The sequence below is a fragment of the Eleutherodactylus coqui genome, chromosome 4 (genome assembly GCF_035609145.1).
Source record: "Eleutherodactylus coqui strain aEleCoq1 chromosome 4, aEleCoq1.hap1, whole genome shotgun sequence".
In the NCBI taxonomy this organism is placed as follows: domain Eukaryota; kingdom Metazoa; phylum Chordata; class Amphibia; order Anura; family Eleutherodactylidae; genus Eleutherodactylus; species Eleutherodactylus coqui.
In genome coordinates, this window is record NC_089840.1 from 63,820,041 (window position 1) to 64,047,440 (window position 227,400).

General features: G+C 44.4%; 2 protein-coding genes across 4 annotated transcripts; one reads left to right on the forward strand and one right to left on the reverse strand.

Moving 5' to 3' along the window:
• The first annotated feature begins 7,363 nt into the window (after positions 1–7,363).
• Positions 7,364–173,470, forward strand: SSH2 (slingshot protein phosphatase 2). Of its 3 annotated transcripts, XM_066599593.1 has the most exons (16): positions 7,364–7,600; positions 46,223–46,300; positions 73,027–73,070; positions 139,877–139,980; positions 143,141–143,205; positions 147,703–147,824; positions 152,085–152,153; positions 153,602–153,667; positions 153,776–153,970; positions 154,845–154,938; positions 156,267–156,395; positions 159,697–159,743; positions 161,350–161,496; positions 162,935–163,135; positions 164,512–165,325; positions 165,918–173,470. In XM_066599593.1, exons 1-16 carry the CDS (start codon positions 7,538–7,540, stop codon positions 167,907–167,909), a joined length of 4,230 nt encoding a protein of 1,409 aa, XP_066455690.1. In that variant the 5' UTR covers positions 7,364–7,537; the 3' UTR covers positions 167,910–173,470. The 3 variants fall into 3 exon arrangements, with proteins under 3 accessions (XP_066455690.1, XP_066455693.1, XP_066455691.1); XM_066599596.1 differs by lacking the exon at positions 46,223–46,300; XM_066599594.1 differs by lacking the exons at positions 7,364–7,600; positions 46,223–46,300; positions 73,027–73,070 and adding an exon at positions 121,321–121,685.
• Positions 173,471–183,422: 9,952 nt separating this feature from the next.
• Positions 183,423–203,368, reverse strand: TMIGD1 (transmembrane and immunoglobulin domain containing 1). The gene is made up of 5 exons (XM_066598598.1): positions 203,311–203,368; positions 200,041–200,319; positions 198,498–198,776; positions 189,890–189,996; positions 183,423–183,551 (listed from the first exon to the last, which is right to left on the reverse strand). Exons 1-5 carry the CDS (start codon positions 203,366–203,368, stop codon positions 183,519–183,521), a joined length of 756 nt encoding a protein of 251 aa, XP_066454695.1. The 3' UTR covers positions 183,423–183,518.
• Between the last annotated feature and the right edge of the window lie 24,032 nt (positions 203,369–227,400).

Consider the following 227,400-nt stretch of genomic DNA (forward strand, 5'->3'; position numbering starts at 1 on the left):
GCTCTTCCTACTACCGTGTTTCCCTGAAAATACGACCCTGTCTTATATTAATTGTTGCCCCAAAAGAGGCACTAGGTCTTATTATGGGGGAGGGTCTTATTACACTTGCCTAGCAGGCTCAGTACAGGTCCTTCTTGCTGCTCAGTCCTTGTCCGCTCGTACCAAATCCCTTCCTGGTTATGGAATCCCGCCTCCAGGAAGCGATGGCTGTGATTACTACTTTGACAGCTGCTCAGCCAATTAATGCAGTGCTGGAAGAACCATTACCATGGCTTTATCCAGCACTGCATTGACTGGTTCTACTCAGTCAATCAACAGCCATCATGTTGTAGAGGCAGGGTTTATGAATTGGCTGAGCTGTGGCCAATTACAGCCATTGCATTGGTTAATCCAGCACTGCATTGATTAGTTCTTTGACTACTGCTCAGCCAAACACAGCCATCACTTCCTGGAGGTGGGATTTATGAATCCCGTAACCAGGAAGTAATTATGTATGAGCAGCTGAGAGCTAGAGCTTATATTTCAAGCCTCCCTGAAAATGAAGCTAGGGCTTATTTTTCAGGTAGGTCCTATTTTTGGGGAAACGGGGTAACTAAAATCAGATATCTACCATAGCATCCATGACCTGTCCAAATATCAATTAAGGCTTATTCACGTGAACGTGTATGTTCGTCTGCAAAAGAAAAGTTAGAAAAAAAGGACTGCACAAGGACACCATCCATGGGCTGCATTCGCAAATACGCCCTAGTAAAGGAGCCCTTGGGCTGAAATGGCATGTGGCAGTCACAAAAGTGGATACAAAGGAGAGGAAAAGTGGTTTTTCCTTTTTTTTTTTCTTTTTCGGATGCACTTTTCTGTCTGCCTCCAAAAAAAGACATCAGGAACTGCCATGAAAACTGTAAATGTGATTCCAGCCCCGTTATTCTTTAAATGTGTTAAAGCGTAAGAGTTATTCCAGCTATTTCCTTCAGCATTGACTCATGCTTTGGTTACACTTTAACAAGCGCAGGAATTAATTGCGAGCGCACTGTACATCAGGTGATAATGGAAACTGTGAGCTGCTGCGTGACCTTTCTATAATATAATGCCATAAATATCATTAGACATGATGAGATTACATAAACGATGTAGTGGCTGCATGGTAAATCACCCCATGGATTAGGAACGCCTGTAGGGATCTGTCAGATGTCTCTCTCAGGAAGCTAGACTGGGTTACATGCTGTGCGCCAAATTTATGATGTATTTGAAGTACTTTATTCATCTACCTTGAGTGTTTTTGAAAGCTTTCTCAAAAAGGTGTTTATAAGAGACGTAAATGTGTTTTGTTTGTTTTTTTTTCTCTTTGCGCAGTTTTGAAGAAATGTACCCCAGTCCTAATGTGCCATTTGAAAGCTAATTATGTCTAACAGGCCTTATGACATGTGCTAAATTTATTTTGACACCTACTATTCTGATAACTTTGATGAAATTTCCTCTTTTTTTTTTTTCTTTTTTTCTTTTTTGTTAGCTCATACAAGCTTGCATCTTATTACATGATCTCCTCCAATGTATATTCCAGCGTCTATTTACATAAGGCCATCCGCCATTAATGCTGAGTGTTATTGATTAGGGATTTTGGCAATTGTGAAGGCTTTTCTAATTCTCTTTAGAAAAACGCATACATCTTAACCCTTTGCAATCCAATTTTAGATTCAGGGTTTCCTAGGGGGGCTTTCTCTTTCTGCCCATTATACAATGGTGCCATCTGCTGGCTAGAGCCAGTACTGCAGTATGTGACATGCCAGAGAGGCCCCCAACAACAAAGCGGCTGGCAATATATAGTAAGAATACCCTGCTGGACGTCTTCCGACATCGGAGCTGTATAGGCTTCAATCAGAATGTAGGAAGAAGTCAGACAGTGGATTGGAAAGAGTTAAGCCCCCTTCACAGAAGCGTATGTGTATTTGTGCTCGCCTAAGCGTATTTGCAGAATGAACGATGCTTTTTTTTGCAGGTGCATCTGCATATTTTACTGTACATTTTGCGCTCACAAGGCATGTTCATTTGCACACGTCAAACAAACTCCCCGATTTGAAATGGCTAATTGGTCTGAGTTCCAGATGTTGTTTTTCTGCGCAATTAGTGTTTCATGCACATATTTTACACAGTAATTGACTTCCAAGGGGGATTTGGGTGTGCAAAAAGCATGTGAATGAACTCATTGAAATCAATGGGTTCTATTCTCTATGTATTGTGCATTCTGGCTACCAGTGATGTCATTTTAGACATGTGACTGCAGCAGCTAAGCACAAGCTATAGCGGTCATATGGGTCAGGGCATCATAGCTGGAGGCCAGAATACCAATGGAGGAGCAGACAAGCCTCTTCAGGAGGCTGCGAAGAAGATGCAGAAGGGAAGAGTTATAAGGTTATTGGTAGGGCCTCTGACCACTAGGATCCCTACTGGTCCCATGAAAGGGATTTCTGAAGGACTCTGTATGCGTCACTGCAAGCTCTTGGCAATCTCTGGTGTTCCCATTGAAATGAATGGAGCAGCGGCATGCGTGCAAGCCTTCTACTCCATTTGGGTGGGGACTTTTGGACCCCCATTCTTGGGAATAGTGCAGGTCCCTGTGGAAAGGGGATAACTATAAATTGGCACAACCCCTTTTAATGCTTACCCTTCTCGCTGTGCTTCTATTTTCACATCATAATGCAGCGAGTTATGCGATCTCATTTTAATTCGACATTTTTATTGCTTTTACTCACAGGCAAGACTTGTCTCTGGCTCTGGTAGGTGAATACATTATGGACTGATGGAATAGGCACTTATAGGATGAGCCATAATATGACATGTTTAAACAAAAGAAGTTATTTCATATAGGCAACGTCTACAATTACATTTTTAAATCGAAAAGGCCTCTCCCTGCTCTACTCATTGAAGTGCATCTCAATTTTCCCCCGAATCGCACACCATTGCTGGAAAACTAGAGACACCACAAGAAAGTATAGCAGCATAACCAAAGAACAGCTCTGTGAATAATGTACCAGAACGAGCTCATAACATAAATACAACTCCACAACCAAGCTCAGTATATAAATACAATACCAGAACCAAGCTCATAACATAAATACAGCTCCACAACCAAGCTCAGTATATAAATACAATACCAGAACCAAGTTCATAACATGAATATAGCACAAACAAACTCTGTACAAGCTGTTGACTAACTCTGATCAGGAGAAGCAGAAATGTACAAATTGTAAGTGAGGCTGGCCTCTGAGGACTATAGATATGCACATCAAAAGGAACACTAATGCATAGCCAGCAGGCCTGCTGCTTCAGCGACTAATCGTATTGGGGAGGCTGAACTGTAAAAGACAATTTATGTCACTTGAGCTGATGAGGATTGTGGTGAGAGTGGGAAGCTTGTTTCAGGCCTGAAAGACTTGAGCAGGGAGAAAATCTAAAGGCTCTAGAGGTGTATGAGTCTTGGCCAGAAGAGATGCTGTATTCGATTGGATGGTATTGACAGGATTTACTGCAGACGCCCGTTGTGGATGCCCACCACAGATTCCGCTGAAAAAATCCACCCGTGTGCAGCCTTATGCTGGGTTCACACAGGGCGGACTTGGCGTGGAAATTCCGCGTGGAACTTCGCTGCGGCAAAACCGCCTGTGGCCGCTAATCCTGGGAATTAGCCAGCCATGAGGATAAGATTTGTCAAATCTCATCCACTTCAGACAGCCAATCCGTTGCAGCAAAGCCGGCGCGGATTCCCCAGCTGAAGCATGACTATATATATATATTTTTTTTTATGTTGCGGCCATGCTCCTCTCTATGGAAGCGCCAGCCGCAACGGAAAAGCATGTGGCCAAGCCACGCTAAGTGCCACGGGTTTTGAAGCTGCGCTTTCCCGACAGAAATCTTTTGGTTTTTCGCTGCAGCAAGATTTCCAGTGGGATTCTGCCCTGTGTGAACCCAGCCTTATAGAAACTTATGTAAATTTTTACAAAAGTCCATTCTGCATATGAATTCCAAACCAACAAAGACTACATGCTGGACGTAATACCAAAAACAAATATGCAAATATACTAAAGTGCCAGTGCTCATGCAATAATCGCATCGAATAATAAACACATAAATATCATAAACTGCAAGGCATGTAATATGGAAAGGGGGAGAACCCACCACACCAACGCGTTTCAACTGATCAAAGACTAAGCCTTGGTGAAACGCGTGTGGCATGTGGTAGGTTTCCCTCTTTCCATATTACATGCACTTGATGTGTTTATTGGATTTATGATTGGATGAGATTATGTATATTGCATGAGCACTTTAGTATGTATGATATTAACTTCTATTATAGTTTGATGCTCTTTTGGTGGGGATATTGGTTTGGTATCGGATTGCGTTTCTCTAGGAAATATACATACGAGGGATTACCTGCCTTGGTTTGTTTTTTGGTATGTTTTTTTTGGTTTTATCTTGCTATATTGACTATATTTAATGTATAAAATGTGGCTTTTTGGAAATCTATTGATATTAGTAGCCTATTGATATTGCTCATAAGGTATTACTACACCATAGTTAATTGTATATAGTTTCTAGAAGATGTTTACTTTTCTCTTTTTTTTTTTTTTTGTTTTTTTTTTTTTTTGTTTTCAGTAAACACGTTACACTCCATTTACTCCATCTGCTCCATTGTATCTTGGTACTTGTGCCACCATCCCTCAGTTCATGACACATGCACCTCAAGACACCCTAGTAAATGGAGTGTGCATGCTTGACTCCCTCTATTGACTCAAGTTCGGCACATTTCGATCTCCCTCAGTCTCATAGAAGTGACTGATTGTGGTTACACACGCTCATTGCTGCTACATTTACTGGGGGGGGGGGGGGCTTGTGATGCACTAGTCTAATGATCCCTGGGGGTCCCAGCAGTCAGGCCTCCATCAAACACTTTATTTAACTATGCTGTGGAGAAGTCCCAAAGCCATCAGTTAGTTCCATTGAATGATGCAAGCAGATGTGCTGACCAGTCCAGCTCCGAAATCGGAGCTTCAGCCATGGTTAAACTCCAGACGTCAGACAGTGGATTGGAAAGGGATTTCTGATGAAGACACTATGATTTAAGGCTGTACAGCTCTGGTGTTGGAAGATGTCCGTTGGGGTTCTCTTACTGTATATTGCCAGCCTCTCTTGTCAGAGCCTATCCAACGTGTCACCTCATGCAGTACTGGCTTTAGCCAGCAGATAGCGCCGTTCTATAACGGCTGAAAAGGAGTAAGCCCCCTAGGAAAACCAGGATACAAATTGGATTGGAAAGGGTTAAGAATCGTATGACAAATCTGTCTAGTGTGAACATGGCCTGCAAGGTCACTGCATGTATGTATTCTATCCATCCTGAATTAAAAGAATTGCTAAAAATATCAGCTTCTGATTAATTAAAAAGAGAAGTTGTATGTGTGAACCAACCCATTGCAATCAATGGTTTTTTTTTTAATCTGCATATTGCGTATGCAAACTTTTTGTGCGTGTATTTGCTCGCAAATATGCTTGTGCGAAAATGGCCTTACACTAAGCCAGGTTATTGAATGTGAGTCTAAAACTAAGGGTGGCTTCACATGGGCGCATGAGCAATGCTTTATGCCTCAGCACAACATATTTGCACTATGAACGGGGTTAATTTGCATACATATTGGCCAATTTTAACGTAATGCTTGTCATACAGAGCAGGTTTATTTGTATGCAGCAGACGAACACACCCTGATTTAAATGGCTTAAGCCTAATGATATCCAGATGTGCTATTTTTTTCATGGCATTGGGCATCTCCCATAGACTTCTATGGGGATTCTTGGCGCACAAAAAACTTGGAGAAAATGTCTACGAGCACATTGATATAAATGGGTTCTATTTTCTGCATATTGGGCGCACCAATGCGTGAACCCCCATCATCGCCCTCCCAAAACCACAGAACTATATCACACACTTTGTCACTAATTGCCAGTTTATTTACATGTTACAATTGATGACCTCACAAAAACAAAAATGTTCAAAAACTTCATGAGCCTTCACTGTTATTTACAGCTTGATTGTTCATCCCGTTTATGGTGTTCTATTACCTGACTGTACCAATTCATGCTAAACATAAATGTGCCCTAATTAAAACTAAGGATTATCCAATGGCATCGACTGCACATTCATCATCCACCTTCTCTCCACTGACTGTAGCTTCCAGTTGACTGACTTGTCCCCGTCTCCACCAGTCCCACACTCACTGACATGGACACTTCCACTACCCTGTACACTATATGGCCACCTTACTAGACACCCCCCCCCCCCTCCTCCAGTAGTGTGTTGGACCTTATTTGGTATTTAGAACAGCAGCAATCCTTTGTAACATAACTTTTATTAAGTGTTGAATTTGTTCCACAGGAAAATTGGCCCCTGCGGACAGGAAGCTTCTTGGAGTTGCCACAAATTAGCTGGAGGTGCTGAGATGTTCTGTACAGATGACAGGAAGGGTTCATCGATCCATGCTGCTTTTGCCCAATTCGGACCTCCCATCAGCATTGTGCAACGGTAATCTGGATTCATCTGACCAGGCGATTGTTTTTCCACTGCTCAGTCATCCCATTTTTGTTACTTTGACCACTAGATATATTTCTTTTTTTTTTTTCCAGAGCTATTTTTTAAAAATGCAGCCTGACCAATTTTACTTATTTTTGCCTCTATTGCTATTATATGAATCTATATGTTTGCCCAGTAGAAAAAATAAACTAAAACTGATCAGCAGAAAACTTGTCAGTTGAGTCTGTTGCACTCCGGGGGTCGTGCGCCTAAGGTCCACACAGGGCAGCGCCAATCCTCTAATAAAGCGGCCATTGGGTGTATATATTATATACTATATACTCGTGTATTACTGGGTCTCCGCCATTGACTTGTATTTATATATTTTCGGCAGTGTTTCCCTTCAGTCATAAATCTGCAATCCATAAAACTAATTCCCCCTCCTGTCCTCTCTCCCCGGGGGGCGCTGATGAGATGTGATCTATGCACCCTGTATGATGATGTGACATATTCATCTTGGCAGGACTACAAGCTTGCAGCTCGGATATTTGACTAGCCACGGCAGAGCAAAGGTTAAGCACTCTTTCGTCGCCGGACGTTCAGCAATTGCAGTCACTTTTTGGGGGGGGATACAAAGTCGTATTTGGGAACGACACGGACGCGTGACTCTCAGGACCCACGAGCGGATATACAGCCGCGTCCCCACGATTACGTAAGAGGCAGAGTCGGGGATGCAGCGCCGGAGGGGTTAAACGGGCGTGGCTAAGTGACGGCTGACGGTGTGCGCCTGCGCGCTCGGGACATACACACGGCGCTGCTGCCTCTCCTCTCAGTGTGGGGACGGGCGGCGGGTGTGAGCCGCGGCAGGAGGATATTGGGCGTTGGACGACTCGTTGTCAGCGGGCTCGCCGCCTCCCTGCATTCTTCCATGGGATGATGATGACAGCCCGCTCGCCTCTGCAGTGTCCCTCCACCAGCGACTAGATGGCTCTGGTTACGGTGCAGCGCTCCCCCACCCCCAGCACGACCTCCAGCCCCTGCGTGTCGGTGAGTGACGGGGAGGACGAGGCTCCGGGCTTTTCTCCCATTGTCTGCCGCTGCTCTTCCTGCCTGTAGTGTCCACCGGCGCCGCACTGCGCATGCGCGGGGGCTGCTGCTGCCGCCGCTGTCTCCTCGCCATCCTCTTGCTTCCTTCCTTGCTGTGCCCGGGCCTGCACGGTCCTCCTGCCCCCCGGGGGTCGTTGGCAACACACTGGTATCCCCTGTGGCACTGCCCTCCAGGGGTCACCGCATTGCATTGGGTACAGCGGTGCCCAACAGATGCCAACCTTGTCCCTTGGGGTTGCAATGTCTGTGCCCTAATGCTTAGGTGCTGCAGGTAACGCGACGCTTGCGGCTTCCATCGATGGAACCTTTGCCGTAAGGGATCTAAAGTGCAATAATTTTTATTTTTTTTTTAAATCGCACTATTTTTATTACTTTTCACACTTCGTTGCTGAGGTTTTTTTTTTTTTTTTAAAGGGTACGTTCACACATGGCAGAAATGGCGCAGATTTTCCGCACCAAACTGCCTCAGCAGATTTTCGGTATAATCGCAGTGGAATCCTATGCATGAATTCTGTCTGTTTCCCATGCAGTTTTTGGCGCAAAGCCGCACGCGTAATAGGCTCTGTCAGTGGGCATGATCTACGCGCGAAATTCGATTTCCATGGGGACCAATGTAAATAAAATTGTGGCTCTTCTGATCAGTTTTTACCCCGACAATATCCCATTCAGTGGTAAGGGATCCGTGAAAACCGTACCGCGCGGATGGCGTATGTGTGCTGTCCGTTATTGTGCATCTGGTTGTATGAACAGAATCTAAGCTCATCTATATATAATATCTATATGTGCTTTTGTGGCGGATTTCCTTAGTTGATTGCGTGGAATTACTCTTCTGTTCCGTCCTTGGAGTCACATGAATGCTAATTCTTGTCCGCCGCGCCATTCTGTCCTCCAAGAAAGACCTAAACCAGGTCAACCGGAGATCAAAGTTTGCCCAATTAGAGTCATTGAACATGATTTTCAGCTATTCAAACTGAACTGTGTGTAGATCAAAACATTAACTGAGCCTTCATTGTATGATGCGACTGCTGTATGATTTCAGCTCTGGGGCTTTCTACATTTTTCAACAGTTGTGTGATGGCAGTTGTTGCCTTGGACCTGAAGATAGTTATCAAGTGTCTTAAGATATGTTAACTTAGACGTTGTCCAGTTCTCTCCGCACCCCACTCCACCCTAAAAAAAAAAAAAAAATCCCAAGACCCGGGACGGCTTCCTTCAGATGTCTTATGATCAGTCTCTCTAGTATGGTGCCGTATACGAGGGGCAGCTGATGAGCCTTTGGTTTTACCCAGAAAGAAACGAGATATGAAGATGAAACTATACATTTATTCCACATACTCTCCACTGATCCCAACACACTTCTTACATCGGTATTCCAAGTTCTGTAAGCCTTGCAAAAAGAAGGATTTCGGTTGTGCCTCAAACCAGTCATCTGTAGCAGCCATGGCATCAGAAATGGTGGGAAATTTGGTACCCTTGAGGTGTTTCTTCAGGTTTGGAAACAGATGATAGTCGGAGGGAGCTAGATCTGGTGAATAAGGTGGGTGGTCAACCAGCTGGAAGCTTAGCTCCACCAGTTTTGGCGTGGTCACTTGTGCAGTGTGAGCGGAGGTGTTGTCGTGCAGGAACAAGATTCCTTTGGACAGCTTGCTGCGCCTTTTGGCCTTCAGAGCTGCCTTCAACTGGTCCAAAAGTTCAATGTAATACCTTGCATTGATGGTGGAACCATTTTGAAGGTAGTCCACTAGCAGCACGGCCTCCTTATCCCAGAACACAGACGCCATCACCTTGGTGGCTGAACTTCTTTGGGCGAGGAGAACCACTGTGCCTCCACTCTTTTGACTGCTCCTTGGTTTCAGGGTCATACAAATAAATCCAGGTCTCATCCATAGTGACCAATCGATCCAGGAAGTTCTTATCAGTCCAGAAACGCTGACAAATGGACCGGGAAGTTGTCACTCGATGCTTTTCTGATCTGTTGTCAAACATTTGGGGACCCACTTCTTCGCTTCTTCATGTTCGAATGTTCATGGATAATGACACAAACACGTTCACCAGAAATCCCCATGATGTCTGCTATTCCTTTAGCTGAAATTGGTCGATTCTCCAGTATGAGGTTGTGCACAGCATCAATGATCTCCGGAACAACAACCTGTCTCGGTCGTCCAGGACGTTCCTCCTCATTGGTGCTGAAGTGGCCCGTTTTAAATTTGGCAACCCAGTTCTTAACTGTAGAATATGAAGGGCATTGATCCCCCAATGTCTGCCACATATCACCATAAATATCCTTCACGGACTTTCCTTGCAGAAACAAGAATTTTATCGCTCCTCTGCTCTCATTTGCTGTGAATATCGCCTTAGACTCCGCCATGTTGAAAATTTTGAAAACCTATATAAGACACAAGACTTTCATGTGATGTAACATTCGTTACCATAGAAACAAAAAAAGAACACACAACTAAAGACTTATCAGCAGCCCCTTGTATGAGGTCTTGGGCTGTCCGGATGTTGGAGCGATAATGTCGCACAGTGGGATTTTCATCAGTGTTTTGAAGCTGAAACCAGGAGTGGAACATAAACGGAGAAAGTACGATGGAAAGATTTGCGCAATTTCCATGTTTTGGTCAGTGATACACAAGCATATTCTGGCCAATCCATAACACTGAGTGTCCCGGCCCGACTGCAGTTCTGCTAACCCGAACTTTGAGCGTTGTAGACTCCTCCGATGCCCAGACGTCGGATCGGGAGACCAGCGGTCAGGCCGGGACACTCGTCCGTATGATGGATGCATAAATGTGGCTGCAGTACACTTCAGTGTCACCGGCCTCTGGCTTCTAAAGGCTGATGAAAAATATTGATGTGTGACAGTGGCCCGAGGCCGAGCTCGTTGTACGCGGTGCTGCTGTTGGGAGTCGGCACAGGTCTGCACACGCCGTTTATGCAGTGATTAGTGTTTTATCTAGTTTACTTGTTGGAGAGCAAAGCAAAGCCGCTCTTGGAAATCCGTGCTGCGCAGGTGAATCGCTCTCCTGTTTGTTTTTTTGGAAAAATTCCAAAAATATTTAATTCACATAAATAATCCTGTGATCTCTGCCGAAAGGCGCTGCAGAACTTCCGACAAACCACACTAGTATTTCATGGACTAACCCGAGCTGTGCGGCGTATAGAGGAAGCGATCGTGATCATGTGATCGCTGGGTGCCCACTGGCATGGCAGAGATGCAGGGTCTTGGCATATCCGCCCTATAATCTAAAACGATGCAAGGATTATATATCAAAATTTCCAAAGCAATGTGAACAAATTCCTGTCTGGGTCATTCCAGGACAAATCGCCCCAGGGACCACACCCAACCATCCTCAATTTTTACTAAAATTCGCACATTTGTTCTTAGAATGTATAGAAAAATCGGCATTTTTGAGACCCATAGGGTTAAAAAATACAGGGTCAATTTTATAATTTTTATTTTTTTTTGAAGGTTGAGACCAATCGTTTTTTCTTCACATTTCAGGAACTGTTGGGCGTAGGGAGATGTACAAGGTGTCGTTCTTCATGGAAGCACCAGACAGGCCACATGTACCGCATTGCCGTGTGCACAAGCTCTGCCGGAGCTACGCCGGAGGCTTCCACCTGAGCCTTTAGTGCAGATGTGAATGGGCCTTAAAGGGAATCTGTCACCAAGTAAAACATCATAAAGTTATGGTGCTTATAGCTAGGTGACTGCAAGTTGGGAACTCTCCCCCATCCGCCTTTGGTCCCCCTTCTCTTGTGGCAAACTCGGTGTGCACCAGCAAGCGTGACTCTTTAAAAGGCTGTGCATGCACTCCGAGTTGAATGGTAATGCGTGCACACCCAACTTCCCCAGGGGACGGAGGGGGTTTGAAGAGACGCTCCCCAGGCACTGTCCCCTATACTAGAAGGACGTAACTTTTTGTTTCTGGTGCTTATTGTTGGTGACCGGTTCCCTTTTAATATACAAGTGGCAACTAATTTTACCCAGTTTAGTGGTCACACTTGCATGGCTTTTTATGCCAACGTTGGGACCCGGAAGAGCCCTTGTTATGATAAAAATGCGCTTGGAGCATACGCTGAACATATATCCCTTGTGTATGCCAAGCATTCCAGTTAGGCATACAGAGGTTCTAGTGAGGCGGCGATCAATGGGGGACTTTTCGTATCCTTTCTGCTGAATTGCATCCTTGAAAGTCTCATGCCTGTTGGGGTACGTTCACACATGGCAGAAAATCCGCGTTAAAACCGTGACGCAAAATGCGTCAAAATTCGCTCGTTTGGTGCAGATTTTTACACTGGTTCTGATGCAGTTCCACAGCGGATTCTGAACCCAGGTGCAGTGCCAGGCACAACTGCTATGCAGCGTACGGCGCTGTGCCTGGTATGGAATAAAGTGTTAGCGGTGCTTACCCAAGCAATGCTCTTGATTTGAGTCGGCTCATCAATGGCGATCCTGAGTGGCGGATCATCTATGATGACCAATCCTGAGGGCCGGGCTTCAGTAGTGCAGGAAAGCCCCTTTAAGTGTTCCTCCAGCCCAGTGTGTGGCGGTCTTTGGTAGGTGTAATTTATATCGGACCGTGTTTTGTATTTTTTGTTTTGTTTTTCACTTTTTCAGCTTTTTTTTTCAGTAAAACCTATATATACACCTGACCGCCTTTCTTTGCTTTGCAATGAATGACTTGCCATGTGATTATCCCCCCGGTGGCGCTGCTTTATTCGTCTGTTCATTAGCACCCACACCAACCTAAATTGGCGAACGGCGCCGGGAACACTCATTGAGTTTAGAACATTCATTGAGCTTTAATTTTTCCATCCTTATGTAACCATTTGCGTTCCGACAGCACGAAGTATCGCCTCTTACCTGATCTTATCGCGTTATAGCTTTCGCAGCGCCACGCGGTCTGATATAACCCTGTCCTAGAGTCCAGCGCCACCTTGTGGTTACGTTGGTTGTACTTCATTCACGGTTTGCATCTGGGCGCGCAGCTGCTTGTATAATACCGTACGCTGGCGGCAGCTTCAGTTGTGGAAAAAAACGTGCATTATTTATGAGCAGTTAACGTACTTCTCTCTGCGCTCGTCCTAAAGAAGATGTGAAGACTCTACAGTTCCGGTGCTTTCTAAAAAAAAAAAAAAAAAAAAAGGCTTACTAATCATAATGTATTATGCAGGCAGCTGCTGATTTGGGTGCTTTGTAGAAGATACGGCCATTAGAATAGCGCTTGGGATGTGACTCGGCCCATTACGGCCTTTTGACGTGCTGGTGTTACCATGACAACCAAGTATGTGTAGTAAATTGATTAGTGCCCTTCTAGAATAGACTCCTAGTTATATCCTTGATTTGTCGGATTAATAGGCTTGTGCTGTTTGTGTGCACTAAGCTTTTGTACATGTGCGCCCCCCCCCCCAAAAAAAAAGACATCTGTTTTGCTATAAATTGGGCCAAAATCTTAGAGAAGCGTCTTTTCTGGAGGAAGTTTTTGCTGTTAATGGCCAACAGGTTGGGCGACTAAATGTACAATCAAAATTGTTAACCCTTTCTAATTCAGTGTTTGACATTGAGATTTCCCTACATAGCTTCGATGTTGGGCGAGGGCCGACGTGTTTGTAACACCATGCAGGACAGAGCTCCGATGTCACAGGCTGGTCTATAGAAGTATATTACGCTATGTAGGACAGCCTCCAACATCGGAGAGCTGTCCTGCATAGGGTTAGACACGTGCTTTATACATTTTATGCAGCTATGAGATGCCTCTGTACGGCACTGTATTCCAGAGAAGGAGATCTATCCTTACAGGAATTAGAAATTAATAGTCTTTTTATATTAGTCCTATTTTTACAGGATTATTCCAAATCTTTCCGATGTGAAATGCTCACGTTTATTAATTTTCAAAAAATTGCTGATCGTCATGTTCTTATGTGTTTGTCGAATAATTCTAAGGAATCCATAATCTTCCTTTCTGCCCAAAATCAATGGCTGCGGAGCGTGCGGGTGACAGAACCGGATTGGAAAGGGTTAGGCCCAATGTCCACGGGCGGGTTTGATTTGCGGAATCCGCTCAGGACACCCGCGCGAAAGATCTGCAATTCAAGCCGCCCACAGGGAAGCATGGGCGTCCGCAATGAATTAAAGCACGCAGATTTGGTTTGAAGACCTTTTTGGTGCGGTAAACAAATCGTAGCAAGCTCCATTTTGGCGTGGATTCCGTGCGGACGGCTTCCATTAGAGTCAATGGGAGCCGTCCGATCCGCAGCTCGTCCGCAATTTTGAATAGGAAAAAAATGCGGATGCACACCGGCCGGCTATTCCACACACATCCGCAATAGAGTAAAAAGAAGACTTCGCCCATTGCTTTCAATGGGACAGTATACTTAGAATACCCACCGATTAAGTGATCCCGGGTCATGCTGTCAGTGCCAGGAACAGATGGCACTGTCTATTGCAGCAGCCCAGTTTGGTACTGCAGTCACAGCTCCCATCGAGTTCAATGTAATACCAAGCCAAACTTCGGCAATGTTGGCAGCCCTATATGCTTCCAGTGGAATTGGTGATCAGCTGATCAGTAGGGATCCCGAGGCGCCGACCCCAGTCGATCAACTATTGATGACCTAGGCTGAAGATGGCATACTCCATGGGCAACTTAAATAGGTTCTCTGGGACACTTACTAAACCTTTTGATAACTGTTGGCCGATGGTTATTCCTTCCAAACCCCAAAATGCATATACCGTCACCTTAGCGGAGCATGCATGTGTTCTTAACAGGGAAAGGGGAGTAAACCGCTAACACACCCTCTGGTGGCCGCTTACTGTATTTCCCTTGAAGGGAGCGTTCAAATCCAATGTGCCCGACTCCTCTTTCCGCTGACCTCTGCTGTCGGGAGAGTTGGGACACCATTAGAAGGTTGGCCAGTCCTGCTGAAATTGCCTATCTTTGCAAACGAGTTTTATTTATTAATTACCTCCTATAATCCGCTGCTTAATCAATACCTTTGTGAATTCTATATTGCACTGTATGTAACGTGGGTGGAGATGCTGTTGGCTACAGAAGCTTCTTCCCTCCTACCGGGTACGGGAGGGCTATTGCTGTGAAGCCGTACACTTGATTTGACACTTATTTAATGTACAAAGCCCATTAGTCCTCTGCAGATACAATCTATACAACAGCTTGTTGATTAATTAAATGGAAGACTCTGATAATCTGCTTTTGCCCAAAGTGATTTAAGTAAGTGTACTTTTTAGTAAGAGGAGTTCATCCAATAATTGTTAATGAAGACACTGTACTTGATTCTTACTACTTCTGGCCCAAAGCCATAGTCATTGTATTATTAGTGTGCACTCGGGTAACTTTTTTTTTTAAGTTGCCGGGTGACAACCTTAATGGAAGCCATTATGGTGCCCATAGGACTTGTCACCAGACCGTAAATGGTGTATATAACACTGCACGGTTGTGTATAACCTCTCATAACATTCTGTGTAATTAGGATGCCGGGTAACGACAAATTATAATGGTTGACATGGACTTCAGATAATTGTTGGTGACCTGTTACGCTTGCTCATGTCATACATGAGCAAGCATGACAGCTGCTGAAAGTTGTTTTGTTTTTCTGCATAATGCTTTTCAATAGAAATCCTAAACAAGGTTGTCCGATTCGTCCTTGCCACTATTATGAGTAAGTACCGTCCTGTTTTTACTCTCCACATGGAATCCAGGAGTGTCATGTTTCTCCTTCTTGAGAGCATCGCAAGGGTGTCCTATAATAGCCTATGCAATTCTACCTTTAAAAGCCATGCAAACAAGTGATGGGGTAATCCTTCACAGCCCCGCCTAGTGGAGTGGTAGCTACTGTGAGTCAGTATTTTAACAGGCCTTGCAATATGACTAGGGATGTGAGCCAGACCACATTGACCACGTAGATACCGCTGTTTCAGGGTTCTTGCTTCTCATCTGTGAACCGCAGGATTCTGGCTGTTTGAGTGTGAGCACACAGCGGAATCTGACACTGAAACCATTGCGTGGATCCCGCCTCAAACGGCTGCAAAAAAACGGAATATTCTGTAAAAATTTCAACTTATTTTCACTTGGATTGGGATGGTTATTGTTTCTCCTTAGGGAGAGCAGCTAGAGGGTCTGAAGAGACTTAGAAGGCCATCCATGCTCCTCTGGGAAATATGCAAATGAATATGGAACATTTCCTCTACAGCACCACCTAATGGAAGGTAGAATTCCTGCAAGCCAATGTCAGACTTTTTAACAAGCCTTTTAACAATGACTGGAAATATAAGCCAAAGTCTTCTCCAGAAGGGAAGGATAACCACGTACGGACAGACTGTTTCTGAGTTTCTGCCCCTCGGCAGTGTATGGTAGGTTTTTGGCTAGGCTAGTGAGAGGGAAGGGTAGAGTTTCTCCTTCTAGGGACTCTTAACTAAGGAGAAACAATCTCCTTCTCGACCTACATCTATAGGCCTCTCGCTAGCCAATTTTGGCTGGTAATTCCCAGTTATTATATTGATTTGCAGGGACAGGACGCTCGTGTGGAAGTGGAGTGTTGCGTTTTCCTAAATGGTTACCTATGGCTACTGTCACTATGTGCTGTTTCACACGCAGTGCATGGATCAGATTTTTGTACCCTTTTTGCATTTTTGGGTTGCTGAAAAACACATCCGGCAGGTGTTTCCTGGAGAATATGAAGTCCTCGTCGCGTATCTCGACCCCTCGTCATTTTCCCCAAGTGCAGCATGTTGTAGCTTAGACTTTCTGAGAGTGCCTTCTACCCACAGACCTCAATTTTATCCTTGTGAGCAGTCTCATGTTTTTGAATTAAAAGCCGGCGAACAAAACTTTTGTTTTTTCCCTTTTGCTCTTCTGTTCACATGCTGTTGGGGAGTTATTGACATAAATATATTTACATACTGAACATGCAAACATTTTATGCAAAGTTTCCATTGTTCTCTGTATGCTAGTTTTAAAAAGGTCCCTTAAGGCCCATTAGACACAACGATTATCACTCAAAAGCTGCCTTTTGAGCGATATTGTTGTGTAAACGCATGGCCATTGTGCACTACTTGATCATCGCTCATTTCTAGCAAGCTAGAAATGAGGGATGAGCCTTATCAGCGCCGCACGCTGATATTCTTTCAGCTGGTATCCTGCTGGCAGTTTTCAGTGGGACAGTCTGAAAGCTCTGAGAACAATGCAGCTGTTTGTATATTCAAAGCGGCTGCATTGTTCTTGGAGCTATCACAGGGGTATCCTGCTCTGCCTGCATTAACTCTTTAGTAGCTAATTAGCAATATGCAAAGATGATTGCTCATGACTGTCACTCAAACTGTCATTTGAGGTTTTGTTTTTTTTTGATCCATCGCTCCATGTAAACTGGCCTTTAGACCTAAAGCGCACAAGTCTGGTATGAGGTTACACTGTACCTCTAATGGCCCTTTTACACACAACGATTATCACTTGAAAATTCGCTCAAATGCCATCTTTTGAGCGATAATGGTATGTAAATGTGTGCACTTTGTCCATTGCTGACTTCAGGTCCGCATGAAATCCTCGTCCCTCAGGACGATAAGATAAGACGGACCGCACACGGAGTTCTCAGAGGGCAGCGAGGATAACATTCTTTAACAGCCACTGGAGAACAATAGCGATGTATTAGAGAGCAGACCACCCGCTGTTCTCTAAATACATGCAATGAAGTACTAAAAGGCTGATTTTAGCCCATTAGTACCCATGCAAAATGATTGCTCAAGCTGTCAGTTTCTGATGCATTTTGAGCAATCATCTTTGAGTGTAAATGCAGCTTACGTCCATGATTTTATAATAAGGCACATGGGGGGGGGTTAAAGTTTTTAAAATAAAATAAAAAAAAGTTTCAAACTTTCTTTTTGTGCTTCTCGCCACTTTTGAAACAAGCTATAAAAGTGTATCAGAAACTGGCATAAGCTATAGTGCAAATTTATACCTGCTTGTAGCAAGTGCAGGCATCAATTTTGGCCTCCGGCCCATTTCCGTATCCCCCGTTATAGGCCTATGAGGCTGTGCACAAGGACTCGGGGTCTGCAGGAAAGAACTTGTGGCATGTCCTAATCGTGTCCACTTCACAGGTGAGAGACGGGACACTCCAGTGTGCAGAGTCCCTGTATATCGGGCAGCACACGGTCTCGTGTTTAATGCGAGGCGCGCCTAAGTTTCATGAGCGCAGCTCGCACTTATGGCTAGTGCGTACCTAGCCTTTTGGCGCAAGGACAGGGTGAGACAACGAAGAGTGAGCCTCTTTTAAGGTTCCTATACATGGGACAACTATTGTCTGAATAGTCGCCTGATAGAAGAATGCTGGCTACAGTTCTGTCTGAACACTGCCACCAACTGGGTGACGAGCAAGAAGTTGTTCACTAGTTGCTAGTCTTTGTTTCAGCTCACCTAGAAATAGTCACGGCTCGATTAATTCTCATGTGGTGCAAGCAGGGATGTATTTCAACCACTCGCCAACCGCTTTGCAGGGAGGTGTGCGCTTCAGCGACTGAAAGTGTGCTCTTGCTTAGAGAAATTCTTGTTCAATCCTTCATACTCAACTCATTTTAGTGTGTTTTTTTTTTTTGGGTTCGGAGGAGGGTTGTCCTGTGTAAAGCCACTGAGGAGAGACTGTCGGTCCTGTGTGTTCTGCACGCGATCCCCGTGTTCTTACTGACTGAATAGCCTTCAATTAACATATAATTTGAATCAATTTAGTCGCGTCTGTTCTGCCAAACTGGTTCTCGGGCCGCCTTGCCTGAAGCCTTCTGACTGTCGCTGTTGAGTTATGGCCTGTTTGGACACCTAGAAGCCTCCTCAGATGTAGCGCTGTCACCGATGCACTTATTTCCCAACACTCCCCATTGTATTAGAGCCTCCGCCGCTCGGAGCAGTATGACCCATTGTCACACGTGCCATCTGTCATGGACAATGGTCTGCCTGACGGGGAGAGCTGACAAGACACTGAGTATGACTTGGGGGAAGTCTTGATGAGTTTCTTGTCTGTAATAATAAATGACCTCCCTGCTGATTTTAGAGGTGGGACATGCAGGGGGCTATTAATCGGGTGGCGTTTGGCAGTGCAGATGAAGCGGGCTTTGGTTCCTTAAGACTATTCCAGCAAAATCTACAAGAACATTTTTTTTTTTTTTTTGTTCTTTGCATTTTCTTAAGTTTATTCATCTTGCCATTCAAAGTTCAGGATTAGAAGAATATAGATGACCTCTTGCAGAAACGGTGCCCCACCCTCCTGTCCATGGGTTGTCTGGTATTGCTTGGTTCCATTGAAGAGCATGGGGCTGAACTGCTTTACCACACAAACCTGTGGACAGTGGTGGTGCTGTGTTTGGCAGAAACCAATCAGATTTTTCTAACCCTGTAAACACCCTTTTAGGCCTCATGTCCCCGGGGCGGGTCAGATTCTGCATATACGGAATCCAGCCCATGACCGCAGTGGGAAACCCTGCTTACCTGCGCATGTAGGCAGCGGCTGCGTTGGTCCCTCTTCCAGGTTATCTGTATCCGTTGGACAGGCGTAGTACAGATTTTTATTTATATATACTTTTTTAAAAAAATCTCCTGCTTTTCCCGTGATGTCATTTACGGACAGGCTGCGGGTCTGACTGCTTCCATTGACTTCAATGGAAGCCGTCCATGCGGGAACCGCACTGAAATGGGGCAGCCTGTGATTTTGTTATCTGGACCAAAAGGTCCGCAAATCAAATCTGCATGCTTTAATTCAGTTGTGGACACCCTGGTTTCCCTATGGGTGGCTTGAACTGCAGATCATTCGTGCGGGTACTCCAGGCAGATTCCGCAATTCAAATCTGCCCGAGGACATTGGGCCTTAAGGGAATCGGTCACCACGAAATCTGTTTTAAAGCTGCCGGCACAGTGCAATGTAGCATTACAGAAACATTCCACACACCCCCAATTTTTTTTTTTTTTTAAAGCAAGAACTGAATTTTGTTTGATATTTGTTTGTATGGGATGCATAACTTGCTTGGGATGACCTCCTGTTGAAGGACCTTTTACGTTAGTCATGTGATTAGGAGTGGAGCATGTAAATCACCCCGGATGATCAGGGGCGGCAAAAGAGCGAGCGAGTTACATGCTCCACCCCTGACATGACTGTGACGTCGTCAAAGGTCCTCCATCCCAAGTGATTGAGTTACATGCTCTGCCCCTGATCACATGACGATGACATCACAGGTCCTGTAAGCATACTGCTGCTATCCGGCTAGGTGTTCATTAGTATTCTATAGCAACTGAGGCCGCAGGGGGTTTGTAGGGGATAGAGTACTAACGCACACCTAGAGCAGCCGTGTGCTTAAAGGACCTGGGATGTTATTCATGTCATCAGTCACCTGTGTGGGAGCAGTCTGGGGTCACATGACCAAGGGGTGATCAGTGTGTTCAGGACTCTGTTGTATGAAGAATATATGTAGCAGAGCTGTATGTGACGTGCATGTAGCAGAGCTGTGTGTGTGTGTGACATGCATGTAGCAGAGCTGTGTGGCACCACCAGAAACACTGGCACTATATAATTTCCTAATGGCCAATATCAGAACGGCGAGGTGTCTGCTACCAATGGGTTGTTTTGTCCAAGCCGCTCTATAGCTCCGCCCGTTTTGTAGCGGTCTGGACTAGTACTGCAGGATCAGTCTGTCACTTATATACGGAGTTGTGCCAGTTCTGGCGTGCAGCGACTTAGAAGCGTCTGATCGCTGGTCTGGCTACAAGTTCCCACCGCTATATGTAGGCACACTATTTAAAGAAGCACATTTTCTCGTGGCGTTCTGCGTGATGGGAAATGCTGATTCATTCATTGCATATTTTTATAATCATGTAAAGCTGTCACTATATGTGTTCATTAATTACACGTACTACAGCAGCCAATTCAGTTGCTAAAGATGTAAAATGAATGCTTTTATGACTCATGCCAGCCAGTACTACTCTTGGCGCGTGTCCTGGATTTTCAGCTTTTTTCCCCTTCTGTACACGGAGGAGGAAGACGGCTTCGCCAGAAAATCCCTTGTTTTCTTTCACCTCCAGACGTTCTGCTATCTGCTCTAATATTACAGATGGTGGTTTTGTATCCACCGGCCTCGGCTGCACACGGAGCTTTTGGGACTACAGTTTCGGCTTCTGCACAACTTGTTGATTTGTTTGTGGGGTGAGAAGTGCGAGGAAGTTGGATGTACGAAGACTTGTGCGAGGGGTACACCGATATCTGACGCTGCTTGTGCCAGTCTTTATTAGACACATTCATGGGTGTGTGGCTTTTTTTTATATATACAGTATTTCTAATATTGGACTTTTTTTGGGTGTAGCAGTTATGCAGACCTACGTGTCTCCATGGATACAGACTACAAACATAATTAATACTGATATGGCGTTAGTAAAAAGTTGCTGAGCGTCCCCAGTTCAGACACGCAGCCACTATGTGTAAAGGGTACTACTGTTGGGTGCTTAAAGGGGTTTTGTCATTACAACTAAACCCCGTCCACCTGCTGGGCCCGGCATATTCACCTGTCATGCAGCCCGACGCGACTTCTGGGTAGATGGCCTGGCGCAACTCAGGTGTCAACTGCGGCCAGTTGCTGTAGCATCACCGTAATACTTCAGCCGGACTGTAACTGGAAGTTGAGGCGGATGCCGGCCGGGTCCAGCAGGTGGAGAGTGTTTTGTTGTAATGACAAAACCACTTTGTTAAAGGGGTTGTCAACTGTTCTATTGCTTTTTACAGTTAATATATATTCATACAATTTTCTGACATGCATAAGTTTAAAATTCCGCTCATATCCCTTTGTTATACTAGTACAGTGGCTCCTATCTGCGCAGTACAATGGTATAGTCCATGGACTAGACAGTTCATAGTAATGGCCTTCAGTCATGTGACCCCAGGTATTAAGTTGACACTGATAAAGTATCTAATACGTTAAGAGTAGACTGCAGCCTCGTAATGTCTGTCGGTGGCTGAGAAGCTGCTGTTAGATTTTTCCCCCCCACAATCTCCTGTCATTTTTTTCTTTCTTCCCTCCAGTTGAAGGGACATCTGCAGACAGTTGTTTTTTGTTTTTTTAACGTTATCAGCTGTTATGGAAAATAACATTCTACTGTGTTGAAGGGGTCCATCATACTGCTATTAAACGCCAACACATAGGTATTAGTGTATCTTGACACCACCAGGAAGTCTTGGTGGAGTCAAGATTGACAGGGGGTTGACTCCCCCCTGATGCTGAATGGCTGCGTAGCTGCATGGGCTTCGGGTCCTTTCAGCCCACTAAGCACAGCTGTGGAGGCAGAGAGCTGCATGTCATGATTTTGCAATTGTGTCAGGGAGGGTTAGGGTGAGGGGTCAGGGTGACAATTAGGCTTATATGAAAAGTTAAAGCCTAACTGTTACACTGACCCCCTCAACCTAACCCTCCATCCCTGACATAAATAATAAGAGACAGCACGTTGCTGTTTAGTGGCCCCCCTGCAGCCTCAGCAGCGGGAGCGCATTGAGTGGAGTCCCTGCTGCTGTGTCACTCACCCTCCACCAGCAGTATAGTATTGTGCTGCCGCTCACCCCCCCCCCCCCTCCCCTCTAGCAACTGGTAGCGGTGTCACTGTTGTCGCGGCTGGTGCCCCCGGATCGCACTCCTGCACCCCGCCTAAGTTGGCTCCCCCTTGCATTCCCGCCTTAGGCCTCCTGTCCACGAGCGATATGTCACTGTGTTATCTTCGGCGATAATCTGGCCACGGGTAACTCAGTGCACGCTTCACCTAGACATAACTATGGAAAGCGCAGCCTGACGTCCACGAGCGGAGAATCGTAGTGATTCTCCGCTCGCAGGATTCAAATCGTGGCATGCTGTGATTTGCCGTGGTTCTCCGGTGAGCCTGTCAGTGCTCCCCCGCAGCGGAATACCGCTAGGGATATTCCATCATGGCTGTGGACAGGAAGCCTTATACAGGCTTTAATGATAGGGAATTGAAAATCAAGCCAGAATCCATACAAACTGCTGGATTGGGGCTTCTGCAGGACTGCCCATCTTTCTGTGTGCTCCTCGCCTCAGGACTTCTTGAAAAACCACATCATGCACTGTTATTTTCTTTTCTTCCCCTTTTTTTTTTATTTTTTGGTTTTATTCTGTCTTGTATGTATTTGCATGCTCTTTGCCCTTTCGGTAAATATCTCCTCTTTGTATATATTTCATTTTGTCTAAGCTAACCCTTTTTAGGATAGAACCCTGGTGACTAAAAGTTTTAAAATTCTTTAAGCGATCCATAAGCCGTGTGTCAGCTGGCAGAATCTGAATGGCTGACCTACCTGTCAGAAACTGGACCTCAGCATAGGTCATCAATAGTATTTTCTTGGAAAACCTCTTTAATTTCTTCCTTAATTTCTCATGTTACCTTTAAGTGACTCTGGGTGGGGTGGGGTTCTGCGTTAATCGCAGTGCTCCGCCGCCACTGTTTTCAATGAAACTGCTCACACAGGCGCTGACAGATGCTCGATCGATGCATGTTCCATTTTTGGGCGGTTTCAGTCTTTTTAAACATTGGCTCTGATTGGCTGAGCCAGCACTCTCGAACCAATCAGAGCAATCTCTTGCTGGAGGCGGGGTTTTCAACCCTGTTACCAGCAAGAGATGGTCTGTCGGAGGCTCACAGCTTCACCGAAGCCTGCAGGAAAGTCGGAGAGCAGCGGCAGGGACTCGGACAGTGCCTGCTAGGTGAGTATTCCCGTTTCTTTTCCTCAGCTTCCTTGGCTGCGTTTTCAGCTGTGCTGAAACTGCAGCCAAAACGCTGGGAAACTGTATGCCAGGGCTGCCGAAACCGCAGTGAACGCAGTGTTGAAAAATGCGTTTTTACAAACTCCTTTGTGAGGGAGGTTTAAAAGGAGAAATGGACTCCTCTGCTGGGACGCACACAGAGGACTTGTATTTCTTTCAGCCCTTATTAAATGTGAAGAACTGTTTTGATTTAAGGAAGAGTAGGGGATAAAAAAAATGGGATTGTTGAAAAAAACTTTCCAATTTTTTATTTCACCCTGAAGTTTTCTTGAATTAAGAAATTGCCTCTAAACCTACGTTGCATGATAGAGCTAATTGGTACATGTATATAGTTCAGGTACTGATAACGTCATTACCCGCATTTATTGGGATCGGTAAGATGACAACTGTTAGAATAATGGTACCAATAAAATGACAGAAAAAAACCCGGCGCTGCGCTCTGGGGAGGATCACATATATACAATCCACCATTCAGTACCAGGTTCCCAAGGAATCTACTGGAATTTATTCATTGACCATTATAAAAAGTGAATAATAAAAATATACAACAAGGTTAAAAAGTACAAATGCATGCAACGCGTTTCGGCGGACATAAATAACCACCTTCATCAAGCGATAATAATGGTACCGCCAGCTTCATGAAATTCACGAAGGCAGCTAATAACTTTTTGCCGACTCTGGCAATGGGTCCCTTATTTTCACGGACTGCCCGGAAACTTTTTGGGCGATTGGCAACCCTGATGGCCGGTGATTCCTAAATGAAATGAATTGTTTGTACCCAACATTCACACGGCAGTGGTTTTATATTAGTATTCGGAAGCCAAAACCAAGAGTGGAAAATTAAAGAAAAACTAGAATGGAAAGGTTTGCACATCTTCCGGGTTTTGGACCCACTCCTGGCTTTGGCTTACAAATACTGACATGTGACATCTGTTATAGAAATGGTTCAGGGAGTGATGGATAAACCATGTTTGACTCGTGATTGTTGTGCTCTGGTAAGTGTTCTTGTACAGGAAGGAGATCATATATTGGAATGCTGTTACCAAGAACTAACAAAACAATGAGTCGGAACGGCTATTTATACTGCATGTCAACAAGAAGTAAAAGGTGACGTCTGTTAGCGCAGGTACTTGAACAGATGTAACTCCATCAGACGCTGTATTAGTAGGGAAGAATGGCCTCCTTGGGTGACTTTTCCTCTGTTTGCAGGGAAGCCCTTGGCGCATATGTCAAGAACCGGAACGAAAACAAATGCCTCATACACATTTAATATCTAAGTAAAACTGCTCAACTGTTTTTACTAACCGCATAGAAATGCTGTTTTCTTGATCAAAACATGTGGGCCCATCCGCCATGTTCAGGCAAAACTTACTAGCTTTAAAAGACACCACTATTTGGGCAAAAAGTCTTCAAATGAATGAGAAAGCTGGGTAAGCCATGGCTTACTTGCGTCTTCACATTTAATATGTTGGAAGTGCATTGATGGAGGAGTGACTGCTCTCACTTTTGTTTTTGCTTTGCACTGAAGCCTGCTGCCCCAGGTGGTTTAATGGAAATGTATGTAGTAAGGTATCCAGCTTTCCCAATAATTTGGAGTTTTCTTTTATGTCCAATGAGATGCCTTTTTAGAGCTAGGTACCCATCCAATAAGGTTCACCTGGACATGGTGGATGGGCCCACATGTTTTGATCAAAAGGTACAAAGAGCCTTCATTTTTATGTGGTTAGTATAAACTGTTATACGCATTTAATATGGGAATAAAATTGCCTGAGTGCTGAGGCACGTGTTTGTTACTGTAATGTGCACCGTCATGGCTTGCATGCACCGTCACATTTAACTTTTTGAAAGTGCTGCCTCTTTTTATTTTTTTTTTTATTTTTTTTTTTTATATGCATTGCATGTGTAAAGTGCATCCATGAGGCCCCATCATTCACCTGATGGAGGCCATTTTTTTTTCTATTTGTGTAGTGGCAGCCTACAGATACCACTGACTTCCTGACTTATATGTTCTAGGGACACTGCGAAGCACAATGTGAAAGGCGCCTCATTGTGCTGCACTATTGCTGCATCTTCCGGCCATAAAACCGAGGGCGTTCTGATGCTGACCAGCGTTGCAGTCGGCATAGACTTTGGTTTTATCTTGGCTACTCACTCCTGTCTGTTCTCTTAATAATGATCCTTGTGTGTTTTGTCATGTCGGTGGCATGATTTGTAAAGTAGGTGTGTTTGCACAGGCTTAATCTCTGTCATTAGCCAGGTGGAATACCCTTTTTATTGGCTGTACCTTCCCTCTCCGTGTTGCAATCCACACAAAGGGCGTCTATGGGTTTGCTGCATGAGGTCATGGATTAGAGGCTGGAAGTCACTGACCACTTTGGATGGAGCTATATCAGACCGACCAGCTCCTTGTGGTTGGAGGACTACATTACGCCTATAATGTATCTTCTCCCCTTCTGCATGCTGTGTGGGACAGTTAGAGGAAGACAATGAAATGATTATATTTAGTATTAGGAATTTAATGGGTTTTCCCAGTGTTTTTTTTTTCTCCCTGATAGCAGAAAATCAAGAAAAAGATAAAAACCTATACTCTCCGGCAGATCCCTGCCTCTCCAGCGCTGCATCTCCTATTCTCACCCCCATCCCCATAGGTTCACGATGCCACAACTTAACACACATACTCCTGCACCGCTGTGTGGCCCCCTGTGCCCAGTGTTTAGAGGTTCTTGGCCATAGGCCTTGAGGAACATTTAGGGTTTGCTTAAAAAAATACTTTATACACTTTTTTACAGCTGTTTTGCAGTATTAGAGATGTGGCATACCGGGCCAAGCTGGCTCCAGCTGTGCGCGGCCGCACTGACCTTACTGCAGAGAACTCCACGTTTGCCCCCAGATGGTTTTGCTTCCTTTCAGTAAACTATTTGGGCTATCCATACCTCGGCTGCCCCCCGCCTGTGCATGTGGGTCTTATGATGGAAGCATGTGAGAGCACATGCAGTTAGTCTCATTTATTTTCTTCTTTCCAATTAAACCCCATGAATTCTGGGCATCAGATGAGACGTTCTCTCCAGTAGAAAAACAAAAAGTCCTTTTAATGTAATTCAGATCTGTAATGTTTTGTTCGCTCAGCATCGTTATGTTGTCGCTAATTTTGGAAAACTTGCACATTTTTATTATGTTCAAAGCCCTATTCTATCAGCCGGTTACAAATGTCAATTTCCCCACGTATAAAGTAAGTACCTATAAAAGGTAGCTGGGTGTAATGCGGAATACTGTAGTTGCTGTTTATTAGAAATCTATAAATGCAATAATTTTAGCAATTCCACACACACCTCCCCGAATAAAAGCCCTGGTTGTATCAATCAAAATGAAAGAAGCTGAGCTGCAATACCAGAGGTTCCCATGAACCAAAGGGGCGCTGTAACTAGGAGAGAGCAGGCAGTCCCATTTTGTGTGTGTGTGTCTTTAAGTTAAGAAAAGGGTTATACCACAGTCACATGCTCCATCCATGTCAATAGGGCAAATACCCGAGAGCTTGTCACTTGGCAGTCAGGTTGAAAGTGACTGGAACGGTGGCATGACCATCACCCTAATCAGTTGTCTCCTCATTGCGGGGTTGCAGTAATCCCCCAACGAAGACTGAGGACACCAGAGACTCCAGTTCTTGGGTTTGGAGGGGGTCTCTGCAGTGAAACCCCTATTAATCATAAAGTTATCCTCTGGTTCAGGGATAACTTGTGACCCTGGTACTGCCTTTCCTTGAAAATAAGACCCACCCCTAAAATAAGCCCTAGTTCAATATATTTTTTCAGGGAGGCTTGAAATATAAGCTCTGTCCTGAAAATAAGCCCTAGTTACAGTTCAATAAAGTCAATAGAAATAAATTGCCCAGCGGGCTCTGTCCAGGTCCAAACTACTGCTCTCCAGAGTTCCATTGTGGTTTCCGCAATGCTCTGCCACCCACACAGGATCACTGTGGCTCAGCCTATTCATAAATCCCGCCTCTACAATGCAAAGGCTGTGATTGGTTCATTGAGCACCGCGGCTCGGCTAATCAATGCAGTGCTTGCAGAACCAATCACAGCCATTGCTTCATGAAGGTGGGATTTATAAATTCCCAAAGTGATCCTATGTGGCTGTACAAAGTCTGTGGGAACTGCATTGGGGGCCCTGGAGAGCAACAGGAATGGCCTGGACCAAGCCTACTGGGTAAGTTACATAAGAAATTCCCACAAAATAAGCCCTAACGCCACTTTGGGGGCAAAAATTAATATAAGACGCTGTCTTATTTTTGGGTAAACACTACTAATCTTTTTAATGTTACAAAAGGGGGTGTATCCTACAGAAAACAATCCAGTACCTCTCTGCTCCCATGTACCTGCTGTTTATGCATCTGTTCATTTGGTTTTGTCTTTTATGGGTTTTTACTTGATTAGTTGTTGCTTTAGCATTTTTGTGTTTATTTGATCTTCATTGCTTGCATAAATTCTTTTTCCCATTCAGTCCTCAGTGTGTTTGTATTTGTTTACACAATGCACACATTTTGTTTTTGACCAATGCTATACTCCCAGGATTTGGTTTGATGGATACACAAATAATGGCTGCGTAAAAAAAAAATCCTAGCTAATTGTGGTACCCAGTTGTATAATTTGAAGAAATAACGAGCCATGCACAAAGTTGCAGAGTGGTGGAAAGTGGGTGGGGCTTAATAAATTTACAGAACCCCCTCACCACATAGTTGAACTTGCTTTTAGAATCTTACAATTTTTCCCATTTCCTAAAGATTTTCAGATGTAGCAGAGTTTAACCCGCTAACTTTCTATGCCAATTTGTAGTAGTGGGGGGAGGGGAGGGGGGAATGGGTCTCCATTCCCTGGGTCAGTGGGGGTCCCAGTGGTCAGGCCCACACGATCTATTAGAAACTGAAAAGAACATCACATTTCTGGAATTGCCCCTTTTTAGAATGAGAATAGTTTTTCACTGGCTTGATGACACTTTTACATACGGTGATCATCCTAACGATTATTGCTCCTCTGCTTTCACACAGGATTGGTAATCGCTCGTCGTATGGAGGTGAAGCGCGCTGGAGATATTTCCTGGCCACGAGCAGAGTAGATGGGCAGTCTTCCATAACTGACTGCCTGTTTACACGTCCAACAGTTGCTTGGTCTTTAGGTGAGCTAAAAACCAAGTGACTCTGACAAGCGAGTAATCCTCGCTCACTTGGCTTGTTGGGTCTGGTGTAAACACGAGACCCAACAACTGCCGCCGGTGATCACTCGGAGTACTTTTACACAGACTGACAGTCGCCTAAGGGCTCCTTTACACGCGATGCGAAAGTAACGCATGATTATGAAACCAATGGTTTCATTCTCATTTGCGATGTGTTTACCCCTGTGATGCTGCGTGGAAACAATCGCAGCATCTCTCCCTTTCTTTTTGCGATTATTGCCCATTATTTTCAATTGGGCCGGTGGCAGCAAGGCCAGCCCCATTAAAAAAATGGGAGGAACATGGCAGTCTCCTACCGCGGTGAAGATGAAGGGAACCTAAGTAGGGATGTGAGGCGGTTTCCTTGTGTAAACACATCACATCCAGGGGCTTTCAGGACTCCGAGGGCGATATTGGGTGTGAATCACAGCTCGATATTGTCCCCGCTAGTATGCAGGAGCCCTAAGTTGCATTTTGCAGTGGGTATCAGGGTGACTCTTAATAAAAATGTATGTACCACCATGGCAAACAGCTGATTTTGCCAGGAAATGTTATGTGCAGCAAGACCTGCAGATAAATGGTCATCCATATAATAAATGGATGGTTAGTGTATGCCCACATGGGAGGCAATTGTACAGAGCCACTCATCCCTGATGTCGCTATGGACATTGTTTTATTAGATGACTCCTTTAATATACAGCACCTTGTATAGTAGTAAACCTAATTGGCCACATGTGACTTTTATAGTGCAGGATGTCTGTCCCGTATGAAAGCCCAGGAGTGATGATCCCTGGGACAGCATTTAAAGGGGTGGTCTGGATACTTTTTAAAAGTTAAAGGTCAGGTGCAGATGTGTGAAAATAACCAAGCAGTACTTGCTTGTCCTCTGCTCCGACGATCCGGCAGCCCTGCATTTCACCTGGTCTCTGACAGTGAAAGCCAGGTGACTGCTGCCCGCTAATCAAAGGGCAGTGTCACCACCCATCCTCCTGGCATCAACACTCGCATCCTTGGCACCAAGATTCCAAGAGGTCTGAATGGTGACGCCTCTAATTGGCAGGCAGTGATCACCTGACTTTCACCGTCTACAGCTCAAAAACTATCAGGCCAACCCGTTTAAGCAAGCACCCAACACTCCTCCCATGTAAGTCAACCCTAAGGCCTCCTTCCCACGAACGGATTTCAGCCGCGTAATTCGCGGCGAAAATCCGCTGCGTTGCCCGCAGCTATTAGGTTCTATTGAACCTAATAGCACAATGCTCACGATGCGTAATTCCACCGCGGAATTACGCACCGCGATTTCTCCCGTCCTCACCCGCAGCATGCTCTATTTTCTGCGGGTGAGGACGGGCTGTACGCGCTGACGGCTTCCATTGCAGTCAATGGAAGCCGTCCGTTCACGCTATCTCCCGCTGTAACCAGCGGGAGATAGCGTGAAAAAACGCTTTCCCGCCCACCGCCGCGCGTCATATGACGCCATATGACGCAGCCGGCCGCGTCACGTGACACGGCCGGCCGTGCACGTGACACGGCCGGTGACGGGCGGTGGTGCGGCGGCGGTGGGCGGGGAAGCGATTTCACGCTATCTCCCGCAGGTAAGTATAGGGGCTCTGGGGGGCGCCGTGACGGGCTTCACTGCGTAATATTACGCGGCGGACCCCGTCACGCTCGTGGGAAGGAGGCCTAAAGCATCCAATAAAAGATATCCTAGCCTAAACAGGAGAATCCAGAAGCAAAACCCATCAGAACGGAACCTTCAGATAGGCAAGGGAAAGAGTGTCTACTATGGTGGCTTTCTCCGGGGAAAAAAAGTCCGAGTCAACCTTGAGGCGGCTACTTCAACCACGCAGGGATTGAACTTGCAACCTTCAGGTCGTGAGCGAGAGCTCATGGTTGTATTAATTTTCGGGCATAAAATGATTACTGTTGGATCACATATGCACTAATCGTTTAACTTCTGAATGCAAAATTAATTTCTTGGTGTGCCGGGTTGTATCTTCTACAAAAGTCACGGGACTGGCTTGTGTGAATACACCCTAATATGCAGACAAGGATTAATGGCACTTTACGCTCATGATATTTGATTAGCATACTTAATCACATGGAGAAACTGGCTGAACTGAATTTCAGTCATTCCATAAATGCATAATCGTCCCACAAATGTTGTAATTGAACGCTACCCTCTCATTATGGCTTTTAATTGATTACTGTTGATGGAGCACCTACATCTTGGAGTTATTTACATACTTAGTCACGGTCACAAATGATAATTCACTATGGTAGTGCAGGTTTGTCAAGCGGCTGTAAATTCCTGGACTGGATGTATTTAAAAAAAACTAAATAAAATAATGCGTCTTTATCTTGACTTAAAAAAATAAAAAAATAAAAAATAGTACTTTTAACTACCCTGGTGGAAACAAAGTGTACCCTAGAAAAAGTTGCAGAAAAGTTATGAAACTTGGATCAAAAGCCTTATATATGAAGGGTATGGATTGAATAATGAAAAACTGGATGAAGTACATGTATTAGTATGCAAAATGCTACATTGTTTTAGTTAAGTCGTAAAGTGTGTCATATAAAGTGTGTTTTTTTTGTCCTCAGACTCTCGGGGACTATGTATGCTGAATCATAGCGTTGGAACACCGTAAGGCTGGCTGTCCACAGGCGTAGCGGTTTCCCGCAGTGGACTTCCTAAGTCACCGCGATTTTCCGCAATGAACCTATCAGTAATAGGTTCATCGCGGAAACTCGCGGTGATTTTCCACTTGTGTATATCGGGCTGAGCTTCCCATAGTTATCCTATGGGAAGTGTTTACTGTGTTACCTGCGTGTAAACCGATGACTTGAAGCTGGGTTGCGTTCAGACCCCCATGTGGAGTGTTGGGTTAACCTGATATCACTGCCCGCAATGATTAACCTGGTGTACCGCTGGACACAACTGGACATGTGAATGAAGAGGAGTTGTGTTTAGTGAAGAGACCCAATTCTATATGGGGGAAAAGTGGTGATCGTTGACGTATCAATCGTTGTTTTGGAGAAAGAGCACACCCTCTGATTTCAGATCGCCACACAGGTCCAACCTCTGGAGTCATGGTTGGGGCAGTGGGGGAGAAGGGGCGGCAGTCTGTTATGTCATGATTGAGTTGATGGTGGTTGAAGGCACAATGACCACTTGCCAGTAGGTGGACGGAGTGGTACACCCTGTTGTCATGGCTTCATGACTACCGTCCAAAATGGTATCCTCCAACAAGATAATGCCCATCCACATTCTGCAGCCATCACAAGACACACCTTACAAGGTGTCATGACCTTGGATTGGAACGCACGGTCAACAGATTTCTCCCCAATATAGCATGTCTGGGACGCCATAGATGCATTACATCACATGGCCACCCACCACAAACTGTACAACTGACTATAGAAGTCATGCGGACATGGAGAGACCCCAACAAGATATCCAAACATCTGAACGTTGGATTCAGTGCCTGCAAGGATCCAAGACTGCATAGGAGCTCATGATGGGCACTTCTTACGGTAACCAGTACACAACCGTAATAAACTGATTCACTGTGATTTGTTCTGTGTTTGACTCTGTACATATCTACCGCTTTTCATGTAATACCGCTAACCACTTCTGCTTCTGACACTTTAGATTTCCACCAATGGTTATTAGCATTTTGTAGATAACGGTGAATGCCCCCAATGGGTTCAGATTTGTATTCCAAGCTACAGACAGATATTCAGTTTTTATCATTGGTGGCTTTCCAACAAGTCCATAAACACATCCAGGAAAAGGAAATGATCGGATTGGCAAACTGGCTGTACTATTGAAGGGAAACTGAAAATATAATTACAACAGGAAACTCCAATTTTCTCCACAGACATCCTAAATGATTGATTTGTTTGCTGCGGCCTGAATGTGGCTGTATTGGCAGAGCGACCTATGGCCAATGGGGGATCCTCTTCTGGAGATCATGAAGGGTTTTTACTCAAATTTACTAGGTTCCATTACTTTTTGGTAGAGCGGACAAGATGGATGCTGCTCCTCGGCACTGAATAATGCTTAACGGGGGTCTACCATTATTGCATATCGGTAGGAAGTACTATTCCTTACTAAACCAGGGGACCTGAAAACTAGCGCCCCCTACTAATCTTTAGGACAAAGGGTTTAGAGTGTTAGTAAAGCACAAGGTCTACTTCTGATTTATTTTCCCTTTCGCAGTGGCATGGTGGACCCTCGCCAACACCGTGCAGGCACTACATCTCAACACCATCCACAGTGCCTTGTTGTATATAGTGCAATGCAGAGATAAAGGTGTACGGGCCATGGCCTTTCATTCTAGGAATGGTGAGCAATTGGCCAAATTTTTTTTTTTGTACGTTTTCTATATCCCTGTAGGGGATTTAACCCTTTCCAATCCACTGTCTGACGTCTAAAGCCATTCTGATTGAAGTCTGTACAGCTCCGATGTTGGAAGACGTCCGGCAGGGTATTCTTACTGTAGATTACTGGCCGCTCTGTTGTCGAGGGCCTCTCCAGCATGTCACATACTCCAGTACTGGCTCTAGCCTGCAGATGGCGCCATTGTATATTGGCAGAAAGAGAAAGCCCCCTAGGAAACGCTGAATCCAAAATTGGATTGCAAAGGGTTAAACCATAGCAGCTATTATCGTTCACAATGGCGTTCATAGGCATTGGCAAGCCGGGCCACCAGGATTTGGCATCCTGTTGTCATGGCAACCCATCGGCCCTCCGATTTTACATCGCTGAGGTCCGATCACATCACAGAAGGAGCGTCTGTCAACCCTTTACTTGCCGTGATCTACATGGATCAGGATTGCACAGGCTCAGCTTCTGAACCCGCGCCAGCCACGTGACATAAGTGAGCAGGAAAGCAGAACCCCGAGCGCAGCTGTGTAACTACCTTAAGGAGACCCGCGGTCCGGCTGGGACGCGTGGACATATTAAGAAGGCATAAATGCAGCTTGAACAGGCTGTGGGGTGTTACCAGCCTAATAAACGCATACTTGGCCATGTTTATGGGAAATGGGGAGGAATAACAGTTCTCACTGGAAGAAGTTTCCATGAAGTACTCTGTCAGTACATTTCATTGCGGTGCGGTAAGGAATCCTAAGCGGTCAGCACGACTACAGCCGCGTGCATCTTGATTAAAAATTGCATGTTATCGGCTCGCAGTCTGAGCTTTTAATAACCCGTCTGCTGCTCGCAGAATAAAATGCCCTCATAGGGATGACTTTGAAAGGACTCGACTTGTCTCCTCCTAATCTGATATTACAGACTGTACAAAGCCTTTGAGGTTTCTCCTGCCAGACAAACATAACTGTATCTTTCCGCATAAATATAATTTTACAGAGAAATTAATTGAAATAACCCGACTTCAGTACCAGGGTCCAGCCGTCTACTCCCGATGACATTTCATGAACTGCCTCGCTGGTGTAGCTCTGGTTATACATCATCTTATTATGGCCACGTTCTTCATCCAAATGAAGCTTCTACTAGTAGTAACATCTCCCCAATGGCTTTAGTGTGTGGTAGATATAAATGTCTATAGGCTAGCAGCTAAGGTAGGTAGGTTTAGAAATTTAGGTGGCTTCCATGCTTTCGTAGTAGCAGTAGTTGGCGGTGGTGTCGACGTACAAGGTAGTCCAAAGGTATGGAGACACCTGAGTAAATAGGAAAACAGTGGGAATGCCAAGCTGTGTGTGGCATATTGCTAAGCAGAAGGGGTGCAAATCTGAAAAAGGCGGTGTCCAACATTTAAAAGCCGCCATCTTGGAACCAAGTCGATAATTTTCAAATGGTATGGGGTGCATATGACATAGGTATCTGATAGAGAATCTGATGAGGAGTCCTCTTGTTCTTTATCCAGATTATCTGGAGAGGTGTCTGGGAGGATAAAGCCCGCTGGGATTCAGGGGGCTTTGGATTAACCCCTTGAGTGGAACGCCCGGAAATTTTCCGGGTCGAGCTCCACTGCTCATAGCAACATAGCCCGGAAGATTTCCGGGCTATGTATCACTATGGGAGCTGCAGAGCACAATGCCACAAGCTGTGACAGTGTGCTCTGCCTGCACAGACCCACACAGAGCAGTGCAAGGACTTTGAAAAACAAGCAAAAGATATTGCCGATATGCCGGCAATCTCCTGGTTTGTTTACAGGTTGCCATAGAGACCATCGGCTTGTCAGAAGCAAGCCGATGGTCTCTGTGGCAGGGAGAGCTGGTTGTTAGCTGTCAGAGGACAGCTAGGTACTAGCTCTTACAGCAGAGATCAGAGAAAACCTCTGATCTCTGCTGTTAACCCTTTACATGCTGCAGTCTATGTGACTGCAGCATGTAAAGGGCTGTCACCATCGGACCCCCGGAATGTGATCAGGGGGTCCTGATGGGTCCCTGTGGAAGTCCCCTAAAGGGACAAAAAATTAAAATAAAAAAAACAAAACAAAAAAAAAAAGGTAAAATAATAAAAACACTTGTCTCCCTTTACTTTGTAAAAAAAATCAAAAATACAATCACACATGTGGTATCCGTGTGCGTCGTAATGACCCAGAGAAGGAAGGTAATACATTATTTAACCCCTTAATGACATGGCCTCTTTTTTTCTTTTTTCCCCATTTCTTTTTTTCCTCCCCCGTTTAAAAAAATCACAACTTGTCCGGCAAAAAACAAGCCCTCATATGGCCATGTTAATGGAAAAATGAAAAAGTTATGGCTCTTGAGACGCAACTGCAAAATTAGTTGAAATTCAATGATTAGACCATTTTAAAAAACCTGCCCTGGTGGGCACGACAGGGTGGTAGGAAACCCGCCACTCAAGGGGTTAAAGCCAAATGGGGGAAAAAAGTAAGAAGTGCCACGCTCCTGGACTTGAGAAAGTTAGAGACCCAATGGTCTAATGGTTAAATTTAACCATATTTTTGTAGCTGCATCGTGTGGTCTATTTTTTTTTATTTTTATTTTTTCTGCGCATCGTTTTCGGATGTTTCTTTGTGTAGTATTTTACCCTTTTGTAATGCATAGGGCGATATCCTTGCAATTTAATGTCGAAATGCACATTTTCAATGGGCATTTTGCCTTGGAACGTGCAGTGAAATCTGCATTGTATGTTTTGCGTGATTTCCTTATCCATGTACTGTCAGGGTGCCTATATGTATTAGCTCTAAAGTGGCAAAATCTGCTGATTTTGTTGGAATCAACTAATCGCACCTCCACTTGTATTTCCATTGTTTGGCTCCATCCTTGGAGCCAAACAATGGAAATACAGATGGAGGTGTGAAAGAGAGCAGCTCAGGTGTGAATGACTTCCCTGCTACTCTCTCCCGCAGGTGTGAATGACCCCCTACTCTCTCCCGATGTCATTTCAATCCTCATTTTTCCCTATTTCAACTGCCTGATCCTTTTTGTGTTTTGGACTATAAATTGCACGCTGTAAGAGATGTCAGCAATTCGTCAGACTATCTAATCTGAAGGGACAGCCTTGAAGAACGGATAGCTTTTTGTAAGTCTACCTTGCTAACATTCCCACGCTGCACATACTGATCCCATTTGCTACAGCACAGATGTCGTCAGCCATGTATAGGCCTAGATTTAGCTTCAGAATGTACAGCATGTGTGTCCTCCTTACAGAACGCCTGGGACCTATAAATATTTCCTCTGGCTCTTCTCCTTCCCCAGCATGGCCAGTTGTTAACCTCCGCTGTGTTTCACTCTCTTTAACGGGTTTATAAATGAATCTAAACCACTTGCCAAAATGACTGGAATTTACAACCACAGAAAAAAAAACTTTGGGAGTGTCGGGCTGCTGCGGTCGCCCCATATGTTATACACTTGTATGTAAAGAGCTGCAAGATCAGAAAGCTGGTTTCCATGTGTCAAAACTATTTAAAGGGCTTCTGTCATCTAAGTGCTTGACTTTGTTTTTGTCTTACTGTTTTTTGCACATGTAGGGGAGATTTACTAAGCAAAAGGCATCAATTCTGGCTCGGTTTGTACCAAAAACTGGTATACATGCTTTTGCGCCAAATTTTATTATGGGTTAGACTTGTTTTGTGGCTGCTTAGATCATTTTGAAGTGCCTAGAAAAGAGGGGCTGGCTTAGACCAATATTTGGGGTTAAAAGGTTAAGACTCTAAGGCAAGCCATCCAAGAGGTAACGTTAATGTGGCTATCGCAGTGTGCGCCACTATGAGGAAATTGCCATATTGCCTGCCTGTTCTAGTTTGAAAGGGCCAATATTACATGTTCTAATAACTTTAGGGTTGCATGATCCAAGGATTATTCTGATGTTCTGATTACCAGATTGATTCTGAATAGAGATGAGCGAGTACCTAAATACCTGGGTGCTCATTATTCAAGTCGAGCCTTTCGTAATATTCGAGAGCTCTATTCGAGTAACGAACCCCATTGAAGTCCATGGGAGACCCGAGGTTTTTTGTATTTGACCCGCCGGGTGCCGAGCTTTTTTTTTCTTCTTTCTGTCTGTCTCCCCCCAGTAAGCCACGTACTGCTGTGGACATGAGAACGCTGGCACGTCACAGCAGGAAGTGGTAATGCGGTGAGGGGTCAAAACTGGGAGGGGTTGAACTCGGCGTGGTACTCGCTCGAGTAGAGCACCATTGAGTATGCTAATACTCGAACGAGCATCAAGCTCTAATTCTGAACTAGAGGTGTGTGTGTGTGTGTGTGTGTGTGTGTGAATTTTTTTTTTTTTTTTTCTAGCCTTACGTTTTGTATAATATTACTCTTCTTTTTTTTTCTTTTCTTCTTCCTCTGTCATTATATAACCAGCCCCCCGGTTCATTTTGTCAAAAGAAATCCAGCACCTAGAAGTAGTTGTTTTGCTGCAAAACTCAGCATGCAGTTACATCTCAGGCAGATATACAAATGATTAGCGTTGTGGTGGGATTAGATGAACGGTCTTGTCACCTGAGGCCCTAAAAGTGGTTCCACCCTTGGCCTATATAAAGGCCCTCAGAGGCTCCTTGTGTGCAGTGACTTCCTCTTCCAATTCTGTAGAGCTTTTTGACCACTAGACTCCTTTACGACACCAAAAGATTTTACCCAGTTAACGGAGTTGGAAAAGGGGGGGGGGCATTATTAGAATGTGAAGCTGGATGGTTGCATCGATGAACTGCTGCCACCTGGGTCATCCTGACCAGACGGTTAGGAGGAGGTGTTGGGACCAGTCGATGCATGAGGGCGGGCACACAAGGCCATTGGGTTCAGAAGACCGTCCACAGACCACGATAGAAGAGTCTGATCATCCGACAGTCATGAGCAACTTCAACTGTTTTGTCTGCCATCCAGAGACAGATGGCATCATTGTTATAGGCCCCTGTGTCTGTAGGCATTTAAAATGCCTATACTCTTTTTGTTTTCTTCTATGGGGACAGATAATGTTCTATTTGGGTGGATACAGCTAGTGGTATGGTACGGTGGTTTGATCTAGAACTGTTTAAGTCCACATTTACAAATCCCAGGTGTTCTCTTTTTTTTTTTTTTGCTTTGTTTTCTTAATTTTGAGGACTTGCAAAACAGGGTGCCTTTCTAGGTTTTTGGAGGTAATCCTAGTTAGGGCCCCTTTAAACAGTCTTAAGTGGGGGGGGGGGGGGAAGTATTCTACAGTGGTAAGTTGTCTTCTCTTACCTTAGTGGAATAATTACTGTTTGGTCTGGCAACTTTTGGTTGCCACCCTTTAATTTCACAGCCCATATACAACTTCTTTGATGGGTCTACAAAATGATCAGTCAAGGGCGAAATGAGGACATGTTGAATTTCAACATGCCCAAGCCATTGCTTCTTGGGGAAATCAGCCTCTCCAAGAGGTGTCTGCCAGTGACTCTCCAGCCGAGTACATGTTTATCTGGGCACCGGGAGTGAGACGGCTGAAAAGAAGTGTTTACTGCATGGCAGAAGGGACCGGCTCCAGGATATATATTTACCGGAGATCTTTTTCTTCAGGGATGCGTCGGGTCAAATTGTGTCACAAGCCTGGCATGTCCGCTACAGAGAACTCCTAGGTAGAGACAGAGAAGCTATCATTATAGTTTGGATGCTGCGGTTTGACACCCTGTGATATTCCAACATGGCCTACCGCATATACGATTACACGGGGGTTGTGTTTTGTATTCCGCCTGTGTGATATTTTTGTGGAATTCCACAGAAAACTTGTGCAGGAATCCAGCTGGAAGGAAGTGCGGATTCTCATGTGCACAATTTATGGCTGACTCTAGGTCTGCAGTTGAACTCTTGTTGCTTTTGGATTTCACTGTCTTGGCATCGGTCGGTGAAGTTTCCAAGGATGAAGGGTTACTTAAGGCGACCAGAAATGTTTGCTAGCAGTAGAACCATGGTATTCTGGTGCTTCACTGCGGGGTCTTCACTTCTAGCTACTTTTTTTTTTCTTCTTGAAATGGATCTTTATCTTGAAAAGAAAAAAAAAAAGTTTGTAAAAGAAGATGTAAAGAGGACACCAAATGCTTTATTTATTCTGGAAGTTTTAGTAAACTTTGTAATATTTTTGTAAATTATGCTCGGTCTTCTCTGATATTTCTGCCTCATTCTCGTAATAATTCCATGAGCAACAAACACATTGCAAGAAGAATAGCCTTTACCAACTAGGAAGGAGGCAAGTCAGAAACCTCACTCCTTGCAGAAGGCACTAGAACACCTTGAAAATGATGCAAGAATGCCAATGAAACAAGCAAGGAAAGTGTCTCTGCTGTATAGATACAATTTGGTGTGTAAATACAGAGGCATCCTGCATATTTATGCTCGCCCACTGATGTCAGTGGGCTTTTACGTTGCAATATGCACCAAGATGGGATATGCATATTTAAAAGTTTTTTTTTTTTTTTTTAACGGGTTTTGAAAGTTGGATGAAAAATGCGCAACTGTGAATAAACCCAGCCTCTGTGGGCTCCTTGGAGGGGAAGGGGGGGGGCCTCTGTGGGCTCCTTGAGCCTACAGAACTATTTCTCAATGTTAAATTCCCTTCGAGATAGATAAAAAAAATTTCCCCCCAGTAAGGGTTGTCCAAATGGCTATTCTAGCTTAGCCAAATTCTCAACGGCTGTTGCGATTCCAAGTGCTCGGACAGCTCTGTACTAGAAATCGGAGCTGGGCTCTCCGAATTATGAAATGGTCAGGTGGCCAATTAGAGGAATTCTGCCATTCGTATGGTGTCAATTAGAAATTGCAGGGAAAGCAGTTGGCCCATCTTTATGTTGTCTGACAATGGATTCATTGCGGTTTATTTCTAGTATATGAATAAATAATTGATTTGCATGTCTGTCATGTTGTGGCTCCAGGGTCGTCACCGGGACAATAGTACTTTGCTCCACTGTGCGCCTGTAGAACGGCGTGAAAGATAAGGGAGGGTAGACTAATGCCAAGTAACGGCGAATATATTACATTATTGTGCGGACGCCGCCGGACAATGAAAATGCTTTATTATCTGATTATAATTGCTGTGAATTGGCCATTTATTCTATCAGCTGTGTGCTGGGGGACAGATCTGTGTTGTCTGTAGTGCGAGGTTATTCTTCATCACAAGATATCGGAGATGAACTGCTTTATAAGGAGCTAGATGGCAACAGAATGTGTAAATCTCTATGGAACTGAGACGCTTGTATTTTTTTTCTTGCATTACTGAATTGGGTTACTTTTAGACGAAATGATTAACATTCAAACAAGTGAATGGATAATCGTTCAGCATAAACTGGCGCCACTAACCGAACAGCGGATAGTAGTTTGCCTTTCTTCAGATGAGCTACTTGACGACCATATATTGGCCAGGTTTTCACGCCCAGCTGATATACGGTGTCCCTCTGTGCAGGGGGAAGAGGCTGGAAGAGCCGGGAACAGTGTACTGAGCTCCCGCCCCCTCTCCGCCCCTCAGCACTATTTACAGAGGGAGGGGGTGGAGCTAAGTCACGTGACCTATCTCCGCCCCCTCCCATTGCAAATAGTGGCAGGGGGCAGGAACTCGGTGCACTGCTCCCGTCTCTTCTAGCCTCCTCCCCCTGCATAGAGGGACACCGTATATCGGCTGGGTGTGAAAACCTGGCCAATATACGGTCGTCTGAATAAGCCCTATGGATGAGATTTCTTGAAACTTGTACGCTAATTGTTACATATAAATGTGGGCAGTCACGCAGAATTCACTTTTTCAAAATTAATTCCATTTGAATGGGAACTGTTCAGTGTTTTGAGATCCTTTTAACTTGAGGGGACTAAACAAAGTACTCATTGTGTTTTCCTTGAATACATAAGAAATTGTTTACTCATGCCCGGAGAATATAATGGAGTTCTGCTGGCCAGATAATCCCTCGCATAAACACATCCAGCTCAACAAACTACTGAGTTTACCTTAGCTTAATGAGGGAAGCGAATGATTTCAAGCCATTATCTGTATTGTAATTTTATGCAAAAACAATTGTCAATTCGTTCAGTAATTCGGCTGTTTTTAACAATAATCGTTGCGTGTAAAAGAGCCTTGACTATCAGCCTGTCTAACAGTACCCTAAGATCTAGATTGACCGAACAGAAAAGCTGTTGAACTGACATCTCTGAGCACATGTAGCATGCTGAACTACTGAAGGAGGGGGTTTATGACTTCTCCGTTAACCCCCCCCCCCCCCCCCTTCCTGGATTTCCGTAGGTTGGAAATACTACTTTTAATCTGTTTAACGGCGCCCTCCTTGTGCTTTCATGCTTCGGTAAAGTACAGATGTTTCCTTTACAAGCACACGGGTGTCTTATTGGGAAGGTAAATGATTAATTCAGTAATGTAAGGCGGGATTGTTCGTCGGCAGCGTGCACCTGCGGTGCCGGCTGCTGTATACAGAGCGTTGTGTATACAAGTTTTACCGAATTACTTGCTGAAGTGTGCAAAAGATTAAATTTAGCATTTAACAGCCGGCGGTTTATGAGCCTTTGATGTAGATAATAACCCAGGTGCGCACTTCACTTTTTGGTTTTCTGCAAGTAATGTTTAGATGACAGTGAATGCGGAGTATAGTTAAATCACTTTACAGAGTCGTGTTTTCGGGATTGTTGCCTCTGGTAAATATAGTTATTTGAAGGCGTAATTAGAAATGTTTGTTCAACCAGAAATGGTAATTTTATAGATTCTCATAGAATGTAATGGGACAAGAGCTGCAGATCATCACAAAACAGTCTGTAGTCTGCAGATAGCCAGGAGGACGGATCCTCTAATAACTGGATGGAAAGACATTGGTGTTTTATGCAATTCTGCATTTTTACGTGCAAACCTTACATTGGGGCTATGCATTAAAGCGACCCTCCGATCCTGGACAAACAAAGATGGTTGCACCGCTTCTGATTATGTCAACACTGTATTATTACCATATGTACCAGTAATTGGAGACTCTACATGCTGATCTGACTGGCCAATCATAGCTGCATGGAGAGTCTTAAAAGGAATGATGCGTACTTAACCCTTTGCAATCCAATTTTGGATTCAGGGTTTCCTAGGGGGCTTTCTCTTTCTGCCATTATACAATGGCGCCATCTGCTGGCTAGAGCCAGTACGGCGGTATGGGACATGCTTGAAAGGCCCCCGACAACAGAGCAGCCGATAATATACAGTAAGAATACCCTGCCGGACGTCTTCCGACATCGGAGCTGACAGCTTGCAATCAGAATGTCTGAAGACGTCAGACAGTGGATTGGAAAGGGTTAATGCACAGTGTGCATCAGGTAATCAGAAGGGGTGCGATCCTCTTTCTCCAGCTGGGTTGGTTTAAATATTTCTGCCTAGTGACAAATATGACCAATAAATATATGGATTTTATCGTAAACACAAACTTTTTTGCTTATCAGGGAATTCCGGACGCCAGAGGTGGGATCCCCTTTAAGAAATTGCAATCCACAGCATGCTACGATGCAGCTTTGTTTTCCAGATCTGCTGCATGCAATCAGTACACATTTTTTTTTCTCCAGTGCTTGTGATTTTGATTAACCTTATTCATATGAATTGCATTATATACAGAGTGATTCAAGAAGAACGGAGGGGGTAAAGCTGACTTCTTCCTATAAGAAGTGACATACAACAGCCTGAATAACATGAAAAGATAGCAGAACTCTCCTAGTTTTTATTGCACCTTACAGATGTTTGATGTGGGAGCCATTGGGGACGTGGCAGATGTCAAGTCTGTAGTGCAGTGCTGCCCAGACGCTGCTTGTCATACCTGGTTATAAATTCCACTACAGCGGAGACGTGGTGTTTTAAGTTGTCTAGTGTCACCAATGGCGCCCGCATCGAGCATCTGTAAGGTGCAATAAAAACTAAAGGAGTTCAATCTTCATGTCATTCTGACTGTTGTATGTCCGTTCATGTAGGAAGAAATCGGCTTTACTTTTCATTATTTTTGAATCTCCATGTATTTTAGTTGCATATTCCACACAAATATTGCAATTAACCAACTACTAAAATATTTGTTATGGAGAGGCCCCCCCAGGAGCTAGGACCCAGGTGATCTCTCGGAGGCTCTCACTGTACACACATTGAGAAATGTCTAGTGCCTCTCTCTCCTGTCTACCACCCTGGTTAGGCACACTTTAGCAGCAGCAGCGGTGGTGGTAGTAACACCTCTGCAGCGCCACCTATTAAAAGGTTGAATTCCATCTCCCTTATTTGCATATTACCCAGAGGAGCATGAATGGGCTTTTGAGTCTCCTCACTCACCTTCTAGGTGCTCTCCCTAAGGAGAAAAGATCGCATTCCTGACCAGAGTGACTTATGTGATATGGACCTCGAGTGTAGCCGTGGTCACACAGATGCATCACCGATCCATTCACCAGGGGGGCTTGTGGACCACTGGTCTCTTTATCCCTGGGATCAGACCCCAGTGAACATGCATTCACCACCTATCCTGTGCACAGGTGACTATATGTATGTTTGGTGGATAACCCCTGTAAAAGAAGGGGCGGCGATACCAGACACAACCCATGGACAAGGACAAGAGCGGTCGGTTTCTTGAGAAAAATTAGAGATCACATGACTTTCTACCATAAGATTCTCCCTTCCAGAACATAGTATATAGTCTTGTCACATAGATGCCAAGCCATACACACAATTTCTTTGAACTTAGTTCTTTTCCATAAAAACTTCCTGGCTTCCGTGACTTAATTCTAGAAGGGATTCTCATGCAAGCCGCACAGGACGGCGTATTGTTCATGAGCAGCAATTAATGCAGTCATTTGCTCAGAGCACATAAAGGATATAAAGCATGTTCTAAGCAGATTTGCATCTGTCACGCTGGCTAAACAGCATGCTTGCTCACAAGAGCGCAGAACACGCAGCTTCTTCCTGTGTAACATGAGACTACAGAAGGAGGAAATGCGACTGGAGCTCGGTTCCTGCAGGATGCTGCTCGATGGCAACATTGTATTTCCAAAATCCTCTGGATTGGCCCCAGATTATTATTGGACTATTGGAAATAAAGGGTTGGAAGAAGTTTGTGCCTTTTCTGGTAGCAGATTCTTGATGCATTAAGGTTGCAAGGTGATTGAGGTCCTAGATGGGCCATTTGCATAGGATGGTAGCGCTAGTGAACGCGCTTCTGTCGACGGCTAGCTTCCCATAAACTGAAGTCGTCGGCATGTTGGAATCCAAAATGCTTGTTTGGGATCAGGAGGAATCTTTTCACTTTAGATTGTGGGTGCAAAACTGTGGGCATGTACTATAGTGGCATGGAGGGCAAGGGGAGTTGGGGTTTGTGGTGGTCCTGCATGCGAAGAGGAAAACTAAATGATTAATGGGAAATGGTCATGTAAGCTGTTCTACATAATGTTTGACTCCACGTGTGTTTTTAGCTTTTTTGTTTATACTGAACCGTGTATTCGAGATGTTGTGCCCCAACTTCCCATTATAGTATCTGGGTCCTGCAGAAAGCCACTCCATTAGATTTAGTATGGCAAGAACAGTGATTTATTTATTTTTGGGGGTCAAGGGGTCTTTGGCCACTTAAACATTTTTAAAGAGTGCTGTTGAGATAATAAAAGTAGTAATATTCACTTACTGGTCCACCATTGCTCCTAGTCTTCTAGTACCCACTGGTTTATATACTTTCTGGTCCCTGTTAACATATGTGACCGCTGCAACCATTCGGTGAGTCCATGTCAGCAGGTACCAGGAGGTACTAAAACCAGCAGGGGGCTCTGGGAAGTGTCAGATCGGAAGTGGTGGAGGATAGATAAGGGGAGTATTGCAACTCTTAAAGATAATGTTAAGTAGCTGGTCAGAAGCTATGTAGTGTCTCCTTAAAGGAAGGCACCCAAAAAGTTTGTGGAGACGCTTAGGGGGTGAGTGTGCCAAAGGAGAGCACTCAGAAGGGGTGGGGGAACACCTAAAAGATGAGTAAGGAGACTTAATAAAACAATGCTCCTCTGGGAAATTTATGCAAATAAGAAAGATGGAAAAATACCTCGACGGCGCCATCTATTGGATAGCAGCATTCCTTCTGATCAAAGTCACTTTTTATAAGTCTTATCGATGATTGGGAATAAGAAATCAAGCCAGAAAACCATGCACAGACTGTTTTGGGGTGATTGCCCCTCATTAGTGTGCAGCAGGCTTCTGGCTTAGTCTGTAAGAGGGGTGCCTATGGCGCTGTAGAGGTATTTTTTCATCTTTCTTATTTTTGTTAAATAACTGGATATACCCTTTTTTTTCCACTTTTTTTAAATGATTTATGCCATGTAAAAGATTTGGGACAACTGACATACTTGTTCATTACTTTATATATACTTTTGCTAAAAAGAAGAGTTTGGTACCATGTTGGGTTGTCCAATTTAAATTTATTCTCAATAAGGGTGCCTGCTTTGGGGGTTCCACTCTCCTGCGGCATTCGGGGAGTGGGAAAGGGAATGCACATAGTTTAATGGTTCTGTCTCTGGATGAAAGCGAACCGCATTGGACGGACCCTATTGACTATAATGGGGTCCACACACTTTGCGCCCAGCTGTGCGGCTTTCGAATGGAGGAAAACTCAGCATGCAGCACGTTTTCTTCCGTCATTTTCAGCCGAATCTGTGACCGGAGGTTCTGCCGCAGATGATGTTACATTAAGCTTTCGAAACTACTTGGGTTTCTTCATAAGGCTAAGAATGTTTCATGGTTGCGTTACGTTGCTGGCAGCAGTAGGCACACATCCTTGGCCTCCAAAACCAAATCTAGTACCTGCTTTTTCCCCCCCTCTTTTCTTCTTTCTAACACCAGCAGCATAAGGTGACCAGTAGGTGTAACTCGGCAAGCACATGTAGTGTCTACCACAGAACTTGCCACCCTCCTGCATAAATATAGTACCTGCTTGCCACTCGGGAGGTGAGCACCTCCGTACCTCTTGTATAGGCACAGACCTCTTACTTTGGCCCTGGCTTGCTCCTTGGACTTGCTGCCTTTCTGCTTCTGCTCTCTGCTTTTGAGCCTCCCTTTGGCACTTTCCTGCCTCTTTTTAACCAGCCGCCTGAAAAGTGACATTATTCCATTTACGTTACAGAGTTCACAGTTGGAAGAAAGTGAGACTGAAGTGTTCTGCTGCCAGTGTGAAGATACAGAGCTCATTAATGGTACCAATGTACGTAGGTATACACATTAGCATAGACTTCTCTCTACTTTTGATGCAAGACACCGGCTTGGATTCTTCTTCCTTCCTCTGCGTATGATTTACTGCGTTCTTACAATTTAGTTTCAAAGAGAACAAAAACCTTTTAGTTTGTGCCAGTTGTCTTGCAAAAAAGCGTTTATCGCCCCATTCAGCTTGAGCGCTCGTATTTTATATGGACTCTCTTCTGCGTTAAGAGAGAGTTTACCTATCTCTAAAAGAACAGGGTTTCCTTATCTGAGCACCTTAAAGGGGTTGTCCCGCAAAAGCAAGTGGGGTTATGCACTTCTGTATGGCCATATTAATGCACTTTGTAATATACATCGTGCATTAAATATGAGCCATACAGAAGTTATTCACTTACCTGCTCCGTTGCTGGCGTCCTCATCTCCATGGTGCCGTCTAATTTCAGCGTCTAATCTCCCGATTAGACGCGCTTGCGCAGTCCGGTCTTCTCCCTTCTGAATGGGGCCGCTCGTGCTGAAGAGCTGCTCCTCATAGCTCCGCCCCGTCACGTGTGCCGATTCCAGCCAATCAGGAGGCTGGAATCGGCAATGGAACGCACAGAGCCCACGGTGCACCATGGGAGAAGACCTGCGGTCCACCGTGGGTGAAGATCCCGGCGGCCATCTTAGCAAGGTAAGTAAGAAGTCACCGGAGCGCGGGGATTCGGGTAAGTACTATCCTTTTTTTTTTTTTTTTTTTTTAACCCCTGCATCGGGTTTGTCTCGCGCCGAACGGGGGGCCTATTGAAAAAAAAAACCCGTTTCGGCGCGGGACAACCCCTTTAAGGATTTTCATATATTTGGTGTTTTTAAAAAAAATTTTTTCGTAATTAACTTCCAACATGTTTAACAATGATCAGGATCTACGTGGTCCTCCTTTAGCCCTTTAGTAGAAGGTTGATGATTATTAACCCCTTCCCACTCCAGGACGTACACTTACGTCCTGGAGCGCCGGGGTATGTATGCAGAGAGGTCGCGGGAGACCTCTCTGCATACAGTGTGGGCGTCAGCTGTTCACCTTTAAATGCCGCTGTCAATTATCTCAATATAACGCACAAGAAAAAAATGTTTCCTTTTAATAGACAGTACGCTCCTCTTGTCTATTAGTCATTTTTCAACTTTCAGCTGTCCCGCCATTTACTTATTAGGGAAGTGCATAAACGGGAGTGCAGAGGCAGGAAGACTTACACACTAGATATGGCTCTGCTGAGATCGTTGGGGCCAATTAATCATCTATGTATGGCAGCCTCCCAACTCTAATGATATCAGATATTGGGGAAATAAGGATCAGACCAGTTTCAGTTGCTCGATCCTTTTCTTCTTGTGGGAGAAGTAGTTATCACAGGTGTCTGGCTGTGTCTTACTGTCCTCTCCATGTACAGAACCCAGGCACTCTTGGCTCATTGTGTATGGGAGTTTTGGGTGAGATGTCTACTGGCTGAATTTCCATCGGTCGCATTGAGATGAATGAAGCGGCGGTTGTGCATTCTCGGCCTCCTCTCCATTCAATACCCACCGGGGGTGAGGCTATCTATTTCACAATTGTGGTGAAGCTTGGCAAAATAGCAATGAGACCAGGGGTGATGATGTGGTTTGCCTATCAAGCCATGCCAGTCGTTCCAGTGAAAGGAAGCAGAATAGGCTGGAGATCATTCCCACCTGCCTCATTCATCTATGAACGACTACCAACTTACAATGAATGGAGCCGGGCAGGCTTGCGCCGTCCCTGGCATGCTCCACCTCCATTCACTAGCGATTGTCATTGTGTAAAAGCAGCAGAGCGATTTATCGCTGGGACGATTTGCAGGGCATTGTGCCCGACAGGTCGTACCGTGTAAATGCACCCTGAGGTTGGCAGTGCTGATTAGATTTCGATCAGCTGAACCTTACAGTTCTCTCTTGTGTGCTGTCCATAGAAGTGTGATTTTATCATTACCCTCTTTAGTCTCCACATTTCATCCTCCTTATGGACTTTAGATTATAGAGATCTCCTTCATTATACCTGTTTGCCAAGAACATCCAATCCTTAGCAGTAACTGTTAGGGGTTTCTGTCCCCCCACCCTGTGAAGGGCCTGTGTGGTACAGTCCATGCAGGAAGTTCTGGTGACTGAAGTAGTGACCTCTGGAGAGAACACAAAAGCAGTAATTCTCAAGTGGTCACCATTTCAAATAGAAAAGAATAGTGAAACCAGTGAATACTGGCTGGCTTATATATACTTGGACTAGTTACATCATGAATGAAGAAAAGGCTTCACCAGAGTGGCCCTTTTAACCCTCTCCAATCCATTGTCTGACGTCTTAAGACATTATGATTTAAGGCTGTACAGCTCCGATGTTGGAAGACGTCCGTCGGGGTTCTCTTACTGTATATTACCAGCCTCTTTACTGTAGGAGCCTATCCAATGTGTCACCTCATGCAGTACTGGCTTTAGCCAGCATATAGCGCAGTTGTATAACGGCAGAAAAAGAGTAAGCCCCCTAGGAAAACCAGGATACAAATTGGATTGGAAAGGGTTAAACTTAATGTTTTATGTGGTTTACACCTAAGGTCCGGTTTACATAGTTGAATCGCAGCAGCTTTGACATGGTGCCCACGTATAACCATCCTGTTTATTTGAATGGGGATCTGCTCCATAGTTTTTCTGTGCACTTACTTGAAATCTGCGCTGCAAAAAGGTACATGTCACTTCTTGATGCGCAGTCTGCGTCGGGTGTTTCACTCGGGGATTAACCTCATTGAATGAGACTAATCCACCTGTGGCTCTACAGCCGCTGTAATGCAAATCCGTGCTTAAACAAGTGGATTTCTGCTGTGGTTTTTGATGATTAGGACTGGACATTTACTTGTAATGATCAGGTTCATGTCCATAAAGCTTAAGGGTGCGTTCGGGTTTTGCGGAAATGCAGCAAAACTATAGGTTAGAGTTGGTTCTAGAAGAGAAAATCTGTATTTTTTTTTTCTTCCCCTGTACAAGTGAACAGGATGCGCTTTAATCCCATTCACTTTAATAAACTTTTCCGCAGTTTTTTTCCCGCTTTGTTTCCGCAATGTTGGAACACGCCCTAATGGAGTTTCCCCAACTGAGACTTATGTGGTATATCCACAGAATACGCTGTAAGAGTTTGATAGATGCAGGTCATCTCTCCTGGAACGAGGTCCTATCTAGTGATAACTTATTCTGAGGATAGGTCATCATTGGATTGGTGGAAGTCCACCTCTCTGGATCCCTATGGATCGGCTAATTCCCAGTGCCGCTGTCAATGTGGTCAGTGCTGGACAGTTATCGCTGTCAACTTTGTAGCATCCCGGTTTGGTACTGCAGGCTCAGCTTCCCATTAAAGGGGGTTTCTAGGAAGATCCTATTGATAACTTATCCTCAGGATAACTTATTAATAGTTAATGGGCTGGGGTCCATCGCTCAGGTCCCGAACTAGTCTGGTACCCACGGTCAGCGCTTCAATGCATAGCGGTTGGAGTGGAAGTTGCTGCTCTGACCTGTGTAGTGAGCCCCGCTGGTAATTGCAGACGCCGCTCTAATTAAAAGCAATGGGAGCTGCACCTGCTATTACAGGCCCGGCCACTACACTGGTCGGAGCTGCAGCATTTTACTCCATTTTATTCATTTGACTGGGATTCCAAACGGCGAACTTCACCTGATCCACTTGTATTTTCCTTTAATACCCACCAGGGCTGTTGCACTATGCCCCGTACACTCTGCTTTCTGCGCTGTCTAGTCGATGGAGTAGATGATGTAAACCCCACAGCCCAGGTGGATGGGGTTTATGCTAACTCCAGCCAGAACACACTGGGCCCACTGAGCAGACCATGGATATTTGCATGCGGCTCAGGATATTTAAAAGTAACTTTATGCAGGTATGCCTTACAAAAAGCCCAAAATTGTATGTTTATGGAATTTATGCTAATTAAGTGCTCCACCCCTCTGGTTATTTTAGTAGGGATTGTCCAGGACTTTGGGCCTTTTCTGTTGATGTCCTATTTGCATGATGGGTCATCAATGGACAATTAGTGGAGTTCCATCACTGTGGATCCCTACGATCAGCTGATTCCTGGCAACTCTGAAATCATAGACAGCGCAGTAAGCAGAGTGTACTGTCCATTGTGTAGCAGCCAAGTTCTGCCGCCAACTCAGTTGAAGGCGGTGTGTGGGGGCAGTTGGGAGTTACAGAAATCCCGTGGTTTGGCCGCAGCAAAAACGCGAGATTTCCGCCGGGAGAACCACCGCGGAAAAACCGGCGGCTTTGAAGCGGCCCAACCGCTCGCTTTTCCGCTGCAGCCGGCGCTCCCATAGAGGAGAGCGCAGCCGCAGCGGAAAGAAAAAATAAACAGACATGCTGCATTCGGCAAAGCCGTGGCTGCGGCGACCGCAGCAGCAGTTTCTGCCTGGTTTACAGCAGTGGATTGGCCGTCCCGTGAGGACGAGATTTCTGAGCAATCTCGTCCACATGGCTGGCTAACCCCGAGATTTAGCGGCCGCAGGCGGATTTGCCGCGGCGGAATTTCCGCGGCAAATCCGCCCCGTGTGAACCCGGCCTTAATCTGCCTAAGAACTGCTGTCAACCGAGATGGGAATACACTATAACATCATTTTCTTATTACTAGAAGAATCCAGCAAGTTTCTCACTGTTTTCTGGATTTGTTTGCTGTCAGTGAATGGCTGCATACCTTTTTGAGTTGTATGTATGTATGTAAGGCGTGTACATCAGATTTTCTTGGTACTACTTTTGAATACACACTGCAATGTGAACAGACCAGTTAGTGAAGTTCTCCATTCCCTTTGTCACGGTGTTTGAGCTGGGCATCATGTTGACAGGCCTGTGGAGCAAGGTGACAGTCCGCTCGCAAGGCAATAGTCATGTTTTTTCTAAAAGTACATGTCCGCTGTGTAGGTGTAGAACACTTGGCCGTTGTCCATTAGAAAAATCTATGACAGTGAGGGTGATTAGTGAGTGGAACAGGTTACCACGGGAGGTGGTGAGTTCTCCTTCAATGAAAGTCTTCAAACAAAGGCTGGACAGACACCTGTCTGGGATGATTAGTGATCCTGCACTGAGCAGGGGGTTGGACCCGATGACCCTGGAGGTCCTTCCAACTCTACCATTCTAGGATTCTCTGATGTCAGAAGAAATGCTGAGTGAGTGATAAGAGGATGAGACTGTTGCAGAGAAGCAATCATGGAATAAATAGAGAGGGCAAGACTGAGCATGTGTGACCACCCTGGAATACTTACTGAGGACACAGAATAGAAACAGCAGGTGGCGCTATTCTAACATTAGTCTTGGAATATCTGGGGATAGAAACCTTTTTACTAAATGCAAACACAAAATCTTTGTAACTATGACCTGGATTTAACTAGAAACAGTATATTTTCATAAAAGAATTCCTTTGACTGTTTTGTATCTGCTTTACTGTCTAGTAACATTAGGGTAGACCGGACAGGTGGTTGGGGGGCGTTTAGAGGATGAGAAAGTTTTAACTGGATTATCAGATGTAGAGAAAGGGGAAAGGTTTTAAGGATTAAGTAAGCGAGCGCTGCTGCGCACAGCCACTGATTAAAAATTGTGCGGAAGGAGATGATGGCTGCTGGGTAATCTGGCAATCTTTCCTGTGCTCTCTGGTTTTATTATGCAGCGCTTTATATGCTATTTGATTTGTTTTATATGAAATGTAATATTTCTGCAGCTACAACTGCATTTTTTTATTAAAGCTCACATTCTGATCCGTTGTTGCAGTTATAGCTAGGATTAGATCAGTGAATTTATTTTTCCTCAGTTTTGTATTTTTAGGCATCAGCCCGGGCTCTCACAAGTGTATCTCGCAGGGTTGCAATCCATTTCCGCTCGTGTAGAGGAAATCATGTTTTGCGGTGGGCGGTATTTGCTGCGGAATCCAGAGGCAGATGCCCGCTCCAGATTCCACAATGCAGATACGCCCGTGTGCAGGCTATCATGCTCGCCAGATTCCATTTTCACGGCGATGTGAGGCGTTATGTTAAAAATGCCTTGGATCACTTCCGCCAAGTAGCGACTCTCCTACATGGCTTTCAGCGTGCACATCCCACGCCTTGCAAGGTTTGCCTATCCTGTTAAAAGTAATGGGCGATGCATTTCCACAACGCGAAAAAATGAAGCATACCCTGATTCCCCCCCCCCCCCCCCCCCAGCAATGCAGTGTGGGGAAAATGTCGCTTGTGTATATGACTCCAATCAAACGAATGGTGTTCCAATTAGTGCGCCTCATAATACAAATATTGCACGAGTTTCTCAGCTAATAGCCTAAGGCCGTTACGTGACAACGTTTTTGTCTGTTAGGGCAGGATCACGCGAGCATGCGGTAAAAATCTGCGTATAGAACACCATTTTACCACGGTGTGGACTCTCATATGGCCGCGTATGGCAGCGACTTTTGCCTGCGTACGATGGCGTATCTTGCGCAACCCGTCATGCACTGGCTTCACTTTTTTAAAAAAAATTCAAGCTTTTTCGCTTAGCAATGTTGCGTATAAACGTCGCACATGCGCAATGTAACTGCGTATGTACAGCGTTTTGTACGCACCCGTAAGGTATACGTATACGTGTTTTTGAATAACTCTGTGCATTTTAACGTTAAATCTCTGTGATGAAAACTGCAAAATGCACGTGTTTTTGATAATTATTCACGTTTTTACATTCGTTTTTCAAAGTACGTTTTTGGTGTAACAGTCGCCTTATGAAAAATCCGTTCACAATTACAACTGAGAACATCCAGAGAGAACGTCTTGGAAGAGGTTTGTCTGCGACACTTGTCTTGCACCCCGCCCTGCCGGTAGAGTTCTTGCCGCTGTCGGCCATGCTTGTAGGGGTGATGTGATGCTATGGGCAGGCCTGTCACACCTGTCACTTTGTCGCTGGGTCCTCTGCATACGGCCGGACTAGTCTGGGTGTGGAGGCGGCTGTTTGTTTTGGGTGAGAGGGGTTAAATATATCTGCGCACACCCTCTTGGATAAATAGATCGCTCTCAGAGGTCATTGAGCTGTTTGTACTCGTCCAACATAAACATCTTTACACGTGCGTTTGCGCACAGGGTTGTGTGCGAAGTTTGCTGTTTTTTGCGAGCATGTGTTCTGCGTATTTGCACGCGCAAAAACAAATGTTCCCATTAATTTAAAAGTGGAATTAATTTTAATTGGTTTAATATGCTGCGTTTTTCGTGTGACACAAATGCGCTGGCAAAAAGCGCAAATGTGACCGAACCCATTTAAACTAATGAGTTTCTTTCACTGCATAGTGTTTGCGCAAATTTTGCACGTGTAATACGCAATGCAAGTGCCTTCATATGACTAAGCCCTTATGGTTCACCGGAGGTGGGCTGGGTTCACATGGGGCGCAAATCTCGCGGAATCTCCGCAGTGGGACTGCACAGAAGTTCTGCGAGATTTCTGCAGCTGACGTCCCGAGATGTTTGGCATGGGTTTTGAAAGCGGTTTATTCCGCTGCAGCCATCTACCCCCATAGAAAGAAGAGAGCCCGCACCGGAAACAGCAATACAATTGACATGCCGCGGCTTTGAATTTCGCCCGGCACCTCAGTTTCAGCGCGGCTTGGCTGCAGCGAACTGTCTGCAGTGTGTAGACGAGATTTTTGCACATCTCGTCCATTTTGCTGCTTAGTTTCAGGCTTAATTTAAGATTGCAAGTGGAAGTTCCGTGGGGAAAGTCCGCACGGAAATTCGGCGGCAATTCAGTCCTGTGTGAACCCAGCCTTACTCCGCCATGTTTGGCTTCATTGGCAGCCATTTTGTCCTACATCTCCCTAGCAACGACTACGGCAGAATAAAACCGTAGCCCCCCCCCACCTTTTTTTAAGCAAGACTCTCTACTAGTAAGATTCTTTTGTTGCCATAGCAACCAATCACAGCGTAGCTTTCATTTTACCTCAGCAGTTTGAGAAATGAAAGCTGCGCTGTGATTGGTTGTTATGGGCAACAAGGACATCTTACGGTAGACCGTTTGGCTAAATGACATTTTTTGAGTTTCCACTCTGTAGGAGTGTCATTAAATGTGAGTTATGAGGGTTTCCAGTCAAAGATTTGTAACTTGCTTGTTATCCGTGACTTCGTCCACGAGGAATTTGTATTTTTTTTTCCCTTTTTAATCTAGTCTGTGTTTTGCGGTATGTTGAAACCTAAACTTGCGCGGCATATTACGAAAATGATAGGAAATAAGATTATCAAAAGGAAAACATTTTTTACACAGCTGAGGTAAAATGAAAGCTGCGCTGTGATTGGTTGCTATGGGCAACACGGATTTTCTTCAAAATCTCAATCCATGCTAATGTGTCTTTTGGTTCAAGTTTTAATCCTGGGCAACGCCGGGTATGCCTGCTAGCGTGATAATCGCATACGTGTGACAACGACATTTGCCCTTACCGGTCTGCCCGTTTGTGTAGGCTCAAATTGCGGCACTGCAAAGTGCAGCAATTGAGCGACTGTCTGAGAGGCTCCATTGTTCAACGTTATACGGCGCTATTTTTCAGCGTTTTGGGTATAAAATGCTGTACATACGCAATTCATTGTACGGCGTTTAATATGCCGTGCTACCAAGAAATACAGCGGGGGATTTTAAAGAAGCAAATTGGTCACACTGCGCACGGCAGCGTGCCTAGGATACGCTGCATGAGCAATCGCTGCCCTACGCAGCAATGGGCATAGCGCCGGCTCACACAGTGGTGACTCTGCATAATACACACAGCGGTTTACGCATACGGCCGTGTCAATGAGCCCTAATACAGTATATCTATCTGGACTTCTACAGTTGTCCAGCCGGTGACTGATAGATATTACAGGAGCCAAGGTGACTCTTGATTCTTGCATTTGGCAACCCAAAAAGTTGAGTGTTAGTATGACGTTTCTAGGTTCTTTGCCTACCGGAGTCCTGCAGCTCCTACTTCACTACTCGCTTCACATCTGTTCAAGATTCCATTCTTCTATTCGGTCATCTAGGGAAAGTGAAGCCCTGCGGTCAATGGTTCCATCCTATGGCAGAGACTAACTGTATCTGACAGATCCAGCTTACTATTATGCAGTCCCACATGCTTTCTTATTTTGGCCATGAGTTTTGAACAGATATGTGTGTTAGATGCCCTGAAAGGAGCCTCCGAAGATGTGAAGAGAGCCTAAACAGAATATTCTAGGTTCAGTATTACAGTTTTTTTGGTATAAATGGTGAATTCCTGAACTAGTTCTGTTATGTTTCCACCAAATTGGATGGGATTTGCCAATACATTGTGTATGGGGATAACAAGACTTTCCAAAAGTATCCTATTGGGGCAGCAAGGCTTGAGCAATTATATTGAAACCTGTACTAGCACCTTTGGGATTAACTCTGCACTTTAAAGGGCCACTGCACCCATCTTTTCACCACTCAACTCATCACTTGTCACTCTGGAGTTCTCCTATACAGTGCAGCCTCCTGTCTGATTCCTATCAGACACTATCTTGATGTTGAAATTTTTCCCTGCTTTCTTTCCCTATTGTGCTATCAACCCCATGACGCATCACGTGAGCAGCTAGAGCCAGTACCATCTTTGCCTGCTGGGAGGGCAGTAAGTATAGTCAGGATGACTTGTGATCTCCTTTATTATGTGTATGATCATCAGCTATAACTCTTGATGGGAGCTTCTTTGCTCCCCCCCCCTCCTTAAAGAGCTTGCATGTAGGGTCCATCACACAGAAATTAAAGGGGTTGTCCCATTTCTAGTTGTGTTGCTGCAGGACGCAGACAGCTCCGTACATTGTGCGGTGGCATGAGTTAGTATAGCATGCTGAGTCCTATTAAAGTGAGCAGGACTCTGCTGGCAGTACTATGCCAGACTGCTATGCCATACATACTATGCCATTCCTTCAGTGAAATAGTTTGAAGTGGGACAGCCCTATTAAACTGTCTTACTAATTTGAGAGCACATAAAGCCAAGTTAGTTTCAAGGCTGAGGCAGTACTGACCTTCCTCTACCTTCTCTGAGGACTCCGGTTGTACCTAATAGCCAGCTCTCCTCTTCAGCAGCTGCTGATTATTTGTTCTATACAAATCGGTAGCCTGTGGAAATGACTTCTAGACGGTCCATAAATTCCCCTCTCCTTGTTTGTAGACACTTTCTCTCTCTGTAGTTATGCTCCAGTAATATGGATGAGTGTCCCAGCCCAACCGCAGGTCTTCTGACCTGAATTCTGGACATCATGGATTATAATGCTGAGTTTGGGTCAGCCTGAATACACATCTGTATTGTAGGCATATAATATGCTCATGTGAAAACATTGGCTAAAGCTTTATTTATACTGTACAATTAAAACCAAGGTCTCTGTGGTTGGGGTTTTTACCATGACCGTATAGTTGAAAACCTCAGCAAAAATGCACACACTTTTTTTCCTGGTGCGGTTTCTGTTGCTGTTTTGACCACGCCATGTGACTGCAACCCTTAAAGCGGTTTTCCAGGCAAATACCATTGATGACTTGTCATCAACAGTTGATTTTCTGGCGCTTGTCTGATCTGGCACTTGCTGTCAAAACCAGAACACAGAGTACGAAGCGAGACAGTTAGCGCTGGTCCCTGTGTAGTGGCCAGCACTGGTAATATCAGGTGCAGTTGTCATTGACTTTGTTAATCAGAGCTGTGCCTGCAATTACTAACACGACCATTAAACATAGGTCAGAGCTAACTGCTTACACTCCGTGCGTCTGTGTGACAGCAGGCACCCAATAAGCTGATCGGCTGCGGCCCCGAGTAGTGGATCTCGGCAATCAACTATTGGTGACCTATCCTGAGGACAGATCAATATTTGCCTAGAAAACTCCTTTACTGTCTTAAGGCCCTTTTACATGGGACAGTTGTCCCAGCGATGATCATTCCTGTGCTTTTACGCAAGAGGATCATTGCTCAGTGAATGGAGGCAGAGTGGACCAAAATTTGTTCCAACCTGCCCATCTTCATTCACAGTAAACAGGCAGTCGTACATAGATGAACCACTGCCTTTTTCACAGGGCGATGCAGCTGCAGACCAGTGATCATTTTTAGGTGTGCATGAAAGATCCAGTAGGCGATAAAGCGATCTTTCACTGCATGCATCCTCGATAATCATGCAAACCACTCGCCCTTACGAGCAATTTGCATGATTATAGTCACCTGTAAAAGGGGTTTTGTTAACCCCATCAGTGGCAGGTTTATTATTACCTTGTCATGCCTCACAGGGCAGGATTTTTAAATGAGTCAACAATGCAATTTAATCTCGCGAGTATTTGAAAGTACTGTACGATGACAGTTGGTATCATGGCTGGGAAATATCCAGGGCTTGCTGCGCCGAGTATGCAGATTTCAGATGATGGCTCAGTGCTCTGCACATTTCAGCACTAGCGCTGTCCACAGAAATCTTCCAGGGGTTTAACTAACTGCATGGTCAGTGCATCAAGCCCTAGAGATTTTCCGGGTATGCCACTAAAGTGGTTAAACCTCCTCAATCCCCAGTCTAAATGTAGTAAATGGACATGGAAGGGGGGGGGGGGGGCGGCTTTGGCAGCAGATTCTTTCTGTGTATGTGAAGCTGCATACTAGGAGAATGGAGGAGACATCTGAATAGAGACTATATGCATTTTGAATATTATGCCAAAGTTTTGTAGTAACTTTTTTTTTTGTTGCTTGGATTATAATCATTGGCTGTTGGACTTTCCCCCTAAAATGTTCAAAATGCATTTTGGTGCTCAGACCAGCGCTGCAGGCTCTCTTCTATCGGGTCGTGGCCATCACTACTAACCAAGTTATGTATAGGTATAAAATTAATATTGACTTGCAGCATACACTCGCAGAACACTTTGGCAGGAGGCCCAGTTTATGCTTGAATGCATGCTGGCTATACATGAAGTCTTGTTAGTGGCGTGTCCAGAATAGGCCTGGTATGTGGGCAGATTGCTTATTTTTATCCATGCTAAACAAATGTCCTTGTAGTTTGACGGCAGATATTGTGTATACGTCAAGCTATTTAAAACGTGCAATTGAATAGCACATGGGCAGGTATCCATGTGCCATTTGATGGGAGCTCTGCTCAAATTTCCTGGGAGAAACTTGCTATGAATTCTGCTTTAGGGTTTGTTCAGACTTTGCAGTCAAGTCGTGACTTACCATGTTTGCTAAAACTTAATTTAACTGTGACGGATTAATACATCTAAAACGAGGGAAAACACCGAAATAGAACTTTTACTGTTCATGAAGTTTGCATCTCTAAGGCAACTTATGACACTGGGTAGAAACGAGCTGCGATGTTATGTCCCATACAGTGCACACAGAAAAGAGATCCTGCGCCGTAGCACAAACCAAGAAATAACAGTATTGTGGAGGATGTTGTGCAGCAGTACTGAGCAGTGTAGCTGTGATTTCAGTAAAGACTTAATATTGGCTGTAGTTGCATTTCTGTGAGTACTGTGAGCCCTCGCCCTCCTTTACTTCCTGTTATCAGTCTTATTGTTGCTTGATGTTATCAAGCATGCTTTGGCAGTCAGTGGACAGCAAATTGGAAAGCAGGGAGGCCCCCTAGTGGGCCGCATTTTAGAGGGATTTTTTTAACATAAAAACATAATTTAGGTAAATCAAGTAACTTTGCACTTGTGCTTAAATGATTAGCCAATGTGATAACTAGCAAAAGTCTCAAAGTACAGCGGCCATGTAAATGAGATTGGTGCAACCATACAATGGAACGGTCTGATGTATACTGCCATCACTCCTTCCCCCCCCCCCCCTGTTATTTTCCCTTTTCTTTTGTAAATAGGCCTTAAATCTGACTAGTTTTGCAGTAATGTCTCTGTGAATGCAGGTTGCAATAGCAGCCGGCTTACAGAAATTGCTTCCTTTGTAATAAAGGCAGCAGCTGCTGCCTCTCGGTGAGTTCTTCTCTCGTAGGGTTACGAGGTTCTGGCTTGGGTTTTTGCGTCTGAGGTTGCGGTGTCATGGTTTTTTTCCTCTTTCTTTCCCATGGGACCGAAGTGGAAGTCCCTGCAAATGTTTTCCCCAGACAAAGCCTTCTAATGAATTCTGCACATTCTGGGAATCTAGACCTTTTTGCTATACAGTTATTGCAGGCAGTAGATCTGAGGTTCCTGATGTCTGCAGACGGCATATGTTTATTTATAAGCACTTTGGAGTATGACGATGAGCGTCCCAAGTCTGAAAACTGGAGATTTCATTTGAAGTCTTTTTAGATTTCTGGTTCTTTCCCAGCTGAATAAGTGATAAGGACGGACTGGAACCCAAGACTGCCATAGCGTGAGATACTGGATCCAGCTATATCACTAGGCACATTTAGACTTGTCTTGTCCTCGATCACTTGGGTCTTGTCTTGTCCCGATAGAATGTCCAGACGGCCATTGTTGGACTACCCCAGTATTTCACTGTTGCTAGAACTGTTCTCATGCTGCAGACTGAAAAACTAAAGCCTAACTGAACGGAAGCAAATAAACTTTTGATTTCAATGGGCTTCCAAAAAAAAAAAAATAGAAGAAAAAGGAAATATTTGTTTTAGTTTTTTTTGCTCCAAAAATGGAACAGAGATAGAAATCCCTAGCGGAGGTGTAGCGCGGGTGTAAATGAGCCCTAGGATATTTGTAAACTCTGTTCTCTTGCATTAAAGCCGTTTCATAAAGCATCCAAACCAATAAGAATTCTCCTGAAGGCAGCACTGGTTAATGCAAACTGTGAACTATAGTGCATCTACTTTGAGAGAACTGTTCAAGCGTTTGCAGGATGAATGGAGGGAAATCCAGCTGAAGTGTATCAGACATTAGAAGGTAGGTCGTGGAGAGTATCTGATGCCATTAGGGGCAAAGAAGGCCCCACTAAGTATTAATATATCTAAATAAATGCTACTTCTGATCCTTGCTCACATGTCCATCTACTCTTGGTAGGATAGTATATTCAGCTCTGCAGACAATGTGACCCTTTTTTTGGAGGAAGCAGGTCACACATCAGATTTGGCTCTTATTGTTAAGCTAAAGAGGATGAGAAGTTGCGTTATAAATTACCGTCTAATAATGGATCATGGTTTAGGACTTGATCACGTCTTGATCCCTGAGACACAACGCGGCTGACCTCTTGGGTAAAGCTGTGATCTGCTGGTTAGAACGCTCCGTTGCCCTTTTTAGAATATGATGGAAAGGATTTCCTGTGTCCTTAGAGGAACATCAGATTCAATCACGGCACTGTTTGTTGTGGTTGAGTAGACTTTACTGCCTATAACCCATGGCTGGTCACATCTCTGCGGACATAAAACCTGCCCTTAATGTCCTCCCTTATGTCCTTGTCGTGATGGATTGGAAGAGCAGATGTGGCAGAGTTTTTGTTGCTCGCACCTCCTTGCAGGAGGATACAAGAAGGCCTCAGCACTTGGTGATATCGTCCGGGGTTTGTATCTTGGCCTGTCTTCTGTTTTTTCACACTACGGCAACACAATATTTTAATGAAAAAGGTTGGAGGTGATCTTAAGCCAATATCCTAAACAGGGACAGGACAATGGGGGGGGGTGACGCCACTACAGTTGGGGACAATGCCAATCAGGTGGTGCCAGCCGTGCACTTCTAGTCAGTTTGCAAGGGGCGAGGCAGCAGGGTTCACGCTTGCAAAAGCCACTAAAAGGTGCCTTTTACATGGAGAAACGATCGGTCAGATAGTCGCTTAGAAAAGTCACTGGAGCATATGAACAATTGAGTCATTTGACTTTACACGGGGCAATGATGGCTCATTAGTTTGCGGAGATCGTTCATAGAGGGGATCTCTATGCAAGTTCATTTGAAAGTCCTTCATATTGCGAATAACTGCGACTTCACCCCAAATGACTTTAGATCAACCAGTGCCCTTTTTTTTTTGGAGTTGATTGAAGCAACTTATTGCTTGTCACCCTGTTGGTGTCGGTTTTACCGCTGAATGACTATTGTTTGCATTTGCTCAAGCAATTATTTGGCCCAAGGTCATCCCATGTAAGGGTATCTTAAGGTGGGAGTGGGGTGCCCACTTGAGTCAGAGGTTATCTTTTTAATAAGGATTATCGTAGAAATGTGCCATGACGAAGCAACTGCAAATGGTAATATGGAGCAGCTCCTCTACAGCGCCACCTATTAAAAGGGAGCAAGTTGGTACAAGGCATGTTGAAAGGTCATATACTATGACTGAGAGAATGAGCCAAAACTACAGTCTTCACCTGAAGGAAAAGTTAACCATGTACAGACGGACTGTTTGGGGTTTTTTCACCCTCAACAGTTTACAATAGGCCCATGATGTGGGTCAGAAGGGGTAAAGCCAGGGTTACCAGCTATTGTACACTATAGCCTGGACATCAGTAAAGGTTGGTTCAGAAGGTGTAAAGCTTCTCCTAAGCACCTAGAATGTGTGAGAAGACTTCTCCCATGCAATTGGGAAGCATTGTTCCATCCTCTCATTTGCATACATTTCCCAGAGGGGCCTTAAATGTTCTCACACCCACTTGGTGCTCTCCCTAAGGAGAAAGCTTACCCCTTCTGAACCAAAGTTTACTGATGTCCAAATGGGGAGGATGATAGCGGACAATCACTGGCCACCTTGGGTGTATGTCTGACGAAGGGAGGGCTGTGTCTGTCCGTTGGGGGTATTGTAGCTGGCACAGAAGTCCATTGTATCAGATGTGCTGTAGTTGTCATAGTCAGCGGACAGCAGCAAATGCAACCCATGCCAACTTGCGCTTAATATTGGCTATAGTATCCTTTCAAATGCACATCGCAGCTGTGCAGAATTTTTTTTTCACGTGGCGTGATCTTTATGTAATCATGTGCATTAGGTATATTCTCTGTAGAGTGTATAGCGTGATTTCCCGGTCACATAGCCGGTTTGCATGGCTTACTGGTTTGTGGTAGGAAACAAGTGCTCTGTATGGAAAGCCGCACTCAAGTAGAAGGTGTTATTAGACTTATTAATGTTGGTTGGAATCTGCTCGGAGATAATTAAAACCATACATTTTGGTTTCAGAAAACGGTCACGGACGTTAGAGTTCATCAGTGGGAACTCGGGATCTGAGGCCCCCACCATTCAGTAGAAGCAGCTGCTAAGTTTACTATACCCTGAAGAGCTAAAGATGGGTGAAATGCAAACATGCTGTTCTACACCTCTCCGGTGACGGGCAGAAGCTGCTATATGCTCCTCGAGCAGATCCGTTCTAGGGAATGGTGGGGGGTCTTAAGCCTGAAACCCATAAAAGTTTCTCGTATGTCTCCTATTGGAGTGACAGCAGCCGGCTGAACAAGTGCGTTAGCCAGTTCAGTTATTGCTTCTCCATCATAATAGTTTGAAGTGGAGAAAAATGTTTACGGCTCTTGGTTCTAAATGGGTTGAGTATACAGCGCTTGGTGCTGGACTGTAATCCTGGCCGATAGTAAATATATGGAGAGGGATTAAAGCTCCTGCAATCTAGCAAGAGCAGGTTGGGTCCTCAGCCGTCGGTGACGGCAGAGGACCCAGAGGAGAAGACAGAAGTGGTTTTAAACCACGTCTGTTCTATTTTATTTTATTTTTTTTACAGGCTACATGGTACTCAAGGAGCTCTATGTAGAGAATGCAAGAAGCGGCACTGATGTTTCCCGCACAGGACCTGGCGATTACTGACGACTCACAGCATGTTAGGAGCCCAAGTTATAGCATCCTCTTGTTAATACCCTGCAGCCCTATGAAAAAAACATACCAAAAATTTTGGCAGACCAAGAAAAAAAAAAAAAAAACCTGAAACCACCACATGAGTAAAATTGCTAAACTGTCTGGTCCTTGAGGACTGAAACACTCTGGTTTTTAAGGGGTTAATTTTAGGGCTGATGGATCCACATTCAGCTGCTCTTCACTTGGATCTTTTCTCTGTGATGCCAGGAGTTAAGAACGGTGACACAACAGCACTCGGGTAACGTCTGGTGACATCGTCGTCCATAACAAACCCCAGGATTACGGCAGGCTGCAGCATTAGATCCTCGTGGCATCGGACAGGGCAGTTGGAGCCTGCTATAGGGGCAATGTTATCCGGTTATAGGAAAAACGCTTAAACGAGCGCTGAGACATACTAAATTATTGTTTGGTACAATGTAATGGGTGAAAAATCTGTCCATATAAAGGGTGTTTTATTTTCCTTCTTCCAATTCCTTTGCCTCCTAAGATGTTCTTAGGGGTCCTTTTTTGGATGTAACGACTATCGCTCAAAGCGAACGATAATCATTTGGTCTAATCGCGACCCAGTGACTGATCCCTCTCACTCTCTTATCCTGGGACTTGGATTCATTATGGCTTGTGTAGGTTTCATGGCCATATATTGCATGAAGCTGTTAGACATCCCATAAAGTGATTGTGCTGTTCAATGTGTTCCTGCCCTCTAGTGGTTAACATCGGAATTGGCGTTCACTCTTAGCTGGTATAAAATACACGCAAAACCATGATCTTGCTTTTGGCAGCCTTGTGCTCGGCTTCTGTTTGCCCAGCAGCAGTTAGTCTGTTATTGGCAAACGCCAGTAAAATGCAGATTTCGGAATACCCAACCAAAAATTACCAAATCAAATTTCTATGTACTTTTTTTATTATTTTTTTTTTATTTTTAGGTATAGAACAATTTTTTTTTCTTCTTTGCTTTAGCCACAAGTAAAGATGAGTGGATTATACACCTTAAACAATACGTAACGGATTTTCTCGGGATGAGCGCAGCCTTAATATGCTTAACCAAATATCTCCCTAAACCAGCACCTGCCTAATCCGGGGCGACACTAATCGTTTACTTAATTTATTGCAAGTTGGCTCATAGCTAAATGTAACTTGGCATGTAAAACGGAGTAAACATGGCTAATTGTTACACAGATTACGATGCTTCCTCCAATCCTGTTACAGCGGCTCCTTCCCTATTCTTATCTTCTCTTGCGCAAGGATTGAGGTATAACATGGGCACAAACACTATTCAACATTTTGCAGCTCCGAAAAGAGTAGTTTTATAGAAAGTGGTGCACACATCACTAACGTGTATGTAGACTTTCCTTTTCGCTACATACAAATAGAAAATCAAAAAGCCACGCAACTTTTTTGCTCCCAGAGCCACATTGTCCTATAGGGCCACTCCCAAGGGCCGCTGTACAAATCAAGGTATGTTACTATTGTAGACGTTTTATAGGGCATCAGAATGTCAGATAGGTGTAGTTTCCACTTCCAGGACTCCCACCTATTGCAGAATGGGGGTCCCTTCTCCCTCAATCAGCACTCTGGAGAAGAGGAGACCATACATGCATGTGGGTCTCCATTGTAGATTATGGGTGATGTAACAATCCAGAACCCCATCTCTAGGAGTAGTTACATGGGCCAACTAGTGGCTGGAAGATCGCTCAAACCAGCGATGGTCATCCTGTATAAATTGGGCCGCGATGGTACTGAGCGAGAATTCGCTCAGTAGTCACTAGTCTCTTCGTTTCAGCTCACTCGCCCAGCGTGAACAGGCAGTTGGTAATCTACGAAGGACTGCCTGTTCGCAGTGAATGGAGATGGCTGGAAGAAAATTCTGGTGTGCTCCATTCGCTGAATGACTATTGCGCTTGTGTGAAAGCACCCAGCAATGGTCGTTGGGACGGCTGTTAGGCACTTAAGAGGCTGACAGTTGACCTGTGTAAAAACATCATGTTACTCCTTTCTGGAGTGCCAAATTAGTGTCAAGTGACCCCCGTTCTCTTAGTATTTTGGGGACCCAGAGATGGTTCCACAGTGCAGCAGAGCGGGCCCGTTCATGCGGTACAGTTCTGTCTATAGGTCTGTATTTTTTACAGATGTAATAAGACTTGCATACAACACTGTTGCTTTGCATTGTTTGCAGGTCACGGGTATTTTTTTGCGAATTTCTTTGTTTGAATACACGGCCAAACATAGGAAAAACATGATTTTTTTTTTTCTTTATGCAAACAAAAATCATCCATTTTTATTTTGTATAGCGCCAATTTATACACCATTGCATGCATATTCACTTTGTTTTAATGCATATTTGCCAGGATACAGGGAAAGGTGGACCCAAGAAGGCTCAGTGGTTGCCCTTATTTGTGTGCGTGAAACACGTGTGAATATGGATGCGGCGCGGGCATAAAAGTCACAAGTGCATCAAAAACAACTGTAACATGTAGTGGAAATTGGGCTTTTTTTGTCAGTCTGAAATGGCCCTGATTCGTTTGAATAGTGTATTCACACAGCATTCTAAGGCTCATAGGTGTCAGAATGATAGATACTCCCACAAATGACCCCATTTTAAAAACTACACCCCTTAGGCCTCATGTCCACGGGGAAAATCAGATCCGCTGCAGATTCTCCATGTAGAATCTGCAGCGGGTCCCTCCTGCCCCGCGGACATGAGCGCGAAAATAGCAATTTAAAAGAATTTACCTATCCGGCGCGGGCGACGAAGCTCTGCTCTTCCTCACGGCCGGATCTTCATTTTCGGCTGGCGGATGAATTCCTGACGCCGGCGGCACGTCGCCGGCACGTCGTCGACGTGCCGCGCGCATGCGCCGGGCACATCCGCCGAGCCGAAGCAAGGGAGATGCGGCGGTGAGGAAGAGAAGAGCTTCGCGGTCCGCTGCGGGTGAGTAAATGCTTTAAATTCCTATTTTAGGTCTCCCGCGGATCCGGACGGCTTCCATAGGCTTCAATAGAAGCCCGCGGGAGCCGTCCCCGCGGGAGACCCGCATGAAAATGGAGCATGGTCCAGATTTTTTCATGCTCCATTTTTTTTTAAATCACTTTTATTGACGATCCGCGGGTATTTATGTACCCGCGGGTGGTCAATGCATCCCTATGGGGTGCGGATCCGCGCGCGGGAGATCCGCTGCGGATCCTAAATCCTATTTTCCCCGTGGACATGAGCCCTAAGTGTATTCACTGAGGGGGGTCAGGAGTATTTTGACCCCACAGTTTCTTTCCAGAAGTTAATGCAATTTAAAGGAGAAAAAATAAAATGTCATATTTTTGCAAATATCTCATTTTAAAGACAGGCTTTTTTCTATAGTGCACATGAAAATGAGGATTTAAACCCCAAAATGGATACCCCTGTTTGTCTTGTGTTCAGAAGCATACCCATTGTGGCCCTAATCTTCTGTCTGTATGCACAACGGGGCCCAAACCGAGGGGAGCAGACACAGTGGCTTTCAGAACAGACATTTTGCTTGAAGGTGATTTAGGCCACATAGCACACTTGTAGAACCCTTGAGCGGCCAAAACGCGGAAGACCCCCACAAAGGATCCCATTTTGAAAACTAGACCCATTAAGGAGTTTATCTAGGGGTCTACTGCGTATTCTGACCTCCTCAGCTTTTGAATGAATCCAAAGAAAGCAGAAGGAAAAAATTATTTTATTGACAATTGTGTAATTTTAAAGTTTTGTTTTTGTGCTTTTTTTTTTTTTTGTTTTGTTTTTCACGTATGAAAACTTTTCCCCCCCAAAATGGATCCCCTGTTTGTCCCATCTTCAGAAACATACCCATTGTGGCCCTTATTTTATTTCCATATGCACAACGGGACCCAAACCAAACGGAGCATCAAGCTTCAACTGTCTTAACTTTTATGTGATCGCCATTATAAATTAGACAACCACTTACCGCGGCCCTCGGTCAGTGTTCCAGGCTCTCGGCTACCTTTTAGTAGCCAGGAGCAAGGAGGCTTTACATTTCCCGGGCCCTCCCCAGCTTCCGCACTTGTGTCCGCCATTTTGACAACTGGTTCATGCGCCGAAGCTGGGGAAAGGTCCGTTGTTAAGGATCCCATCGGAACATCGCCGGAGGGCTTGGGTAAGTAATTTCACCTCCCCTCATATATCGGATCCAAGACGGGAAGTGAAGCTAACCTTTTTCTTTTACTTGTACGTGCTCGGCGATCGCGCGACCAGGAACTGCGTACTGCGCCCCCTTCCCTGTGAAATCTCCAGGCTCGCAGCTACGTTTGGTTGCCAGGATCAGGGAGATTCTAAATTACCCGGGCAATCTGCAGCTGTTCCGCATGCGTTCGCAGGGGTCAGGTCTGCAGATATATCTGCGGGGCTTGGGTACTTAATTTCATCTCCCCCTTTTTTCTTTTACGTGATCGCTGTTGGGCTGCCTGTCCACGGGCATTGTGGGATACCGCCGCCCGGGTAGCAGGAGTCCGCAGACAGATCTCCGCTGCCAGCCTATCTGACAGACCAAGCTTTCACTGCGTTCCCCGGATCATCGCCGGGGGGAATGTAATGAATATACGCCAATGGACAGGCAGCCATTGGATAGCTCACTTTGACTCCCGTGTTGGCCTGGATTTAGTTAAACCATACACAATGGAAATTGCATGTACAAATTACAGCTTTTTCCTGGAAAGTGTTAAGGAACAAATCAAGGTTGACCATTCGGTGTCTCAGGCTGCGGCGTTACGACTTTGTGGTGCCAAAAAATCCAATCAAAGTCCAGATTTAAGCTTTTATCTTTTTAGTTCTTTTTTTGCTTCTACGTTTTTTTTGCTGATTTAATGATTTGATTTCCTTGATCGTTTTTAGGCATTAGGGCCTTTATTTTTCTTTTTCCTGCCACGACCTGTCTCCCCTGCCAGAAACTACTGATAAGCAGGAGACACAATTGTATCCGGCGGCACGGCGAATGGAAGTAAGATGGACTATAGGTTTAGTGTCCTTTTGACTTTCATGTATAGATTGGTAGAATGTATGAAATCTCTGCCAGCTTGCATCCATCACCGCACATTCACAGAGCTTCAGAAATAACAGGAAAACCCGTATTGATGCGTCGCTGGGGACTTCCTGCTGCCGGGACAGCTTTATCCCACACTATGTGACCTTTACGTCCTCCATAGGGCAGTGACTAGCGGAGGGACACTAGTTTATATAGGAAGACTCGGCATCCCATCTTCCAGGAGTCTCTCTTCTGTAATTGTGCCGCCACCTCCTGCCGCTTGTCTCTCTTCCTAGATTTCCTGTTTGCGTTAATTGAATATATTTCAGACTGAATTCTTAGAAAACAGCAAGTAAATTAAAAAGCTCATCAACCTAATTATCTTACTTAGATCCAATTACTCTCCTGATATGCTTACACATTTGCATCCTGTAGGAAGGCTACACAGTAGTTGGCTCTTATTTTTTTCCTACAGGTTGGCGCGGGTGTAAAATAGTAAAGCTGCCATACTCCCCTGTTCTGTGTGCCCCCTCCCCCCCCCCCCCCCTCCCTCCCAGCCCTACTTCTGGGCTGGGCAATTCAAATAAAAACTTTTTTTTTTTTCAAACTTTTGTTAGTGTTAGATTTTAATCTCAAGCTAAAAATACCAAGACGGCTTTTTTTTTTTTTTTTGTGCATAAGGGAGTCCTACACACTAGTTCCTTAACATAGACTGATTAGAGTTAAATGACACAATTCTGGTGATCAGTACTTTTCAAGGAACTGCTATGTATGCGATTTACCTTTTATATAAAAGAATGGGGTACAAACATTACGTACATATGAAGGATGGAGGTTCCACACTCCCCAGTAGCCCCCATCTACTATGCACACACCATTAGCTATCACAACCTGTATATACTGCCCCATGGGCACCTATAAGTCATATCCTAACTCTTGGTAGTCAAGTTCCATTTAGAGTAAAGCGGTGCTTATAGGGAGAGAATACCCTGTTTCCCTGAAAATAAGACCTACCTCTAAAATAAGACCTAGCATGATTTTTCTGGCTTTTTGAGGATGCAGAATGTTTTTTAGGATTATTGAGGATGCTTGAAGTATAAGCCCTACTCCAAAATTGAGCTCTAGTTACAGTTTATAAAAACAATATAAATAGTGTCCAGGCAGCAATACATGTAAAGTGAAATCTATTGGAGCAAAAATTAATATAAGACACTGTCTTATTTTTGGGGAAACGGGGTATTTGGTTACTTGGTTTGTCTGGCCTGTGCACAGTTGTCTAGAAAATGTAAGGACCACTTTCAGAGCCAGAAATTGACTTAGTTTGGTGGAAATTGGATTACTCAGCAGGGGGCAGCAGAGAGCTTGAAGGAACAACTCCGAGATAAGCCTGTGATCCTGGGAAGTAAAGCTAATTATTTTCCTTCCAGGTTGTGACTGGATTGGCCAATGACAGAATGGGGCAGACGAGTCGATACCTTCAGATTCTTGCTGGATCGCAGGAATCTGAACGATAATCATTTGGTGTAAATGCATCCCTTGACTGAACAACAAACAATATTTGTCTAATCCTGTCCAATAGTGTACATTTATATACCCGGCAGGTCTAAATGTCTAAATGCCCCCCCCCCCCCCCTTTCCCCTACAGCAGTTCCCAGGTGTTAAAGGGCAACTGAGCTTTCTTTAAAACTTCTGATAGGTCAGTGTCACGCCCTAAGTTTTGATTAATCTTGGCGCAGATACGGAGACCCTCCTATCGCTAAAACAAAGGGGCAGAGGCATTGTGCTTTTTTGGCTTTTTATAGCAGCTTATAGACTCGGTAGAAATTTTTCGTCCATACACCGCTCACTGCCATAAGGGCCACGGCACCCAACTGGGCTCTTGTGTCCTCTCATTTTAGTGACTGGGGTACCAGACGCTCACTGATCAAAAGTGTAATAACCTTTTGCAATGAGTGGTCAGTAGTTCTGGAAGTTTTTGGTTACTCTTTAAGCTGCTGTCGGGTATCTGGTCCCAACATGTTCCCCATTAAAATAACACCTGCCAAGTGGCGCCATGGCCAAACAAGCTCATCTGGCCAGACGCTAACCGTTACCTGCAGGGCCGGCTTAAAGGGGTTGTCCAGAGTTAGAAAAAGCATGGTTGCTTTCTTCCAAACACATAGCCGCTCTGCTCTGTTGAAGTGTATGGGGGCTGAACTGTAATACCAGACACAACCCACGTACAAGGGGGGTGCTGTGTTTGGAAGAAAGCAGCCGTGTTCTATTTTTTTTTTTTTTTAAGTCGACAGTAATTTTAGGAATATGTATTAGTTCCATTGATATCGGTTGGCCCTTATTTGGCAGAGATTGCAGTTTAGATCACCATGAACAGTCCTTGTTTGTTACTATACTTATTCATTGGGAGTAATTTGGATAGGGTTGCCAAATCAGCTGTTCCGATCTGACTGTTTCTGAAGGGCCCTTGTGGCGTGCTGTACAGTATGTATTTGAGTTCTGTAACCTACACCCATTACATGTGAACCGTCCGGAGCAGAGATGCCACATAATTATGTCCTCCGCCGGATCGGTGTGGCTGGTTTGGTAACCTTATTTATAGATCTTTGGAGAACTGGATTTAGCAGTCTGTAATAGATCATCTCGTCGGCGTTGTAGAATGAGACGGTTTTACAATGCAGGTCGTGTGGTGGGATTACTATCCTGTATGTAGAATTACAGGTAAACATGTGGTCCGTTTATGGTGTTTCACATCGGATTGTGATGCTACCAACTCAGTCCCACAATGTAGTCTTGTAATTCTATTAGCATCTTGTAAGACGTCTTCTCCAGCTATAAATGTATGGCCGCCTGCCTTTATCTTACAAGAAGATCCACGGCAGAAAGGAGGCTGACCTTTAGATTTCTACCACAAATGTGGAGTTGATGCATCGCGGAGTATTGGCCCCGTTGTCCTCTTTACCGTGGATGCCCATTATTTCTGTGGTTGATTGTTTCCCCAGCGTGGACAAAAGCTGACCAGGTTTCTTCTGGAGCATTTAATTGGGGCTTACAGATACCTCATTTACATCCATTAGATGCAGAATAATTGACGATTTGGGCAAAAGAGCTTTACTTAAATCCTTATCAAATCAGTGACACACATGAAGTAGCTGTAAGTACAAGAAAAAAGGATTCTTCAGCCATATTGCCACAGAACTTGCTTGCACATGAGTTTTATAACGCCAGGGAGAAGAAAAAGGGGGTCTGGGCAGAGCAGCCCAGAAGGGGAACCCACGGCAGGGGTGGTGGTTAAGGCAGATGTAGAATAGCACTGCGGACTAGTACGCCGGTTGACCAATGGTCAGATTAGCATTACATATCATAGTGAAGTTATATGAAAGCCAGGTCTCCGGCATGACCTGTTGACAAGCGCCAATTCAGAAGATGACCAGAGTCAATGAAGATGATTTAAAAAAAAAAAAATCACTGCAAGAGCCGCAATTGTTCCTTTACTGCCCTTGGGGGCCAAGATCCTACTGCTGACCATGGTCTATATTGTCCCTGTATTTGTGGACCTGGAAGTTTCTAGCATAGATTCATTTCTGATGAACAGTTCTGCATACCTCGAAATGTGTTACCTTTTAAGAGAGTTGAGTGATGATGATGATATGCTCACCAGCTACTATCCAGAGTAACCTCCGTGTGCCGCACGGACAGCAGACGGGCTAGGAGTGACTTAACAGGGTGCTGGTAGGTTGTCTCGGATCTGGAGCCATGTTGACCATGCAGTGCATCCCACAGTTGCTGGAGGGTGCATAGGGAGGACCCATAGAGCGAGCACTATGTTTAATATCGTCTCACAGACGTTCAATCGGGTTCAAGCCTGGGTTAATAAGGGACCAGCGAAGTACTTGGCAGCCTTGGTCGTGCTCTTCCACCCACTGTCGGACATTTCCAGCCATGTGATATGTTCCATAGTCTTCCTTGCCCCAGGGAAGACAAACCGCGTGTATGGGTGTACATGATGTGCAAGGATGGATTCATAACAAAGTTGGTTCAGAATGTCATCCATATGGATGAGCTCCCCAGAGAATGCCACAAAGTAAATCCCCAGACCAGAACACTGCCGCCACCAGCTTGTGTTCTTCCAGCAATGGTTGCAGGGTGTTTGTTCTCTGAGGTTTCTCGTTTGACACTCCGACATCCATCCGTGCGATGAAGCAGAAAACCTGACTCATCGAAGGAGAAAACTCTTTGCCAATCAGCGGTGGTCCAATTCCGATACTGCCGTACAAATAAGCCTTTTCTTCCGTTGCACCTTTGTTAGCATAGGTGTAGTGACCATCCGTCTGCTTCAGAGCCCCATCAGAGTTTGCCGAACTGTTTCAGACACACATGGTCGCCCCTTGGTTCGTTTTCATGGTGAGCTGCTCCATAGCGCATCAGTCAGCGCTTGCATACGTTTTGTAGCCGACATTGACCCCCCCCCCCACATCAGTAACACGTGGTGCTCTGCAGTTTCCACATCTGTTATTCCCAATGGTGCCATTTGTCCACTCGCTATACATTTCCACCACAGCGGCACGCGAACAGTTCACAAACTGTGCTATTTGAGAAATGCTGCCACCCTCGAGCCAAAAGCCAGTAATCATTTCTTTTTGCAGCTCTCCCCTTTTTACCCATAACAAGTGATATGAGTAGACCGCCTATCACACACCTGGTACACCTACCAAGCCAACCACGTCCCTTCCAAGTTGGGACTGCAATCCCTCCAGTCCCTATGGCTATACTAGTACTACACGTAGCGCGAGCAGGCTGCAATGACATGCATGGCGCGCAGAAATCGGTAGATGTAGCCGCGCCATATCCAAGATTGCTGATTTTAATTTAATTTAATATTCCCGTACAGCCGAATCTTTGCAGATTCCATCTAAACGAGCAGCTAACAAACTGCTTTGTGGATGACAGATGTAAGTCCAACATAGAATAATCATGTCTTCTTTCTTCTGCAGGAGGCAGATAGCGGGGAAGAAGAGTGCCGCTCGCAGCCTAGAAGGTAAGCCATCCTACATTATATGTGCAGTGATTCACTAGTTGCTTCAGATGAACAGTCCGGATTATTGCCTCTACCGGACGGCCGTGACGCAGGCGTTACTTGTTGGGCTGTCGGAGATTGGCTCTTAGTGACAGAAACTCTGCTTTTATCTGCTTGTTTCATCAGGTGTGAAATAACAGGAAATTGCCGCACCTATAATTTGTAGGTAATCGTGGGAAACCTCCGTCTGTTCCTGGAAGTGCAATATTAGGCCACTGCGTTCATGACTAATGGGTAGTCTTTAAAGGGATATTCCGGGCACAGACTAATGTGTTAAAATCTAATGTACCTCAATCAGTCATTCTGTAATGGGTTTACTGTGCCAGGTCTAGCTACTTTCTTCATTTTCTATCCGTCATATGACCCTCTACCCAAAAAATATCTCCACTTCCTCTATCTTGTCCCCATTGGCTACTTCCTCCCATGTCCAAAGCGTCCAACTTCCTGTGAGCAGTGCATGATGGGAGGACAGGAGTAGAAGCGCTGTATTGCTCATGTGCAGTTAAGAGTGCCAGAGGGTCCGGTCTGTCTGCTTCAGGCTTTCTCTGGCCCTCTCACTGAGAGGGAGGTTGGTGCTAGTAAGTTGCAGGATCGGTGAGCTGTGGGTGGAGTGCAACGTTGGCCAATAAACAAGTTGTAGGGAACAGTCTGTTGCTGTGTTTATTGCGGAAGTGATGCATGTAAACATGGCGGCAGATATGGATGATGTGTAGCTGTCGGACACTCGAGATCCCTGCCAATCAACTAATTTCCTGAACCACCATCAGTACAGACTGCACAGGAAACAGACCGTCATCTGTATTGAAGCCCAGTTTAGTAGTGCAGGCAAAGTTTCTACTGAATTCAAGAGGAGCTGCGCCTGCACTACCAACCTGGGGCACCGCAGTGCGGATGGCGCAGTCTGCTTCCTGTGCTGTCCATACTAACAGCAGTGCCAAAAGTCTGGTGATTGGCAGGGATCCCGAGTGGTGGCCCTCGCTGATCTATTGATGACCTATCCTATGAATGCATCTTGACTTCTGTATTACAGGATCCATGACTGATCTGTTTCATGTATCTCTGCTCCCCACCACCACCCTTTGACTTATAATGGGTCCATCAAGCTTGGAGTTTTTTGTGCTTTGTTTTTTCTTTCCTGTAGGAAAATGTCTGATTTCCCCCCCCCCCCCCCCCCCCCTACACTAGATAAATGGTACCGTATTCTAACCATCAAAAAGCAAAGCGCCTAAATTATGGAGAACTGAATAGGACAGCGATGTTGGTAGGCTTACAGACCTGAAGAGGAATTGTACTATTGGCTATATTGTCATATGTATCAGGTTCCTAATACAAAGAAGCCTTTTAGCACAAACACTCTAATGAAAGGGTGAATAGTAACACCGATTTTTGTCAGTGCATTAATGTTTCTAGGAGGAATAACAGAGGAACAGAACAGAGTAAGAAAGAGACTACAGCATTCTTGTTACATGGGGAGTAGAAGTACTTAAAGAGTAGCTAAACTTTCAAATGGCTTTTCATGATACAGTTGGGTTCGCAACTGTGTCCCGAATTCTGTTTTCCTGCTGTTACAGAAAAATGGAATGCCAGATCTGTCCAGCCACAGAAGCAGGCAGTGCCAGATGGACCCCAATGACTATTATGGGGTCTGCTTGATTCCTATCCTGTCTATTAACATTTTTCCAGATGAAATAGCGCAACATACTGTGCTTTTTCTTGCTGGATTTCTGTAGTAGATGTGAACAGAGGCCTCTGATGTAGATGTGAACGGAACCTGAGCAGTACGCTGTGTGTGTACATACATGAGTAATGACAGAATCGCTTCACAATATAGAACTTGGAGCCTACAGAATGGGCAACTGCTAAAAAATGTAGGATACATCTGTGCTTCTCAGTTGTGACTGACCAAGTGGGTATAAACTACACACAAAGAATAGGAGATCCTGCTCCACTCTCCCTGTATCATACCCATGGAAGAGGTAGAACATATACAGCAGTACTGAGCAGTGGAACATGTACGGCAGTACGGAGCAGTGGAACAATGTACGGCAGCGCGGAGCAGTGGAACAATGTACGGCAGCGCGGAGCAGTGGAACAATGTATGGCAGCGCGGAGCAGTGGAACAATGTACGGCAGCGCGGAGCAGTGGAACAATGTACGGCAGCGCGGAGCAGTGGAACAATGTACGGCAGCGCGGAGCAGTGGAACAATGTACGGCAGCGCGGAGCAGTGGAACAATGTACGGCAGCGCGGAGCAGTGGAACAATGTACGGCAGCGCGGAGCAGTGGAACAATGTACGGCAGCGCGGAGCAGTGGAACAATGTATGGCAGCGCGGAGCAGTGGAACAATGTACGGCAGCGCGGAGCAGTGGAACAATGTACGGCAGCGCGGAGCAGTGGAACAATGTACGGCAGCGCGGAGCAGTGGAACAATGTACGGCAGCGCGGAGCAGTGGAACAATGTACGGCAGCGCGGAGCAGTGGAACAATGTACGGCAGCGCGGAGCAGTGGAACAATGTACGGCAGCGCGGAGCAGTGGAACAATGTACGGCAGCGCGGAGCAGTGGAACAATGTAGGGCAGCGCGGAGCAGTGGAACAATGTACGGCAGCGCGGAGCAGTGGAACAATGTACGGCAGCGCGGAGCAGTGGAACAATGTACGGCAGCGCGGAGCAGTGGAACAATGTACGGCAGCGCGGAGCAGTGGAACAATGTACGGCAGCGCGGAGCAGTGGAACAATGTACGGCAGCGCGGAGCAGTGGAACAATGTACGGCAGCGCGGAGCAGTGGAACAATGTACGGCAGCGCGGAGCAGTGGAACAATGTACGGCAGCGCGGAGCAGTGGAACAATGTACGGCAGCGCGGAGCAGTGGAACAATGTACGGCAGCGCGGAGCAGTGGAACAATGTACGGCAGCGCGGAGCAGTGGAACAATGTACGGCAGCGCGGAGCAGTGGAACAATGTACGGCAGCGCGGAGCAGTGGAACAATGTACGGCAGCGCGGAGCAGTGGAACAATGTACGGCAGCGCGGAGCAGTGGAACAATGTACGGCAGCGCGGAGCAGTGGAACAATGTACGGCAGCGCGGAGCAGTGGAACAATGTACGGCAGCGCGGAGCAGTGGAACAATGTACGGCAGCGCGGAGCAGTGGAACAATGTACGGCAGCGCGGAGCAGTGGAACAATGTACGGCAGCGCGGAGCAGTGGAACAATGTACGGCAGCGCGGAGCAGTGGAACAAGGTACGGCAGCGCGGAGCAGTGGAACAAGGCACGGCAGCGCGGAGCAGTGGAACAAGGTACGGCAGCGCGGAGCAGTGGAACAAGGTACGGCAGCGCGGAGCAGTGGAACAAGGTACGGCAGCGCGGAGCAGTGGAACAAGGTACGGCAGCGCGGAGCAGTGGAACAAGGTACGGCAGCGCGGAGCAGTGGAACAAGGTACGGCAGCGCGGAGCAGTGGAACAAGGTACGGCAGCGCGGAGCAGTGGAACAAGGTACGGCAGCGCGGAGCAGTGGAACAATGTACGGCAGCGCGGAGCAGTGGAACAATGTACGGCAGCGCGGAGCAGTGGAACAATGTACGGCAGCGCGGAGCAGTGGAACAATGTACGGCAGCGCGGAGCAGTGGAACAATGTACGGCAGCGCGGAGCAGTGGAACAATGTACGGCAGCGCGGAGCAGTGGAACAATGTACGGCAGCGCGGAGCAGTGGAACAATGTACGGCAGCGCGGAGCAGTGGAACAATGTACGGCAGCGCGGAGCAGTGGAACAATGTACGGCAGCGCGGAGCAGTGGAGCAATGTACGGCAGCGCGGAGCAGTGGAGCAATGTACGGCAGCGCGGAGCAGTGGAGCAATGTACGGCAGCGCGGAGCAGTGGAGCAATGTACGGCAGCGCGGAGCAGTGGAGCAATGTACGGCAGCGCGGAGCAGTGGAGCAATGTACGGCAGCGCGGAGCAGTGGAACAATGTACGGCAGCGCGGAGCAGTGGAACAATGTACGGCAGCGCGGAGCAGTGGAACAATGTACGGCAGCGCGGAGCAGTGGAACAATGTACGGCAGCGCGGAGCAGTGGAACAATGTACGGCAGCGCGGAGCAGTGGAACAATGTACGGCAGCGCGGAGCAGTGGAACAATGTACGGCAGCGCGGAGCAGTGGAACAATGTACGGCAGCGCGGAGCAGTGGAACATTGTACGGCAGCGCGGAGCAGTGGAACATTGTACGGCAGCGCGGAGCAGTGGAACATTGTACGGCAGCGCGGAGCAGTGGAACATTGTACGGCAGCGCGGAGCAGTGGAACTGTCAATTCAGCACTGGGATAAGGCGGTTAAAGACTTACTAAATTCTGCAGCCATCTTTGTCTCCCTCCAGCAGCTTCTCCCCCTCTCCTCTCTGTAGACTTTTATGTGTATAGACCTTTGTGTATAGATTTTATCATTAAATTCAGAGTGATCAGAGGAAAAAAAGTGACTTGTAAGTGACGAAAGAGGGATTTTTCTGTAATGAGATACACTAAAGGGTTTCACACGGACTGTGATTTATAGAGGAAAAAATTAGGTATAAAGTGACCGCTCGACTTTAAGGTAGAGCAGATAAATTCGCCGTTCGGGCAGATTATAAGCGCACAAACTGATCTCCTTTTAATATAGTTGTTTTTTTTTTTTACTATTTCTTGTGTGATTTGTTTATGGCGTTTCCGTTTTCAGTCTGGGTTATGAGAAGAAGCAGCAACCTTACTGAGGCGTGATTGTGTTTATCAGTACACGCTGTACTCGACCACAAGACATCTTACACAAGAACACGATTTCCGGTAGTGCTACAAGTTCTCACCATGGCTTTATCAGCTTTGTTTAGTTTTTTTTTATTATTATTTTTATCTTGCCAAGTTCTAAAGTGGGATAATTTCACTTTTGTACAGCTAGGGATGATTTTCAGAGAAGGGCTTATATTTAAAACCCTTCCCCAAAAAAACACTGCAGGGTTTGCCGGCAGTGGCGGCCCCATTGAGAGCAAGGCTCTTAACCCAAGTTTTTGATCTTAAATCAGAGCAAAAATTCGGGCGAGAGCCTGCTCTCAAGTCAAAGAGCTTGTAAGCTGAGGCACTCTAACCCAAGGTGGTATCACTGCAGTTTACAATGTAAAGGGATTATGGAAGAAATATACTAAGCTGCACACTTCAATAACTTTGTGAAAAAGTAGGCAACCCCCCAGAGTTTAATAACTTTAGTCAATGTCGTCATCGCTAGGGTGTGCACGACCTTTTTTTTTTTTTGGTGTGTGTTCCAAAGGCCACATTGTCTGAACAACTCCCAAGGGCCGATAGAGACTTAAATGGGGGTATTTGATTATATGGCAATGCAAAAGCATGCCAAAAATAGCTGATAGGTGTTGGTTCCAGTACTCCTAGGTATTGGGAGGATATAGGAACCCTTCTGCTCACATACACGCATGCAGCGCTCTCCATTGTCTTTTAGAGTTACTGAAACCGCACTCCATCATGTGAACTGCAATTCTAAAATCTCCTCCTTATGGCCGCCTGCACACGAGCGGAAATCTCGCCGCGGGATTTCCCGCGGGATTTCCGCCGCTGAAAGTTTGCATAGGAGTGCATTAAAATACGCACTCCTATGCAGACGGCCGCGGTTTGGCCGCACGAGATCTCGCGCGGCAAACAAACCGCGGCATGTCCTAATTTTCTGCGGGGCACGCACTCACCTGGCCGCCGGCTCCGGGCTGCGCGACAGCCGGCACATGAAAGAGCCGGGGCCGCCAGGCGCGGGAGAGTACGCGCTTGTCACTGCAGGCTCTCGGATCGGATCGCGCGGCGAGAATTCTCGCTGCCAGATCCGACCCGCTCGTCTGCAGGCGGCCTATGTCTAATTAGTCGTTGCAGACTGAAAGGAAGTTGGTCAAACTGCAAACTTACAGGCTTTACACTCTTGATAAACACCCTCTATGGATAAAAATGTTTTGCCCACATTGCAATGTGAACCCAACCTGCTGAGAGACCAGATAGACCCCAAATTAAGAACCCGTATAGATACAAAACATTTTGAATTATATTAGATTTATATGGCTGGATCCTCTAGCCATATGGGCAAACGCTTGTTGGAGGCTCACTGTCTGTATTGTACATTCTGTGGAAAATGGCAGATTAAGGTCTGAGCGATCGATCCCGTTGACTTAAATGTGACGGTTTTGTACAGTAAAGCCTTTCGGCAAATTCAGTACTATATCCTTGGCTCTATTGAGAGGCCTCTGAGGGCAATTCATTATTTCTTTTATGCTGACACAAAAATCATTGACTCTCACTAATCAGTCGTTCTCATTCACTTAGACCACAAATGTGAAGGACTGAACAAGCCAACGATGTATCGGGCTGCCCGAGCGAACGCTGACATCGTTGGACCTTTAGATGAAGAGGGCTTGTAAAAAGGAGAAATAAACACTTGTTACTCTCGCAGGGTGTGTTCCAGCTAAAAACTGATCCGTTTTAACCTCCTATATAAGTGTGAACCATAAATTCATAGAATTCAAGTTAATAAACAAAATGCGGTCGCCTCTTGCCTAGTGTCCCCCCCCCCCCCCATCTCCTTCATATCAGAAGCAGGACATCAATATAATAGCCATACACTCTGAGAGGAGGTTTTATTCATTTCTTTTCCCTTATCAAACAGTCACAAACATGTATATCATTCATTTCAATGGGAACTTGCCTTGCAGTGCCATCCCTGGCCACTGCAGTGGGAGCGGAGCTGTCTGCTTCCAGGAGAAATTCAGTACAGGAACTCATGGGACCGGGCAACAGTTGATTGGGAAGGGTCCCAGGTGGCAGACTACTGCTGATGTGCTATTGATGACCTATCCTGCAGATAAGCCATAAGCAATATGTAAGCTTAGTCTAATAATGGATATGGTTGGGTTGGTCGGAGGACTCGCAGCCTTCTGGCCCCTTTACTTTTTGAGCTCAGCAGTAATCTGTTGGATGTATTGAGACTCCTCAGAAAGTGTTTAAGTGCAAAATGTTTTTTTGGTTGTTTCAATGAACTTTGAACATTCACAAAGGTATTACATGGGACAGGAAGTGTGAATATTGTCATTGGGGGAAGTTGTGTTTTTTGTTGTTGTTTTTTTTTTTTTTTTGTGGAGAACTCTCGTTTTTTGTATCTGATTAATAAAAGCCAGTGTTAAGGACTTTTCACACGGTGGGTGACTTACCCCAATCCCAGCAGAATTTGCAGTCACCAAAATCTACTGTTCTCGACTACTCAGTGCACCGACACAGTTGCGCCAGCTAAGAGCTGGCGTAGATTTCTAGTATAATTTATGCCCATTTCTAGTGTAAATGATAAATGTCAGTCTGGGGTGGCCATGCCGCCCCCTTCCAACAAGTCCAGACCGCTTTCTTTCTACAAAAGTGGTGAGGGCAGCATAGCCTAAAAAAAGTTGCACATTTTCTGCACAAGCGGAACTTGCACCAAAATTCAGGACTTTTCTATGCCAGAGTTTCCTTTTGTAAATGTCCCCGTTCCCCTTGTTCTAGCAATAGTTTAAAGGGGGTGACCTCATTTGGGGGCAGTACTATAGTTAAAAATCAGACAACCGCCACATACTCACTAATACATTGTTAAAGAGGGCAGGCAAATAAACCAGATAGCCCTCCAACATAAGGAAGCTATGGTAAGTCTCTAAATTGGCTGCATAAAAAAAGTTTCAGGAAAACTAGATTTGCATTGATTTAGTTAACTCATCATGTTGACCTCAACCTACATGTCAGATAAATTTACAACAATGCCATTTTCTATGTCAGACCCAGACTAATGTGACCCTTATGACTTCTCTGAGGGGGCAAGCAGCTGAGACCCGCACCGCCGTCTGTGGTGAGCGGGTTGCACAATCTCAGACTTCTAATATTTCCTATGACTACTAAGAGGTTGCGGCACACGTGGAAGATGGACAAATTACTGTAAACTACACGACCCAGTTTATTGATTTTTTTTTTTCTGTTTTTATTAAAAATTTTCATAGACTTCCAGTAAAAAAAAAAACAAGGTTTGGCAGCAATATTGAATTTCAGGCGTGTTGTCTACCTGTGTCTCGGGATTTTTTTTCCTTCTCAGCTCAATGATGGCATTGTGTTTCCCGCTGTAGCATGCTGTCGATCATCATAATGGGGGTGGTATGTTGTGACAAGATAGGATTTCTCTCCTCTAATCTCCATTATTTGTATCTAGAAATCCTGGTTATTATCTCCAGGAGGCTATAATTTATAATGAGCTTATATGTTACTTGGACGGGTAAAGAAATGCTAGTTCTACCGGTGGGTCAAAGTGAGCATTCGGCTAAATACCAGTTTGTGAGGTCTGTTCCCTGGTTGTCCCTCCAGGCAGAAACACGTACACTGGAGAAGTCTTCACACCCCTGTTAAAACGCCAGGTTCTTGTCATGTTAAGTCTGATGAAGATTAATCATTCCAGGTTTCTTTCCACCTTCAGTGCGACCCGTTATCTGTACAATTCCATTGAAAGACAAACTGAAACCTTTGAGGGGGACGGGGGGCTGAATAAAAAACTAAAAACTGTGGTTGCATAAATATGTGCACCCTAAAACGAATACTTTGTTGATACGTCCTTTGACTTTCTGAAAGCATTCATTCTTTTTAGGTAGGTGTTTGCCAAGTCACGATGTGCCATGCGGATAATCTGTGCCAACCGTTCCTTGAAAATGCACTCCAAACCGTTCAGATTGCGAGAGCATCTCGTGCATAGCGCCCTCTTCGGGTCAACCCACAGATTTTCAATGAGATTCAGGTCTGGGCTCTGCTGGGCCTTTCCAAAGCTGTGATCATCTTCTGGCACCCAATCGGCCCAACATATCAACTATCGGCCCAGCATGTCCACTATTTAGCCTGAGGATCGGTCATCAATAGTATTTTTCTGGAAAACCCATTTAACCCCTTAAGGACATGGACTATTTTGGTGTTGAGGACCAAGCTATTTTTTTGGTATTTTTTTCATCTCCATTTTTCAACAGCCATAACTTTTTTTTTTATTGTTCTGTCGACGCAGCCATATAAGGGTTTGTTTTTTGCGTGGCGAACTGTAGTTTTTTTTTTTTTGGTACCATTTTTGGTTATATAGACAATATTTTAAACCTTTTACAATTTTTTTTTTTTTTAATGATCATAGGGAGAGAAAACGCATTAATTCTGCCATAGATTTTTTTTTTTTTTTTTTTAAAAGCATTAATTATGCAGCATAAATGATACACTACATTTTGTTCTGCGGGACGGTCCCTCTGAGGGACTTTCACAGCAGAACTGCAGGTCGCTACGATAAGGCACGGCAGGACTTCTCTCCTGCCATGCCTTATCGCTTATTACAGCGATCTTAGGTAATGGCAATACAGGACGCCGGTATCTGGTGTCCTGTTGCCATAGCAACCACACGGGCTCACACGATTATATCGCGAGAGCCGGCTGAAGTCAGAGGTGAGGTAGCGCGGGCATCTCCAATTCCCCCCGCTGTTGCAGCGGGAGGCCGCCTCCCGCTGTGGGATAGCGCGAGATCTGCTATGATCTCGCGCTATCCCTATGACGTAAGGGTACGTCATTTTGCGGTAAGTACCCCGCTCCCATGACGTACCCTTACGTCATGGGGAGGGAAGGGGTTAATATAGATTGCTAACGTTTTTGATTCGGTCAATTCCTTGACCTGAGATTTCTGTCGGACTATGATAAAGCCCCCCCCAATGCCTCCTATTAAAGAAACTACTGTATATGATATGTTTTTTATTCTTTTTTTCCTGCTCCATCCTTTACTCACTGGAGATAAGCGGTGCCTCGGCTCTCGGGTAGCAGCATATCCCCATTAAGATTAGAAAAACCGTTCAACTTCCACCATATTGGAGCAAGTATTCAAGAACATCTGCTTCACCCTACATCCTATTGGAGCCGTCTCATTGACGCCTGTCAGATTTCTATGGCTAGTTGCATGGAAGCTGTGAAATCACAAATGGAGAAAGTTTCTCCCGTCAGTCATCCTTAAGGGTTCATTTACTTTCCAATGCGTTTTCACCATGCCTTTGTGTACTTAGCATGATGATTAGTAATACATGAGAGTATTAGTCATCCTAGGTTTTGTCTCTTATATCCTCATATTTTCGTTGCCAACCATTCTTCCAGACTAGACCCGAGGATGAACCGTATACCTGCTGAGGCCTGACATGTCCTTACCATCTGTTTGTAGTCTGGGTCATGTTATGTAACAGGACAGGTCCCATCATGGGGCCATAAATCAGCAAATAAAGGTCACCAAAAGGCTCAGTTACATGTCAACTCAACTAAGGCCAGTCTCATACGGCCGGATTTGTATTGCGGATTCCGCGATCGGCGAGCCGCGGGAAATATGCAAGGTCACCAGCCTTGGGGTATCTTTACACGGAGCCACTATTGTTCAGATAGTCGCTGAGAAAAGTCGTTGAAGTGTGCGAACAGCCATTGGATTTAGTTTAAACAGCCATGATTGTTCATTAGTTTGCAGAGGTATCGTTCATATACGGGGTCTCAATGGAAATTTGTTTGATAGTTGTTCAAATATGAATGACATTGACGAGCTATTGGTGCCTTTTATCTTATCTGCTCACAAGACTAAGGGCTCCTTGACACTGGTGAGGGCGATAGCGGGCTGTGAATCACGGCCCGACATCGCACTTTCCATCGTCTGAACGCCCCGTGGATGCGAGGCGGTTTCATGGGAAAATAGGCTCACATCACTGCAGGGAATCCCTTCATCCCTGCAGGGTTGAAGGGATTCCCCTGCCACGGCTGTCACGGCTGTGGCAGAGGATCGCGGAGATATCAAATTGCTTTCTATGGGGCCGACGCTGCTGCCGCGGGCTCCATTGAAAGCAATGGGCGATTATTGCAAAAAGATAAAACTTGCTGCGTTTTTTTTTTCCCCCCATAGCGAATAAGAATAAAACCATTGAAAATCATAGGTTTCAGAATTGTACGTTTTCACGCACTCCCACCCCCATGTCGTGTTCCTCACCATGTGAAATACCAAGGCATGTGAGGCGTTTTTATGTCAAAGCAGCCTTGCATCACTGCGGGGATGTAGGCTCAAAACGCTGAAATTCGCTGTATTTTTATCGCCCGTGTCATGCCGGCCTTGGGTCTTAATCTGCGTGCGGATCCGTGGGAGAAGAGCGGCTGATTTCTGCTGTAGTTTTTAGTCCATGCTAATTCCCCAGCTGAATCCGCCATGTGAACCTACCCTAAAGGTTCCAATACGCCTTCAACGACTGTCGGATGAATGGTGGTTCTTCAGACTTCTGCTCCTCCATAGACCCAAATGCCGAGCTCTCCCGAACGTTCCTGTGTTCAGGGAGGTGAGCCGCAACCAAACAGCGAAAAACCTGCAACATTCCTGTCTCATTTGAACATACCCTTCCAATGTAGCTTCCTGCGCCGGTCCCTACAGCCACAGAGATCGATCAGGGTGCTATTTGCATTAAAGTGCAGAACTCCATCATAATCCACTTTGCCTGATCTTATTGCTAAAGCGGTCACACGACCGGATGTGAACTGCAGATTCCGCAATTGGCATCCAAGTGGACGCAGGCATTGAAAGGTATGCATTTTCGACTTTTCTTTCATACTCGCGGATACGAATTGCGGATTCCGCAAGCTGAAGGAAAATCGCAGCATGCTCTATTTTACAGCGGAATCCGTTCGGATCCGTTGTTAATGGAGGAGTCCAACCCGTGTCCAATACACAATTAACAGGCTGCGGCTACCCACATCATCGCTGAGCAAATGCCGACGAGCCTCCAACTTTTCGCAAGTCTTATATGGTGTTTCCTACCTAGTAAGCTTGAAGATTTGAGTGTAAGGAGTAGCATACTTCTGTTGACTTGACGGACTGCTTTGGGGTACCCTGATGAGCGGCACATGGCAGGTTGGCAAGAGCTTGGCACACCTTTAAAGCAGCTGGCAGCCGGCCCAGCCCAGTTCTGCTCCATCTGTTAGACTTGACTCAGCATGCTGGCTTCTCGGAGGAATGTCCCGCGCCCTTCTGACTTGGTGAAGTTAAGGCAGCGGTGACGGATAACCCTTTTATTCCTGGGACGAGGCAATTTTTAGCATAAACTCAACCATCGCTCAGAACCCTCCGCCGTTGGGTAAAACACTTGTGTGTGTTCTCCTGCAACCGGTGACGGGTCCCTTATGTTTTTAAGGGTTTATTTATGCAACCTGTTGCTAGTGGACCGCGGGTGCCAAAATGTGGGCGTTCACGTGGGAGCGCTGAAATGTAATTGAATCAGTCCACTTTAATGCCAGAAACCAGTGCAGCCAATTAGTGTTGCGTCTGAGTCATTGAGTCGTTCAATTAATAATCCAGACGCTCAACAGTTGTTTGGCGTTGTTTGTGAAGTAAGAGTTGTATCCTGGTTGTCACCGGCATGCTAAACGATATGATGTGTATGCGAGGAGAGAATTGGGTGACGGACCGATTTGGCAATTTTGTGTCATTTGAAAACTGGCAATGACTGTAATTTGTAAGGAAATAAGAAATGTCACAATTCAGTTTTGTGGGGGGTTTTTTGTTTTTTTTTCTCTTATGGTGGCTACAAGGTTTGCCGTTCTTTACGGAATGGCTAACGTCTAACTACACCTTTTTTAAATTCTAGTTTTTGAGCTTTTTTTGGCCCACTGGAGTCTTGCTTTTTGGTTTCTCCTAGGCACTTGCATTGGCAATCTGCTGCTGTAGCCCATCCATGGTGAGGAACGACAAATTGTGATTTCGGATACATTAGTTGGAGCACCAGCAGTGTGTTCGGCTTTACTTTGCTTGTCTGTGCACTACCTGTTCGTCAGAAGGATTCTTAACATCCTCCGCTGACCCCTTTCTTTGAGTTGTTTACATCCACAGGACCCCTTTTTACTGGATGTTTCTCCTCGATCACACCATTCTTGGTATACTTAACACACTGTTACATCCTCTACAATTATAATATAGATTTGCTCATTTTAAGGCCGGCTTCATACGCACATGAGCGCCACGTATTTGCGGAATGTACAATGCTTTTTTTGGCGTGCGCAAGGTATGTGCATTTGCTTACATCACAATAAAAGCACTGATGCTCCCAGCCATTGAAAAAAGAGAATTAGTCGGAGTTAAAGATCTGCTCCTTTCCCATTGCAGTTCTGCCGTGTTTCACACATCTCCTAGCAGATTATGTGCACATTTGTTCCTCCTCATTGACTTCTATGAGGACGTTTTGTGCAAGGCAAATAAGCATGCGCCAGAAAAATTATCTCTATGTACTAACTTATCAGTGGGTTCTATTCACTGTGTATTACATGCGCAAATATGCCCGTGGGACGCTGGTCTAATGCTTGAAACTTATAGTAGTGCCCATACAACAGAATAGGCTCCCTTTAAGAGCTCAAAGGGAGGGATTTCACCGTATGTTACGCGGTGAATGAAGTTAATGAAAGTACATTGATTTTCATAGATCCATGGCGGTGAAACACTGCGTGATCCATGCAGCGTTTTACGCATACGACTGGGGGAATGAGCCCTTCGGAGGACACGGCTCGGAACATGTAAACAGATCTGAGTGGCTGTAGTCAGTATTGCGACATTTGATGACGGATCCTTCTCTGTCCCGCTTTTAGGTTACATTAAATAAGTGAATGTGAAATCCATCAAGTAATTCCATTGTTCCAACATTTACTGCTTGTTGTGGCGCTGCCTGTAGCTACAAACACGTGTGTCTGGATACCACTGCCACAATAAGCTGTAAGTGATGTTGGACATGTTAGATGTTAATAGCACAATTGTCTAATATCTTCCTCTTGGCCACCTCTCCTGGCCGCCTCCCAAGAGCTGGGAAGTACCCGGACTGCTAGTTTACTGGTAAAGTGACTACAACAGGATTGCCAACTACGCCCTTTTGTAAACATTAACCAAAAGTTGGCAAACATGCCGGTTATAGAAGCAATAAAGTCTAGAAGTCGGAGTAAACACTAAGTATATTCTATTTACCCAGAATTCTGGACTAATACATAATAAAGGCCGTGCGACAGTTGAGCTGCCAACCATTTATTTCCATCATTATACAAGCACTAGCAGCAGTTGATTGCCGGGCTAAATCTGCAAGTCCCGGTGAAGTAGCAGCCCAGCAATGAACAGGAAAGTGCTTGTGTTGGTGATGGCTTTTTATGCATATACAATAGCACCGATAGATATTTTTTTGCAATCATCACATTGGGACAAGAATAACAAACAGATTTGCGGCATATGTTAGGTTCTACCAATTCCGAACATACATGATGGCCTGTAGAGGGTTGTTCTTCCCAGTTTCTCTTCCAGTTTTAATCTTTTTGGTGGGAAATCTGGAGACGTGCGTTTCACGCACACCCTCAGTAATAGTTGTTTTTTTCTTTTACTTCTGTTGGCAATCATAAAATACTTTTTCAATATATTTTTGTTAGTAGCTTGACTTCATGATGGGCGCTTCGTAGCATCCAAGACTTCCATTGGAGGTATTCTTTGGGAAGATTTTCCAATGTATGCCTTAGGGCGCCTACCCACTTGCGTTGCCGATTTTCGCGTGTGAAAAACGCGGCGTTTTCCGCATGTTTTTCGCGGCGTTTTTTGCAGCCCTCCATTGACAATCATGGGTGCATTAAGAGAAAAATAAGGACACATGCAACTGACAGTTCCTATGTGAAAAAACCCCACGAAACGGAAAAAAAAACCCAGATGGACAAGAACACATTCTATACTAATTGCTCTTGAGAAAAAACGCAAAACATCACAGGAAAAAAAATCGCAAGTGGGTAGGCCCCCTTAGATGGTAGGCTCCTTTTATGTAACACTATATAGCCATAAAATTGCATACATTATCTATTGGCAACATTGTTGCTGTGGACTTCACCATATTCATTGCAGTGGCTGACACCTGCAGTGGAAATGCGCTGTATAAATTGATATGCTGCTGAATTGAAAACCGCCCTGCAGGTCCTTTTATTCTGCATTTGTCATGCAGCTTGCGGATGAGATGTCTTTAATGCAGTTGCTGCCCAGTAACCGGGAAACCAATTTCAAGTAATAAAAGCAGTATTTACCCGCTTTCTGCCGGGAGGACCTAGCGCTGTAGTCCTGCTGTCCTCCCGGTGAGTGTTGTGGAGATGTTATCGCAGGGAGTCCCCCGACTCCTGCAGCGTCACCAGTCGTTCTCCTGGCATCAGCGCTCATATGCTCTGTGCCATGATGCCAGGAGTTCAGAACGGTGACTTTCCAAGCTTCTGATTGGCTGCAGCTGTCAGGTGATTTCCTATGAGCTCTTCCACAACAATCGCTGGCGGTTGGTAGGATTACCGCACCAGAGGACGGGTAGAAACTGCTTTTCTTTTTGTTTGTTTGTTTTAACGCAATTGGAGGAATGTTGTCCGCTGACCGGTAAAAACCCCTATAAACCTCATTCACGGTGTATGAGGTCTGTTTCATGGTTGGGCAGCCTTGACTTACATGAAGGATATGTTCATACAGCAGAATCACGGTGCAATTTTCCACGGCAAATTCCACCGCCACCAAAAAAACACAACTTCAAAATCCACGCAATTCTGTCATGGTTTTTGGCGCAGATTTAGTCAATGGGCAAGATAGGCATGCAGAATTCCGGCACGGAAACCAGCATTTCAACGTCAGTACTTGTGGGAACTCTTATTTTCCACATCTGAACTCTACATGGAGATTTTGCCCACTGACCAAGCTAAATCCACAGCAGAAAGCTGCACATGTGGACGTGGGGTAGAGGCGAAATTCACATGGAAAATTCCACGGTCGATTCCGCCACCTGAACACGCCCTTAAAGGGATCTAGATTTTGTTATTTCCGTAATGTTGTGCCGCTAGATTTCAGGTTTATTGAATGATTTCTGTTGTGAACGGCTCGACTTCTGAGATTTTATGTCCCTTGCATTACACAGAACAAGTCTCATAAATAACTTGAGGTCCTGTTATTACTGAAGAACTACTTGGCTCGTTGTAGATCCTAAAACATTTAATTCATAGCCTTGACGTCTAAAACTTCATGTAAAAGGGAGTTTCTTAACTTCCTGTAGAAAACAGAAGACAATGATGGACTTTTAAAGGATGTCTGCACTCAAATAACTTTGGTGTGGAGTCAAGTAGAAGAATGAAGGTGCTGCACTTTAGGGCATGTTCACAGACAGCGTGCAAGCGGCTCCATCTAAGTCATTTGTAAGATGGTCATTGCTTTCAAAAGAGGCTTTAGGAACGGCAAGACACTTTTTAATCCATAGCGGTCTATTTAATTATTATATTCAATTTATGCAATAAACTCCATCAGAAGCCATAATCTGCATCGTAGACCAGTTCTGGATTAAGGCCTTATTATACGGGTTGAGAAATCGTTCAGCGAGAATCTGAATAATTGGGGTTCAGTCTAAATGTATGCATGACTGTAGAATGAACCATTTCATTTGTCATTCAGTTTCTGCATGCTAAGTAACTGATCTACCATGTAACCAGGCAGTCTATCATCTATACTGGTTTACTATGAAGGGAGTTGGGTGGACTGGGATGATCTCCGGTCCCTACCCCTCCATTCACTAGTTGTCCACAGGTCGAAGCACACTCGGTGACACCTGTCCATCTACAACCACCTTTTAAGGAGAACATTACAAAGTTGTCGGGTAAACTTGTCCGTTTTAGACTTGTTCAGTCCACAGACGTGCAAAACTTTTCAGCCGTTCCCTTGGGTAGAAATGCTCGGCTTGTGACCTCGGAATGACGTGGGGTTTACATCCATTCCCAGGACCCTTTTTGTTTAAATTGTTGGGAAGTTTAAGTCAGCAACAACAAAATCAAACCAACAAGAAGGTTCTAATTATTTCTGGAGTATGTTGCACTTCCTGGCCTTATTTCGCTGTCGCCAGCTGTAATCCTCACTCCTCCTCAAATTCCATCTTGGATCTGAAAGCTTTTGTGACGGACATATTTTATGGATCATAAGTCACTCTGGCTGCACTGTATCGCCTGGCCTTATACCCCCAGCTATTCCCTCAGAGACATTGAAGTAGCATGAATAAGAAGTTGTGTGGGGAAGGGGGTTGAGAGGAAGACATTGCCTTTATCTAAACCTCAGTTGGACTCGGCATTGTATGGTAGAAGAGCAAGTAGCATTCAACATAATCTAGTTTATCAACAAATGTGATTGCATACCTTTTCATTAGTACAAGGCACTGGCAGCCCTCTTACATCAGTGATGCTCTATAGGGGGTGCACAAACTTCACCCTTTACCCAATAAACACGACACATGTTGGCAAAATTTGTCTTCTGCGACACCTTTTTATTTAACTTCGGCACATAAACCGTTCTGGAGGAGCTCGGCCCCAATAGTGACCACCTCGCTTCCACGCTTTGACTCAAATGACTTGTCTTATTCTAATTACTACCAAGTAAAGTGTTCAGATACTTTGTGAAGATTCAGATGACTCAATGCGCTAACTACTGCTTCATATCTGTCTTGAATTCTGACAGTTAGGGCCCACTTATACCTGCGTTTAGCTTTCCTGCACGGTTCGGTCTTTCTCTTGTGTTTTAGGTACAGAAAAAACGAATTTAGGCTGCCTGTCTATGGGTGAGTTGTCATTTGCGAGATCCGTGGTGATAAATCATGCGCAAAGCTCGCATGACACGTTCTCATTAAGGGAACCATGGAAAGCACAGCCCGACATCCACCAGTGGAGAATCACCCCCCCCCCCCCCTCTGAGCGACTATCGCTCAAAATTCGCTCAAATGACAGTTTGAGTGACAGAGCTATGCACAGATGATCGCTCAAAACTAAGTAGCTAATTAGCTACTTAAGCGTTATGCAGGCGGAGCCGAATACTGCCGCGATGGCTCAGAGAACAATGTAGCTGTTTTGTATATGCAAACAGCTGCATTGTTCTCTGAGCTTTCACCTGGTGTCCCGCTGAGAACTGTCAACGGGATACTATCTGAAAGAATGCGCTCAGCACCGTCCGCTGAGATATCAGCATGCGGTGCTGATGAGGCTCGTCACTCATTTCTAGCTTGCTAGAAATGAGCAATGAACGAACAGTGCACTATGGCCGCACATTTAGACGCAATGATTATCGCTCAAAAGATGGTGTTTGAGCTAATTTTGAGTGATAATCGTTGTCTAAATGGACTTGATTGTGCGAGATGTAACAATAATCCTCAGCGTAGACACTGCCAACAACTGAAGGCCAAACAATAATTCGTTCACTTATCATTCATATTAAGCAGGCATAAAAATCAAACAGCGATCAGCCCTTGTAAACAGGCAGTTGGTCGTCTATGAACGACTGCCTGTTCTCTGGTCGCCCGCCTCCATTCTAAGTGGAGATCTCTGGCGTCTCTTCATTCTGTGAGCGACTTATCACTCCTTTTGTGAAAGCGATAATCTTTGGGATGAGCACCGGGCTCTTAAGGGCTTGATAGTCGTGCCCTGTAGAACCACCGTGAACCTGATGTATCTTGGTATAGAATGGTTTTCCTTCAGTTAGGAACTGCAGATCAGACAGAAGAGACGATGACGTTTTGTCATCATAAATGGATGATATGTGATCCTTCACAGGAAGCGAGAGGAACGTGTCCGGGGACCTGCGAGTCACCTGTCTCCAGAGCACCCATTACTGTGTACGGTACTCGTTAATTGCTGTATCAATGTTATTTTTGGATATGTTTAGCTGTCCCGTGTAGCATGTTCTGCACCTCTTTCTGGTTTATGACTCATTGCTCACTGTATACGGCACTTTATATAGCTGTAGATTGAAGTGTGATTACATAATCTACTGTACAGAACACCTTACGGTTACACCTGACTTCTTGGGAGAAACTGCAGAAATGTATCTAGTTAATATCTGTGTTTTATGGTTGCCCCTTGGCTAAGAACCGTGTCATGCTGTTCTGCAGTAGTGTCTTATCTGTAAAAGCATTGCATGACCACACCGCCTTCTTCAATGACGCCACGCAGGCTCCAAGCACGTGGCTTTGTGTATCAGGACTAAAGTTCTACTCACTTTGTAACTGCAGCTTCACATATGAAGGAGACTCTTCAAAATCTGCTTACGATATTGTCCCCAATATATTTTAAGTCCTTTGCACCTTCTCGGTGTTACATTGCATCTATTCCCAATATATCTCCAGCATAGTAATAGCACATGTAAAGCAGACAGACCTTAAATAGATATAGCATTGATATAGATGAGAGGTGCAAATACTAGTAAAGCTCTGTCAGCATATCGGACTTTAATAAACCATATGTAGTGCTGACGTAAAGCTAAATTCGCTCTTCCTAAAGTTCTAAAGAAATGACTGAATTTGCAAATGCTGAAGAATTGACATTAATGTGCGGTATGCATTGGCTGGACTTGAACCACTATAAAAAAAAAAAAAAGGAAAAAAAAAAAGCTTTTTGTACTAACGGGTTTGTTCAGGATTAAAATAAATGACTACTTTCATCTAGAAACAGCTTCACATTTTTGCATAGGTTGTATCTGGTATTACAGCTCAGCTCCATTAAAGGGATATGGTCATCAGGTTCATGCTGCACAAACATAAACCCGAGAGACGGATGACTATGGCCTCCTTGAGTGTTATACCGAAACATTGCAGTGTTTGAGAATTTAATACGCTTTGAATCGAGCTCTGAGTCGTGTTGGTAGGCCATGCCAGCCTCTTCCCACCTGCTGCATGCAGATTGACAGCCCTCTCCCTATACACAAAAGGGCGTGGCCTACCAGCCTCTTCCCACCTGCTGCATGCAGATTGACAACGCTCTTCCTATACACAAAAGGGCGTGGCCTACCAGCCTCTTCCCACCTGCTGCATGCAGATTGACAACGCTCTTCCTATACACAAAAGGACGTGGCCTACCCCCATTTTAGAATAGAAGACCCATGAGGGACAGTAGGCATCCCTATCTTTAAAGAGATGACAGTCAGTCATTTTAAATTGAATACAACATGTCAGACATTTGAGGAAATCAGTTCTGTGCAAGCCGGCAGTAAAAAAATATATGCAGCGTAGACGTAACCTTCAATGAAATGGTGAATCCCGTGAATTGTAACATGTGGAAATTTTGGCATGGATGTGTTGCAGCCTTCACCAGTGAAATCAAGTGCTAGCACTTTGCTTGGTGTAAAGAACAGTCGATCGTATTTCTGAGAGGGCATGGCTTGTGTAAAAGTTTTTGGGGCTTTAAACTCTGTTTAGAAGAGGTAAGTGACCGTGATTACGGTAGTAGACTTTCCTGCTGTCACTGGCAGGGTGGGGGGAGGGGGTGCGACGGCAACAGGCATCCCAATCCGAGGTTCATGCTGCCCGTCTGCCTAATGACAGAATCCCTTTAAATGCAGTAGGTGGAATCGCTGACTATGTACTGACTGATCCCTGTGATTACTATAGGCTCATGATCTCAGGTGTATGGGGTTTCCTGACAGTTACACAATACCAAGTTTGTATTTGATCTCGCTAAGCCCAATCCTTTGTTCTCCAGGTAAATGATCTGCTGCCAGAAGGCTTCTTCCCATTTCTGAGCTGAACATGCATGTTTATAGCGGCGTGTTAGCCTTGGTCTTCCTTTACACAGGATAGCTGTTGTCCTTGGGATTTCACATGGCAGCGATAGTCTTTAAGTGAATGGAGGCAGAGCGCATCGAAGATCACGGTGAACGGGCAGCCATTCCTAGAGGAGTGACTGATTACACAGAGTGAGAAGTCGCTTGTTTCGTTTTGCCAGTCGCTGAAACAAAGTGGCGATTTCTTGTTCACTACCCTGTTGAGTCCCGTGTTTACATGGGACAACCATCGCTGAAAACTGCTCATTTGAGCAACTTCTTGGGCTAATAGTTAGCCCGTGTAAAAGTAAATGTGGCGCCCCATTGTGTGGCCACTGCGGGTATGTGAAATTCGAAGGATTGTTTCATATAAGGCACATTGCATATCTTCTATCACTTGCGCCACCACCTATGTTGTCTATGTAATCGCTTGTTTATTATGTAACTTACAATATACAGGTTCAACTATTCGTCTTTTACACAATTTCTACACTTAACACATACAGGACTCGAGTTCGCACGGGTAATCGAAAAATATCACTGGTTTCCCCCTTCATTTCAAGTAGAGGGATTGGAGCGTCAATAGACCTTGTAAGGGTGGAGATTGGGAGAGTAAATTTAAGGAATATTACGAGAGTAGATTAAGGAGTAGCGGAGCCTTTTGGATTGTGTACTTTGATCGCCTATATACTAAAGGTTTAAAACCCAAGAACGGTCCATGTTTATTGATTCCTTATGTGGGCAGTCTGTATGTACCTTGACCGTTCAAATGTAAATGCAACCAGTTAGAAATGTCTTCCTCTGGATCAACATTGAGGGGGTAATGGGCTGAACTGGATGAACATGTCGTTTTTTTCGACCTTACATACTATGTTACTGTGTCATGTACGTGCGTGTGTGTAGGGCTGGTTTAAATATGTAAGCGGCAACCTTGGAAACAGCATTATGAGTGAGGGCAACTAGAGATGAGCGAGTATACTCGCTAAGGACAATTACTCGAGCGAGCATTGTCCTTAGCGAGTACCTGCCCGCTCGGAAGAAAAGATTCGGGTGCCGGCGCGGGTGAGCGGTGAGTTGCGGGAGTGAGCAGGAGGTAGCTTAGATACAATCATTGTAACCAGTTTTTAATTCTAATACATTTATCAGTAGTTAGTAGCTTTGCCCGCTCATGGATTTCTCGTAGTCTAGAGTTTTTGCCTGTCTCCGGGGTTAACACTTGACCCAGAGGACAGGAAGATGTGAGGCGTACATCCTTGCCGTTCTATACGGTTCTTCTGGAAGTGGTTAAGCACAATGTATATTTCCTGTTTTTACACACAGCGCAGACGACGTCATGCCGGGTGTATTTTGAATCAGAAAGGAGGTTGTGGTGGAGGTGAAACAGGAAGAAAAGTCTGATATCTCCATCCATCACTGAACAAACATTTTGAATATGCAAAGAGGGCAAATTGTGCAAAGAAAACCCACCGCAGCCCTATTTATATGCAGTCTTCCTGCTTTATCTGCTGATATAGGATCTGCTGCCCTCTGGAGAGTTTATCATGTTCTAAAACCGGTGTGAAGAATAGAAAAGATTGCAGTTGGAGTTTTGTTGATCCACTAGCATAGTTCCCCAGATACATTGTATGTATAAATAGGGCTCACTGCCACCGAGCCCTGCGGGAAATTCCTGGCGTATACATTAAACGTATCTGTTCAGGAGCCCAAGAGTATCCGTTTGGCCTCCTTTGGGGTGGTATGTGGTGACCTACAGTTTTTCAGTTGTATGAAGTATAGCAGACTGCTGCCCTATGCAGGAGGTTACAGCAAAAAAGCATATGATATATAATGTACATTTTTACAACGGCAGTCAATGGGTGATCTGTGCCACTTTATTGCTGAACAGTGACATGTCGGAGGTATAGGGTTGAGAGGCCGCTGTATACATTAGATGACTGGCCAGTCCTGCCAAAATCAGCAGGTTCAGCTGATCTACATCTAACCAAACCAGAATCCCACTGTACACTGAGGGGCAAATTTCCTGAAACGGTGAGATGTATGTGGAGATTTGCTCATATCCCTAGTTGTATAGCAAGGTCTGTTTAAAAAAAAAAAAAAAAAAATTCATATTGACTCATAGGGTTACTACCATTCCAATAGGTGGCGCTGTGGAGGATCACTTATTTACATAGATTTTTCCCAAAAAGCAATGCCTGGTCTATATAAGACACTATCTCCTTATGGAGAGAACCACAAGAGTTTACAAACGCCAATCTCAGTAGTTAAAAGGCTTGTACAGAATAAGGGCTTATTCAGACGGGCGGAGATCGATTGGGTTTTCATGCCTGGCCAATCTACGCTGCCCCTCTGCAAGGGGAGGGGGTGGGAAGGGAGCTAGTGCACTGAGCTCCCGCCTCCACACCACTGTTTTGCAATGGGTAGGACGGGGCGCAGCTAAGTTCCGCCCCTCCCATTGCAAATAGTGGCAAGGGGTGGAGAGTGTTGAACCCTTTCCAATCCAATTTGTATCCTGGTTCTCCTAGGGGGCTTACTCTTTTTCTGCTCTTATACAACAGCGCTATATGCTGGCTAAAGCCAGTACTGCATGAGGTGACACGTTGGATAGGCTCCGACAGCAGAGAGGCTGGCAATATACAGTAAGAGAACCCCAACGGACGTCTTCCAACATCGGAGCTGTACAGCCTTGAATCATAATGTCTTCAGAGGTCAGACAATGGATTGGAAGGAGTTAAGCGTTTGTATGTTCTCCGTTTCTGCAGGTTTTCTCCTTCCAGAAAATATCAGTGATGTAAAGTGCTGTGTAACATGTACGTGTTTTTTTTTTAATGTTTTTGGAACATTTAAAAATGTTTATCAGATTTGAACCTAGGACCCCAACGCTGCAAGGCAACAGTGCTAACCGCTGAGCCACAGTCTGTCTTCGATCATTATTTTAGGGATATCGGTGAAGGTTCGGTTTCAACTCATTTGGACCCAACCAGAATTTTTTTTTTCCTGAGATTTGACAAAGCTGCTGAACCAAACTTTTCAAAAGTTCACTCATTTCTAGTTAGGGGGGAGTGAGAATAGAGATTTGTATCCGGCCAGCATTAGTCTATGAATTATACCACTTTCTATTTCCCTGAATACTACAAAATTGTGATTAATTGAGCATTTTCATATGAGTTATTGGTTAATAAATTAGTAAGTAAAGATTTGTGACACCGATTTTATTATCTGCAGGAAGAGAGCTATACAGATGCAACTTTGTGCATTCAGCACATTTTATATGAAATGTTCTGTACAAGATTGATGTACAATACTGCAGCCTGATGAAGACGCCTAGTAACCTCAAAAGCTGATATTTATCATCTTTCTGCTTGGCCAATAAATTGCTCACCTCTTATTTAACGCTGTGGTTATTCAGTGGGAGGGAAGGTCTGCGGCTAATGAGTGGTGTGTGAAAGTTACACAAGTGTTGGAGAGTCGCGCAGCGTAGCCGGGGAGCCGTGCAGCGTGCGCAGCGTAGCCGGGGAGCCGTGCAGCGTGCGCAGCGTAGCCGGGGAGCCGTGCAGCGTAGCCGGGGAGCCACGCAGTGTGCGGAGCGTAGCCGGGGAGCCGTGCTCTTACTTTCTTGATGTTGTGTTTTTTACTCCATGCACTTCACAAAATCCATTTCTCATAGTTTATCTTATCGTGGCTTCACACATGGCGGCCACAAACCCTGCCCTGCTGAAGTCTGGAAGTATACACCCATGTTGAGAAGTGAAGTCAGACCGCAGGGTCTACAACCACAGAGCACTTTTATCTTCCCAAGTGTGTATGATTGTGTTTTTGCATAGTACTACATAAATGTCAAGAGCCTCGTGTGGTGCAGAACGTAAAGGCAGCAGAAATGCAGTCCTTCTGAGTTCTCACTCACAACCTGAAGGTTGCACTAGGCTTAAGGTTGACTCGGCCTTCCATCCTTCCAAGGTCGATAAAATGTGTACCTAGCTTGCTGGGGGGGAGTGAAAGATGACTGTTTTTGCAGGGTGGTTTGCCATTGCCTTCCCCAGTCTACCAAGAAAATGCCACGCTGTGATGTCACCCTAGGAGTCAGTCATGACTCGCTGCACCAGGGGACTTTTGCCCTTTTTCTACATAAATGTTGGTGCTTCTAGGTTTTGATCTAGCTTTGGTTTATCTTTGAAGGCCTCTATGGACAATTTGGACACAAGGCGCTACTTTTCATCCTTGCATGTCGTTGTAATGTCTTAAATTCTCTTGTGTCAAGTTGCAGATTGGAATTTTACATGAAATATGCCCCATTAACTCATTCTTTCCTATAAATGAAGGGGGGAAACGGTCGCTACAGCTTCAAAAGGACAGATGTTTCCAATGTCGGCAGCTAAAGGTCCTCTTTTAGACTGGCCGAATTCTCAGTCCGATCTAACAAGCACTGATCAACACGCATGTCGATCAACAATTAGATTAATTTACTTTTGCACCGACTAAAAATTGGCTTGTGGGGATGAACGGTAACTAGTACGATCACTTGTCCCCGTAGGCCAGCTCTACATCTCCTTCCTAACACATGTACTGCCAGTTTAGTAAGCATTTATGTGCTTGCCGAAACTCAACGATCAATGAATGAGCGATGTCACTTGTTTGGGTGATTATTGGTCCTCTTACACGGCCTGGTTTGTGAGGCGAACGAGCGTTTGGGAGACTATTTGGTCCCAATAATTAGCCCATGTAAAAGGACCTAAAGGCCTTTTTTCAAACCTCCACTAAATATTTCCATTGTTTGGCTCACTCATCGGAGCCGGACAACCAAAATGTAGTGTCAGTTTCAGCACACGATTGGCTGGACCCCAGTGACTATCTGTCAGGCTTCCATCTTTCTTCCTGCCGTTTTCCCAGACAGAATGTAGCACGGCATTCGCTGTGGTTTTGCTGACGATTTTGTGCTGGATCACAGCTTTGATAATTATCGAAACAATCAGCTTTTTCCATAACTTGGGGAGCTGCACCACAAATACTAGTGATGGGTCCCACTGCGGCATTGACAAATTGCCAACAAAAAAGGAAAATCTTGTACTTTCCAACTTGCACTTCATCATTAAGGATTTGTAGAACAGCAATGACTTGTTTGCAGTCTTTCCGGAGTCGTTTCTGTAAATGAAAGGGGGGGGGGGGGGGATTCTGAATACGGGCATTTGAGAGCGGCCATGTTTCACCGTCCCGATGCTTAGTCATGTACTGTCCAAACCCTTTGTGTTCTTATTATAGCACGTGGAAACCATGGAGCCGCCAATATTCTTAGTCTCCTGGTGGCCATAAATAAGACTTCATTTCCTCTCCATTATTTTGAACAATTCCTTTTTTTGTTTGTTCTGACCTAAAAGCCCCCATTTTTAGAAGGATGTGCAGAGAGGTTATGCCTTGCACACTTTGTCCCGCGTGATGATGATGCGTGTTTGTTAACCTCTCCATTCGTCTCGTTTCCTCTGGAATCAATTTCTTTCCTACAAGTCACACTGGTTTCATAGTTTTTATGGGAGTGACTAACCGGACGGGATGTGAGCAGATAACGCGGGGTCAGAGGACTGCTTACACAGAAGAAATATCCCTCTTTGTAATATTAATGCCTTGTCTGCCACGCCGTCCTCACCGGAAAGACTCAGCAGACAACGAAATGGAAGTATGGAAGACTTATCATTTTTAATTCAGTTTGGTTAATATTGCTAATGTAATTAATCTGAGCATGATCCGTGCAAACCAACTTCTCGAATAGCAATGCCGGAAACTGTCACTTCAGAAGAAATTGCACGGGAAGGACAAGGTTCATTGTGAAGGATAATTGGAATTTAAGAACTTCTTCTAGTTATCAGTACAGCAATATCTTATCTTAGAAAGCTATAAAGGAGGACTGCAAAAATATTCAGAGGAGAGGAAAAAAAGCCGGATCAGTAACGTATGGCACACGGCCCATAAGCCTACTCATGCTAACTTGGTGGTCTTCGCAAGAGGAAACAGTACCCCTTCTGCCCTATATGCGATTTCATGACACTGTTAGATTTACTTTTAATCACTTTTTTGCACAAGTTAGTCTTGTAAAGGCCAATTTAGACACGATTATCGCTCAAAAGTCGCTCAAAAGCTGTCTTTTGAGCGATAATCGTTGTGTGTAACTGCACTGACATCGTGCAGTTTTCGTTATCCCGTTGCTCATCGTTGTCTTTCAGCATGCTGAAAGACAACGATGAGCCTTATTAGGGATTCACAGCGGGATACAGCTGATACTATTGTTTCAGCTGTATCCCGCTCCCTGATCACAGGCTGCGTATGAAGAATCAAGCTGTCCTGCTCTGTTCTCCATACCTGGTATGGAGCGCTCAGCTGTATAACAGCCGGGCGCTCAGTGCAGAAAACAGCTGGATGCATCAGACAAGCGGGGACACCCCACTTGTCTTCTGCATTCTCTGCTCCGAGCGCTCGGCTGTGTAACAGTCTATACATTTACATTGTGTGTACTTTGTTGCTGATTTTGTGGTACGGACTGTTCAACAAATCCACCATGTGTGAATTATGGACTGTTTCTCAAGACCTTGCCTTAGACTGTAGAACATGACTTGCCGGGACCACTGTTGGTCTCGGTTGTGGGTATTTCAGAGTGCGGTTATGAAAGATACAACAGGACATCCATTCCCTACGCAAAGAACACTAGTTTGTCATTACTGAACAGAAATGTTAAGGGCGTATTTACATGAAACTTTATGCTTTTACGCTCTTTTCTACACAGATATTAAGTTGATTGCGATTAAAAAATCTCATGTAAAATACTCCCTCTTTAATCTTCTTAACATTCGGCCAACATTTACATTTTATATAGGTATAAAAATCTGAGAATTCCCTTTAAACTGGTATTCCGATTGAAGGAATTTAATCACACGTACTATGTCTCTACCTCATAAAGCTAGAAGTAGTATGTTAAACTGAAAATCTAAAAAAACTATTTGGAGGATTCATCAATTGAAAGTTGCCAATTTTGGCACAAGGCAATTTGTGAATTTAAAGTTAATGCTGCCTACGCATGTATGTGTAAATTGCGCTATGAGCTGCCGTAAATGGTGCCAGAGCTGTGCCCAGCTGATGTACTTTTTTTTTCTTTAGGGTGCTTTTAGACGGAATGATTATCACTCAAAAAATCGTTTAAATGAGAGAAAGTGAAGATAATCGTTCAGTCTAAACGTAAGCCAACGACCAATAAGAATCCTTCGGTTTTCACTCGCCCATTTCATGTGGGCATAAAAACCATCGCTGGCCCGTTCACGCATCGTTCAGTTTAAACCGCTCATTAAGTGAACGTGAAAGACTGAACGATGCTCCTTTGAATGAGCCAACGATGTATTTGCCTGTCTAAACAGACTGCTCGAGAGTGAACGATCTAGCTGTGACGTCAATCGCCCGTTCAAAGGAGAATTGGCTTGTCTAAAAAAAAAAAAAACCCTTAAAGGGGTTGTCCTGCGCCGAAACGGGTTTGTTTTTTTTTCCAACCCCCCCCCCCGTTCGCCGCGAGACAACCCCGATGCAGGGGTTAAAAAAGAACACCGGAGAGCGCTTACCTGAATCCCCGCGCTCCGGTGACTTCTTACTTACCTGATGAAGATGGCCGCGGGGATCTTCTCACTCGGTGGACCGCAGGGCTTCTGTGCGGTCCATTGCCGATTCCAGCCTCCTGATTGGCTGGAATCGGCACGTGACGGGGCGGAGCTACACGGAGCCGGCATCCAGCACGAGCAGCCCCATTGAAAAAAGAAGTCCGGGACTGCGCAAGCGCGGCTAATTTGGCCATTAGACGGCGAAAATTAGTCGGCTCCATGGGAACGAGGACGCTAGCAACGGAGCAGGTAAGTGAAAAACTTCTTATGACTTCTGTATGGCTCATAATTAATGCACGATGTATATTACAAAGTGCATTAATATGGCCATACAGAAGTGTATAGACCCACTTGCTGCCGCGGGACAACCCCTTTAATCACATTGACAGCCCAGCATATACCTAATATATGAAGAAGCGTATGCCTGTTCATATATTAGGCACATCTTGTACCTGCCGGAAGTGTATTAAGACTGGTGTTTGTAACGCTGGTCTTAATAAATTTACCCTCTGTATTTGGCCTTTGTCCTGAAGGCTCTTTAGCCTTTTAACATATTTTATATCCAATATATATTCTAGAATTGTAAGATAGAGAATTTTTTATTTTTTTTTTTATAATGAAGCATCCAGCAAATCATTAATTCCAGGTTAGTAATAGAGAAATAAACTTTTTTTTTAACTTTTTTTTTTTTAATGGTGCCTTGCTTCCTGTATTATTCACTATTTTGTTTCAAATAGCCCCCACAGTACCATTACAATGGGGACCCTTGACTCTACAATCACTGACCTAATGTGGGCTGTGACTTTGTATTTTAATTCAACTAGACCTTGTTTGTGGTTCTTCAGTATGTACATTGTAGACCGTTATCTTGGATAAAGACTTGGTAATTTAGGTGTGGGGGGGGGGGGGGGGGGGCATGTTTATCCTGCCCCCAGTAAGAATTAGGCTGCAGGGGGCATTAGCATTCAAAATGTATGCACCATGTGTAAATGGGGAAAACTAATAATCCATCCTGACCTGAGTCTGTTATCCATATGGATGAGATGTGTGTAAATACTCCATATCTTCCACACCCCTGTACTCATGCTCTCCTCAGGTTTGCTTTACATTTGCGGTTTCCCTGCTCTGTAATGGGATTAGGAAAGTGCCTAATCCCATTACCGGGCACGGAAACTCCAAGTATCTGTCCTGCCCGAAAGGATCCGTCCTATGACTAACGGACCACATTAACTATAATGGGATCTGTCCAGCCTCCTTCCATGCTTCACGATTTTTATCCTTGACCTTCTGCCGGATCCAGCGAGGATATGAACATGGCCTCTGAAGTGTAGAATGGGTGATCTCCACCGCTACAATATAATATACTATTAGTCTTATTAGGGCTTTTCTCTTATTTCTGTAATAGATGGGTGACACAGTTGCCGTTTTAGTGCAAATATGGGTTCCCAGTAGAGATTAGCGAACCTACTTGGCCACGCCCCTTTTTCACCCGAGCGCCGCGATTTTCGAGTACTTCCGTACTCGGGCAAAAAGATTCGGGGGGCGCCGTGGGTGAGTGGGGGGTTGCAGCGGGGAGAGAGAGGGCTCCCCCCTGTTCCCCGCTGCTACCCCCGCTCCACCACGCCTCCCCCCGGCGCCCCCCGAGTCTTTTCACCCGAGTACGGAAGTACTCGAAAATCGCGGTGCTCGATCGAGTAATTACTCGAAACGAGTAGGTTCGCTCATCTCTAGTTCCCAGTAAGACGTTTCAGCCACAGAACAGCTTTCATTCATCTACGTGGGGTTATTTTGGCGAATACTTAGGGGTGCCTGCAGGTCCCATTCTGATGAATTGTACAATTACAGAACCTTCTGCAGCAGATCTGTCATAGCTTATTTCCATGTTATTTTATGCACAATTTTTGTTGCTTTTTAGTCCCAGTTTAGTCATTCCAACAAAACTGCAACATCTTTGTACAAAATGCATTTTGTTGCGATTTGAGAAAATTGGAGCTGAATACTGGAAAGTTGTGACTTTTGTAAATACAGTATTTAGGGCTCGGTGCAGCCACCATATCCTGCCATACATATGTACAAAGATATTCTGCTCTGAAGATGCTTCCAGGGAAGAATACGTTTTTTTTACGGTCAATGGAGAATATATGCGAATGAAAGCCTTCCAATTGTACACATGATTTAGTTCCATTTAACGGATCCATTTTTCCTCTACGAGTGTTCAGAGAAAACGAGAAAGTTTCTTGTTCTTTTTCAGTGTAACTTAGAAAGGAGACCAAACAGATAGAAACGGAGACTTCTGCTTTTTTTTTTTTTTTTTGATTGATTCATCTGACATTTATTTACAGTTTTTGTTTCAGGTTGGCGTCCATCTTTTAATCTGTTTTATAGGATTGTAGATTGATCCATTAAAAACTGAAACTTGACCACCAAAGTCAGCAGAGCCTGACCGGCATAGTAATATGGTCTCATTCACTTCTGCGTTAGGGATTTAGATTTTGATTGGTCTATTCCATTTCTAGAGCAGAAAATGGAATTCAAACACAATGAAGTTTCCCTCCCACCCCCACCCCCTCTATTGATTGCAGTGGGTTTTTTTTTAAATAGAATGCTTTGATACCTTCCAGTGTTTTTTTTTTTTTTTGTTAGTTTTTTTTAAACAAAACAAATGGCGCCATCTGCATCACTATTCCATTAAACAGAACCAATAACTGAACTGAAGAAGATTTAGAAGTAAATCAATGGCGAGTTGGGTGGACTTTTAATAGGACAGATGGAATTCAAACGACAATCCCTAACACAGATGATGAGTCCTATGAATTTAATGTTACAGAAAGCGCTACATTCCTAATGTTGTTTCTGCCTTTTTTATGGTTATCACATCCTTGACTATCTTTATACCGCCCTCCCATCTAGATACAGTATATTGACCCTTGGGCATGGCTGGAAATTGTCTGTCTCCAGCTATAATAGTCACTGACTGTTGAGTACTTTACATTATTTGAAGGGGGTGATAAGTGTGGTCTGCTGATGTCTCTCACCACACATATCTACATAGAAGACAATATAACCGTTATCAGATGGCTGTGGAGTAGATCATGGACTCTGTAATGTGGACTTTATCTCTCTTGGTTGTACAGACAGTTCAGTGTTTTCCTTCTAGATAGGGCGGCATTGTCTTGTGGTATTTTACCTCCCATCTGGAGCCACAATAGTTTCTCTTAAAGCGACCCTCCAGTTTTGGGACAAAGTTCTATCCTGGGGTAGGGGGTATATTACCTGCTTTTGTTCTCTGGTGCCCCTCCAATCTGGGGTTTTAGGCCCTGCTTAAGTCTATCAAGGATGGCTGAAGCAATTTTTTGACTAGCTTAATGCACACTGTGCACTGCTCTCTGATTGGCCAGTGCTGATCACATGAGCAGCTCTAGCCAATCAGAGAGCAATTATAGTGCATTTGCTGCCCTAACACAATTAATGCTTGGGGATTAGGTAGTCTGAAGATTGCGTCGGCCATCTTGGATGAATGAAAAGAGGACCTGAAATTGGCAGATTGGAGGGCCAGTATAGAAGAACTACAGTAAACAGGCAGTCGTTAAGAGATTAAGCAACTCCTGTTAACTTCTCGCTCAGTAGTAATTTCTTTTCAGCTCCGCGAAATGACGCGGCTAGCGACTACTGAGCAACTTCTTGTTCAGTGCCTTGTTAGGAGCCGTGTGTACACGGGCCGACAGTCACTTGTAATCTCTTGTTTGTTTGAGCGATTATTCGGCCAACTATTGGCACAAGTTATTAAAACGTTTTGACATATCAGAATTACGTGTCACAAAGTTTTGATCAGTTGAGGGTCCACTGATTGCTAGAAGTAAAGGGCTGAAGAGCTAATTTTGCTGCATGTAGTCTCTCCATAGCTGAAGATGGAAATGTAGATGTCTAGAAAAAAATGTCTATAGACCCCTGAGTCCATCTTCTGCTGTTGAGTTGCCAGGAAGCAATAGACACCTGAAGAGGCATAACTTGGATCAGCGCTGCAGCCCCCTTGTTCTGGTGATCAGCAGGACTCTTCCCCCCCCCCCCCCCCCCCGCCTCCCCCCACTGATCATTTCAAAATGTGTAAAAAGTGATCCTTATTCCAAAAGGATCCATGCACGTTAGACTTCAGTCATCCAAACCCTCCAATAACGGCAGGTTCAGACGACTCTTGTGTGTATGGGGTGGTTTAATGTCCCCCGACAGATAATGTCAAGGAAAAAAAGGATCAGACAGATTTGAAGTTCAGCGCCTGATCCTTTTGTTTCGTAAGAGATAAGCCGCCGCCAGAGCTTTTTGGCTGAGGCTTAACTTCCTAAACACATGAACCTTTGGCACAAGCCCATGCGAGCCAGTTGAAGCAACTATCAGATGAACAATCATTGGTCGTACATCTATTAAAGGTGTAAGGGCTGCTTAAGATTGGACCATACGCAAGCTTAGTTTCCACTAATATCAGGGTCTTCATTTTCAGATTGCTAACCATCTCTGTAGAGCGCTACGGAATAGATCTATTACTCCAGTGCAATATTTATTCTGCTCTTTGAAGTTTGACTCTTATGATGGGCAACACTGATACTTTATCTATGGGGCCTATAATGTGGCCTTGGCATCCTTGTGGGAACCAAGTTACTATACTGGCAAATTTCAAACTGCATTAATGGAACTGAAAGGGGCCCTGTGTGTATACCCAAAGGACCAACCCTTTAATTTTTGCATATTTTATCATAGCCGTTGCCTTGTTGTGTGTCATGACAAAAGATGACTAATGGCTCATATCCAAAACTCCTTCTGCAATCATGTTTCCAGCTAATGAAAACATGCCTGTCAGTGAAACCGCACTGAAATTAATAGTGGGTGCATGTAACCTTTTGTGTGATGGATACACGTGCCTATCTCTTGTTTGGATCTTTGCCTCCACAAAGGCTATCTGTATCAGTGCTCTGTTCTCATATTATGCGTATACAGACCGCATATTATGTGTATACAGACCGATTCCACACACAAATGGGATTATTAAGGGCCCTTTTACACAGGGTGACCTGTCGGGTGTAGATGCCGACAGGTCGTCCCAGCTTTGCTAATCAATGGAGGCGGAGTGGGCTGGAGATCGCTCCAACCTTCCCACCTGCGTTCACAGTAAGCGGGTGGCACCTAGAAAATGTAATTCAATTCCGACAACTTTTATGTGTAATTGTAACGTTGATATAGGTAAGGGATTGCAATATCAGAGCAAAAAGATCATTTATTGCAGACAACTAATCCCTCGAAGGGAGGCTCTAGTACCGTGTTGTACCGCCTCTAGCTTGTCTCTAAGATGTGGTATGGGTGGGCTCTAGTACCCTGTTGGGCCGCCTATGGCTTGGATACAAGATGTGATACTAGGGGCATAGACCCACTAGTACCTTGTTGTACCGCCTCTCTAGCTTGTCTCTAAGATGTGGTACCGGTGGGCATGGAGGCTCTACTAATCTGTTGTACCACCTCTAGCTTGTCTCTAAGATGTGGTATGCGTGGGCTCTAGTACCCTGTTGGACCGCCTATGGCTTGGATACAAGATGTGATACTAGGGGCATAGACCCACTAGTACCCTGTTGTACCGCCTCTAGCTTGGATGCAAGATGTGATACGGGTCAGTATGGAGGCATACAGGTTCCGTATGGTATCCTGCAGCATATCGCTCCACATCTAGGTTGTTGAAGTTGACAGCGGAGGTCAGGTGACTGCTGCCTGCCATTCAGAGTCTGCAACGTCTTCACTTGTTCTCCTGGCAGCAGCATTCACATCCTGGGCACCATGATGCCAGGAGTTTGGAACGGTGATTCTGCCACCTCTGATTTCTAAGTGGCTGTCAACAGAGACCAGGGGAATCGTGAGGCTGCAGTGCTGGACCAGGATGATATGGCCGGCTGGACACGACCGGGTCAGATTCCGCATGCGAGAGCCCGCAGCGAAATCTGACCCTGTGCCCGGCCAGCAGCCGTGCGTCCCTGTCATTCCGCTGCATCTTCTGTACTGCGGCTCACGATTGGACATCCGTAGTACAGATTATTTTTTTTTTTTTGGAACCCCTGTTTTTCCCACATCAGTTAGCAATGACACGGAATCCGCAACCTTTCCGCAATGTCAGTTGCAGAAGGACCGTGGGTCGGACAGCTTCCATTGACTTTAATGGAACCGTCCACGTGGAAACCACTCAAAAATTGAGCATGCTGCGATTCCCCCCACCCCCCCCCACCCCCACCCCCCTCCGCAAGAGCTATTGATTTTCGCTCATGTGCAGCATAAAGCACTTTTCCATAGCTCGCTGGAGAGATTTGTTACGGACGCCCTCTCCGGATTCCGCAATTCAAATACGGGCGGTTGTCTGCAGCCGGTCCAAGTACTAGCTTATTTTATTAATTTTTTTTAAAGTGATTTGGCTTAAAGTTAAGTGAATTTTGTAACCGGATAACCCCTTCAACTTCTATATGCATTATCCATACATTAACTAGAATGGGCCCACATATTCCGCAGCTCTGTAAAGAAAATGCACAGACTCCTTGTCCGAGACAGATTTATTAAGACAGATGTTTCCTGTGCCTGTCCCATTACCATGCACACTGCAGTATTCGGGTACTGCAGCCATTGTGTACCAGCATGTTGGAGTGACTGCCCCCTATGACGCATCTCTCCAGTTTGTTTCTAGGGTTCCTCTGATTGCATTCTGCCGAGCAGACATTCTCCATGCAGCATTCTTCTCTCCGGTCCTGCAGGAATAGCATGGCTGTCTTACATCCCAGATGGAGCCGATGTTAATTTGATTATCACAAGGAGGTGGATTGCGGAGTTGACTGTAAACAGAGTTTTCTTTTCAGGCCAATTGTAGTTATATCAGTTTACATGACACAGATTAATAGGATTTTGGCCTTGTGATGTTTTGATTGCTGTGTGACGTCTATCTGCCCGGGCGCACAGATTACCGAGGATTTGGATTGAGATGGCAGCAGTTTCATGTATTGCAAAAGCTTGCATTCCCCACTGATCCTGTGCAGACGGGCATTGGCCAGAGATCTTCAAAGTGTGACAGCTTACCGGGATCTGCATGTACAGAACACGCGGGCACCACGCACCGTGCTAAATGGCTTTGTCAACTGCATTGTATCTGCAGTATGCTGTATTTCATTGTACCATAATTAAAATGGCTAAATATCACATGTTGGCCACCTTTTTAAGGCATGGGCTACGAGGCCACTTCAGACCAGCAATGACATGTGCCATCAAGTTCTACCCATAAAGAATGCATGAAGAACATAAAACTGGTGGACATTGATCCAAATTTTGCAAATTTTCTGCAACTGTAAGTTTCAAAGTCTCCCCATATGAAGGGTACTGAATAATTAAAAATTGGATGAAATATGTATTAGTATGCAAATTATGGGGCCCGTGCTACTTTATGATTTATAAACAGTGCAGCATAACGTGAGGTCCTGTTTTTGTCCAGGTTGTCGGTGACCATGTAAGCCAAATAGTAGAGTTGGAACTCCATACACCCAGAATGTCTGACTCTGTGAATATCCCAATTATCCGACCAATTTCAATGGTGGCATCATATCGTGGAATCTCTTGAAGGACTGGCCGTAGTGCAATATCAGTACAGAGAGTAGTTACTCTGTGGCACAGGAAGGCTCCAGTACTCTCAGACCTGGCGCAGGTCAGCAGTACGACACGTGAAGCGATTGGGGCGACAATCGACGCCGTGTAAAGGTACCTTATGACTCTAAACACAAGACTTTGTGCTTTCTTTCTCATGTCATTCCTTTCTTTCCTGTGGAGAAAGTGGCACCACAGGGGTCTGACAGCTGATTATCTCTCCTCCAGTGATATAACCTGTAGACTTGGCCGAGTTGAACCAGGAATTTAATAAGAGTTGGGAAACATGGCTGTTGGCTATACGATTGTTTGGCCAACAGCAAAATATATCATGCAGGGCCAGTTTACCTTGAAGCCTTGTCTGATGACTACCTCTGTCCATGTACCCCTTTTAAAGCATTTGGGTGTCATAGAGTTGCCTCATGCTTGGGACACCATCATTTATGGTCCACTCTAATGGACCCAGCCTGTCCATGCATTACATGGCTACAGGATGTGGTTGTTCTCAGCAAGGGAAACCAAGTAATCTTGCAGATATGACACCTTTTAATGGCTAGCAAGTACATGGTGATATTGCCAGCTTTAGAACCTCTCGGGTCTGAAGACTCATCTGATGCCATACTTTATGGCTACAGGAAGAACGGGTGGCGTGGTAGGGCTCTGGTGATAACAGCAGATGGCCGGAGGTTGAGAAGCCTACTTCTATGTGAAAAGGGATGTATTCAGGAGACAAACCTGTTTAATGATTTTACGCCAGGTCAGTAGATTATGCAATATGTCGTCAAGCCCTTATTTGCAAGTAGATTTCCTTAGCTATTAGGTCATCTGAAACCGATGACTCAGGCGTCCATTAGATTACGCGGAACTGCCTTGCTCTGTTTTTTTTAGAGGAAGAATTGCTAAACGGTTCCCAGAAGAAACCGACGTCCTTATGTTACAGGATGGTAGACTACTGAGCAGGCTAAACGTCCACAGTGATTTATGTTTGCCCATTGTCTGCGCTTCACATGTTCTCCCACCTGATGGTATTTAGGCTGCAGCCAGAGATTACGGACCGATAGACCCATGTTAATTGGTCCAAAAAAAAACATGTTGTCGAAAGTAAAACAAAGTCAGCAAACTAAAACTTAGCCGATCTTTTGAAGTTTTGTTCTTGCAGACAACATTCAGCTCAGTGTTCTGTCTGACTAGTCGGATTTTATAGCTATGCATTGATGGACCTAAATGCAAACATCCATGGTAAAATACCCAAACACCTTCCCCATACCCATGTAACTCCTCTTGATGAATGGTATGGAATCCGACCATACCATCAGGTATTTTTCACAGATCCTGTTTAAATTGTTGGCAATTAAAGGCTTATTTAGACCCAACAATTCTCCCAAAAATCACTCAGTCGTCTTTTGAGCGAGAATCGTCGGGTTTAACTGCACAGACATCATGCGTTTTTCGTTAACGAGTTCATCGTTGTTTTCAGCAGGATACCTCTGATACTATTCTTTCAGCTGGTATCCCGCGCAGAGAACACAGCAGGAGTATGAAGAAGACAAGCGGTCAGCTGTGTTCTGCATACCCTGCTCGGAGCACACAGCTATATAACAGCCGGGCACTCCGAGATGACGACAGCTGTATGCAGAAGACAAGCGGAACTTTTGAGCGATAATCTTTGTCTAAATGGGCCTTATTTTGTGTATTTTTGACAGCCTGATTGCTCCTCTACATCAGCCATTGAGGTAATTAGAGTCTGACAACTCACCTGCTCCTATTCTTTGCTTCCACCGCAGACAAGTTGTATTTGTATAGCAGCAGCTTATCCCCCTTAATGAAATAAGGCGCCCACTCAGCAGAACTTGCATGTCTTCAGACCAGCCAAAAGGTTTCCCACCTGTAACCTTTATTAGTCTGTTTTCCTGATCAGTGGGGGTCCGAGTGTTGGGTAACACTTATCCTCTATCCTATTAATGGTTGATGCAAACTACTTAACCCCTTAAGGACACTGCCTATTTTCATCTTCACTTTTCAAAAGCTATAACTTTTTTTTTATTTTTCCACTGTGAAAGAGAAAGAAAAAAAAAAGCACAAATGGCAGTGTTAATCATACAGCATAAGGCTGAATTCACACGGGCATATATCGGCTCGGTTTTCACGCCCAGCCAATATACATCGTCTCTCTCTCCGGGGGGGGGGGGGGCCTGGAAGAGCCAGGAGCAGGAACTGAGCTCCCGCCCCCTCTCTGCCTCCTCTCCGCCCCTCTGCATGATTTGCAATGGGTAGAGGGGGGTGGGGCAAATTCTCGGCACTTAGCCCTGCCCCCATCCCGCCTCCTTTCATTGCAAATAGTGCAGAGGGGTAGAGAGGGGGCGGGAACTTAGTTCCTGCTCCTGGCTCTTCCATCCTCCCACCCCCTTCCCCTGCAGATGAGGACACCATATATTGGCTCGGTGTGAAAACCGAGCCGATATACGGTCGTCTGAATCCACCCTAAGGCTGAATTCACACGGGCGTATATGGGCCGGGTTTTCACACCCGCCTGCTATACGTGGCCCCTCTGATGCATTGGTTTACAATGCATCATTGCATGAGGGTGTATTTCCGCGGTGTAAAAGCACCCAGCCGACCGAGAGAGTTCCTTTTCTGCCGCGCACTTTTATGCTGGTGGTTGCATAGACTCCTATGGGAGCCTACGACAGCTACCGGAGAAGGCAGGTAGTTTAGCAGCGTGACTAATAAAATCCTACCCCCTTCTTTGCTCCGCCTTAGCTCCGCACCCATCCTGCCACCCCCCCCCCCCCTTCATTGTTGGCTGCGTCGAGGGGCGGGAGCTTAGCAGACTAGCTCCTGCCCCGTCTCCTTCCCTTGCCAAGAGACTGGGAGGGAAGGGGGAGACAACTTAGCAGAGCTACGATTTTTAGCAGAGCTAAACTGTTGTCCCGCCCAACGGCATTGCGGCCTTGGCAGTATATGCATTGGGCCACGGCTCTCTGAACGGGCGCACAAGCGTGCGAGTCTAGCTTAAATGACATGATACATTTTTATTCTGCAGGTTGGTATGGTAACTACTATAACAAAACTTTTTTTTTTTTCTTGCACAATAAAAACCCTTGTTTTGGAAATTATTTTTTCTACACATTGCATTCAAAGTCCCAGAACTTTATTTTCCCATGGACGGAGCTCCATAGACAAGATTGTTTTGCGTGATGAGCTGTAGTTTTGATTGGTACCATTGTGGGGTACGTATGGCTTTTCTGATCACTTTTTTGTTTTGTTGTTTTGGTGGGGGGAACCAAAACAAAATAAGCAATTTGCCTCTGTTTTTTAGTGTTTTTGGTTTTTTGTTTTTTTTTTTACAATTTTCTATGTCCCTGTAGGGGACTTGAACCATAACAGCTATGCTTGCCATGATGCATTGCAGGACTTCTGTACCCCTTGTAACACATGAAGCAGTTGGTGAATGCTTCCAACATGGTCTCTCTCTATGCAACTAAAGTGCCAGCCTCGTCCAAGACCATAAAAAAGATACGGGGTGTAGAGGACAAATTCACACTAGTGTGCAAAACGCCATATAAGCCGACACATTTAACAGATCTTCATAAAAACTCCATTAAAAAATGTGTTTCTGGGCCATAACCCCGTTTTTCAAGTCACTCAATGTAAATCTATCGATTCTTGCTGCTTGCGCCAAACTCTGACCCTCCCATCAACATGGGGCAGCAGAAATCTGCCTTCATCTGCCCAGGTGATGTTTTCCCGCTGCTCAGTGAACCAATGTTTGCGCTGTTTTGCCGATGGGAGTCTCTCCTTTTCAGTTTCTCTAGACCGCAGCGGCGCTGGAACTGGTCGTCTGCTGTTATATCGCAGCTGTAGCTGCACTTTACATGGCTATGACCTGGCTACTGTTTTGCACCTTCATCGAAGCGGCACCATCTGTGTAAAAACGATGAAATATGTAAATATTGTAGAAATATATGGAAAACGTATAAAATGTTCAGACTGTGTTTGTGTATGACCCTGTGGTCTATTCTAGATGTCTCGGATACAGCATCTCCAGGGTTATGGCCAATCATAAAGCCGCTCTCTAGACAACTTTTACATATCATCACCCTCTGAAGTCTTCAGAGTGATATCTGACATATTACATGTTTTCAGAGCACATTGCATTCTCTATACACTATGGCCCTGTAAGTGAGCCATTGTCCAGCCTGGTTACAATGCAGGTTGATGGGGTTTCTCAATATTTTTTTTTTCTTCGCTCCTTCCAAGAGCCATAACTCTTCAATGTTGCCATTGACATAGCCATATGAGGGCTTGTGTTTTGTGGGACGAGTTGTATTTTTTAGGCTGGGTTCACACAGGGCGGATTTGCCGTTGCATATCCGCACTGCGTCAAAACCGCTGCGTTTGCAGTGCAATGCAGCACAGATTTGCCAAAAAGCTGTTCTCACGGTGCGGAAATGCAACTGCGGCGCAGTTTTCAAAGATGCAACATGTTCATTCTTTGGGCTTTTCCGCGGTGCTTTTTTGTCCATAGACCTCTATGGACGCAGCCAAATCCGCACCAAATACGTGGACGAAAAGTAAAGCGCTGCGGAAAAAACGCGGATTTTTCCGCACGAAAATCCGCAGAAAAATCCGCAAGCCCAAATTAACCTTTGAAGCTGTTTTGCAGCAGAAGCGGTTCTTCTGCGGCAAAACCGCCCTGTGTGAACCTAGCCTTGTTGTACTGTATAATGTGTGGAAAAACTTGTGGGGAGAAATTAAGAAATTGCCCCATTTTTAGTGTTTTGGTTTTCAGAGTTCACAGTATAGTAAAAATGACATATGAACTTTGTCCATGAGTCAGTACTAGAGATGAGCGAACGTACTCGTTTCGAGTAATTACTCGATCGAGCACCACGATTTTCGAGTACTTCCATACTCGGGTGAAAAGATTCGGGGGTGGGGGGGAGGGGGGGAGGTGTGGCGGAGTCGGGGGGGGGGGGGTAGCAGCGGCGAACAGGGTGGAGCCCTCTCGCTCTCTCTCCCCCCCACCCCCCACTCACCCACGGCGCCCCCCGAATCTTTTCACCCGAAAATCACGGCGCTCGAGCGAAAAAGGGGCGTGGCCGAGTAGGTTCGCTCATCTCTAGTCAGTACGATTACGGTGATACTAAATTTTATATAGCATTTTTAAGGTCTTTTCAATTTCTTTTATTTATTTATTTATTTATTTTCTGACATTGCTCTGGGTCGCCGTATTCTAAGACTCCTAACTCTTCTCCAGACGCTCCACCTCCATTCTGGAAGCACTCTAAACAATGCCAGCGATACTCGATCTTGTGTAACAGCCCAGGAGCGAGCAACTCTGGGCCGAGTGTCTGACAGCTCGTCCCGTGTAAAAAGACTCTTCCATGCGGTGGCATAGTCAGGATAGGATGCACATTACTCCACCAGTCCCACTGGAGTCTGCAAGTATGGCCGACTTCTTAATGTGCCAGGAGCCTCTTGAGAAATGGCTAACTAAATGTAACTTTTAACTGCCTCACAGATTATAACTCGATGAGCTGTTTCCTGGCGTGTTGTGTGTTTTAAGAACAATATGTGCAATTAGAAAAAAAATGAGCGTTAAGACCCTCAAAAACAATAGACAAAACTTCTCCAAACTCCCTTATTCCGGCAGGACGTCTGACTTTTCCCAAACCGATTACATTGGAGGTAAGAAGGGATTGGGCATGTTCAACAACCGATCCTTTTGTGTTTGGCCAAGCAGACGGCTCTGGCAGGGGCTTATCGCCAGCAGAGTGGTCATGTATCTAGGTGTCGGCTACTGAAGGTATATAGGCACTTGTACACAGGCTTACTATGTGGTGTTGGGTTTGCTATTGCTATGTTTGTACACCCGTGTGCTTCACAGCATATGATCTGTCATGTGTCACTCATCATGTGTACCAGACTTGAGTAATTGCTATGCCTGTTGTTGGCCAGCCCGGTGGTGCTGTCCATGACAGGTGTGTTTCTCCAGTCGTCTTCTCCTTGGTGGGACAGTCTTGATGCTCCATCGGGGCTATCTTTAGTATCATGCTCTTTTCACTAGGTGTAGCTACAAAGATGATGAACCTACCATTGTCACAGCAAAGTACTGAAGGTATAAGGTCACCCAGCGCCTGAGGTCAGGGATGGAAACTTCCACTGATCTGGAATGAGTATGTAAATGACAATGTACTGTGCTCTCAGGGTATAATATGGAGGATTTGCAGCTGTCGCTCAGACTTTGCACCTGCATGAAACTTGGCAAGAGACTTTTTTCACATGTGGAGCTTAAATTGTGAGGCTTTGCTGTATACTTATACACCCATAGAAGGATTACATATATGACAACAGTAGGGACTCACAGTTTTATACTTTGTCTAGAAAAAGTTATAATTTTCTGGATAAAATGTTACTTTTTTGTGGAGGGGAACAGGAGCGGTGGCAGCAAAAGAGATGGGATTAAAAGGTACCAACAAGATTAGACACACATGAAACCATCTATATAGTCATGTGGTATTGATACAAAGCTCTACCAATTGAGGGCTATGCAACCGCCTACTGCCGTCCTAATTAAAAACCATAATATATTGCACTTTTTGTACAAGTCTTCTGCTTGTACAAAAAAACTGCAAGGTAGCAGCATACCCACACCAGAACAGCTCAGTGAATAAATACGGTACCAGAGCCAACGTCGGTACATAAATGTAACACCAGAATCAAGCTCAGAACATCAATACAACCCCGTAACCAAGCTCAGTACATAAATACAGCACCAGAACCAAGCTCTTAAATACAGTAGCAGAAAAAAAGATCTCCTTGCTTTGGACATATTAAAATTTCTCTTTCCTATGAGAAATGTAAGTTTGATGTTCAGTGCTTTCATTCTGCCTATGGCCACCATTGCTTAGTATAATGGATGCGAAGGGTATTTTTCACGTGGAAGGCTACAGCTGTGCAAATGAACGGATGTTGACTTTTTACATGTCCTACATGGGATTTCTTGGGGGGGGGGGGGGGGTTGTACGTATGTGAAGAAGAAAAATGCAAATGCGCAGGGAATTGTCGTGTTTCGGTCCGTGAACATGCTGCGGATTCATGGAGTGAAATCTGTTCCTGTGGGTGAGCCCGTAAAGCAGTCAGATTGTCAGATGTAAGGGAGGTGGAACCAGTGGTTTATGTACAGCGTAAATGTCACACTTACACATGGGTGTCAAAAGTTCACTTGGTTGATAGTTCTGCCTGTCCTGGCGAGTTTTTCTTGTGTGCTACCAGTAGGTGAACATCAGATACATGCAGATGTATAGGTTTGGTATGTCCATCACCAGTTGCCTGTCTTATGTCAGCTGTGTACATTGTATTTAAGGAATACTTTCTCAACAACGACCTGCTGTACAACAAGAGCTAGCACTCTGCTACAAAGCAACAAGGTCCGCCTTTCCAGCCCACTGTGACGTGGAAGATGTATTTGGCGTCCTCCATGCACGGCCCTGAGGCCGGCTCCTGCTGCATGCGCAGATGAGCCATCACATATAGCAGATTTTGGTGCAGATCTCACCACTTCCATTTGCAAGCGTGAAATCTGCTGCACATCCACTTGCAGAGGCCGTCCATAACCCTGCATACGGCAATGTATGGCGGCAAAATTGTACTACGCATGATTGCCTACTCACGCAGGCGGTTATACGCAGTACACCTTTTTTTTAAGATTTACCACGCTTAGCATGGACACTGTAACCCACAGCCCATACACTATGTAATTGCATTTGGGGGTTGTTTCTCGCACAACGTCATATTTTTATTTATTTTTGGATGGGGAAATAAAATTGTGTTTTTCTGAGCCAGAGTCCAAAGTAGAATAATATGTTGCCCTTTCAGTCTATTATTAAACATATTACACATTGTAGTCAATAAACTCTGGTAGTTACATAACTTACAGTAAGCACTGCTTTCCAACAAGGCTTCCACAGAACTGATTATGGTTTCCTCAAGCTTTTACAGCCGAAACAACCAGCTGATCTCTATCTGCTGTAAACCATTTGGCACGGGCACATCACAGGCAGAACCTGGTGTGAGAATGCCCTGCTGCACCTATATTGATGTCTCACATTAGGCGCTGGGCTGTGCAGTGAGTAACCAAACTTCAAGACTATTTTTCAACTCCCTCATAAATTGCTAAGGTATAAAGTCGTAATAAATTGACTTAGAAAAATATCATCTGGAGTAATATCCCATACAATACCAGGTTCCCTGAGAAGAAGACCCTGTCTTATGTTTATATTTGCCCCAAAAGAGGTGCAAGGTCTTATTTTCAGGGTGTGCCTCCAGCCGCTCTCCGCTTCTTGCAGTCCTTGGCCGCCTCCAGTTCCAACCTCCAGGAAGTGATGGCTCTGAATGGCTGAGCAGCGCTCTATGAACCAATGAATGCAGCACTCTATGAACCAATGCGATTGCTGTGATTGGTTCATTGTGCGTTGAATTGATTGGCGGAGCAGTGGTCGAAGAATAAATAAGTCATCGCGTTGTGGAGGCGGGATTTATGAATTGGCTGACCCGCGGCGTTGTTTGGCCATTTAATAAATCTTGCCTTCACAAAGCTGGGGCTTATTTTCGGGGTAGGGCTTAGATTTCAAGCTTCCCCAAAAAATCATGCTAGGGTTTATTTTCATGCTGGGGCTTATTTTTGGGGAAAAGAGGGTATATAATTGTATTTTGAAATCTGAGTTGATACATTTTTTACCCACCCCACTCAATGATTGATTGACTCTGACGCCAGAGCCCTGATTAGGGTAAGGGGTTCGTAAAACAAGCTGGGGAGCAACCGATGCTTTGTGGATTAACCATTCTTTAAAGAGTCAGCTCTTTGCTGCACACCTAAGCACACAGAAGCCCTGCAGAAATGTCGCATTAGGTGCCAATCACTGGCATGCATGTAATGGGTGGCCGTGCAGTGGCCACCATATGGCTCATTGCACATAAAGCGTGGGACCAGTCTGTGCTGGTCATGTACCATAGTGTAGCATAGGGACAAGTGTGTTGGTCATGAGACAACCCTTTAAAGGTGTATTGTCGTAAATGTCTGATGGAAATTCCCAGAAATCTTTGTAGTTTCTCATGATCCTAGAAATAAAAACTCCACTTTCCACATTAGAAGCGCTGCTGCTTTTAGTGTTTCTTTAGGCAAGCGAATGAGCGGTCTTCAGTGTTGTATCAGCTGCTGATCATGGGCCGTGCGCTGCGAGCCAAGCTGGACCGCTCTAAGCATGGCTAGTCTTCACTCCTCTGCTGATGATCATTCCCAGCAGTCCCTGGACGCGTCTGCAGAGCATTCTCATGGTGGTTATGTAACCTCGATGTCCGTTGTTACAGTGCCATTATTTTCTGTGCTCTGGATAACTCTAAATAAAAGTTTATTTCTTATGTCTCAGATGTATCTTATTCCAGAATGGGGGGGGGGAGTTGTGACATTAACTTGCTTGTCTGCAAAAATTGCAGTAAATGCAGAAAAACGTGCATAAAAATGCAGCTTTGCATGCAGTAAAATGGGTAGGAACGCAGCGTTTTTACATGGTCATGTGGGTGGCTGTAAATAAATGTGTCCCATTGTGGTCTGTGAAAAACAGGCCCACTTTAATCTGTGTATGTACATGTTACATCCATAGGCATTGCATGTGTCCATTTTTTTCTTTTTCTTTTTTTTTTTTTTTTTTTTCCTGTGGGTTATCTGTTTTTTTGGAAGGAGGCCCAAGTTTTTCTATGGCATAACAGGGCACTCATGTATGTTAATTTTTTTGCACAGCCATGGACTACTGTCATCCGAGAAATCAAATAATGTTTGACCTAATGTGTGAGCATCCCAAGAGCGGTGGGATATCCTGCCCATCCAGCAGCCTACAGAAGACGGTTGTGTATTAGAGCTTCGTAAAATCCCAGTGAACGGCTAGTGTTGTGACACAGCAATATAATCCGGTGTTATGTAAATCCAGTTCAGATTCCAGATGGTGATCTTCTAATCAGCCCATGCCAACCTCTGCATGGCGTCATTGTGTACGCCGACTGTAAACCCTGCGCCGCACGCTCGCGCTGTAGCAGTGAATGGTATGAAAGCCCTTGGTGGCCTGAAATGCTTTTCTTATACAATTCCCTGCGAACAGGAAGCTATAAATATCCGTCAACGCTTCTTCCAGCAACATATTTATACATATTGTGGTTTTATTGAAAAGATTTCTAGAGAGAACCTCAATCACCTGGGCTTCCAGGGCCAGCGGGATCGCTGGATGGTGCAGCCACATATGATTTGCATTTTTCCTATCCCTTTTATCCTCCATGTTCCAAAACTTGTGTCTTCAATTCCCTTTGTTTTTCCCATATAGGTAAGAGGGCATGTACACATTCCAGTTATTGACAACTTTTGATAGGGCTGCAAAAGAAGTTTGTGAAATCATCGAAAAATTCTGGCCTGGCCATAAGGTGGATCCCAATATAGGAGCAGACTTGCCGTTCAGACCATCAATCACCTATAGAAGGGGTAGGAATTTGGGGATTGATTTTGGTGCATTGGCATTTCGCCCCTAAAAAGAGTCTAGCCACTTTGTTGGAGAAGAGATTGGCAAGTACCTCTCAGTGCGGCGGATGCAACGCTTGCACCTACATTAAAAAGGCCGATACCTTTTTCCGGTATAACAATGGGTGCAGTTGACAAAATAAGGGACTTTGCAAACTGCTGCTCAAAAGAAGGTGTACAAGGCAGCCTACTTTATAGGAAAGAAGGCATTGAAGTGACAAGTTAGGGACATGTTGAGGACAAGGAGAATAAAAGGGACATGACTAATGCAAATGATATATGGCTAAAACAGTCAGAGAACCTGCTGGCCCTAAAATTCCAGATGATTGGGGTTATTCATTATGATCAGAGAAAGGCGGGGGGTTGGGATAAGAAGAGCTAGCAAAAAGACCAAATGGATGTACAAACTGAAAACTGCACCCTGAGGGTCTGAACAAGACTCAAATACCATTTTTTTTGTAGAGCCTTCTGTCCACTACTGCTTCACAAAGGCGGTTGACTCACATGTATCTTCATTACTAGGGGTAGGTTTAATACTTTTTGTGGCTCATACTCTACATCAGCAGCCATCCCAGAATGGGTCCATCTATCCATCAAGGGGAGGTTTCATGTAATACTTGAAGGGGTGTGAGTTTCTTTTACCTGCAAGACGACTTATACCTTTAATGCCTGGCTATATTTCCACTATCCAGGATATGTTTACTATTACAACATGGCATCTATGGTGCAGTGTAGTGCTGAGCTGTATGTCTGACATCTGGGCACTGTGATTTCATAATACTTCATTTAAATGAGTTAATTCACACAATTGGTTTTCTCTCGGACCAATACTCATCGTGAAAAATTGCTGCGCGTCCAGTGTGATTCTTGCTCAGGAATTGCCAACTATTTTCTATGGTAGCCTCAAAAATGAATTTTTCACGGACCAATATCACACTCTGTGAATACAACTTTAGCGCTGCTTCACGGGACTGTGTTTGCACATGCAAAATATGTGCGTGCCAAACTGAGCGTAGTTTCCATTGATTTCAATGGGCCCATGCTCTGAAGTGTGATTTGCACGTGTGGTAAAAAGTAGGACCTGCTCAGTTTTCCTGCGTTTTGTGCAGCAAAGGTCTATTAAAGGTGCACAATAAACAAGGTGAAGTGTAAAACACAGAAAAAAATAAAACATCCGGCCCTCAAGCTCATTCTGCTTTTAATTCATGGAAAAGTGTAGTGTGTTAACTAGCCCTGTGTGCGCAGAAAGTACAATAAGCGCAGATTGTACCGTAGGCGCAGATACACGCAGAATAACCATCAAACCTCCTTGTATGAATATGCTGCGGTGAGCATTTTTGTGCATCCGCCTCTGTGAAGCAGTCCTACAGGGGTTAAAACTTGGCACATCCCCTTTAAGCAGGTTTCCCTCTGCAGACTAATATACAGATGGCATTTGCTTTGTGTAATCCATGGAATCGGGCGATAAGGACCAAGTGCCCCTGCTGGTTTCCATCTCCATAATGTAAGCACGTGTGCAGAAAACCTGGGGACTGTCTTGCGCAGTTGCTGGTGAAGTTGGAGGAGCCGGCGAGTTGTATGAGTGAGCTCTGCAGGGCACAGCGCGTGCAGATGCCCCCCTCACCCTGCTGGAGGAGGTAGCAGTGCGCTGCGCATGCGCGGGACTCAGCAGCTGGTGCCGGGACAGCAGGAAGCGCAGTGTACGGCGAGCCGGGCTCAGGCTAGCATGTCAGCTCGGGGGGCTCTGCTCCTGGACGGAGTGCCGGCCACCAGTGAGCCCGAACACGTGTGACACTCATCGGGCACCTCCGGCGACTGCACCCCGCACAAGTTTCCTACAGGAGGACGGAGCCGCGGGATGTACGGGGCTGAGAGCGGCGGCCGCTGCTGCTGAGCTTTATGTGCCGGTGCGGGCTGAGCGGGGCGGGCAGCGCTGCGGGACTCCCCATGACAGTGATCAGCTCGGTACCCGGGGACGGGCAGGAAGGAAGCGGCCGGCACTGTGCGATCTGCGGGGAGAAGATGATCCCTCACTTCTCCGAAAATGCCGTCATCTCCCAGAACACCATCAACCAGCTGTAAGTAATGCGGGGATCTGGGTAGGGATCAGCCTGAGTAGGGATCTGGTTGAGCAGTGACTTGCTCTGGTTTGTTTTATTGATCTGTGATCTACCACTAAACTTTTTAGAAGTTGGGTGAGGAGTGGGTTACATCCGTGGTAGTTCTGGAAGCTGATGCCAGTGTGTGCCCTCTTATAGGGGCTTCCATAAGGAACATCACAGCAGGAGATAAGTTGGAGTCTTGACAATTAAAAGGCAAAAGTGACTTCTACCCATTAGCCCAGACAATCCAATACCCTCCTGTCTTATCTGCTAGAGGAGGATCAACAGGCTGCAGCAGATAATAGACTTGCTGAAGTGCACAATACAGGGGTTATAGTATATATAGGGCACACTGCTGTGGGGTCTGATTGTCTGCCAGTTCCTTGACTCCCTGGGATGTGATATCAGCAGAGGGAGCGTGCCCCGGGGCACATACTTTCATACATAAGACAATAGATCTTGTACAGACCCTCATGCCCACTGCGGGTGATCTTACCACAAGCTTCTATTGATACAGAATTCTACTCAATGGGGTTTTGTCTCGTTGTACACAGCAGAGGTCCTGTACAGAACAGAGGCGCTGAAGAGCTCCAGCCCTTGTGAGGATGTACAGTAGTGTCTGCGTCGTGTGTACCGGGACATCAGTCACAATACTTGTGTATATTTTATATATGTAGTAACTTATATGTTACTGGAAGAGTAGTACCCTGTTTCCCTGAAAATAAGACGTACCCTGAAAATAAGACCTAGTATGATTTTCCAGAATTTTTGAGGATGCAAAATGATTTTTCAGGCTTTTTGAGGATGCTTGAAATATAAGCCCTACTCCAAAATTAAGCCCTGCTAACAGTTAATTAAAAAAGTCAAGTTAAATAGTGTCCAGGCAGCTATACATGTAAAAAAGTTAAACCTTTTTGAACAAAAATTAATATAAGACACTGTCTTAATTTCAGGGAAACACGGTAGATGCTAGGAGCAGACTTTCTGCAAATGTGATTGGAAAATCAACAGTAAGTGGATGATCAAAACTAAGAGAAAAGTTAAAAAGCGACAGCAGGGCTGACTAGATGGACCATGTTGGTCTTTCTGGCATACGTTTTTTTTTTTGGTTTTTTTTTAATGCTTCTACAGGGTAATTCAGAAAAGATGGTGCAAAAGTAAAGCTGATCTATTCACAGATCATAAATATACAACAGCTAGAATGATATATAAAGATGGAACTCTTCACGTTTTAATGTTTGGTGACACTAAAGAACCTAAAACGCGTTTCCACTGCTGTGGAGTTGCTGGGGATCTGCCCGGACGTGTCTGGGCAGAACTGGGCTACAGACTTGACATCTGCAGTGTCACCAGCGGCGCCCACATCAAACATCTGTAAGGTGCAGTAAACACCTGAAGAGTTCTATCCTCTCATTCCATTCTGGCGGTTGTAAAGCTGACGGATTCCTACATGAATTGACATACTTTTGAACCATTCTTCTTGAATCGCCCTTGATTTATCGTGCAGATGCTGGCAGAGGGCACTTGAGGATCTATCATGACTTGTGCCCAGCAGCCACTTGCACTTTTCACAAGCCTCTGCCGTCTAGTAAAAGCCCAAGTAATATTCCGTGTTGTCAGACTTTACCACCTGGACCCTTATTAAATGTAAGAAGCGGATTGTGATCCTCCTTCCTGACATCTTGCGTGGCGTTCATAAATACACATGGAAGGGTTTTCTTTGCTCTTTTATTCTGTTTTACAAGTTCAGTGATCTTCTTGCTGGACTCTTGACATCCTGTTCTGGAAACAGGATGTCCTGCTCTACAGCTGCTACTGCAAACATCAAGGAGCCGTAGAGGTGCCGTAACTAAAAACGTAAAGGGAACATTGGATGTCCAAAACTGGGTGTTGTAATCTTTGTCCTTTCTCCATCATGAATACTGTGACTCGGGTTTGGGCTGTTCCTTTTTGTTAAATGGGTCTTCACATAATAATGTGACCACAGGGTTTCCTGCTGCTGGGAACCCAGTGATCACTAATAATCTACTAGATAAGCCAGTAGCAGATGTTCAATTCTATAGCACTCCCACAGGTCACTTGCAGCATTACACAGTTGGAAATCATTCGGGCTGCCCATGAGATGTGTAGACATGACATGCCCTCTAAGTTGAGAAATGTTCTTTGTTGGTACTTGCCACACGCCAACTGATCATCATAAAAACATATCCAATATTGTTGCGACACCTGATCTGTTGCCAGATGTTCTGTGCAAGCACCAAGTTTAAAGGTTACCGGTCACCAGAAAATTGGTGTATAAGCTGGCACCATAGTGTAAACTATCGTACAGCGATCCATTCCACACGTTTGCAGTAGAAGGAAGGCATGCACTCAAACCACAAAAACTTAATTTATATATAGTGTGTTCATTATGCTAATGCAGCCCCCCGAGTCAGAGGCAGCACCATCATCTTTCTACTCCAAAACCAGCCTTCCAGTAGATGGCGCTGCAGAGGTGTTGTTCCATCTTCCTTATTTGCATATTTCCCAGAGGAGCATGGATGGCCTTATAAGTCTCCTCACTCACCTTCTAGGTGCTCTCCTTAAGGAGAAACAATGCCCTTCCTGACCCACTCCTAAGCTAGTCTCTTGCCGCCACCCACCTCTGTGCTGATGTCTGCGCTTGTAGCGCTGAAATCTTACATGCACTGTGCGCTGCTCCTACCATGTCTTCCCCACGCATGCACTGTGAAGTAAGATGTAGATGCCTCGACTTCATAGCTCACTGTGCATGCGCCAAAAGATGCAGGGGGAGGGACACAGGGCGCATGCGCAAGACTTCAGCTCTGTGGCTGCTGACATCTACATGAAAGGGGTGGCAGCGAGAGGCTGAAGAGGACTGCTTTGGAGTGTGATATCCAGCCTTTGGAGCAATGATGTTGCTGCCTCTTTGACTCGGGGTGGCTCATTGGCATAATGGGCATGCTACATATAAAAATACGTTTTAATGGTTTTGGTGTATACCTTCCTTCTACTGCGAATGTGTGAACTGTTTTTGCTAGAATAGTTTATACTATGTTGCCAGTTTATATACCAATGTTTTGGTGACAGGTTCCCTTTAAGGGATTATTGGTGTATTTGTGTTCTCTTAACATAGTATGTTAGGCTGAAAGGAAATAAATGTACCTCTAGTGTAGCCCGTTTCCACCCCCAACCCCCTTTGTTGATCCAGAGGAAGGCAAAAAAAGAAAACAATTTGTACCGTTCCTTGTAATATCCTTTTATTCACGTCTGCCAAGAATAGCTTCTCCTCTCTCGGGTCCGCGAAGCTGCATAACATGAATCCTGGTGTCTCACCTTGGAATAAACCCATCATCTGAGCGCCTTGACCTCTATCAGGACAGTCGCTGGGGTTTAGACGTTGCTGGTGTCCTTCCCTGACACTGGACTGTTCTTATCTATTTTCAGCTTCCTGTTTATATGCAGACAAGCACTGAATTCTTTAGTGGAATGTTTCTCTTATTAGATACTTTTTTCAGCAGCAGACTTCCTCTCTCGTGAGAAAATGGACAAGTTTCGTAAGGGAGGATAAGCCACTGCCGGGGGAAAAGTTATGAAAATACAGCAAAATTACAATGTAGCACAACTGAGCCTGAAACCTATTGCTGATATCACAATGTATCCGTGTTCCACCCCGGGCTGCCAGAGTCGCCCTATGTACTGGAGTCTAGACTTGACTTGAGGCCAGTGGGAATAAGCAGTGCTAATTGCTGGGTTTACCCAACCGCAGGCTTTGTTTGTCTCTGCGGATTGGAAGGACAATGCAAGCCATGCTGTTTTATTCTTTACCTTGGCCTTTACCTGTGTTTAGTATCTAGGTAACCTGCTGGTTATCTTTTGCTTGGTCTTTTGCTTTGTATTGGATTGGATTTTAGGTGGTAACCCTTCTGCCAAGACAACATAGAAACACTTGGTGTATGTTTCGCTGACACTTCAAGATCACTCACACACAAGTGTGAATGCAATTTGAGATATTAAAAGGGAATCTGATTTCAAAATTGGTTCTGTGCTCTCATCTTATTGTCTTATGAGCTTATGGATGGCCATTTTTAGGTAATGGAGACATGCTTCTTGGTCCCTCTCTCAAGAAGGGTGTGTGCTTAATTCCTAGTCGCTATCTTCAGGTTGTTCTCCTTATTCTGGTGGTCATCGGGGGTCCCAGTGATCACCACTCATCTAGCAATATGTACCTCTAGTTCTGAGGGCAATAGATTCAGTATTTTTGGAGGCTGGGGTTGTAGGTCAACTTGTGCATTTAAAGCAAGCTCCTCCCTGAGCCGCATTTAGATGACAGCAGGTGGTCTGTTATCTGCATACAGCTCTTTTGTTCTGCGGTGGGACTGCATCTAAATACATTGTTATCAGCGCTGCCATGGAGAAACACCGCATTCGGTCCCTGCTACCAGCTGGATGGTTTTTAAGCTCAACTAAAAATCATCGTTCGGCCGAAAAGTAAGCGATCTTAGCATTTGCACGCAACGCTTATCGCTCGAAAGACATCGTTTGAGCGATAATCGTTGTATGTAAATGGGGCTTTAAAGTTAAAGGGGTTTACCGTGACTTACAATATTGCTAGTCTATCCTTTGGATAGCTCTTCAAGATCCAATGGGTGAGGGTCTGCCACTCAGGATACCAACCAATCAGCTGTTTAAAAAGATCAAAGCATTTAGGTAAGCACCCACGGCCTCTACTCAGTCCAGTGACATAACACTTATTCATCACGGGTCCTGAGAGCAGCTCGGTCTTATTCAAGTGAATGGAATTGAGCTTGCAATATCAAACACCGCTGCTACTAAATGTATGGCGCTATGCCATCAAGAGGCCATAGTGCTTGACCGAGCGCTGAGACCTCTACAAACAGCTGATCAGTGGGGGTCCTGAGTAACTGGCTCCCACCTCCGGTCTACAGATGTATTCTCCTGTTTTAGGATGAGTTTCCACATGCTACATGGGTGATCCCTTTTAAGAATTCTAGTCTGTGATTGGTGCTTCTCTAACTGATCTGTTTAACCTGTCCCTTCGGACAGGTGGTGATCCCAAAGATTGGAGAATGACCAATGTTATGCCCACCTGTACGGCTATGTTTCCAGCTGATTGCCAAAACCCTGTTCACCCACGACAGCGAATGTCTGTACAATATTGCCAGCATTGACAAGATCATGCATTCGCTGGCTTCTGCGAGTCACCTACGAAGGGTAGTGGAGAAGAAGCCGGTAACCATAGGCCAGTTAGCACCGGTAGTAGTAACAATAATGGACCACGTGGTCATTTTGTGCCGTCACTCTTCTGGCTTTTTTTTCCTTTGTGGTGTTATATAAAGACAAACGTGTTGTAGAGGTGCTACCTTTATTGGCAAATCCAAAAATGTATTTTTACAAGCTTTCGGAGCTCAGAGGCCCCTTCATCAGGCCGGTAACAAATGAGCAGCTGAGGGTAAAAGCACAACAACTTGAATGTTCCTTTCAGACTTTGTATATAAAGTGATCGACCTCCTCCCATGTCTGAATGGGACATTTAAAATATAAATTTCTCTCTGTTCTTCATTTGCTATCTGGCTGATGAAGGGGCGTCTGAGCTCTGAAAGCTCGTAAATCTAGCTTTTATCGTTCTCTAATAAAGGTGCCAACTCTATGATGCTTGCGTTTTGAGCATTTTTCTGACTAACATGATTCCACGCTTTATATCATTTTCGTGCTAATTAACCAGACCAACCTATGATTAGTAAGCGTATCATTGGTTACTCCACAGACTTGTAAACAGAAACCAACAAAGTATTACCTCAAGTGCAAAGTCTAGCCGCCTTCATGTTCGGCGTTTCTGCGCTGTTTACCTAGCGAGTTGTCACACAAGATCCGTCATTTGTTGGCATAAATGGGAGAGCTGCATTTGGTCCGGTTACGTTTGACGCCCTTTGGAAAGGTAACTTGTTGGACAGCTCAGGACTCTTTAGTATGTTCTCCTACGGGAGAGTCGCAGAGGTACTGATAAAACACAGTGGGCTTTATAAAAAGCTACATGCGGTGCAGAAACCATATCATTCACATGTATCGGATGGATTTTAAGGGAAAGTTAAATAGATTTAAGCTAGCGAGAGCCCTATAGCGGATTTCCCAAAAGAACATGGATGGCTTTAGAAGTCTTTTCACACACCACCTAGGTGCTGTCCTTAAGGCTGGGTTCACACGGGGCGGATTCCCGGCGGAAATCCCGCGGTTTGGCCACAGCGAAAAACCGCGAGATTTCCGCCGGGAGAACCGCTGCTTCAAAACCCGTGGCAGTTTTGAAGCGGCCCAGCCGCTCGCTCTTCCGCTGCGGCCGGCGCTCCCATAGACGAGAGCTGCGGCCGCAGCGGGAAAAGAAAAAAAACATGCTGCGGTCGGCAAATCCGCGCCGCAGCGGTGGCTTCTGCCGGCTTAGCCGCAGCGGATTTGCCATCCCGTGTGGATGAGATTTCTGAGAAATCTTGTCCACATGGCTGGCTAATCCTGGGATTAGCTGCCGCATGCGAATTTGCCGCGGCGAAATTTCACGGCAAATCCGCCCTGTGTAAACCTAGCCTAAGGAGAAACGATGCCCTTTCTCACCCACGTCTAATAGGCCTCTCACTAGCCAAGCCAGAAACCTACTGCACACTGATGAGACACAACCCCCCCCCCCCCCCGAAACAGCTTCCTGTGTATAGTTATTCTGGCTTTGGCTTACAATTCCCAGTCATTGTTATAAGGCTTGTTTAAAAAGTCTGACACTGACTTGCAGAAATGCTGCCTTCCAATAGGTGACGCTGCAGAGATATCCATCTTGCCATTTGCATATTTCCCAGAGGAGCATAAATGGCCTTATAAGTCTCCTCACACAATTTCTAGGTGCTCTCTTCTAGGATCAGGAAGGCTATCATTTCTCCTTATGTCATTGAACATGTGTGTCCAATATGGCCCACAAGAACTAAAACCTGTATGGCTGCATCCGTGGAATGATTGTTCACCAGATGAACATTTCATCAATGGTTTTTCAGCCATTAACCTCCTTTTGTCTGTGTATGGCACCTCTAATCTAACGAGGCAGACCTTCGGATACTAATGTATTATGTAATCAGTAGAAGCGCTACTACTTGATACATTGCAGCCAGTCATCGTAATGGGAATCTTCACAAAGTCTGAACTACGTATCTTACACTTGCCTCTGTGTTGCCTACAGATTCTGTATTGAATTGGCATATAAGGTCAAGAATGGTCTTCTCGTTTTTATTTTTGCATTTTTTTTGTGTGTTTACTTGGTTGGTTTGCTTGCTGTCGAGTTTTTTATCGTGTCTCTTGCTGTGCAGAACACGGGTCAGCACTGGTTATACAGGCTGGACGAGACTAAAGGAACACTTACACAAGAGGGAGGAAGTATTTTTAGGATTTTGTTTTTAAGAAGTCTTGCCCAGAAGGGTTATTGACTGGAACATGAGTTAAAAGAACATTGTGGTAACTTTGCTTAGAACCGGTGATACCTGTGAGACCTATTAACTAAAGCTGCTTAATATCGTAGTGCTTTAGAAGTGAAGGCTATTCTTATTTCCTGCATCTGCTAAATATACACACAGACGGGTTTTTCAGTGTTTACTGCTGCGTTAAACGCTGTCCAAGCCTCCCATTGTTATCGGTGAAGCTCCATCGCAGAGCTAGAGTTCCATCTTGTACGTTTAGTGCACCTCATCAACAATGAAGTATGCTAAACTCCGCTGTTGGCCGCAGGTACCTGCGGCCGATAGTAAAATCGCGGCGCTTTCAGCAATGCCTGTGTGAAGGAGGCCTTAACCCTTTCCAATCCAATTTGTATCCTGGTTTCCTAGGGGGCTTACTCTTTTTCTGCCGTTATACAATGGCCTATATGTTGGCTTAAGCCAGTACTACATGAGGTGACACGTTGGATAGGCTCCGGCAGCAGAGAGGCTGGCAATATACAGTAAGAGAACCCCAACGGATGTCTTACAACATCGGAGCTGTACAGCCTTAAATCATAATGTCGTTAGACGTCAGACAGTGGATTGGAAGGGGTTAAGGTACCTTTATGTAGGACGACCATTGGCCAAATCACTCGAAAGAGCAAATTCAGTCAATAGTTCAGTGTAAGCATGGCCTCCGACAGGGTCGTGAGGGATAAGTCATTAGTTGTTGTTTTTGTTTCAGCTTACCAAAAATAGTTAATCAGAAGTCATCCGGTATAAAGTTACAGTTTGATGACTTACAAAGTAATTTGCGTGGAGATCTCACTATGAACGATGTCTCGGTAAACCACTAATTCACAATCCTCACTCTGTGTGAAAGCTGATGAATGACCATCGCTCATACGCTTCAACAACTTTTCTGAGAAACTATGTGAACGATCGCCGCTCCTTGTAAAGGTGCCTTTTGGGTTTCTTTCACACTTGAATCTGTAATTTCCTTTGTGCTGCTCTGATAGGAGCCGAACAATGAAAATGGCCTAAGTGCTGAATAGAGCATGTGATGGGCAAAAATGGAGCCTTATAGACCAGTGTTCCCCAACTCCAGTCCTCAGGGACCTCCAACAGGTCATGTTTTCAGGATTTCTTCAGTGTTGCACAGGTGATGTAATTATTGTCAGTGCCTCACACATTCCCATAGGTGTTCTTACTATAGGATATCCTGAAAACATGACCTGTTGGTGGTCCCTGAGCACTGGATTTGGGGGGACCCCTGCTATAGAGTATGAGATCAGTCCGATGTTTTCATGGCCAAAATAGCTCAGCATGCTGTGCAATTTTGTTCCTGTATTTTGTGTCTGACTCTGAACAGCGCCACTCTTTCCAATAGGCTGCATCTGGTATTGCAGCTCAGTAAGTTCCCTTCTGGTTTTACAGTTTCTGTGAAAAAAGAAAAGTGGTCCTCTTTTTGTAATCTATATTTTTGGTGACTTTCAGAACATCATGACACAGGATAATATCTGTTTTTGTGTACATTGCCTTTCTTAGAGATTTTCATAAGTTGGCCTAACCCGCTGACTTTTGTGGGACCAGCCAACTCTCCCCCACAGCAGTCCTGAACCCCAGCCCCAGATCAAGCAATAGACTAATGGCATTAGCCGCTCCTGTAACTATCAATATGGCCGTCTCACTGCGCAGTTGCTCAAGTCCACACATCTACAATTGGGTTATTAAAGTTAATTATTGACCATACCGTTTATTTTTGTTGTTCACCTGCCTGGGACTTGGCATGCACACTTTTCACCTGCCTGGGACTTGGCCCGCACACTGCTGAAATACTCGTAAAGTTTTAAGATGGTAAGACCGGATTAGTATTCTCTTCTCTTCTGTTTTAATAAGAACATTTTTTGTAAAACCTGATAAAAAGGAATCTGTTGACCAACACAAATTGTGCATGATAAGCAGCTCAGATGGCAGAAGACAAAGGACAATAGCTGTAGGCTGCTATTCATAAACCAGTAAATATTCATATCCAGTCACCCACATGGAGCGTTACATTATACCAGCCCTCGTGATGCTCTGTGACATTATAAACCCCCTTCTTGTCCGAGCAGCTCTTTGTTTTTGAACCGTCTCAAGATGATCTCCATCGCGTTTTTTCTTCATGCAGTAAGTGAAAGTATCCTTCAACTTTCCGGGTAAGTGACACCCGTGACGCCGAAAAGGCCTTTCTATCTTGTTCCGTTGTCAAACTTTGTGCATGATGGTGGTTTCAGAATTCGGCAGGGAAGTAGATTTTACATCATCGGGTAGAAATGACATATTACATTACTGTATCTAATTGGTAGGAAGCGCTGTATGTTTGTACGTGAAATGCGGTTGTTGCACTTGTCGTCCAGCCAAGCAGTGAAAGTCTTGTAGCGGGACAATGGTTGGAGAGCCTGTTGACCTCTCACTTGGTTTATTGTCACACAAGTGCGGTCTGCAAAATCTTCGGAGCTGATAGGTGGCCCTTGTTTCAAGATTTAAAGGTATTGCTAAAAGGAGGCCAGCCGGCCGCTTACCCACTTTACATCTAATGAGAGGGAAGCCCCCTAGTATTGTTTGCTCCTTCAGTTGTGATGGGACATGCTCGAGATGCTGTGCACTGCCAAGATAACATCTGTTTGATGGCCAAAGCCTATTAATTTGTTTTTACAAGTAATCTGTATAAATTGGATTGGTAGGCTCTGGATGTCCTCATTTCATGCAAGCTCAAACTGTGTTAGTTATTATTACGCCAGCCATGCATATTAGATAGCCGTCAGCCAAATGGTTTATTTGGCCTTCAGTTTTTCCTTTCCTTACCCGTGCCCCTTTTGATTTGGCCAAGTGTATATGTGCTCTCAATGGGGAGCAGGAATAAGCCACTGCTAGACTCCTCTGGAGGAGGTTACTTAGTTCCCCTAAAAACAAGAGGAGTCACTATTATACGCCAATGGTGTGGTTTTTTTGTTGGTTTTTATCGCGTTTTGATGTGAATTTCGCGCAGGTTTTCCGCTTCAGAAAAGCCGCACCACCTAAGGGTATGTTCACATGACTGAACACGCGCTCTTTAAACCGAACGATTAGCGAACGAGCCAACAATAATATTAATACCTGCATGAAATGAATGACAAACGAAAAGCGAACAAATACTGTCCGTCCGTCCGTCGGTGCGCATTTAAACTGAACGATTAGCGTTCACTTTTGCTCGTTTGAACGCTTTTTCTTTTTTTTTTTTGTTTTTTTTAAACAATAATTGTTCCATCTTGGAGCTCCCTTACGGAGGACTTCGTAAATTCATCACCCTGTGGGGGCAGCCTTATAAGGGTCATGGAAAGGAAGACAATGCTCTGCCTATCTGACTAATTGGACGTGGTTGCAAAGAGCTGACTTTGTCTTCTTGAGTCTTTGGCAGGCATGAATACTCGTCACTCAACCGTCATCTGAAGATGCACAAGGCTTTAGTCAAACGCCGAATGACTCGAGCAGAACAGCCAAGAACCAACAGCTTGTTGTATTTTAAGGCGAGGAAGGTGGTGCATCGTAGGTTTGATTTTCTTTGTGGCGTTATACAGGGTGGGCCACGGAAAAGTAGCCACACTCTTATGAGAAAACCTTTAATAGCCAATGGCAGTACAGCATTTCTTATACTGCTGAGGTAACGTGAAAGCTGCGCTGTGATTGGTTGATATGGGCAATAAAGACCATCTTTGAGAAAGAGTGGTGCCGAGATACTTTTCCATGGACCACCTTGTAGAACATCCTAATTTGTAGGAATGACCCCATAATTGAAGGTGTAAATGTGACATAAGTCCCATCTGCTCAGGCCTTCACAGTAGGTGTGATTTGAGTCGATACAGTGACTGATATAAAGTGCTTATAAGATGGTAGACCAGACTGCAATGTTGGACCCATCGCACATCCAGTTTTGTTTTTTTTTCAGTACTTATTCTGTCTTCGTCTTCCGAGAGCAAGACAGTCCACTGCCTAATTCAGACAAAGTCAAAGGGGGCTTGGTTCTTTTTTCAGCCGGGAAGTTCTGGGCATACCACAGCTAAATATAGTGGTCGTCTGCCCTCGACTAATATGGAAAGGGACAGTATATTGACCTCAGGCAATCTCACCGTCCGCTTACAGTAGACGCCCTGTGGCTTGCATTGAAGGGCTTCATAAATGTTCTGACAGACCGTGCTGCTGAATGCCAGCTGGCCACCTTACAGTTAAATACTGTGTGAAGCGCTGGGATGTTGGTTTTGTAGAGGGAAAGTCCTCAGAGGTTTTCATTGCTCCACAAACTCCAGTTATTATGGGATTTAGCTGTTTTTTTATGCTGAATAGACATTTTTTTTTTTTGTGTGTGTGGGAAAGTTGGGTGACTACTTTGGTGCCATGGTGACCATACTGGCGGTCACCCAGCTCTCCCATAATCTTACAGCTAAGGAAAAAATGTTAACAAGTAAGTGTAACAACTGAATTTGACTTCAAAAGCTTTTATTCACAAAGCGTTGTTTTTAAAAGTCCATTCAAAGGGGCATATGTAAGATTCTTGGATGCAACTTGCATTGAACAGCACACGGGCACATGTCCATGCTGCCACAGACAGCGGGCACCAGTTTTGATCCGTGATATGGACAAACCCATGTGCATAGCCTAATGGGGTATAATAGCTCTTTATGCTGTCCATGAAAATACATCTGTGGGAACAGGTCATAAGTGTACACTTTACATGTACCAATCATCAGACCATGTAAACAGGTTGGAAGTCGGTCAGTGTACAAGAAATGGCTCGTTTGTTGGCTAATTGCATTGTTTGTGGCAAAGAAGTGCTCCCTTCTTGACATCACATCTTCCCGTGGGTCAGGAACGCTCTCTTTTCTCCTTAGGGAGAGCACCTAGAAGGTGAGGGAGTAAGGAGACTAATAAGGCCTCTGGGTAATATGCAAATAAGGGAGATGGAACAATGCCTCTGCAGCACCACCTATTGGAAGGCAGCTGCAATGTTAGACTTTTTATATACAAGCCTTGTAACAATAACTAGGAATTGAATGCTGGCTGGCTTTCAATTCCCAGTCATTGTTACAACAAGGCTTGTATAAAGAGTCTAATATTGATTTGCAGGATTGCTGTCTTCCAATGGGTGGCGCTGCAGAGGTATTGTTCCATCTCCATTATTCGCATCTTTGGTGCTGCTGCCAAAATGCAAACTGTATGAAACTATCTTATATTAACGAAATTTTGTCCCCATGTAAGCGACGATCTGCCCCTTGTGACAAGCGCTATGTCTTATCGGAAACCCTTAAAGCGCAGAAAATCTGCCCTTGTAAAACCACCGTAAGGCCGGCTTCACACGGGCATATTTGCACTTGCAATACACAGAGGACTTATTGATGGGTGCATTCACATTTTCGTATTTTATCACACATTTAGGTTGCGCAAAAGAAAAAAAGTTCTATTTTTCTGCGTAGTTGTGCGTCCCCATAGAGGTGAATGGGGGTAGCAGAAATGTGTATGCAAAATGCAAGGAGATGTGTGAGACGCTGCGTAACTCTGCTAAAGGATCACATCTGGAACTAACTGGCCAGTTCAATTGGTGCGTTTGTTTGCCGTGTGCGCAAAGTACTGTAAAATACGCTATTGTGCGCAATAACGTATCCTTCATTCTGCAAAAATTTAGTGCTCAGGCACAGTTGTGTGAAGCCGGCCTATGGCCACTATCACACAGCCCACTTTATACACCACGGTAATCGCGGTACAACGCCTCCATTGATTGCAATGGGGCCTCGTAGACGAACTCTCGAACGCGGCGTTTCTCGAGCGCTGTCTGCTCCTATTTTTGTGCGTTTTAGTTCTTGATAAACCAGCTTATCACGCATCACCATGTTTCACAGTTTTGTAACATTTCGCCAGATTTCCAGTCCTCGCGTGTCACATCGCAGTCGTGCATCTCTGATGAGAGTCTTGCACAGAAACACGTGACTGTCCCTTCATTCGGCTTGTGACCCCACAGCTGCCTTGTGAAAGGGCGGCCCTGTTTTCAAAATGCTAAATATTTTAACTTCTTGTGTTTTAAATATAGCAGCATAGTGGGAAGGGACGCGGTCCTTGTTTACATCATATCGGGCAGCCATTTTGTTCTGTGAGGACTGTAATCCTATTCATGAGGTTGCAGATTGTCTATTCACGAAGAACCAGTGACTGGTCCGCGCTTTGATGTCTGCGCTTTCAATCGCCTTGTTATGAATAGTTCTTCAATGTTTCCACAACAAAATGGCCGACTGGCCCAAGTCTCCTCATGGATGTCAATTGTTTGCTATAGGCAAACAAAGTGTCCATAGTAAGCAGTGAAAGCCGTCGGGAGTTATTGCAATTCATTATTGTGCGCCGGCCGTATGTTGGGGAACGGGGTTTTATCATATTAATCTCATTATTGCGACGCGTAGACTTGTTTTACGTAAGCTATTTGCTGATTACAGACGTAACCTGCGGACTGCTCTAACATGGCTGTTGGCGCTGATGTTTGGGGACTGTTTGTCTCTGCCCACGCTTTGCTTTGTGTAGGGAAGGGTTAATGTACCGCGCTGCCCTTCGCCTTCTCGCACACATGCTGAGGTCTTTGGTTCACAGATGTTTCATGCAAATATACATTTTTACAGAACGCGTTCCCACGCTCAAGTGTGCGGCTCGCTGTTCCATAGTCCTCGCTCAGGAGACTCCGTCCCTTCATTGTTTTACCCGCTTGCGTCTAAACTTTTATTTTTTATTTTTTGTTTTTTGTCAGTTTTTTTGTTTGTCTGGCTTGAAAAATGTCTGCCTGTAATAATCGGTGTATCCGCCATGATCTATAATATATAGTCAGGCAATGATTACAATGTCTTGTCCTATGTAGGATTTGGGCTTCCGACTCCAGCGGACCCCTGTGACACTGTCCAGGATCCTCCATGACACAGGAACAAGCCCAGATTTCCGGGCCAAAGTGAAGGTGTTGAAAATGACAGTAAACGGAGAGGAAGCCGACGCCTCTGTTTATCTTCAGAACAAAAAGGAGTTTTCACACCTTCGTCCTTGAGGTGGGGGGGGGGGGGTTGCTTTTTGTACAAACAGTACATTTCCACCAGTGGTCAAAAATGACTAGTGAATGAATATACAGGGTGGGCCACAGAAAAGTAGCCTGAAAGCACACAGTGTTGCCCATAGCAACCAGTCACTGCACAACTTTCATTTCTTATACCACTGAGGTAAAATGAAAGCTGTGCTGTGATTGGTTCCTATTTCTTATACCGCTGAGGTAAAATGAAAGCTGCGCCGTGATTGGTTCCTATTTCTTATACCACTGAGGTAAAATGAAAGCTGTGCTGTGATTGGTTGCTATGGGCAACAAAGGTTAGGAATACATGGCTGCATTCTCCCCAAGACCACACCACATCTGACCACAGTTCGTGGTATTGCTGCTCAGCGGGGCTGGACTGAGGCAAACCGTGGTCGGGGTTGGTTTTGGTTTAAGAAGAAGGCAGCCGTTTTTGTTTGCCATTTTTTATTTATATTTTAAAGGGTTTTCCCTCACGGCAGAGCTTTTGGCACAGATTCCACGCCAAATAAGGCTGGGTTCCCGCAGGGCGGAATCCTGCCAGGAATCTTGCGGTTTGGCCGCAGCGGAAAACCATGTGATTTCTGCCAGGAAAGCGCTGCTTCTGCCGGGTTTGCCGTGACGGATTCGCCGCCCTGTATGGACGAGGTTTTGGACAAATCTCGTCCACATGACTGGCTAATCTTGGGATTAGTGTCCAGGGGCAGATTTGCTGCAGCAAAATTCTGCACGGAATTTCCGCGGCAAATCTGCCCTGTGTGAACCCAGCCTTAGTGTCCCATTAATGTGAATGGGAATCTGCGTCGCTGCATAATGAACATTTTTCTGCTGTGAATTCGTAATCCGTAAACCTTGCCATGTCATTACTTAATGCGGATCCACTTCAGAAATACCCATTCACAAGGACTAAATCCGTGTGCCAATTCATACATGGCAGAAACACAGTCCAGACTACTTACTGTTGTGGTTTTTGAGGCGGACTTCATGCTGAAAAAATGTACTAGCGTTGGTTCACATGGCGAAATCCAAAGGGTGCTCTCGGGTAGGCGTGTGCGGCCTGTGTATTTCTCACACTTGTATACTACGCAGTACACAGTACGTATGCATGTAACATGAGTATTTGCTGCGTATGTTAAATCCCCATAAGGCTCCTGCCCACGGACGGATATTTGCCATGGCATGCTCCATTTTCGTGCGGATTCCACATTGAAGTCAATGTAAGCCATGCGATCTGTGGCCCTTCCGCATTTCGGAAAGTTGTTGACCCACAACTAACATCTGGTCCCTTTTTTTTCTGCAAAACCACGAACTTCGCAGTATTTTTGCAAAAGGCTGTTATATAGAAACTTTTTACCTAGCTGTGTAGTGATTATAACCTGTATTACTTTGCTAATGAGTCCTAGCGATGTAAGCTTAATGACCAAACCCCTTTTATCTGTTGCTGCCTGTACGGGATGATGGGATTGGAGTTGATATTTCGCCATTGTTTTTATTGCGGTGGTGGTCTCGGGTGGAAGGAAGACTCCCCTGTGAGGCCACCTTTATCGTCGCCCCGCATCACTTCCTGCCCAGCTGGGCACATCACATGGGCAACAGGGTAGATCATTATAGCTTCTCACGAAATTTAGCAATGTGAACATGGTTTCCTCTTTCTTTTGAAGTGTGTTACGGAAAAGCATCACTTCTGGGTCTGTGCCCACTCTGTGGGTTGAACTGTGGGTTACAGAAGCAGAGTTGGCACGAGAGACTGCGTTACAAAACCCAGGTGTCTGTCTTATTTATTTGTTGTTCCTGTAAACGGGGAAGTTGAAATTTTATACGTACTAATTGCAGTGATGTTAATACTTCTGTCTTTGTGCATGGTGAAACATAGAACGGAGAAATGCCCTAGGCAAGAATTAAGAGCGAACCAATAACTTTAACTCCTTGATTACACTTCAGAAGTAGAATTGTGCCTTGTTGGGAGACCGTCAGTATGGCTACCATGACATCTCACTCGGCTTTCCTAGCGACCTGCATTTGCCTAGTTAGGCATTTTCACGGCACACATTATTGAATTGCTAGCTATGGTTACTCTTGCCCCCAGGTTGGCGCAGGGAGTATTGAGGTACTGTTATATGGGGTAACAGGCGCTTAAGCTCACAAACGTTATCCTGACTGTCTATTTAAATGGACCGACAGTCGCTTGGTTTTTAGGTGAGGTAAACACAAAATGACTCAAAGTGAGCGATTCTCACCCAGTTGGGTGCCATGGTTTTCATTGGCCAACTGTTGCCCAACTATTCCCCTTTTTGAGCGTATCGTTGGGTGACTGTTGTCCCTTGTAAATGTATCCTTACAAGACCATTGATTCAACCTTGAGTAGTGTATGGCCTATAAGACTGACGGCACCTACTTGGCACTCTTCACAAGGAGAATTAAAACCCCATGACCCATGCCAAACGCCCCTCATGCAGCCAACAAGTACCCTGCTATGTATGGGCAAGTGGTAGGTAACCCAAAACAGCTGTCTACAGATGGCTGTCTGCTCCTTATGGAGAATATTCTGTTTTGCGTTATTTGTCATGTTGCAAGTGTCAGACGTCTTGTAGGGAAGTTACCCTACAGTAGGTGGCATTAGAGACCGTTTTCCTGGAAGGATAGTGAATTTGATTTCTGAATTCCTGGACAGATTTGCGATCCTGATTGCTAAGAAGTTCAGGTGAAAAACCTACTAGAAGTTCTCATAAAGGCCATCCAGCTTTTCTGTAGAGCGACTTTTCTTTAAAGGGAATGCAGGGGTTAATATTTATAGGTGATCTTTTTTAATCTTTTCATTAATCACCTGATCTAGTCTCTCTTTTCTTGGTTGGACGGTCCCATTGATTTTGCACAGTTGAATGTTTTCTTGTAGCGACGCCTGCCTCGGTTTATGTAACGGTGATTCAGATGAATCCGATGCATATCTGAGACTGTGTGATGAGTGAAGAAAGGACTGTGGCCGGCCCTTGTTACTCCGCACCCCCCAGCAGCTGTGCTGCTCCCAGCCATACAGTTCACCCCTCCATACCTTACATGCTGCGGCACCGCTCTGGCTGAAGAGCACACATCCATCTGCCAGGCCCAGCGTTCTCTGAAAACTGTCAAGAGTGCCTCACTTTGTCTTAAGACAAATGCATACTTTCCAAGTGTTTAATCAATATCAAGAAGCATTGACTTGTCTTTTGCTGCATGTTTAGTTTTCTTATAACTGTACTGTAGAAGTGCGCTGACTTGCTACTTTGTAGGCAGTATGTAATATATTGTATGTACAGTGAAACTTTTGAGTCAACCATCCAATATTGCATAAAAATGGTCTTCTAGGTGTGGTCTTATCAAAGATGATGGCATAATATATGGTGGAACTGAGAATCTGTCACAAGACGTGTGGTCTGGGTCATTTTGCTACTTTGCACTATTTAGGAAACCAATTACCATCCAGTGTAAATTAGGAGGTGATTTGAACGGCATATGAGGAATCCGTCATTTTACAATGTAAGACTTTGCAATATAGTGACCGAAACTAGTTCTGTAGTATTGCTGTTTTAATTGAGTGTTTTTTGCTTTCATTACAGCATCAGTGAAAGTTTCCTGACCGTGAAAGGCGCTGCCTTATTCCTTCCACGTGGAAATGGCTCCTCTACCCCAAGAATCAGCCACCGGCGCAATAAACATGCAGGTAATCGCTGATCTCTTTATAGTGATGTGTTACTGAGCTGCATCATACAGTGCTACGATCACTTCTCGGACATGTGACGTCACTTTCATCAGTCACTTGGCCTGATAGCGCCTCAGTCCCATTCTGCTGAATAGGATTGGGCTGCTATTCCAGGCACAGCTACTGTATCACTGCACCTGGTATGCAGTGAAGCAGTGGGGACCTATCCTAAGGTTAAGGTCACCAATAGTTTTGTCCTGGGAAAACTCCTTTAACTTGGTACTCTGTATGAAAAATAAAGAAGTTTTCTGACTTAAAGCAATTGTCCTAAACTGAGAAAACTTGGTAAAAATTATACAAAATAGTATATTGGAAAGTTTGCCAGGTTTTCTGCTTCCTTTATTGACCATTGTGGGACACGTGATAGAACAGAATCTAACATGATGGAAAAATACAGTGCAGCAATAGACTGCTAACAAAGACCTTTACCTTCCATTCTCCTATAGTCGTATTGTCAACTCATGAGACAATTGCTATAAAATCCAGGATGTGCTGCACTTTGTCGTCAGAATTGCTCTATTTATAAGCAGGCTTCCCCTTTGATGTTTGTGCTACAGTTAGATAACCATTCTAGATTATGTACTTTCTCCTGGAAGCATAATGTCTCTGTTTACTTGTAAAAGGAAGCGTGTGTCTTATTTATCTGACATGGTGAAACGAGCAAATATCCCGAGGCTGCCATTGTATATTGCCATCTAGTGCTCAAGTCGGAGTGAAACGGTAGACCCAAAAATATACAAGTATCTTATGCTTTATAGTACAAACCGTGTACAAGCTTACTGCACTAGTAAATGATTTCCAAGTAACTTACGTCAACGAAAATTATAGAACGCATAATGTGCATATCACAAACTTTTGCACAAGTCATACTGCCCAAGGCCTGTCATACTCATTTGCACCAGAAACTGGCATAAATTTTATCAGAAAATTAGGGCTGGTTTTACCTGGGGGAGGCGTACAAGTGGCTCAAGCAGCTCCAAATGTTTTAGGAAGCTTACACTTTTTATTACTTCCTGGTGTATCTAAAGGCCCTTTGACACGGTCGTTTGGACGACTGCAGGAGCGCTGACTTCGGTGCTCCTGCAGAGCATTCAAACTGAAAGTCCTGTATGCGGCTTGCAGGCTTCTCATCGGCTTCTCGCTCTTCACTTCCTATGGGAAGCACTGAGCTTCAAGCATTCACACGGAACGATAAGCCAGCGAGTGCTAACAAGGTTTGTTTTTTTTTAAGCTGATTTGAAAAGTCAGTTTAAACAGTGAACAAGTGAGCGACTTTCTGATTATTTTCTTTTTTTTTCTTTTTTTTTTTGCTTCACACTGAACGATTATTGCTCATTTGAACGGATTTTGAGCCATAATCGTTGTGTGTAAACGGGCCCCTACTCCAAAGGCACTTATCTAAAACCAGTATTGAAAACCTCGATCTTAGATAAATGTGCTCCTTAACTGCTTTAACCCCTTGCCTGACTCCGTCGTCAGACATGCGTTCAGGAGAAAAAAATTTAAATTTGTCTCTGACGCATGCCATGCGACGTGCGAGAGCGGCTCGGGCCCAATTGAAATAAATGGCCAATGATAATTATCCGCAGCCACTGCTGTAACAGCAGTGGCAGAGGATTCTTTCACCCCTGCGGGGAGTCCCCTCATCGCTGAACAGTGTGACAGTGCTGTTCGGCGATGAGGGGACTCCTTGTGGCGATGATTTTCGGGGTGGGTGGGGGCTTGAAATATAAGCCCCTCCCCAATAATCATCCAGAACGTGCGTAAGGGGGATATATATATATATCTCCATATCCTTCTCTGTCGGGGTTCGGCGGGTCTTGCTGCTTGGCACCCCGGCTTTGTACTGAAGATCTTTCAGCCGGCGGGGGTTTAAAATCTGCTGAGCGCTCAGCCATTCATTGAATGACAGCGGAGCGCTGCCTGCTATTGGTCACAGCACTCAGTCAATCACAGGCAGCGCTCGGCCATTCAATGGCTCTTAAAAATAAGAGCCAACTCTATAAAAAGAAATGTGCTTAAAGTGGGCACTTTGGCATTTTTCTTTTTTCTTTCACCACCTTTTTTTTTTTTTTTTTTTTTTTTTTAAATATAGCTATCCCTGGGTGTGTGTGTGTGTGTATGTATGTATATGTGTATATACATACCTCTTTTGCTTCCGATGGTCATGTGATCTCAATTCTAAGCAGCTCAGATTTACTTGGCGTTATGTATTTAGTTTTTAGTCATTTTCCGAGTCTAATAAGGTTACATGGACCCTACCACATAAATTGCCTATAGAGGGATTCAGACACTACTATTACCTGTTACTGATGATGATCACAGATACTATTACAGTTACTGATGATGATGATGACCACACAGGTATAATAGAGGAGGCCAGGGCTCGTCCTCCTGACTGTATATTTATGGTCTGTAGCTTATTTAGGTGAATATAGAAGGTAATTATGACCAAACTGATTGCCCAGTAGGGCGAAATGCTATAACCTGTAGCTAATGCTGTGCTGATGCATCATGGGATTGATTTGAAATTGAAAATTTCACCATCAAGATGGTGCCTGATGAGCATCAGACAAGGGGCTGCACTGCATGGAAGTGGTTGCAATATACAGTGGAGACCTCCAAAGTGTGATGGGCAATCAGGTGACGGATGGAAAAATGTGTTTTCGTCGGACTGGCCCTTTAAATGCACAGTTTTACCTCTTTGAAATCATTGTTTGCCTTTTCCACAACTTTTCTGCCATGTGAACCTACCCTAATCCAAGTGACCTGTTCCTGAGGATAGACAATCTCATGGTGCAATGAAAAAAACTACTTGTATCTGAAAGTTTCTAATGTGGACGCATTGTGCGAACTATCAGCTGTACACATTACAGGCTATACTAGGAAATAATTTGGCTTTGCTCCTGTCTTTTCATATGACCTTGTACTCTTATTAAAAACTTTAGATGTAGTAGCTAGAGGAAGTCTTGTATTTTTGCTTGCACATAAAACAATATTCAATGCTTTTTCGTCTTATTAGATTCACTTAGGGTGACTATAAGAGAAATATTCACCCTTGTGTATTTTTTGCCTGTGGAATCCGAAAGTTAAAACCCTGCTTTATGCTTTATACTTTTAGGGGACCTTCAGCAACACCTCCAAGCCATGTTTACACTCCTCCGCCCCGAGGATAACATCAGATTGGTAAGTCTTCCTAGCTGCATTTTCCTGACCTACGGTATAAAGCAACTGTGTCAGCGCCCTACAGCTCTAAATTCTGAGAGTAACCGGTTTTAGAAGTAGGTCTAATTTTCGTAATAAAATCCTAAACCAATTTGAGACCTGAACAGCTCTAGATTTAGTGATGAATTTGGGTAATGTCAGTCACCTTCTTCAATCTCTGAGCAAACACCGCTCCTATTGCATTCAATAGGAGCTGCGTCTGCACTACCAACTTGGGTCGCTTGCAGTACAGACAGTGTGATCTGCGTCCTGCGCTATCCGTACTGAGAGGGTGGTGAGTATTACGAACGGCGGACCTCTACCAATTGTGTATTGATGACCTGACCTGAGGGATAGGTCATCACTGTATAAAATGCCTAAAGTCCTAGATAACCACTTTATATTATTCAATAAAAAGACCACAGTTAAAGTAATTGTACTGTCAAAAAACTTTGGACTTGTCATGGGGGCATGTCAAAAGTTTTTATAGGTGGGGGCTTTTTAGGGCTGGACCCCAACAATCTAAACTCTTGACATGACCCCATGACAAGCCCCACCTATCAAAAAAAAAAATAAAGCAGAAAAAAAGCGCTCATTAAAGTGCTGTCTCTGCTCGCTAACTAAAGACTTTCTACAAAGCCTGCCTGAGTTTGTCTTTGGATGGCAGACACTGCTAAGATGAAGGCTTTTGCTGCTTCATTGGGATCTTAGCACTTGGACCTCCATTGATCAAAGCTTTTGACATGTCCCTATTACATCTCAAAAGTTTTTTTGAAAGTACAATTACACATCGAACTTTATGGCTTCATACTGTGTCAATCTCTATGGCCTAGTGCCCACGGACGGATTTTCGCTGTGGAATTTGCAGCCAGACACCCGCCGCGAATTCTGCAGCAATGTCTGTCTGTGGACATGCTATGCTAGATTCTTACCTGCCGACAAGCAGAAATCAGCTGCCTTTTTTTTTTTCTTCTCCACGCGCGGGGGAGAGTCGCTACATGCTCTTTTTGGTGCTGAAATCGCATAGACTGCTTCCATTGCAGTCAAGTCCATTCCGCGGCACTTCCACACTGAGCACTGTGGAAGTATCGCGGGAATCCTTCTCAGGCCCTGAACGGCGCATGCTCGCCGTCCGAGACACTCGCGGCGGATCCGGACAGATGACTATGGATCTCTGAGGTCACTGCCGGGACACAGGGTCTGATGCCGCTGTGAGATTTCGCAGTCTAAATCCTACCCGGCAGTGGGCATGAGGCCTGTAAAAGTGTCAACCTCTTCCAGCACAATTTACTGACAATATGCTAGTGTCGTACTGTCATCGCCGGACTATACACTCGCTTTAAACATACTTTTTCTGGACTCCTGGCACTCTAGAGACTGTCACCGTCTTTTTGCACTTCCCTGGGAGGGCAGCACAAGCTAGTGCCTGTCGCACTGATCTGTGTCTATCTGTGCAGTAGTTTTGGAGAAACTGTCATTTTATCAGTGGCAGCACATGCATAGAGGACTACCTGAAGTAGTCCTGGGTATTCACAAGCTGCAGTATAGTTACACCCACCCCGTCCTCCAGTTAATCATTGGCTGGGGTGGGTTTGGCTAGCTGCAGGACTAGTTCTGTGTCTGGGTGCTACTAATGTAAGTTTCTCCAAAACTACTGCACAGATCCACACAGCAGACACATCACTGCAAGCAGTGTGACAGACACTACCTCATGGATCACTCGGTAAGGGCTGCAAAAAGATGGTGACAGAGCTCCATTAAATCTACTTGGTCTAAGTGGCCCCCACAAAAGTAAATAGTGATTAATCAAAATATGTTCAGAATCTGATCTCTAAACATAACTAACCCCTCATTTGTGAGGACTCTGTAGAACAACCCGTACAGGAATGTCTGCCTGAAGGGCGTACACATTCATATGATATTCCCGTATAAAATAACAAGCTTTGAAGTGTTTCACGTGGCACTCTCTGCTGAGGCAGTCACTCGGAGCTGCCAAGGGTTATTCAGAAGCTTTCGGGTTACAGATACGTTTTCGTGGACAACCACCCCTATTGGGATTTTATTGGTGCGCTACTTTATAAACTATTGTTGGGGGAAGGAATTGGCGTGTTTAATGGGGTGCAACTGGTTATATAATTGGGAAGCAGTTGGACTATATAACAGGAAAACTCCACTCTTCCCGTTTTTCCAGCAATCTACGCCTACATACAATGAGTAACTCCAATTACTTTACCCATCTGTACTCTTCATCATTAACATCCACTGCTGCAATCAGAATTCTGCTGGTTACTACTTACTGAAGCAGTGCATGATGGGACGTGGGTTACAACTTTCACCTCACTGCTCTAGTGAATATAGGACTTTTAAGTGTAAGACTATTCTTACACATCAGGGTCAGATTTAAGAAACTATCTAAGGCCTCCTGTCCACCGTCGTATCGGTAAAACGGTTTACCGATATTTGCCCATACGCAATCTCTGCCCGCAGAGCTTGGATTTACATCGAGGGTACTACACACACGTGGTCATGCGCAGCGTGACTGTATCTTTTTGTTTGTTTTTAAGTTCCCCACTCTGTTTCATAGCAGGGTTATGTATGAAATCGCTGCCCATTCACAATGTATTGCGTATGGACGGTGTTTGCATACGTTGCCTATACAAATGTATAGGGCTCTTGCTGGGGGGTACGTGAGAAATGGAGCATGCTGCCATCTATTTCTCGCGTGTATCTACACACCGTTTGTTATAGCTTTCATCAAGGTATCATTGTGAATATGGAATCAGACCAAGAGTAGCTGAAGTCTGAATGTATCCATCCCCTGACGGATGGGAAATACTGGTAACAGCTGTTTATTTTGCAATCCCTTTCCGTGTTACTAGGGACGATAATTGGTCCAAACAATCTGAAACTGATCATTTTCTGTTCTGCATTTACCCAGACCGGTCACGTAGGACTTGCACACACTATGCAATGTTTCCCACTGTGGGCATATAATTTACCTCACCCAATTAGCGTCTGCTCCAGTCCTATAGGCCTCTAACGACTGCAGAGTTCAAGGAATGCATTCTCTCCTCCGCTCGTCTTGTTGCCTGCCAATAGGACCAGCTGCAGGCCCTTTATCAGTATCCGAGGAGTTGGACTATACAGTTTTGTGTTGGTGCTGATCTGAAGTTTTTTTTTTACTTTTTGTTATCTGACAAACAAGGGAGCCCGGATTAATATCCAAAATGAAGGACAACTAGAAGCCCTCTAAAGCCTTGTTCAGATGGAACAATTATCGTCCAGAAATCCGTTCAAACCGGCGAAACTGAAGATAATTTACGTTTTAGCCAGCATAAAACCCAGCATCGCCTCGTGCACTTTTCATGCCGTTTAACCCCTTAGCGGCCAAGCTTTTTTCACTTTCTTTTTTTGGGAAGCTCAGTCTTGGCTCAGACCTTGATGGATCAGTATTGTTCTCCAGCATTTTTGTGCTTGAGATACAAGACGGCGTTTTGGAATCGCTCGCACGCACCCAGAGAGCCGTTTCCTGAAGACTTGGCAGCGCTCTTCCTTGTGTTCTTGCAGAGTCAGCCCTGACTGGGCACACAGCTGATGTCTTGCGAATACAATAGGCTGTAATCCCTGCGGTGTCTCTTGGCTGTGCAGATGTCCTCTTTGATATGGCACACTGTTCAGGAAACCCTTTCTTCCTGAGGACCATGTACATCCAAGCGCTGTGCGGCAGGCATTCTGGAAGTCCTGGGAAGTTTTATGCTGCCATATCTAATGCTCACCAGCACTTCCTCTCCCACATATTTGGTTTGTTCAGGGAATACAGAATATCCTCACTATGTGACAATTCTAATAAATGTATCCATATCCGTTTGTACCCACTACAGTGTTTTATAACTTGTGGCTCCCAGGTGTAAAAAGCCTATCAGGACTTGCTGAGAATATATATATATATATATATATATATATATCGCTATGAGACTGAAGAACACAGATATGCAGTTTACGTTGAACGGGACAGATCACTTTATCCACTGGAAGTTAACTGATTCCTATTGAATGGAGCAAGCAGAGATCTTGAAACATGAAATTGATGCAGAAAGTAATTTCTAAAAAATGGTAGTTCTTGTAACTATACAAAGAAGAACTGTTAGCTGAAATACAATATAGCTGAATATATTGGAACTTCCTCCTTTGTTAGCAGGACTGTAATATTTGATAGTTCCTCTTGGCATCGTGCTCATATGCCGTAAGTGTTTTGGGCGGTTGGCGTCATCTTATGTGATGAAACAAGATCAGCTTCTATCCTTGGGAAAAACTTTTTTCTGCTTCAGTACACTTCTAGCCTTCTTATTGTTTGCACTGATCTTGGAACTTAAAATGCAGGTTGGTTTCTGTGTATCGGTTTATGGGTTTACTTGCTACATTGTAACTGTATATGTTTTAGATGACGTAGTAAGCTATTTATGTATGTTTTTGTTCTAGGCCGTAAAATTGGAAAGCACCTATCAGAACCGCACACGTTACATGGTTGTCGTCTCGACAAACGGAAGGCAAGACACAGAAGAAAGCATTGTGCTGGGGATGGATTTTGCATGCAATGACAGGTACATCATTTTATACCCCAGTGGAGCCAGAGTTGTCTGGCAGCCATTTATTGCAAACTTGCACCCCATGTGTCCGCGCTTGGCGGTGCCAAGAATTTTAAAAGGTAAATGCAACCGAATCGAATTTGCTGCAGGTGATTTTTGCAGAAAACCCGCAAATTATTTGCAGAGAAATCTACAGGACGAAACTGCACCAAATTTGGGAAGTATGCAAAGAATAAAAAATTGATAGTCAAAAATACAACTTCAAATCTGCAAGTAATCTGCAGCAAAATCCACAACAATACATTTTCCTCTGGGTTTATTGCAGCTTTCTACTTTCCTAGATTCATAACACATGTGTAACATAAATTGACACACTGCGGATAGAAATTTTAAAAAAAAAGCACTACAGGTCAGATTTTGCAGAGTGTACACAACATGTAGATGAGATTTGTCAGCGAGTGATGACACTTTAAAAAAAAAAAAAAAAACACACAAAAACCAGCTTGACAGATCAGAGCGATTTTTGTAAAAGACTTTTGATCAGTGGGGGTAGTCAAAAGTGGAGACCCATGCTGCTCGCTGAAATAAAGGGGCTCACCCGAGTGCCGTGCCCCTTCGACTGTCATTGTTGCTTGTTGCCTTCTCTCAGCAGCTGAAGATGGAAGCATAGACCTCTATAGACATCTATGCATCTGGCCTCAGCTGCCAAGAGGAGCTAAAAAGCAGCAATGACGGCTCCAGGGCACAGTGTTTGGGCGAGAGCTGCATCCCCTTCATTTCAGCGATCAGTGAGGGTCTTGGCACTTTGCCCTTCACCGATCAAAACTTTTGACATGTCAAAAGTTTTTTGTTGTGTTTTTTTTTTTTGTTTTTTTTTCCCCAAGTGCAGTTGCTCTTTAAAATCTCATCCAGTTGCCGGCTACTAGAGTCCACTGTGAACTTTCTGAGTGCAGATTTTCAGCATTTCCAGTCCTGTACATATATGCTAAATGTTCCTGTAACTTTCTCAGTCTTGATGGAATGCTCTTATCTTGTATTAATGTTGCTGGTGTCACTGTTCATTGTAAGGCCATATAACACAGCTTCCTTGAATAAATGTCTTGATGGCAGGTTGTTCTTTCCTCTTTAGTAACAACCCAGATTTCACACTTGAGGCTCCTGTTTGCTCTCCTTTATTTCTTGGATGTAGCAAGTCTTGATTTTTTTTTTTTTTTCCTTCTTGATTTCCCGTTTTCTCTGGCAGCTGGGGCCTTTGTACTTCTCATCCATCTTTCTAGCCAGCAACTAGTGGGGAAAGCAGGGAAGCTCGATGCCAAGAATCTCAAGTGTAATGTTATTCATAGCCTTGTAGTGTGATTTCTATGGAAAATATTTCCTTACTTGTTTTGAAACTCCACCTGCACATGGTGTAATATCTGCTCCCCTCCTCTCCTGACACGAGACCAGCATGTGATGTTTAGTCACCAATGGCTTCTTGGTGGAGAAGGATAGTTTTTGTTATCCTGTTCCTGGAGTTCTGATCTGTTTCTCCAATCTCATGTAACAAAAAGGTTAAAAACACATGATTCTGTTATGACAGCCGAATAAGCTCCATGAGACACGGGGGGTGTAGAGCAATGCTATTGGTGACGGTCATCTTCATGGGAAAGTGTTTGCACTTTCTAGTAGTAAATCGATCTTTGCCAGCAGACTATTAGAAAATGTTGTCATCTTGCTAATGTATACTCGCTTGGCACACTGGAAGCTTACAGTCATATAACTGGATTTTGAAGTAATAGTTGGTAGGACTCGCAACATTGTAATAAGGGAAGAGTCTAAAAGATGTAAAAAAAAAATAGTGCAAAAATGCACATAAAATGTTGTAACCTATCATGTTTATTTCATTTGCCAGCTCATCCAGTAAACCGTTTCAGCATTCGCCACCACATTCTGTCGTGGTTTGGCTTTCAGCCACCCACATGGTCTCACCATGGAGCAAACTTCTGGTCCTCTTACACAGGCCGATCATCAATCCTGAATGTTCCTATGAACACTCGTTTGCCTAACAATCAGGCTTTATAACAGAACGAACCGTCCACCGATAAATGTACAAGCGCTCGTTCCTCGGCCGATCGTGTCATTTAGGTAAAAACAAATAGTTGCTGGTTGGCTGCACATCTTCCTGTGTACATGAGAGGGTGTGCAGCCGATCAGTGATGGTGGTTTGGGGATGAACGATCATGTTAAGTCGCCCCGTAGAGCAGATAATCTGCCAGTGTGCACAGAGAACGAGCGCTGACCAACATGCTCATTGTCAGTCAGTGGTGGTTGGCATGGGCAGGTAGGTCATCTGCCCATGTAAAAGGACCAGAAGAATGAATTTTGAGTTTTGAGATCGGATTTAGCAAACCAGGCTAGCTTCTGTCATAATTACACTCCCAGGTTTTGCACTTGCTCTCCCCCTATATCCACTTTCTTGCTGATTTTGCTTGGACATACATACTACTAGTAGTGAGAACACTGATGGGCATCTCCACAAATGAGGACCCAGGAACCATAGAAGTACAAATCCACAGCAAAATCTGCATGTGTGACACTTGGACTTCGCAACAGATTTTACGCCTCTACATTGAAAGGGGGTGAAATCCGTAGTAGAAATTTGGCATATTTCAGATTTAGGCCGCCTGCACATAAGCGGATTTGCATTGCAGAATCCGGAGCGGACGTCTGCCTCCAGATTCTGCAGCAAATCCAGTCCGTAGCATGCTATGACAATCTGCGATTTCCTGCCCACGAGCGGAAATTGATTGTGGTGTTCCACTCGTGGGAAGAGATCACAGCATGCTGCGATTTTGTGCGGCTACGCATGGATGGCTTCCATTGAAGTCAATGGAAGCTGTCCGTCCTACGGCCATTCCGCAATCATTACTGAGCTGCGTAATCGCCATAGTGATGGTGTGGCGTCATCTCTACTGCGCATGTGTGCCGGCATGCTGTCTGGCACATCCGCAGCAGAGGAAAGAGACACCAGACAAATAAGCTGGGATCGCCTGCCGGGCACTGGGTCGAACTCTGCTGTGGGGATCCCGCATGTAGGGTTCATCCCACCCATGTGCAGGCGGCCTTAAAACTCTGCTTCTTGCGTCCGTTTTCTCGTGGTAAAATTCTGCGTTGTGTGCATGAGATCCGTGGTTTGTAAAATGGTTCCAAGTATGTGAATGACACTTTTCGTCCGATCAGTCATCCGGAATGTCTTAACCATCATTCTGAGGAGCTAGAGTTTTTTTTAAAAAGTCGAGGGGGGTAAATCTTCAACCTCCCCTTCCAATGAATTATTAAATTCTGGATCTACTTATAGGCTATATCTTAGACATTGTTACATAGATGATGTCCGTTACGTGTCGTGTCGGAGCAGAGAACTGTATGTAGAAGCCAAGCTGTTTTTAGATCAACAGGTCAGGTTTCGTGGGCTTACAAGCCTCAATATTTATGACAAGTTTCTGGATAGGTTGCTAGGTTTCCTTAATCAGCTCTCACTAAAAATATCCCTTGCACCATGAGATGCCTTGTTTTTTTTTTCCATGTACTCATCACATTCGCAGTACACACGACTCGAGTAAATGACTTCTTCAGGTCATCGAGTCGGGTGTCACTTTGAAAGCTGCATTTGAGAATAGCAGTATTTTTAGTTAAATCTACTTAGACAGCCCAGTGACCTGTACACCACTGTGTGTTATGAATTATGGGCCACCGTCATGAGGTGTACTGATTTAAGTGTTATTCCTGACAGTTCATTAGGGACAAAAGAAATCAGTGAAGCACGATGTACAAGACAGACAGGCTGTATTTGACATCATCCAACCATAGACGTCTTCGGAAATCACAATAGCTAAAACCTTAAATGATAAAGGATCATCCAAACTTAAAGGGGCTTTTCCACAAAAAAAAAGAAAATTTAAATCGCTAGGCATGATCTGAAATACCGAGTACTTACCCCGTTACCAGTGGCTCCAGTAGCACTCTTGGTATATATGTCCACTGCATCCTCTGATTGGCTGCAGCGGTCACCTGTCGTGCGAGGGCTGCCAGAGCCACTCAGCTGTTTCCCAGGGGGAGGCGGAATTGAGGTGTATATTGCCTCTTTTGTCGTTTTATGCCAGGTCCAGCTGTTTAAAACCAACTTTAGTGTGGGAAAACAGTAAACTGGTTTATATGCTGGTTGTTATGAACATATGTATACTATTTAGCTTTTCGATGTGTATAGTATTTAACCTCCTTTCTTTGTTTCTATTTTAGCAGCTCTTGTACCATGGGCCTCGTTCTTCCTTTGTGGAGCGATACTCTTATACACCTGGATGGAGATGGGTACGTTTTAAGTTCTAATAAAATGTGTCGTTTTGTTGCGGGTATCTTAAGTCCCACTTCTGTTTCACACAGGAAGGCCCCTCAAAATTAACACACTCTACTAATTTAAATAATCCTAAACTGTGCCCCTTTTGTGGTCTAGTCTGCGGGACAATATTGGAGAATGAAGACTGTTGGAGAGTATGCAATATGTCTCCTGTTTATGAAGATTTTAGCTTTCAGATGGTTTTCCTTTTGCTATCTTGGCCCTTTGTGTCCCATCTTGGTATGACCAAAACATATTTCAGCCTAGAGCAAGCAATTCAGATGATCTTTTGACTATATAAGGGTGGCTTTGGACAGGACAACTACCGTCTGAATAGTCACTCGAAATAGTAAGGTTGTGTGGCGGGGGTGTATTTGAATCGTTGACCCTTCCCAACCCACTCCTTGGAGTCCACTGAATGCACATGATTACATGCGTCTTCAAGTGAATACTCGCTGCTGCAGTCTCCCGCCGGTTTGACGGAACAGTTGGCGCTGCAGTGAGTGTATCTTGGAAGACCAAACCAGCCAAAGGCACTAGCAGGGAGGTTTCTTTTGAAGACTACCAGGGACTCTTGTGTCAAGGATCACTCATATGTATTTAGACTTTTTTCAGGAATCAATAAGCGTCAAGTGGGAGGTCTGAATGTTTAAAAAAAAGGAGGGGGGGATCAGGGAGCCATTTCGTGTTTGGTTGAGAGGCGCATGCCAAATAAGCACTAACTCCATGCAAAGTTCTTGGCTAGTCGGACAAACTATTGCCTGTTTACACCAGCCGATCAATCAACCAGTGACTATTTTTAGGTGAGCTTGAAACAAAGCGACTAGTGAATGAATTCTCCCTCGTCACACAGTAGGTGGCCATGTTTATATAGAACTATCACTTACATTTACTCTGTCGAGTGACTATTCAGACAATACTTATCCCATGTGAAGGTAGCCTAAGCCTATATATAGGACAAGATCATTCATTGTAAAGATAGTTGTGTCTTCAATTGTGCAGTTTTGCCGTCAGCTTTTGAAAAACACAGGTTAATGCAAACCTGAATCATCGTCTAGACTAGTGTTTCCCAAACTTCAGTCACGACTCCCTCCCCTCCATAACAAGTCCATAATACAGCACAGCTGATGTAATTATTGTCGGTGCTTCAGACATTGGCTCAGGTGTTCTCTCTATAGGATATCCTCAAATAATAATGACCCATGGGAGGGGGTGAGAGGACTGGAGTTTGGGAAACACTTGTCTAGACGAAAGCTCTAAATGCAACTATACAACAAAATAAAAGTGAACGTGTTCCAGTATGTCGTTTTAGTCACGAAGGTTCTTAATGTAGATACGCAGGATCTGTATTTGAAGCAAGTCAAAAAGTGTCACCCCTATTGTACTACTTTACTTTACTCAGTTCTTTCCACTTGCTTTTTAGGGGCTTCAGCGTATCTACAGATAATCGGGTTCACATATTTAAGCCAGTGTCCGTTCAAGCCATGTGGTAAGTAATGATTTTTTTGTTTCTTTTGTATCACGAATTTTGATGACACTTGCTGTGCTGTATCTAAATACCTATGAAGACCTCACCAACACCTCTTGTCTTCTGCAGGTCTGCACTGCAGAGTTTGCACAAAGCCTGCGAGGTAGCTCGTGCCAACAATTACTACCCAGGCAGCCTTTTCTTAACATGGGTTAGTTACTACGAGAGTCATATCAACTCTGACCAAACCTCTGTCAACGAATGGAATGCTATGCAGGATGTTCAGTCCCACCGCTCTGATTCACCTGTCCTCTTCACCGATGTGTAAGTTGCAACATGCAGTACCGATTGTAGCCTTCATGACTAGCTGTGTGTGTGAAATGCAAGGCAGGCAGCCCTTCTATGACTATAGTTGATACTAGTATAGGTAGCCTATATTCTAGGGTTTAATGCAGCCATCTATACAGATGGGACCATGGCCTAAATCTTCATTCTGTAGTGAACGCAGCCTGTATATCTTAGGGCCTTTTTACACAGAATGACTGTTGGGCGCAAAAAGTGATCATTCCTCACTGAATAGAGGCGGAGTGGGACTGAGATCAGTCCAGCCCGCCCACCTCCATTCACAGTAAACGGGCCGTCGTTCGTAGATCTGCCCGTTTACTCGGGTCGAATTATTCTTTGATTTTTATGCCTGCATGATCCGAACGACGAACAATTTGTCCTTCAGATCGCGCAGGCATTTACACTCAACGATTATCGTTCAGATTTCCACAATCCAGCGAGAATTTTGAATGATGATCATTCTGTATAAAAGGGTCCTTAGCGGCGATGAACACTTCATTTAAAAGACTTGTTTTGCAGTTTGTGGAGCTGTACGCAGCAGCATCCCAAGTGATTAGTTGGGCTATTTTTGCTGTGGGTGATAAGGCCTCAGGAATCGAGGTTAACAGAATGCAAGTGGTGATTAGATACTTTGCAAAACCATAAATGGACTAAGACTATACAACTCCTGGATAGGTGGTAGAGACATGACCCATCGTGTAACAGCCATGAGAACATCCCTGGCTGCTGTCTGAACGATGACTCTTTGATAGAACATGGGGAATGTTCACCTCGCAGCACTCCAGCACCTGTCCCTATGATAACATGACATGTAACACTCTGACTATTAAGTGCTGTCACTTTTCTTTAACAGCCCGACGGAGCGAGAACGCACAGAACGCTTGATTAAAATTAAATTAAGAGAAATCATGATGCAGAAGGACCTGGAAAACATCACATCCAAAGAGGTAAGGAAATATCAGATATTCAACTCTTCACCTGGTCTCAATAAATTCATTCACTACTTGTAACGGACATTTTTAAGTGTTTGTAGGGTCACCTGTATTTGCTCATATAACCATTATAGGAATATCCATTTCTCCATTTGCATTCTGGGTTTTTCAGAGTGTAAAGGATTGTCTAGGATTAGAAAAACATGGCTGCCTTTTTCCGGAAACAGCGCCACACCTGGCCACAGCTTGTGTGTAGTATTGCAGTACAATTCAGTAGAACCGAGCTATGATACCTGACACAAGCCATGGACAGATGTGGAGCTGTTGATGGACTAAAGTGACTATGTATTTTTTAATACTGCACTACATTTTTTTAAAGGGTTTTCCAAAATTCCTCTGGATGTTGTAAACTACTTTAATTGGGTCGCCTTAAAATGGGTTTCCTATCCTGGTTTTTCATAGCTGAGATGGGAAATCACTGCTATGGTTACCTGCCGCCTGGCCACAGCCTACGGAAAGAGAGGGCTAAAATTATATATCTCTCAATGAAGTGAATAGGAGTAATGGCAGCAGTGTAACACGGCACGCTACACTGTTTCCGCCACTCCCATGCTGTACTACAGTGTTTTCTTAGCCCCCATTCACTTCAGTGACAGCTATGGAAACGGCGCTCGCTCTTTCTGACAGGTGGCTGGCACGCAGTGCCAGGTATTTCCATCCCCCCATGACAAGCCAAGATGGGAATAACCTCTTAAAGGTGTTGCGCCAAGATAGAAAATTTATCCCCATTCTACAGCATAGGGAAAAACTTTGTGATCATTGGGGGCCTGATTGCTGGGACTCCCACCAGTCCTGAAAACAGGGGGTCCCAATGATCCCGTTATAAATGGGGCAGCGTGCGCTGCTGCTGCTGCTCTACTCTAGTGCTTTCACCAGAAATATGCAAATGGTCAGCGGTCTCTAGGGCTTCCATTGAAATGAGTGAAACACAACAGCTGCTTCATTCATGTGGGAACCATCTGGACCCCTGTTCTCAGGATTGATGAGTCACCCACCCATCTGAAAGTTATCCCCTATCCTGTGGATGGAGGATAAAATTGTATCTTGACATAACATCTTTTATTGTCGCTACATACAGGTTTTGGCTCTCTGTCCATTACATATATTGAAATATCATCTCAGTCAGACTGCCCACGTATCTTTATCCTATTTAATATTCTAATGTATCAAAAGCAGTTCTCAGATTATGGTCAAGCCAACCGGACATGCTGATGGCAACTATTTAGCCTACGTATTCCCTGGTGGCAAATCTAATTTAACCAATGTGTCATCCTACTTTGTAGATCCGGACAGAGCTTGAAATGCAGATGGTGTGCAACCTGAGAGAATTCAAAGAGTTCATGGACAATGAAATGATCGTCATCTTGGGACAGATGGACAGCCCCACTGAAATCTTTGACCACGTGTATCTGGTAAGAGCGCTGTTCCGCTAACTGCCTGCCACATTTACATCCCCTCTCCATGTGCTTCCTCATCCTAGTGCTTGTTCAGCTACACCGCAGGGTACGTCAGTGATTTGTGCAATACTGGCCTCAAGTCTATCCGGTGACTTATGTCTGAACTTAATTCACAAGTTCTATGAACTTCCCTAATTGATAAGAATCTACACATTCTCAGCTGTTTTCATCTTTTACTAGGAAGTGGTTTCAGTGTGTTAAGATCAATCTTGTTGCATCTTGGCAACGCCTTTACTGAGAAAAGAGCTGCAACATAAACTTTTAACCTGGCTCTGGTTGTGCTAAGGTTGTAGAAATCCGCACCTTTGGTAACATCATAGGAGGATTTACAGTAAAGGGTTAGCGAGAACATTTAGAAAGCATAATACGTCAAGTTTTGATTGATAGGATCCAGGTACTGAGTCTCACACCAATCGCTAAAACAAAGGAGGAAGAAGCACTGTGCCTGTTCAGATATGATCGGCAAACGGTGTGCAGACTCAGGCTTTCTATTGAGCCCGTACACTGCTCTAAGCAGGATCGAATGGGGACATTACTCAGCTAAGCTTCATTTTAGCGATCGTGGGGGACTCAGCGCCCACTAATCAAAACTTCACTCACGTGTCAGAAGTTTAAAAAAAAGTTTAGTTACACTTTAAACGAATAGTCTTGTTTTTTTTTTTTTTATTTAATAAAAAATGGCATGGGTAATAAGTATTTCTATGGATGAAATGCCAAGTGGCATAACAACGTGTCTTCATTGGCCATCAGCTCTCTAATTCAAGTCCAGTTATGGTTATATAAGCGGGCTATTCAAGGTAACAGTTTACAGCCAGCCATAGACTGTATAGCGAGTTTATAAGGTCACTGAGCTCCTCATTAGTTTGCTTGTGATCTAATGTAGGAAGCAGCTTGCCCCATGTGTAAGCCCCCCTCCCATCGGCATAATGTTACAGCATTATACAGTATCAGTTCTAGATCTGCAGTAGATGAGTAAATGCAATCCTTTTTGGTAACTTTTCAGCTCTGGAGGCAGAGAACATGTTTCAGGCTGTGCATATCCTTCTCTTTGAAAGATTGGAGCCCCGTGGCTTATTTTAACACATCAGAGAGCAGGAAACGACTACAGCGTTTAGAAGCTGAGCGAGGTTAATGCCAGATGACCGGCCGGCTCTCTGGGGATGTTAAACTATTTACACTGCAAGGACCCTGATGGTCAGGTCTGGTAACAGGAGGATAGCCAACTGCGGTGGGATCAGCAGGCTTTGTTGTGCAAGGAAGACTATCTTCAAAGCTGGGTCTACGGGGTAAGAAAGATTCCTGGCAGAATCCCTTATTCCCCGTAGGGAAAATGCATCCCAAAGCACAATGGAATCTTTCCAGGGATCGTTGCCAAGATATGAACAGGACCTTGGGGGAAGAGGCATTCATGAAACAAAAGTGAGCGGAAGTCCTGACCTCAGCAAATATGCAGTGACATGTGCATTAGCATAAAACGTGAGGCAGATCCAGGTGGCGATTGGCATTTGGCAACAGCACATGGATGAAAAAGAAAAGCAGAGTTTAGTTCTTCAATTTACCACAGGAGATTGTGCTTTTTGTATACGTCCCCCCATCCGCCCACCCGATCCATACAGTCATCGATCAAAGCACGGCTCCATGAAGTGGCAATGTGACCTCCAATGGTATCGGATCTGGTAGTGTATAACTACAGGTCACATCGCTGGTGAGGAATACAATATACAAGTTGGGGTATATACAGACTCTAATAAATATGTGGCCTCCACCTGGGAGATGGAAGCTGCATTTTAATGGAAATAAATGGCAAAGTTGATTTATTATGGAGGGGGCAAAGATAAAATCGCCGATCCCAGACAAATTTTCATCCGTTCCATTGATGCATGGAAGGCCATACTCTACCTCCCATGTGCCCAGATTTGCAGTCGATCCAGAGAGGTCAATGAAAAGCCAACATGTGCTTCAGATTATTGTCACGCCTGACCCCACGGCTTCCTGGAAGTCTTCCATCACTTGTCTGTACCACTTTGCTGTCTGCTAGTTGTCAGGGACTAAACCTGTGCGTATCGTGACACTAAATGCTTCAGTTTTATTGGCTAAACCTACAGTAAAATTTATACCTTTTAGGGATCTTAAATAATTTAGTGATCTTGTGGATAGACGTTTTCTGGACTTTCATCAGTACAACTTGATGACTGCACTAAGGCCCTTTTACACAGGTGGATGATCAAGCCCAATCATCAGCCTGTCTAAATATGCCAGCAGTCGGCCAACGTACAGTGTTCATCAGCTGACCTGATCTTCTATGCAGACGTAAAAATGGTCACTCATCGGCAGGACCCACCATGTAAACGGGTATCTGCTGCCTACACCTGTTATTTGTATGGGGACAAACGATCGTTAATCTCGGTGCTGCCAATCCTCTACCGCGTGTGAATTAGGTAACGAGTGCCGGTCAACATGTGATTAGCGCTTGTTACATGAGGCCCCATAGTTTTGCATGCTTAGCGTATATTGTGAACTACCAACCCGATCAGATGCTTTCAACTGACAACAGCCTGCAATGATTTACATCGCTAATGTACATAACATATACCAGCTGTCTGCAGCCCATTACAGGAATATGATGTCTACGCGGACAACAAACTTCCAGTTAGTCTTTCCTCTGGTCAACTTTGCTGTTTAGTGTTCCTAGAAGTCTACAGGATTCAGCATGTCTGTCACCAGGATGCAGCTGCGTTCAGCCTTTGTCCCCGCTCACGCATCCTGGTGCTTGCTGTGCCGTCCCCGGGGGCAGACTCCGAAAACTACTCCTCGCCTCTCCCGTGAGATCAGGGGAAACGTGACCCTCGGTGGAGGATGTACCTGGTCCGACAGGTTGTTCCTCTCCCTGGGAAGGGCTTTTCAGATGGGTCCAATTACAGAGTGGATGGTGAAGTCATCTGTTTGCTTTCATGTTTGATTTCTGTGTGTGATTCCTGCCTTAGAGTTTTGTGGAGCAAAAACAGACTTTTAATGTTAACCCTTTCTCTGAAATGTCTTCAGTATTGCCAATGTCATTCTGTAGACTGTAAATAAGCAGCAGGCTGGTTTGTAGACCTCCCTTTATTTTACACAAGGGGTTTGGCAGATTTTTTTTAATTGGCCTGTTTTCTAGGAATTGATGAATTCTTAGTAATTGAAGTGAGATCATTGGAGCGCTTTGAGTCATTTGGTAAAAGTAACAGCTTTTAGAGTAACCGGGTTGTTTATTTTACAGGGCTCAGAGTGGAACGCCTCCAATCTGGAAGATTTGCAGAACAGAGGGTAAGGAACGTCAGTCTGTGTCATTTTAAAAGAAGATGGATATGTGAAAAGATTTTGATTAATATGTGCCTATATACTGGTGAATAGATATAAATATCTGTCAAAAGCTTACAAGACTGATGCTTACCAGAGTCATAACTAGCCCATTTTTTTAAAGGGTAACTGCACTTTTTAAAAACTTTTGACATGTCCTAGGGTCATCAAAAGTTTTTATTAGTGGTGGCCCCACTGCTGAGAACCCCTCTGATCACTGAAATAAAGGAGCTACAGCACTCACCTGAGTACTGTGCCCCCTTCGGTTGTCTTCACTGCTTGTCCGCTCCTCTCGGCAGCAGAACACAGAAGCATAGACTTGTGTGTCCGTTTTCAGCTGCCAAGAGGAGCTGGCAGGCAGAAAAGCTGGCTGGCGGGGCACAGCGCTGCACCCTCTACTTCTCAAGTGATCAGCACCTAGACCCCTACTGATCAAAACTTTTAAACATGTTGCGTTGACATGTTAAGGCTGGGTTCATATGGGGCGTATTCCCGTCGGAAATCCCGCGGTTTGGCCGAAACCGCGAGATTTCCGCCGGGAGAACCGCCTCGGAAAAACCCGCGGCGGCTTTGAAGCGGCCCGGCCGGCGCTCCCATAGAGGAGCCGCGGCGGAAATAGACAATAAATAGACATGCTGCATCTTTTGAAACCGCGGCTGCGGTCGCCACAGACGCGGTTTCAGCCGGACTTACCGCAGCGGATTGGCCGTCCCGTGTGGACGAGATTTCTGAGAAATCTCGTCCACATGGCTGGTTAATCCCGAGATTGGCGGCCGCAGGCGGATTTGCCAAATCCGCCCTGTGTGAACCCAGGCTAAAAGGTGGCTTTACACATTAGATGAACATCAACTGAACCTGCTGGTTTCAGTTACTTTCTCTCTGACGCTGCACCATTCTGGCCCATGCTTAGTGTCTAGTATTGTAGCTCAGTCCTATTTACATGGCACAACCCATGGACAAGAGTGCAGCAGTTTCTGTAAGAAATGACCATGTCACCTTGTTAGACTGTCTCCATCTGTCGGTCAACATGCGGGTATACATTGGGGCAGGTGTAGGCATTGGGTACTTGCCCACAGTGTAGAATAGATCTGTATAAATATGATATCTCCTCAGATCACGGACTGTTATCATAGTTGTTTTTCTTTTTTGCATTTTTTGGCTCTACGCATAGTTGTAGAATATGCCGTTCTGACAGACTGGTTTGGCTGCATGGATATTTGAAAGTCACGTTTTTATCTGCGCTGTGCCACATGCAGGGGTGTAAAACCACTACTCTTGTTTTCTGATATCAAGGGCAAGTCAAGTTTTGTAAACCATAAGCCCTCAGGTGACCTTTGTGCACTTATGATTGTTTTTATTTTTTAACTTATGGGAAAGGTGAGCAGTGTATTAAAACGGATGTCTAAATAGGGGGTCGGGCAGTTGGCCTTTAACCCTTAACCTCCTGGTATCCACTTACTGTCCTGAGAAAATCTGCAGTAAGTCCGTACCACATTTTGGGATCTATGAAATGTGTGTTTCATTTTCTAAGGTCAACATGTTAATCACTTTGCTTCGTCTCCTCTTGCTACAGGGTGAGATACATCTTGAACGTCACAAGGGAGATTGATAACTTTTTTCCTGGTGTTTTTGAATACCACAACATCAGGGTATATGATGAGGAAGGCACGGACCTGCTGGCGTACTGGAATGATACATACAAATTCATCTCTAAAGCAAAGTGAGCACATTCTCTATGTCGTAGTAGTGATTGATTCTTTGAGTTTGCATGTAACATTGTGTATCTCGTAACAAAGCAAAGAGGTTGTAACTTCTGTTATTGTAGAGAGGATCAAGGCTCTGTTCATACTAGCATCACTGATTCGGTTTAAAACAAGACTTAAAGACCTTGTCATCTGTCACAGCTTCAAGTCCCTTTTACACAACGATTATTCAGTTTCTTGCTGGACTGTGCGAATCTAAACTATATTCGTTCAGTGTAAACACTGAATAATGACCAATAATACGTTTGCGTAACGTTCGTCATTCAGTTTGTGCAAGTATAAAAATCAAACAATGATTGTCCTGTGAAAACAGGCAGTTCATCTATGAACAACTGCCTGTTTACTGTGAATGGAGTCGAGTGGAAGTGATCCCCAGCCGCTCCGCCTTCACTCACTGTGTGATCATTGCTCCCATGTGAAAGCATAGGAGCAATGATCGCTGGGACGTTCCGGGCACTTAAGAGCCCAACAATCGTCCCGTCTACAAGGACCAATAACCACAAAGCAGACCCTTAAGAAAACGTGGCATACACCCAAATAACAGAAAAATCAATAACTTGGATCAAAATATTCAGAAGGCAGAAAAACATGTAAAAATAAGTTATTTAAAAATATGCAGCCAAGCTTGCCTATCCCTGACATTATTTGGGTATAGATATGCAACAGTTCCCCAAGAACAGAACCATAAAATATATTGAATAATACTAAGACTGCACTGGCTTGTCAAAAGTTCAAATCCCATAGTATAAACCAAATTCCAAAATCCGCTATTAAAGTAGCAATCCCCTGAACTTTCTGTAGAACAGGTTTCCTTTTTCAATTTACCGATCACTCAGGAAGAAACGGCAGAAACTTTTTCTATGGCCAAGGGCAAATCTCCTGGCCATGATGGCCTTCCAACTGAAGTCTATTTACAGTTTAGTAAGTTTTAGCTTCCACAGTTGCTGTCTATTTTCCACAAAAGTATTGTAAAAGTTTAGGGGGATTCCATAATCTATATCCTAGTGCAATTTCCCTTTAACCCTTGTAGAGAACCCGGTCAGCAGCAGCTATATTGCCAAATTGCTGCTGATTTTGCACAGGGTGTTTTTTGCAGGAAGTGTTCTCATGTTCTGCTGAAGGTTTCTCGGCTCTCATGTTAATGTTGACAAAACACTGGCAGATGCATTATCGCTGCCTTTATCAACATCCAAACACGTGTCTGATGACTCTGCCACGCTGGTAGCATCTTTGCCCTGAGCTCTGGATGGGTTTTATGAAGAAGTAATGCCCTCTAGTGGTGGAACCTTATTTATTGCCTTTTCTTGTCCTGCTTTTATGTTTTAATACACTTGCTTTGTCTTAGTCTAAGCATCGTGCAAAGTAATAATATAATTTTATTCTATTGTCCTGCAGAAAACATGGAGCTAAATGTCTTGTGCACTGTAAAATGGGAGTCAGCCGCTCCGCTTCCACTGTGATTGCTTATGCTATGAAGGAGTACGGCTGGAACCTGGATAGAGCTTTCGATTATGTGAAGGAGAGGCGAACTGTTACCAAACCTAACCCTAGTTTCATGAAGCAACTTGAGGAATATCAGGGCATTCTGCTAGCAAGGTGAGCCTTTCATTTCACGTCTGGCGCTCATGATATAATAATTACATCATGAGTTAAAGAGTTTTTGTCATTAAAACAAAGTTCCATCCTCCAGCTATAGGCCCTGCCTACAATAACAAACTAGGGTATAATGCCCGGCACGCAACTGACAGCTGGCTCCTGCATCGGTGGTGACTTCCCGGTAGACTGGCTGGTCAGAAGCATGTGACTGCTGTGGCCAATCAGAGGCCACAACAACATCATGTCCCCAAACTTATGGCACCGCTGATGCCAGTAGCGCTGACAGTCATGCTGCAGTCTCTGATTGGCTGCAGTGGTCACATGCTTCTACCAGGAAATGACCTCCAATGCCAGCAGCGGCTGTCAGCTTCATCTCGAGGCCCATGGAGAGGTGAGTATATTCTTGTTTGTTGTTTTAGGAAGGCCCTAGCTGGGGAAAGGGTTTTGTTTTAATGACAAAATCTCTCTAAAGTGACCCTCCTGTCCTGGACAAACAAAGCCGCCCCTCTACTGTGACTACACTGTGCGTTAGTATGCATCGGTTAATGAAAGCAGCATGTAGTATCCTGTACTAATACAGTGTGCACGAGGAAGTCAAGGGAAGCAGTGTGGCCATCTTTGTTTGTCCAGAACTGGAGGGTTGCTATAATGAAATGTTAATGCATGTCAACCATTGTGGAGAAATTAAGGACATCAGAAGGTGCCCGCTTGCATTTCAGTAATGGTCTGAGAGTGATACCACTGAGGCAGATGAAAGTTCAGTGAATAAGTAGGCTAAATAGCCTCATGGCATTCTAGTATATTTAGCCATGGAGTAAGGTCGCAGCCTCCTTAGTCCCATGTGTGAACTTTGTGTATCTGAAGTTCACAGTGTACGTTTGTTTCTTGGAAAAGTTTGGTTTTGCAGTGATGGACACAACAGGTGCCCACGGGTATTACTCATGTGATGCCGCTCTGCATTTCATGTTGACTTGTCATGTCCTGGACAGCAATGTTAACAATCTCCTGCCAGTATCTACTTTTCGGACACGCTTATACCTTTCATCACAAAGTCAGTTGATGGCCTAACAATAGCAAAATCCACAACCCAGCCAACTCGCTGTAATGGTGTGCCAGCTCCAGAATCTGAACTAATCCATTCATACTGAGAAAGCGTGCAGCACCTATAGTTACAACCTCCTAGTCGGGGGATATTCTTTTTAATTTAGTGAAAATTTGTTTTGGTTTTTTTGCCCTTTATCCAGTTTGTGTTAATTTTAAGCACTTTATTAAGTTATAAAGCTACACAGATAATGTATTACGCATATTATCACTTTGTGGTTGTATCCACATTTGCATAATTGCTGTTGGGTAATCTTGTCATTTTTACTTTGCAGCAAGCAGAGGCACAACAAGCTATGGCGTTCTCACTCAGACAGCGACCTATCCGACCACCATGAACCCATTGGGAAAACCGGAATGGACATGAGCAAAAAGGACATCACATCCTCAGCGGAGCAGCTTTCGGACATGCATCATTCCTTTACACTGGGACCTCAAACAGATAACTGTAACCCATTGTGCCCCATTAGCACCTCTTTGTGCAACACACCGCAAGCACACTACGAGTTTACATCTTGTGATTATCACACTGGACAAATAGAGGATATCCTAAATCTCAACACGGTGAATGGTTGCCCAACACGATGCTGCTCTGATGAGTCTTCAGTTTTCCTGGACAATTGCAGACCTGACATGCTCACAGAAGACTTGTCTCCAATCTCTGAAAGCTTAACTGGCCAGTCAGAGCTACCTGACCTTACGCTGGAAGACATGGAGAAGGATGCACTGAAGAATGACGTTAACTGCCATCTCCTGCCATTAAGAGACCTAGAATCACAGACGGGTGATCTCCCAGAATCTCCTGATCAATCTTCTTTCACCTCCCAGTCTGAGGATATGAGCGGGGACAGAATCGATTTCCTAAGTGCACTGGAAAAGTTTGTAGAATTATCTCAGGAGAATCGACCGCGGACGTGCTCCACCACCCGAGCAGACGAGCAAATCAGCAATGTTAGGAATGGTGTCCTGAAAGGTTCTTGGCCAGAAACATCCTTGTTTGAGAGCCTTGCTGATAAACAAAGAGCGAATGCAGAAGTTAGCACCCCACAGGCCTCTGAAGACTCATCTACAGATGAGGAGCAGCCAAAGGTAAGTACACCCTACTAAAATACTGCCTGCAGTCATGTGGTATATTACTACCTCTTGGGCAGCATATAATATATGCTCCTTTTAAGCATTCACTTGGTTGGTACATTTGGTTTGATACAGTGAATATGCTTTATGGAATTGATAATCTTATATTTTTAAAATTTTGACTCCTATTTCATGATAGCCCATCAGTAGTAGATTAGCTGTGATCTGCTACACAGGATTCCCCTACCAATTAGCTGTTCAGTGTCCTCATGCACTGAGCCTATTCTGCAGGAAGCAGACAGCTCCATTCCCACTGCCCTGGCGAGACATGGTATTGCAGCTATTGAAGTGAATTGGAACTTTGCCTGTAATACCAAGCCTGGCCACTGCAGTGAAAACTGAGCTGTCAGCGATCTGGTGAAAAGCTCATTAGTGGGGTCCTCAGCAGTAAACCCCTGACAATCAGCTATTGAGGTCCTTTCATTTGAATAGTCAATTAATTTTCTTTATAGGTAAAAATAAATCATTCAATGTTGAATTTTAGTAAATTGTGTTAGGCAATTACTATATGAGGTAGTATTTACTAATATATATTTTTTTACCTTAGGAGGTCTCTGAACTCGTTGTTCAAGATCATCTTCCCAAATCCCACTCTGAAAATGCAATATCTGTGAAAGAAATAATCACAGAGATCGAGTCCTTCAACCAGGGAGTAGGCCAGTGCCAACAGAAAACGGACAATCTGTCTAGCCAAGTACAAGCACCAAAGAGAAATACAATCCACGATGTGTCACTTGAATCTGTTTGGGAGCCAGAAAGCAATTGCAAAGAGCAGAATGAGGCTAGCACAGCACTGCCACATGACAAGTCAAAAGACCAGAAGTGCAAACAAAGTTCTCAAGATGATTCGGAAAACTTAAATGAAGCAAACGACCATCAGGAAGTTCCAGGGCAGCCTCCAAAATGGTGCGCCGGCTCTGTCAGAAGGGCCACAATGGAGTTTGAGGAACGCTTGAGGCAAGAGCAGGAGCAGCAGCAGCACACCACCGCTGTGCCAACAAGGAAAAATTCCAAGAATGACTCTTTCTGCGATTCTGCTCCAAAAAATAAACTTGATGACTCTTTGCTTGATGCTCCAGATAACGAAACTGATAAAAAGGTCAAACCAAAAGTTACAGGGGTAGAACCGATGGAACTTCTCACATCTGAGCCATCTACAGACTCGCAGTTCTCTCTATTAGCCGAGCATCAGTATGTGCAAGTGAAGCAAGACACAAGTCAGTCGGAACTAGCAATTAAATCGAAGGGGCAAGAAAACGAGAATTTGTTGTTTATTACCGAACCTTTAGAGGGGGAGAATAGTTCGGTACAGCCTCCAAAGAAAGTAGAAGATCTAGAACATAACCTTGGATTTCAATGTTATGATAACAATGACAATGACCTCTCGCGCCATGAGCTCAACGTTACTAGTGAAGAAGTAGTTCTAGAGTCGAAGGATCTATCTTCAGAAGCACCTTTAAATAATACTTGTGCAAGTGCATCAGGCGGGTCCTCTGCACTAATGGGTTCACCGGATGCCACTCTTCCATCTGACAGTGCCCAGGAAGAGCATAGTCTTGCAACTGATTTACAAGATACCAATGTAGTCAGCCCTAGTATACAGCTAGATGTCCTTAGTCCTAACTACCAGTGTCACCCTTGCTCCATTGTTTTAGAAGGTGCCACTGAAGAATGCACCAGTACCGATGAGAGTTTAGGCAACCTGTCAAACTGTACAGACAAGTACCAAGGTGACACTTTCATGGTCCTTGGTGAGTTAACGCAAAGGGAAGCAGACAGTGCCTTGTCCCAGCTGAGCCGCGAAGATCTTAATTTAATCAACAAGCTTACGGAGAACATACGGGAACTGCGCGAAGTGTTGGACGTTTCATCTCTTTCTTTTGGCCTTCCTCATAGTTCAAGTAGTGATAGCATCAAAGACTTTAGTAACAACCCTGGCGTGGTCAAACAAAGAGCGAAGGAAATAGAGGCACGGATTCGGCAAGCTGGTCTCACCACTCCGTCCCAGATGAAACGTTCCGCATCTCTGGCCAAGCTGGGCTGTTTAGAACTTTCGAAAGATGATTTGTCAGAGAGGGGCTCGGTCTCATCGGAAAATAATCAAACTTACCATGACATACTTCAGAATTCACTCCGGATCGTGCCAGGAAATTACGAATCGGATTCGGATATAAAATCAGAAGATCCGCCTGAGAAGCTTTGTATACTTTCTGTACAGGCCTCCTCGGGACTGGAACCCACAAAACATTTTGTAGAACAGATCAAAACCGCCGAGTGTGTTGTAAAGAGCAAGCCAGTGGAAAAGCCTCTTGTGCAGTATGCCAAAGAGTTTGGTTCAACTCAGCAGGGTATGGTAAGTCCTGAGTCTGAATTGACTGTTTCCCAGGGGCACCTTCACCCACCAGTGGTACTAGACCCTTCAGTCCCACTAATAACTGTGTCACCCAAGCACGAACATGGTAGAACTCATCCTTTGAGAAGACTTAAAAAGACCAGCGAGAAGAAAAGAACAACCAATCTGCTATACAATACCATGTAATCCTGGAACTTTTTACTTCTGTGGTTTTTCTTGTTTTCTCATCCTTATAAAGGGGCAGGTGTAATATGTGAGGAACGTGCACTTTATTGGTTAATTTTATATATTTTGACATATTGTTTTATTGTTCCTGATGCATGTAAGGTATGGGCTTCCCTTACCCCTCCTTCCCTTTGTAAGTAATTCCTGACTGCACACATGTAAGTCATTGTACATATATAAATAGAATTGTGTGTGTTTTTATTATTTTTTTATTTTAACTCTGGAACCTCAAAAATTTTCTTTTAAGAAATCCTTAGTAAAAGCAGGTTACTGTTCCTATACGGGCGAATCGGACCCTGTTTTTGTCTGACCGTTGACAAATGTTATTAGGAACCGGGCGCACTTTCAATTGCTTCTTTTAATACTTCAGATTGATGCTTTGTCTGAGGGGTAATGACTTTTTTCAATTTTTTTTTTTTATTTTATTTTTTTTTCCGAACTGTGAAAAGTTTTAGGATAGTCTTTTGAGGTTTTATAACCAGTTTAACTGGTGTCGGCTATATTTTTTGAAGTTGCCACCTCTGTAGGCTGCATGTAAAGCTTACATAAAATTGTAAGCTATTTTAGAATTTGTCCCTTTTTTTTTTTTACCTTTTTTTTTGGTCCTTTTATCAATCCTTCATTCTGTACCTAATGCCTTTTAGGGTCAACAGTGCTGCCATGCATTTCAACATGCTGTCGGTAAGTCGGGATCCAGAGTGCCATGTGGCTGTTGACTTTTACATATCACTATAAACCTTAGCGTTTTAAGCAAGGCGATGCCTGTTTTGTGGCTTGTTGGGACAGTGACATTATGGGAATATCGACACGGTGTTCCCATGTCCCATGTATGAGGGAACTGCCTTGGAGGCGGGAGACTGCCACAGCCCTGTCTTGCTGAACATAGCCACTTATCCGTTTATGAGAAGGTCTTAATGAAGTAGTCACCGTTCCATCTTAGATAATCAGTCCCATTACCAGCCAGGGCTTTAACTTTTTTAAATGGGAGACAATGTGACCGGAGGAATATCCTATAATCTCTGTTGGAATGTGCTCTTATTAGTTGGTCTACTCTATGGGGATTGACCCTTCATTACTTGAATATGCTGTGAACTGTCAGTTTATGGCCATTTTTACTTTTTTTTTTTTTTGCCTTTCACCTCTTTCTACTGATCCACTTGTTCCTGCTGTACTTCACACGTTGTAATTCTAGTGACTATCAGTGCTGCCTATCTGTCTGTACGAAAAAACAACCTGTAAATGTTACATAGTGTGTGTTTGATATTCAAGCAAAAGCTACAAAGTGTTTTTTGGCCTTCCTGGAAACTATGTTCAGTCTATTAAGTTTGCGTGTGAAGACATGAAGTATATTATATCCATGTATTTGTGGGCGTGTAGATATGGTAGATATATGTGCACGCCTGCAACATCCATACAAATACATACATATAATATATGTGTTGTATATTACACTTTTTACTGACGTTTGGGGTTTTTTTTTTTTAATAGCAAGATTTGCTGCAAACTGGAATACTCCAATGTAGTTGTAGATTTACCGTTGATCATTTCCTGTTTTTTGTTGTTTTTTAGCAGTTGTTTTAATTTGCTGCTATGGTCCTATTGCAGAGGCGGTTTAAAGAACAGCGACACTTGAAATGCTTGGAGAGATCACAAGGCGACTTTGGGTGCATTCATGGGCTCTGTGGGGTTAGAGGGGATCGAAATGCAGGTCTGTGAATCAAGTGTCACAACGGTAGATACAAATGGGACTCTGAGCTTACCATGATGCAGCTTGTATGTTGGTGCGTTCAGCATCCTGTAAGAAGAGGTTAGGGCCCTTTTACACAGCAGTTATCATTCTGGTCTCATTGAACTGAATGCTAATCGTTCAGCGTAAACATGGCTGACGATTGGATGGCGAACGTAATTCTTTAGCTTATCGTTCGTCTTCATCTATGCAGGTGTAAAAACCTGACAATCGTCCTGTGTAAACAGGCAGCCGCCGTTCATCTATGCCTGTTTGCTCTGAATGGTGGTGGGAAGCTGGAAGAGATCTCGGGCACGCTCCACCTCCATTTAGTGAGCGATTATCGCTTCTATGCGAAAGCACAGGAGGGTAAATCGCTGGGGCGACTGGCGGGCGCTTAAATGCCCAACAGTCATCCCATGTAAGAGGACCCCAAGTCTCTGAACACATCTACGTTGTATCTCCACTGAAGATCTGGTCCAAAATTCAGGACAAAATAGTACGGCATGCTACGCTATTTTGTCCGGTGCAATGTCAGCCGGCATAACTGACCCCATTCTAGTCAGTGGAGTCTGTTGTGTTGGATGCGGCTCATCTAGTCATTTTTGTTGTTTGGCTCCTATGATGAAGCCAAAAAACAGAAATCAATACAGAAGGTGAGAACCGAGCCAAGACATAAATTAACGATTTTTAGGTGCCTTAAAGGAGTTGTCTCGCAGATCTGCTATTGAGGACCTAACCTAAGGATAGGCCGTCAATAGGTAGAAGTTTGGGAACCCCTTTAAAAAGACCTGTCACTACTTCTGACATGTCTGTTTAAGGATGTTGTGCCAAGTTCTAAAGTTATTTCCTATGCACAGGATCATTGTGGGCCCTGACAACTGAAACTCCCTGCCAATCCAGAGATCCGGTCGGCCCCCAAGTGCATGGAAGAGAGGTCACACAGACGCAACGCTGCGCCATTCACTTTAATGACAGTGCCGTAGATTGCCAAAGTGCTTGAACTCTGTAATCTCTGGTGCTTTTATGGAATTGAGTGGACTGGCATGACACTTGGAGTAAGTGGACCCTGTGCTCTGGATTGGTGGTGGTTGGAAGGAAAGGGGTTGGACACCTATTGGTCGTAAGGTTATGCCCTATTCTGTGGATATTAAATAACTTTATAACTTGGCAGAAGCCATTTAAGTAAATACTCGGTTTCCCCAGAAAATAACCACCTTTTCTGACAACATACAGTGCCATTCATCTGTTGTTCCTCCTGGAAATGCATGAATAAATTGACAAACATATGAACATCGCCTTCATTAATATGGTGTTTCTCTACATTGTCTACACTGTCCAGTGACAGAATAGAAAAATGGCAGGCCAGCTTCTAAAAGTATCTTCTATTATATTATAATATATAATCACAATAAAATGTATCTGCACATACCTGTGTGCCCCCACAACATAAAAGTGTCAAAGCACTAAAGCTTCCATGGTGGGCAAAATTATCAGTTCCATTAAAAATCCTATTTCAACAAGGCATAACTTCTGTTAGCAAGTGTATAGTAGAACCCTTCTGAAACCCATGTTTGGTGGATGCCTTATTAGAAGCCTTCTGCTATACACTTATGTCCCATTTAGATTGGATTCTGGTCGTCTGAACGACTGCACGATCACTGATTTCACTGCTAGGTTGTTGGTGCTTGTGCAGAGCATTTAGACAAGCAGACCTCCTCCCGCGACATCACAGCACCATTCCTTCAGATCGCCACCGACTGTCTATCCGCTGATCTAAGACTAGATCCTCTCTCTATCTAAAACTGAACCTCTCAAAAACTGATCTACTGGTGTTTCCGCCCTCTACTGACCGACCTCATCCTGACATCTCCATCTCAGTGTGTGGCACCATAACTCCCAGACAGCACACCCGCTACCTTGGGGTTATAGTCGACTCCGATCTCTCCTTTACTCCCTATATCCAATCTCTCTGGCCCGAGCATGTCAGCTGCACCTCAAGAACATTGCAGGAATCCGCCCTTTTCTCACTGTAGACACGCTAAAAACACTCACTGCCGCCCTCATCCACTAACTGTTCGATTAGTGCAACTCGCTGCTGATCAGCCTCCCCTGCTCCAGACTCTTCCCTCTCCAATCCACCCTGAATTCGTCAGCCAGGCTCATCTTTCTGTCCAGCCGCTACTCAGACCCTTCTGCCCTGTGCCAGTCACTGCACTGGCTGCCCGTCAAATACAGAATTCAATTCAAACTCATTACCTTAATCCACAAAGCCCTCCACAGTGCCGCCATATATTGCTTCCCTCATCTCAATCCACCACCAACCCAGGCTCTCTGCTCCCCTAATGACATCAGATGAAGTGCCCCTTTAATTCGAACCTCTCTCTCCTGCCTCCAAGACTTCTCCAGAGCATCACCAGTCCTCTGGAATGCGCTACCCAAAGCTATTCAGGCAATCCCTGACACACACAACTTCAAGCATGCTCTAAAAGCGTCTGAAAGCTTTAAAACGCGTATCAGCGGGGGCATATGTGGATACATTTTATCATGGTTACATATAGGAGAAGATACTTTTAGAAGCTGGCCTTGTGTATTTTCAGAATACCCTGTTCGTTCATACATTTCCAGGAGGAATAACAGAGGAATGAAGCTATGCATTGTGGTAAAAAAGAAAGTAATCCCCATGAAATAATTCTGGACTATAGAATATTTACTAAAGCCAACCTGTCAGGATAGCAGGTTGTCTTTAAAGGGTTTGTCTTACTTCTAGCTTTTTTTTGCTGCAGGAAGCAGGGACAGCTCTGTACATTGTGCAGTGGTCCAGGTTGGTACTGCAGGCTGAGTCCTGTTGAGGCAAATGGTACTCTGCCTGCACTACCAGACCAGGCCACTGCATATTTCCTGTAGCAAAACGGCTAGAAATGGGACAGCCCATGGGAAGTGTTGTATGGGCTTAGAAAGACCCACTCAAGAATAAAAGCCTGGAGTCAATGATGACAACTGCTAAATAGAAGTCCTAGTTGTTAAACCCTTGATGACCTGGCACTTTAGGTCTAGTTGCCTTTTAATGCCTTCTGGAACCCGCCAACCAGCCTCTGAAAATAGGTGCCTGTTCCGTCCCGGCTCCTCAAGCCACACTGAGTTTTTGCTTGCTGAGACAGAGATGTTCTTCTCAAGTGTCATCAGATTACGATGGGCTGAGAGAAACTCTGGCTCCCCAGTTATTCCTGAGCGATGACTCTCAGTATCTGGCTTAGAGGTGTAGTTTGCCTACAGATGGGGAGTTTGTAACTGTGTCCTCCCTGCTCTTCACAATAGCAATCCATGAACCCTCGCTGCCAAGTTGATTGGAAATGACCGAATTCCACCAGGACTATTACAGATCCGCTTTTTACTGTTGCTTTTCTTTTCATAATGTGGTTAACATTTCCAAGTTGGTAGTCGGAGCATCCAATGCAGCGCCCGTCATAATAAACTGGAAGGGAAGTCTGGTGTTGAGACGAGGTTTGTGTTCCTTGGATGAGTAAAGGGTTTTTGGTCTCATTGGATGTCTTGTCTGCGTCAGTGTAACCCAGTCTGGCCTCTGCGGAGAGAGGAGCGTCCACACAGACACTCGATAGCGGCTCACTCTTCTTCGGCAAGTTTTATTTTGTAAGATGTAAACACGATAATTGTTTTTTTTAAGGGCATTTTTGTACAAACGCTGTTCTTTTGTCTTTTACAAAAAAATACTGTGGTTGAGGAAATTTATTGTTTACATTGTGAATATTAAACCTGAATAAAGAAAAATACCGAATACAGTGTGTGCGTGCTGCTTTGTCTTCCCCTCTGAGTACCTTATACATATGACAGCCGTGGGCAGGTATTGGGCTTGGACTGCACAGCAACTTGTGACTGCGTGAGAACAAAGGGATTGTAACTAGAGATGTGCGAGCATTGTCCTTAGCGAGCACCTGCCCGCTCGGAAGGAAAGGTTCAGGTGCCGGCGCGGGTGAGAGGTGAGTTGCGGGGGGGGGGGGGGGGGGGGGGAGAGATCTCTCCTCCGTTCCCCCCTGCTCTCTCCCGCCGGCACCCGAATCTTTTCTTCCGAGCGGGCAGGTACTCGCTAAGGACAATGCTCGCTCGAGCAATTGTCCTTAGTGAGTATGCTCGCTCATTTCTAGTTGTAACAAGGCTGACTTTTATCGTCTATCTCTTACTGCTGAGACCCCACCGATCCCAAGGCCAGGGGTCCATTGTCCCGGTGGGTCGGACCTCATAGATCAAACATTTATTCTCATTTTACTTAAATAGAGGACTAGTTTAAATCTTGCAACAAGCCCTATGATTTCTGGTTAGCCTAAAATATCTCCCCTTTACATTTGATGTCACGGATACCCGGGGCTCAAGGTTCGTAATACGGGGCCCGACCACAGCGTTGACTTATTCCTGACTCACTTGATCCTGCACTCCTTCAAAAATGGAGCCTAAATCGCACCCAGACCCGGTCTTGCACACACTTCACCGCTGACCGTTTTACTGCAAGGCAGGTCGGCCATCTAGGTACTACTCACTGACTAAAGCAGCCCAAATTGCCACACCTATCGGGGTCTATGGGTTGTTTATAGAGAGCTACAAAAATATAGCAGTGCATATATAAAAAGGGGTCATATACATATATATGGTAATATATACAATATACCTACAAGACTGTTGGAATTAAAAGGAATAAGAGAAATAGAAATTCCAGTTCCTTCGGATTGGATCCACGTGACGGCACGGTGGGGGATGGGTAGTTCTTTGTATTCACATAGTCTTCTACAACCTAACAATTTTGGTCTTGTGCCCCCAGACTCCTAAAGGCTCACCATGCCACACCTCTGACCACCCACATGTGGCATCAGATCAGGGAGAGGTCGGCTGAGTGCACAAAACCCAAAGATAGAAATACAATTCCATACACATGCACACTTGGCTGAGAGTGCTGGGTCTTTATTGGGAAGAAGGAAACTTATTGTTTGTCCCGGTCCCTGGGCGATGAAGCATAACAATGTTAATGGCAAATCCTGGACAGCGAGGGTACTTCTGTGGGGAGCGAGAAATTGTTCACCCAAGCAAACGATGACTGTGTTTGTTTACTGTATATTACTGCCTGCTCTGTTGTCAGGGGCCTCTCCAGCATGTCCCATACCGCAGTACTGGCTCTAGCCAGCAGACGGCGCCATTGTATAATGGCAGAATGAGAGAGCCCCCTAGGAAACCCTGAATCCAAAATTGGATTGCAAAGGGTTAACCTATTGAATATCAGAGAGGATTTCTTTTCTTGCCGCAGATTGTATATATGATTCTTAATCCACCCTTGACTATCCTGGCTACTGTCCGATCTGTGTTCTATAGACTTAAGGTGCATTTTCATACACAGATCGCTCAAAATTCGTCAGAAACTGACAGTTTTCAGCAATCATTTTGCATTCGCTACTAATGGGCTAAATCAGCCCTTTAGTACTTCATTGCATGTGTTTAGAGAACAGCGGGTGGTCTGTTCTCTAAATACATCACTTTGTTCTCCAGCGGAACAGCGGCTGTTAACTGTTAAAGAATTAACAGCGCTGCCCGTGGGGAACACAGCATGCGGTCCATCTTATCGTCCTGAGGGCCGAGGATTTCATTCAGACCTGAAGTCAGCGATGGACAAAAAGTGCACCGTAAGTGCATGATGGGTGCACATTTACACACGATTATCGCTCAAAAGATGGCATTTGAGCGAATTTTGAGCGATAATCATGTGTAAAAGAGCCTTAAGGCACGCAGAACTGCAGATTCTGGTCTCTGTAACACAGAGACATATCATGTAGAGCAGTGTACAGCAGGTCTGAGCAATGGAGCGGTCAATAAACAGTGGTAAACAATTTGCCATTAGCTCCAGCTCTGTGATTTGTCTTTCACTCTCCTTTCTCCTCCCCATTCCCCTCTGCTCTAATAGACATGAATTAGCTGGATGACTCATCCCTATCCTCCACCTACTGTTCTGCTGTAAGTGGTCTTCAGTCAGACACACAGCAGGCACAGTGGTCAGCAAGTTAGGAGGAAGGGAGACACCTAATAGCTAGCCCTTTAGGCCTCTCTTACACGGACTACAAATCGCATGTATGTGAAGCCCGTGGTTTGCAATGGCTTCTTTCAGGCTACAAAACATCTTTTGGAAACCATGAGCTTCATATTCATACATTTTGTAACGAGATTTTGTAGCCCGTGTGAAAGGGGCTTTAGAGCAGGGTCCCCAATCACCGGTCTGCGGACCAGGAGCGGGCCGTTGGGGTTTTCGTGCCGGTCCGCGCCGCCGCTGCCGCGCGCTAGGCACTGATAGTGTGCTCTGCTCTGCAGCCGCTGCAGAACCGGCTGAGGTTTACATACACTCCTCGTGGACACTCTCACACCGGAAGACTACCAGGGGCACGCAGGCGACAAGCACAACCCCGCCGACAGTGACAGCATAGGTGAGGGGAGCCTCACAGTGGCGCACAGTGGGAGAACGCCGGGGACACTCACAATGCCACAAGTCAGAGTCAGGAGACAAGAACCAGCGCCTCGCAGCCCCCGCCGACTGACACTTTAGCAGAGGGAAGGCTGACAGCGCTGCACACTGCAAGCCTGGCGGGGACACTCAGAATGAGGCACTGACAATGCAGGAAGTGAAAGTCAGGAGCCGACATGCAGCGCCGAATGACAGGTTAGCTGAGGGAAGCATAACAGCGGCAAACACTGTGAGACCACCAGTAAAAACTCACAATGGGGGACGGAACAGCCAAGAGATGGGAGCCGAGAGCACCAGAGACAGTGACAGGTGCGCTGAGGGGTGGGTACAGGTCTGACACGTAGCCTATCAGCACCTGTTGGTGTTCCTTTTGACTCCTGCAGGACAAACTCTTATCTCCACCCACAGTTCCAGTGGAGACAAGATACACCAGTACCGAGAACATTATGCGGGGAATGCCATTTTTCAGCGTTCGGGTGCCAGTATTGTTGTATTATGTCACCACCGGAAGTTGGGGATGGCGACATAATATAGCAGTCTTGACATTTCTAGGCGCCTCCGGCTTCTGATTGGCTGGAGGCGCTGCCGTGCTATGCGACTGTCTTACCTGTCTCAGCAGCCCTAGGAGGAACGCAGCCCCAGCACCGCCAGTACTCAGCCCGTCGGATGGAAGCCGACATCCCCGTTAAGCTAATGGACTGTTGCGGGGGTGATTCACAGCAGGTGTCCTCCATATGACCAAAGCCCCGCCCCTCCTGGGCCATGGAAAAATGGTCTTGCTTGAAGTCGGTCCCTGGTGCAAAAATGGTTGGGGACCACTGCTTTAGAGTGATAAATAGCAAAACTGTGATTTACCTAAATTAATCTTTTTATGCAGAAAATCCTCATCATATAAACACAAGTTGGTGACCATTTGCATTCACCCTTTTGCCATTTACCAAACGAAAATTGAGGCAATCAGTAGCAAATTAAAGGGTATTCAAGACAGTATTCTTGACCTGCTTTTCAGATCCATGCTGATCAGTTAACCCCCATGACCAAAGTCGCTGCAGTCAGCACAGGAAGATGAATGTGCTGACCATAGCGCAGTGGCCCACGTTGGTACTGCAGGCGCAGCTGCCATTTAATTCAATGCATCCCCAACTATTATCTATTGATGACCATTCGGTCATCAATAGAAAACGTACAAAAGTAGTCCTGGAATATCCCTGTGTTCTCTGAAGGAGACTATCTACAAGACTATTTGTGTCAGGACCATGTAGACCACTTTGCTGAATGATGGGAGTAGAATTATCTCCTGTTTGTTTTTATTCTCTAAGTTTTGCGTTCCTTTAAGACATGTCTATACCACAAAAATGTAAAAGTATTTATGCTTCAGTGTACAGTACATAAATCATCTCCATTTGGAGACACATTGTCTGGCATCTTTGACTTCGCCCATCACGTAGGCTGCAGCACTTTGGATTACACCATGGAGAGCTCTAGATGTTTGGGTAATGTTGATGCTGCTTCCATAGACTTCAAGAGGTTGAAAAAAGTTCTTTATGTAGAATGAAGCCTTCTGTTGGGATTGCTACACATATCCTCAGACTAGTAAAGATACAGTGAATGTTCTGAGACTTGTGCAGTGTCTCCCACTTATACTAAACACAATGGAGTGTGAATGAAGAGATTGTGCTGTTTGCCCATAGGCTTTGGTGTTACAATTTAGGCTTTATTGTGTTTTCTAATCCAATTCAATCCTTTTGGCATTATACCTAGAATCTGAAGTGGTTCAGTATCTAATATTGAGCTTGGTGGGACAATCCCTTGTAAAGGAAGCCTTCCCTCCTTATAGTATGAGATGGAACTCTATGCTTTATGGTATATTTACACACCGCAGATATGTCTGTTTGTGGCAGAATCGCAACAATCGGCTGATTGCAACGGATTTTTGGTTGCAGAAATGGATGCAAGAAACTTGCCGCATGTGAATATATCCAAAGAGAAGAGTCGTCATCAACTGGAGATGGACAGTGAAAGCTCAGCACTGATGAGACTTGTCCCATTTCTTGCTTCTGTGTGAGAACTAGGTCAAGGTTATTCACTGACGTATATCACCGCAGTAGAAGCAGGCAGACACTGACTCACACTCTAGAAAGGGAAAACCTTTTTTTTCCCCTGCTGTATTCTATATAGGAAACCTGAACCTATATATCAATCAGTAGTAATATTAACACTACCCTGTTTCCCTGAAAATAAGACATACCCTGAAAATAAGGCATAGCATGATTTTCCAGAATTTTTGAGGATGCAAAATGATTTTTCAGGTTTTTTGAGGATGCTTGAAATATAAGCCCTACTCCAAAATTAAGCCCTGCTAACAGTTAATTTAAAAAGTCAATTTAAATAGTGTCCAGGCAGCTATATGTGTAAAAAAGTTAAACCGTTTTGAACAAAAATTAATATAAGACAGTGTCTTATTTTCAGGGAAACACGGTATTACGTAGGCCCCCATCCCCTTGTGCTGCTAAAACAGCTCTAATGCATCGGGATATGGACGACACCGGCCTTTTATAAATCCCCAGACATTGCCCAATTCTCATAACATTCAGGCCATCTTTACTAACCTCTTGCTATTATGACGTGTATGGAGCGTGAATGAAGACCGTTTGTTTGACCTTATTCTTTGGTACCGCTGGTCTCTCATTAATGCTCACCTTTTACCAGCAGAGGGCAGGCAGCAGCTGATTTACTAATACTTGTGTAGTACTGTGCAAACCTAGCCTAGACAGTCGTAAAATCCACCAGATTTATCACTGTAGCGCTGCTGAATGATACGGATTTTAAGTTTAGACCATCTTTTAGTTGGCTTGGCTTACGCCAAAAATTGTGGCAACATTTTGGCCATGAAACTTTTTTTTTTTTAAACTCCTCCCTGTTGGACAGAGCAAAAAGAAATATCTAAACATGTGGGTAAATGTGGCACGAGGCATGTTTGACAAATAAATGTCTGGCACACATTGCACCAGAAAACTGTCAATAGTAAATAAGCCCTACAGGCAGGTTACTGCCTCAGACAGCGGTCATTAGCGCACCCCATCATTGGGATGGGCAATGAGATGTGTTAATAGCGGTAAAATAGAGCAGACGGCGCTGGAGCGCAGGTCTGCGAGGCTACATTGAGATCTATGGGAGCCTATTACTGCAGCGGTTTCAAAACTGGTGTGGGAGTGGCCTAAGGCCGGCCTCACGTGAGTGCACACGAATTTGCGCTCGCCTACGTGCTGCATTTTTGCGGAACGAACAATGCCTTTTTGCATGCACATTGCCATATTTTACTGTACTTTTTAAGGCATGTTCATTTCCGTGTGGCAAATAGATGAATTGATTAATAATGAGTTCCAGATTTTTTTTTTCCTGTGCAATTCCGCAGCGTTTCACGCATCAACTAGCGTATTGCACGTTCATTTGCACATTCCCCCGTTGTGTTCAAAGGGGACTTGGTGCACAAATACGCAGAAAAATCGAGCATGCTGTTTTTTTTGTTTGTTTTTATTTTGCATGAAAAATATGGAAATGTAAACGGGCCCTTTGAAATCAGTGCTATTCTCTGCTGACCTAGATGTACATGAGCTAGAGGAGGAGAGCGATGATGAGGCACAAGGCAAAGGTTTTAACACCAAGGCTGGGTACACACGGGCGTATGATTACCGCGTTGTACGCCCGTGTGATACGTGGTAACTCGCAGGCAATCTATTACATTGCCTTACACAGTTCAAATCGCATGTCGGAATTGCGTAATTCGGAAGCGCAAAAAAAAAAGCATCATGTTCTATTTCACGGCGTATATATGTGCGTGAGCGCCCATTCTCTCTATGTGCGCCCATAAGCAATGTAAATGGAGCGGCGTGGGAAATTTAAAAAAACACACGGATTGAGCATGACAGCGTGCATGAAAGATGTTCTGTGCTGGGGGGCCTGTAGGTTAGTATTGGGTTTTTTATGTATTTGGTCATGTCCAGGAAATGTAGCCGAGATTGTGATTGGTTGAGAGCGACCTGATGCTTGGTGAAACTTGCTGAAGTTAAGGAACTTTTCTTCAGAGCCCGTTCAGATTCTAAACAGATTATCTATATAACAAAAGTATGTTGGACGTTTCATCTTTCAGTACACTAAAATTCTTCCTCTAGTTTGGCCATAAGAAGGTTAGGATGTTGTGGTGACATTCTGCAGCCCACTGTGCTACCCATACATTGCAGATATGGGTCTTTCCCAGATGAGAAGTAATTGTGATGGAGTCCGAACCTGATCAGTTGTAGGGTTGACTCTGTGGCTAGACTACATTTTAGAGGATGTACTGGCATGTGGCTCTGCCATCCGCATGCGGGATACTGGAGTACAGGAACGCTAATGTCCACAGCTGCCAATATGATAATGAGGATTTCACTATAGGCTGTAAACGGAGGTACTTTATGGGGACATAAAAGAAAAGTGGGCATGGCCACACATGGACCCGCAATTTTACTATACCAGAAACCTGATTAAATTATATCACCAATTGCTTTTATCTGATATAGATTTGACGTTTTGTCGCAGAGGGAGGCTACAAATTTATTAATTTTCTTGATAAATTTGTATTTTATTTCTGGGCAAATATGATTTTTTTTTTTAATAAATGGGCCACGATGTATTTATTTTTACCAGTCTGAAATAGAGTGCTGACACCTTGTGGCCCAAGTCCAAACTGCATCATTTTTGTTCACTATAATATTGTGGTAGTTTAAATAGAACAGAGTACCACTTTCATGATTCCTCATTAGTAGTTAGATGGGAGTCCACTGTTTGGGATCCCCACCTATCAGCTCATCGTCCAGCGAGCTTCAGCGGGCCAGACGTTGGCATCAGTGGTTGGAAGAAACTGGGAGCGCTGGCTTCACTCCCATTAAAATTAATGGGAGCAACGTGCTGCCATCTGTGACTATTGTGGTCAAGACATCCTGTCCGGTCCTGAGCAGGAACTATAGTAACAGCTTGTCCCTCCTATTGGTTTCAATGGGAGTGAAGCCTGCGCTCACCCTTCTTCCTCTGAACATTGATGATGATGTCCGGCTCACTCCAGAGAGTGTAGTAGGCCCGACTATCAGCTGCTCGATCCCCATCAATCGCGGATGACCCATCCGGTGGTAAAACTAAAATGCCTGCAAAAATAGTTGACAATAGTTTTAAAATCTGTCAAAACTTTCCCTTTGGACAAAGATACTAACTCACATGGACTTCAATAATACATTTATTTCCTATGGGCATGAAGTAAAGGAACGTAAACAGTAAATGTGCCGGAATAAGGAACTAAAGCTTTTAACTAAACTCTTAAAAACTGACATTCTAATTTTCCAGTCCTAACATCTGTTTATACTGCAGATGGTAACAGAACAGTGAAGTCTTAGATATTCTGGATGTAGAAAGAACACCTTGAGTGCTTTTAAATCCAGTTACAGTTGTCTCTTCAATGGTGAGAAACTCCATAGTCCTAAACCTTTTTCCCGTCGTCATTGCATCTTTTTTCATATTAAATGGATGTCGCCGATATACACTCATTGTACAAAAAACTCAAGCCCCTAGAAGTTGTCATTGTTCTGCAAAACCCTGCATGCAGTTACATCTCGGTCAGATATGTAATGATTAGAGTTGTGGCGTGATTCGATTAACGGTCTTGCCACCTAAGGACCTAAAAAGGGTTCCACTCTTGGCCTATAAAGGCTCTCAGATGCTCCTTTCTCTTGTAGTGACCCCTTTTGCTCTGATATTGTATCAATGTTACAATCACACAAAGTTACATTCCATTCTGACAACTCCTTCTAGGGGAGGGATTTTTTTTTTTTTGACAATCAGTGTAAAGTGTCAGCCTTTTTGTGAGTTAAATATACTTGAGGATACAGCTACCAGTATAAGCCTGATCTAACTAATAGGTTTAACCCTTTCCAATCCACTGACTTCTTCAGACATTCTGATTGAAGGCTGTACAGCTTTGATGTCGGGAGACGTGCGGCAGGTTATTCTTACTGCATATTACTAGCCGCTCTGTTATCGTGGGCCTCTCCAGCATGTCACATACCTCAGTACTGGTTCTAGCCAGCAGATGGTGCCATTGTATAATTGCAGAAAGAGAAACCCCCCTAGGAACCCTGAAATCCAAAATTGGATTGCAAAGGGTTAACCCTTTCCAATTCAATTTTAGAGACAGGGTTTCCTAAAAGGCTTTCTCTTTTTGCTGTTATACAACAGTGCCATCTGCTCGCTGAAGCCAGTGTGTGTGCCAGAGAGGCTCCGACCGCGGAGTGTCTGGCCATAGACGGTAAGAATACCCTGTCGGACATCTTCTGACATTGGAGCTGTACAAGCCTCAATCAGAATGTAGGAAGATGTCAGACAGTGGATTGGAAAGGGTTAAAAAACACTTCTGTTTTGCCAGAGACAACTTTATAGCAGTGGGGTCCATGAGCTAGGATCTCATGCAATTGCTAGAATGAATACTGCTTCAATTTCTGAGCCCCCTATGATAGATCTTGGGGGTCATGTTGACCTCATTTCCACATACACCAATGGGGCAATAATTTTTGTGGGTGGTAGTCCTCTTGCTTCCTAAGCACAAAGAGCTGGAGCTAACTCAACCACCACCTAAAGGGTCATTTTGCTCTGAACTCAACTATTTGCTGCACTTTCAATCTCCCCACCATCTCAAAAGTTTACAATCAATTATGAGTGGACTTTTGATATGGGAATTATAAAGGAAGAATTTATCTTTCCTGCTGGATTATCTTCTGGCTTTGGTTAAAAAAAAAAACTGGGTGTGAGAATCCACCCCTCACGCCATACCTGGCAGGCACCATACATGTTACGTGCCTTCATTTTATGGGATATCTGAAATAATTACTCTGCAATTCACAATGTGACATCAATTACACCAGGCATGAATAGATGGTTTTGTAATGTTATCCTTGAGTCATGTCATGAATTAGTTGACGTCAATGTACTGACTGATGAGTTCGATGCCCTCTGTGCCTCTACCCCACAGAAGGAAGTATTGTAAAACAATTTCTGTAAATTTATGGAAAGGTTATAAAGTCCTTCATCTGCTCTAATTTAAAGTGTAAGTGAAGAACAGGTATAACTTCAATAAAGTTTATTAGAAAGGAGGAGTCTCATTTTGGAAAGTAGACCTGGAGTCCTCAAGGAAATCACTGGCGTGTGGACCTGGAGTTCCTTTGGAAATCATTGGCTTCTCCTTATAAAAATCCAGCAATGGAAATCAGTATGCTGTAATCCATCCTTGTACCATTGGCATGTTTACCTACATTGCTGTCTCAGTTCCATCCTTCTTGCACTGCAAATAGAAACAAACTGTTACTACTTGTGGAAAGTGTGAAATTTGCCTCAATGTTTCCGATTATATTATATACACAAAATAGTAGAAGCTTTTTAATAAATTCTGAAATGGCTGCGAACTCGATAAAAGAGTTTGAGGGGCCTGGACGCCTTTCTTGAGCGTTACAATATTATATGTTATAGTCACTAATTACTTCAGAAGGGTCGGTGATCCAGGGTTTCGAGTGCCAGATTGGAGTCGGGAAGGAATTTTTTTTCCCTTAAATTGGGAAAATTGGCTTCTACCTAATTTTTTTTTTGCCTTTCTCTGGATTAACATTGGGGAAGGGGCGTTAATAGACTGGATGGACATAGTATGTTAGACCGATATTAACTACTCCAGCACACAGAGAAGGAAGAAAATGGTTGTGTACCTCTAGTAGTGACCTACTATTCACAGCTAGAGGTACTAAGGAAGACTGCAAAGAAATTCCATCATACCCTACACAAGGATGACCATCTGAGAACCATATTCCTGGACCCTCCACTTCTGTGTCACAGGCAACCTCCAAATTTTTAGGAAATTTTAACTTTATAATCAGGTGTGCATTGCCCTCTGACACACAAAAAGGAACTTATCCCTGTAATGTAAGGAGGTGCAAGACCTGCTCACATGTACTGACCGCGGGCAGGGTACAAATCCCCAATACATAACAGGACTATAAAATCCCTGGAACATTCACTGTGTACCTGATCCAATGCAGGAAATGTCCTGTTGGGGAGCCTTTATGTTGGAGAAACAGGACAAAAACTTAGAGCAAGGATAAGATCTCATCGCCATACAATTAAGAGAGAAAGACAGAATTACCCGTGGCAAAGAATTTTTCTAGTCACGGACACAACATAGAATGTTTGAAAGTTATTATATTAAAAGGCAATTTCAAATCTCAACATCACAGAAGAATTTGGGCATATAGGTTTATAACAATCTTTGACTCTGTCAAGACCGGAATGAACCTCAGAGGGGGCTTCTTGCATCAGTGGAGAACATGAGAAATCTGGAGCAGAAATAATACGTTGGCCTGGTGACCTACTAACTCCAATTTAGAGATCATAAAACCTTGACCTCCCCTTTACTAATTTTTAGATGCACACATCAGAGAACTTTGTCATGCAGTGTAGTTGTCTGGAGTACCCAATTGGGTAAACTGCAGGCCCTCCTCGAAGGGAACACTTTTTGTTGCAAGGACGCAACTTTTATTTATTACTTCTAAGATTGCAAGAATGCAAATATAAGCTTGGATTCAAATTGCGTTTGTCTATACTCGCCCATTCCAGCCCAGGGCTGTGTTATAAATACCTAAAAACTATACTCAAATGAAAAACCAGAAAAGAGCCTTTCACGTTAATGAGGCAAATAGAGATGTGCGAGCGCGCTCGGATAAGGCAGTTACTGGAGCGAGCATCGCTTTTCTTGAGTAATTGCATTCTCATTCGAGCAGGCTCGGGGAGGGGGGAGGCGACGGCCGAGAATGCAGTTACTCAAGAAGAGCGATGCTCGCTCCAGTAACTGCCTTATCCGAGCGTGCAAGCTCATCTCTAGAGGCGAATAACAACCAAATGTGCAAACTGTGGTCCCCTTTTAATATGAGCTCTGTTACATTTGCAGGACGGAATAGCATAGTTGACATGGAGTAACGCCAATATAATACAAGCGGCAAAACTTGGGTGACAGCCACGCTCTTGTCACTTTGGACCTGCAGAGAGCACAGTCCAAAAGCGCTGGACACTCAATGTGTTAAGTGGTGTCCCACTAAAGATGATGTATTTCGAGGATCTGCATTAGGGTTTATTCATACGGACAATTTTAATGTTCGAATTCTATCCAAGTTTGAAACTGACTGAACTTGGATCAATTAAAGCCACTGTGGGTATTCACATACATGATTTTTTTTTTCATGAGCTGATGCTCTTCAATGGGTGTTTTAAAATACAGCAATTGGACCACTTTCGGTTTTTCTGACATGCGTGAAAAACAGATTGGACTTAGATGACACACACATTAATGCAAAAAACTGATGTACAATGCCCATTGTGTATACCTGCAGTGAAATCAGTCCGTTTTAATTGACCACAATCGCCCTCGGCCATTTGAATAAGGCCTTATATTGACAGTAAAGAACGGCAGAGTACATGGACTTTCATTGCATCTGCTGCACCTGCCTTCCTAATACATTACAGGGCCATACAGCAAGGTTTAATTTCAGACACAAGATTTCTGCATTGGAACCTACCCAAAGTGAAAAACCTTCTGTGACTGCGCTAGTAAAAATCAAAAGTTGTGACAGCCAACTAGCACTATGTACAGTACTGTGTGAGTTGATCCATGTGCCAAAAGTAGCACTGCGAGCCATAGAGCTAGTACAAGGAGCTGTGACGCTCTTGACCCCATTCTCAGCTCTCCACTTATATAATTAATTGTCATGAGTCACAAGAGACGGGAAGTCTGGAGTTTGCATGAGTGTGTAGGAGAGGGGCCTTCTCAGAACATTCCCTGCAAGACACAGCAAGTCCAGCTGAGAAGACGGAGTGCATGGATCAGGAGCCAGGGGAATGAGTTCACACTGTGACTATGAACCTTCAGTAGGAACACCAATCTGCACCTGACAGATCTGATCATGTGTTCTTAACGCTAATCCTATGAGCTTGGCTAAACTTGCTCCAATGAATGGAATAATTACACTCATATTCTAGGAAAGCCCGGGCCATGCGTATGGAGAATGTATGGCAACACATGCAGTCCCCACAGGGGTCCACATTACCGAACACCCCATGGGCCACTGTGTCATGCCTCCAATGCCAACAATATTGCATTTGATGGAACGAGACAAGATTTTATCCTGTGAGACTGAAATGAATCTACAGGGTATTTCAAAAAGACAGATCTATTTTGAAATGGCTATATCTCTGCAATCATGAACCGCCTATGAATGAAACTCTTTATCACTTGAAAGACAAAAGAGTTTCAAATGATTACGGCTATATGCCTCCCGCAGGCACAAACCACCCCGAGCCTCAGTCATTCACAAGATGACAACCCCATAACACAAGGCATTTTACGTTCTTCAATTCAGCAAGACTGAATCCATAATTGTGGTGCAGCACGCGTTTCAACAGCGTTTTGGCATTGATCCACCAATGCCGAAGAGCATGTGTTATTGGTACCAGCAATTTGAAGGAACAGGCTGTTTATAGAAGGGGAAGACCACAGGGCCATGCACTTCGGAGGGAAGGGTAAGACGGATCTGTGCAGGTGACAAATGAAAGCATGGAGAATTAAGGGATGTGATGTAACAGAAGATGGAGGATGACAGATTCTTATAGAGTTTGGTGTTTAGTAGCAAACTTTTGGCTAAGTGGTAAACTTAACGGTCATAATGTGCACATATGGGCATTGGAAAACCCACACTAAACTGTAGAGAATGAGCATAATTCCTCAAATGTGAACGTGGTTTGTGTCATTTCTCAAAGGTTTGTGGCTCTTTCTTTTTCAAGGGAAACACAAGTATAGGAAAAATGTATCTCGAAACTGGCTCTTTCCACAATGAAGGAGTTTTCAGATTATCCTATATATTGGTGGGACTGGGGGGATAAAGTATGCATTCAAAATGCTAATACCCCCCCCCACACACACACACACACACACACACATACCCCCCCCCCCCCCACACACACACACTGCTGCCTGCTTCCCCACCGCCACCTCCAGTTGCCTGGTCTTCTATTTACATTGGCTGCAGGGGTCACATGAGCATTATTACTGAAAGGGAGCCTGTGAGGGGCAGTATTACTGAGTGGGGGCCTATATGGGGACTTATTACTGAGTGGGGGCCTGTGAGAGGCATTATTACTAAACTGGGGCCTATATGGGTATTTATTGTTGAGAGGGAGCCAGTGAGGGGCCTGATTACTGAGTGGGGGCCTATATATGGTCTGATTACTGAGTGGGGGCCTGTGAGGGAACTTACTACTGAGTGGATGCCTGTGAGGGGTATTATTACTGAGTGGGGGTCTATATGCGGCATTATTACTGAGTGGAGACCTATATATGGCATTATTACTAAGTGGGGGCCTGTGAGGGACATTATTACTGAATGGGGGTTTATATTGGGCATTATTGCTGAGTGAGAACCTGTATGAAGCATTACTACTGAGTGGGGACCTATATAGAGCATTAGATAAGTGCATACGAGAAGCATTATTACTTGATGAGATCCTATATGGAGCATTATTAGTGAGTGGGGACATAAGAGGAGCCTACTATGACACTTACTATGTGGGGCCTACAGGGAGCACAAAAAGCGGGATACTGTGACGGTGTGGATAACTTCAAGTGGCATTACTACTATCTGGGGCACTATGAATGTGGAGATTATGTCGAAATTTGAAAAAATGAAGCTAGATCCCTGAAAAAAATTGCGTAGTCAAAGATGACTTTGTTTAAGGCCTCTTTCACATGGGCGACAGCGATATCAGTGCTACAAAATCGCTGTGATATCGCAGCTTTGTACACGCTATTTTGTAGCGTCAGTGATGCTTTTTCTTGTGAAAAATCTCATATCACATCGCTGCTACCTGCAATTTACTCGCGCGATACAATCGCAAAAAAGTTAATAGGAGTTTCTAATGTTAAAAATGTATTACATAGCATGAAAAATGCAAATATGTGCTATGCAATAAACAAGAAGGCTCCATAGGAAAACATGGGCTACAAAACATCGCAAATTGTTGCAGTATAGAGCAACATAGCATCAGACAAAACCTAGCTATTGTAAAGGACCCATTGGAAACCATGAGCTTTACATACAGCTGTTTTGTAGTGCTGTCACATCCCTACAAAGTTGCGTGATTTTGTAGTCCGTGTGAAAGCAGCCTAATTCTGTAGAGGCAAGTTGAGACCAGGAGAAGTCATCCTGATGGTTTGGGCCATATGAAGAAAAAGGGAAAGTGAACAACTCCAGTCAATGCAAACATCCCCTATGATCACTGGATATAATGGTACTGTAATTTATGTGGTCTGCACTTCAAGGGTCCTCGTTGTGTCGCCATCCCTACTCTAACGAGACAACTAACCCAGGATACCTGCCTGCAAGCAGGGTGATCACCCCGATGGGGACGGTCCTGCACTAGAACCTAAGGACCTAACTAGCCCTAGATGGTAAATGATCCACAGCAGGACAGTTCCCACCACATGCACCAAGAGCAACACAGACACCCAGGAGCATGACACTGTTCATACTGAAGATAGTGAACACTGTACAGACACCTCATGTCCAGTCACATGCACAGAACATTTAGAAGACTGCACAAATATGAAAGAACACAACACAGTTCACACTGAACACACTGAAGCCTGCACAGACAGGTAGGAACGCAAGACTTCTCACACTGCAGGAGGGAAACCAGCAGACACTGACAAAGGTGCTGGTATATATAAGTAACAGACCTGAGAGATTGGCTGACTGGAGCAAACCACACCCAGACAGCTCAATCAACCACACCTGTGGAGCTGGGCTGCTAAAAACACTGTGGTACAACAGATCCCAGTCAGCACAACCCTAACAGTACCTCTGGGGATACAGGTGCCTAACAATTACTTTCTTCTTATCCTTCCTGAATGCTTCTTCTCCAGACTTGCAAATTCCATATCACTACTGGTAGCATGAGGTTGGTATCTGTGGCCCAATCAGGTTAAACGGGTATTCCTGCTCCTCCAGGATGGCACATCCATATGTGCCATCACAAGAAGGTTTGCACCATCTCCCAGCACAATCTCAAGAGCATGGAGCAGATACAATACAGAACATGGGTTGTTACATAAGGAGAGCTGGACAGAGCTGTGGAAGGGTATCAGTCCATCATCAGTACTGAAGGACGAGGAGGAGCCCTACAAGATGACCTGCAGGGGCTACTAGTTTTCATGTTCATGACCAAACTGTCTGAAACAGACCCCATGTGGGTAGCATGAGGGCCCAACATCCTGTAGTGGGCACTGTGCTCTCAGCCCAGCACTGTGCAGCTCAATTGGCATTCACCAGAACACACCATGATTGGCAGGTCTACCGCTGGCACCATATTTTCTTAACAGATATAAAGCCGGTTCACACTGACCATGTATGAGACATAAGAGAGTCTGGAGACCACGGAGATCATTGAGATCTAATTTGTGATATAAGTGTTCCATTAGATTTTTTGGAGCAGTGCATATAAATATATGGGCGGTATTATGTGGATACACTTCATTCTTCTCATATCTTATGATGAATCCCATCTGTTTCAAGATATTTCAAAACTTACCACCTTCATTATTTTGTCTCTTCGTGCAAATATTCCAAATATGATTATGAGAGCTCCTACCACCACTGCTGCTGCGATTGCCTCCACAGGAAGGCTGGGCTCCCGCTCTGTGAGGGAGACATATAGAATGTTATTTTGAGCTCACATGTAAATAATCTGCCAGTCTGTAGGCAACTATCTAATCCCCTAATAGCCAGTACAACTTGCATCTGCATTACCCAATGACAATTATTATTACTGGAAGGTGTGACGCAATATGAAAACATCCCAGTAACCCACCGGACTACAACCATAATGGAAGAATTGGGTAAAAAGCATGAGTATCTTTATATGGGATCCTATTTCTAACAAGGACAGCTTTAGGACTCATGCAGTCATATAAGTCTTTGTTTCCACTATGCATTTGTAGTGCATTTCTACAGCATTTTCATGGCATGTTAATTGCACATTAAAACCCTGTCTGATAACTGCATGAGGTTTATAAAATGCTGCAGATTTGCAATTCAGTTTTCAACCAATTGGCTTCTACAGATGAGGCACATGACTTCAAAGTGGAAACACAGCTTTACGGATCTGTGTTGCATGAATCCATAATACGGAATTTATAGTCTGAGTTTTGCTCCATCACATGACATATTATAGAGGACCATATAGCCTCATATGGAGTGCCTATAGGTCCATAATATTAAACTTGGCCATTCTTTTCATTTGGATAAATGTTTACACTGATTTCCGTGTACAGTTGCTGATTCTGCACCCAATATACATAACTGTATTGGCTGCAGAACATACAGTTGCCCCTGAATCCTAAAGTCTTAGGGGCCCCATATGGTCTCTTTTACCCATATACGGAGATCAGTACTATTAATAATGAAGCATTATAGTTTAGATTAGATAGATTTTGCATTGGGGCCCAGCAGCTTCACATTCTATCCAGTAAGTACGAATTGCACCGCAGTCTATGATTTTAGATGGACTTAAAAATAGGTAAGCTTTATTAACTCATCAGGATTTCCAAGATGCACAAATACTTGCAATGTTTTGGACTTTTGTCCTTGTTCAGGATGCAAATCACAAACAAATATATACATATATAAGACAAATAATATCAAAATATATCGGTGTGCTGATCCCTGGGGTGATTACCGAACTTGCCCACATCTGGTGGAATGGGGAGATTTCCAGGTGATCATCTTACAGAGGGAGAGCCTCCTTGGATATGGCCTAGATAGTGTCCAGATGCTGTGAGTCCTGCCCTGTGTGCCCTGGGTCCAGCCACTGGTGGATTGGCGGTTTCTGCCCATGCCTTGTGCTGGATTTTGTAGCTACTGCTACTGTTGTCTCACAGTTGCAGTCAACTTTTGCAGGGCCTAAGATCTCCTCGGTTGCCATTGCACCTCCAACCATAATGGTTTCCTGCATGGCCGCCACCTTGCCTGATGATGAGGTGAGAAGTGACTCACCATATCGGTGCCCTTCCATATGCCTTTCCTGTTCACTCCTCCACCCGCTTGCAGCCCAAAACAGGGCATAACAGTGAATCCTCATAGCACCTTCCTTATTTACACCAGCAGCGTGCCTGATACGGTGCACGGCTGGGGAAGTTACAGCTCCTTTGCAGGAACCCTATGATATAAATTACACTCTCCGTTCCCACAGACAGAACGGAAAAGATACCCAGCCAGGGTTGATTACCCACACCTCCCCCATCATTTTAGCCAAATAAGATTGGAGATGTAATAGTGGTCAAAACACCAGTTAGATCTATTGTGGAGAACTATTGCATCACCTTGCATTTCACTACATCTGCTAATAAAAGAGATTTAGTAATTAGCAGGTGACCTATACTCTAGCCTGTTATTCTACATAATTTGCAGATTTTACTGACACCTACCTGCTGAATAAAATATTACAATCAACTTTAAGCACTATTTAAGATCAATTAGAAAAAGCGTTTCACACTTCTTTTTCACTGAACCACCCCCACCACCCTGGAGGCTAAAATTAATGAGCTCATGATCTACACAGGATTCTGAACCCCTGATGTAGTCGTGCCCTTGGCAACCGCTTTGTAGAGGATATTTATCGAAAAGAGATTCACACTTTTTCTTTATATATTTTTCGACTTTATTGACAAATAACCTTAAGAAACTTCAACAATGAGTTCTTCTAAATTAGGCCGCCTGCACACGGGCGGAAATCCCGCGGGATTTCCGCCGCTTAAAGCCTGCATAGGATTGCGTTAACAAACGCAATCCTATGCAGACGGCCGCGGCATCACTCACCCGGCGTCGGCTCCGGTCTGCGCATGCGCCAGCTGCCCAGCAGCCGGCACATGAAAGAGCCGGGGCCGCCGGGTATGGGTGAGTACACGCTCGTCCCTGCAGGCGCTCGGGTCGGATCCCGCGGCGAGAATCCTCGCCGCCAGATCCGACCCGCTCGTCTGCAGGCGGCCTTAAATTCTGGAAAATGCAATCAAAGCACCAACCCTTAAACTAAATGTATGTCAAAAGTACTTCTCCATCATCCAATGAAGACCCTCCACCTTTCTTAAACTCAATTCCAGGGAGTCCCAGCCCATCAGAAACTACAATTGACTCTCACCAAGATACTCTTTTATCCCAAATGCAAAAGATACTACAAAATATATCACAGCCAAACTCACTAAGGAAATTCATGAATGATGACAGCATTAAAATTAGTTCAAACGACCGAAAATGAGCGATAATCATTACATGTAAATGCTGTCATCATGCAGTTTTCCTTTGAATGATGATTTTAAGGTGAACTTAAAATCCATTTTTCAGACACTGAGAGATAAAGTGTCTCTCAATAGACTGCAGGCTGTTATCTCCGCGGGAGACGGGAGATAACATTGTAATCTGCCGGGAGTCGCGACGAGAACAATGCAGCTGCTTGCACAGCTGGACTTGTTATTATGCACACGCTGGGCTCAGCAAACAGCTTATGGAGGCCCTTTTACATGCAAATGAAGATGATAAAGTGTTAATGGCCATTAACACTTTATGCAAGATGCAAAATCTTTCAATCTTTAAGTCATTTGAAAGATTATCCTTGCGTGTAAATGGGCCTATAGGCCAGAGAACATCGGCCCTTGAAGAACAAAAGTACAATGCCACCATGGTCCTTGAATCACACGAAAAAGAGGTAGAACAACTAAATGATGAATTATAGTTTCTCCATTTTAAACTGAGAGCACAGCTTGAAGAGACAATTTTCGAATACGATGCCTACCAAAATGCATTCAAGATTTACAGTCAATGGTAATTTGGAGATCGACAAACAGCAGTGCCTGTAACAGACTGATGTTAGAAATGTCATTTAGGGTCTTGTTACGATGGTATTAGGTTCCTACCAGAATAGCACATGCAATACCACGTTACTCATCAAGTTGTTTCTGTGGTGCCTATCCCAAAGTAACATGTTCCATATTTGGTAGTCATTCCTCTGAGTCAAAAGACCCTGGATCACAATGTATTCTCTGATCTATTCCGTAAAGAGCCCATTTACACACATACATAATCTGTCAAAAGCTTGAAAGATCAGTGATCGTTTTGCATAAAGTACTAATAGGCACTAATTGCTATTAGTAGTTTGTTAGCTTCATTTGCATGCAAATGAGCTTCTGGGGGCTGTTGCAGAACTCAGCAGGAGGTCTGAGCTCTGTAAATAACTCCATGGGCTGCTAAGAGAATATAATGTAATCTCTAGCTCCCCGTTGAGAATTCAGCACCTTGGACAGCAGACATAGTATGCAGTCCTGCTTATCAGCTGTTCTGCTGAAGGATGGTTCTCAAGCAGAATTGAAAACCGTTGTTCGGCAGAAAACTGAAAGATGGGCACATTTAGACACAATGATTATCACTTAAAGGTGGCTTTTGAGTGAATTTTGAGCGATAATCATTGTGTCTAAATGGGTCTTAACACATTGCGACATACACAAAAGCTCATGGGAGGCATTGTTAAATAAACACAATGATGATATCTTTCCAGATTCTCAGAAGTTAATCTTCCTTTTCTTTCTAGCCACCAAACAAGCTATTGCCCAATCATGGCAAAAAACATTTCTTGATTTTTTTAGAAGTTGAAACACTGAATGAATTGATGCTTAATTAATGAAAAACTAACATCAATAATAGCTGATAAACATGAGACATTTCTGACAGTCTGGACCCCATGGATAGAATATGTTCTATTTTCACAAAATAGCAGACCCCTAATTTCCTTATAATCAGCTCTTAAAAAATACCATTTATTCATACGTCACAATTTTTGCATTTGTAAGTGGAGAAAGTAAAACCATCAATGGATTGATATTAACAAAAAAGGTCAAATATCCATATTCACAATTCTTCAATGCTTTGACAGGGAGTATAACTACATCATTTGTACATAAATCTCTTTAATTCATCATCATGTTTCAATTGAGATGGTGGAACATAAATTTACAAGCTCAATGACCCAATCTCGTTCTACAATATTTATTAATAAAATGACCTTTAGGGCTCTTTCACACGAGCGTATATCGGACGCTGTTTTCATGGCCAGCCGATATATGCTACGATCTGATGCATTGGAGTCCAATGCATCAGATCACATGGCCGTATTCCAACGGTGTAAAAGCACCCGGCTGGGCCAATATGGCACCAGGCGCTTTCACGCCGGGCTCCTATGGAAGTCAATGACAGCCGCCAGAGAATGGAGGTGGGAGGGAGCTTAGCAGCGTGACTGCTAAACTCCCTACCTCTTCTCTCCTCCTCTCCGGTTGTTTGCAATGGGAGGGGGAGGGGCTAAAGTCCACCCCTCCCATTGCTGGCTGTGGACAAGGGGCGGGTGCTTAGCTCCATCTCCATCCCGCCCACTCCCATTGCAGACAGCCGGAGGAAAGGAGAGAGGAGGTGAGCCAGGAAGAGAAGGGGAGGCAACGGCATTGCGGGCTCAGCGTATATGCGCTGGGGCCCATGCCATCTGAACCGGCGCACAAAAGTAAGATTTGTGTGCCCATTCACGCATTTTTACGGCGCTGGCGGGAGCACGTAAAAATGCCTACGGATGTGTGAGAGAGGCCTTGTACAAAGACATATAGTAGTAGCACCCAATTTGTGGAAATATATAACATAGAAATAGAACTTCAGATAATTAGGACTAATAATTGTGAATATGGATTTTTGACCTCTTTATTTGTAGATATCAATCCATGGATGGTTTTTATTTCCTCGACTTACAAAAGGAATAATTATAATGTATGAATAAAATATGTTTATTGCTAGTGATGAGCGAGCATACTCGCTAAGGCACATTACTCGAGCGAGTAGTGGCTTAGCCGAGTATCTTGCCGCTCGTCTATAAGATTCGAGGGCCGGCGGGGGGCGGGGAGGAATGGAGGGGAGATCTCTCTCTCCCCCTCTCTCCACCCCGCTCCCCAACACAACTCACCTGTCACCCGCGCCGGCCGCCGAATCTTTAGAGACGAGCGGGGAGATACTCGGCTAAGGCACTACTCGCTTGAGTAATGTGCCTTAGAGAGTATACTCGCTCATCTCTATTTACTGCACTTTCCTATTTTGATTTTCATTGTCTTATATATTACATTTGTTTGTGATTTACAGTCTAAAAGGGACAAAAGATTGAAATGTTGCTATTATTTTTGCATTTTAGAAACCCTGATGAATTAATAAAGCTTACCCATTTTTAAGTCCATCTAAAATCCTAGACTGCGGTGCGTTTCCTTCTCATTTAATGTATACTTTAGTGACTCCAAAGTAGTAGGGGTCCGAAATTGCACACAGCAAGTCAATATTTCCAAATAAATGGGTGCGGTCTAAACTCTAATCAGCAGCTTCAAGTTACACCTTTGGGCGCAGTGCTAAACCAGTCCCTTCATTCTCAGAATCAGTGGGAGTCTCAGAGTTTGGACTTTCACTGATCATAAAGATCAATATGCCATCACTTTACAAGATGGAAATATCCCTTTAATCACTTTTTTTGTGTTTTCACAGTCTCTGTGAGTGATGCCTACCTACCAAACCTACCAGAAAGGATGACAACTCTAAAAACATTTCTACATCAATAATATGTTTAGACATTGGCCTGGCATACTCAATGAATTACTATATTAGCCACCACTGCTATATAAATATGAATCTAAGATTTATGAATCAAAATCATATCCTTAGCACCCACCATTAAGCTTCACTCAATACCAGTCAGAAAAGAAAATGATGGCAGGATGGTTGACTGGGCATGTCGGAGTTAACCATTGACAAGCGTAGAAACAATAATTAACACCTATGAGACTGATGTTTAGTAGCACTGAGAACAGATTGCACATTCCACTACAGGAAGAGGACATTACAATGTATTACAGTTTGTATCAAGAGACAAAGTGTAGTTTCCATAAATAAGTGCAAATGATTAAAAAACAGTTGTGCATCACACTTGTCCAATAACCGATATATGACGCCAGGATTCTCGTTTTTAGTTTCTTTCCAATGAAGCATAAACCTCTCAGTAAACAGATAGAACTTGTTACTGCACTTGTCCTTCATGAACAAGCAGAACAATTTCATGATCGGGGACTCCAGATTAGATTCTCCAGCATGTTCTATTGGGACTCTGCAATTCACCATCTGTCCTCTCCCATGTTTTAAATCATACATGACTTTTCAAGATAAAGCAGCCATGTGCACATGAGGATTAAGACTATATTTGCCTACTACATGACTATATGAAATTTTTCAGCAATTTTCCCATCTACAAGCTGCATCTTTTAATTCTTTTTATCCTGAGATGGTATGTGTAGACTAGCTGCTATGATGCCTCCCATATAGTTAAGGTGATTATGCTACCCTATCTCTCTGTAGCCCACCATTAGTAGCAACAGCATGGAGGACATTACACAGCAGTACTGAGCAGTGCAGCTGTGAATCAAGCACTGGGGGCAGATAGAAAACTTACTATAGATTTCTGCAGTAGCATTTCAGTGTTACTTTTTGCTTATCTCTCTCTACAGTTGCTCCCTTCAACTCTCGTTTTACTCTCCATAGGCTTCTATGGGTAACATGTAACCTGATCTCTTAGTGAACTGATCCATCTTGAAATGGTTTTTCTTAGTATTTCAGAGTGAATGAGAAGTGTTGGAAGCAAGGAGAAGGAAGAGATGTGGCTCATAAGGGGAAAAAGGAATTTTCCTCCTGTAAGATTATATAACTATTGATTTATGCAAAGTTTGTTGAGACTAAAATGCCTATTTAAGGCCATGGTATTGTCAAAGCACGTGTCTGGTACAGTGGCACATAGAGTTTGCAGAGATTAATATCACAGACTTGTATACTCTGTGTGCTACTGTATGGTGCTTCTGTGAAACATGTTATCCTACTCTAGAAGCATATCCCTGAAATATGAAGGAGAGAAGAATACCTCCATGTTAGGTCTGCTACCCGTGTCTGCTGCCCTCTTGCAGTTCCAGGCAGATGCACGCATAGCTATGCTCCTCCTGTGTGTATGGACTCTATAGATCTGTTTTCTACCAGCACTGAAAGAGTTAACCAGTTCTCTGGCTCTCAGCCCAGCTACGGGGTTAATAGCCACTACTTTACTATTTAAGCTGGGCTGGGGCACTTCCTCTTGGCCTGAGAGTTATTGTGTGTTAGTCTCAGACACCCAGCTTTACCAGGTAACCTGTTCCTGTCTTTATTGTCTGTTTGATCTTTTACCTGTATCTGTATTCCATTTATTGGTTGCCTCCCTGTCTCTGCATCTTATCCCGTTTGTGTTTGCCTCTGTCATCCTGCATAGCCTCCGTAATCCTGTCTTCTCAGTCTGCTCTTTGTCTTGTATGTTTGCTGCTTCCTGATGTTTGTATCTTAGCCTGGTGGAGCCTGCTTCAGTCTCCCAGCATAGGCATCCTGTACCTATTTCTATGTGTATATTTGTTTACCGTCAGATCCTGTCCCTAACTTACTGTATAGTGCCATCCTCTGCTTATACGTTTGTCAGTTGTCAGACCCTTATCCTGACCTATCGTCTGTCCCTGTCCTTGCTTGGGTCTTTGTGCACGTCTGTCTGATGCCACATCCTGACTTGGTACTGTTTCAGATTTTGTGGTTTGTACAGCCCTGTCCTGTGTTATTGGTGTGTCCTGTGCCCAGTACTTCTCTCCTGTGTCCCATCAGGGATAGCCAGCCCTGAGGTGAATATCCTGGGGTCGTCCTTGTCAGGACGCCTACCCCACTGTTAGGCAGAAGCTCTCCCATCATGCTAGAAAAGGGCAAGATTTGTTCACACGTTGCACCTTATGCCGGTACCTCTGACAACAGGGGGTCAGCTGCCAACCATACTGAGACTAGCCCAAAGCCTAACCGGTTGGTTGGTCCATTGGGTCCACACTTTGTGTCCATAACACTCCATAATACAGCACATGATAGAGCCTGCTATGATTTTATTCTCACATTACTCAAGTGGAAAAAACCCTCTGAAAGCCTCCATGGATTGGCTGCCATGTGTAAGATGAAGCCAATCACAAAGAAGCTTACACAAAAGAGACTGGAGTTTCAAAATGATGCTTTGTACTAACTTTCAGTCTTACCTCCAACAATCAGCTCGAACACTCTGGTGGTTTCAGTGCCATTGGATGATAAAGCTACACATGTGTAATAAGCGCTATCTGAGATCTGTGCTTTTTCAATTGTGAGCTTCAGAGTGTCAGAAGTCATATCCTGCTTGTAGTGAGAAGGTAATGTGAACAGGCTGTTGTTTTGTCTCCAAAACATTGTGGCTGCCGGGTTGGCCTTGAACCCACAAATGATCTGGACCTCTTTACCCTCTTCTGCAGTAATGTGTGTGTCTCCCGACAGTGTAGGAGGAACTATAGAAAAAGTATCAAATGTTAGGCTTTTCATCTTAAAATTTTAAAGGGATATACAATAATGGTCATGCAATTTAGTTCCAAGCAGTTGGTAAGAATATTTGTAGTCTGCGTGCTCGGTTCGGAAGAAAAGCTACTACCAGACATTACTATCAATGACTTATCTCTTGGCAAAAACCCAACATGCCACCTCTTCCCAAATACCATGAACTTTCCGACTCCATTCAATCAGTTTAGATTGAAATTGGTCTGATTGGTACGAAATCCTAAATCTATAAATGGGATCATATAATGGATGTTAAGATTCCTCATCCCAGTCCAAGAAGACGTTTTGCTATTAGGATGCTTGTGGGGAGTAACCCTCATATCCCACTTGTTTTATCCTTGTTGTTTGTGATTGGCCCCTGTTGATATGTCCCCATTGTTCCACATGTTGCACTATACACTCGGCTGCATTGGGTAAATGATTGGCGAGCCACCGTATGCCGTGGCATCACCAGCTCTCGCACAGCCACTCTGAGACTGTCCGTGTGCTAGGGGCAAGAGGAGACTGAAGGGCTTTGAGAGCCACTGTAAAGCATGTTGAGGGAGAGTGTGCTGGAAAAGGACTGGCCAGAGTACTGTATGGCAGATTGCCTTGTGCCTACTGCTGGCACAGACAGACCTGTGTAGAGTGGAGTGGTGGGGCAAAAATGGGACAGTGTAAGAGGACTATTACTCTACCTCCTGAGCTAACAGCTCCTTTTGCCAAAATTGCTGTTTTCTAGATGTAGAGGGCGCACCCTTGTTACAGTCACAGTCCTGGGTATAATAGATGACGGGAGAGATCTCTGTATTGACCCATGGCATATCTATCCATAGTTATTAGGTCGCCTCTCAGCCATCTTTTTTTCTAAACTAAATAATCCCAATTTTGATAATCTCTCTGGATATTGTAGTCTGCGCATTCCAGTTACTGGTACTTAGTTGGTCCATCACTAATAGGAGGACTAAACTATAAATACCAAAAAGAGTATTTATGTAGCACCAACATATTGTGTAGCGCTATACTGATTGTATTCACCCACCTCGGTTCCTACCAGGTCTCACAGTCTAATCTTACTATCTCAGCCATATATACTGTATAAGGCCCATCTCATTGGAAGTTATATAACCTACAAGTATATTTCACACAATAATAATATGCTTCAGAAGAAAGAGGATCTTACAATACTTCATTATTCGGAACCCACTAGACCAGAATAATTGTAGGGACTCTACTCACATAGGACATTCAGCTGCACAGACCGCTTGATGGTGGTATTACGCTTCAACAGACAGGTAAAGCTCACTCCATTGTCTTCAAATGCCAGCTCTGGGATGCACACGTTACTGATGTTCACACTGTTTTCAGATTTAATGTCCACTTGCTCGCTCCCACGGTACCAGATCAAGGTCTCATCATTAGTGTTATTAACGACTTTGCAGGTGAGAGTCGCAGAATCGCTGAGGTTGGCAGAAAGCTGGTTGTCATAAGATGCATTGTTCATTAAGAGTTGTATGGCTGCAGACAAGCAAAATCGTATTATTAAACTATAATCACTTTATACAGACTGTACCTTCTCATTAACATAATGTGCCATGGCTATTTTTGCTATGGGGACTTTTCTCTTTTATGTATACCATTGGCCATGACCTTGTGGAGCCCATTCTAAATCGGAAACTATATCAAACTTCCTAGAGTCAATATTATAGTATGTCCAGCTATAATCTTAATATACTGATAATACAAAGGAAATGAAAAGGCGGCAGAAGGTTTACAGAACGTAATCTACTCTATTACCGATAAAGAAATGTTACAGCCACATAACAATGGGCATTCTCTTGAATATTGATGGCTTGAAATGTATGTATTGTGAGTAGAGATGAGCAAGCATACTCGCTAAGGGCAATTGCTCGATCGAGCATTGCCCTTAGCAAGTACCTGCCTGCTCGGGAGCAAGGATTTGGCTGCCGGCAGCGAGCGGCGGGGGAGAGCGGGGAGGAACGGAGGGGAGATCTCTCTCTCCCCCTCGCTCCCCCCTGCTCACTCCCGCAACTCACCTGTCACCCGCGTCGGCAGCTGAACCTTCGCTCCTGAGTGTGGAGATACTCGCTAAGGACAATGCTCGCTCATCTCTAATCGTGAGGTCTAAGTACTTCTCATAATCAAAAATGTTTCTAAAGTAACCATAAAATATTCAGATTACACGTTAACTAGGGTGGCGCCTGGTAAACCAGCTCAGCAGTGCAATATGCTCCAGCTACTAAGGTTGCCCATAGACATTAGATATTTTTTGGTAGCTCTTGGCAATGATTGAACATATAAAGGGTTGTGTGGTGCTGGAGACATGGATCCGACTGGTTAGATTTTTCTCTATAGGTTCCGCATGGCGATAAGATTTATTCCTTTTCTATCCTGTTATTACCATCTTTGTATCTGGCCTCATCTAAGATTTAGGCCGCTTCCACATGGGCGATTTTTTCGTGCGATTTTGTCGCTATGCGATAGTGCGACAAATCGTATGTATGTAGAGCCCATGCTTTCCTATGGGTTCTTCTACACAATCGATGTTTTGAAGCCTGCAACATCGCGAGACTACAAAATCGCAGTATTCTCTATGCAGCTATATTTTGTAGCCCATGTTTTCCTATGAACCTTTCTTTTGTGTTGTGTTGCATCGCACAAAAATGTGGTTTTCGTGTGGTGCAATGCAATCCAACTGTCAAAGTCCTAAAATAAGCCCTAGATGCATAAAATTAAAAAAACAAACACATACATCACCTAAGAAGTACTGTCAGCTCCACCGTGTCTTCTCCCTGGTCCCCGGCAGATGTTTTCAAGCATCTCTTCTGATCAGCAAATGGAAAATCCCCGCCTCCAGGAAGCGCTGCCTCTGATTGGCTCTCGAGCACTGCGGCTCAGCCAATCAGACACAGCACTCCATGAATCAATCACAGCCATTCAATGATTCAATGATTTTCCAATCCTTGAACAGAAGAGATGCCTGAAAACAACTGCAAGGAAATGGGGAGAAGATGCAGCAATGTTGCACAGACCACCATTGCGAAATCGCTGCAATTTTCTCGTGGCGATATCGCATCACCTGTATGGAAGCGGCCTTGATACGACAAGTGAGGTTTGAAGAATGAGGAAGACCACAAACATGAAAAAATGAAAATACACGGAGGTAAATGACCAGTGTAATGACACAGCATAGAGCACTTTAGGAATGTTTGGGATACCCCCTTGTTACAGGCACATCCTGAGTATAAATAGATGATGGGAGATCTCTGTATTGTCCCCTGATATATTTATACATAGTTATTAGGTCGCCCCTCAGCCGTCTTTTTTTCTAAACTAAATAAGCCCAACTTTGATAACCTCTCTGGGTATTATAGTCCATCCATTACTTTAGTTGTCCACCTTTGTACCCGCTCAAACTCTGATATGTCCTTCTTGAGTACCGCTGTGCAAAACTGTCCACAATATTCCATGTGTGGTCTGAACAGTGACTTGTAAAGAGGAAGAACAATGTTCTCATCATGTGTCCTTAGATCTTATTTGATGCACCACATGATCCTTCCTTGGCAGCAGCTGCCTGACACTGGTTTCTCCAGTTAAGCCTACAGTTAACTAAAATCCCCAAGTCCTTTTCCATGTCAGTGTTCCCCAGGGGTTTCCTCTTTACTATGGTGACATGTATTTCCTTTGCACATGTGCATTTATCCTCATTTGCCACTTTTCTGCTCAAGCCCCCAATTTATTCAGATCCATTTGCAATTGTTTACTGTCCTCTAATGTAAATTACTTTACATAGTTTTGTATCATCTGCAGATATTGGTATTTTACTGTGCAAACCTTCTAGCAGGTCATTACCCTTTTAATGACACAGGATGTATAGTTACGTCCTGCACGTTTTGTATGGAGGAGAATTGTGGGATCACCCCGCTCCATACAATGTTTCTCACAGCCGACACCCGCTCGCAACAGCTCCAATAAGCCGTGCTGCTTATAGGAGCTGTTAAAGCTTTAAATGCAATGACCAATGTTCGGGAGTCCTGTACAGCCCCCTGTGATGAGATCGCGGGTTGCCGTGTGGTTGTCATGGCAGCCAGAAGCCTTCTGAAAGGTGCCAGGGCTGCCATTCCAGGAACTAAAAAAAAGTAAAAATTAAGTTTAAAAAAGTTTTGCTAAATATTTTTAAAAAGTTATAAAAGTTTAAAAACCTTTTGCCATATTTATAATAAAATAATCTAAATAATGAAACAAAAAAAACATGTTTTGTGTATCAAATAGGATACATACAGGGGTACTATAAGGCCACATGCACATCTATGGGTGTACTATTATGGCCCTATACAAAACAGCAATAATATGGTCAGGCACTTAAAGCCTTTATGTTATGTATTCGTGTGTGTTATTATTTGTTTTATAGTACCATTAGTGTGCTGTACGTAGTATTCTTCATTTATATTCTCATTATATTGCATGATTACTTTGGATATCACTCACCTTTAATTTCATGTAAGAGAGGCAGAAGTACAGCTAATACAATATGAAGTTTCTTCATTCTTTATCGGAGCTAATGAAAAAAAAAAAAACTCAACTCAATACTTCTTTGTACATTTTGAGCATTATCTATAATAGTATCAATATTGGGTACTAGAAATGGCTAGAAACACATTAACCCCTTGAGTGGCACGCCCTGAAATTTTCCAGGACGAGCTCCACTGCCCATGGCGATATAGCCCGGAAGGCTATGTATCACGATGGGAGCTGCAGAGCACAATGCCACAAGCTGTGGCATTGTGCTCTGCCTGCAAAGTCCCACAGAGAACCAGTGCAGGACTTTGAAAAACAGAAGCAGGAAGATATTGCCGATCTGACGGCAATCTCCCACTTCTGAATTCAAACTCCTGCACTGGTTTGTATACAGGTTGCCATAGAGACCATCGGCTTATCAGAAACAAGCCGATGGTCTCTGTGGCAGGGAGAGCTGGTGCTTGGCTGTCAGAGGATAGCCAGGCACTAGCTCTTACAGCAGAGATCAGACAAAACCTCGGATCTTTGCTGTGTTAACCCTTTAAATGCTGCAGTCTATGTGACTGCAGCATGCCAAGGACTGTCACGATCGGACCCCCGGAATGTGATCAGGGGGTCCTGATGGGTTTCTGTGGGAAAAAAAAGGTAAAAAAATAAAAACAAAAATTACACATGTGGTATCCCTGCGTCGTAATGACCCAGAGAAGGGTCTTTTTTCCCCATTTCTCCCCCCCCCCCTGTTTAAAAGATCATAACTCCTTAATTTATTCATCGATGTCACTGCATGGGGGCTTGTTTTTTGCAGGGCAATTTGTATTTTTCAATGATGCTATTTAAAGTACCATATAATGTACTGAAAAACTATTTAAAAATTCTGAGTGGAGTAAAATAAAAAAAAGTGACATTCCGCCTTCTTTCAGTGCGTTTTGCTTCTACAGCGCACAAACTGCAGCAAAAATAAGATGATAACTTTATTCTATGGGTGGGTATGATTACTACGATACCAAACTTGTATAGTTTTTTTTGCTGTACTACTTGTATTTTTTTTCAAAGACATTTAATTTTTAAAAATTATTTTCTGCTGCATCTTCTGCGCGCAATAACTTTTTTATTTTTCCATTCACGTACTTGAGCAAGGGCTCATTTTTTGTGGGATGTCCTGTAGTTTGTGTTAGTACCAATCCGGAATACATACGACTTTCTGATCGCTTTTTCATTGCATTTTTTCTGGGAGACAGGGCGACTGAAAAAGTGCATTTGTGGCGTTCCTTTTTTTTTCGGACGACGTTCACCGTGCGGGGTAAATAATGCACTACTTTGATAGATCGGACATTTACGGACGCGGCGATACCAAATATGTATTTTTCTTTTATGATTTAGATTTTTTTTATAGATATGGCAAAAGGAGGGTGATTTAAACTTTTAGTACTTATTTTTTTTTTTTTTTTTTTTAAAGTGTGAAAAAGTCGTGAAAAAGAAAGAAAAACTATTACAATTTGGTATTGGCATAATCGTACTGGCCTGTAGAATGTCTTTAATACATTATTTATGCTGCTCAGAGAATGCAGGGAAAAATAAAAATAAAAAACATGCCAAAATTACAGATTTTGTTAATCTTGCCACTAGAAACAATGGAACAAAAAGTGATCAAAATTTTACATGTTTCAAAAAATTAGATAAATGAAGATTACAGTGCATCCCGCAAAAGACAAGGCCTTCTAGACCTCTGTAGAGATGAGCGAGCATACTCGCTAAGGCAAACTACTCAAGCGAGTAGTGCCTTATTCGAGTACCTGCCCGCTCGTCTCTAAAGATTCGGGGAGCGGCGGGGGGCGGGGAGCGGCAGGGAGATCTCTCTCACTCTCTCCCCCCGCTCCCTCCCGTTCCTCCCCGCTCACCCTTGCCGCCAGCCGAATCTTTAGAGACGAGCGGGCAGGTACTACTCGCTCGAGTAGTTTGCCTTAGCGAGTACGCTCGCTCATCTCTAGACTTCTGGCAATTTTTAAATATACAAAAATAGCGAAACTTAAAAACTGTATAAACTTGGTATCGCCGGGATCGTGCTGACTCAGAGAATAATGTTATCACGCTATTTATTCTGCACGCTGAACGCCGTAAAAATGAAAACCAAAAAACAAATGGCAGAATTTCTTTTTTTTCCCCCAATCTCCCTACAAATGTTTTTTTCAAAAGTTATGCAATACATTATATATACCCCAAAATGATGCCATCAAAAAGTACAACTTTTCCCACAAAAAACAAGCCCCGTATGGCCGTGTCAATGGAAAAATGAAACGCGACTGCAAAATGAGTTGAAATTAAATGATTGGCCCATTTAAAAAACCTGCCCTGGTGGGCACGACAGGGTGGTAAGAAACCCGCCACTCAAGGGGTTAATCTAATACTGAGAGGACAATTTTCTCTCTATGAATTGTGTACTTATACAGTACATGCCTACAGAAGAGCGATTAGACTTTGAGCTGCGGAGAGGATAAGGAGTGCCTATGAGTCTGTATGACACCGTATAATATGTAAGTCACGACAATGAAACGTTATACAGTATATAACAACCACCATAAGGTTGAGTCACTTGGGTTGGATTTGTTGCAGAAATTTTCCACAGCAAATCTGCAAACAATCTGCAGGAAATTCTACCAAAGAAATCTGCACAATTTGCTGCAGTGTATTTTTCTGCAGATTATGCAAAAAAAGTAAAATAAATAGTTGCGGATTTTGCTACAAATCTGCGGGTGATCCACAACAATACATTTTATTGCGACCTTTGATTTTCCCATTGAAGTTAAGAAATTTTGCAAAGAATCTGTTAGAAATCGATATGTTGCGGGTAACACTGATCAATATCCGTTTAGAACATTTCTGCAGTGTATGGATGAGATTTGGAAGAATCACATTTACTAGTTTGCTGCTGTAAACTGCTGTGGATTTTACCTGCAAACATCTAGCTGGCATTTCCTCCATATGTACATTTACCGTTGGGCTTCATTGCATCACATATAAAGTAAACTATATGCAAACATCCATCAATGACGCTGATACTGTACTTATGTACAAAGACGTCAGATATATCATTATTTGTCTATTTCTCCACGCTCTAATCTGATAAGGTACGAGGAGGAGAGAACTCATGATTATGGCTGCTACTGGAGCTTTCAGAGATATCTGTGAATGTGTTTGCATAAGATTGAGCATGATATCCAACTACTTACTCTAACAGTCTGCAAACTTTTGCGAGTGCAGTAAAAACTTGGACTTAAGTGTGCTTCTAGATGGGACATATTTTGTTAAAAAAATGTTCAAACGAGCAAAGGGGAACGATATTGTTCGGTCTAAGTCGAACCAATGACCAAACGATGACGATAATTGTTAACTTTCCACTCGTTGTTCGTGGAAAACCATTGTTGGCTCGTTCACTTATCATTCAGTTTAAGCAGCGCTTGTTCGGTCATTCTCATTCACCTATACAGCAAATGTGAAAGACTGAAGAATTACTTGTTTGGGCGAGCCAACAATGTATCAGCCTGTAGAAACAGGCTGCAGAAATGAACAAGTTACCAATGACATCATTCGCTCGTGAATCGGTTTGTCTAAAAGGGCCCTAAAGCAAGCAATATGAACCTATAGTAACCATAGCATCTAAAACAGCCACAAAAAAGTGGATGAATCAAACATCTGCCCAAAGGAGGCTCATAGTCTCAAATGTGTAAATGTCAAAGCGAATATTTCTGGCAATAGACATAAGGAATAATGTTACAGCCATTAATTAGTAGCACATCTATGGTATTAAGAATGATTCATTCCGATCACTTGAAATCTGTAATGTTCATTGTAGAATTCAAAAAATACACGTTGGCTAAAGGAAATGCACTATGATTGATACAATCTGAAGAATTTTCTATGGGAAATTTTTGTGTATGTCCCTTTTCCAACAAGAGTTTCAATTTAACCCTTTCCAATCCACTGTCTGACGTCTAAGACATTATGATTTAAGGTTGTACAGCTCCGGTGTTGAAAGACGTCCGTCGGGGTTCTCTTACTGTATATTGCCAGCCTCTCTGCTGTCAGAGCCTATCCAATGTGTCACTTCATGCAGTACTGGCTTAAGCCTGCAGATAGCGCCATTGTATAACAGCAGAAAAAGAGTAAGCCCCCTAGGAAAACCAGGATACAAATTGGATTGGAAAGGGTTAAATTGACTTGGGCAAATCTTTGTCTATTACCGGCTTAAGAAAGGAAGTTTGACAAAAACTGGAGGTGTTTAAAAAAAATAAATTAAAAATTGTGAAAGTAAGAGAAAGAAAATAAAAAGGTTTATAATTTTTTTTTAATAAAACCACCAATTTTATGCACCGGAGTGATCCTCGTTTCCCTTCAGTTTCTATATTACCTTAAAAATATATGACTACCCCTATATAAGTTTTCGTTGAACCAATAAGAACCTAAGAAAGTGCAAAATAAAATCTCAGCTTTTTTATTTTAGGTGAAAATTGACCCCAAATAAAATAAGATTAAAGCCCACAGTCCAATATATCCACAAGTATCTTACCTTTGGTGATAGTCCTGGGGAGTCTCCAGTTAGCTGTACCTGAGAAGTGAGAGCGTTTCTGTTCCTGGTCCTGTTTTTTATTGATATCAGGGTCAGTGCCTGAGAAGTTACAGGTCAAGGTCTACGCTGGTTTATGGACTCCGGGTAAATATAAAACCACTCTCAAGAAAAAGTTACTGCTTTGTGGACAAACTGGTTGCTTCTCCATTTAATGACTTTGGGTGAGGCTTTTGAATCATTTGAAAATGCAAGGATTTCTGGCATCTAGAATAATAGCCGTGCCGTTCACCCCTCTATATCTGCAAAAGGTTGGAGCATTGGAAAACCGATTCCCTATTTTTTTCCCCCAGAAATACGGCTTACCAAGAAAGAAAATAACACAATTTTTTAATGGAAATTGAAAGTTAGGATTTATCAAACTGTCAAAAAAGTCAAAACTTTTAAAAAAAAAAAAGACTGAAGAGCTGATTATTGGGCACGAACTGTCGCTTCCCCAATAATTGGCCCATGTGAATGAGCAAAGCATCAACCAATGAATGATCAGGCAATCTGCTTGTTTAAACTCGCTGGTCAGCTGAAGATCTCCACTTGTGAACGGGAAGATATACAGTCGACTAACTGCAGCTTTAACCCTTTCCAATCCAATTTGTATCCTGGTTTTCCTAGGGGGTTTACTCTTTTTCTGCCGTTATACAACGGCGCTATACAGAGGCGTAACTTGAAGCTCCTGGGCCCCATGGCAAAAACTGTAACAGGGCCCCCAACTATACTGTTTTATTCATAGTACTGGGCTCCCTATATGGAGAAGAGAGGACTTATGGGCCCCCTGAGGCTCCTGGACCCGGGTGCAACTGTATCCCCTGCATCCTCTATAGTTACGCCAGTGGCGCTATATGCTGGGTAAAACCAGTACTGCATGAGGTGACACAATGGATAGGCTCCAACAGCAGAGAGGCTGGCAATATACAGTAAGAGAACCCTGACGGACGTCTTCCAACATCGGAGCTGTACAGCCTTAAATCATAATGTCTTTAGAGGTCAGACAGTGGATTGGAAAGGGTTAAGGTTCCCACCCCTCAGGGTTTCTTTCCACTGGCGATAGTGATATCGCTGCGAGAAAATCTGAAAGTTAAAATTGCAACGCTGCAAAATCGCAAGCTTTTGCATGAAATGCGAGAAATCTGGTTTCCCATTGCACTGTAGGGGCGACATAAACCAGAAAAACGCTGAAACAATCCTGCTGCTGCGATTTTTATTCCTCGCATCGCAGCTTGCCCTAAAACCTCGCAATTGGAAAGGTTGTCATTGAACAGCATGTGTGGCACTTTCATGCGAGAGCTCGCACTCTCACATCACATTAAAAACATGCGATTTCCTAGCTAGTGGAAAGGGGCCCTTGACTGCCTCTCCTCGGGCTAACCATGGAAAGCGCAGCACGATGTCCATGAGCGGAAAATCATAGCGATTCTCCGCTTGTCGGACTGAAATTGCGGCATGCTGCGATTCACAGGAGCTGTGTGACCATCATTAGTAACTGTCACAGAAGTGTCTGTGTCTCCCGTCGCAATTTCTGTAGTAGATCCATGTAAGAGCATCACACAGACTGAGAAACTGACTAGAAAATGAATACATAACCCCAAGTAAATCTGAGCTGGTCAGAATTCAGATCACATGACCATCTGAGAAAAAAGAGGTCGGGAGTTTCAGACAGAAAGGAATAAGTAACCAAGTTAATACCAGCCAACTTAAATATATACTGGGGAAAAAGCAACACTAATAAGTAAATATATTACTAAGTCACCGGAGTGGCCCTTTAACCCCTTAGTGACTGAGCTTTTTTGTTTTTTGCCATTTTAGTTTTTGCCTCCTCCCTTTCAAAAAAATCGTAACTCCTTTATTTATCCATCGACGTCGCTGTATGAGGGCTTGTTTTTTGCGGGGCGAGTTGTATTTTTCAATGGTGCTATTTAATGTACCATATAATGTACTGAAATACGTAAAAAAAATTCTAAGTGGAGAGAGATGGGGAAAAAATGACATTTCGCCATCTTTTGGTGCGTCCCATTTCTACAACGCACAAACTACAACCAAAATGACATGATAACTTTATTCTATGGGTCGGTACGATTACTATGATACTAAACGTATATCATTTTTTTTGCTGTACTACTTGTATTTTATTTTAAAGAATTTTATCTTTTTAAAATTATTTTCCGTCTCCATTTTCTGCGTATAAAAACTTTTACATTTTTCTGTCGACATAGTTGTGTGAGGGCTCATTTTTTGCGATACATCTTGTCATTTCCGCTAGTACCATTTTTGAATACATACGACTTTTTGATTGCTTTTTATTACATTTTTTCTTGGAGACAGGGTGACCAAAAAAGCGCGTTTCCGGTGTTCTTTATTTTTTTTCAGATGATGTTCATCATGCAGGGTAAATAATGCATTACTTTAATAGATCGGACTTTTACGGACGCAGCGATACCAAATACATATTTTTGCTTTATTATTTAGATTCTTTTATTGTAAATATGGCAAAAGGGTTTTTTCCATTCCCTTTTTTTAAAATAATTAGTAAAACTTTATTGTTTTTATTTTTACATTTTCTTTTAGTTCCCAGGGGGACCACAACTAGCGATGCTTTGATCTTTTTTCTTGTCAAGATGTACGACTTTGCATTTCTCCTTGTTAAATTCTGTTAGTTGCCGCCCACTGTTCAAGCTTTTCTAGATCTTTTTGAATACTCTTTCTCTCTTCCCTAGTGTTAGCTATCCCTCCTAGCTTTGTGTCGTCGGAAAATTTGATCACTTTCCCCTCAATTCCCTCCTCCAAATCATTTATAAAAATGTTGAACAACACTGGGCCTAGGACAGAGCCTTGTGGTCACCCACTTGATACATTCTCCCACTTGGATGTGCAGCCATTTATGACCACTCTTTGAGTACGATCACTCAGCCAGTTGTGAATCCACCTAACAGTTGCCTTGTCAATCCCATATTTGGTCATTTTTTCAATAAGTATCTAATGAGATACTTTGTCAAATGCTTTACTAAAGTCAAGATATACTATATACACTACATTTCCCTGATCAACCCAGTCGGTGATTCGATCATAGAAGGAAATTAGATTCATCTGGCATGACTTGTTTGTTACAACCCCATGCTGGCTCTGGTTAATTACGCCATTTTTATCCAAGTACTTGCATACATGCTGTTTAATAATTTGTTCAAACATCTTTCCCGGTATAAAAGTCAGGCTCACAGGCCTATAGTTTCCTGGATCCACCTTCTTCTCTTTTTTGAAGATCCCTCTTCTCCAGGCATTTTCAAGGATTATGGCGAGTGGTTCAGCAATTACCTCCGCTGCTTCCGTTAGTATCCTAGGATGTTTGTACAACACATGGAAGTTAGAGAATTAGTGGCGAGTCAGTCAGTCAGTCAGCACGCTTTAACAAAGCATTTTAGCTCATGGAACTTTATGGATGTTTTATATTGCACACAATTCTCTTTAAACTGTGTAAATCATACTGGAGAACTTATGTTTTGTTGCATCTGTAAAATGAGAATGTTTCACAGTTTTTCCTCTATTTAAGCATTCGGTCTTGACAACCACTGGACCTCATTCTTTTATATATTGTGCTCTCTATATCATTTAAGACCCCCTGCAGATGGGCGGAAATTCTGCAGCAGGATTTCCAGCAGAATTTCCGCCCGTGCCCGCTGCCATAGGATTGCATTACATAATGCAATCCTATGCACACAGCCGCGATTTGTCCGCGTGAAAACACAAGTGGAAAACAAATTGCGACATGTTCTATTTCTGTGCGGGTCTTGCAGAGGCCTGCACAGAAACGTCATTAGTGACGCGCCTGCTCCGCTCTGTGCATGCGCCGGTCGGGTGACAGCTGGCACATAGAAGAGTGGAGGAAACGTGGGAGCAAGAGAGATGCAAATTCTTGCAGCAGGATCCGACCCGGCCGTCTGCAGGGGGTCTAAAAAGGGGGTTCCGGTCTAAATATTGTTGATAACTAGAGATGAGCGAGCATACTCGTCCGATCTTGATGCTCGTTCGAGTATTAGGGTGCTCGAGATGCTCGTTACTCGAGACGACCACCACGCGGTACTCGTCTCGATTAAACGAGCACTGACCATTGAATTCAATGGAGCCGGCAATACATTTTCGGGAAGGGCTTAAAAATATAAGCCCTTACCTGAAAATCATCCTAAGATGTGTGAAAATAATAAAAAACATTTATGTCAGCATAAAGATCGTTCTCCTTTTCCACAGCTGTAACAGCTGTGGCAGAGAAGAACGATGTTAGCCCATTGAATTCAATGGAGCCGGCAATACAGCCGGCTCCATTGAAGCAATGGGCTGCCGGCGAGCGCGGGACGAATTTTCGGGAAGGGCTTAAAAATATAAGCCCTTACCTGAAAATCATCCTTAAGGGTGCGTTCAGACGAGCGTGTTTTGGTGCGTGCGTACGCACGCACAAAAACACGCTTGTATTTACAACACTGCATTCCCTATGGTGTGTGCACATGTCCGTACTTTGCAGGTGCGGGCCTGCAAAGATAGGACATGCGTGCACCATAGGGAATGCACGCATTGTTTTCAATGCTTGCTCCCTGCATTCCTTTTCAGGGAAGGACTTTACATATAAGCCCTTCCCTGAAAAAGAAAGATTTTAGTGTAAAAAAGAATAAAAATGCAGGCAATCTCTTCAATGGAGCCGCTGCTGCTGCCGGCGACTCCATTGAAGACAATGGTCTGCTGGCACACCTGAATTCTTTTTCAGTGAAGGGCTTTACATATAAGCCATTCCCTGGAAATGAATTAAAAGTGATTTAAAAAACAAAAAAATAGATACTCACCTCCCTTCAGCTGCCCAGGCACAGCCGCGTCTTCTCCTGCTGTCCCTTGCACTGTGGTGCTGAACTGCTGATCTATCACCAGCCGGGGATTTAAAATCCCTGCCTGCTGAAAGAGCTGAATGTGATTGGCTGAGGTGCTCAGCCAATCACAGGCAGCTCTCCCCGAATGAATGACAGGTGAGAGCTGCCTGTGATTGGCTGAGCACCTCAGCCAATTACATTCAGCTCTTTCAGCAGGCGGGGATTTTAAATCCCCGGCTGGTGATAGATCAGCAGTTCAGCAACACAGTGCAGGGGACAGCAGGAGAAGCCGCGGCTGTGCCCCGGCAGCTGAAGGGAGGTGAGTACCTATTTTTTATTATTTTTTTTACTATTTTAAAGGGCTTTTCAGGCCATTGACAGGATGCCGGCTTCATAAGCCCTTCCCTGCAAAGCCACTAACAGCTGCCGGGGCTCAGCGGGGACTTCTGCCGCTGTCCCCGGCTCTGTAGCGCTGCTGAGCTATCAGTAGCTGGGGATTTTAAATCCCCGGCTGCTGATAGCTCAGAACTACAGCGCCTGGGACAGCGCTAGAAGTCGCGGCTGAGCCCCGGCAACTGAAGGGAGGTGAGAATTGTTTTTTTTTATTTTTTGCACTAATTTAAATGGCTTTTCAGGGAAGGGCTTATGAAGCCCTTTCCTGAAAAGCCATTGACAGGATGCCGGCAGCAGGATTCTCTACCGCAGCTGTCATGTGTGACAGCTGCAGTTGAGAACTGAAGGATTCCTTTTGCTGCATCTGCCACAGATGTGGCAGATGTAGCAGCAGGGAATTCTTTTAACTAGCGGGGGTGAAGGATACATCTGCGGCATGTGGCAGATGTGTTCTTCATGCCTGCGGGAGTCACAGCAGCGGCGGAGAGGTAAGTTTTTTAAATTCTTTTTTTGTTTTGCACTAAAATGTTTTTTTTTCAGGTAAGGGCTTATATTTTTAAGCCCTTCCTGAAAATTCATCCCGCGCTCGCCGGCAGCGCATTGCTTTCAATGGAGCCGGCTGTATTGGCGGCTCCATTGAATTCAATGGGCTAACATCGTTCTTCTCGGAGCCCGAAATGCAGCCCTGCAGGTTGCTCCTCACCTGCCCTATCCATTTCTGTGTTTTTTACATGACTTTGGTGATTTGCTAAGATTTTCACAAATGAAAACCTTAGCGGAGCACCAGTCATATACAAAAATGCTCGAGTCGCCCACTGACTTCAATGGGGTTCGTTACTCGAAACGAACCCTCAAGCATCGCGGAAAGTTCGACTCGAGTAACGAGCACCCGAGCATTTTGGTGCTCGCTCATCTCTATTGATGACCTATTCTCAGGATAGGTCAACAGTAGCAGATCAACAGGGTGTCTGCTAACTGACATTCAGCTGATTTGAAGCAGCTACAGGATGGCTGGAATGCTGAAAGTGCAGTCCATATCACAGTGGCCCGGTATGGTAGTGGAGCACTTTCCTTAAAGGGGTTTTCCAACAACTTAAGCCTTTGCAATCAAATTTTGGATTCAGGGTTTCCTAGGGGTTTTCTCTTTCTGCCATTATACAATGGCGCCATCTGGGGGCTAGAGCCACTACTGCAGTATGGGACAACAGAGCGGCCAGTAATATACAGTAAGAATACCATGACGGACATCTTCCGACATCGGAGCTGTACAGCCTTCAATCAGAATGTCTGAAGATGTCAGACAGTTGATTGGAAAGGGTTAAAATTGCTTCACAACCACTGTGTCTTTCCTAGTTGCTGCTGATCAGGACATGGGACTGCTGTAGCCAATCACTGGCTATAGAAGGTCACTACTGTGGCCAGTGATTGGCTGCAGCAGTCACATGTCCTGGTCAGTGGCAACAAGGAAGGACAGAGTGGTTGTGAAGCAATTTTAAGTCGTGGGAAAACTCCTTTAATACTACCAATCACATTTTCTCAGCATGAGTTAACCCTTTCCAATCCACTGTCTGACGTCTTAAGACATTATAATTTAATACTGTACTGCTCCGATGTTGGAAGACGCCCTTCTGGTTTCTCTTACTGTATATTGCCAGCCTCTCTGCTGTCAGAGCCTATCCAACGTGTCACCTCATGCAGTACTGGCTTTAGCCAGCAGATAGCGCCGTTGTATAATGGCAGAAAAAGAGTAAGCCCCCTAGGAAAACCAGGATACAAATTGGATTGGAAAGGGTTAATAGTAGCAGATTGGTGGGGGTCTACTATTCAGCTTTCCTGACAATCAGCTGATCTGAAGTAGTTAGGGGCTAGCCGAAAGGCTCAAAGTGCCGTCCATAGTGCAGTAGCCAGGTATGTTAGTGCAGTGCTCTCCCATTGAAATGAATGTGCTATGGACGGTGCTTTGAGCCTTCCTGCCGACCAATGACTACTGCAACTCAGCTGATCGTCAGGAGTCTATGCAGCGAATCCGTTCCAATCGGTTATTGATTTCCTACACTCAGGATAAAACGTCAATAGTATTGAACTGGAAGACACCTGTAACATTAGCTGTGATAACATGTGGAAAAAAAGAATATTATTTGCAATCAAGGGTTAACTCCAAATACCAATTGAACTGCATCATTTGTGGTTTATTACTAAAATTAAAGGAGTTCTGCGGCACTATCACTATTTATGGTCTATTAAGCTATCCTCAGGATAGGTCATCAATAATTGATCAGCGGGGGTCTGCCGCACAGGATCCCTGACGATCGGCTCACCCCTGGGCCTTTGTCAATGTGCACATTGCTAAAAGCAGATGGCGCTGTCAACATTGCAGAGGTTCAGTTTGGTACTGCAGGTACAATTCCCACTGAATTTAATAGGATCTGTGCCTGCAGTACCGAACTGGGTGCTGTAATACAGACAGCGCTGTGTGTGTTTCCAGCACTATCCACACTTAGGGTACATCGATGAGCATTGTACAAAAATAGGCCATGCTGCAATTTTTTTTACTCAGACTATTCATCCGAGCGAAAATAAAAGCCCATGTGAATACACATTCAAATGAGAAAAAAAAATCACATTCAGGTGCATGCACCCTTACCGTGGGCCTGGGGATCCTGAGTGGACCCCTGCTGATCAACTACCCGGTTTTCCTGAAAATAAGACAGACCCTGAAAATAAAACAGCATGATTTTCCAGAATTTTTGAGGATGCAAAATGATTTTTCAGGCTTTTTGAAGATGCTTGAAATATAAGCCCTACTCCAAAATTAAGCCCTGCTAACAGTTAATTAAAAAGTCAATTTAACTAGTGTCCAGGCAGCTATACATGTTAAAAAAGTTAAAGGGGTTGTCCCGCGCCGAAACAGGTTGTTTTTTTTTTCAACAGCCCCCCCGTTCGGCGCGAGACAAACCCGATGCAGGGGTTTACACAAAAAACAGGATAGTGCTTACCTGAATCCCCGCGCTCCGGTGACTTCTTACTTACCTGCTGAAGATGGCCGCCGGGATCTTCTCCCTCGGTGGACCGCAGGGCTTCTGTGCGGTCCATTGCCGATTCCAGCCTCCTGATTGGCTGGAATCGGCACGTGACGGGGCGGAGCTACACGGAGCCGCTCTCCGGCACGAGCGGCCCCATTGAGAAAAGAAGAAGACCGGACTGCGCAAGCGCATCTAATCTGGAGATTAGACGCTGAAAATTAGACGGCACCATGGAGACGAGGACGCTAGTAACGGAACAGGTAAGTTAATAACTTCTTATAACTTCTGTATGGCTCATAATTAATGCACAATGTACATTACAAAGTGCATTAATATGGCCATACAGAAGTGTATAGACCCACTTGCTTTCGCGGGACAACCCCTTTAAACCTTTTTGAACAAAAATTAATATAAGACACTGTCTTATTTTTGGGGAAACACGGTATTAATGACCTATTCTGAGGATAGGTCATCAATAGTAGAAATCGCAAAGAACCCATGTAATCAATATATATGTGACAAATTAACGTTAAGTTTAGTTAAATGTAACTACTTTTGCTAACATGTTGTACAGCCTTATACTTCTTCCCCATAAACCATCGCTTGTATGCCACACAGCTTTATACATGAAGATGTTGTTTGTAGGGCACCCAGAAAAACTCCATAACCAGTACCTGCTCATAGAACTTTCAACATTTCAAAATTGATAATAACACTTTGTATCCACCAGGAGGCGCACAAAGACCAAACTAACAACAAAGTCACATAATTTTTTTCTCTGTATAATGTACACTGTCAAACAAATATGAAGCACCTAGAAGGAGTTGTCGTTTTTCTGCAAAACCCGGCATGCAGTTACATCTCAAGCAGATATGCAAATGATTGGAGTTGTGGTACGATTAGATGAATGGTCTTGTCTCCTGAGGCCCTCTAAGTGGTTTCCCCCTTGGCCTAAAAGAAGGCTTTCAGGGGCTACTTGTGTGTAGTGACCTCTTTTTCCACTTAATAACATACATAGTTCGTAAGGCTGAATGAAGACAATGTCCATCTAGTCCAGCCTGTCTAGCCTCCTGTTTTGTTGATCCAGAGGAAGGCAAAAAAAAACCCCAAGAGCAGAAGCCAATTAGCCCTTTTGGGGAAAAAAATTCCTTCCCGACTCCCTAATGGCAATCAGACTGTTCCCTGGATCAACCCCTAATAGTTCCTACCTGCCTGTGTACCCGGATTAACAATTAACCTTAGATTTATAGCTTATAATATCCTTCCTTTCCAGAAAGACATCAAGTCCCCTTTTAAACTCCTCTATAGATTTTGCCATCACCACTTTCTCAGGCAGAGAGTTCCACAGTCTAACTGCTCTAACAGTAAAGAACCCCTTTCTATGTTGGTGATGAAACCTGCTTTCCTCTAAACGTAGCGGATGCCTTCTCATTACCGTGGCAGTCCTGGGTATAAACAGGTCACGGGAGAGATCCTTGTATCGTCCGCTCATGTACTTATACATGGTTATTTGGTCGCCTCTTAACCTTCTTTTTTCTAGAGTAAATAGTCCCAATTTGGATAGCCTTTCTGGGTATTCCAGTCCCATCATTCCATGTATTAGTTTAGTTGCCCTTCTTTGAACCCCCTCCAATACCGTAACATCTTTCCTGAGCACCGGTGACCAGAACTGTACGCAGTATTCCATGTGAGGCCTGACAAGTGCCTTATATAGTGGAAGGATAATGTTCTCGTCCTTCACCCCTATACCTCTTTTAATGCATCCCAAAACTTTATTTGCCTTTGCAGCAGCTGACTGGCATTGGTTACTCCAGTTTAGTCTATAGTCCACTAGTACCCCCAGGTCTTTTTCCATATCACTTTTCCCTAGCAGTACCCCATTATTGTATATTGGTGACATCCGTTTCTCCTGCCCATGTGCATAACCTTACATTTATCAACATTAAACTTCATTTGCCATTTTCCTGCCCAAGCCCCCAGCTTATCCAGGTCACTTTGTAGCCGCACATTGTCCTCCATTGCATTAATTATATTGTATAATTTTGTGTCATCTGCAAATATTGATATTTTACTGTGCAGCCCCTCTATCAGGTCGTTAATAAATATATTGAACAGAATGGGGCCCAATACTGAACCCTGTGGCACCCCACTAGTGAACTGTGGCCCAATCAGAGTATGAACCATTTATTACCACTCTCTGCTTTCTATCATTGAGCCAATTTTTAACCCAATTACACACGTTTTCACCCAATCCAAGCTGTCTCATTCTGTATATTAGCCTATTATGTGGCATGGTGTCAAACGCTTTAGAGAAGTCCAGATATATGAGATCAATAGACTCTCCCAGGCCCAGCTTAGAGCTTACTTCATCGTAGAAGCTGATCAGATTTGTCTGAAATGAGCGACCCTTCATGAATCCATGCTGGTGAGGAGTTATTCCCTTGTTCTCCTTGAGGTGCTCATCGATGGCGTCTCTCAGATTCCCCTCGAAAATGTTTCCCGTTACTGAGGTGAGACTTACTGGCCTGTAGTTACCAGGCTCACTTTTGGTCCCCTTTTTATAAATTGGAACCACGTTGGCAATGCGCCAATCCAATGGTACAACACTGGTCTTGATAGTGTCTAGAAATATTAGGTATAGCGGCCTAGCTATTTCATCACTTAGTTCCCTTAGTATCCTTGGGTGTATTCCATCTGGGCCTGGCGATTTATCGATTTTAATCTTCTTTAACCTGTCCCGCACTTCCTCCTGCGTTAGGTATGACATATTTTGCGAGGGGTTTATTTTATTCCCCTGCATCTCGTGTGGCATTTCCTTTTCGTTTGTGAATACGCTTGAAAAGAAACTATTTAATACCCAAATCACAGAAGATCCCTTAAAACTATAATATTTTATTACTTTTACTTTAAAAAAAACACACTTTGGGCTCAAGACACTCATCCACTCATGAGAAAATAAGACAAAACAACAATGAACAGAACACACGTGCTGGTATAGGTCACAGTGTTACCACATAAAGGAAGTGTGATTTTAGACTCAGTTTGTACGTCTCAGGTATGGCTACGCAGTTTTTGTGCCATAGGAACTTCCCATTAGAGGGACAATATGTCTTATTTTCTCATGAGTGGATGAGTGTCTTGAGCCCAAAGTGTGTTTTTTAAAGTAAAGTAAAAGTAATAAAATATTATAGTTTTAAGGGATCTTCTGTGATTTGGGCATTTTATAAATTAGGTCCCTCTGCCTCCGTGATTCTGTTTTGCGAAACTATTTAATAGATTTGCCTTCCCTCCATCATCTTCAATGATTCCTCCTGCATTATTTGTTAAAGGGCCAGTGCTCTCCCTGCAAATCCTTTTGCTGTTAATATAGTTGAAAAATAGTTTCGGGTTGTTTTTGCTCTCTTTGGCGATCAATCTTTCCGCCTCCTCCTTAGCAATTTTGATCGTATCTTTGCATATTTAGTTTTTTTCCCTGTATGATTTTAGAGCTTCTTCGCTGCCTTGTTGCTTTAGTAGTTTGAAGGCTTTCGTTTTTTCGTTTATTGCCCCCCTTACCATCTTGTCGAGCCACATTGGTTTCCTTTTAGTAGAGATTCTTTTATTTTTAAAGGGAATGAACTGTTCACATGAGGTGATTAGGATCCTTTTGAACGTTTCCCATTTGTCCTCCGTACTGCATTTTTGAGGATGTTGTCCCATTTAATGTTACCGATAGTAGTTCTAAGCTCATCAAATTTTGCTTTACTAAAGTTTAGTTTGTTTGTCGCTCCTTCATAAGACTTCTTATTGAATGACAGCTGGAAGTTGATTATATTGTGGTCACTGTTCCCCAAGTGCCGCTCAACCTGTACCCCCTTTATTCGGTCCGGTTTGTTAGTTAGTACTAAGTCCAGAATGGCCCTCCCTCTTGTTGGTTCCTGCACTAGTTGGTCCAGGTAATTATCTTTAATTACTCTCAAGAACTTATCACCCTTGTGAGATTTGCAGGTCTCATTTTCCCATAATATATCTGGATAATTAAAGTCCCCCCATGATAATTACTTCATTCCAGTTTGACACCTCTTCTATCTGCCTTAATAGTAAGTTTTCAGTTTCTTCTTTTGCTTTTGGTGGTCTATAGAAGACCCCTATCAGGATTTTATTATTTTTTCTTCCCTGTATTTCTACCCACAGAGATTCCACCTGTTCGTCTCCTACACCTATGTCCTCCCATAGTCTCGGATTTAAGTTTGATTTGACGTACAGACATACCCCTCCCCCTTTCTGATCCTTCGGTCTCTTCTGAAGAGATTGTACCCCTGTAAATTCGCCGCCCAATCACACTTATCATCAAGCCATGTTTCCTTTATTCCAACTATATCATAGCTCTCATCAGTCATTCTTGCTTCAAGCTCACCTACTTTACCAATCAGACTTCGTGCATTTGTGGTCATACAATTGATATCGTTATTTTTGTTTTTTAAATTCGTTTTGTTGCTATTCGTACTATCCCCCCCCTCCTGCTCGACCCCCATTCCCATTTCGCACTATTTATCATTTTGCCCTCCCCCCCAGTCCCTAGTTTAAACACTCCTTCAGCCTTCTAGCCATCTTTTCCCCCAGCACAGCTGCACCCTCCCCATTAAGATGCAGCCCGTCCCTACGGTAGAGCCTGTAGCCGACAGCAAAGTCAGCCCAGTTCTCCAGGAACCCAAATTCCTCCTTCTTACACCAACTCCGGAGCCACTTGTTTACCTCCCTAAGATCCTGCTGCCTTTCTAGTGTGGCTTTAGGTACAGGTAGTATTTCCGAGAAAACTACCCTGGAGGTCCGCGCCCTAAGCTTGGACCCTAAGTCCCTGAAATCATTTTTGAGGGCCCTCCATCGACCTCTAATTTGTTCATTGGTGCCAACATGCACCATGACCGCTGGATCCACACCAGCCCCTCACAGTAATCTGTCAATCCGATCTGCGATGTGTCGAACTCGAGCGCCAGGAAGACAACACACCATTCAACGATCCCGGTCTTTATGGCAGATTACCCTATCTGTCCCCCTAATAATTGAGTCCCCCACCACTAGAACCTGTCTAGCCTGCCCTACGCTCCCCGTCCCCGTCTCACTGGAGCAGTCATCCCCCTGGCGTTCAGAGGGCGTGTCGTGCTGCAGCGGTGCTGGCTCTGTAATGGCATCCCCCTCATCTGCCAATCGTGCAAACTTGTTGGGTTGTGCCAGTTCAGGACTAGCCTCCCTGGTTCTCTTCCCTCTATCCCTCTTTCTTTCTGTCACCCAGCTTCTTGCCTGCTCCCCCTGCTCTTCCGTACTACCATCCGCCCCCGCCTCTACCCCAGCGAGTGCCTGCTCAGTGAGCAGCAAACTCCTTTCCATGATGTCAATGGCTCTCAGTGTTGCCAGTTGCCCATTTAGATCCAGGATTTGGGCTTTTAAATGTTGGACATGTACGCATCTTGCGCAACAGTATGCACCCTCGATCGGCTGATCAAGGACTGCATACATTGCACAAGTAGCACACTGGATGACATTGCCAGGCATGGAGCTCATCCTAATGGGGATCTACAATTTACTTGTGGAAGTAGTGAAGATAGACTTGTTCACACTCCGCTCACACGCTGTCGCCTCTGCTCAACCGCTCACACGCTGTAGAGCTTGTTGACAACTAGATGCCTCTATGACGCAGAGAAGAGATTTCACCCTGTTACCAGAGTCTGAGAGGGGGGCAGTATTGGGATGTGAGAAGCTGGATGGTCGTATTGACAAATTGCCACCACCTGGGCCGTTCTGATTAGACTGTTAGGAGGTGTTGGGACCAGTTGATGAGTGCGGGCACACAAGGTGACCGGGCTCAGGATGCCCCCTACAGACCAGCAGAGAGGATCATCTGATCGTCCCACAAGAATGAGCAGCTCCAATTGTTTCGTTGCCGCCATCCAGAGACAGGTGATAGCATTGTTATACCCCTATGTCTGGTGGAACTATTTCCAGATGCTTGGCTGAAGGGCATTCTGTCTCACGAACTGCTGCTACACATGAAACCGGGTTGTTTTCAGTGAAGAATCCAGGTTTAGTTTGGCGCTGACAACGGTCGTATTAATGTCTGCAGACTTAGGGGTGATCACCTCAATCATGCTTTTGCTGTGAAGCGGCACACTGCCCCCACAGTTGATGTGATGTTCTGGGGGGCATCGCATATGATAGTCGGTCACCCCTAGTAGTGGTACGAGGGACAATGACAGCTCAGTGATATGTTCAGGTCATCCTGCAGCCACCTGTGTTCCTCTCGTGGCGGCTTCTAAGAGGCATCCAGCAGGATAATGCTCGGCCGCACACACAAGGGGTCTCAGGAGTGTCTCCACAACATTGCCACATTTCTGTAGTTGCCCACTCTCCGGATTTAGCGCCAATAGGACATTTATGGGACCATCTGGGACAGCAAATTTGAAAACCTATAAGTTTGCACAATCTAGAGGCTCAGTTAGAGCAAATATTGACCAATATGCTGCAGGATACCATACGGAACCTGTATGTCTCCATGCCCACCCGTATCACATCTTGTATCCAAGCTAGAGGTGGCCCAACAGGGTACTAGAGTCTCCATGCCCACCTATATGACATCTTGCATCCAAGCTAGAGGTAGCCCAGCAGGGTACTAGAGTCTCCATGCCCATCTGTATCACATCTTGCATCCAAGCTAGAGGCAATACAACAGGGTACTAGAGCCTCCATGCCGGTCCGTATCACATCTTGTATCCAAGCTAGAGGCGGTACAACAGGGTACTAGAGCCTCCATGCCCCCCTGTATCACATCTTGTATCTAACTAGAGGCGGCCCAACAGCGTACTAGATTCCGACAACTCCTTCTAGAGGAGGGATATTTCTTGTGCGAATGAGTATAAAATGATGGAAGACTCTCATAAACAATAAAGAATCCTCAAACTGGTGTTGCTGTTACTTTCCAGCTCGTTTGGATATGGACCTTCCTTGTACTTCAGATTTCATACAGAGGTATTTCCTCACAGGCTTATATGCATTGTGACATGTTGCATCACATGCTACATTACGCAGGTATCCACCCTTAGAACAATGTTCCAGAGCCGTAGGCCGCTGTGGCGCCATGCATGCCCCGTACATGTGGCCTTGCGAAGGCTTTATTGGGTTTTGAAAATAATTACATAATCACATAACTACAGCTTCTCCATTGTAATAATACAATAACTAAATACTATAACTTTCTCTAAGAGTCCATGTCTGCGGAAGTGGTGGAGAAACCTATCAACACAGAGAATGATGAGGCTTCCAGAATTAGCAAATTTTGATATAGAATGCAAACTCTTTAGTGAACTGTTGCGCGCCTCCTACAGAGCGTTAGACTGCGATTGTCCTGTCTTTTCGTATTGTGACACTTCCCGTCCACAAGAATACACTGAATCATGGAACTTGTAAAACAAGTTATCAACAAGAAAGCCATGGAGTTACATGCACTGTCGTAACTATAGGGGATGCAGGGAACGCGCAGTACAGAATAGGCCGCACCGTCGCTAGGCGATGATGCGGATCCTGCGAACTTTCCGCAATTGCAGAAGGATCGCAGGACAGACGGCTTCCATTGGAATCTGTCCGTGCAGAACCTGCACCAAATCACAGCATGCTGCGATTTCTCCTCCGTGAGCGGAAAATTGCAATCAATTTCCCTTCATGGACATTCATGTACTGCCATAGCATGCTATGGGCGGTATTTGCTGCGGAATTCAGAGGCGGACGCCCACTCCGGAATTCTGCAATGCAAATCCACCCCGTGCGCAGGTGGCCATAAACTGATAGCCAGCTCCCATGGCAATAAAACTCTGCATGATCCATGCAGCATTTTCTGCATTCAGCCGTGTGAATGAGCCCTATGGCGAGGTGCACACTTACATAAAAAAAACATTCATGTTACCTTCACAAAAAAATGACTTTTTTTTTACGTGTGCAGCTCCAAGTAACTTCCATATCACTCTGGGTCATTTTTTTCTCTGTATGCCATGAGTTTTTTACATTTAAAAAACAAACAAAAAAAAACAGCACACAGGCGGCATCTGTGTGCTGTCCGTTTTTTTCCTCCTTCCCTCATTAACTTGAACGGGCGTGTCTTGCTTGTAAATCGCATCAGAATAGTGCATGTGATAATTTTTTTCACGTATCAATGTCTGCATGGCAAATCTCACTGGTGTGTCCCATTGAATATACACCCGTTTTTTGCACCTCTGACACAGATAAAATAACGCTAGTGTGTCAGGACCTAAGTTCTACAAATCTAAGGCTGGGTTCCCACTAGTCCCCACTGGGTTCCCACTAGTTCCCACGTCGGAAATCCCGCGGTTTGGCCGCAGCCAAAACCGTGAGATTTCCACCGGGAGAACCGCCGCGGAAAAACCCGCGGCGGCTTTCAAGCGGCCCGGCCGCTCGCTCTTCCGCTACGGACGGCGCTCCCATAGAGGAGAGCGCGGCCGCGGCGGAAAGAAAAAAAAATAGGACATGCTGTATCTTCTGAAGCCGCGGCTGCGGTCTCAGCCTGACTTACCGCAGCGGATTGGCCGTCCCGTGTGGATGAGATTTCTGAGAAATCTCGTCCACATGGCTGGCTAATCCGGAGATTAGCGGCCGCAGGCGGATTTCCATAGCGTTGCGATTCTCTGCTCGCGGCCGGCAATTCACAGCATGCTGCGAATTGCCGCGATTCTCCTGACAGGCGATTCTCCTGACAGGCTGACCGGCGGTGATTCGTCTGCCGACTCCTGTTCCGCCGCGGGACTTCGCAACGCCCGTGGACAGGGGGCCTAAGGGTGCCTGTCATTACTGTGCCTTCAGGGAGGGCAGGAGAAGCAGGCAGACAGGTTCTCCTCAACAAAAGTAACAATCTATATTTACACAGCTGGAAGCACAATGTTGCTACTTGTCCCTCAGCATTGTGCAGAAGGGCTGGAGCAGGAAGGAGGATTATATTAGAACACACTTGCTGGTACTTTTAATAGGAGCACATCGGGGTACTCTCCGGGTGATGCTGATTATGGCGGCACAAATACTGCTATTGGGTACTTTCTGGCTGATGCTACTTATAGGGTACTTTCTTTCTATGTTGATACATACTTGCCACCTCACTTGGAATGTTCAGGAGACTCACAGAAAAAGGGAATATCTGGAAGAGAAGGCAAATCTCCCAGGTGTCATGTTTTATAAGTATACTCGTACGTTTCTATTTCTGCACTCCTCTTCCCAATCTGCATCAGTATGCTGTCTGCAGTAGCGGCCAGACGTAAAGAGGGATACAGCAATGTAGCCCTTACTCACCGCTGCCGCCAGGGACTATTCAGTGCACGCAACCAGAATACAGAGTGCCGGAGGGGTGAGTCCTGCTTATCAGCGGCGCCCACGAAGTGGTGAGTGCAGGCAGTCAGCCACTGAGGCTGTGACCTGCCTGTCAAACTCCTTAACTCTTGGCTACACCCATCACTTCCGGTGGCGTCAAGGTACAATAGTACCTACAGCAATGAGGAAAGGTGTCAACGCTGGGATCTGTATGGATGTGGGGGTCTGTATAGAGGTGTGGGGTCTGTTTTAAAGGGAACCTGTCATCAACTATAAGCACCATAAACTAAGTTATGGTGCTTAGGGCTCCTTCACACTGACAAGAAAATTGTGGCAAAATCGCAATTTTGCTCATGAGATGCCTGAGCACCAGCGATGCTTTTTCCTGCAAAAACGTTGCTGCCGCTTGCGATTTTTTTCTTGCGTTTTATTGCAATAGACAATAGGAGTTTTTAATGTTAAAAAGGCATTGCACAATAATTGCAAGTTTGTGCTTGGAGTGCGATAAGAAGGGGGGCTCCATAGGGAAACACAAGAGGTAAAAAAAAAAAAAGCAAAACGCTGAAAGATAGGCCAGGACGCGATTTGTAAATCTTGCAACATTGCATGAGTGAAAACATCACAAATGGGAATAAAATTATTGAAAAGCATGGATTTCAGAATTCTGCGTTTTCCCTCACTCTCGCGTCGTGCAATTTTTATTGCCAGTGTGAAGGCAGGCTTCAGCCAGCTTCACACTGGCGAGGGCGATATCAGGCTGTGATTCATCGCCCAATATCGCCCTCACAATCCTTTTGAAAACACCTGGATGCGAGGCGTTTTCATGTAAAAACACCATTGCATCACTGTGGGGAATCCCTCTAGCCACGGCTGAAAAGGATTGAGGCTAAAAGGGATTCCCCCAGCCGCGACCGAAGAGATTCCCTTTCCGCAGCAGAAGGGATTTCCCTACCGCGGCTGAAAGGGATTCCCCCTTTCACAGCGCTTTGGCTCGCACGATTTTCTCAGCAGTGTGAAGACCCCCTTATAGTTTAGGTGACATGGAGTCCGTGGAGCCTCTTTTCATACTTACCCGCTCCCCGTATCTGCGTTGTCCCCCAGCAATGCCAACACATGCACAGCAAGCTTTACTCTTCTATGGGAGTGCAAATCCAAAATTAAAAAACAAAACATGAAAACACATTTCCTGCACAAACTTCCTTTATTATGGAAAAAAGCCATAATGAGGATTGTCATATTCATAACCACCTAATCTACGAAAATAATGTAATTTATCCCACATGGTGAACAATGTAGGAAAAATGATCAGCAAAGTATTCTGACTGCCAGAATTGCTATTTTTCGTTAATCCACCTCCCAGAAAGCACAATGAGACGCCATCTGTGTTCACTGGAGGTAACTGCACTGTAATCACTATCACTTTGTAAAGCTTGTATCTGTTATTTAAAGGTATACTATTAATGTGAGAGGTACTATTACTGTGCAGGGACACAGAAGGCGTGTCTTATCGTAAAAGGGGAAAAATGTGTCATGCTGCACGCCGCGCTAAAACTTGTCTTTCTTTTCATTGTTCCAACATTGCCAGGTATGCTACAGCGCCATCCATGGTACAACACTGCCATTGATTTCAATGGGGCCTCGCAGGTATTGCGCTCCAACATTCCAGATTTTCGAGTGTTGTTCTATTTTTGTGCGCTTTTTGCGCATGGCATATAATCGTGCTGTTTTACCATTAGCATAGGCAATAATTGGCGATTATCACACAAAAATAGAACATGCAGCAATTTTTCTAAACGCGCACTATGCGTCCAAGAGAAAAAACGCTCGTGCTCATAAAGCC

Coding starts and splice junctions, on each gene's coding strand:
- TMIGD1 (XM_066598598.1), bottom strand. CDS start 203,368: ATGAAGAAACTTCATATTGTATTAGCTGTACTTCTGCCTCTCTTACAT. Junction 189,997..198,497: donor GTTCGAGCTGATTGTTGGAG/GTAAGACTGAAA, acceptor TCTCCCTCACAG/AGCGGGAGCCCAGCCTTCCT. Junction 183,552..189,889: donor GAGACAAAATAATGAAGGTG/GTAAGTTTTGAA, acceptor TTCTATTTGCAG/TGCAAGAAGGATGGAACTGA.
- SSH2 (XM_066599593.1), top strand. CDS start 7,538: ATGGCTCTGGTTACGGTGCAGCGCTCCCCCACCCCCAGCACGACCTCC. Junction 159,744..161,349: donor GAAGATTTGCAGAACAGAGG/GTAAGGAACGTC, acceptor CTCTTGCTACAG/GGTGAGATACATCTTGAACG. Junction 163,136..164,511: donor CAGGGCATTCTGCTAGCAAG/GTGAGCCTTTCA, acceptor TTTACTTTGCAG/CAAGCAGAGGCACAACAAGC.